The sequence below is a fragment of the Canis lupus genome, chromosome 25, assembly GCF_048164855.1.
Source record: "Canis lupus baileyi chromosome 25, mCanLup2.hap1, whole genome shotgun sequence".
NCBI lineage: Eukaryota > Metazoa > Chordata > Mammalia > Carnivora > Canidae > Canis > Canis lupus.
In genome coordinates, this window is record NC_132862.1 from 22,451,005 (window position 1) to 22,732,179 (window position 281,175).

Here is a 281,175-nt window from a genome sequence, read left to right on the forward strand (position 1 = left end):
TTCACAAAATGCCTTACCTGCAGTCTTTTTCCTTCCAATCTTTTATGCATTTAGCTGCCATCCTGATCATCCTTAAACGTTGCTTTCATCATGTTTATCTTGCTGATAAGCACAGTATATGTATTCATGCAGTTATTGGGTAATTGCAGTGAAGTAGGCTTACATGGCGCGTGGGGGGAGGTTCATACACCTAAGGTAGGGTTTTTGCCTCTGGGATTTTATAGAATTTGCTTGGGGAGACATGATTAACTCAAATGAAATAATAGAGAGATCAAAAGAGATGGCATAATTAGCAAAGCTTTCATAACAGAGGTAGGACTTCTAGATCTTGAAAGGGAAACTCTTAGTAAAGGGAGAGGCAAAAAGATGCTAGGTTAAAAGAAAAGCAAAAATAACATCCTGGTTTTGTGGCATAGAGTGGGGATGTGCTTGAGAGGTGAGAGTCTGCTCTGGGAAAGTGGAAGACAAAGTTGCAGGGCAGGATGGTGCCAGACCGTGAATGTGATCAAAAGCTGGGCATCAAGGATTTGGACCTGATTCAGCCAGATATAAAGTGTTATTAAAGATTTGTAAGTAAGATTCGGTTGAGTGAAGGCTTTACTGGGACCAATGATCATTTCTCCCTCTAATTTCTAAGGTAATTATCATTATCTTTAGGTACTCATTAGGTACTTAGCTTATAACTCTTTGCACTTTAAAACTATATAATCTGTAATGACTGCAGCCTGTATGGAGTAGGTGCAGAGTAAATGTTTGATGATGATGAAAGACATGTGTAAGGAAGATGAATTTGGCAACAGCATATGGCCTGAATTGAAAAGAAGAAAGCCAAGAGGTAGGGAAATCATGAGGATGTTGTTCCAGAAATATAGGCATGAAGGAAGGAATGTGGAAGAGACAGATATGAGAAGATACTTAGGAAGTATAATTAAAGGGAACCGAACCAATTTGAATGTGGAGTGCGTTAAAAATTAATTTAAGTTTTCAAGTCTAAGTGTTTTGAAGGGTCACGATGCCACTCGGGTAAGATGGAAAACTTTGGGGAGAGGGAATTGGTTTGGGGGAATAAAGTGAAGAATTTGGTTTTGGACAGGCATCCAGGATGATGACAGCATATTCATTTAGAAATGGCCTTGGAATTTGGCTAGATGAGAATGAAGTGACTATGTAGATACAGGCTGGAGTTTTGTTATAATTTTATTCACTTCGGCAAATATTTATAGAGGCCCCACTATGTGCTAAGAGCTATGGGATATAGAGTTAAATGGGGCAGAGACTTTGAGGAATTAACCTAACAGGGAAAACAGATATGCGAAAGGGAATATAAAGCCTAATAAAATGAGTGTCCAGAGGAGATTATATACTGAGGAGGTGAATTAAATAGTGCCTTAGTGGTACAAATTTCTCCAGAGAAAACTGGAGAGTCCATGAAAGTACTCATAGGTAACTCTTTCTGCTTAATTTTTCCTCCCTGTGTCCTGCTATTCTGGCCACCACTGTCTAGACTCAGGATTGGCCCTCAAATAAAGGCAATCGTCTCTAAGCTGGGCATGAAGAAGACCAACAACCAATCAGGTGGCCCATCAGGAAAATTGTCTTCCATAAAAGCCCTTCTTACTGAATAGTGAATGACAGATTCACTTAGATCCTCTCTCTTGGGATGTTTTAAGTGTAAGTCACAGAGAATAGTCACTAGAAGCAGACATAGCAGTAGAAGTTGGGACTGTATATGAGAAAGAAGCGGAGAGATGCTGATTTAGAATGACAAAATTACTAGAGCATGGGCAATAGATGCTTGTCAATGAGGGAATGAACAAGGCACTAGAGCCTGTTGTGGAATCATAAGAACTGCAGTTGATTTCTGGAATCAACAATAGTTTTGGCTGCTGCTATGTTTTTCTAAAGTTTCCTTATTTCCTTAAAATAAACCCTCAGTATTTGTAGTGCTCTGAACACGTCCTGGCAGTTTGTATCTCATAAGAACCCAGCTAGCACAAAGGAATTCCTGTTGTTTTGGCTTTCATTATATCTGCAGAAGAGGGTATCTTGTGAAGGATAGGTCAGTATGATCTTCATAAAGCAAGATCAAAAGGATGTTCACAAGGGCACGTGCGTATGTGGCTGCCTTCCCAGAAGAGTGTAACAGTAGAGGGTAAAAACCTCAGTTATATCTTAGAGCAACCCTGAATCCCCAAATTTATACTTTTTGGTATTCCTTCTCTCTTTTCTCATCATGATCACAGTATAGGTCTTGGTGCTTGACCTTGGGGAGAGCAGAGAAAAGGAGAGCCATGGAGACTATTCAACGCAGCCACCAAGCTTAAGGAAGAAAATCCCAGAAGACAGTAGGCAGCGTAGATGCCAAGAGCAACGTGTCAAGATCAGAGTTTCTGAGTGTGCAGACGGCTAACCACCAGTTTATGATCACATGATTTGTTAAAAATGAAGATTTCTAGATCACCTTGCCCCAACTGAATGGATCTTTGGGTGGGAGACCGAGGAACTTGCATTTTCCTAAGTATGCAAGGTGCTTCCCTTTGAGACTCACTGCTGTGAGCCTGGTATCAAGGAAAGGAAGAGAATGTTGGCTTCTGAGGAAGCACTCAGGACTGAAGGGTGGAAAAGCTTGACAGAGCATACGCATACATTGCTGTAGGAGTGAAAAGGAAGGAGAGAGAAAGTGTGTGAGGTAAAACTGGAGTAGAGGGTGTGCAGAAAAGAGAGTGGGATGCAGGTTTGCTCTGGGAATGAGCCTAGATGATAATTGAGACCATGGAGATGGATTAGGTTTCTGCTAATGCCAGAATTTTCACCATCAGCATAAAAGTGCTATATAACGCTTTCCCCTCCTCTTTATTATAGTCCTTTTAAGATTTATGGAGCACCAACTACAGGGAGAACATTGTATTAGCAGCTGTCAAGGAAAACAAGAGCTTATCATGTACTTAGAGTTGGACAAAATAAATCTATAATTTATATTTAAGAGCGACTACAGAGCAACATGCAAGTAAGTGCAAATTCACTCATTTTACCAAAACTCATTGTGTTCATTAAGTGCGGATACTTTCCTTGACTCCGCAGGGTGTGGTTTATCAGAAGGTGACCTGGGTGAGTTTAAAGGCAGATTTTGAAAGAAAGTGAAAACAGATTACAGTCAGTTTAAGGCATTCTAAGTAAGGATTTAGAATCATAGAGTTCAGAAAGAGGGTACATAACTTCATTCATTTAACATTCCATAAATATTTATCAAGTGCCTCTTGTGTTATAGACACTGGAAATACAGCGGTAAGTAATAGACAAAAATCCCTGCCCTCCCGGTGCTTAGTATTCTGGTGGGAGAAAGACAATAAAACACAATAAACAAATTGTACAGTATATTTGAAAATGGTAAGTGATTTGGAAAAAAAATAAAGCAGGGAGAGAGGATTTTGGAGGAGGAGGGAGAGCTGCAATATCAAAGATGGTCTTTTGGGAAGAACTCACTGGAAGGAGACATTTAAATAAAAATCTTTAAGTGTCAGGAAGATTTGTGGATATGTAGTGGACATGTGTTCTGTTAGAGGCGGCAAGTGCAAATTCCTCCACGAAAAGCCTGCCTGGCATTTTCAAGGAACAGCCAGGAACCATTGTGTGTGTGTACACGCACCCCACCCCGCACGCACGTGCAAGTGAGGAACGGGGTAGTAGGATAGAGGTCAAAGAGGAGAGGGGTGAGGGGTGTTACATAACCTAAGGCAGTAGGACCTGGAGATTTTTGCTTTTCAGTCAAGTGGAATGGGGAGCCACTTGAGCAGGATGGGAGCCTCTAGAGCTGAGACCAGAGAAGTGAACATGAACTGACACAGACACTTCATTTCAGCTGAGTGAACTTGGGCCCAATTTTTAGCCTCTCTAAATGTGTTTCCTCTTCTGTAAAATAGTGACAAATATTCCTCCTTATGAGGTTGTTGCAATGATTAAATAAGATGATTTGTGCAAAACTTTTATTTTTTTTTAAAGATTTATTTATTTATTCACGAAAGCTATAGACTGAGAGAGGGAGAGAGGCAGAGACACAGGCAGAGGGAGAAGCAGAGTCCTCGAAGCCCGATGCTGGACTCCGGGATCATGACCTGAGCAGGTGCCCAACGGCTGAGCCACCCAGGCGTCCCTGTGCAAAACTTTTAGCAACGACCTGACATAGCGTAGACACATTCTTTTCCCTTCCCTGTCTTCTATTTCCTCATTTCTGTCTTTTCCACCTGCTACTAGGTGCTAGGAGAAAAAGACCAGAGTAAGCCTTGCAGGTAACAGCCCATTAAGGGGGAGGTAGAAAAGGGTGACAGTTGGTGTAAGGCCTATGTTAAGTGAGGTAATAGCTGAGATGCAAAAACAATCGTTATGTCGTGTTTTACGGTGTGGACGAGAGAGAGGAGAGAGAGAGAGAACTGCAAGTAGAGATTCAGCTAGGTGGTCCTATTAGGTACAGACGCTGGTCGGCCAGGCCTCGGTCTTCATTTTTTTATTCATGATAGACATAGAGAGAGAGGCAGAGACACAGGCAGAGGGAGAAGCAGGCTCCATGCAGGGAGCCCGACGCAGGACTCGATCCCGGGACCCCAGGATCACGCCCTGAGCCAAAAGGCAGGCGCTAAACCCCTGAGCTCCCCAGGGATCCCCCAGGCCTCGGTCTTTTAAAACCCACCCCAACAATTTACCTTTCTAGGTAGTTTATCAGACTCCGGGATATGGCAGCAGTTTTAATTGCTCCGTTGTTGAGCGTGTTAACTCCCTGCACGTTACCCGATTAACCTGGGGTCTTCTCCCAGGTCTAAACTATCACGGGGCTCTTCTACTTGAACAGTTTGTCTGGTCTGTGCCGTCAGGGGCAGTAGGCACCTTTGAGGTCGCTGCCTAGAACGACCTGTGATGACTTGGAAACCTCCCTAAAGACAACAACAGAAAAGCAACAGACCTCCTCCCGGGGAAAGCCTGTGTCACGCCCGCTCGGGCTTGGGGCTGGGGCTGGGGCTGGGGAGCCCCCCGGGTGCGGAGGCTGGTGCACCCCCAGGCGAGCGGCGGCGTGGACTAGCCCGCGCGGGGGAGCTGTCTGCCGGATGTCAGGGTCCCTAAGTGCCCGGAGTCGCCTCCCACAGTTGCTCCCCGCATGTTTATTTACTTGCTCGACCGGCGGTAACCGAACGCGCCCGAGTGCGGCGGGCGGCGGCCTCCTCGCGGCTTCTCCGCGTGCTCCCGAAGGGCGTGCGGCGGGGTCGCTCCCCGCGGGCTCCCGGCGCGTGCAGCCCCCCGCCCCCCGCCCCCCGGCCGGTGCGGGTCTGCGGCGGCAGTCCCGGGGCGGGCCGCCGCGTGGGTGCCGCCCAGACCGCCGAGGCTGCGCCGGCCCGGCTCCCCCGCCCCCCGCCGCCCGCCGCCCGCCGGCGCGGCCCCCTCCTCCTCCTCCTCCTCCTCCTCCTCCTCCCCGGCGGCGCTCGCGGGCTCCCTCTCTTCCCTCTTCCCACACCGCCCTCAGCCGCTCCCTCCCCGCACGCCGGTCTGGCGAGGAATCGAGCGCCGCGCGCATCGATGGTCCTGCCCTCTGCGGCCGCCAGGCCCCGAACCCATCGGTGAGCTCGGAGCTCGATTTCCCTAGGCGGCGGCCGCGGCGGCGGAGGCACAGCGGCGGCGGCGGCGGCGGTGGCGGCGGCGGCGGTGGCGGCTGCCCGGCCAGTACTCCCGGCCCCCGCCATTTCGGACGGGGAGCTAGCGCGGCGCGGGCACTGAAGGCGGCGGCGGGGGCCAGAGGCTCGGCGGCTCCCAGGTGCGGGAGAGAGGTACGGCGCGGACCACCCCTCCCGGGCCCCTGCCCCGGTCCCGACCCTCCTCGCCGGCGCCGGGCGGGGCCGGCGGCGAGTGAATGAATTAGGGGTCCCCGGAGGGGCGGGGCGGGGAGGGGGCGCGGGCGCGGGCGCGGGGCCCCGGCGGGCGGGCGGGCGGGCGGGGCGGGGGCGTCTGCAGGGGGAGGCGCGGGGACGCGGCGACGCGGGGAATGAGGAATGGGCGGTGCGGGGCTGAGCAGGGTGAGGCTGGAGGCGGCCGCCGCCGGGGCTGCTTCCTGGACGGGGAACCCCTTCCTTCCTCCTCCCCGAGAGCCGCGGCCGGAGGCGGCCGGGTGCGGAGAAACTCGCGGGCTGGGCGGGCTGCCCCTCGGGGCGGCCGGGTGCGGTGGAGGTTACTCCCGATGCTCTCCAGGCTCCCCTCCCCCTCGTCCTCTCTCTCTCTCTCTCTCTCCTCTCCCTTCGCTCCCGCACCTCTTCCTCCCTTCCCAGCCCTCGGCTGCCTCGGTTACTGCCTCCTCCTCTGCTGCATCGAGCATCTCTAGGACGGAGGCATAAACTTCTCCCTCGAGCGCAGACCGGACGGATAGTGGTCCTTTTCAGAGTATAGGGTGGGTATGGGAGTAATAGGAGAAGGTCACGTTTCGGAAGAGCCGAGGAAAGTGCTGAGGAGACCACTGTTGGTGGTTATTGTGTTTGGAAAAAAAAAAAAAAAATGCATCTGCAGCCGAGTTCCTGACTGCTCCCCTCCCCCATGTATGGGCTGTGACATTGCTGTGGCCACAAAGGAGGAGGTGGAGGTAGAGATGGTGGTGGAAGAACAGGTGGCCAACACCCTGCAACGTAAAGCCCGTGACTTCGTGAAAAGGAAAAAGTTAATCCCAGAAGGTCTGTTTTGCTTTGTCAAGTTAAAACACACACACACACACACACACACACACACACACACACACACACAAAACCCGCAGAGCAGAAACAGGGCTTTTTCCTTGCTAGTTGAGTGTAGACAGCAATAGCTAGAATCCTACTTAAAGTTTAATTTGCCTGTTCTTGTCCTTTCCCGTGTCTCTTGTATATTACCTTTGTCCTCACAAATTTGACCCCCATCCCAAGAAGTACTACTAAATGGCACTCACACACATTTTTTTTTGTTTTTTTAAATTGACTTGCAAAGAGGACTTAATTGTAGCAGTCTCCCAGCCAACTGCCTGAAATACTCTTAAGCATGTGTATGCTCTAGCAGAAGTCCTAAGCTACCTTCTTAAGTCTTGGCATTTATCAAAATAAGAGTTAAAGCAGAAAGGTACTTTCTGATTTTTATACAATATACATGTTATATTTGTAGTGGGGAAAAAAATCATTTACATAGAAATTACAAAGGGAAAAATTCTGTTCCTAATCATCATCTCAGAATCAACCATATGAGTGATGTCACTCTTAGGTGACTAAGGTCCAACGTGCTGACTCGACCATATGATAGACTATAGACACCAAATACGGTTGATATCAATACTGTTTACTTTGAGACTGTAGACATCCACAGCCATACTTGATTTTAAGAGACTGTAGATGAGAGGATAATTCAGTTTTATGATTCAAGTGACTTTCTTTTTCCTGTAACAAAACACTGGGTTCTAGTCCCACTTTACCCCTCTGTAGCTATGGGTGAGGGCGGCTCTTTCTGGGCTATGATCTTCAGTAAGACTCCGTGGGAACCCAGTTCTGTCTAGTGGATTTAAATATTATTTGGTTTCTAAAATCCAATACAGGGATTTTTTTTTTTTTCTTCCCCAGAAACAACGGCTGCATAAACAGGTAGACACCAGAAGGTGTGTGTCTCTCAGAATTCACACAGTTAAGCTCTAGTCTGGCATCTGTCCACAGTATCTCCTAGGCTATCAAACTTTTTAGTTGAAAGGACACCTTATACTCTTGAAAATTATTGAAGATCCCCATATGGGGTGTGTCGATACGTACCCTAATACAAATTAAAACTGAGAATTAAAAAAATTGGTTAATTCATTTAAAAATAGAAATAATAAGCCTATTACTTGGTAACATAATAGCATTTTTATGAAAACGGTTTTTCAAAACAGAATAGTGGCATTGTTTCACATTTTTGCTAATTTCTTTAACTATATTGCTTAATAGAAGACATCTGTATATCTGGTTCTGTGTTCACTGTATTGTGATCACGCCTGGAAAACTCTGCACTTGTGCAAAGAGTGGAAAGGGTAAATAACATTGTGGTAGTAATAGTATTGTTACTATTAGTGTGGTTTTGACCTCTTGGACCCCCAAAAGTTTTAGTAATGCTACTGGATTCTCTTGGATGACAGTTTGATTAACTACTGTTCTAGGCTATCCAAATTGTTGAGGGGGAAGGATAGGCAGAGAGGTGGCATACATTTTGGTGTGATTCTTCTCATTGTTCCCCATTTCCTATGGCCTGTTGGAATAAAAAGTGGGAGTGAACAGGATAAGATACATGCTTGTAGAGGCTCCCATGATGGCCTAGCACATAAGGCTAGGTGGCACAGAATAGGCCACGGAGCTGTAATATAACAATTGTGTAGCCTAACTGTTCTTTGTGAGAAGACTAAAATAGCTTAAGGAGGTAACGGTTAATATGTTATCATTTGGAAAATCATATTACCTTTCCTTTGAGGGTGGGGTACTGCCTATTTGGATAATTCTTGGTCTTCAGTGACTAGGATTCTACTTCTATAGTGTTTATATCTGCACATTCGTTAATTGAGAATAACGTATCCTGTGATAAATTATTGTGAATTTACTGCCATTCTTTCTGTAATTCATTCCTTATTTTTAATAATATGTAGTTATTGGGGAAAAGGAGGTAAATTAAATAAATGTACTTTATTTCAAAAAGTTTGAAACGGCTGATTAAGAAATATTTCCTCTCTTGAGTTGTCAGTCTTACAAGTTGCCAGTATTTATGACAACTGTTGAGAGACTATGTACAAGAAGCAGAGAGTAAAAGTCACTGAGAAGTAGTCACTTACAGATTTTAAAGTTTGTCTCATTAAAAGCAGTGCTTATCTTTGAATTTTATGTAATTATATTTTTCTGGTGCAAAGTGCTTTTCTCAGCACTAATGTAGGATTATATATTGTGACATGATGAAATCATACTGAATAGTTCAAAAATTTTTAAGTTCTCTTAGTTTTTATACACTGTTATTTTCCCTAGCGGATATGTTATAGACCGAAATGTTATCAGATCTGCTTTGGTGTCTCAATTTTTATTTCCCCACTCTACTGTCCAGCTTTATTTGACAGTGTTCCCTTCACTCCCTCATCTGACTCTTGCTAATAACTCCAGGAGAACTACTGTCATGATGCTTTTTAAAAAGGTTTCTATAGCTGTTGGCTCCGACAGAGACAATCAACATATCCACTTGTAACTCTTAGGGGCCAGAGTCGACTAGGAATACTGTAGAGGTAGCTGTCAACAAGTTTTGTGTGGGTGTGTCCACAGGGTATAGACACTTGTACTGAGTGAAGTCATGGCATGTTCCTTTGAGAGCCATTAACTGCTACAGAACAGCAGACTGGCTGTTTAGATAGAACAACCTGAATATAAGATAAAAGAACTTTGTACTCTGAATGCATTTTTCTCAAATGTTGTTGGGGGAGTTTGTTAACAAAATGCAATTCATTATAATACTCATCTGTGGTCAACTGAAATTTTCGTCACTGAATTTTCTGAAGCATTTTGAAATGATTTTTTATATAAAGGTGAATTTGTGTTAAAAGGTGTTGATAGAGTGGGTTATACTAACCTCATGTTCTAATTTATATTAACCACATGTTCTAATTGAGTTACATTTTCATTATTTTTATTATAAGGCCTGCTGAAAATGACTGAATATAAACTTGTGGTAGTTGGAGCTGGTGGCGTAGGCAAGAGTGCCTTGACGATACAGCTAATTCAGAATCACTTTGTGGATGAATATGATCCTACAATAGAGGTAAATTTTGTTTTAATATTATATTGATTTGTGCAGGCCCATTTTTTTGGTACAAAAAATAGATTTCTCTGATCATTTTTTTGTGACTACTCATTACAAGGCAATTATACTGCAAATGATTTTTACTGAATTTTCTGAAATGTACTTGGGTTCCATTGGCTTTATTCTGAAGTTATATATACAACCAGAGATCTGGAGAGCTCTTCTGCTCTCTAGAGAATATTAAGATATATAACATTCGTTCTATGTTAATATGTGTTTTTTGATTGCCAGTGTATTTCACAGTTTTGTAAGAGGGTATAAATGTGAATTTACAGCTTACCTAACAGTTGTTTTTTTAAAAAAGTGGCTATTATTTTTAGGGGGTGGTTTTTTGTTTTCTATTTTAATGTCATGTTTAAAAGATATAGTTAAAAAAAAAGATATAGTTGAATTATACAGGTAGAATGTAATCATTTGGTGGTTGGTTTTTAAAAAACTACTTAATTAGTAGCATTTTCCCGTTTTCTCTTCACACTGAAGTGGTGGAGAACCCACAGGCACCTGATGCATTTTAAAATCTCATTATTTGTATATTTTTATCTGTATCTATATCTGGTAGTATATAAGGGTACCACTACCAGTCCTTACCTTTGCTTTGCAGCCCTCTCTTAACTTACTAAAAGAAATGTTAGAATTGATTAATGAATAATTTTTAAACTTTTTATTTTTATTTTTTTATTTATTTTTATTTTTTTTTAATTTTTAAACTTTTTAAACTTCATGAAAAATTGCCAAAGTAAAGGCCAACAGGAAAATAAAAGAGTAAAGGCCTGCAAGAGACCTTGAGGGGTCACATATTTCCTACTGCCTTCTGGCAGCACTAAACTCAAATGATCTCAAAGCAGATAAGGATTTATTTAATCCTAAAGACCTGTAAGAGGGGGTGTCACATCACTGTCCTTGTTAACTCACTTCCAGAATGTAATTATAAGCATATTTTATACATAATCTGAATATTCATGTTAACTATAACATCAGTGGAGATGGTTCACCTCATCTTTGAAATAGACTTATGTTGTTAGATTACTTCTTAGACTTCTTTACCCCAGGTTAAGCAATCCTGATCCCTTAGCTTTTATTCTGGATCTGCAGATCATAGCAATTTTTAAATCCGCTCTGAAAAATTTTCCAGAACTTTCTCTGAGTTTCTTACCGTGGAATCTAGAACAGGTTAAGATGCCCTGCCAAGAGACTGTGTCATATAATGTCTTCAAGAACATTTTGACTGCACTGAGGTAGATTCTGAGGGCATTGGTGGCCTTGGCAAGATGTTTGCGCAGCTAGGACTTTGAGGATTGATTAGATGACTTCATAAGGAAGTGTCAAATATTTTTGGTACTGCAGGGAAAAAAAGAGAGAATACTTATTTGCAAAGATTTGATTTAAACCTAGCCAGCTTTTATTTGGCATGAGTAAAGGAGAAGACTCTAACTGAAGTGGACCACCTGGATAATAGTCTTCTATATTTCCTGTTGACAAATCAGTTCAGTGCTGTATGGTGGTTTTTCTTTTTCTTTTTTTCTTTGAGGAGGATTAAATAGTTTACCCAATTCTAAAACCGAGGTTATATGGCATATACTCCATTTAAATCGGACTTAAAAGGAAATTTTAATAGAATTCAGGCTAAACACAGAAGTTTTCCTGGGATTTTGAAAGGTGATTTTAGCAGAAGTGATCTCCATCTTCTCTGAAAGGCCTAGGGATACCATTACACTATTTCCTATATGCTGATAGTGTGATAAAACATGTTAGGAAGCTTTTCTTGTTAGAATTGTTAAAGTACAATATAGATCTAAAAGCCAAAAGTTAATCCTTTATTTTGAGCAAAAGTGGAACATTTATAAATTCAAACCTGTAACTCTGATTGTAATTTCTGCCAGACTAGAAGACTTGACTCTGGGAAGCATTGATTACCTGTGAACTTTGAAACCTTGACACTCCCTCACTAGTTTAGCCATCTGGGAAAAGCTATCAGAGATTGTTTCTTGTCTCCCAAATTACAGTGAGTCTCAGGGAACTGACACATTAAATTCTTGGTGTAGTCCAACTACAAGAAAGACAAGATAATTTAGTAGCTTATTTTAATAAATAGTAGTTAAGCAAAGATGCTGACTTGATGTTTTTATAAAAAGTTAAAAAGGAGATTTGGGGATATCACTACTGCTATTAGGTTTTGATTCGTGAGTAATGTAGGTCAGAGAAAATGAGAGGACATAGATTGCGCATTTGGAATTCTCATCAGTTTTCCTGCACTAAAACAAATGGAAAGAAATTTTTTAAAAAATTAAGTAATATCTTTTCCTAGTGGTTTAGAATTTACAGAGATACCAGGAGAAAGATAAGGAAGGTGGTCATTATTTCTTTCATTTTATAGATAACAATAGTCTCTGAGAGGTTGTAACTTGCCTGAGAATACTTAGTAAATAGTGGAATTATAAGTTTTCTGAGACCAAGTTAAGTGGGATTTCCATTGTACCCTTGTATATAACTTTAAAAATGAAAAATTGATCTTTAAGCTAGGAAGATATTTAATATTGGAGGCTGATTCAGATTTATCCATATACCAAAACTTGAACTTATGATACAAAATTAAACAAGTGTGGTGTATAGATAGAGCATGTTTATATTTGAGGCTGTGCACATGATAACTTCTGAAACATTTTACCTTATCTTTTGTAAAGTTCACCAAAGAGTTCCAGAAATAATGTAGTACATTGTTAGTGGTACAAGAATATTAAAAAGTCAAAGCAATCTCCAAGTGCAATACCAGGCTAGAAATAATATATGCTTTTACAGTTTAGAGATCGCTTGTTATTAAAAGACATTCTCTGAGATGTATTTTCCATGGTAAAATTTAGTAGAAGGAGAAAACTTTGTTTAAAAAAAAATACCAAATAGCTATAGACATGGAGATCAGAATGATCATTTGATTGATGAGCAAATATATTGTGTATCTGTTAGATAAAATATGCTAGTAAAAATAGATATATTTATATATAGATATCTATAGATATAAAAGTATTTTTTTTAGGTTCCAATTAATTGACATTTGCATGCTTCTGTTAATGTGACACTTAATTCAGTCTAAGTACTATGCCCTTCTTCGATGAAAGTTTCCTACTCAGTAAGATGATGGATCCATGATTGGATTGATCTTTATCACTCTGAGCTATGGAGTATTTATTCAAGATTTATCAGTTCCTCTGTTTTTTTACTTTTTGTGTTAATTACAGAATTTATTTTACTTGCTGAATAAGGTGTTATAGAGAGAACATTTGTAATATTAAACCAGTATTGAAGAGTGGTGTGAGAAAAGAATTGTATAATGTTGTAAGCTGTTATTTTTCTGGTTTTATACATTACATATTGGTAGTTACCAATGGTATCAACTACCATTGGTAGTTATCAATGAGGGGTGGGTGACTTTGCTTGCCAGGGGACATTTGGCAATATATAGAGGTATTTTTGGTTGTCACAACTTGAGAAGGGGGATGCTATTGGCATCTGTGATCTAGAGGGGGAGGCAGGGATGTTGTTAAACTTCCTACAGTGCACAGGACAGCTCCCACAACAAATTAGCTGACCTCAAATGTCAGTAGTGCTGGGATTGAGACCCTCCTATGTGATAAAGCTTTAAACATCTCTGTCAATTTCAAGTCTTTGAATAAGCTTAATGATAGATACTCTAACATAGCGCAGATTTAAACCTTACTTTTTCTAAACTAATAATACATTAACTTACTCTAACATTCTGTTAAAACATTTTTTTTAAAATAAGGTACACAGTAAATTTGTAAATGGATTTCTCTTCGAGGCTTTGGCCAGCTCTCCCCCCCCCCCCCTTCAAGTGAGTGCCCTCTACTGGTCAATTTATATGGTTTTGTAATAAATAACAATGAAATACCAGGTTTGAGTAAATTTCCTATTTAAACTGTGGATATAATCAGTTTTATAAATATGTAAGTTTTATTTAAAAGTCTTATTTTATATACTTAATTTAAAAAAATCTAAAGTCAGTTTTACTCTTTGCTAATACTATGATTACTTTGTGGACTAATTAGGCCTAATTAAATATGTAGGTGAATATTTTTAACTAAGAAGGGAAATGTGGCAGGGAAGGAGAAAAGGGGTGGTTCTGGCGTTAACCCTGATTGGGTTACCTTGCCTGAGGGGATAAAAGTGACACTTTGACTCTGAATTTCTCTACATGCACACAGGAGCTAAGCTAGAGTTCAGAGCTAGGGATATGCTGTGCTACATGGGGTGTGAGGAAAGGGCCTATTGGAAAGTGGCAAATTGTAAAAGTTCACATTGTGTAGATTTTTGTTTTTATATAGTATTGTAGAATAGTCGTGAACACCTGATTCTTAGAATAAAGTAACACAAAATTCAGCCCTGTATTTGGGTCAATTTATGAATAAGTATTTACTTAATTATAACTGCTTATTTAGACCTGAATATTAAAAATTATCAGACATGTTTTATTCTAACTTGGATTTTTATAAATACAAAGCTTTACAAACATAGAAATGAAAGTTGGCAATGAAAACAAGTGAAAGGAAAAAAATGTTTTCATAATTTGGCATCTCTTAAGATTCCAGTTTTAACAATGCAACTAATTCCTTCATAATAATTATTCAGTGCTCACTCTGTACCATTCAGGCTTTTTGGGGGCTGGAGATACATTGAGGAACAAAGGGACCAGATCACACTGCGTTCATGAAGTATACTGGCCTCAGCTGTATTTTGAAGAGCAGTCCTTCTAGACAATGATCCTAATTCTATTTAATATAATTTAGAGGCTATATGCTTTAGTAAGGCATTAGATTTCTTGCATCTCCTTTAACTATATTGTCAAAGAGCGTCTAGGTTTATGGAACAGTTATATTTTTGTTTTATGCTTTTTTAAAAAAATTTTATTTATTTATTTATTCATGAGAGAGAGAGAGGCAGAGACACAGACAGAGGGAGAAGCAGGCTCCATGCAGGGAGCCCGATGTGGGACCCGATCCCAGGACTCCAGGACCATGCCCTGGGCCAAAGGCAGGCGCCAAACTGCTGAGCCACCCAGGGATAATCTTAATAAAATTAGTAGAAATGGGTAGTAAAAATAAATATTTGAGAGGATTAAGTAGGGATACAGTGCTTATGTTAGATAATTTTTCATCTCCTTATTTTGAAAATTTTCAGCCAATGGAAAAGTAGTGAAAAGTAGTACTTGTGAATACCTGTTACCCTTAAACAGGTTACATCTATTATTTGGTTAAGGTGATGTCTGTCAGTTTTCTCTCTTTATGTAAAGGTTTCTTCTTTATCTTTAGTACATATCTTGTGGGGAGATGCTTTGAGACTGTAACTTATCCTATTCTCCAGTGTACATACACTCAATGGGATGTAGCACCAACTGAAAACTCTTGCCAGAATAAATTACTACAATAGTGGTTGCAGAATGGTAGGTCATCTTATAACCCTGTCATTACTTCTACATTTGTTAGTTGACAATTACCATAAATAAGGGCTTTTTCTCTTTTCTCTTTCCTTATTTGTTTTCTTCTTTCATTTTTATTAGTGTGGACACATGGATTCTTTTTTTAGTCATTGTATTCAAGCCTATTACTGTAATTTTTGAGTTTTGATCTCAATTTTGTTTTTGATATGGCCAGTGAATCCCTTTCAAGCTGGCCTCTATATCCTTTTGACATATCTCCACCAGATTCTGAGCTCTTTCTTCTTTTCTGGCACAGTGTGTTCCAGGTTCACGTTGTACTTTGCCTTGGATTCAGCCATTTGTCCAAAGAGTCCTAATTCCTTTTAGCGGGGAATGATATTTAGAAATTAAGACCCAGATGTTAGAGGGGCATCTGGTTGACTCAGGGGGTGTGGTGATTGCTTAAGAAAAAAAAAAAAGAGACCTAGGTGTCATGTATGTTTATTGCTGCTGAGCTGTCACTGCTTCTAGACCCTTTTCAACGGACAGAACTGAGAAACGTATTTTATTTAAAAATGAGTTCATTCTTCCTCACCTTCCTCCATTATCTTCTTTTCCTGTGGGAGACCCCTGGTTCTAGTCTGTATACATTTTATTGTTAAATATCAAACAGCTGTTGAAATAAAATGATTATCAGTCTTCAGTCCTGGTTCTTGCAGTGTTATTTTAAGTAATACAGATTGAGTGAATTAACATTAGGTTAGTTTCTATATTTGTGGAATTGGGATTATTCCTTTTTCCCCACTGATGAAAGAAGGGATCCTTTCCATTTTCAAAATATTCTTAAACCGCTTAGGAAAACATTTAGGAAAAGATTGAGCTGTTTGGGTACATGAAAATTAAGACATCTTTAACAAAAATACAAGGAAACTTGGGAAAAGTATTTGCATCATCTATCAGGAAGCTCATATATAAATTAGAAAAAAGCAAACATTCCGATGAAATAAGAGGCTAAGGATATAACCAACTTATCCATCAAAAATAAATAAATGAATGACATATATAAAAAGATAGTTCCATAATATAGAAATACAAGTTCAAAACAATAAATAATGTTTTTTTCTTTGATACTGGCTAAGATTATAATCATAGGGGTGTTGGGAAGGGTGTGTAGGCAAGTGTACTCTTTATGAGGTAGTGAGAGTGTTATGTTCTTATAAACTTTCTGGAGGTCAGTTTTGTAATATGTATCAAAATGTAAACTGCATGTTCTTTGACCAAGTAATATCACTTCTAGGAATTTATCCCAAGAATTCAATCAGGTAAATGTTTAAGATGTATAATATATAGGAATGTTTCTAACAGTGTTGTTAATGATTTTTTTTTTTTTTTTTTTGGTTAATGATTTTTAAAAATGGAAACAATCCGCACAGCTACCAATAGGGAATGGGTAAATTATCATGTATCTATACAAGTTATATTATACAATTGTCAAGAAGATGCGGTAGATCTATATGTACTAACTTTGAAAAATACTCATTTTGTAAGTTAAGCTGCATCACAGTACATTGTGTAGAATGTGTATTTCCATTTATATAAAAACTGTGAATATGTACATAAACTATGGTAGTTTAGTCAGACTCATTCTCTGTAGTAGTTGGTTTTCAAAAATGAGCATATACTTTTTTGAGAGAGAAATGTATTCATTTTTGAGAGAGAAGAGTCACTGACATTAACTACCAGTAGATTTGTTAATATTTGCTTCTCCCTTTTTAAAGCCTCTACAAATTGGACTAGGCAGAGATATCTTGGATAAAGAAATTGGTATTAGGCTAATGAAAGAAGAGCTGAGAGAGATAATACAAAGCATGAAAATTATATTGGCATCTGTAATTATTAAAATTGGATCCATGCTCAATCCTGCCTCACATTCTGACCTTGGCATCAAGTGATAATTTATGGCGGGATGCCACATGACTTCATTAGGTTACAGATGTATGCTTATTATATCTTTATTTTCAAAATCTGTTATGCAAGTTTTCCTTGAGTTTATTCAGATTTTTAAACCAGTTTTATCTCTTGGAAGCAGTACACATTTTATTCTCTCCAGTCTTAGGCAAAGATTCATCATTCTCATAATTTAAAGTATACTTAATATAGTAAAGAAATTGTTGTTTACCTTTCATGAATGGCTTAATCAAAACTTCTGTCATGAGAACAAGCTCTTTTAACACCCTTTCTGCCTAATCAAAACAGATCCTTTGTAATCTTCAGGGTTTTAGCTCTCCTTCCCGGGAGCTTGCCCAGTGCCATTGTATTTATTTTGAAATTTAGTGACCAGTTTTGCAAAAAGTCCAAGTGTAGATGTTCAGTGATCCTATAAAGACAGAATACTACTGTTGTCATATGGTTCACAGTAGCCAGTGGCCTGCCCTCTAACCTTTTTGGCCTATAATAGCATGTGCAATGTAATATATGACATGATACAGTTAACTTTTGATAGCACTTTTCATTTTATAAAGAATTTTTATAGTCTTTAATACTAGCCTGTATACAGAGTCTTGTATGGTACTATTTACCTACTTTTTACCGCTGAAGGAACAGTGGTTTAGAGCTTAGAGTACAGGAGACAAGTAGTTTGCCCGCACTCACACCACAAGTAAGTGAAGTTCTGTGGCGCCCATAGACTGAAGATTTGGGTATATATCTCTAGCCTAGATTTCTGTCCTAGCATCAGATCTGTATATCAAGCTGCCTCTGGGTCATGGCCACCAGAACAACATAGGGAATTTGCCCAGATTGAACTCATCTTTTCCTCAACTCTTCCCCTTTTGTTCTTATGCCCAGGCAGTAAGCTGCCATTAAAAAAAATTGAGATATAATTCATACAGCATACAATTCATTCTTTTAAAATACACAGTTCAGTGGTTTTTAGTATATTCATGAAGTTATACAGCCATAACACTTTTGTCACCTCAAAAAGAAGCCCCGAGCCTTAGTCCCTTCTCCTGCCAGCACCGGGCAACGACTAATTTCCTTTCTGTCTTTGTGGACTTTCCTGTGAATATTTCATATAATTAGTATCATACAATATGTACCTTTTGTGTCTGGGCTTCTATCATGTAAGAAGTGTTTTCAAGGTTCATCCTTATTATCACATGGTTCAACATTTCATTCCTTTTTATGGTTGAATAATATTATGTTGTATGGATAATACCATACTTTGTCAGTTCATGGGCATTTAGATTGTCTCCTCTTTTTGGCTATTGTGAATAATGTTGCTGTAAACATTTGTGTGTACTTTTTTGTGTGGACATATATTTTCAGTTCTCTTGGGTATATAGCTAGAAGTGGAATTGCTAAGTCATGTGGTATCTTTATGTTTAACTTTTTGAGCAGCTGTCAGATGCTTCCACAGTGGTTGCAATGTTTACATTCCTACCAGCAATGTATGAGGATAGTTCTGCCAATTTTACCCATTAAATATTTCTCAAAACTAATGTTCTCCATCTGCTGCTATTGCTGCCTTCAGGTTCTATCATTTCTTATAATAGCTTGCTCACTCATCTTCCAGCCTCCGACCTGGTCCCTTTCTATAATTTTTCATACTAATGCTAACAGTGAATCTGGTAAATCTGATCTTTCCTTCCTACTTAAAAATCTTCCACTAATTTAGTTTAAGATAAAGTTCAAAATTCTTAACATGGCATACAAGACCCTCCATAAGCTGACTTCTGCTTGATTGTTCAATTTCTCTTCTACTTACCTAGAATCCCTCTCAGTTAAAGTTGTATTGAACGTTTTGGTTCCATGTACTCAATGTAATACTTTATGTTTTTATACATTCTCTTTGCTCCTTGTTGCCTGGAGTGGCCCTATCCTCCCTTGTGTTTCTTGCCTCATATAAGCAAAGTTGATCTCTCCTTTCTGTATTCCACCAATGTACTTTTTTTTTTTTTTTTTTTTAAAGATTTCGTTTATTTATTCGTGAGAGACACAGAGACACAGGCAGAGGGAGAGACAGGTTCCATGCACGGAGCTGGATGTGGGACTGGATCCCGCGTCTCCAGGATCACACCCTGGGCCAAAGGCAGCGCCAAACCTTTGAGCCATCCGGGCTGCCCCACCAATGTACTTTGTCCTGCATATGGCGTTTGCATTTATTTCATAGTATTTTAATAATTTATATATTGTATCTCTTCTGCCAGACCTAGCTCTTTGAGTTCAGAAACATTATAATTCCTGGTATAAGATATGACACTTAGTAGGTGTTTGGTAAATGTCCCTGTGCTTCAAGGGAGAATAGGGTGAGTGAGAATGAACTAATAAGCCTGTGTTTATAGCTCCCATATTTCTTCCCTACTACAATTCCAATATACCAGGCTATTATACATGATTCTGGCTGTCTTTGAAAGCTAGCTGTCTACAACAGCCTTTGATTGGTATAACCAATAGTGTGGAACACATTATTCAAATAATCTTCTGGAAGAGTAACAAAATACTTGAGTATTAAGAGAGTAAAGTGAGTTTCTCTTTTCTATAGGTGTTATTTAGCAGTATGTGAAGAGTACTTATGACACTTAATGCATTAAGAAAACCTTACAAACATTTCGAAAGTAAATCCTCAAATAATACTTTAGCTGACATTTTCAGCAATCCTCTTCATATTTACAAGAGCATCTGATGGAATCAGCAGCATGAAGATGGAGATTAAATGGCATAATGCTTGTAATATGCTTATCACAGTATCTGGCATATTTTTTTGTTTGTTTGTTTACTATAGTGCCTGAGTTGGAAAACTAAATTGAGTGTGTTAAAAGGTGAACATACCGAGCAACTTGGTTACTATTAATTATAATAGAAAATTGACAAAGTGATGTCCTGGTCAATGAGTTTATCTGATCTTGAACGATTTAGTGTTAATTTTAAAATTCCTCTAATGGGTCTACAGATAAGTTTCTGTACATAAAACAACACTTAAATGTGTGGAGTTTTTTAAATTAGCTAATTCTTTTTAGTAATCTCTGTAATCTGATTTGGGCCTCGAACTAATGACCCTGAGATCAAGAGTCACATGCTCTTCCGACTGAACCAGCCAGGTGCCCCTTAAAGGAGTTTTAATAAACTGGAAAACACTTAAAAAAATTATACAAGTCAGCAAAAAAAGGTGAGATTCCAAGTGGGCAAAGGACGCAGGTGATGGGAATAAATATGGAAATATGAAAAAACCCTATATGACATTATTAGTCCTCAAATGGATATTAAAACAATAAGAATTTTTAGCTTAATAAACAGAAATTTAAAGGAAAATAAAATTATAAAATTCATTATGAGTGGTGATGAAATTCATACATTCTTAATGTCATGGAAAATTAATAAATATAATGAACATCATGTATACACCAGCCAGCTTTTTTGTCTCTTAACATTCTGCCATTTGGTGTAGATACTTTTTGTTTTTCAAGATGTAAAACTTAATACAGTTGAAAGCCGCTTTGTTCTCTGCAATCTTACTCTCTTCCCTCCCAAAAATCTTTTTAATTTTTTCTCTTATATATTATTTTCATATTTTTATTTTTTTATTTTTATTTTTTTTAAAAGATTTTATTTATTTATTCATGATAGAGAGAGAGAGAGAGAGAGAGGCAGAGACACAGGCAGAGGGAGAAGCGGGCTCCATGCAGGGAGCCCGATGTGGGATTCGATCCCGGGTCTCCAGGATCGCGCCCTGGGCCAAAGGCAGGTGCCAAACCGCTGCGCCACCCAGGGATCCCCTATTTTCATATTTTTACATTAAGGTTTCATATTCTATAAAACTTGCTTGAATACATTTAAGATACTCTTTATATATTATAATTTTAAAATTTACAACTTCGTTGTTTTAATATAATTTACAGTATCTTAAACTCGTGCTTATTTTTATAAGACTGTGTTATAGTGTATGCATATATTTATATTGAATGGATTCATTCATTTATTCATCAAACAGTACTGATTGCCTACTGTATTCAAGATTTTACACATAGAGTGTGTATAGTGAGCAGAGCAGATGTGAGCCCAACCGTCATGGAATTCACAGCATAGGAGGGGGTATGCACAATTACACAAAAAATCGTAGTTACAAATTATAATACATTCTGTGAAGGAAATACAGAGGTGCTGAAGAAGAAGAGTGGTAAATCCTTTGGATTTTGTTTTTAAAAAGGCAGAGATGTTATTAGAAGGCTTCAAGCAAGCAAGCAACATGGTCCAACCTACATTTAAAAAGGATCACTGGCTGCTCTGTGGAGAAGTTATCTTAAGAGTAACAATAGGGATCCCTTTTGTAAGCAGTTGTAAGAAATTACATGAAAACAGTTGTCAGGGACTAGGGTGATAGTGGTGGTGGTGGATGCTTGGATTTGCAGTATATTTTGAAAATAGATAAGTGGCATAAGATTGTGCATCATGATTAAACGCCTATGTAATTTTTCTTTGTAAGACATTTTAGGATGCCATGTTTAGTGTATCTCTATTATAACTATTATTTAAAAACAACAGCAACAACATGTTTCTTCAGCATCGTTTACCATAAGTGGCATTACTGTGAACATTTATATGGCTCTTGATAAATACTGTAATTGCTTTCCGAAAGGATTGTGCCTTCAGCAAATTAAAAAACAGCACTTTCACCAGGAGTGAAGGAAAATATATGGAATAACTTTCTTTCATTTAATGTTATATTGAATTCATTTAAGTAGCTTTATCCTCTTTTGCAAAGGATATTAGTAACCTATGTACCCAATCTAAAAGTTTTTTCTGTTTGAAAGCCTGGAAATAATACTAATTAAAAATGTAAGGTCTTGGGACTCCTGGCTGGCTCACTTTGGTAGATCATGTGACTCTTCATCTCAGGGTCCTGAGTTTGAGCCCTACATTGGGCATAGTAGAGCTTACTTTAAAAAAAAAAGGAGGGGGGTGATCGCTGGGTGGCTTAGCGGTTTAGCGCCTGCCTTGAGCCCAGGGCGTGATCCTGGAGTCCGGGATCAAGTCCCCACATCAGGCTCCCTGCGTGGAACCTGCTTCTCCCTCTGCTTCTTCCTCTGCCTGTGTCTCTGCCTCTCTGTATGTCTCTCATGAATAAATAAAATCTTTTTAAAAAAAAAAAAAGTAAAGTCTTGATCATTTTCTTGCTTCATTCTTAACTAGTTTAATTACAGAATCTATGTGTATTTAAATTGGTTGGGTTTTGATAACTCGTACTTTCTCAGAGGTGATTTTTTTTTTTTTAATATAAAAAGAATAGGGCAGCTGGGTGGCTCAGTGGTTGAGCATCTGCCTTTGGCTCAGGTCCCAGGGTCCTGGGATTGATTCCTGCATCAGGCTCCCCAGGGGGAGCCTGCTTCTCCTTCTGCCTATGTCTCTGCCTCTCTCTCTGTGTTTCTCGTGAATAAATAAATAAAATCTTAAAAAGAAAAAAAATAAATATTGAGAATACTTCAGATTTGTGAAAAGTTATTTTATTAGCTTAGAGCAGGGGTTGGCAAACTTCTCTGTAAAGGACCGCATTTTCTGTAAAGGTCTTCATCACATCTTTGCCATTATTTTTTTAAATAACCATTTAAAACCACAAAAACTATTTTTAGTTTGTTGGCCATGCAAAAACAGGTGGGCAGGATTTGGCCTGTGGGCCAGTAGTTTGCGGAAACCTTATTTAGACTCTAATCCTGGGAAAAAGTCTACATTGATGTAAATTTTTTCTGCTTTCATAAACTTATTTTCTTATGGCTAACCTGGAGTTAGAATAAAATGTTTAGTATTTGTATGTTATTTTTGTTTTGCTTGCTTTCTGCTTTATCACCATACCTGTCATTATTTTCAGATTATACTTCGCCATTTAACTCTTTGTTCTTAAGCTTTCACCAAGTTGCACTCCCTTTTTACATAGCTCAGTGCCTGATTGCACTTCTAAGGGGGACTCTAGTTAGAACTAACTTTGGAAATACTGAATTTTTAACCAAAACTATTATTTCTAATAAAGATATTCTGCGCATTGCTCATAAGTAGGTTGTAGATTAATTATTTCAGTAACTAAGTGAGTCAGAACTTTGCTGGCAGTTTTTTTAGGGTTAGGGTTTAGAAGGAAAAAGGTGATGGGAATGAGATTTGTTGGTGAATAGGGACTGTTTTTCCAGTTTCTCAGTCCCTTTGGTGGAGAGTATTCATCATGAAAACATGTTAATGAAATACACATAATATTCCACATTATATACTTTTGAAACACAAAGTGTTTCAAAATTTTGTAAATGAGAATTCATTGAGGTACATCTTGGAGGTATTATATGTGGGTGGATGGTGAGTAATCCACTAGCTACACCTTAGGTATAGACTGTGTGGCTCCAGAAACTGTGGTCTTTAACTTTATTGTTGGTAGAAAATTTTAGATGTAAAGACTAAGAAAACTATCACTATAAGGTTAAGTTAGCATTGATAAGTGAAGATGTGAGGTGACAGCAATAGGTAAGTGTATAGTATAGTGTATAGCCACACCTGGATAATGAATGAATGGATTGACTCTAAGACACTCTCCTTTGCTTTTAATTCCTGCTCTTCAAAAACACTGGTTTTCAATTTATAATATACAAGAGTTCTTTCAAGTGGTTAGTTAAGGGAATAGGTTAAAATAATAAAATGATGACCAAATGTTCTAATCTTTAGTAAAAAACTTCTTGTTTAGAAAATAAATATCCTTTTTTTCTGACTGATGGAGAACTAATTTTTTATTATGTACAACTTGGAAAATAGAGTTTACTTTAAAAGATAAACATGAGATCAGAGTCTAATATGATAGTTTTTCACACTTTTAAAAATTAAAAGTCATAGAAGGGAAAATGTTCTAACATAGCATCTAGAACCAAAAATAAAAAGATAAGAGATAAGTTATTTCTTAAATTAACTCCATCAACAACATACACTTTTAACATTTGATGTATATACCACCAGTTTTTAAATATATATACAGATACATTTAAATAGGTATATACATATATTTGTGGTCATGCTACATATGTATCTTTGTGTTCTATTATAAAGATTTTTCAAATATTTTACCAGAAACATGATTTTTAATGACCATTCTTTTTTTTAATGATAGCGTGGTCTATGCAGAAATTCATGACCTAAAGGCACGTTAATACTACAGCCCACATGTGGAACAATAAGGAAGAATCCTTGGTTTACACCTTATACCCTTTTTCAGCCCAGTCTCTTTTTCTATGACTTCACATTGCACCATCCCTTTTCCTTATTTTTTTGAGTCCTATTTTAGCCGAGAGTACATGAAGCCTTTTAGGCATAAGCATTAACAGAAGAGGAAAATAAGATTTTTATCGTAAGATTCATTATAGTTCCCCATTCCCTTTCTTTGTATTCAGTCTTAGAGTTGCACAGTCATATTCTTCTGACTGTAAGTAAAATAGATACATGACAGTTATTTGTAAATTGACTGATTTTTCTTGCCCTAAATCATCTGAATAATAGAGTTGGTAGAGCTATCCCATTTCTGTAAGAATTCTTTCCTTTCATAGAACATTTGGGTCTTTTTGTTAATAATATGAACACTTGCATTGTTGAATCTCTGCATAACACTATTTTGTAAATTTTTAAAATTGTGGTAAGATATCTATCTATCTATCTAATAATACATATCTTGCAGCTGTTCTTAAGTGTTCTGTTCAGTGACATTAAGTAAATTTACAATGTTGAGCAACCATTAGCTCCTTTTCCAGAACTTTTTCATCATCTCAAACCGAAACCCTGTATCCAATAAACAGTAACTCTCAAATCCCTTCTTCCCCTGTCCTAGGTAATGTCTATTTTACTTTTTGTCTCTGTGATTTTACCTATTTTAGGTACTTCATGTAAGTGGAATCATAAATATATGCCTTTTTAATGTCTGGCATAATGTTTGCAAGGTTCTTCCATGTTGTAACATGTATCAGAATTTCATTTCTATCTATCTATCTATCTATCATCTATCTATCTATCTATCTATCTATCTATTTATTTATTTTTAAAGATTTTATTTATTCATGAGAGACACAGAGAGAGGCAGAGACACAGGCAGAGGAGAAGCAGCTGAAAAAATATTCCACTATATTCCACTATATATATATATACATATATTTGAGGAACTGCCAAACTTGTCCACAATGGCTGTACCATTTTACATTCCTGCCAGCAACGTATACCTATCTTTCCACATCATTGCTAACACTTGTCTTCCTTTCTTTTTTTTTTTTTAATAATAACCATCCTAATGGATGTGAAATTGTAGCTCCTTGTGGTTTTGATTTGCATTTCCCTAATGATGTATTGAGCATCTTTTCATGTGCATAATGGCCATTTGTATGTCACCTTTGGAGGAATGTCTGTTCAGGTCTTTTATCCAGTTTTGAATTGGGTTGTCTTTTTGTTGTTGAGTTGCATATAACACCTCCTTAAAAGTAAAAGGTGCACTGTAATAATTCAGACTGTGTTTCTCCCTTCTCAGGATTCCTACAGGAAACAAGTAGTAATTGATGGAGAAACCTGTCTCTTGGATATTCTCGACACAGCAGGTCAAGAGGAGTACAGTGCAATGAGGGACCAGTACATGAGGACTGGGGAGGGCTTTCTTTGTGTATTTGCCATAAATAATACTAAATCATTTGAAGATATTCACCATTATAGGTGGGTTTAAATTGAATATAATAAAATGACATCGAGGGCTAATTATATCTTTTCATTTTATTGAGTCTTTGCTGATTACCATGCATAAATTGTCTAAATTTTAAAATAATAATGAGGTATGTAATGTACCCCTGTTTTACAAATGGAGTTGTTGAGGATTAGAACAGTTGAGTAACTTGTTCCAGATTGTGTAGATAGTGGTACTGGAATTGAAACCTTGGCTTGTTTGACTTCAAAACCTGTGCTCTTAACTGCTGTACACTGTGGTCACAAGGCTTTAAGCTAGAGCCATCATAAAAATGAAAACCATCAACATGAATATGAAAAGGTCATAGAGGTGGTACCACTCAAATAGCCTTAAAGATAATCGAATATAGTGTAGAATTTCTTGGAACTGGATAAACATTGGCTTTAGATAGTTAAGAAAAACTCTGGAGTTGTAAAAGATTGAAATATTAGAACAATTACAATCTGTAAAGTGACAAATCTGCATAAAATCGACTACTTTAAAATAATTGTTACTGTATTAAATATACTTTATATTCTATTTCTCTGAGGGTTTATGGTTTTCAAAAAAGTGCATATTAAATATCCCATTCATTAACTATGTTCTATAATAGTGAGTTAGCCTATTTGAGAGGTATGACATTTTATTAAATACATTTCTTACAGCGTGTTTTGTTTGTAGTCTAGTGATAGAGAAAAAGAAATTTTTTTTTTTAATTTTTATTTATTTATGATAGTCACAGAGAGAGAGAGAGAGAGGCAGAGACACAGGCAGAGGGAGAAGCAGGCTCCATGCAGTGGGAGCCTGACGTGGGATTCGATCCCGGGTCTCCAGGATCGCGCCCTGGGCCAAAGGCAGGCGCCAAACCGCTGCGCCACCCAGGGATCCCAGAAAAAGAAATTTTAACAGGTGACTTTTTTTAGAATAGTAAATAGATGTCAGTATGTTAAGCTGTAAAGTTAACTTAGCTATTGAGTAGAGGAACTGGGAATTTGAAACAGTTCTGACTCCATTGTTCCTATTTCATGCTGTATCTTTGAAATTCACCTAAAATTGTGAAAGAATATAATTTTACCCCAAATTAAGAGTTTATGCACATCTTATAGAAAAAAAAAAAAAACCAACCCAATTTGTAGAAGGATTTGTAACAGAATAAACAGTGTAGTAAGGTCAATGTTAACCATGTAGAAATCAGAGTCTTTCCAATTGGTGCTCTTTTTTGAGAAAAATATGTGAAAATTATGTCATAAAATTCTATATGTATATAATAACATTTAATATATGTTTCTAAGATTATAATTTTAAAAATTAGGCACAGCACATTTTTAGCCGAATTTTTCAGTATTTCCTGTTTTATCATTGTGACCTACCTGCATATGGACCTATTAAGTTGTAGTTTTACTATATTTCTGGGTATTTTATCTTTTAAGAGACATAGAAATTCTCTGTTTAAGTTGGAGAAGAAAACAAAAGGAAAAGCAAGGAAAATTTGGTGTGGTTGGAAATCAGGAATTAATTAAATGTCTTCTTTCAGCCATGTTTTATAAGACAAAATTATGGATAATTTTTGAAAGATTTATTTTGTTACTAATGTCTCTGCTATAACTTTTTTTTCCTCCCCAGAGAACAAATTAAAAGAGTTAAAGACTCTGAAGATGTACCTATGGTCCTAGTAGGAAATAAATGTGATTTGCCTTCTAGAACAGTAGACACAAAACAGGCTCAGGACTTAGCAAGAAGTTATGGAATTCCTTTTATTGAAACATCAGCAAAGACAAGACAGGTAAGTAAAATTTTAATAAATATGAGTCGATTCTCCATAAACTATATCAAATAATTTTAATCATCAGTCGTAATTTGCTAACATATATTCTGATAACATCATTTTGAGGGCAGGAAGGCAAGAACATTGATAAATGTACATACCTGATTGCATAACTGTTATATCATTTCATGTAACTTAATTTTTCTTCCCATCATGCTAAAATAGAGAATAAAACAATGTTTATTTAGCAAATGTTCTCTTAAGGATAGGAAAGGGCAGCATTTTTTAATCCAGTGTCCATGGTATTGCTTTTGGCTTTGGTTTCTTTCCACATATGAATATTTCTGTTCAACTCAGCACATCTTGCATTAAGCATTCAAGAAATGTAGGGATTTTTTTTTTTTTCAACTGTTATATTTATAAAGTCAAAGATTGGGAACAAATACTGAGTTTCCTATTTTAGAAGTGTTTTGAAGAGTATTATGTTGTGTTTCTAGATTAAATTCTATTGTATTTGAAGAATTTTACTTTGCTAGAATTATATTTAGATACATTTATTTTTGGAGGAAGTTTTCATTAAGCAAAAAATATTTAGAAAGTAAATAGAAATTCTCAGTTATTCATTTACTGTGGTGTTCTGAGAAAAATTAATGCTAGATTGACTCTGAATTTTAAAAATTATCTTCATTTTTAAAAGTAACTTTTTCTCTAGGTAAAATAATTTCAGTTGACATTATTTAACCTGTTTGTATGAAATGAGAGTTTAACGTATAGAAAATTCTAGAAAGGAATACATAAAGATATGATGGAATATAATTTTCATATATTAAAAATTGATCAGTTATATTCCCTTCAAGACGAACATTTATTTTGGGCTCTGCTAGTTTGTACCTGTGAACCCACAAAGCCAATTTTGTGGAATTAACTTCTAAATGCTAGGAATTAAGAAAATTGATGAATACTTGTTTAAATGTATAAAAACAGGTATTCTGTAACTTTTATTGAATTTGTAAAAGGGTAAAAATTTTAAACCATCTTAATGGTTAATTTTAACCATCTTTTAGCTAATATTATGTGTCTGTTTTCTTAGTGGAAGATCACATTTACTGCTTCCTGATTGTACAAATTTGATACACACTGAAGAAATAATGAATTCTCTTCTTTAGGGATTAAAAGCTAAATTTCTGTAGCTTGATTATAGTACAAATATCTCATTCTAAAACCTGATTTATAGGTTAAAGAATGATGTTGTATACAGCACTTCACTTGAGTTTAGTGGAATTAAGATTTCATTCAAATCTATTCCCAGGTCCCAAAGACTGGGAAAAGTTTAGTTTTTGTCTTCTTTTTACTGGTCTTCTCTAACCAGACCTCTTGATTTCTCCTATAGAGGAGGTATTCATAAAACATGACTATAATATCGATAGCTTTTCTCCAAACATTTTCTTATGAAAATATTTCAAATGTAAAATAGGACTATTATTAAAACCATTTATCAACATACTGCCTATTACTAAATCATATCATTAACATTTTATTAACCTGCAGTATTGTAACTTTTAATACTTTTTAGACAACATTAGTTAATATTTTAATTTACATTTTATAAAAAAAACATTTTGCCTTATGTTGGTAAAGGGCTGCAAATATAGCAGGGCTTCTTATGCTTAATATGCATATTCAAATCCAGATTCTAATCAGTGGGTGGGTTCAGGTTGTGACCTGTGACCCTGCATTTCTAACAGACTCAAGTGATGATGATTTTGGTACATGGACCACACTTGGGGTAGAAAGACAACAGAAGAGACAGTAAAAGGGTGTTGTCTGTTACTCTGACATTGTTACTCTCTACTTAAGAGCCTAAGATAGCTAGCTGTGTTTTTTTCCTTATTGTATAGTTACTACCTAAGAAGTACTAGTTTATTCTAGTGCTTGATGTTAATGCTTTAATATACCACAGCATTCATAATAATCAGAAAATTACCTGGATTCCTTTTAAAGTAGATTTGTTGGTTTTATACAGTTTTTAGGGGGAGAGGGTAGGGAAAGTGAATGTAGTATGTATGATATGGAAGTGGATTAATTTAAATTTGTTTTGTAGACATTTACGTAGATCATCTAATTAAAATACAGAGTAATATAAAGGAATACTTGTACTTTATTTTAACATTCAGCTTTTCTTATATTTGTTAACTGTTTTATTTATATCTTTATATAGTTTTGGTTGCTAAACTATAACTTAGATATTTTAGTTTCTGATCTTTGATTTCTTTTTATTTCATGGACTTATTGATTTGCCTTTCAAAAGTTTATTCATCTTCCTCTGTTGAAATTAATTTGGTATTTGCATGCTTTTGGAAGACTTTAAAGAGCTATTCCAAGTGATTGTGGAGATTATGATACATGTAAATTTTTATGAATTTTACATTTCCAGTTTTTGTGAAAATTTGAAGCCCTATTTTCTGCAGAGTAGTTATTTATGTGCTATTATTTGTTGTTTGAACAAAATATGCATACTCTTGTTGCATTTTATCAGTAGCTACTTATTTCATACCCTAAGTTTTAGTCTTGAGCATGAATGTAAAACAAACACAAAAAAGAATTATATATTCCAGTTGGCAGGAAAAGGACATTCACGTAGAAGGACTTAGTGAGTATTTTAAGCATTGGGGTCCATAAGGGGTTTCTGTTAGAAATTTTTTTTCTTTAAAAATGCAAACATCGTTATTAGCTTGTGGCCAGTACAAAAAATAGGCTGTGGCTACATTTGGCCTTTGGGCTGTAGTGTGCTGATCCCTGATTCTCTGGGGAACTGTATTGTTTGGTTTGATGCTAGAAGTTAGGTCAGGCTTTAGACTTAAATTTTACAGGCTAACATTAGTAATTTTAAAATAAAACTTACTCTGTGAAAGGGAAATAGGAGTTTTACTCTAGTACTTTTTAAGATAGAGTTGCAGAATGTATATTTTATGAAATTGACTTGTAATTTTAAAAAGCCTATTATATGGGCTAGAATATAAGAAATTATATATTTTTTACAATAGGTTAGTCCACATCTGAAAGGTCAGAGTAATTTTTATTTTCTGCTAGTATGCTTTCTGTGGCATGGCTTCTATATTCCCAGTATATAAAGACTGCTGTCTATTTCACATTTATCTGGGTAGTTTAGTAATTGCCAGATTTCTCTGGCTTCATTGGGCTGTGCATGCAGTGTTGGCAAAGATTGTTGAAACCAAAACATTGACACCATGGTAATCAGCTGTGTGTTTTCCAGTCTGCTAAAATCAGAATTGGGGAGGGTTCAGGAAAGTGGTTGACAAAAGCAGAATTAGCATATCTGCTACTCTTGATTCAGCTTTTTTGCTTTCTGGAGGTCTCAATTTGAGCATAATGTGAAAATTAGTTTTATAAATTTAAAAATGTCATTAATTTTCTAGTTTTTGTTGTTAATTTCTCGATACTTAAAATTAGTTGTTAGAAGATCTCCATTAAAGAAAGCTTTTGGTCAAATTGTTCTGAAACAAAAATAAACTCCCTTATGTGCCATATTTCTGTTGGTTAGTAGTTGAGTTTTTGTACATCAGATAAATATTTTGAACTTTAGTTTTTTCAGGAGTTAAAAATAAAACAGTAACTGAACACCTGATGTGCACCATGCATAACCTCCCAAGTTAGTGGTATTGCTGCATTTCAGTAGTACCTGAGATGGACTACAGTTTGGCAAGGTTTCTTGAGAAATTCAGCAATACAGAATTTTTTTTAGAGTACATCTAGTTTCTCTCATTCCTGTCCCCCAAGAAGGCTAGTAGTATCTGTCTATACTGAGGGTATTTGAAGTGTTATTTCCTTGAAAGTGTTTTCAGTAATTTTTGCTGATAATAAGCCACTCAACAGGAACTTGTTTAGAATGAAATCGCTTAGTTGAAAGCATTATAGGCACCAGGATATAGGATTATGTTATTTATTGAAATTTCCTTTTCTGGTATGGAATGCTCTTTTTTTAGTCTCACAAGTATGTTTTCAGATAATAGCTGAGCTGAAATTATTGTCACATTTCTTGATTTAAAAACAATTTGCATATATGAACTTTGTATACTTTTGTTCATACATATTTTCAATTGTTCTGAGTTTTGTAAGTGACATTTGAAAATGAGTATATGTGGCAATAAGCCATATTCTCAAGAATAAATCATTGAGTGACAGGAGCTCAGCACCTCACTAAGTGGGTATTGAAAATCTGTTTCAGCTACACTTTGTCTTCAGAAATTACCCACACATTTAGGAGCATGAAACCAGTGTTCTTCAGTAGTGCCAGTGGTTTAAGGTGCACAAAGATAAATAATGTTCTCTTGATGTCGTATGACTTTAAAGCATATTATCAAGAAATGACAAGTAGTTTGAGTCTGAGAAAATATGGTAAATAACTGACTTTAAAATTTAATATAATTTCCTCTTAATAAAAGTAGGAAGTGCCCAGAGCCACTCTGGAATAACTATTTCTCAGTATTACCTTAGCCACTCATATCCTAATACTGAATTCTTGGTGGTGGGTAGTAATCTCTTCTCTTAAATTATTGGCCTCCAGTTCTCTCTCTGCATTGCTGGAAACAAAAATCATATATTCTGTACTGGTGATGGGGATGTGCACATTTAAAAAGTAGACACGGTTCAAACTGATTTTAGAATAAGTTACAATCAGAATTTGCTTCTGCTAAATTAGTGGAGGACCAAAACCTGTCTCTACCCCCAGCATGTTTTCCTACTTCTTTTATTGAAGTTGTAACTTTTTTAAAAATTAAGAGATTACATTCTTAAAAAATATGAGCTTTTACCTGGTTTGTTTAATTTGTGTGTGTGTGTGTGTGTGTGTGTATTTTTAAATTTCTTGCATTGATTTTTGAATTGAAAGATAATTTATGAAAATATCTTCAATGCCAGCTCGTACTTTACATTTTACATGTTTTACAGGAGCCATTTTAATGCTTTAAATTACTTATTTAATGAGGATTTCTAATATATATATATTTTAAAGACTTATAAACCCTTTTCTCTTGAGAATGATAAATACAAAGTATCAAAGATATGCCTGTATACAGGCATAAATGGCTATCTAATTTAAAGTACCAGCATATTTAATAATTTCAGAAAATGGTTAAAAATTTTTATTTTGTAGTTGACTTAGCTAGCTGGCTAACTCGTTGAGTAAATTGATTCCATTAAAAGAGATCTGCAAGTTTTCTTAGGCTGTTAGGATTTTTGTATTAGATAGCTGAATAGAAATATATCACTGGATGGTTATAAATAACTTGATGTACATTTTAATATCTAAACTATATTTAAATACCTATTTCTTAACTGAAACTTAATTTTACGAATTTTAAAGTTTTACTTTAAAGGTAAATTATTGAACTCCATTGAAGCAGTTCTTAGTATATTCTTGAGATTCATAAAAATTGATACACCCTGAAGAATTGAGGTGTCTTTTTTTTTCCCTTTTCCTTAAAGGCCACGAATATGTGATGACTTTTGCATGCATTAAACCTTAGCTTTTGGTTTATCTCAGTTAATATTTAAATGGCCAATTCTCTGTGCCAAATCATATTTTTGATATGTATTAGCTTTCTAGGTATTGGGTCCATTTTGTCACATTTGTTTCATAGAAAAACATGTTTTTCTAAATATGCCATTCCACATAGTAAATAATTCATTTTAAAAATTAAAAACAGATTAGGCTTAAAATTAAATGTGCAATAAAATATATCAGCCTTTCTAAATATCTATATTTTTAGAAGAATAAACACAATTATTAATCTCTTAAATTAATCTGCAGTACATGTAGATTAATACTTATGTGCATTTATCTTTAGATGTAAGCTTCAACTTTTGGTGGCTATATTTTTCTAGATAAACTAGGAGTACAGTTAACTGAATACTGTCCCCCTTGGCTACTGCTTACTTTTCTGAACTGGAGAAAACCTTAAATACTTTGTTGATCTCCATATAGCCATATATGATTGTGTTTGCTGTTACAGCATTTTTACTATAGCCTGAAGCAGAAGTCCCTTTAGAGTACTTAGATTAGAATAGAAGGTATGAAGCCAGTATAATTGGATACTGTTCTAAAAATTATTTTTAAGACTTCTTTCTAATAAGGAAACAAAATGCAGTATTATTACTATTTTGTGTATATTCTTTAAACAATTCATGTTGTTTTCATATTATGGCAAACAGCCCTCACATAGCATTTTTATTTAAATAATATAGCTATCCACCCACAAAAGTCTGTCTCAGCTCCACTTGTGGACTCTAGAAATTGGCTGGATAGTGTTTTAATTGCACATAGAACTCAAGATTCCAGTCTCTTGACCCAGCTTTATTTTGAGGTACTGTGTGTGTGTGTGTGTGTGTGTGTGTGTGTGTTTTAACTTTAAACATCCCTTTCGCACCATTTTTCTCCTCATTCCCCACGTAGGGCAGGGTGGGAGAGGTGTTTTTCGTTAAGTCAAATAATTTAAATCTAACTTCAGTTTAAGCTTCGATTAATTCCATGACTCTCAAACTAAAATGATTGCATTAATTGATACACAGATACTAATATACATGCTTCAGCTTTTCATAATCTCTCCTAATTCCTAATTTAAATTTTTAAAAAAATTCTAATTCCATTACAAAATAAAAATGATTTTAAAGAACAAACCAGGATTCAAGCCCATATTTTAAAACTGCATCCCCAGTTTTATTCAGACAACCTGCTGCCTGTTGTAAAAATAAATTCTCAAGGTCATAATTTCAAACCTCTTGCACAAGGCTCTCCCAGTAAATTACTGTTCCCAATGAAACAGACTTTAAAGAAGTTGTGTTTTACAATGCAGAGAGTGGAGGATGCTTTTTATACATTGGTGAGAGAGATCCGACAATACAGATTGAAAAAAATCAACAAAGAAGAAAAGACTCCTGGCTGTGTGAAAATTAAAAAATGCATTGTAATGTAATCTGGTAAGTTCAGCATACTAATTTTGGCAGAAAGCAGATGTCTTTCAAAGGTAACAAAGTAGCCACTACTTTAGAACTACCTAGGTGTGGGATTCTGATTTGAAGTATTAAAAGATAAGAAATTGGAGTTTGTTTCCATAATTAGAACATTTATTTTTTTAATCAAATGTGTATTGATTATAATTGACACAGTTTTGATAGGCGTAGACTACATTTGTCATCAGGTCTAGAAAGTAAAAGAAAAGGAAACTGTATAGAGTAGTCAGGTTGAATGCCCAGAAAGTAGGGAAGGGCCCACTTTTACAATGTATTCTTTCTGTAGTACAGTCCACAAGCAAATACTTGTTCTGCCTGTGTTCTCTAACTCAGTGGCGTCATCATTTTTTTTTTTTTTTTACCTAAGTAAGAAACCTGGGAGTCTTGGGATGACTCCCATCCCTCTTTTGCACCCCCATTTGGAGGCAACTGCAGATTCCCTTGATGTTACATTTTGACTTTTGTCACATCATTAGTTCAGGTTCCTATCATTTCTTGCTGGGCGTGTTATATTCTCTTATGTGGTTTACCTATCACTGCCTTTATTCACAGTGCAGCCCGAGAGATAGACTTAAAAGAAAGGTCATCCTCTTTTCTTTAAGTCCGGTCACTGACTTCCTGTTTGCTATGGAATAAAATCTCAAACTTCATAGTATGTTATGTATATCTTTTAACATTTCTAGCCTTTGGCCTTATCTCTAAAAACTCCTTGCCTGAAGTTTTTTGTTGTTCTTATGTAGATAAACACTATGTTATTTCATACCTTCCCTTGAGTCTTGGCTGTTGCTCTTGGTTGGAATGCCAGTATCTTTATCCATAGTGTTATTAATTAGCTAACATTTCTATCATGATTCTCTATTGTCCAAGAATCTTTCTTTATAGCCTTAGACTGGACATAATGCCCTTCCTGTATATTCCCAATGTACTTCTCTTAACTGTTACATGCTTGTCATGTTAAATTGAAATAATCTCTTATATTTGATTCCTAGACAGGATTCTAGCCAGAATTCTGTATTTTTAATCTTTGCACGACAATGGGCTAACAAGGTTCCTGGCGCATTGTGGCTGGATTTATTGAGTGGAATTTTTCAGTTTCCTTTTTGTGTGTGTGAGATTCACTTACTTATTTTAGAGAGAACGTGCATGTGCGTGTGTGCACATGAGGGGAAGGGCAGAGGGAGAGAGATAATCTCCAGCAGACTCTACACCGAGCAAGGACCTTAGAGCTCCATGTCATGACCCTGAGATCATGATCTGAGCCCAAATTAAGAGTTGCACACTTAACCAATTGAGCTACCCACTCATCACAGTTCATTGCTAAACCAACTCATATTAAGTTTGGTTTTGCTCAGGAAATATTTCACTCTGTAGTTTTTATTATATAGCTTTAAAGTCTGAAAAAATTAGTGTATCTCCCAAAAGCAAAATGCACATCTGAGTAATAGACTCAGTCTCAAAATATCTATGCTATACTAATCTGCTAAACTCAGAAGAAGAAATAAATATTAATTTTATTGAGTTTATGGACTCAATATTTTTTGAGTCATTGTATAGAGCAATATCTTAACTTAGAAGTTGTGATCAAATTTAATATTGCAGGGCAGCCCAGGTGGCTCAACGGTTTAGTGCTGCCTTCAGCTCAGGGTGTGATCGTAGAGACCTGAGATCGAGTCCCGTGTCAGGCTCCCTGCATGGAGCCTGCTTCTCCTTCTGCCTGTGTCTCTGCCTCTCTCTCTCCCCCTGTGTCTGTCATGAATAAATAAAATCTTTTAAAAAAAATTAACATTGCAATGCAATTTGAAAAGTTAACCTTTTTAAATAACAGTAGCTATGACCAGATTTAAGTGATGGGTTTTAAAATTTTTTTCCCTCTTGTTTTATCAGTAGGTGATTTTTAAGGTGCAACTATTTAGAATAAAGTAGTTTTACACTTTAACTTTTATTTAAAACTAAGGTGGAAGCACATGCTTTTCTAAGATTTCCTATTTATGACTTTGTAGTATGAATGCCAAATAATTAGTGGGCATGATGGATTGAATCCTTGTTTTTTCAGTGGGTGTGGATAGTATTTAAATAAAAAAGTAGTTGGTAATACTTAAAATTTTAAATAAAAATAGTCTTACAAAACAAATTTGACAGTAATCAATATATACAAATGAGGTTTTTTAAGTCCTAAGATGGTTGGATTTAAACAAAATTACTAAGATAATATTTTTGTCTTTTGTATGTGTACATGAAAATGACTAGTTCCCATATGGAAAAAAAGGAATTCAGTGCCTGGTTTGACTAATTATAACCTTTCCCTAACCATTGAAATTATTTAATTTTAATAAGTTACATTACAGAGTTCAATATTAAGAAAGAATGTAATATTAAAGTATTTGTCAGAATCTTAGCAGAAGGTAATGTTAACAATTTTGTTTTCATTGTCTCCTAAATACTTGTGTCTTATTTTCACCTTAGAATGTGTCGTCTCTATATCCATTTCATGGTTTCTCATTTTATCTGCTTCACCATCTTAGTATCATTGACATTTTCTTCATTATAAAAGTAGTTGAAGTGGAGTAGACCACATAAGCTTGTGTGTGTGATCAAAGGGAATTTGTGAAGGGTGGGAAAGTTGGACTAGATCCTCTCTTAAGATTTCATACCATTCTGAGGGTTTATGATTATAAATTAGTCAAAAGTTATGGTCAAGCTATAAAATAATTATTCTTTATTATATCATTAGAAGTTTTTGGTTTTTATGTAAGAAGGTTAGCTTGAAGGTTATGTATATATTAAGCCTTGATTATATTGCTGATAAATTATATTGTATCACTTTTCCTCTCTCCTTTGGGTAAAGGAAAAGCATATATGTGTCAGTAATGAATGCTGTCAGAAAGTGGGGCACATCAGTGAATGTGGTTTCAGTGTTTTATTTGGGGACTTTTTTCACTAGACTTCTTTTCACACAAAAATTCTGGTTTTTATCCTAGAACCATTTATTTACTTATTAAAAGATTTTATTTATTTATTTATTTTTATTTTTTTAAGACTTTATTTATTCATAAGACAGAGAGAGAGAGAGAGAGAGAGGAGAGGGAGGGAGGGACAGAGGCAGAGACACAGGCAGAGGGAGAAGAGATTCCATGCAGGGAGCCCAGTGTGGGGATCCCCGGGTCCCTGGGATCACACCTTAGGCCAAAGGCAGATGCCCAACTGTTATCAGTATTTACAGTTAGTAAATACTGTTACTTTGAATATTTAAGAGCCACCCAGGAGTCCCAGATTTATTTTTTAAAGATTTATTTATTTAGTGGGGAGGGACAGAGGAAGAGGGAAAGAAATCCTCAAGCAGACTCCCCTCTGAGTGTAGACCTTAATGTGGAACTCGATCCCATAACCTGGAGGTCATGGTCTGAGCCAAAATCAAGTCTAACGCTTAACTGGCTGAACGACCCAGGCACCCCTTATTTATTTATTTATCGACAGAGAGTGAGAGCGAGCGCAGGGGGAGGGGCAAAAGGCGAGGGTAAGAGAGAATCTCAAGCATACTCTGCTCAGAGTGGAGTCTGTAGTGGGGCTCTATCCTATGACTCCAAGATCATGACCTGAGCTGAAATCAAGAGTTGGATACTTAACCAACTGAGCCACCCAGGCACCCCTACAATTAACTTTATTTAACCCCTACAATTAACTGTTTATTTAAACCTGAGCAGGCCTCTGATTCCAGCTCTGTGCTTCTTTAAAAATGTTGATAATATTTTTCTGATTTTTAGATCTGTTGTGAAAATTAGTTAAATGTAATTTGAATAAAAATGCCTTAATATTATTTTTAAATACTAATTATAAAAGATCTTAGTATAGTAAAAGGAGAAATCATATCACTGTTAACTTTTTATGTTCTAAATTAGATTCAAGATAATCTAACTTAATGAATGGGTTTATATGAATATTCAACAAGTGGTTAAAATGAATAGAAACCCAATTTTCATTGTTCTCAAAGTGGCTTGATTTATACAACTTTATTTCTGGGCATTTGTTCCTAGAACTCCCTCTAGTGTCTCCGTTTGAAAGCATCATTAGGTTAACAGGCTTTTAAAAAACAATTATTTTTCTGTTGAACAGATTTTAAAATACATAGAGGATCATACTTTTTAAACTATTTTGTTTGTTGTATTCAATATTTTATTTTGCTTTTATATTTAATTTGGTTTTTAGTGCGGTCATGACAGGAATTGACTTCTGTAATCTTGTATAATTTCAATATTGCAGAGTTAAAATCTCCTGTTCTGCTACCACTTGCAGAGTGCCATTTTCCACTTTATGAATTATTAGGCTAAAAATTATTCTGACTTTAAATTACTTTCAGCCATTACTTATTTATATACCTTACTTCAATCAGGAATAGATGTACCAAAATGACAAATGGAAATTTCTTTGAAGATACAGCATTTGGCTTTATATGGCAAACTTTTTAATACATAATACATTAAACAAAACTAAATAAAAGAGAATCTACTCTAAATTGGTAACAGTGTCACCATTTAAATGATTTAGCTCATTTCTCTACAAATCTGAGGTATTACATTTTTCAAACTATTGTGTCTTTGGGGTAACTTTATTTATGTTAGATATATGAATTGAAATTAATGTCTTAATATATGTTATTTGAAAGTTGAAAGTATATTTGAATACTGTTTACTTCCAGGGGATTAAATCTAATGGATTTAAGTAAGTATTTACCTCAGAGTTCAAATACTGTTACTTTGAATATTTAAGAAAATAGTATGTACTTGATTGGCTTAGATCTCATTTCTAGAAACTCGGGGATAATTAAGTATAAGTGTATATTCATACCCAGAAAAACACATACAAATGCATTTGGATTTTGGTGACAAAATATGCCAATATGGAAAAAAGTAGCAAAGTTTTGGGGAAAAAGTTATTTGTTCAGCTTATGTAAGATTTTGTACATGTAAGATTTTTCTTTGTCTTTTGTGAAAATTAGTGTTCCTCTTTATAGTATTGATGAAATATTCATAAAAATGACGTTATAAGAATCCTAAAAGTCTGAGAATATATTCAGTTTCCTAAAGACAAATGTAAAGTAAATGTAAAGTGTCTTTATTCTTTCTACGTACTAGTGTTTCCAGTAGTCCTGTATCTTTTCTGTTATCTGTATACTTCAGTCCATCATACATACTCACATTTAAATGCTTATTATGTGTTTCAGGGTGTTGACGATGCCTTCTATACATTAGTTCGAGAAATTCGAAAACATAAAGAAAAGATGAGCAAAGATGGTAAAAAGAAGAAAAAGAAGTCAAAGACAAAGTGTATAATTATGTAAATACAATTTGTACTTTTTTCTTAAGGCATACTTAAGTAAAAGTGGTAATTTTTGTACATTACACTAAATTATTAGCATTTGTTTTAGCATTACCTAATTTTCTGCTCCATCCAAACTGTTAGCTTTTATCTTGAATGCTTATTTTAAAATGACAGTGGAAACTTTTTCCTCTAAGTGCCAGTATTCCCTGAGTTTTGGTTTTGAACTAGCAATGCCTGTGAAAAAGAAACTGAATACCTGAGATTTCTGTCTTGGGGTTTTTGGTGCATGCAGTTGATTACTTCCTATTTTTCTTACCAATTGTGAACTTTGGTGTGAAACAAATTAATGAAGCTTTCGAATCATCCCTATTCTGTGTTTTACCTAGTCACATACATGGATTAATTACTAATTATAACTTCAGTTGATATTTCATGATTGGTTTTACTGAAACATTGAGGGAACATGAATTTATGGGCTGCTTCTTATAGGTATAATGTCCTATAGTTTCAGTCACCCTTAATGAATGTAAAGCTACACTGTTCACAAAGGTTTTCTCCATCTTTTCACTGCTATTTGTCATAGCCACGCTCCCAAAAATATTATATTTTTTCTATAAAAAAGGGAAAAAATAGAAAAAAATACAAGGCAATGGAAAATATTAAAAGGCATTTACTTTCCATATTAGATAAATTCCTATAATACTCTGAATAGCTTTTCCTGTTAAGGCAGACCCAGTATGTAATGAGGATTATAGCAACCATTTTGGGGCTATATTTACATGCTACTAAATTTTTGTATTAATTGAAAAAGTTTTAACATGTATAAAAAATTCCCATAGGAATTAAATATAGTCTCCCTGTGTCAGATTGCTCTTTCTTAGCATAACTTTAAATCTTTTCTTGATCTTCAATCTTAGAAAATAGTTTTAATTCTTGTAGTGATGTTAAAGATTATTTGGGCCAGTTAGTTTTTAATAGATGTTAAAGAGACCACAGTTCCAAGGCCAGGCCTTGTGTGAACCTTTAAGCTTCATTAAGAGTTTCATAGTACAGACTGCATCCCTGTGGTCTCCCAGGGTCATCATGCATTGATTGGGTGGTCAAAAGTGGGGACAAAGAGTGTTTAGATAAGATGCATCCTCACTGTATGGTGGTCCTGCTGACAGATCAGGACCATCACTTTTGTTTTTTAAAAAACCAACAGAGCTTTTTAAAAACATTATTTAAAATGAGATTTTTGGGGGCAGGGGGTGGCAAGACTTGAATTTTTTTTAAACAATGAAGTAAAAAGGTTTCAAAATCTCTAGTGTTGGCTAGTTCTCAACATTGGCTAAAGTAACATTTCATAAACACTTTACAAGTATTGGTCCATATTTAAGAATATCTAATGCTTAAATAATAGATTAATAACAATTCTTTCAGTGCATTTAAAATGTATTTTTAAATATCTGAAGTGAGATGGTGTGTTGAGGTGAAAATATCACTGGACTAGGAGGAAGGTGACTTAGATTCTAGTTACGTGTCTTTTACAACTTCAGTTTTGGGCAAATCACTCACTATCCATTTCTTCATGTTAAGTCATCTCAAAGGCTATATCTAGCATCAACTATGTGATTTACATTCAGTTTACATAAGGATATACCTATTTGTCAATCTCAGCACAATCTGTAACTTTTTACCTATGTTCTCTTCAGCGCCAGTCTTAGGCAAAGTTGTGCAAGAGGTGAGGTTTATTTTTGAGAATCTGATCTCCGGTAGCAGGTACTCCTCTCCCATGTTAGTGTCATCTTGCCTGCCTACCTTCTACATGCCCCATGACTTGATGCTTTCTAATTCCCCGAACCTCAAGATGTAGTGCTGCTTTGGATATCTCCATGAGGTAATAAGTCACATTAGTCAGGCTCAACATAATCTGACAGATACTGTAGTGGGATTTGATCTAATAGCTAATTTTCAGGTGGTAACTGTATCAATTTAATTTTGATCTTTTGAACATCATCTCTGCTACCTGGTCCATTAGTGACTAAGTAGGAAAAGTAGGAATTTTCATATCTGCGATGTGTAGACAGACCCTATCCAGTAGAAGAATTTAATAAATTTAATTAATAAATACTGAAAGATTTCCTTAGATAATCCAAAACTAGGACTAGCCCTGGTAACGGTGATACATTCCATTATTTTAATAAGTAAAATCTTCTTACAATGAAAAATACTTTAAAATTTAATTCATAAAGCTTACTTTTTAGCAGAATTCATTTATTCAACAAATACTTGAGTGCCTGCTAGATGCCAGGTTCTACACAAGGCACCGGGGATATTATGGTATTCCCAACAAGGGACATAATCCCTATCCTTAAGTAGTACTGTTATTTTAGAGTGGTCTGTAGTATATTAGTGAGGCATTTGGCACATGACCCAGAGATAATATAATGCATATTTTAGTTTTGCACAGAAGGGATATGGTCTCTAAGGTTTTTTCCAGCTCTAAAATAATTGTTCGCTCTGATTCCAATAAACTGTTTAATCAAGCTACTTTATATAAATCACTTTACTTCATTATTTTAAAGAAGTAAACTTGACTATATTGTTTTTTATTTGGGATAATTATGTGATTCTGTTGGGATACTTATATAGTACACATTAAATTGTATGTCAGATGATAACATTAAAATTCCCAAGTGTAATATTCTACTTGGTCTCTGTGTATCATAATTAAAATAGATTTAAATATTGAGTTCAAAAATAGTTTTATTTATCTGGGTGTGAATAAACAGATGCCTGAACTAATTCACAGAAAAGGAAACTTCTGTGTAAAAAGTCAGTCCAATTTCTGAAATGCTATGCTAAACTACAGGTTTATGGAACATTAGATAGGGTGTTAAGACTTTATATAGTACTTCCTCTTGTTTCTATACAAGAGAAAGAAATGGCCATACTTCAGGAATTGCAGTGCATAACTGAGGGATTTTTAGGACTCTTGAATTTTTGATGTAGCCGGGCAACTTTTTTTAGGCAGTGGTAATTATCCTTTATTATGTGAATTTTGAATGGTTTGACAAAACGTTTGTTTTTGTAGAGATTTTAAAAGGGGAGCGCTAATCCTAGAAATAAATATTATGTAATTATTACGGCCTTAAAGATAAAAATCCTTGTTGAAAGTTGAAAAAAATTGCTAAATTACATAGTCTTAGACATTAACATGTTTGTGGAAGAATGTAGCAGAGGTATGTAGAATAATTTGAGTGAATATTCCCAATTAGGAATTCTAGGCTCTAGTTTAACTGAGTCACACTGCATAGGAATTTAGAACCTAACTTCTAGGTTATCAAAATCTTTGCCACCATTGCACAATTTTGTCCTAATATATAGAGAAACTTTGTGAGGCATGTTCAGTTGCGGTTTGCACAAGTTCATCTCATTTGTATTCCAGTGATTTTTTTTCTTCTAACCATTTTTTTAAACAACATGTACACATTGTTTTTTTTGGTAGGCAATGAAAACTGTCATTTCCATTGTCAAACAGTAATTCCTCGATAACTGTATTAATGGTTTTTAAAAAACCATCAGTTACTTTAAAACTGAATTTATATTTAATAACTTCTGTATTAGTATTGGGTAGCATGAAATCTCTATTGAGAAATTGAACAGCATACAACTAGTAGCTGTAAATTCCTTCAGAAAGTGAAAATTATTTCTTCCTAAAGATATCTTGACATCAGTGCTTGAAGAATAGTCATAACTAGATTAATAATTGTTTTAGTTAAACAGTTTTAAGTGCCTGTTTCAGATGATGATAGGCAATTTAGATGAATTTAGGAAAAATCAAAGTTTTTACTTGCAGAAATGTCCATTATAGGGGGCCCCCCTCCTCATAGAGCTGAATGGGTTATGTAATGTTTTATCCAAAAGTTTCCAATTCCACTGTCTTGTGTTTTCATGTTGAAAATACTTTTGCATTTTTCCTTTGAGTGCCAATTTCTTACTAGTACTATTTCTTAATGTAACATGTTTACCTGGAATGTATTTTAACTATTTTTGTATAGTGTAAACTGAAACATGCACATTTTGTACATTGTGCTTTTTTTTGTGGGACATATGCAGTGTGATCCAGTTGTTTTCCATCATTTGGTTGCGCTGACCTAGGAATGTTGGTCATATCAAACATTAAATTTAAAAATGACCACTCTTTTAATTAAAATTAACTTTTAAATGTTTATAGGAGTATGTGCTGTGAAGTGATCTGAAATTTGTAATATTTTTGTCATGAACTGTACTGCTCCTAATTATTGTAATGTAATAAAAATAGTTATGGTGACTATGATAGTGTGTGCTTCTTGACAGAAATTCAAAACATTTGCCCCATAGTTGATATGGAATACTTTACAAGCTACAGACACTATAGTATATTAGTGAATCTTTTGCAGCTTATATGTTAGATATAGTCTTTATTTGTGAAAGGTGCTGTGAACATTATGTAAAGGTTTAAGTGTTTGCTTAAAATCATGTTAGATTTAGGTCCATTACTATGTTAACTCATTTAGAAGTAGATGCAAAACAGATCTGCCTTTATGATGAAAGAACAGAACATTATTTATTACTTTTTATCAGTAAAGGTAATTAATACACAAAGGTAACTGATACAGGTGATTTAAGACCCAAAGGTAGCCAGCAGCAAAATTAATAATGGAAGGTACTACATAGGTATGTATGTAATGCCAATCACTGGCAGCCTACTTCAAGATCAGAAATTATCTTACTCCATATATGTTATTTCTGTAACTGCACTTAAATCATTACCACGTGCTATTTGTTTTGTAGTGAACCTTGAATGTGTGCTATTAATGTAACAAATAGGATCAAAAGTAAGGTGGTACTCCTTCAAAAGTTAAGGGAAATCAATGTGCAGGAAATTATTTTGCTTTAACTAAATGCATTAAGTAGTATTCTCTACTCAGTGAAATGGAGAAATGGGCTAAGAATAATTGGTAAAAGCTTACTGAGTTAAAATAAGTACACTGTATTTTCATTCAAAATTGAGTATCCATTAATTTTTAATTGGTATAGTTGGCTATATTGCTGATTTTCTATAAAAATTAAACATAAAGGGTTGTTGATAAAATAAAGCTTTCTGTGAACAGAAGCTGAAACCCATTAATTCAATAAGGCAGCTCAGGTATTTTTTACATAACTATATCTTGCCATTTTAAGTTACAGTTACTTTTATCATAACTGTTATACATAATCAGCTGGCACTGAATTCCAGTCAAATTATAGTAAAAGTGATCAGTTAGTTTTGTTGGTATCTGAATAATAGCGTTGTTTCATTGCTCTGTATTTCCTAAGGAAGTATAAGGCTTCTAGCTCTTTCATTACAAATTCACCCCGTCCAATAAGTTCTTTGATCTTCTCTGGGTCCTTCACATCTTTGTTTTTAAGGAAAACATTCTTCAGACGCCTTTTAAAATAGTCTGCTCCTTTTGGATAGTCTCGTCCAAGATACAGCAGCTTAAAAAACAAAGGTTATATGTTTCTAAATGATCTGTATCTCAATAACATATGTATAAAACTGGCAACATAATTACTTACATTTTTATAAAGATTCAGTACTTCTCCTCTTAAAGAGTTGGCCATTTTCATTTATTATGGAAAGCATCCACTTTTATACATAACATACCTAAAGAAAAATAAAAAAAAATTGTAAATATCTGCATTGTAATCTCAAAAAAGAATCCGTTGTAACTTTTTTCACTCAGTAAATACTTATTGAGCACTTTTATGTTCCAGGCACTGGGATATAGCTATGAAATGTCAGGTAAGATACCTGCTCTCACAGAACTAACTTCTCCTGGGGGAGACATAATAAACAAACAAGAGAATTAGGAATTGTGTAAGTCTTATGAAGGAAAAAGGGTAATGAGAGAGAAAATGAGTTGTCAAAGATAGTTATATAGATGAACCTTCTTTTATAGAGTGGAATGAATTAGAATCTCAGCTACATAATGTTATAGAAATTACTTATGAGCTTCAGTTTCTTTACTGTTCAAAGGAAGACTGTCTACATTGCTCTCAAGGCAAGGCCAGATTCATTTGGAGGACACTGGAAAGAGGCCCGATCATACCTAGAAGGGTGCTATCCTAAGGAAGGCTAAAGAGTAGAAGATATGAGAGTCAAGCAGGTTCATGGCTAATGGTAGATGGGCAGTAAGAGTAGTGGTTAAGGAGGACAGTCAACAACTCCTAAGTGGGGTACATATGTGAGAAGCAGGCAATATCCAGTGGAGTAGATTATACTTTACATATAACTTGTTAGTGCTAGTAGGGAAAAGTGGCTCCTTAAAGGTACCAGGAGAGCCTAAATATAGAAAATAATTCTCATTATTTGTTATAGTCATGGGGATTAAATCATAAAATTCCTAACACCATAAGCATTTAGTTCATGGTAGGCCCAAAGCAAATGTCCATGTCATTTATAACCTATCTTAAATTTCTGTTATTTCTATTTTCCCAGTGACCTAAGAAAACTTTTATACTTTATGTCTCCCATTAACATAATTATTTTGAAATAATTTCAATCTTGCAAAAAAGTTGCAACATTTTTCCTTAGGAATTTGAGAGTAAGTTGGTAACATGATAAACAGTGGGAATACTTTGCAGTGCCATCCAACAGAATGTAATTCAAGATGCCTATGTAATTTTATATTTTCTAGTATTAAAAAAACAAGTGAAATTATTTTAATATATTTTGTTCATACTCAAAATATTATTTCAATGTGTCATGTTAGCTACATTTCAAGTGCTTATAGGTATCAGGGGCTTAATTGGCACCATACTGGACAACACAGCTTTAGAGTGTATTTTCCTGTGAACATAGACTTTTTTCCTACAGAACAGTACAAACATCAGAATCAGGAAACTAACACTGTTACATGACTACATCAAATCCACAACTACATGTTTTGGCAGTCATCCCAAAGATGCCTTTTATCGCAGAAGCTTCCAATCCAAGATTACACATGGCATTTAGTTTTCATGTTTCTTTAGCCTTCAGTCTGAAACAGTTCCTCAGTTTTCCTTGACTTTTATGAACTTCATAGTTGTGAAGGTCACAGGCCACTTACTTTGTAGAATAGCTGGAGACTACTACAGATATTTAAAATGCTCAGAAATAACAGAGTAGCCTGGGAATGGAAGCAAGGGACTGGAGAACAGGAAGGGAGCAAAAGGCAGGAGGAAGTCCTTGGGGATAATGGAGATGTTTATTATTGTAATAGTTTTATAACTGTATGCATATGCCAAATTTGTCAGATTGATTCACACTTTAAACAAGTATAGCTTACTGTATGTCAATTGTACCTCAGTAAACTTTTTTTTTTTTTTAATTTATGATAGTCACAACAGAGAGAGAGAGAGAGAGAGGCACAGACATAGGCAGAGGGAGAAGCAGGCTCCATGCACCGGGAGCCCGGTGTGGGATTCGATCCCGGGTCTCCAGAATCGCGCCCTGGGCCAAAGGCAGGTGCTAAACCGCTGCACCACCCAGGGATCCCCCCTCAGTAAACTTTTTAATGGTGTAAATATGCTGGCAAAATGTTAAGAGTAGGGCTGGGAGATAGTGAGGTAGGTACACATGGAAATAGAGATCTATCTAAACCACAAGGCTGCCAATTAGTGGTCAGGGTAGGTGGTTAAACCAGCCACCAGTCAAGCTGCATAAAACCAGGTATGCCTTGCTGGAGTGGGAGCTCTGGGTGTAAATACATATTTTAAATTTTTAAAAAATATACTTGGAAGACTTCCCCTGGCAGGATGGCAGCTAAATGAAGACCTTTTCATTTCTTGCTAAAAAGTTTATAAATCTGATTCTTTGGCTTCATTTTGTTAAGGGAGAAATAATCACATAGGAACATTATTCCCATTTTAATTCTTATATAATTCCCCTCTTTACTGGTAGCTTTTGAGCTAATTCACATAGCAAACATACACATTTGCTATTAACATAGCAGAATAATTATTTTTTAGCTTTTTTGCAATTTTTTCTCCAAATTGCTTTCTCTTCTTTATCTGGGTTGCTTTCAAGCTTTCTTCCCAAGTCTTTCCCCCTGCCCCCCTTTTTATGAGGACAAAAAAAAAAAAAGTTTTAGAAGATCTGTATACATAGTTGCAATTTACACTCTGGGCTTCACTTAGGATAATCTGAATGAGCCCTTTGTTGGGGAACCTCTAGAAATCAAAAGTGTCAGATCATTCCTCCTGGGCTGGTCATTCCCCAGAGAAGAAACTTCGAATTTGCTGAGGATTTGCCTATTCAATCTTAAGTGGAAGAATGGGAGCCTTGCATTCAGCATTCTATATACCAAATTCACTTAATTTGTTTCCAGTGTGATTCTTACATACTTAGTATAGGTGAGGACACTCCAGTGCAGAGAATAGTATTATTTGGTCAGAAATAAATCTCCATGCTTCTATGGGAGTGAGAAGTGCAATCCCTCTAGAGGTGTTTTTCAAATAGTTTTCACTTAATCTCTGATTTACTTCATTTTTCATTTCCAATTCCATTGTCTTTGTTCCAATGCCTTTGGAGAATTATGCAGTATAAATCGGGCTTTTCTGGTGTGTTGAGTCACATTCATTCATCTGGTTTGCAGCTCCCAAAATTTTACTGATGTCATCTCTCTCATTTTTCCAGTTTATTTTTATATCCCTTCACTGAAGATCAGTGGAGTTTTGAAAGGGAATGAAATTAGAAGGGTTCATTTTTAAACTACTATATTAATAGCTAATTTCAATTCAAAAAATTTTTTTTTCCCTGAGAGCCAGTTTCCAGTGGTTTAATCTTATTGAAGAATGGCTCTTAAGAATCACATGCTTTAAAAATGATTCTAAATCTACACAGACATACTGTCAAATTGCAAATTATAGCCTGTTTAATTTTCTGGCAAGGAACACAGCTTTAACTCCAAATTTGTAATTTGTTAAAGCTTAAACTGTCCTTTTAAGCTATTGCCTTTTTAAAAAATCATACATAATAGAGGATTAGCCCAGCAAAAAAAATGTAGCTGGTTTGACTAGAGCAAAATTGTCTTGTTCTTTGATATGCTGATTTACAGAAATTAAGGCAGTTTATTATTTTATGTTGTCCTTCAGGCATTTAAGTTTATTAGCCATTCGGAGAAAGTTCACTCTGGGTTCACAATTGGTGAAATTAAAATGCAGCAGGGACCTGGGGCTGCTCCTTAACCCTACATGAAGTTATGGAGGTTACTTGTAAAGAGCCAAACTATTAGGCCGAGAGAAGCCCCCTATCATTCTGAGACAGTGTGTGGTGGGCAAGGGGAAGAAGCAACAATCGCCACTGATAGCTTTTTTCCAATGACTGTGAGCTAAGGAGTTCAGACTTAACTAACTCCAGTCCTGGGTTAACTATGAATTGTCATTTTACTGGTGGCCAAAGCTGTTGTTAATTCTTCCTCATGAAGTTCGGATGGCAATAAAAGCTGAAGGAAAACGGGCAGAGAAAAGCAGTGCAATGTTACTGTTTATTGGTTTCTGGTAGATTTTGACTTCAAACAGCTTCAAACAGGAAAGTGTGTTTTCCCGAATTGGTTAAGCCTAAAAAAGCTTCATGTAAAAAACTCTTAACACCAGATCCAAAGGATAGGTCATCAGAACTAGGTGTCAAAAGATTTTTACGCCTTAAGACTGACATTTGGCTTGGTCAAGGCATCCTAGGAAGCCAGATTATAGGAGTTGAAAGGAGCATAGTATCCCGAATGGGTGGATACTATGCCTGTCTGAAGGCAGAACAGGAAACCGCCCTTTCACTTAGCAGCTTGCAAGAAAAGTCCTAGAGGAGAACCAAAGTCACGGGGATAGTTTTTACAGCATAGTGTCCCTAAAACAGTCTAGTATGTTCTTTTTTACACATCACTAGCAATCCCTCCTCCCTAGGAGGGAGGTGGCTTAGAGTGAGAGCGTGACCAAGTCCTCTTCCCTACAGGTAATTTCGCCCATCAATCCAAATTGAGTTGACTGAGGTTTTATAAACACTAGAACAAAAACTCACTTCCATAGCAAATGGCTTCAAACTTTATATGAAGTGGACATTAAGATGTTTTTTATTTTGCAGGGGTTGGGGGATGGGATGTCATATTTTACAACCTGGATTTCTGTTACAGTGGGAGTAACAACACCTCAGCCCACAAAGACTGGCTCAGTAATACTTATTTACTAATACATGTAGTCAATAAAGTTGAAAGGGAGAGAACATTATAAAACTACAATTCAGAGATAAGAAACGGATGCCAGTGATTTTAAAGTATTCCATGTTGGAACGCCCGGGTTGCTCAGCGGTTGAGCGTCGGCCTTTGGCTCCAGGGCGTGATCCTGGAGTCCTGGGATCGAGTCCTGCATCGGGCTCCAGGCATGGAGCCTGCCTCTCTCTCTCTCTCTCTCTGTGTCTCTCATGAATAAATAAATTAAAAAAAAAAAGGTATTTGATGTTTTGTCTTGCTAAAACATGGCCCTAAAGTCAAAGAATTGAGATTTTGGAGGAGCTTAATTTCTTAATTTCTTCTAGTTTTCCTGCTGGTCTAAGTTGCCAGTGGTTTACTCATGTGGGGAGGAGACTGAAATTCTGAAGGTTATGCTCCTGGCTGGTACAATCAGCCTGTGACCTTGGGCTGAAGGAGTCTTGCTAGGCCTCAGTGACCTCCAACTGTAGGAAATCCTTTACCCAGGAATTGCTTCAGGTAATTTCCAGTTCTTGTTGAAGAGCCGCCCTGAGGAAAAACGGCATTACATAGCTTTGCACAGAAAGTAAACTGCACCCTGTGCAGAGAGAAGAATCCAAAGGTCATTAATTCCAAAATAACCAACCCTCTCAGAACCAAGTGGTTTGCCTCCCTCCCTAAACTGCCAGTCGGGCCCATCCCCCTCCTCGGGCCTAAGCTGCGGTGGAAGAGGCGGCCCCCTCGAGTGGGTGTCAGTCACATCACGCAGTCGCGTAGCCGCCGGCTCCCTTCCTTCTGGAATCCCTCACACACAGATGCGTCCCAACACACTCCTAGTGAGAAAGAGACCGTCAGCGTCGGAAGGCGTTCAGAACCCCCCGTGCCACACCTGACGGGCCCTGCCCAGACCATACTTCACCGCCTCCAGACCCCAGGATCTGGGAAAAGAAAACGCCCCGGCGGCCGCACTCACGCACTTTCCGGCAGGCACAGCCTTTACGGCCTCCGACCGCTTCGACTCCGGGATCTGTCAACCGCAAAGCAGGGTGGGTGTGGGTGTCCGGGAGCCAGTCAGGGAAGGGGGCGGGGCGCCTCCCGGAAGAACCCCAGCGCGATTGCGCGGACCCGTACGTGAGGATTTGCGCCGTTTCCCCTGGGCGCGAGTGGGCGGGGCTTGTCGTCCTGACAACGCGGGAGCGTTCGTCCGCACGACGACTCTGAGCTCCGATTTGGCCGCCTGCAGAGGTTGTGCTCGCTGCAGAATGGTGAGCAAGGAAAAGTGTGTGTGTGTGGGGGGGGGGGGGGGGGGGCAGGTGAAGGGGCGAGCAGTGATTCACCCGTGTTAAATGATGTAATAAGAGCCTGACATGTTTTAGAGGGGAGCGGGTGGGTTTAAGAAAGAACCCTTACCCCCGTGGGGAACCAGCCTCCTGATGTGTGGTCTTCCCGTCCGGGATGAGTCGCAAACCGGCGTTTGCACACGGGACGGTCAGTGCGGTCCAGTAGTGTCCTAACCTCGCACTGCTGCTACGTTTCAGAATTGGCCTCACCTTGGTAATTTCTGAGAATGCTCGACGTTTCCATCAAATTGCTTTTGTTTCATTGGCAGCTTGGCGAAAATGTGTTTTTGCGCCTCCTCGGTAGTTCATGAACAACCGTTGGAATTAACGCTTCTTTGAAAAGTTATTCTATGTGGTCTTTTGTGGGAATATGAATTGCTTTGTGACTCGAGTTACTCCGCTTGCCTTGAATTTATTAAATATAATAAAGCTGCTTGTCTTAATGAACTCCTCAGCTGTCATGTCTTTTTCAAGAACACAGACCAACCTGCCCGTATGAAATTATCTCTGTTCCCATTTTCTTAAACGTGACTTCCGTTTTCTATGATTAAAACCAAAGGAAGTAGGAAATGTATTTAATTCGTTAACTAAGGGGAAATACGGGGTACATTCTTTGCATTTGACACTAGGCTAGAAGTAGGGATCTAAAAATGAATATTACAAACCCTCCCTGCTGTTGGAGACAGGCTAACCAAGTAAGAATACAGGTTTTTAACTGTAATATTGAAATGTCTACAATGGAGTAAGATTAAATTGGAAATGATGAAATTGGGGTGGGAAAGGGCACAGAAAGGGAAGAACAATGCTTTTCAAACTGTGTTTTAAAGTATGAATATGAGTTTACCAGAATTGATGGAGAATGGTCATGTGAGAAGAACCAGAAGTATATGGACATTAAGCTGACTTAAAGCTGCTGATAAATTGAAGGAACAATAAGCCTCTATTTTCCAATGGAACACAAATTTCATCTTATCATTCTAGCAACGTTTTTCAAAATGTTCCTGGAATATTTGCTTCTAACATCTGGAATACTTGTTAAGATTCAGATTCCAGCAACATCCTGGACTCCAAACAAATCTACTGTATTAGTTTCCAGGGCTGCCAAGTAACAAAGTGAAACAAAACGGCTTAAGCAGTAGAAACTTACTGTTGGCTGAAAACTCTGGTGGCTGATAAATCCAAGATCAAGGTATTTCCAGGCCTCTGCTCCTTTTGCAAGTGGAGGCATCTGTTCAGACCTCTTTGCTTGCTTCTGGTAGTTCTTGGCTTGTGGCAACATACCCCCCCCCACTTGTTATATGGTGTTCTTTATGTGTGCATGTCTGTGTCCATATTTCTCCTTTTTATAGGGATACCAGTTATAGTGGATTAAAGGCTATCCTATTCCATTTTGATCTCATCTTAATTTAACTAATTACATCAACAACAACCCCAGTTCCAAATAAGATAAGATTTGGAGATACCGTGAGATAGGATTTCAATGTACAAATTTTGCGGGGATGCAGTTCAATCCATAATATCTACTGAACCACAATGGGGAGGGAGAAGTGTGTACACTTTTACTGCAGAAATATGCATTTTTTTAACAAGCTCTCTGAACTTTGAGAGCTACAGTTGACTCTTGAATAACACTGATTCACTCTGAACCGCAGGAATCCACTTATAGGCAGATATTTTTGGCTAAATACAGTCTAATACTGTTAATGTATTTTTAATCATTTTGTTAATAATTCTTTTCTTAAGCTTATTTTGTCATAGTATATAATACATATAACATACAAAATATGTGTTAACTGTTTACGTTATGAGTAAGTCTTCTAGTCAACAATAGGCCATTAGTTAAGTTTTGGGGGAGTTAAAAGTTATATGTGGATTTTTGACTGCATGGGGGTCAGCACTCCAACCCCTGTGTTGTCCAAGGGCCAACTGTACTCTACTACATGATGCTTTTATGATTTGCAGGAGGGGTTAGGATAAGGACATTAAAAGCACTAGTGAGAGATGATAATTTGCCCATCTTAAAACATGGCTACTTGAGAACAGGAACAGCATATTCTGCTATATAGTACTTTTTTCAAGATGTAAGTCTATTAACTATTAATTGATAGCAAATATGATAATAAAAATAGAACCCAATTGTAAAAATTTTATGAGAGCAAAGTCTCTGCTATTCCTCTTTATATCATCTCCAGTGTCCCAGAGCACCCTGTGTGCAAATCACTAATAAATACTTGCTAAATGAATTAATGAAATAAATGTACTTTCAAGAAGATAAAATCTACTGGTTCATGTCAGTTTCAACAATTATATTTAATACAGTGATAATCTTATAGCTTGAACCAGTAATTTCTCCTGGATAGGTCTTCAGATGTGGAATGCACATAATCTCATAGTCACATGATTTCCTACATCTTTTCTCCCTATTAGAAATCTTATGAACTCATGAGCCTAATCAGGAAATTACAAGTAGTATTAATTGAAAAACACATGTAATGATAATCCTAATAAATATTTATTGCAATCCTGGGCTTTCCAAAATAATTTCCAAAGAGGAATAGATCTGCTTTAAAACACGTTGCTGAACAGAATCATTTTATCATAGCTTTGCCTGATTTAAATAACTGACTCTTTGTCTATACAACCAACAATCTAATTTTACAGAAAGATTATTTATTTATTTATTTATTTATTTATTTATTTTTAGAAAGATTATTTATTTATAATTTCCACACTTTCAAATTTGACATCAGTGCCAATATTTAGTCAATCACTTATTGTTCCTTGGAGCCTTTTAAATCAGTACCTCCCTGATTGCTACTCTGGTAGCAGGTAGTGGTAGGTCATTTCATTATATAAAAGACACTGAGTGACTGTCAAGAAAGAGTGTAAGATTTAAAAAGTGTATAATTCAAAAAGGTGCTTTAGTAGGTGAACTATTTTAGTTTCACCTAGACCTGCTTATAGTTTTGTCTAAATTCTTTTTAAAAAGACTTTATTTTGAGGTAATTTTAGATTTACACGAAAGTTGCAAAGATGATGCAGAGAGTTTCCTTATGCTTTTTTACCCGGCTTCTCCTAATTTCACATTTAATATGATCTTGGTACTTTTGTTAAATATCTGAGGTTTTAAAAATTTATCAATCCTTTTGTCTTTTCCAACCTTTAGGGTCCCAAAGCAAAAAAGGTAGGTAGAAATTATTTTCTCAAAATAGTTTTATAAGCACTGACATTGTATGAACAGAGTTTTTAAATTTTTTAAGTTAGTTTTATTATAATTTAAATAGGATTTACTAAGCTTACTTTTTAAGATGTTAATGCTGTTTAAATCATGGGTAATCCTTTAAAAACAGGACGTACTTCAAATTTGACGTAAAAAGATATGTCTAGTTTCACAGTCTTTAATTTTTACTTGTACCTAGAGTTTGAGGCTTTATTAGTTGTGCTCTAGGAAGTGTTAGATTAGGAATCCCTTTTCTTTATCCCAGATAAACACAAAAATTTAGCTACCAAACCTTAAAAGTGGACCCTAAGGTAATATATCTTTAAATGGATTGTACAGTAATGCATACTTGATTTTCTTTTGTACTTTGTAGAAATTTGAATTTAATAAAGGATGTCTAGGATGCCTAATTCTCTCCTTTTCATTTAGTAGATTTATGCTTCAAAGCAGAGATTATAATATCTTGTCTGGCAAGCCAGATTTAGTTTCTAAACATTTTCTTTGACCTGAAACTTTTTTTTATTAGTTGCCAAATTATTTTCATAGAAAAATATGATTTCCATCTATTCTTGAAAAATTGGAAACCTGATAACATTGGGTCTATAGTACCGTGAGGCAGCAGTTGGCTAGACTGAATAGCAGCCACCCCTTTTTAGAAATGCATAAACTCTTCAGATTGCCATAATCTTGACTATAACCAAATTCCTTACTTTATTTACCTGCCTGATCCCAATAGGAATTTGAATTTGAAATGCTGACTTTAAGGCATATTTCATAAGGTCATGTCTCTGTAAAATTTTCTACTATTCTTTCTTCCACAATCAGTTATCCTGTGTGTTCTCATAGAACCTTCATTTGCACATACATCGGTTATAACCTTTATATCATTTTATTGTAATAATTTATAATTGTGAGCTGTCCAAGGTCAGGAGCATTGTCATATTAATTTTTATGTTCATAGCATTTAGTGCAGTGCCTGGTGCATAGTAGAAATTCAATCAATATTTGTATATTGAATATGGGAAGCCCATTTACTCTGCCATTTAAAAACATCTATTTAAAGGAAATGCTTTTTTTAAAAATGTGTATTCAATATTTATACAATTAAACATTTCTTCAAGAGACACTTTTGAGTGCCTCCTCTGTTTGCTTCTCTCAGTCATTTGGACCCACTACTAACCTGATACTGTTTTAAAGGCCGTGAATATGACTGAACAAAATTTATGAAGGCTCTGGGCTCATTTTCATGGAAGTATTCTGGAAGACTACAATTATTTGTATGTGGGTCTGTAGTTACTGGTTCGTGTGGATTTTCAATTTTGGCTTTAGATTGTGAAATCTTAGAGGCATTGTTCTCAATATGAAAACTCATTATTCTAATTGTGTATGCATGGGTGCTAAATAAATACTTCTGGATTATTTTGTTTAAGAGTGTTGTATCCCTTAGAGAATGGTGATAGGAAGCCAATGAAATTTGAAACCAAACATAAGGACCAAATCACTCACTTTTTACTTATTCCATTCTTAAAGATTGTGGTTTGGGATAAATTGAGTCTGTAAGGGAAATTACAGTATAGTTAGGAAAACATTGAAAGCTATACTTTATTCTTTCTGATTGATCATAAATTTTTAAAGGGAAACTAATAAATGCACATGGTACAAAATTTAAATAGCATAAAAATGAAAAATTTCCATTTCTTCAAGACTGGAAGAACTATTGTGTATCTTTTCACAAATTGTCTAAGTGTTAAAGAGTACACACACATCCCTTTTCTCCCCACAGACAGGAGCATTCTGCACCTTCTATTTATCATTTAATAATACTGTTTTTCATTAATTCTAGGATACTCATATTTTTACATTTAAAATTTAAATGTAAAAGTTAAAACATTACTAAAATTGGAATATGTCTTATAGTCACTATCATCTTATAATCATTGTAGTCCTGGATTGACATCCATTTCTTCCAGAGAGGATGTTTGCTTCTGCCAGTCACATGAGCTTACTCATACCTGATATTACTTTCAGTTCTCTGCCTGAGAGTTTTGGGACCATCCTAATGGTATCAGTCAGACTGTAAATCCACATGAACTGGCTTGTGATTTAAATTTTCAGGATTTTCTTCTTCTATCTATTCCTTTTCAGGATTAAGATCTGCAAGTTTTCTTGCTGTATCTTTCTGTGCTGTGGGCTCATTTCTCATTACTCAGGTTCCAGCTTTACACAGGCATCTCCTATTAGACCCCCATTTTGGGCATTCCCTGTTTAGGTAGTATAATTTAAAGGTACATCTTACATCTTATGGCATCATAGGATGGACATCATAGTCCATAGGTATGTCTTTGGACTTTCTTGTATCAGCACATTGAGATAGTGTCACTTCTTTTCACAGCTGCATCATATTTCATTGAAAGTATATACTATGATTTTTATGTTGTCCCTCTTTTTTGGTACCACAAACAAGGTAAGGATGAAGATCTTTGTTTATAATGTCTTGCAGTTATATAGAAGAATACTTATTTTACTGATTTAGCAGTGTCCTAGACATTAAGAAAACAGTAGCAAGACAGAGTCCCGGATCTCATGAAGCTTACATTCTTTTTTAATTTAGCTTTAAGGAGATATGATTGACATATAACATTGTATAAGTTTAAGGTATACAATGTAACAATTTTATGTATGTATGTATTATGAAGTGATTACTAAATTCAAGTTAATTACACATCTTTCACCTCACATAATTGTCATTACATATGTGTGTGTGGTGAAAATATTTAAGATTGATAAGAGTTTATGCCCTCTTCCCCAATGTCCCAGCCCCTGACAATCACCAATTTATTCTGCTTCTATGAGTTCAACTTTATTAGGTTCCCCATGCTAGACCATACAGTGTTTGTCTCTGACTTACTTCATTTAGCATAATGCTCTCAAGGTTCATCCATATTGTCACAAATAGCAAGATTTTCTTCTTTTTTATGGCAGAATAATATTTCATTTTTATGTATTTATCTATTAATCTATGGATGGATACTTTGTTTCCATGTCCTACAGTGCACACAGGGGTGCAGATATCTCTTCAAGATAGTGGTTTCATTTTATAAAACTTACATTCTATCAGGGGGCAGGGTGGGTAGGAATATAATTTCAGATAGTTTTGGAAATGCAGAAAACCAAGAAAGGGGTCAGTGAGAAATGTGTGGTAGGCAATAGTGGCGATGCTGTTTCATATAGGGTGATTAAAGAAGTAAAGTTTGAGAAGAGACTTAGATGAAGCAAATTAGTCAATAATTACCTGGGGGATAAGATTCTAGAAAGAAAAAATAGTTATTGCAGTAATGGCTAAGTAGGCCATGGTGAAATGTTTGGGTTTTATTCTGACTGCGGTGGGTAGCCTGAGAAAGTTGTAAGCAGAAGAATGGTATTTACGTTTTTATTTTTATTTTTTCTCACATTTTATTATTATTTTTTACCCCATCCCCCTACCCCTCTCCCCTCCAGCAAGCATCAGTTTGTTTCCTATGATTAAGAGTCTCTTATGGCTTATCTTCCTCTCTGATTTCATCTTGTTTTATTTTTTTTCTCTGTTTCCTTATAAGCCTCTGTTTTGTTTCTTAAATTCCACATATGAGTAAAATCGTATGATAATTTTCTTTCTCTAATTGACTTATTTTGCTTAGCATAATATCCTCTAGTTCCTTCTACATTGTTGCAAATGGCAAGATTTCATTTTTTGATGGTTGAGTAATATTCCATGTATATACACCACACTTTCTTTATCCATTCATCTGTTGATGGACATCTGGGCTCTTTCCATAGTTTGGCTATTGTGAACATTGCTGCTATAAACATTGGGGTGCAGGTGCTCCTTCAGATCACTATATTTATATCTTTGAGTTAGATACCTAGTAGTGCAATTGCTGGGTTGTAGCAATTTAACTTCTTGAGGAACCTCCATACTGTTTTCCAGAGTGGCTATACCAGCTTGCATTCCTACCAACAGCATAAGAGGGTTCTCCTTTCTCTACATCCTTGCTTTTCATATATGGCTTTTATGATATCGAGATATATTCCCTCTATCCCTATATTGTGAAGAGTTTTATCCATTCATGGATGCTGTACTTTGTCAAATGCTTTTTCTACATCTATTGAGAGGATCATATGATTCTTATCCTTTCTTTTATTAATGTAGTGTATTACATTGATCAAGTTGCAGATGTTAAACCACCCTTACAGCCAGGAATAAATCTCACTTGAATAATCCTTTTAATGTACTCTTGGATCCGATTGTCTAGTATTTTGGTGAGAATTTTTGCACCCATGTTCATCAGGGATATTGATCTGTAATTCTCCTTTTAGGTAGGGTCTTTGTCTGGTATTGAGGTCAAGGTAATGCTGGCCTCATAGAAAAATCTTGGGAGTTTTTCTTCCATTTCTATTTTTTGAAACAGCTTCAGAAAACTATTAAATCTTCTTTAAATGTTTGGTAGAATTCCCCTGGGAAGCCATCCAGGCCTGGACTCTTATTTGTTAGGAGATTTTTGATGACTGCTTCAATTTCCTTGCTGGTTATGGGTCTGTGCACGTTTTGTTTCTTCCTGTTTCAGTTTTGGTAGTTTATATATCTCTAGGAATGCATCCATTTCTTCCAGATTGCCTAGTTTGTTGGCATATAGTTGCTGATAACATGTGCTTACTAAGTGTTTATATTTCTTTGGTGTTGGTTGTGATCTGTTTCATTCATGATTTTATTTATTTGGGTCCTTGCCCTTTTTGATAAGCCTGGCCAGGAGTTTATCAATCTTATTGTTTTCATTTTTTGAAAGGTGAGTGGAAAATTTATTGTAGGTCAGCAAGAGTAGAAGCAGGAGGACCAGTTATGAATCTTTTGCAGCAGTTGGGATCAGAAGTCTTTCCAGCAAAATAAACCTACAAATAAAAAGATACACAAAGGATGCCAGGACACAGATGCTGTGACACAGTTTTATGGAAATCAATTTCCAGATCATCAACTTCCATATTTCCCCTTTTCTGGGAAAAATCTACTGTCTTCCCTTTTCAGAATTACTCTCCTTGCTCTACGAAACCAAAGCAGATCTAAATCTTCATTGCCCCAGGGCCTGGGCTTCATTGCTTCATTGCCCCAGGGCCTGGGCTAAACTAAGGGACAGTTCAAATACTGATTTTTGGCCAAGCTTTCTCTAATCAAGGTACCAAGGGACTTTTTGTCTTTTGTTCTTTGTGGTGAAATGTGACATTAGTAGGAATGAGATAGTCTGAATTTCTTATATATTGTGGTCTGGAGTTGTGGAACTGGTAATACTTTGTCTTGACATTACCTGTGAGATTATTGTGAAACGGTGATGCAGAAAATCCTCTCACAATGTAAGTTATTGATAAAACATCGACTCCAAAAATAATATTAATTTTTTAATGAAGAAAGGTTAAATGTATCAGAAAAAATGTAAATAGGCTTAATGTTTTCACTAAAGATGCTTGTGAAAAATTACTTAAATCAGCATTAGTCATTGCAAAAGCTAGAAAAATTGTACAAGACTACAGAAAAGGTACACTATCAGAAGGTCTATCACTGCATTTATAGCATATTTTTTTCCCCAGAAAGTACTGTACTTCATAGAATATATGTAATATCAGAAGACATTGGTTAGATTATAGGGGAAAATTGCCTCTTAAATTGATGAATACATAGATAATTCCAGTTGTTCTAGCTAATAATTATGACTGTTCTTTCAGTAAAGAAAATGATATTATTAATAAAATTTTGATATTTGAATTCTTTTAGTAACACATCAATGAAGAGATTTTACAGGACTTAGAATACTTTTCTTTGAATTGACTTTATTTGAATGGATTAAGAGTGATGTCCAAGTACCAGCCAGCATAGAACTGTAAAGAATGGACAAAGGGGGGGGGGGGGGATCCTATTGTTCAGATCTTTTATTTTTTTATTTTTTTTATTTTTATTTTTTATTTATTTATTTTTTTTAATTTATTTTTTATTGGTGTTCAATTTACTAACATACAGAATAACACCCAGTGCCCGTCACCCATTCACTCCCACCCCCCGCCCTCCTCCCCTTCTACCACCCCTAGTTCGTTTCCCAGAGTTAGCAGTCTTTACGTTCTGTCTCCCTTTGTTCAGATCTTTTTTGTTTTGTTTTTTTTTTTTTTGTTCAGATCTCTACTTTATTTTTTTTTTTTTTTTTTTTTTTTTTTTTTTTAGATCTCTACTTTAAATCCTATTTTAATTTTAGAACACTGTATGTATGGTCCCCAAATTATAATGGTTCTACTTGTGATTTTTCAAATTTATGATGGTGTAAAAGTGATACATATTCAGTAGAAACCATTCTTCAAATTTTGAACTTTGATCTTTTCCTGTGCTAGTGATATGTGGTATGGTACTCTCTCCTGATGCTGGGTGGTGGCAGTGAGCCACAGCTCCCAGATAGCCACCTGATCAGAAGGTTAGCCAACCAAAACACTTATAACCATTCTGTACCCATACAACCATTTTGTTTCTCACTTTCAGTACAATATTCAATACATGACATGAGTTATTCAGTACTTTATTATAAAAGAGACGTGTTAGATGATTTTGTCTAATTGTAGGCCAATATAAGTATTCTAAACACTTTTAAGGTAATGTAGGCTAAACTATGATGTTTGGTAGGCTAAGTGTATTAAATGCATTTTTGGCTTACTATAGTTTCAACTTAAAATGCGTTGACTGACATGTAACCCCCTCTCAAGAAAGCTCTGTATTCACGAACAGGCTTTGGTTGCCTAAAATTTGAGTCCTGATGTCTATGGGACATTCAGTGTTGACCCTAAAATGTACGTGGTGTTAGGATCAGAACATTAAAAATGCATCTTTTTAAAACAATGCAGGATTAGTTTATACCTAGCTCATTATGAAACATAAAGTAGCTTGAAGATTTGTATGAGCACATTTATTTGTACTGAAATTGTTTGTATTTCTGTGGTATTGGTTGTGATCTCCCCTCTTTCATTCCTGATATTATTAATTTGAGTCTTTTTTCTTGTTAATAAGGTTGCCTAGGGGTTTATCTATCTTATTAATTCTTTCAAAGAACCAGCTCCTGGTTTCGTTGATCTTTCTAAAGTTCTTCTGGTCTCTATTTCATTGAGTTCTGCTCTAATCTTTATTATCTCTCTTCTCTGCTTGGGTTAGGCTTAATTTGCTCTTCTTTCTCATATTCCTTTAGGTGGAAGTTTAGCTTGTGTATTTGAGTTTTTTCCAAATTTTGAGGGAGGCTTGCATTGTGCTGTATTTCTCTCTTAGGACTGCTTTTGGTGTATCCCAAGATTTTGAACAATTTCATTAGTTTCCATGAATCTTTTTAATTCTTCTCTAATTTTCTGGTTCACCCATTCATCATTTAGTAGGATGATCTTTAACCTCTCTGTGTTTGAGTTTCTTCCAAATTTCTTCATTGTGTGATTGAGTTCTAGTTCAAAGCATTGTGGTCTTGAAAATATGCAGGGGACAAACTCAATCTTTTGGTATCAGTTGAGACCTGATTTGTGACCCAGTATGTGGTATATTCTGGAGAAAGTTCCATGTGCACATGAGAAGAATGTGTATTCAGTTGCATTGGGATGAAATGTTCTGTGTATATCTGTCAAATGCATTTGGTTCAGTGTATCATTCAAGGCCCTTGTTTCTTTGGTGATGTTCTGCTTAGAATATCTGTCTTTTGCTGAGAGTGCTGTGTTGAAGTCTCCTACTATTAATGTATTATTATCTATGAGTTTCTTTACTTTGGTTATTAATTGATATACTTGGCTGCTCCCACATTAGGGGCATAAATATTCATAATTCTTAGGTATTCTTGTTGGATAGCACCTTTAAATATGATATAGTGTCCCTCTTCATCTCTTATTACAGTCTTTGGTATAAACTCTAATTTATCTGATATGATATGACATATCTGATTGCTACCCCAGCTTTCTTTTGAGGACCATTTGAATGGTAAATGGTTCTCCTCCCCTTCATTTTCAGTCTTGAGGTGTCCTTAGGTCTAAAATGAGTCTCAGCATATAGATGGATCTTGCTTTTTTATCCAGTCTGATACCCTCCATCTTTTGATGGGATCATTTAGTCCATTTATGTTCAGAGTAACTATTGAAAGATCTGAATTTAGTATCATAGTATTATCTATACAGTCCTTGTTTTAATGGATTGTTTCTTTGGGCTCCCTCTTTCTTTTACAGGGTCCCCCTTAATATTTCTTGCAGAGCCAGTTTGGTGGTCACATATTCTTTCAGTTTCTGTCTATCCTGGAAGCTCTTTATCTTTCCTTCTATTCTGATGACAGCCTCGCTGGATAAAGTATTCTTGGCTGCATGTTTTTCTTGTTTAGTACCCTGTATACATCCTGCCAGCCCTTTCTGGCCTGCCAGGTGTCTGTGGATAGGATAGGTCTGTTGTTAATCTGATATTTCTCCCCTTATAAGTTAAGAATCTCTTGTCTCAAGCTGCTTTTAGAATTCTCTCTTTATCTCTGAAATTTGCAAGTTTCACTATTAAATGTCAAGGTGTTGAATGGTTTTTGTTGATTGGAGTGGGGGATCCTCTCTATCTCTTGTATCTGAATGCCTGTTTCCTTCCCCAGATTAGGAAAGTTGTCAGCTAGGATTTGTTCAAATATACTTTGTGGTTCTCTCTCTCTCCCTCTCCCTCTCCCTCTCCCTCTCCCTCTCCCTCTCCCTCTTCTAGAATCCCAATAAGATGAATATTATTCCTTCTCAAGCCATCATTTTTCCCCCTAAGCCTTTCCTCATGGGCTCTGGTTTTTCTCTTTTTTCCCTCAGCTTCCTCCCTTTCCAGCAACTTGTCTTCTATGACACTCTCTCTCTTCCACCTCATTAACCCTAGCAGTTAGAGCATCCAGTTTAGAATGCATCTCAGTTAAAGTATTTTTAATTTTGGCCTGGTAGGTCTCAATTCTGTAACAAGAGAATCTCTAGGGTCCTTTATGCTTTTTTCCAGAGACACTAGTAATTTTATAATTGTACTTCTGAATTATATCTTTTACATGGTATTTAAATCTACATCCAGCAAGTCTGTGGCAGAGTATTACTTCTGGTTCTTTCTTTTGTGGTGAATTCTTCCTTCTAGTCATTTTGTGTCGTGTAGAGTGGCTGTATGAGTGAGCAGAGTACAAAATATCAACCACGACCTAAGTAAAATACATCCTAGACAATTCTGAAGAGGTCAGAGACCAGAAAATAAAAGAAAAGGAACAGAACAAAATAAAAGAACCACTAAAGTGAAAAACAATTTTTTTTAAAAAAAAAGTAAGAATAAAAAAACAAAAAACAAAGAAAAAAAAAGAAAAAAGGGGTGATGAGGAAGTTATGGTGGAGAGAGAATATAGTTCCACTGAGGGGACCTAGAGGGTGATCCTCTTGGTTCTGAGTGTATTTTGTTCTGTATGTTAGAAGATGCTCAATTCCAATTTATATAAACCAGGAAAACTTATATAGAGACCCAACATCAACCACAAAAACAGAAACAAGATAAAAGAGAGGCAGAATGGGAAGGAGGAGAGAATATAGTCTTACAGAATAAACCAACATGGTGTTCCACTTGGTTCTGGGTGTATTTTGGTCTGTGCGTTAGAAGGTACTAACTTCCACCATAATAAAACAAAACAAGACAGAAAAAACAAAAACCAAAAAAACAAAAACTCATAACTCATATATCTACCAAAATTAAATTGAATGCGTTGAAGGGAATCCTAAAATGAAGAATATATCTAAGACATGTAATTGTGGAAATAGGAAAGTCAAAAAGGAAAAGGCTTAAAAATGAAGAGTTGGTAAAATATTGTAGTTAAGGCAGGAAAAGAGAAAAAATACTGGAAATTTTTAACCTGAGAAATGAATTATAAGGAAAAAACCTCTAGTTCTGTATACTATATTCCCTCATTCCTGGAGCTTTCCAGGCTGTTTGGTCAGTAAACTTGCTCTTCCCCTGTTCTTCCAGCTGGTCTTCTGGGGAAGGGGCCTGCTGCATTGATTTTCAGGTCTCTGTGCCTGGGTAGAGATGCCTCACCCCTTGCCGGGTGGCCCTGCTCAGTATGAGCTGTTTATCCTGTGAGGTGTTTGTTCCCTAGAGGCCCTGCCTCTCCCAGGTGAAAGGCAAAAGGAAGAAAAAAATAAATGGTGGCAGCCAGATCTCCAGCTCTGGAGCAAGAGCTCCCCACGAGTACCAAACCGCAGTTTCCCAGTGCACTGGCCTAGATGCTCCTGGGGGCAAGCGCTGGGGCAGTGATCTGTAGGAACTGAAGGGTGCCTAGCATCAGGAGAGTTCTTGCTGTCCCGTGCCCTCCCGGGGTCTGTGTCTCCCAAAGGGAACAGAGGACAGCCATCTCCATCCATTGCTGGGTTCTAGGGTAAAGGGAGCTCCTGTGCTGGCCTGAGTAACTGGCTGGCTTCTCCCAAATGCCTCAGAGGGTTGCGGCATTCCAGCCCTTTACCGAGATCCTACCGTGGTTTGTGGAGCTTTCTCCTGGGTGCCCCCATCGTGAGGCTTCACTGCCCCTCCTGCAATTCTGCCCTATTACCCTACTGAGCACTTTTCAGTCAGGGAAGACTCAGGCACAGATTTCTAAAGTTCCCACTTGTCCAGGGCTTGGCTTTCATGCCTCAGTTTGCCCCTCCCCTGCCTTTTATCTTCTCCATCTTCTTGTCAGAAGCAATCACTTTTCTCTCCGTGGCATTTCAGCTGTTCACTCTTTATAGCTCAGGTTGAACTCAGGTGTGCAGGATGTTTTGCAAGTTATCTAGGTAAGTTTGTGGGACCAGAGGAATTGAGAACCCCTATCTTCCTCCATCTTGCCTCCTCCCATTTATTAGTACTGAAAAATGAAGTCAGACTGGCCATCTTAAGATTCCTTGACGGGAGAGGTTTTAATGGAGCAATAGAAATGAAGTGAAAGCCTGATTAGAGTGAGCCATGCAGAAAACAGGAAGGTAGGCAAGCCTTTTAGGTGGTCTTATATAAGGATATCGGATATATAAAGGATAACAGAATTAGAGCAAAAAATGGAGAGGGATGTGAAATCTGGGGAGGAAAAAATTTATGAAAAACTAGAGGTATTAATTACGGGGGCCAAGGCTTGTCAAAGAGGCCATAAAGGATAGGATCCAGTGTAAAGGTGGCAGAAGGTACATATAGACCATACCATAAAGGGAGGAAAGGCAAAGATTTATAGGTAGGTTCAAAGACTTAGGTGTCTAACTGAGATTATTCTTTCCAGTGTTATGAGAGATAAAGTCAATAGCTGAACATAGGAAAGAGGAGAGGATTTTGTAGGCTTGAAGAGTGAGGAGAATGAAACAGTAGTAGGAACACTGGATGGTACAAAGTCTATTTAAAATCTGTGCTCCATAAATTTGAGCTCATGTATTTTTCTCTGACAAGGTTCAGCTGCTCATATTGCCAGCGCAGAATAAATGGAGACTTGAGTTGAACTAGATAGAACTAACAGTTTGCCAGCTAAGCTTCTCAGAGGGACAGGAACATAAGGGAAGTGAAAATATATAAATTAGTGATTATGGTGATGAGCTGTGAAACCTAACCTGGGTAAGGAAGTGAAAGAATGAAGGGCTTAATGGTCAATGAAGAAATGGTAGGGCTAATGGATTGGAGATTCCAATGGAGCATTCTGCAGTAAGTGGGTGAGCCAAAAGGAGAGAAGATAGTCATCCAAAAGTCTGTATATTCTGGGGATTAGCCACTCTATTGATTAGTAACTTTAGATAGTGTTCTTTTCTTTCTATACTTTCCCTTAGGGAAATGAGGAGGCAGTGGTTATCATCAAGACAGTTCTCAAATTTGTATTCTGTAGCCCTGACCTCTTTGCTAAACCTCAGTTCTCCAGGTTCAGTGCCTGCAAATATTGCCTGGATGCTCTACCAGCACCTCATACTAATTATATTTAAACTCCTTTCAACACTATTTCATCCAAATTTACTTGTTCTGGACTATAGTTTTGTTTTGTTTTTACTCTTATTGCTGTCCTTGCCTCCAGTTTCAATCATTATCAAATAAGTTAGCTTAAATAATACTTATTGGATTGATTCTGCTGTGTTTATTACATTGTCATGACTTTAGTTTTAGTAACTACTCTTAATAGTTCCTCTTGATAATCATTTTTTTCTAATATAAGATTCATTTTCAAAATTATATTCTTAATAGCCTCAGCCTATCTCAATAGCTTTTTGGGTTACCATTTCTTTTAGAATAATGTCATTTATAGCATAGGCTCCAGTCTTCTTATCTATTCCCATGTCTATCACCTTTTCTTGGAATCTCCCAGGACCCATGAATTTGTTGGCCTTTCCAGTGCAATCCCATTTCCATATCTTGTTGCCTGAATTTCCCTCTTCCTGAGATACCTTCCCCTTATATCTGAATGTTAAAATCTTTTGGGCACAAACTTAAATACGACCTGCTCTATAAAATTTTTTACTTCATTCTAGGTGTTGAAAATAATTTTTCATTTCTCTAAACTTGTTAAATAACTCTCTGTATATCTGTCAGTCATAAAAGTCAGTCATTAATCTTTCTAGGCATCTAGTAGTATTAAAACTGTTTTTACATATATTTTATTTTGATCCTTACAATAACAAAAAGAGGCCTTTTTAAAAGATTTTATTTATTTAGTTGAGAGACAGAGACAGAAAAAATGTGTATGTGAGTGGGAAGATAGGCAGGGGGAGAGAGAGAATTTTAAGCAGACCCTATGCTGAACACAGAACCTGTCTTGGGGCTTGACACACAGTCCTGAGATCATGACCTCTTCTGAAATCAAGAGTTGGACACTCAACCGAGTGACCCAGGCACTCCAACATGAGGTCTTATTTACCACCATTTTAAAGATGTGGAAACTGAGAATGAGAAAATTATTTAAATTGCATATTAGTTACATAGTATTAATTGTATAGTAATTAAATTGTCACTGTCACTCTTGCCTTTGAATGACTTATATACCTATTTTTTTTTTTTTTTACTTGTTTCCATACTTTGTTCTTAATGCATTGGATCATGACTTTGTACATAATGGATAGTCTTACTTGAATGAATGAAAGACTGGATTCATGGAAGCAAAAGTGTTTTTCATAATTACTATTTGAGGGATATGTGTTTTAAAGTAATTTGGGTGCATATTAATAGCCTTTTGTTATGTTGTGACATTTAAGTCTGGCAGGAAGAAGAAGAAAGTCACCAAAGCTGAACGATTAAAGCAGCTACAAGAGGAGGAGGAAAGACGGCAAAAAGAGGAAGGTACAAAATACACAATGATACTATTTTCATATGCAGGGAATATAACAATAGGTTGATGTTTCTACATCCCAGGCAATATTTTTAAAAAGAATTTTCAAAACTCTTCCAATTTTTCAAATTTAATTTGTTTTATAATAGATATCTGCTGTTTAAAGGACACCCAGAAAGTTGTTAGTACATACCAATCATTTTCAGGTATATCTTGAAATAGAGTTGATAAAATACAGAATGCCCAGTTAAATTTGAATTTCAGATAAATAGTGGATAATTTGGGATAATTTGTCTCATGCAATGTGGAACCTACTTAAATAAAAAAAAAAAAAAGAAGCAATTCATTTATCTGAAATTCAAGTCAACTGAGCATCCTGTATTTTTATTTGCTAACTCTGGCAGCCCTATCTTGAAGCATTTGTATTTACTGATGAACTTAGGGGAAGTAGGCTAATTGTACATTAAGAATTCTGAAATTCAAATGCATTAAATATGGGAAATAGATACTAGCAAGAATTGTACACAGTAGCCTAAGTTCTTATAGTTTAATAATATTTATTTGCCAAATTTAAAGAGGATTTTCATTTGTAAAAAAAAAAGTCAATTAAAAATTTATAAAAACATCAGTATTTAAAATACTAAAAGGCAATTTAAAAAATCTGAATATTTCAAGTGGTTGTAACTTTTAGCATTAAGAATATTTATGGATTCAAATTCAGGTTTTAAAAGTCTGTCCTCAGGTTCCATGTTGATTTTTTATGTATAATTATTATAAACCCTTGTTAGGTGACTTGTGATAAGAATACAATCTCGGGATCTAGATCTTGGGGAAAGTTTTCTTGAATTAAACTCAATATTTTTCCACATGTATTCGTATTTTGTTTTTAATAGTGAAAGCAAGAGAAGATTAAGGTAATTGCTTCTGATGATGTAGACGTCATAAACTTACAGAAATCTGAAGATTTTACACATAAGAGATCTTAATTACTCATGATAGATCTGTCCTCTTTTATTGGTTATAATTATTATTGGATTTCTATAAACTTTTTGGGGAAGAGAAACATCATTATAGGGCTATTTTCTTGGCCGGAAAGTTTGAATCATGTTACTTTTCTTTCTTTTTTTTTTTTTTTAAAGACTATTTATTTTTTCATGAGAAACACAGAGAGAGAGGGGCAGAGACACAGGCAGAGGGAGAAGCAGGCTCCTCTTGAATAGAGAGAGCCCAATGCGGAACTCGATCCCAGACCTCTAGGATCATGCCCTGGGCTGAAGGCGGCGCTAAACCACTGAGCCACCTGGGCTGCCCTCATGTTACTTTTCTAAAGAAATCCAGTATTTGTCTTATTTCTACTCCATGACATGGGTTGTGACTTCTATAAAATATTCCACTATCCTTAAATCTTGAAAATATTTTACGTAAGTTTAAGGGCTTAAAAATAGATTGATTTAATCACTGAGAAAAAACTTTTTTTTGGTTCTTTAGAGGAAGCCCGTGTGAAATATGAAAAAGAAGAAATGGAAAGGCTTGAACTAGAACGGATTGAGAAAGAAAAATGGAATCAACTCGAATCAAAAGTATATAAACATTAGTATTGTTATCAATGAAGACAAAACTATATGGCTATCAGATCTGTAATGTCACTCCCCCATATCTATCACTAATGTTTAGGCCTATATAACCTGATTTAACTCATTTAATCCTACCAGAAAGTTAATGAAATTATTACCCACATTTCACAGATAAGGAAATTGAGGAATAGAGAAAGTAAGAGGCTAATAAGTTGCAGAGCCAGGATTTAGGCATAAATAGTCTTGCTTCAGAGTCCTTGCTTGTAAGCATTAAGTTACTTTTCTCAGTCTGTTTTGTAGATAATTGAACAGGAAACCCCCTCCCCTAAAATTCAAATTCTACCTCTCCTTTTCTAGTTTTACTTCTCTTTTTCACCAGAATTTTTCAGCTCTGTAGTTCTGAAATATTTTGATCAGAGGGCAACCTCATAAGTATTAAAAGTTGAAGACCCCCAAGGAGATTTGTTTATGTGGGTTATATCTATCAATGTTTACCATTTTAGAAACTCAGACTGAGAAATTTTAAAACATATTAACAGACAGTAAATATTGTTAAAGATAAACATTAATAAAAATAAATATATTAACATGTATTTATAAGAAAACAACTATGCATATTATATATAATGTATATTGAGTTATAATTGATATGTACCATTAGGTTCAGGTGTACAACATGGTGATCAATACTTGTATATATTGTGAAATGATTATTACAATAAGTCTAGCTAACATCCATCACGACACTTTATATATTTTTTAAATTTGGGAAATAAGTGGCATTGTTTATATTTTTAAAATCTCTTTGATGTCAGACTTAACAAAACACAGCTGGATTCTCATAACTACTTCAGGATTCTGTCTGTTTCAGTGTTTTTTGTTTTTTTTTTTAAAGAATTTATTTATTCATGAGAGACACACACACACAGAGAGGAGAGAGGCAGAGACACAGGCAGAGGGAGAAGCAGGCTCCATGCAGGGAGCTCAGCGTGGGACTGGATCCTGGGTCTTCAGGATCACACCCTGGGCCAAAGGCAAGCACTAAACTGCTGAGCCACCCAGGGGTCCCTCAATGTGTTGTTTTGATTGAAGTATATGAAGAAAATCTGGCCTCATAGATTCATAGTTGGAAAAAGGAATATTTAATAGCCTTTCAGATAATTGTGAATATTCTTTTTGATACTATACTAAAACTCAGTAAGTCATTGTTTTTCAATAAGGAATCTGAAGTCATATCAATGATGTTTTCATGCTCTGTTACACTAAAACATTGATTTATTTTACCCTTTAAATAGATTTATTTTACCATTTCTTTATCATGTATGATTTTGTAATATGTATTCATTGCTTGGAAAAATTTGGTTTACTGAATTATTTCGTTTTAAATGTTGATACAGGGCAGCCTGGGTGGCTCAGTGGTTTAGTGTTGCCTTCAGCCCAGGGCCTGATCCTGGAGACCCGGGATCGAGTCCCACATCGGGCTCCCTGTATGGAGCCTGCTTCTCCCTCTGCCTGTGTCTCTGCCTCTCTCTCTCTCTCTCTCTCTGTCTGTGTGTCTCATGAATAAATAAATAAAATCTTAAAAATAATAAAGATAAATGTTGACACATATTTATTATTATCAACAATCACATGCATTAATGTCATCTCTAATCAAATCAGAAAGGAGAAAATGTTAAGCTCACCATGGTAGATACAACTTTCTTAAGATGTGAAATTTTTTTAAAGATTCTCATTTATTTGAGAGAGAAAGAGAGAGTACAGAAGACAGCAGAGGTAGGGAGAGAGAGAATCTCAAGCAGGTTCCCTGCTGAGGGTGGAGCCCCACAATGTGGGGCCTGGGGCCTGATCCCATGACCCTGAGATCATGACCTGATCTCAACCTGAACTAACCCTGAGATCATGAACTGATCTCAACCTGAACTCAACTGACTGAGCCACCCATGCGCCCCTTTAAAATTTGAATTTAAAAAAAAAAAACCCAAATAAATAAATAAATAAATTTTTAAAAATTTGAATTTTTATTGGAAAACTTGAATTTTATCATTGGTAGTAAATACTTTTGTTTCCTGAAAGTGACATGTTTATTTCATTCATTTTTGAGAGTGTCTGCCAAAATACTCAAATAATTGCACAAGTATTTATTTCTCAAGACAGCCTTGTCTTTTGATACATTGCAGAAGTGCTTTATACATACTTCCCATTTTATCACACAGAATAACCAAAAGACATATACTGATGAGTTGACATTTAATAAAATTTATAATTTTTTATTTCATCAGGTCACTCTTATGTGAAACTGGCTGTTTACCACCCCTCTCCTCCAAAGAATGTGATCCCCTAATACAGCTTGTGCCTTGATTTGTGCTGAGGCAACAGCAATTTTATACCATTTTGCACCATTAGTACAAATGTATATGCTGCAAAAAAGGTGAATAGTGTTTTAGTGTTACTATGAAGACAGATTTGACCTCTCATATCCCTAAAGAGTCTTGGGGACCCGCCAGGAGTCGCAAACCAAACCACTGTTGCAGGTGAAACTTTTTGGAAATACCAGGTACATACAAGCTAACGTTAGTGTTCATTTTGAAACTAAGTATTTTACCAGTAAAGTTTAGATACTACCTGTGAAACATAAAGCTAAAATTGAAGAACTGGCCAATGTATCTATCCCCATGCAACAGGATCTAGAAAGGAGAAATGAAGAACTTGAAGAACTTTCTTTATTAGAGAGGTGTTTTCCTGAAGCAGAGAAATTGAAACAAGATACTAGATTGCTTTCTCAGGTAAGACTGATTTTTTTTTAAGTGAGCTAATACTTTTGTGCCACAAGAGGGAGTTATAATCTGATATTCTTTTCAGTCCTTCCCACACTAAGTTTGTGTGTAAAACATGTGTAATCTGACAAAGTTCTCATATTGCATGTAGCAAAGTAAATTCACCTAGCTTTGTAGAAAACTATTTGTCAATAATAAGACCCTTGAAATTTTTACATATTTTGACTCTGATTTAATTTTGTGGAATCCATACTGAGGAAATTAGTCTAAATTAAAATAGAAAACTGAATTTAGGGTAATCTAGTGTTGCTCAGAATAGCATAATTTGGAAATAATAAAGATTATCAGGAGTAAAAGGAAAAACTAATAATATGGCAAAAGATTGTGGTATAACTTTAAGCAAAAAAGGGTAAGTCCAAATGTAGAATTTGCATAGACTACAAAATGAATGGAAGAACTCACACTAAAATGCCAGTGGCATTTATAATTAGTAACAATTTGAGAAGTAGAAATTAGCCCATGTTGGCTGTTGTAAATATAGAAGTTATATGATTAGAGAAGAAAGCAAGACAAAACCGACTTATAAATACTGTTTTAAAAATATGACAGCTACTAGAATTGCTATTTATTTGAATTATGGAAGCTTTTAAATTATTTTGATGAAGAGAATTTTGTTATTTTAGAGATATTTAAAGTCAATGTTTTTTGCCTAAATTGGGAAAACTAGATTATGAGAACTGATACTTTGAAAAAAGTTACTGGGATCCCCGGGTGGCGCAGTGGTTTAGCGCCTGCCTTTGGCCCAGGGCGCGATCCTGGAGACCCAGGATCGAATCCCGCGTCGGGCTCCCAGTGCATGGAGCCTGTTTCTCCCTCTGTCTGTGTCTCTGCCTCTCTCTCTCTCTCTCTGTGACTATCATAAATAAAAAAAAAAAAAAAAAAAAGAAAAAAGTTACTTAATCTTTGAATTTTCATCAGTGTGAACTTTCAGACATTTTTATTCCACAGTGGAAACACTACATTCAGTGTGATGGGAGTCCTGATCCTTCAATAGCCCCAGAAATTAATACTTTCATTAGTCTATGGAAAGAAGAAACAAATGAGACCTTTGAGGAAGTGATTGCAAAGAGTAAACTAGTGCTAAATGTAGGTACTGGAATATTATTCTATTATTTTAAATTATTTAAATTACAAATTGTCTGATATTGACTTCAAAATAGAAATAAATTGAATAACTATGGTACTTGCCAATTAATAACACTACTACTTGCTTGGCTATGGAGAAAAAATATTTGCTAATCTTTTCATTTTCTTTTTTATTTTTACAACTTCTATTTTTATTTTTTATCTTTGCCACCTTAGATAAGGTCAGCATAACATAAATGTGAAACATTATGTGTGTTAATCCAAGCAGGAAAAAAAGTCAAGTTGTATCCATTTATTTAGATAACTTTGGGGGAAAAATGCATGATTTTATCCTGAGTTGAAATTTTTTACTATTCTGTGATTCACTACAGATGTTTTTCAATGATAACTATGTGCCAGGCACCTACTTTTTTAAGCATGAAAGTACAAAGATGAGTAAGAATATTGTACCTTGTATTTCTGCAAATAGGATGAATAGGCTACCCTGAGGAACTACCATTTTATGATGCACTTAAAAATGCTAAAAAAAACTTTTAAAAATGATATTTAAATTAATTGCGTAGGGATGTCTAGGTGGCTCAGTTGGTTAAGTGTCTGACTCTTGGTTTCATCTCAGGTTCTGATCGTAAGGATCATGAGATCAAGTCCTACATTGGGCTCTGTGCTCAGCAGGGAGTCTACTTGAAGATTCTCTCCCTCTGTCCCTTATACTACTTTCATGCTCTCACATGTTGTGTCTCTCTCTCTAAATTAGATAAATAAATCTTAAATAAATTGATTTCCTAGTTCAAAACCAAGTAAGGGAAAATCTTTGAGTCCATAAAACAATTAAGAAAAGTGGGCAAGTCTCAGGACGCCTGGGTGGCTCAGTGGTTGAGCATCTGCTTTGGGCTCAGGGCATGCTCCTGCAGTCCTAGGATCAAGTCCCACATTGGACTCCCTGCTTCTCCCTCTGCCTATGTCTCTCTCTCTCTCTCTGTGTGTGTGTGTGTCTCTCTCATGAATAAATACTCTGTGTATGTGTGTGTGTCTCTCATGAATAAATAAAATCTTAAAAAAAAAAAGTGAGCATGTCTCAAAGTCAGTGGCTTCCCAGAGAAGCCACATCCCCAGAGGCTCCTCTCTCTAGTAAGTCTTAGGTTAGCATTAGTTTCAAGGACCATCAGGAGGCAAAGTCTAGAGTACATAAAAGGTGGCAACTTGAATCAGAGATTCCTTATATGGCTGGGAGCCTCAAAAAGTTACTCTGGATAATAGGGGAAATGCCTATTCTGCAAAAAAAAAAAAAAAAAAAAAAAAAAAAAGGAAAAAGGATATGAACTTGTTTGGCTCATCTTTAGCTTAGAGAAGGGAAACAAAAAAAATAATTCTTAATCACAAGTGAATCAGAAGTTGGATTGGAAGAATGTACCAGAATATAGCACAGATATAAAGAGATGGAAAATATGAATGAGCAGTTAATGGACATGTATGATAGAGGAAAAGAGGCTAAAATACACTGAAAAGGAGTACCAGGAGGAGATGCAAAAGACTGAGGGAATGACAATATTCAAAGCGAAAATGGCTGACATTTTCCAGAATTGAGGAAGGATACAAACCCTCAGATTCAGGAAACCCAACAAATCCTAACTTAGATTGAATAGAAGAATCTACACTAGACTCACCTGTATCATTGTTGAAACGGGAAGGAATTCACTGCTCTTGGTCCTATTGTCCTCTAATGTTTTTTGTTACAATGCATCACCACGTTTTGTGTTTCTTGTCACTGTGGTTTACTCCACATTTACATGTTGTAAGATTGAGTAACTCCAGACTCTACCTAACATGCATTTGATCTGAACATGCTTGTGAGACCCATTTTACATATGAAGAGAGAGAAACTGTGACTTGAGTCAGAGATTTTTGATGGATCTTACTCTGACTTTCCAAAGGCTCCATGGAGCCTCCCATACACTGTGAGGCGGTCTTGCCATTGCACATCCTCTCTGCCAGGCTGTCATGGCATGATGCTGGTCTAGGGATCCAGTGCTCTGCAAAAGCCGAGAGAGAGGGGAAGTAGAAGAAGTAGTAGAGTTTATCAGTGATGAGCTGGAAATGACATCTTCCTATTATGAGAATGGGTTACAGAAGGAGAAAAAAATAGAGGAAAATGAGAAAAAGATAAGTAAAACAAAACAGGAGACAGAAGTGGGGGATGATTATAGCAATAGGAAACTAAAGCAGGCAGCACATGAGGAACAAATAATTGGATAGCAGTGATGCCATCCATGGCAAACACAGAGTTCCAAATGATCAAATTTATTCATTTGGCAAGTTCTTAACTAATACTATGCCAGGCTTTAGAAATAGCAACTTGCTGAATTCTTATAATAACCCTATAAGGTAGGCACCATTATTCCTATTTTACAAATGAAGAAGGCACAGTGATGCATAGAGGCACAAAGACATTACATACCTTGCCCAAGATCACACTACTAATAAGAAGTGGTTAGGATTGAAGCCTTGCATTTCTGACTTGAGTCCACACTGGCCTAGACCACTATGCTGCCTTTCTTAATTTAGAAATTGTTTAAGTATTATCTGTGTCAGTGTTCAAAACTAAATCTTGCCACTTACTTCTTGTTCCTTGATCATGCTGTGCCTCTGTTTCTCCCAACACTTTAAATATCTCCACTCTCTTCTTGCTTGTATGGTTTCTGAGATGTTAAATTCAATTCTTAATTTTGTTCCTCTAAAGGTAGGGCATTTTTATACTCTGGCTCCTGTAGGGATTTTTTCCGTATCTTTGATTTTCTGTGGTTTGAAAATGATATGCCTAAGTGTAGTTTTTTAGGGCACTTATCCTTGCTTGGTGTTCTTTGAGCTTCCTGAACCTGTGGTTTGGCATCTGATATTAACTTAGGAAATTCTGTTATTATTATTTCAAATATTTCTTCTGTTCCTTTCTCTCTTTTTTTCCTCCTTCTAGTATTCCCATTATGTGTATGTTACACCCTTTGTAGTTGTTCCACAGGCCTTGGATATTTTTGTCTGTTTTTTAAATTGTTTTTTTCAGGTTTTTGTTGTCTTTGCCATTTGGTTTTCAAGGATTCTATTGCTATGTCCTCTGACTCAGAGATTCTTTCTTCAGCTGAGTCCAGTCTACTAATAAGCCACCAAAGGCATGCCATCAAAGGCATTCCTATTACAGTATCCGATGATCTAACATTTCTATGTGGTTCTTTCTTAGGATTTCCATCTCTCTCCTTTACATTGCCCATCCATGTATGCTATCTATTTTATCCAGTAGAGCTCCTAGCATATTAATCATAGTTGTTTTAAATTCATGGTCTGGTAATTCCAACATCTCAGCCATGTGTGGTTCTGATGTTTGCTTTGTCTTTTCAAATTGTGGTTTTTGCCTTTTGGTATGGCTTATAATTTTCTCCTGATAGCTGGACATGATGTACCAGGTAAAAGGAGGTACTATAAATACTGTAATAATGTGACTGTGAGGTAAGGTAAGGGGAGGGGAAGAATCCTATAGTCCTGCAATTAGGCCTCAATCTTTTAGTAATCCTATGCCTGTGTCTCTGTACAGAGAACTTCACAAGTGTTTTTAATTTTTTTTAAAGGAATTAATTTTTTTTATAGATTTTCTTTATTTATTCATAAGAGACACAGAGAGAAAGGCACAGAGACACAGGCAGAGGGAGAAGCAGGTTCCATGCAAGGAGCCAGCTGTGGGACTCGATCCTGGGTCTCCAGGATCACACCCCGGGCTGCAGGTGGCGCTAAGCCGCTGCGCCACCGGGGCTGCCCGTGTTTTTAATTTTTTTTATTCCCTCTTAGGTGGAAGGGAATGGCTAGAGCCAGCTGGAGTTGTGTATTTTCTTTCCCCCAGGTGAGTTAGGCTCAGATAAAATTCCTGCAGATTAGGCTCTAATTAGTTCCCCCCAAGATTAGGCCTTGTTAAGAACAGAGTACTCTGGCATATTTCAAAATCATTCCTTTCCCCTTTCCTCTGCTAGAAGTAGGAGGGGATTTTACTCCTGTAGTTATTGTAAGAACCTGGTAGAGTTTTTGGAGGTCAATCTAACAATATTGTGGGCTCTTTTCCTTCCAGGACTGTGCTCTCCTGGAGTTTTTTTTTTTTTTTTTTTTTTTTTTATTTATGATAGTCACACACACACAGAGAGAGAGAGAGAGGCAGAGACATAGGCAGAGGGAGAAGCAGGCTCCATGCACCGGGAGCCCGATGTGGGATTCGATCCTGGGGTCTCCAGGATTGCGCCCTGGGCCAAAGGCAGGCGCTAAACCGCTGCGCCACCCAGGGATCCCTCTCCTGGAGTTTTTAATTCTCAAGAGTTGTCTACACTGAGCCTCCAATAATTTGTCATTTACAATTCAGTTTTTACCTCTCACTGGTTTCTGCAGTGGCTTTTGCTCCTAAGTATAGGTCCCTCCAATCTTGAGGGCAGGTGTTTGCCCTTTCTCCTTCCCTCTTGTGGATCAAAGAAGACTTGCTGATTTTTCAGTCTGTTGAGCTTTTTACTTGTTAGGATGGGTGGGATCTCCCAAACTCCTTACAGTTGAAACCTTGTTTTCCTTATCTATAAAAATAGACACAATAACAGTATCTAGCTCATAGAGTTACGATGAAGACAGAATGAATTAAAACATAAGCATTTAGAACAATTCTTGGCATATAGTAAGTGTAGGAGAGAAAATTCTCCTACCCTTCAAGGTCTTTCAGCTGGACTGAAAATTCAGTTCACATGAGACAGGTTAATGGGAGAAAAAAAGACAATTTTATTACATGCATATGGATATCCAATAATGAAATTGTGACCCAAAGAAATGACCAAGGCAGGCACATTTTAAGCAAAGAAACAATAGATTTGTGAGGAATTTACAAGATAAGGAAAAGAGGTGTTAGTGAACTTGAGTTAGTGAGGAATTCTAAGTGCAATTTGGGCTGAGGTAGTAGATTAGTAAAAATTCAATTCAAAATGTTAAATATTGTGTCTTTTTGGTGCATTTGAGGGTAGCCTGCCCTGGGCTCCTACATAAACATTCAATATATATTAGTAACTCTCTTCTTATCCTCTTGTTGTTATACTATTGTTGTTATACTATTATTTCTACTGTTCCATAGTCATAGGTATCCAGGCTGTCCCTGCTGTATTAACTTGCTAATGAAAATACTGTTACACATAGTTGGGAATTCTTACAATGGAGTTCCTGGAAGGAAATATTTTATTTTTCCATGATCTTAAATAATACAATAAATAAATAAAAGGTTTTTATCATGTTTTACTGATGATGTGTTTTTCAATTCAAAAGATAGAATATCCCCTTTTCACTTTTTCTTTGAGTAGTTTTCAAAAGATTAATTTATTTTTATAAAGTTTTTACTTTGTTTTTATTTTATAGTTAATTGAGAAATTGAAATTAATTTTATTGGAAACGCCACCATATTATTTGGAAGATAAAAATATAATACAATACCAAGGATCAGTTCTAGAAATGCAGGAGCTCCTTCATCTTAAGTTTAATATAGCCACAGAAATACTTCTCAGAGTAAGTGTTATTATTTTGCCTCTAAGTTATGATTAACTTTTTTTTTTGATTAACTTTTTTGACTGTTAAAATTTTATACTATATGATAAAAATCCAGTATATTTTTAATTAAAAGGCTAGGAAAAAGTCATATATTTATCCAGTTTAACAATCATAAATATTTCTAAAGAAAAAAAACATTGTTAGTATAGTTGAAGTCCAGTTTTTTTCTTTTTTCTTATTCTTGCTAAGGTTTACTAGGATCACTATGAAAATAAATTCACGAAACATTATATGTTAGACATTCACTACTCTAGGAAGTCAATTGATAAAGATCATAATTATTGGTAGTCAGTCACTCTATCTTTCTCAAATATCTTGTCACTAATAATAATATCCATATAACTGTAAAATCATTATTATACCTTAGAAAGTACTAATTCCATTATCTAATGTCCAGTTCATATTTAAATTTTGGCTAATATCCTATCCCATGAATGTCTTCTATGGCTATTTTTGTTTTATTTTGTTCTTTAAATCAGAAAACAACAAAGTTACACTTTTTTTGGGTGGGGGGCATATTTTATCTTTTGATTTATTTTGGTCTCTGTATAGCCTTAGTAGAATATGTTCTAAATACTGCAAAGAAGGATTCAACTTCTTTCTTACTAAATTTATTTTTAGTAGTAATATTCATAATGTAATTTTGGAACTATTTTGTTTATATTGTAAGAAAAGCAAGGAAATGTATTACAATTATTAGTAATTGAGATTATTTTAAGATAAAAAAGGATACAGTATGTAAAAGGAAAGGAGATTAGAAAAAATACTGTAATATTAAATTCAAAATGGAAAAATCAGTATGAACCAGGCTTCTTTTTAATTCATAAAATGGAATCAGATGTAATTGAGGTAGACAGCCAATTCCAGGCTGGGAGTAGGGAAAATGAAAGATGAAGGGAGTTATCTTGTGCTAAAAAGCAAATAAATGCTCAGATAGTAAATGGAGTCATATCCAAAGGGACCGAACCAGCTTAAAGGGGCTCCCACTGGTCAAATTTTGGAATAATTTGAATATCAGAAAGAATAATTGTAATTGATTATAGTACATTGAATAAAAATCCATAGATCTAAAGTGTACTCCAAAAAAGGAAGGGGGAAAAGAGGGTTGGGGGAAAGAATAGTTCTTTATTGAAGAATGCTGTCTGATAAATGTAGAAGGAATTGTCAGAAAATCACAATTTTTTAATCCTCAGTGTAATGAATGATAAGAATCACTTTCACTTAAATAATTAGGTGAAAAGTTGTTGAGGAACAATTACTTTTTAAAAACTACTAAACTGAAAATCAATGACTTTTTAAAACTTGGCAATAAATTCAATCTCCAATACTTCTAAGTTTTTATATTATGGCAACTAAATACATATAATATTGACTTAGTTAAGCCATTTAAGAGAGTTAATATGCATCAAGCTATATTAGTCTTTACTAAAACATTTTTAAGAACATCCACAAATTGTACTTGGTGTTGGACATCAAGTATTACTAATAAAACATGACTCATTTGGATTTCATAAACTGGATTTTTTTTTCTAAATTTGATAATATTCAGAAATAGACTAACATTTGCAGTAATCTGATCTACATTTTAAGGTACAGATAAAGGGGACGCCTGGGTGGCTCAGTGGCTGAGCATCTGCCTTTGGTTCAGGGCATGATCCTAGGGTCCTGATATCAAGTCCCGCATCAGGCTTCCTGCATAGAGCCTGCTTCTGCACCGCATCAGACTTCCTGCATGGAGCCTGCTTCTCCCTCTACCTGTGTCTCTGCCTCTCTCTCTTTCTCTCTCTGTATCTCTCATGAATAAATAAATAAAACCCTTTAAAAAAAATAAGGTACAGATAAAGAAGCATGTGTATAAAGTCATGATAATGTTAAAATTGGAAAGGGTAATATAATAGTAATCCTAGGAATACAGGAACAACTTTAATCCTCAGACACAGTTGTGAAGCACATTTAGTTAAGTAATTAAATAAATCATTTGTATCATTAAGATAATTTTTTAAACAATTTTTTTGTTATTTTGATACTTTTACCCAAATTACTCTCTTAAGTAACGAATCTAACACCTAAGTGATGAAATAACTCATCTAAGTTGCATAGTTTATGAGGCCTCTCATCTTTTATAATGTTTTCTTTTTCTTCTTATAGCAAGCTAGTACATTAGCAGATCTGGACAGTGGAAATATGGAAAAAGTCATTCAAGATGAAAATGTTACTCTATATGTGTGGGCAAACCTCAAGAAGAATCCAAGGTATTCCCATGGGTGATACTGTAGGTTAAAATATATTGGGAGTTGCCTCATGATGACTAAGCAGATGGCTGTTGCATACTAGTATGGTATACTTAGAAAAAACCCATGTTAGGAAGTCAACCAACTGGAGTTTGTATCACAGACCTGCCATTTGTTTACCTTAGGCATGTTATTTTTAGCTAATAACATCTTTCTGAGAAATGATAGTGATAATGATGAATTCATGATCATTTCTGCTGCTTAATCTTCAACATTTCAAATTAATTGAGTTAGTATGGCAGGGGAAAAAAAACAAAAACAAAGTATATGCTAGGAGGCCTAGGTTCTAGGGTGCCAGCTCTGAAAAGACTAGTCATATGAGAATGGAAAGAATTGGACTTTAATTTGGTATTTAGTAACAGGAAGGAACAAAATATTTTCCAAGTTACATTTGCTTTAAAATATTCTGTCTTCAAATCTAATGAGACAATATAGCAATATATTCTTTTTCATTGTAAAATGTGTTACATACAGAAGAGTAAAAAATTAATCTTTTTTTAAAGATCAATACTTTTCCACATTTTATTATTTTTGAAATTGGAAGGTATAATAAATGTCAAAAGAAATTGTCCAGTTGTGATATAGTTGTTATTGTAAATATCTGTGTGAACTTAATTTGCAAGTAAATTATTCAATTGAATTCTCTCTATGGGTGTTCGCATTGGTAGCACCAACCATGGCTGCACGTGAGCTTAAAAATGGATCTTAATTGCTTCTAAAATTACACCTTTATGTAGCAATGAAATAAAAATCTACAGTCTGTCAATTAAGACTACTGACAATTATGACTGTGGAGCAATGAAGAGCACCAGAAAACTCTAAACTCTATTGGAATAGATTATGGAATTTCCCAAGGTAGGAGAGATTTGTAAAGCCTAGTTATGCAACATGAAGGATTAATTACTCAAGTGCTGAATAAACTTCCTGTAAAAAGCTTCTGGCTAAAAAATTAATCTGTATAATTTTAAAAGAAGTAAAATGGATAGCCCTGTATTAGCTACCAGATTTAAGAAGAGAATTAGATGGTGTCCTTTTACTAAGATAATGAATAGTGGAGGCAGAAACAAATTTTGTTTTATTTGATAGTGATAGAGGGGTTGCAGGGATGGTGTGTTCAATGTTGGACTTGTTGAGTTTACATACTTATAAAATAGCAAAGTTCAACTGTCTGAAGGCATTGAAAAATATCTGAGTTGTAGATCTGTTTTGAGGAGACCTATAGATCAGGACTTTTTAACTTTTGGGGAGTCATACATTCTTACGAACTTTATCACACATACTCATCATAGGTAAGGGCATGTTTGGACCTCATAAAACCCATTGAAGGATGCCTCTTCCCCTGCACCCCCCCCCCCAGGAAACATAGAACTCATGTTAAAAATTCCTGTTAACTTAAGTTATGATTGAGGCCATCAAAATAATAATATATAAGGAGAGTATGTTGAGGGGAGTTGTAGGAGGGCCTGGGTAGAAAGCAGAGTAATGTCAACTTTTAAGGGACAGTTAGGAAGAAGACCATACAGAGGAAGCAGAGAAGGACTTGCCAGAAGTGGAAGAGAAGAGTATGGGGTCATAGACACCAAGAGAGTGTTTTGAGAAGTATGACATTAACAACTGGGTCCAAATGCCACAAAGCAAGCAAGCATGGATTGGGACTCCAAACTTTGGCAAAATTCAAATGAAGAGAAGTATTGCTTAGGTATACATTCTCAACAGACTTAGTTTCATAGGGTCTCCTCCTTTTTGTTGTAATTATTAACAGGTACAAAAGTGTCAGATTCTCTGAAACACAAACTGGATTTGAAATTCCAAGGATTTTGGCAACAAGTGACATTGCTTTGCGACTCCTACATACACACTATGACCATGTCACACCACTGCGCCCCATCTCAACATCATTCCAAGGACATACTACCAGAATACCACAGTTTGTCAAAGATGAAGTCAAGAGTGTAGAAGCAGCAATCAGCAAAGAGCTCCCAGAAGAGAGTAAACAACTAGAAAATGAGTCTAACTCTGTTCACGAAGAAGAAGAAACAAAATGTGAGGAACAAGGTGATATTGAAGTACAAACGGTAGGACACATTTTTTTAAATTTTATTTTTTATTGGTGTTCAATTTGCCAACATATAGAATAACACCCAGTGCTCATCCCATCAAGTGCTCCCCTCAGTGCCTGTCACCCAGTCACTCCCACCCCTGCCCACCTCCCTTTCTACCACCCCTTGTTCGTTTCCCAGAGTTAGGAGTCTCTCATGTTCTGTCTCCCTTTCTGATATTTCCCACTCATTTTTTCTCCTTTCCCCTTTATTCCCTTTCGCTATTTTTTATATTCCCCAAATGAATGAGAACATATAATGTTTGTCCTTCTCCAATTGACTTATTTCACTCAGCATAATACCCTCCAGTTCCATCCACGTCAAAACAAATGGTGGGTATTTGTCATTTCTAATGGCTGAGTAATATTCCATTGTATACATAAACCACATCTTCTTTATCCATTCATCTTTTGATGGACACCGAGGCTCCTTCCACAGTTTGGCTATTGTGGACGTTGCTGCTAGAAACATCGAGGTGCAGGTGTCCCGGCGTTTCACTGCGTCAGTATCTTTGGCGTAAATCCCCAGCAGTGCACTTGCTGGGTGGTAGGGCAGATCTATTTTTAAGTCTTTGAGGAACCTCCACAGTTTTCCAGAGTGGCTGCACCAGTTCACATTCCCACCAACAGTGCAAGAGGGTTCCCCTTTCTCCACATCCTCTCCAACATTTGTGGTTTCCTGCCTTATTAATTTTCCACATTCTCACTGGTGTGAGGTGGTATCTCATTGTGGTTTTGATCTGTATTTCCCTAATGGCAAGTGATGTGGAGCATTTTCTCATGTGCTTGTTGGCCAGGACACATTTTTTAAATACACATTTTTTAAGTATACATTTTTTCTTTGTGTAGTCAATGTTACTAGATTCCCCTGGAGCATTCTTAAGATGTTTTCCTAAACAACTAGAACTTGTCTGATAGTCACTTTCTTGCCAATTGCTCAACTTTGAATGTATCAATTTCCTTCTTGCCTTCTATCAATAGTCACTATTCAGAGTTAGTTCAGCCTGTTGCTTCAGTATTCTAAAGTTCAACACAAGAATTGCTCAGTTTTATTTTAGGGTCATACCTGAACAGCTTTGAAGCAAATTTATATTTGTTTATTGTATTTCAAACTCAAGGAAACATGCCATTACATGGAATCTTGAAGTAAATACCTTCACAAACTAAGGGATCATCTTACATTACTTACAAAAGTAAGAAAGAATTTTATAAAGTAAAATTGATTTTCTTAAAGTATTATACTGCTCTCTTAAAACTTGACATCTTTAGACATAGTAACATATTTGGGCAACTTAATAATCACATTCCCTTAATTGGTTCCTGTTCTTTTCTATTTCTGGGATTTTCAAACTACTTACTTAATACGTTAGCACTGTCTCTGTAGAATTTTTCAGAACTAAGTACCCGTTTTGTTTGGCCATAAACAATCTGCATTTTAGGAAGGACCAGAAATAGCAGGTTTTTCTACAAGTGCCTAAGATGCGTATTGTTTTATTGGTTTATTTTCTTTAAACACAAGGAAGGGTTAAGAATTAGATTGAATACAAATTTGAAATCAGAATAGGAATTATTAGATAATCTAAGAATATATGGAATTGCAAAATTCCATTTCAACTATTACATCAGAATAAAAAATTATGAAGGTTCTTTAGCAAAATAGAAAATGGTTATGACATAATGTTCAATACAAAGAATAGTATTTAGAGTATGATTACAACCATGTAAAAATTAAAAGGAATAGAGAAGAAGAACCCAGAAACCTGCATGTAACTGATATTTTAGAGAGGTCGGAAACAATTTGCTCTTTAAAAACGTGTCACTTGGGATCCCTGGGTGGCTCAGCGGTTAAGTGTTTGCCTTTGGCTCTGGGCGTGATCCTGGGATCCTGGGATCGAGTCCTACATCGGGCTCCCTGCATGGAGCCTGCTTCTGCCTCTGCCTGTGTCTCTGCTTCTCTCTGTGTCTCTTGTGAATAAATAAATAAAATATTTAAAAAAAAAAACTTGTCACTTAAAATAAATGTTCTGTGAGCAATACAATAGCTTTTAAAATTAAAAAAAAAAAAAAGATTTTACCTCTTAGGTGACGTGGTAGCTCCCCTAGATAGAGTTCAACAATATTTCCAGTTCTGCCTTTTGTGAACATATGGGATGATTACTCTCCTCACCCCCCTGAAGTTAGGCATGACTAGGACTTGCTTTAGCTAATAAAATGTGGTGGATGGAAATACTGATTTCTGAGGGGACAAAAATAAAGAATGAGTAAATGGACCCTGACTTCACAACAGCAAATATATAGTAAAAAATAAAACAAAAACCTATCAACCCAAAATTTGACAGGATTTGTGGTTGAACATTCATGAAAACAGGACAAATTAAAAAACAAGGCAACAAAATTGTTGTATGAAACAAGTATTTAAAAATGTTTGGTCTTGATCTGATTCAAAATATTGGACAAGTCCTCCCCATAGTCAAGACCTTTGATTATAATTAATATTTAATGAAAACTTATCAACATTTTATTGAAGAATTTCACATTATTTAACAATTGTGAAATAATAATTAGAAAACATTATTTGATGGGTTATTTGAATTTACAGGGCTAACAATTCTTTCTTATGTAGTAAGGATTTATTATAGTTCTGTTAATGTTGAAAATAATTTTATATGGAAAATATAAGCATATAAATTCACTATAATGCCAGACAGTACAATTATAGATTTTTCTCAAGGTCTGTTCTTTGTTACAATAAGGACTTATTTCCTTTACTCTCAGCCAGTGAGCTCAGAGGTACCAAACTAAGCTTTCCACAGTTCAAATAGCTCTTACCATGTGATCACATCTGGTTTTTCTGTTATTATTTATGTTTTCTAGAACAGTTTCAACCTGTAACTAAAGGTATGCCAATGACTGATATTGATAATGCCACGATAGTATGTCCAGGAAAGCATTCTACCCAGTGGTAAAATGCATGTTTCATGGAATGTTGAAGCTATCCTCAAATAAGTAGTCTAGGAAACCCAGAGTAAAGATCAGCAGGATGAGTGGTATGGAAGAAATAGTTTTATTTTGTGGAACTTTACCACAGCTTGGGGAAACTTGACTAACAGTTGTGTGAATGGTACACAAGGAAACCTGGCTGGAAGTGATACAAGAGAGCTAACTAGGTTCTTGTCTCACAGAGTCGAAGAAAATCTCGTGGACAATGGAGAGTGAGCAAAGCAATAGAAATTTATTTATTTATTTATTTTTTAATTTTAAAAAAAAATTTTTTTTTATTTATTTATGATAGTCACAGAGAGAGAGAGAGAGAGAGGCAGAGACATAGGCAGAGGGAGAAGCAGGCTCCATGCACCGGGAGCCCGACGTGGGATTCGATCCCGGGTCTCCAGGATCACTCCCTGGGCCAAAGGCAGGCGCCAAACCGCTGCGCCACCCAGGGATCCCAGCAATAGAAATTTATTAAGCAAAGATACAGAGAAAGCTCTCAGCAGTGAGAGGGGTCCCAACAGGGTTGCCACTGAGGGCTTTTAGTGGCAGTCTTTAATTGAGAACCTAGCCAGGGAGCCCAGGGCCTTGAGATTCTTGTGCAGTCTTGGGGACTATTGATAACACCTTAATGAGTTATTTCTTTGTGGTCTGGTGAGTTTTTGTGATTTCTTAATAACCATCAAAGGGAGATACTCCCTGACATTTTGGAGCTAGGGAGCCAGATATATATATATTTATTTAGTTTTTGCTGCTTTATTTCTGTTTCCTTGGAATGGGTAGAAGCCTGACTCTTGGGCCTCTTGGTGTCCTTGGGGTTTATGGGAGCCCACAGATTCCTGGGAACCTGACTTTGGACCCTTCTCTTATATTTCCCCGCCTGGCCCCATCTACCCCTAATTTGTTCCTACATCAGAGGAAACACGGTTATTAAGGGAGTTGAAAAGAGAAAATTGCCCAAAAGAAGAGTAATATTAATTCACTTAGCACCCCTAATTCCAGGAACCACTCCTTTTATCACACCGAACTAGCATGTCTATAGATGTTTATGCACATGTGCTCTATCATCCTTCCAAAACCTCCACAGCATTCTGAGAATGTTAATATGAATAATGCTAAAGCATGTATGATTTCCACAGAAGCAGATGAATCCCATAATAATGTTAAGTGTGCCAAGGCAGGAGGGAAAGGCCATCTCCTGTGCTGAGGGAAGATTGATGGGGCAGGGGCAGGTCTGGGGAGCAGTAACTACTTACAATGAAGAATCCCCCAGGCACTTGCTGTGGTAAGCTGGGGAAAGGAGAGAGAGCAGATTTTAACAATGGTTAGCTGGGCCTATACTTGTCACTAATTCTGAACAGTGTAAACCACCTTTTGTAGGTGTGAGTAATCTGCAGGGGGCAAAAATCATTGGATATATAAAGAGAATCAGCAGCTTGAAAGAGGAGGATAAAGAAAATTTGATGGAATTTATGGGGGTGGGGAGTAAAAGACAGGATGGGAAGAAGTAAGAGGTTCAAAATCTGTATAAAAGAAGTTCCAGAAATTGAGAAGGGAAAGGAGTTTGATATAATAATTGGCGTAGGATCTGAAATCAATTTTTATTTGTATTTCATTCTACAGATTAAAAAATAACATTAAAGTTTTAAATAGAAAAACAAACTAATCAAAACTCAAAATGATAAAAATATATGAGGAGAACATAGGAAAGTTATTACCTTTACAGGAAGATTTTTCTTATCAGTACATCAAAATCAAGACCATAAAAGGAGATTCACTGGATTCAACCATTTGTATAGTCAAATAAACCTCACTATGAACAAAGTTGGAAGATAACAAAATGAAAAAACTAAATATGTAAAACAAGGGGTTAATATTTTAATATAGAGAGCTCTTACAAATTGGTAAGATAATTTCCTAATAAATAATTAGGCAAAGGACTTGAGTAGGCAGATGAGAGGAGATATGCAACTAGCTAATGAAAAAATTCAAAGATACTGAATCAAATAAGTGATCAAACTGGAAGCATCATTATAACCTGTCTTCTCAAATTGAACATGAGGGGGAGGAGGCATTTTCACATACTGTTAGAAATGTAAACTTTTACAGTCTTTCTGAAGGGCAGCTTGCTACTATGTAAATGTACCTATCAGTGATTTTAATTTTAGTAATTTATTATGAAATAATAGGACAGGTAAAAATGTGTTACAGTGTTTTTTGAGATTTAAAAAAATTTTATTTAATTTTTTAAAAAGATTTTTATTTATTTATTCATGAGAGACACAGAGAGAGAAGGAGAGAGAGAGGCAGAGACACAGGCAGAGGGAGAAGCAGGCTCCATGGTGGGAGCCTGACACGGGACATGATCCTGGGTCTCTAGGATCAGGCCCTGGGATGAAGGCAGGTGCTGAACCGCCGGGCCACCCAGGGATCCCCGAGATATTTTTATAGTAGCAAGTATAGTCCATGAAGTAATTACCAAATAGTCAACAGTCAAATATTAGTAGCCATTCAAAATAATGATACAGATTTTCTATATTTTTTTAATTTAAAATTTTTTATTGAGATAAAATTGACATATTAGTTTCAGGTATACAACATAATGATTTGATATCTCTACTAATTAAAATCCATCATCACACATAGTTACAAATATTTTTTTTTCTTGTGATGAGAACTTTTAAGATCTCTCTTAGCAACACTCAAATATACAATACAGTATTATTAAGTACGGTCACCATGCTGCTCATTACAACCCCAGGACTTATTCTATAACTGGAGTTTTGTACTCCTTAGCCATCTTCACCCATTTTACTCACCACCACCCCCTCCACCTTTGGTAATTACCAGCCTCTTCTCTGTGTCTAAGTTTGATTTTTTTTTTAAGATTTTATTTATTTATTCATGAGACACACACACACACACACACACACACACACACACACACACAGAGGCAGATACACAGGCAGAGGGAGAAGCAGGCCCCGTGCAGGGAGCCCGATGTGGGACTCAATCCCCGGTCTCCAGGATTGCCCTGGGCTGAAGGCAGATGCTAAACTGCTGAGCCACCTGGGCTGCCCTCTAAGTTTGTTTTTGTTGAACTTCCACATATTAGTGAGATTATCCATATTTACCTTTCTCTGACTCATTTCATATGACCTTCAAGGTCCATCCATGTTGTCACAAATGGCAAGATTTCCTTTTTTATTGCTTAATAATATTCCATTGTCTATATGTACCATAATTTTCTTTATCCATTCATCCATCAGTAAACACTTACATTATGTCTATGTCTTGACTACTGTAAATAATGCTGTAGTGAACATAACAGTGCATACATCTTTTCAAGTTAGTGTTTTAATTTCCTTTCTACCCAAGAGCAGAATTACTGGATCATATGGTAATTCTATTTTTAATTATTTTGAGGAAGCTCCAGACTGTTTTCTATAGCAGCTGCACCAATTTACATTCCCACCAACAGTGCACAAGTGTTCTTTTCTCTCTACTTCATTGCCAACCCTTATTATCTTTTTGTAAATAGCTATTCTAAGCTAAGAGGTGATATCCTTTGTTTCTTCATTTTACTTGACTCTCTGTGTTGGTTTCTGTGCATTAAACAGCCATCTCCCCCAGTCTTGGAATGGCTTCATGTAGCAGATAAAATGTATCATTCAACCCTTCCCTAGCTCTCCGATGTCTCTTGATCTTTTGTGATTGTCCAAAGCAGCCTACAGTCTTTTTAGTGGCTCTCAGTAGTTGAGGATGCACCAAGATCTATCAGTTTCCCAAACAAGAGGGTCTCAGTCAGCACCTAGGTTCAGGCTAATTGGAAACCAGGCTTCAGGCAGCAGTTTTTAAAGTATGCAAATATACATTTTTCAGGGGAATATTGAGAGAAGGATATTTTTGTCTGCTCCCTCTGAGCTAAGCCCTGGGGTAATAGCCAGTTAAGAACTCTCTCTTTCTTTGCAACTGTTTTATTGAACTCCTGAATACAAGCCCTGTTGGCCACCAGACCCAGGCAATCAAAGCAGCATCCTGTGGGCAGCAGCCACAAAAACCAGGGAACTAGATGCAAAACTCTGGCACCAGGCATATATGCAAGGGCTCCTCTGCTAAATACTGGTGCTCTAGAGTGTAGCAAAGAGAGACCAACCACCTTCTGTAGTCTCTGGGGAGGATTACAGTTAGCCCTTAGGTGTGTGTTTAATTGGAAGCCTGCCCCTCAGGCCACAACTCTGAAGATAAACTAATAGGCCTCTTTCACAAAAGACAGCTCCTGGGTCTGTTGCCTCTCTGCTGTGCCCTGGGGATGGTAGCCAGTTAAGAACTGGCTATTTGTTATAGTCCCGTGGGAGTTGTGAGTGAGTCCTATTGGTCACGAGAGCCAGGCAATCTAAAGTGTCCCCTGGGTGGTGGCTGCAAAAATCACACACAGAAAAAGGTTACAGGCTCCTCTCTGGGAAATAGTGGAACCTGGAGCTAGACGGAGGGAGAACAGAGATGGTACCCACTGGCCTCTGTTTTTTGAGTAACTTAGTAGGCCCCTAGATGTGTATTAAATTAGATGCCTGGCCCTTAGGTCTATACTTTAAGATAAGCAAATAAACCTCTTTCACAGAAAGTCTGGGTGATTTTCAGTCAGCCTCTTCTGCCTGGGCCCTGGGGTTGGTAAGTCCTACACCAGGAACCTTTTAACCCTTTCTCAGCTTGCTATAGCCTTGTGGGTTTTGTGGATGCAAGCCCCATCAGCTGTCAAAGCTAAGTGTTTAGGGGCTGGTCTCTCAATTGCAGGTTTTAAAAGTTAGGATGCTAGATGTGGGATTCAGATACTTAAGTCCTAGAGAAGATAGTGTTTATGCATTCCCTCCTGATTGTGGGTCTTTGCATGGAGGTGGGATTCATAGCAAGATTGTGTCTCAGCCTTTCTTACCTCATTCACCCAATGTGTAGGAGTCACTCAGCTAGTTTTGGGCTCCCCACCCCTTAGCCCCAGAGGAAACTGTTCCAAGTAGCTGTAGTTTTGATGTGCCTGTCTAGGGGTTGGTTCAAGTTCCCCTACATCTTGAACTGGAACGTATGTGCTATTATATAGAAAGATACCAAAAATGTATTAAGATATTTGTTCAAGTTACTAAATCGTATTAGCCATAGGATTCTGTTATGTGAGTGGATTTCTGTTACTTGTTAATGCATAGAAAAAAGTCTGGAAACCTAGTCACCAAACAGTGGCTATCTTGGTGATCAGGTTGTGGGGAGTTTGAGAAAGGTGAGATGATTCTATAGCATCAGTAATTTTTAAATTTTCTTTATACTCTGTATTATTTGAATTTTCAATAAGCAAGTACTAAATACACATTACTTTTTTTATTTTTTCACATTACTTTTCTAATAGAAAATGAATCTTTCTTTCTTTCTTTCTTTCTTTCTTTCTTCTTTTCTTTCTTTTCTTTCTTTTCTTTCTTTCATTCTTTCAAAGGAAGAAATTTCATAAGCCTCTGTGGTGCCCCATTTGCTTTTTTGTCATTGTGAAATTCTCTTCCATCCATCACCCTCATCCACTGTACCTAACTTCTTGTCTTTAAATGCTTACCTTAAATTTTGCTACCATAAAGTTTTCCCCTTCAGGCTGAATTAGATGTCTCTACTCCATTTTTATTATGCTTTATTATCTTAATCTTAAACAATAATTATGATCTTAAGGACAAGAATATCTTGATGGAGTTTGAATTTACTGTAGGCACAGGGCCTGGTATATGATAGGGACTCAATGAACATTTATTATTGAATGGATGAGATAAGTGAATGAATGTATGGTTAAGTGATTAAAAGTAAGCCCTGACTTGAGTCTAATTTGTTGTAAACAACCTACATAAGAACAGCCACCCATATCAAGGAATCAACCACTATTCCCATTTAAGTTATTCTGTATTGGATATGCTTAAGACTCTTTCAATTACAGTTGAGTGTGTTGGGAACCACTTATGCTATCTTTAGGGAATCTTCAAGCTTGTCACTAGAGATTCTTGGGACCCTCTCCTCAGCAGTTCTGATCCCGGTAGTGATCTGACATAGTACAAGTGGTGATAAGGAGGCCTTGCTTCCACTCCAAAGCCTCAGGAAGTGTGCCCCTTGCAGTCCAGTTGGAACTCAAGAGTGAAATTGAAGTAATACATACGGAGGGCAGTTAGGTTTGTATTCCTTTATAATCACAGCAGTACAGGGACTACCATAACCCTCATTGTCATTCACAACACTCATTTGTTTGGCAAGTGTATTCTAAATTTTTTAAACTGGCAGGTAAATTCATGAAATTTAACTTATATGTATCTGTGTACATGTATTTATGTAAGCATATGGGTAAATGAGGGGCTACCTGTAGTATCAGTAGGAAAACGTACTATATTTTGGCTTCACAGGAAGAAATTTCTGTATTTTTACAACTTTTTTCATTTAGGGTAAACTGCTTATCTTTAAATTTTTTGGTTGGTATATTTTAATATAAATAGATTTCCCGTATCTTTTTAATGTTTTAGAGGCTGATTGCAAGACAGATTATTTATATAATAATGTAGGAATTACCCAGAGTACCTGAGTTGTGCGTGATATGTGATATGATTACAAATAACAAGTATTTAGCACCTTGTGAAAAGAATTAAATCTCTTAGATTTAGAAGATGATCCAAATTATTTTTTTATAGATCTACTTTGCCACTAGAGGGCTCTTAATACCATATTTTAGTTAATTTAAATATAATAATACAATAAAATTGTAGGTATTGAGTAATAGTGTCTTCCCAATTTATATATTTTACAAAATTTTTAGAAAAGCCTAATTTAAATATCACACATTTAAGAGAAATTTTGTTTTTTTAAAAAAAGATAACCACCTTCAGAAATATTTTAGTGATCTTGGGGATCCCGGGGTGGCTCAGTAGTTTAGTGCCTGCCTTCAGCTGAGGGCATAATCCTGGAATCCCGGGATTGAGTCCCACATTGGGCTCCCTGTGTGGAGCCTGCTTCTCCTTCTGCCTGTGTCTCTGCCTCTCTCTCTCTCTCTCTGTCTCTCATGAATAAATAAATAAAATCTTTAAGAAATATATTTTAGTGATTTTTAAAAATATTTTAGTGATCTAAGGGACATGCATGATATATGGGCTTTTAAACTTTTGAAAGTTCAGATTAAAAATAGTCTTTTTTTTAAAGATTTTATTTAGTTATTTGAGAGAGATAGAGAGTATGACCAAGGTAAGGGGCAGAGAGAGAAGCAGACTCCCCACTGAGCAGGGAGCCCATTATGGGGCTCAATCCCATGACTCCAGGATCATGACCTGAACTGAAGGCAGATGTTAACCAACCGAGCCACCCAGGTGCCCAGAAATAGTCTTTATCTTTAAGATACTCTAAACAGATATAAAATTTAACATAAATATTAGTACATATAGTATATATGAAACATTATGAAGTAACTTCTATAAGAAATTCAACATGATCATTATTTTCAATGAGCTAACCATCTTGTAACAGTTGTTACCATATATTTGGATATGTGTAATGAGAGAGATTACGGGTGGGAGTTAAGAGATTACAGTTAATCCAAAGGAAAAATAGAATGAATAGAAATGGAAGTCTTCTCTGATGAGGTAACATTTGGACTAAATCTTTTGATAGACATGGAGAAGTTTAGATGAGAAGGAAAGGAAATTATTCTGGTTATGGGGAAAAGCGTGAGGATGTGAAATATTCTTAGAGATTTGGGTACTTCTTGGTATCATTGTGGATAAATTTTAAATCCATGAGAATAACTCCTGTAAAAAATATAGCATTAACATTCAACAACCTTCAACTTCCCACAAATTTACTTCAGCAACCCATTTTCATGATCATATTATGGACCTTGTACTTATTTCTTTACTCAATAAATGTCTATTGAATGCCTACCTATGTATGCTGGTACTGTTCTGCCCTCAAAAGATACTTATGAAAGGACAAATGAGATTCCTGCTCTGATGATTTATACCCAAGTCACGAGAAACCAACAATAAATTTTAAAAAATGGAAAACAGATAGTAATAAATGTCATGCACCGAATTAAACAGGATTATGGGAGTGACTGGTATAGAGACTAGATTGGGTGGTAAGGATACAAGAGAGCTAGGTTCTTGTCTCACGGAGTCAAAGAATGAATCTCACAGACAATGGAGAGTGAGTAAAGTGATAGAAGTTTATTAAGCAAAGAAAGAGAGAAATCTGTCAGAAATGAGAAGAGTCCTGACAGGGTTTCCACTGAGGGCTTTTAGTGGCAGTCTTTTATTGAGAACTGACTGGCTTATGACCTTGAGAGTCTTGTGCTGTCTTGGTTTGAATTAGGACTGGTGATAACATCTTTAATGGTTTACTGCTTCTTTGGGGTCCGGTTATTCTTTGTTGGTCACAGATGACTGCCATAAAAAGACACCCTCCTTGCCCACACCTAGGGCAGGGTGGCCTGGCTTGTTCCCTTATCTCTGGTTTCCTTACACCTCAGCATTTTGGGGATTTCTGTGAGCCTGACTCTATGGCCCCCTACCTAGCCCTTCCTAGCCCTGTTTGTCCCTAACTCAGTTAGGGAGAGCTTATATGATGAGTTATTATTTAAGCTGAGAATGACTAGAAGGAATCAGATATGTAATAGGGTAAATATATTCTAGTCTGAGACTACCATTACTGCAAAGGTCATGAACTGAGTGCCAGGTAAGAAGGCCAGTGGACTGATATATGGTGGCAAGGAGGAAAGTGGTATGTGATGACATTGGAGAGGAAAGCAGAAGCCAGAAGCAGGGTTTTGCAGACCAGAGAAAGAAGTTAAGATTTTATTGTAAATGTAATGGAAAGCCATTAGAGGATTTTAAGTGGGAGGGTGGCACGATCTGATTTATAGCTTTGGAAGGTTTTCTCGTTACTATGTAGAGAATGGATTGTGTAGGGCCAGAGTGGAAGCCCAGCATCTGATTAAATAGCACTGGGGAGGTATGAGAGGCAGTGGTGCTTGGTTGAAAGTGGTAGTAAGAGACATGGAAAGGTGAATATGGTTGGGATATGTTTTGCAGGTAAAATAAACAATCCTGCGGAGTTTTTATTTTGGGAAACTAAACAGATGGTGGTGCAATTTACTGAGATGCACAGAACTGGGCTGAACTGGTTGACAGTGACAGTAAAACAAAAGTTTTATTGTGGTCATAGCACTTTTGGGACACACAAATGGAAATGTCAAGTGGGCAGATGTGAACCTGGAGTTCTGAGCCAAGTCAGGCGCAGCTACGTGTCCGTGTGCAGATTGTGCTCTGCACTTGTAGAGAAGTACAGATTGTGTGTGTCCTAAAGAGCATCGTTAGCATAGATTTGGAAACCCCTGGCCTACAGATGGTATTAAAGCCACAGGAATAAGTGAGAATTCAGCAAACTCAGGATAATCATTCTTAGCTTTTAAACAAAATGAAGCAAATGATGCTGTATTTTCAAAAATTCACTCTAATTCTGTATGAAGAGCCAATTCAAACAATTTATTCTGAAGCGCTAAATTTAAATCACCTTTTGATGGAAAAAATTGGATTTCAGATCAGTGAACTTCCTTTATATAGATGTTCTTCTTTTGATGGACAGCAGAATTCTAGATGAAGTTGTATCAGTGCTGATGTTTGGCAGATGTGCAATATATGTGTAAGATTGCCTGCTGCACTAATAATTGTTAGTATCAGTCTTTTGTGTTCTTGTTAAATACTTTCATGATTTTTGTGGCTTTTGATTGGTTTAGTTATGTTTTTACATTTAAATCTTTTATCCATCTGGAATTTATTTTGGTGTAAAGTGGGAAGAATCTAAATTTATTTTATTTCAAATCATAGCCAACTGTCTCAGAACACTTACCATATGAACCTAGGCTTTTCCTATTGATCTGAAATGCCAAATGCTAAATTCCCAAGTGGATCATGAGATCTATTTCTGGAATCTCTATTCTGTTTCCATGGATCTTATTCATGATCCAGGTCATTTTATATCAAATTCAAATCACATATGTATTAAAAATTTTCCATGTTAAAATATCTGCTCATTTATCAAGTTGCAACAAAAAATACTTTGCTAGTGTTCTATGAAGTTCTTCCCATATTATAAGCCAATTCCAGTATCTACTGAGCCAAGGTGTCATTGAAAAGTTATACTTTAGCTACCTTCTCTATCAGATTCTGTCAATGTTTCCAGGCAAACTGGAATTCTTTTTAGAAAGTATTATTTTTATAGATTTATTATACATATAAATTTAGTACAATTCTTTTTTTTTTTTTTTAATTTTTATTTATTTATGATAGTCACAGAGAGAGAGAGAGAGAGAGAGAGAGGCAGAGACACAGGCAGAGGGAGAAGCAGGCTCCATGCACCAGGAGCCTGACGTGGGATTCGATCCCGGGTCTCCAGGATCGCGCCCTGGGCCAAAGGCAGGCGCCAAACCGCTGCGCCACCCAGGGTTCCCAATTTAGTACAATTCAATAAAAATTCCAGTTGGTAATTTTTGAAACTTAATAAAAACACCCTAAAGTTTATTTGGAGAAGAAAAAAAATCCATGGAAAATAGCTGATTTTATAAAACAATTATGATGAAACAGGATTTTTTATTATCAGATATAAACATGATGATAACATGAAGAAAGAAGCATTTTTTTCTTTTCTTTTAAAATGTTATTTATTTATTCATGAGAGACACAGAGACACAGGCAGAGAGAGGAGAAGCAGGCTCCATGCAGGGAGCCCGATGTGGGACTTGATCCCAGGAATCCGGAATCACACCCTAACCCAAAGGCAGACGCTCTACCCCTGAGCCACCCAGGCATCCCAAAAAGCAATTTTTTTCAACTTCATTGCCAACTAACACAAGGAGCTTTATAATGTATAAAATTATGATTATATTGTCAACAGATGCAGTTTGGAGCTTATGTTTTGTGCAGGAGTTATATTCTGATGGTGCAGCTGCAATGGCAGGAAAACGTTCTGGAGTGGTTAGCAAGATTAAGGAGGTTGCACCAGAAGATAACCTGACATATTGCTTCTTGAATAAAGAAGTCTAGCTTTAAAAAAGGAGTCAGTTGAGCTAAAGAGTACCATAAAATAATAAAAATTCTGAATTAGGTAAAGTCAATGTGTTAAATACAAGATTATTCTACTATGTGATAACATAGAAGCTGATAAATTCCTGTTGTTTCATGCTGCAGTACTATGGCTATCAAGGTAAAAATTCCTTTCAGAAATCTAAATTCTTAGTTTTCCTGCAAGGTAAGAAATCAGTTTGGTCTAAACTCTGAAGAATCCTTAACTTTTTGAAGATGTGAATTGGAAAGCCTGCCTCGCTTATTGGCCTGGTATCTTTGGTATTTTTAATGATCATAATCCTTCCTGTAAGAAAGAAATGCAACTGGCTTGTTAATGATAGTGCTAAAGGCCATCTGGATGTCCATGGGCACCTGAAATTCAACATATCCACAGCTGAATTCGTTACTTTTCCCCCAAACCTGTCCTTCCTCCTTGTCTTTTCCTGATAATTGTATCACCCACCATCCACCTTATTACCTAAGCCAGACACCTGAAAATTGGCTTTCACCTATGTCTTGTCTTCTTTATCAACTTGCCTTCCAAGTTACGTTGATCCTACCTCCGTGTCATCTGTGTGTCATCTCTGTGTCATATATGCTCCTTCTAATGAATCTGATTACTTCTACCTTGAGGTAGTCCCTGGTCCTCTTGCCTTGGGCTTCTTACTCTCCACCAATGAATCCATTCTTCAGCTGGCCACCAGAATACGTTTCCAAATACAAACATCTTTTAAAAAAAAAAAAAAAAAAAGATTTATTTATTTATTTATTTATTTATTTATTTATTTATTTATTTATTCATTCATGAGAGACCGAGAGAGAGAGAGAGAGAGAGAGAGAGAGGCAGAGACACAAGCAGAGGGAGAAGCAGGCTCCATGCAGGGAGCCCGACGTGGGACTCGATCCCGGATCTCCAGGATCACACCCTGGGCTGCAGGCAGTGCTAAACCACTGCACCACTGGGGCTGCCCAAATACAAACATCTTCATGTCACTTTCCTATTAAGTCTTTTCTGAGCTTTCTTTACCCACAGGAGAAACTGTACTCTTTAGAGTGTCATCTTAACCCTAAACTCTGGCTCCTGCCTCTCTCCACCTTAAAATTTTTACATTCTCTTAGTATTTCTCACCTCAGCCATACCTGAGTACTTGAGGTGCTTGGAACTCTGTTTTGCTTCATAACTTTCTGCCTTTACGCACACTTGGAATTCTATCCCATTATTTTTCCTAATTATCTTTCAAGATTTAGTTCAAACTTTACCACCTTTGGGTAGCATTTCCTATCTTCATCCTCTCACGTAATATTTTTTTCCCACAGAATCAATGGTTTCTCCTTTATATTCCTCTTCTGGAGGACTTTTTAACTATAGTACCCACAATACCGTATTATAATTATTTGTTTACCGTTTTCCTTAATAAATTGGGAGCACCTTGAGTCAGGGACCTTATCTTTTTGTTGTTGTTGTTTATTCCTAGTATCTGTCAATACCTGTACAATTTAGGCAGTCTGTTAAAATTCTTTGAATGAATGAGTTAGTAAATGAGAAGTTTCAGAGGTGCAATGAAAAGGGTTGGCAGAGAATGCAGTAGTGTTAAAACTGGTCAAGAGGAAGACACAGGGAAATGCAGCGACAGTAATAAGGGAAAGGATAATTTATTAAGGGAGACTTGGCTTTGTATGGTGGTTGAGGATGAGAGACGTGGTGGGGTTAACTAGCTTTAAGCTTCTCACTAAAAATTCTGGTACAAGGTTTTTCTATTGCTCTAGAAGTATAGATGGTATCTGGGGTCAAATGAAGTTTGGTGGATATCATTCAGTTTGCAAATATTAGCACACACAAACTAAATCTTTACAGTAACAACACTGCATTTATATAGTGCTTTACTGTGTACAAAATTCTTTACTTCTATTATTTTGAATCTTAGAACAGTTATTTCCCTAAGCTTCAGTTTTCTTTTTTTTCTTTTCTTTTCTTTTTTTTTTTTTTTTTTGTAAAATGAAAATAATAGCCATCTCCTAGGATTGTTTACAAGATGTGTTGTTATGTCTGTCACACAGTTTAGTACCAAATATATTGTTAGAGCAGGAATTTGAGGCCCAAAATGGGTCAATGACTTGCTCGAGGTTACAAAAGTAAGTTAGTGGCAGATTTAGATATACATTCTATATCTTATGGCTTCCTGTTGAAATATTCACTTTACTACACTACACTATAGTATTTTTTACATTACTTGGTGCATGACATCTTTAATTTCCTTGAGAGGCTCACCCAAAAGCAGGCTTTGGAATTACTCTATCAGAGAGCTGATTGCCAAAATCAAGCAAAGTCTAAAAGATGGCTAAAATCAAAATGCAAATATAAATAATTTTTATAGCTTGCATTGTTTCCTAGTCTATTTTATACTTGAAGGTTGTCATCAGAGAATCTTAGCAGACTCGCTCCTGCCCTCGTGAAGTTCTGTGGAGATGTGCTCTCATTTTAACTGATTTTTAAAATATTGTTTTTGAGTCCAGTTTTTCTGCCAGAACAAGTGTCAGTTTGGGGCCCTAGAATTAAGGTAGCAGGCATCTGAAGTGGGAACTGGAGCAGAAAGAGAGTGAAGAGTGAATCTGGGCTACAGCAGACACTGACAATCATACCCATCTGTCCTTGTGTTTTCTGTAGAGTTTTGTCCAGGAAGAATCTGACGCCACAAAATGTGAACTGGAGATGAAATTATTAAGTGAAACAGTTTTATCAGGTATTCTTCTAAATTACATTTGTAGAATTTAACTTTATTGGGATTTTCTGCTTAAACAGAAATGCAGGGTCATTATTTAAAAAGTTCGGATATTGCAGAAATATATTTAAAGTGAAAATTCTTCATAATCTCTCTTCTAAAATAGTAAATATTAACAAAAATTTCTCCTATTTGTATTTCTTCTCTTTGCGGCTCTCTTTTCATTTTTAATGAAACCATGATATATCATTACAAATGTTTGAAAATTACTTTTTTATCAGTAATATTTGTTATTTTATGTAACATATTCTGCATACATACATAGGACATACTACATATTCTACTTAAATGAATTATAGTCAACACTATCCTAAATCAGAACACATTATAACCTTGCTTTTTAGTAGCTGTATATTCCATCCTATAGTGGAACATTATTTAAATCTTCATTGATATACAATAAAGTTCTTTTTAATTTTTTTATTACAAACAATGTTGTAATGAATATTCACAAACACATACACAATCATAAATTTCTCAACACTTTTGTATTCAGTCCTGGAAAATCGCAATTGGAGAGAGTTTTAAAATGTCAAAATGATAGTGATGTCTAATTTGCAAATCTTTATTTTATTTTTTTCAATGCCTTAAAATAACAACTCTCATTTATTTTATTTTTTAATATTTTATTTCAATTCAATTTGCCAAAAATAGTGTAACACCCAGTGCTCATCTCATCATGTGGCTTCCCTTAATGCCCATCACTCAGTTACCCCATTCCCCACCCACCTCTCCTTTTGCAACTCTTTGTTTCCCAGAGTTAGGAGGCTCTCATGGTTTGTCTTCCTCTCCCATTTTTCCTGACTCAGTTTCCCTTCTTTCCCTTATGTTCCCTATCACTATTTCTTATATTCCACAGATAAGTGAAACCATATGATAATTGTCTTTCTCTGATTGACTTATTTCACTCACATAATACCCTCCAGTTCCATCCATGTCAAAGTAAATGGTTTGTATTCCTCCTTTTTGATGGCTGAGTAATATTCCATCATTTATATATCTTCCACAGTTTGGCTATTGTGGACATGGCTGCTATGAACATTTGGGGTCGTTTCATTACATCTATATCTACATCTGTATCTTTGGGGTAAATACCCAGTGATGTAATTGCAGAGTCATAGGGTAGCTCTATTTTTAATTTCTTGAGGAACCTCCACACTGTTTTCCAGAGTGGTTGTACCAGTTTGTATTCCCACCAACAGTGTAAGAGGGTTCCCCTTTCTCCACATACTCCCCAACATTTGTTTCCCATCTTCTTAATTTTAACCATTCTCAGTGGTGTAAAGTAGTATCTCATTGTGGTTTTGATTTGTATTTCCCTGATGGCAAGTGATGTAGAACAGTTTTTCATGTGTTTGTTGGCCATCTGTAGGTCATCTTTGGAGAACTGCCTGTTCATGTCTTCTGCCCATTTCATAACTGGATTGTTTGTCTCTTGGGAGTTGAGTTTAATAAGTTCTTAATAGATCTTGGATATTAGCCCTTTATCTGATATGTCATTTGCAAATTATCTTCTCCCAGTCTAAAAGTTGCCTTTTAGTTTTGTTGGCTGTTTCCTTTGCTGTGCAGAAGCATTTTACCTTGATGAAGTCCTAATAGTTCATTTTTGTTTTTGTTTCCCTTGCCTTCATAGATGTGTCTTGCAAGAAATTGCTGTGGCCAAGTTCAAAAAGGTTGTTGCCTGTGTTCTCCTCTAGGATTTTGATGGATTCTTGTCTCACATTTAGATCTTTTAGCCATTTTGAATTTAGCTTTCTGTATGATGTAAGAAAATGGTCTAGTTTCATTCTTCTGCTTGTGGCTGTCCAATTTTCCCAAGACTATTTATTGAAGAAACTGTCTTTTTTTTTTTCCATTGGATATTCTTCATTGCTTTGTCAAAGATGAGTTGACCATAGAGTTGAGGGTCCATTTTAGGATTCTCTATTCTGTTCCAATGATCTATGTGTCTGTTTTTGTGCCAGTACCATACTGCCTTGATGATCACAGCTTTGTAATACAGCTTGAAGTCAGGCATTGTGATGCCCCAGCTTTGGTTTTCTTTTTCAACATTCCTCTGGCTATTTGGGGTCTTTTCTGGTTCCGTACAAATCTTAGGAATATTTGTTCCAACTCTGTGAAGAAAATCCATTGTATATTGTTAGGGATTGCATTGAATATGTAAATTGCTCTGGGTAGCACAGACATTTTCACAATATTTATTCTTCCAATCCATGGGCATGGAATGCTTTTCCATCTCTTTGTGTCTTCCTCGGTTTCTCTAATAAGTGTGTAGTTTTTAGAGCATAGATCCTATACCTCTTTGGTTAGATTTATTCCTAGGTATCTTACAGTTTTGGGTGCAATTATAAATGGGATTGATTCCTTAATTTGTCTTTCTTCATTCTCATTGTTAATGTATAGAAATGCAGCTAATTTCTGTGCATTGATGTTGTATCCTGCCATGTTGCTAAATTGTTGTATGAGTTCTAGCAATTTTGGGGTGGAATCTTTTGGGTTTTCTACATACAGTATCATGTCGTCTGTGAAGAGGGAGAGTTTGACTTCTTCTTTGCCAACTTGAATGCCTTTATTTCTTTTTGTTGTCTGATTGCTGAAGCTAGAACTTCTAGGACTCTGTTGAATAACAGTGGTAAGAGTGGATATCCCTGCCATGTTCCTGACCTAAAGGGAAAAACTCATTTTTCCCCGTTGAGAATGATATTCACTATGGGCTTTTCATAGATGGCTTTTATGATATTGAGATATGTTCCCACTATCCCTACACTTTGAAGAGTTTTAATAAGGAATGGATGCTATATTTTGTCAAATGCTTTCTCTGCATCTATTGAGAGGATCATATGGTTTTCTTGTCTTTTCTTTTATTGATGTGATCTATCATATTCACTGTTTTACGAATGTTGAGCCACCCTTGCATCCCAGGGATAAATCTCGCTTGGTCATGGTGAATAATCCTCTTAATGTATTGTTGGATCCTATTGGCTAGTATCTTGGTGAGAATTTTTGCATACATGTTCATCAGGGATATTGCTCTGTAATAATTCTTTTTGGTGGGATCTTTGTCTGGTTTTGGAATCAAGGTAATGCTGGCCCCATAGAACGAGTTTGGAGGTATTCCTTCCATTTCTATCCTTTGAAATAGCTTTAGTAGAATAGGTATTATTTCTCCTTTAAGGGAAGCCCAGGTGGCTCAGCAGTTTAGTGCCACCTTCAGCCCAGGGCCTGATCCTGGAGACCCGGGATCGAGTCCCACGCCGGGATCCCTGCATGGAGCCTGCTTCTCCCTCTGCCTGCATCTCTGCCTCTCTCTCTCTCTCTCTCTCTTTCTCTCATGAATAAATAAATAAAATCTTTAAAAAAATCATTTTTCCATTAAATGTTCTGTGGAATTCCCCTGGGAAGCCATATGGTCCTGGACTTTTGTTTCTTTGGAGGTTTTTGATGACTGCTTCAATTTCCTCACTCATTATTTGTCTGTTCAGGTTTTCTATTTCTTCCTATTTCAGTTTTGGTAATTTGTAGGTTTCCAGGAATGCATCCATTTCTTGCATATTGCCTAATTTTTTGGCATATAGTTGCTCATAATATGTTTTTAAATTCATTTATATTTCCTTGGTATTGTTTGTGATCTCTCCTCTTTCATTCATGATTTTGTTAATTTGAATCTTTTTTCTTTTTAATTAGTCTGGCCAGGGGTTTATTTATCTTCTTAATTCTTTCAAAGAACCAGCTCTTGGTTTTCTTGATCTCTGAGTTCTGCTCTAATCTTTATTTCTCTCCTTCTGCTTGGTTTGGGATTTATTTGCTGTTCTTTCTCATATTCCCTTAAGTGGAAGGTTAACCTGTGTATTTGAGATTTTTCCAATTTTTTGAGGGAGGCTTGTGTTGAGATGTATTTCCTTCTTAGGACTACCTTTGCTGTATCCCAAAGATTTTGAACAGTTGTGCTTTCATTTTTGTTAGCTAATTCTTCTCTAATTTCCTGGTTGACCCATTCATCTTTTAGTAGGATACTCTTTGACCTCCAAGTGTTTGAGTTTCTTCCAAATTTCTTCATGTGGATTGAATTCTAGTTTCAAACCATTGTGGTCTGAAAATATGCAGGGGACAATCCCAATCTTTTGGTATTGGTTGAGGCCTGATATGTGACCCAGTATGTGGTCTATTCTGGAGAAAGTTCCACGTGCACTTGAGAAGAATATGTATTCTGGTTGCATTAGGATGAAATGTTCTGTATATATCTGTCAAATCCATTTGGTTCAGTGTGTCATTCAAAGCCCTTGTTTCTTTGGTGATGTTCTGCTTAGAATATCTGTCTTTTGCTGAGAGTTCTGTGTTGAAGTCTCCTACTATTAAGGTATTATTACGTATGAGTCTCTTTACTTTGGTTATTAATTGATTGATATACTTGGCTGCTCCCACATTAGGGGCATAAATATTCATAAGTCTTAGGTCTTCTTGTTGGATAGCGCCTTTAAGTATGACATAGTGTCCCTCTTCATCTCTTATTGCAGTCTTTGGTATAAACTCTAATTTATCTGATAATGAAGATTGCTACCCCAGCTTTCTTTTGAGGACCATTTGAATGGTAAATGGTTCTCCTCCCCTTCATTTTCAGTCTGGAGGTGTCCTTAGGTCTAAAATGAGTCTCAGCATATAGATGGATCTTGCTTTTTTTTATCCAGTCTGATACCCTACATCTTTGGTGGGATCATTTAGCCCATTCACGTTAAGATACTATTGAAAGATCTGAATTTAGTATCATAGTATTATCTATACAGTCCCTGTTTTTATGGATTGTTTCTTTGGGCTCCTTTTTTCTTTTACAGGGTCCCCCTTAATATTTCTTGCAGAGCCAGTTTGGTGGTCACAAATTCTTTCAGTTTCTGGCTATCCTGGAAGTTCTTTATCTCTCCTATTTTAAATGACAGCCTTGATGGATAAAGTATTCTTGGCTGCATGTTTTTCTCATTTAGTACCCTGTATACATCATGCAAGCCCTTTCTGGCCTGCCAGGTCTCTGGGGATAGGTCTGCTGTTAATCTGATGTTTCTCCCCATATAAGTTAAGAATCTCTTGTCTCAAGCTGCTTTTAGGATTTTCTCTTTATCTCTGAAATTTGCAAGCTTCACTACTATATGTCTGGGTGTTGATTGGTTTCTATTGATTCTGGGGTGATCCTCTCTATCTCTTGGATATGTATGCCTGATTCCTTCCTCAAGTTAGGGAAGTCTCAGCTATGATTTGTTCAAACATATTTTCTGGTCCTTGCTCTCTCTCTCCACGTCCTCTGGAATCCCAGTAAGACAAATATTATTCTTTCACAAGCTATCACTTAATTTTCAGAGTCTCATGGACTCTCATGGACTCTTAGTTGTTTTCTCTCTTTTCCTTAGCTTCCTTTCCATCAACTCATCTTCTATGTCACTCACTCTCTCTTCTGCCTCATTAACCCTAGCTGTTAGAGCATCCAGTTCAGATTGCATCTTGGTTAAAGTATTTTTAATTTAGGCCTGATTAGTTTTCAATTCTGCAGTAAGAGAATCTCTAGAGTCTTTTATGCTTTTTTAAAGAGCCACCAGGAATTTTATCATTGTAATGTTGAATTATGTCTCTGACATCTTACTTAAATCGATATCCATTCGAACTGTGGCAGAGAGTATTACTTCCAGTTGTTTCTTTTGTGGTGCATCATTCCTTCCATTGTTATTTTGTCCAGTGCAGAATGGCTGTATGAGTGAGTAGAGTAAAAAAATATCAACCACGACCTAAGTAAAATACACCCTATCTGACTGTGATTTGCAGTTTATAGCACAAGTTGAGCTTTCTCCTGGGCACTCCTGTTTTTTATGCATCTCCAGGAATATTGAGACTTTGCTGCTCCTTCTGGAATTTTGCCCTATTTCACCACTGAGCACTTTTCAGGCAGGCAAGACTCTCTCAGGAGCAGATTTTAAAGGATCCAATTGCATGCCCTAGTGCTGCACCACTTTCCTGCAGTGTCTTACAAAGCCTCCCTCCCCTACACTGTTTATCTTCCAATATATCCCGTTTCTCTTCTTCACACTCCTACTTGTAAGACGTGATCACTTTTCTCTCTGTAGTGTTCCAGCTGTTCTTTCTTTACATCTCAGGTTGAATTCATAAGTGTTCAGGGTGGTTTGAAAGTTATCTAGCTAAATTTGGGAGACCAGATGAAACAAGGATCCCTACTCTTCTACCATCCTGCCTCCTCTCCACTGTCATTTATTTCGCATATAAATGCCAATTTTTGACAAAGTTCAGCAAAGATAGCTCATCTCTGCTTCATGTAGCATCAGCTGAGGTGGTGATACAGGGGCCTGGAGAATCTAATCTACATTCCAGGCAGCTCACTCACCTGGATGGCAAGATGGTCTAATTTGCAAATCTTTTAGTTTGGGATTTATGTACACCACTTCCCACTAACTCCAAGGGAATCCATTTCCTATAGATTTCTTAGCATTTTTTCATAACATACTTCTTGTCTACTTCACTTTTTTCCAACACACTTTTATGTCAGCAGCCAATTAGGTTTATACCTTTATAACTTTTCTATAACCCTAAGGAGGTAATTTTCCTGTTTAGAGTTAAGATAATATAGTCAGTTCATGAACCTCTGTCAGTAATACCTAGGTTTTCTACATGGTGATCCCTGAATAGTATATATTATAAATGTCTGAATTTGGGGCAGCCCTGGTGGCACAGCGGTTTAGCGCCGCCTGCAGCCTGGGGTGTGATCCTGGAGATCCAGGATCGAGTCCCACATCGGGCTCCTTGCATGGAGCCTGCTTCTCCCTCTGCCTGTCTCTCTCTCTCTCTCTCTCTGTGTGTCTCTCATGAATAAATAAATAAAATCTTAAAAAAAAACCTTAAAAAAAACAAACATAAATGTCTGATTTTGGATACAATACTCTTTTTCCTTTCTTTTTAGGTTAAATGGATTCTTAATTAGATACATTTGAAAATTAAAGTCTGCTTTTTATTGAAGGTATACAAGGGAAAAGGGGCAATTGCTTAACAGGAACTTTCTTTGCATGTCATCATTAATTCTCAGTGTCTGATCTCCATGGGTTAAACTCAGTGGTTTCTCGGTGTTTCCTTTTATGGGAGAGGGAAATTGTAATGATAAATAATAAGAGTAACAGTTTCTAAGATTTACTATGTGTTTGGCACCTGTTTTAAGCTTTTTACATGTATTAACTTACAACTCCCCCAAATTCAATAAGGTAGATACTAATATCTCTTTTTTAGAGGAAGGGAAGAAAAGACATGTTAATTAGCATATATTGCATAAGGTCACACAGCTAGTAAAGAGTGAAACCTATAAGAGGTCTGATTTCCCTTTCTTATCCATCACACTACATTGAAAGCGTTTTGGTGACAGTTGGGAATGGTCTTAGTGATATGTAACTTAAAATATTCACTTGCTTATGCACTGACAATCATGGAATTATAGAATTTCCCCATAAAATTTCTAAACAATAGGGATTATACAATACAGTTCTTCACTTTTAAGCCTCAATCCCCACCCCACCCCCCTTTTTTTTAATGAGCTGGCCCTGTTTTTGCTAAAAAAAAAAAAAAAAAAATTAGCTTTAATTTAATATATGGACCAAAATTTATTTTTTTCATGATTTTACTTTCTTCTTTCAGATTTTTAGCCCCATAAGGTCCAATTAAAAAATATTATGTTATCAAATTTTGTGTTAAGCCACTTTTTTGTTATTTTATAATGAGAGGTAGTGGAATATGCCACCCCAAAATATGCTACTTTGGCATAAGGATATTTTAAGTTAAGAGCAATTGAAAAGATGCAGATGTAAGAAAAGCTGCCTACCCTCCCCCTATTTCCCTAAAAGTAGGACATAAAATTTCAAAGGTGTCCCTCCTCCCCTCTTTACCAGGAGAGACAGTGGTTAATGACCAGAGACAGCTTCAAACCCTGTCAGCCTGGAGAGGGGACAAGGGGAATCTGCATAACAAACTTTACTAACTAGTCCTTTTCTCTACCCTCAGAAACTGCTTTCCTTTGTCAGTTCTCCACAAATTTGTTGTATTTGGTTGAAGATGCTGTATAGGCCAGGATTCTGAGCCATCTCTTCAGGTTTACTCATTTTTCTCTGGGTATCTCTCATGCATGAGGAATACATATTAATAAGTGAATGGGTTTTTTTCTCTTGTTAATCTGTCTTTTGTTATAGGAGTTTCAGCCAAGAACTCAGAAGGGTAGAGGGAAAATTATTTTCCTCTTCTATAATACAACATATTTTTATACTTATTTTATTAGTAGCATGCTTATTATATGAAAATTCCTAAAATGTTGGTATATAAAATATAAATGGAACCTTCCCCTTTATCCTACCACTATACATCCCTATTACTATTTTGAAGGTTAGCTTTGTGAATAGTTTTGAATTAACTACTTTTTGAAGATTTAGTAGCTAAATAAAAACTTTGTTTTTCAGTATCAGAATTTTTTCCTTTCCCTCCTAATACCAAAATGTTACAATTTATTTAGAAACTGAATTAATCTGATTAATTTTAGCACAGTTGTTGCTGATAGAGAATGCTACTGAAAAACCGACTTTCTTTGAAGACAATGAGGTCGACTTATGCCAATTCACAACCCTGGGTGGAGTGTACCACTTGGATATTTTGGAGCTTCCCCCACAGTATAAACCAATGAAAAGCTGGATGATTGTAGAAGTAGGTTGGTTTTTGAGTCAGATTTATGAGTAAAATAATTTCTCACACTTTTATCTTAAATAATCTAACATCTAGTGAACTTTAACCTTTAACCCTATTAACCATAAAGGAAAAAACTAATTTTAAACTGTCTTGAATTTATGTGTTTAGATTGTGCCAATTTGGTCTTAATGATAGTCTATTTAAAAGGCTTTCAAACTTTTTCTGTAAAGGGTCAGATGGTAAATATTTTCATATTTGTGGGCATGCCAGCTCCATTGCAACACTACCATTGTAACAATACGACAGCCGTATGTAAATAAAAACCTTATTGTCATTTACATATGGACCAGATTTTCCAGGGACCATAGTTTGTATACTCTGGTCTAGATCAGTGGTTCTCAACATGTGGTCCCTTGGCCAAAAGCATTGGCATCATCTGGGGATTTTGTAGAAATGCAAATTCATGGGCCCCATTCTAGTTTTACTGAATCAGAAAGTCTGGAGATGAGGCTTGGCAGTCTGTATTAGCAAAACACACCTTAAAGTTTGAGAACCACTGGTCTGGATCCTTGATGTGTAAAGTATGTCCATGAACCAGCAGCATCAGCATCACCCAAAAACCTGTTAGAAATGCCTAATTTGGTACTTCACCTCAGTTCAACTGAATCTGAATTTTAAAAAGACCCTCAGGTGTTTCATATGCACATTTAAGTTTGAGAAGCACAGATCCAGGTTATGGCAATGTTGCTGATGCATGTTCCATGCTTTTAGTAAGGATGCTGATGACAGCAGTTGTTAGATCATTTTTGAAGGAGTTCCTCACTCCTGTTTCAATAAATAGTAGCATTTTCCCTAGTTAGTGACTTTGTTTACTTTAACTTTGCTTCATGGTGGCTTATGTACCAATTATATCCTGTTCTGTTGTCATAGCTCTTTCCTCCTTCCTTCCCTGCTCTCCAGGCTTTCTGTTTTCTCCCCCTCCCTCCCATTCTCCCTGTTTCTCCACCTCTTTCACTTTCTCTTCCAGCACATCATGTACATAGATTGCCAGGCACTTCTCACCCACAGTTCTACCCATTAACGACCTTGGTACATTTTTTTTTTCAATCCTTGGTACATTTTTGTATTAGAGTGGTATTTCTCAGCATTTCCCCCCCATTATTACCCCTCTAAGGAGACTTTGTAGATCTTTTCTTTCCTAACCCCCCACCCCACGAAATTTTAATGCCACAGTTATATAGTATTTTTGTGTATGTAATATATCTATATCTATCTGTGCTTTATACCTAAACAGTATGATTTATGCCCCCTAAACATTTTCACCCCTTTGGGATGATATTGCAGTTCTTTTCCCATTCTCCCCACAAATGAGAATGCACTTACTAGAGCATGCCTGGGGGAGATAATCTGGACTGTAACCACTTTAAACAATCTTTTAAAAAATTTTTAAAAAATATTTATTTATTTATTTTATTTATTTTATTAGAGTTGAATTTGCCAACATAGAGCTCATCCCATCAAGTGCCCCCCTCAGTGCCTGTCACCCAGTCACCCCCACCCCCTGCCCACCTCCCTTTCTACCACCCCTTGTTCGTTTCCCAGAGTTAGGAGTCTCTCATGTTCTGTCTCCCTTTCTGATATTTCCCACTCATTTTTTCTCCTTTCCCTTTTATTCCCTTTCACTATTTTTTATATTCCCCAAATGAATGAGACCATATAATGTTTTTCCTTCTCCGATTGACTTATTTCACTCAGCATAATACCCTCCAGTTCCATCCCCGTCGAAGCAAATGGTGGGTATTTGTCATTTCTAATGGCTGAGTAATATTCCATGGTATACATATACCACATCTTCTTTATCCATTCATCTTTCGATGGACACTGAGGCTCGTTCCACAGTTTGGCTATTGTGGACATTGCTGCTAGAAACATCAGGGTGCAGGTGTCCCCGCGTTTCACTGCATCTGTATCTTTAAACAACCTGTTTGAATCAGCTTTTCCTATCCCACGGTTACTTGAAGGACAATGGGGAGTCCAAGAAAGGCATCCCTTTGGTGAAGGTAGGCTTTCAAAACTCTTTATCCATAGAAAGGGCCCAGCCAGAGCTGGGGTTTCCAAGAATTCATTCAAAGATCTGTTCTTGAATTTTGTTGGTGTCCTGATATGACCATTTCATATTCTCCACTTGAGCCCAAAGTATCCTCCTTTACACATGTTTTTCTCTTCTGCAACAGAAGTCTTCTTCCTTTTATTCAAGTCTCTTTTCAATAATCTCCCACCTCCTCTAGAGTTTCTACCAATTCTCTGTTTTTCCTCTGTTTTGTACTATTCTTAATCTTCCCTCCTTCTCCCTCCCTAGATCCTTCCCTGCTATGTTCAGATAATAGACAAATCTCCCTGATCCCAGAGATATCTGCTGTTGGCTTAATTTACTTTCTCTTCCCAGCTTTATTGAGATATAATTGACATAAAGCATTGTATAAGTTTAAGGTGTACCAACGTGATGATTTTTAATTTACTTTCATCCATTCATTTCTACACTTCTCAGAAGTTTGCTAATACTCCTTTCTCTCTTTACCTACACACCCTAACCAAGGTATTAGAAAATGGTATTTGGGGTCCTATAGCTCTATTTTTGAGTTGTGATGCCTCCTTGAAGTCATTTGTAATCTTTGGCAAATTATTTGATTTCTCTAAGTTCTAGCTATCTCTGTTAAATATATGTCTTGTAGTATTCCTTGGAGGAATAAGATAATGAGTAAGTCCCAGCATAGAACCTGGACCATAAGAAAATTCTGTAATTCAGATTTAGTGATTTTACCCCTTAATCATTATGTCTTAAGTTTGTTGTGACATTTTGTTAATCTGTAGTTAAATGAGGCCAATCTTCAGTGCTTATAAAGAATAATTATATATAGCTTACTCAGCATTGTTTACATCTTTAATTGTTGCCAGTCAGCTTCTAACTAGATGTTATTTTGGTCATTTTTGAAAAGATACTCAAAGAAGGATTGCAGAAATACATATATCCTCCAGAAACTACTGAAGATGTAGAAACAGAAAATGCTTTCCCACCCATAGAGGTCACGCTTGAGGTTCAAGAGAATGTAATCTTTTTTGAGGATCCTATGGTTGCAAGGTGGGATGCTGAAGGTACAGCAAAACGTTATTCAGCTTTGATAATTATGTAATGAAAAGAGCTATAACACAAATCCTTAAAACAGAAAATACAGTGTGTAAACTCTGAGTTTCTAATCTTCACATTCCTGTGAAAATTCTGGAGTCTTTGTTTGCTCTTTATGGAAATAGAGATTAGAGTTTATTTATAGTTTTGTAACTGTTAATTCCTGAAGTGTTATATCTGCCATCATCTCTGAATAATTACTCATATCATGTTTTAAAAAAATAACAAAAATATCAAAATAACACATGAAAAACAAATAAATGAAAAACCTACTCTCTCCTGAAATGACTACACAATTCAGATTTGGGTAATTGAAATTTACTTTAATAACTTAGAAATTGCAAATCTTATTACAAACAAGTACTGGAGATCGGGAGTGGGCCATTGGCAGACCTGAGATAGAGGAACACTAGCTGCTTTCTGCCTCTTTATAACTTGATTGTTGAACCATGGGAAATTATTGCTTATCCAAAATGTGAAATAAGTAAATAACAAAATCTGAAGTACCAGCAGAATTACAAGCTAATGATTTACTAATTACTAACAAATACTTCATTTGGGGTTGACTGGCTCAACTTTGAAAAGTCTTGTTCTAAAAAAAAAATTTTTTAAAAGTCTTGTTCTTGTGAATTAATGTACATAGGCTTGAGGCTGCTAGAGGAAAGGTATATAGTTTTAAAAGTTAAGGCCTAACATACCACGCGGAGGAGTTTGGACTTGATCCTGTAGACAGGAAGAAACTCCCAGCAAAATTGGCTTTTTGTAGAGATTCTCTTCCAAACATAAAAGATCAATTTATACATATTTTCAGTTGAGTGGTTTCATTCATCTTATTTTTATATAGAAAAAGTGAAACTGTTACTTTCTTCCTTATTCTGAAGGTAAACATTGGCAAACTGATGGCATCAGCAATGTCTCTTATAAATCAGAAGAAAGACTTATAACATTCAGCCTAGAAACGTTTGGCCCTATTACCTTGATTCAAGATACTCATGTTAATATGCCCTTCCAGTCATGGGAACTAAGACCACTTGGTGTGAATAAAGTACTTTTGACCGTGACTACAGTATTTACTGAAGTTCAAATACAAATTAAGGTAAATCCCGGTTATAGTAAGTCATATGAAAGAGGTAAACTGCTTTGATGACAGTAAAAGTATGTCAAAGCAGTCAGTTACTGGTGGTTTACATATTGAAATGTCTTTTATAAATATATTTAAAATATACTTTGAGCCATAATTTCTAAATGCAATAGTAATTGGATAGGTAGTATCATATAATAAGTAAGGTGCAAATTTGTACCCTAAAGCTACAATCCTGGTTGCAGTGTGACTTCCAGAGAATTTTTGATCCACTCTAAAGAGGCTTCCTCTTCAAAACCAGATGAGAGATTTGAACTCTGTACACCTTCAAATTTCCACTTTGCAAACTTTAAAACTGGATAATTTTGCAATATTATGTTAGATCTTATATATGTAAAAAAATTATCCTTAAAAGTTGCAACATGAATAGCTATCAAATAGCTACTGTAATTCAATGTGACAATATTCAGTGTTCTTAGATCATACTTCACAATGAGAGGAGACCTAGGAGATCTTTTAGTCCCATGATTGTTCAGATAAAGCCCAAAAAGACTTGACCCGCTGGGTGAGATAACAGGGAGACTTTGTGGCAGAGTTCTCAGAGCTAGCCTAAAATAGACCTGTCTTGCATTATTTTTAATACAGAAGAACATAAGGCTAAAAATACACACATAATATACATATATATATATGTATATTATGTAGAACCTAAAGGCTGGAAATGGAATAATAAAGAAATAATTTACTTATACAAGTAAAAAGCTGCTTTCTTCTTCTTGAAACTAGGAAGACCTCTGCATGTTAGCATCAATCAAACTAAGTGACAAAAAGCATTCATCTACTTTGGAAGGAAAATGGATGACTCCGATTTCTTTCATTTTTGCTTTGAAAGAAACTGGATTAAATATCTTCCCTAGTGGACACTCTCATTTTTATGTTATTATAAATTATAAGGTAAGAACAAATCTTTCCAAATTTAATGTAATAGATATTTAGAATGTTAGCAAATATTAAATGTTACATAACTCTTCAGATGTGTTTTAGGCTTTCTATATTCACTTATACAGAATTATAGTTAGGAAGGAATAAACAAGACCAGAAATCCAGGGTTCTTTCAAGTTTAATAATCCTCCCCAAGAAAGTAAGTGTATAGAATGATCTTCATATTGACAAATGGAGCATTATCCACAGCTGGTCAGTTTAGTGCAAAGGTAGGTAGAGCAACTCTGCATTTTGTGTATTTTCTTTCTTCTTCCAGGCTGGATATATAGATTTCTTAAAAGAGTAAATGACTCAGCAGTTTCCCAAATATGACAAATTAGGCAAAATTAAATACATAAAAGGACCACCAATATACAGAACCCACTTCCTTCTTTCTTGGGAGAGGATCCTTGTCTGCATACTGCTTCATGTTACTCATAAGGCTTTAGTTAAATAACATCCTTCCATATTAAACTGTGTGTCCCTTGAGAAGGGGGATTATTCTTTCATCACCTATGATCCTCTGACACCTAGCATATTCCTTGAATCAGATGTTTTGTAAATATGTGATATGTAAATTAAGCCAAAGTAGGTTCTAATCATGAAAGATGTGTTGGGCAGAAAAGTTCTATACCCCAAAACAAGTTTACAGTATACCAGAAAATGATAATCTAGGTTGACATGTAACACATGAAAATAGTATCACTGAGATACTGTACATATGTGTAGAGAAAAAAAAATACCTTGGTTTTAGTAACTCAATTGCCAGCTTCTCTACGAAGGCTGAATGTAGTGTACTTTTCATCTCAGAATATTCATGAATTTTTTTTCTGAACACATATTCTAGGCATTGTTTTAGATGCTTAGGATCCATTAATGAATAAAAAAAAAGGTTCCTGCCCTTGTGGAGCTTACATTTTAGCAGAAGAAGGCAAAAAATATACTAGATAATCTTATATTTTATGAAAAAGAAAAAAGGGCAGACCAGGAATCATGAGGTTAAGGCAACATACAAATAGGGTATTGGAGGAGGGGTGTTCATTGAGAAGGTATTAGATCTGAGCAAAACTCAAAAGTGGGGAATTTAGCCAAGTTGTCTGAGAGAGCAAAGGAAACGCAAAGGCGATGATAATGGTGTGTGTGGGTGGGTGGGTGGGTGGATATCTGATCAGAGAGGCCCGTTGTGGATTAGGACTTTGGTTTCTCTTCTGAGAGAAAGGCAACACTATTGCCCAGTCTTAGCAGTCATGCAATATGACTTACATTTAAAATGGATTTTTCTAAAAAATAAAAAAAAGTGTTTTTCTGTGTTGAGAAGTGACCGTAGGAGGCCAAAGATGGGAGACTAGTTGAGAGGCTCTATGATTAATTCTATTTTATATTGACAGGATCCTTTGGTGGAATTGAAAGCTTATCGACAACTGGCCCTGCTAAGTTCTGCTTTTGCATTTGGTTGGAGCAAGTGGAACGCAGTATGTACTTCAAAAAAAGTTATAGTTAAGGTATAGTATGTAAAATCCGTAACAATGCTTTGTCCTCCAAAAGTAAGTACTCCAAAGTTAAATGAATGTAGGCCATGGTTTCTCCTCTTGAAAAGGTGAAAAAAATTAACATTCAAAATAGTTTTAAAACTTCACTTTTATTTTTGTCAAAAATATAAAACCAAACTATATAAAGATTATGCCTTCATTGTCCATTATGGTATCAAACACTCTTGACTTCAGGCTAGCGTCCTTTAGCTCTTTACATCAACAGGAGAACAAATGGAAGCTTTTCATGTGAATCAAACTTTTTCCTCAGAGATGGTTAGGCCTCCTAGTTAACTTTCTGGCACATTTACTAGTGCCTGATAAGAAAGAGATCACATTCTTAAAGCTGACTGATGAATTGTTTTAGTATAAGCGAGCCACCATATGTACTAGTGTATTGTGTGTTTCTCCCACTTAAAATAAGCTCTTTGAGGATAGGATTTTATTGTTGCAATTGTTAGTATGTTTTTGCCCTTCGTTGTAATATCCCCAGCACCTAGAATGTTCCCTGGCACATGGTAGCTACTAAATAAACCTCTGTTGAGTGAGTTAATACATTTTAATAAGCTCCATAAAAACATGGTTTAAGAAATGGAACACTAAGAATGTTTCTTTTACATTAGCAATTTTGGGGACCAAATTCAAATTATACTCTGCCAAAATACCCAATAGAAGAACTATTAACGAATTTCTCTAATTTTCTTTTTCATTAGCTGAGTGAACACCTTACTGAAGAACCTATTCAGAATCCTAATTGGACCCTTTTAATGTTTAGTGGTAACAGAGCACAAAGGCTCAAGATCAACGAAAACAGTGAGACATTCTCTGAAGCCCTTAAAGAAGAAACTGAGTTTCATTCTACTTTATATCACATGGTTAAGGATTTTGCTTCCAAAGAAGCCATGGAGAAAATCAGGAGCTCCAACTGCCAGTTTATTGACTCTGTGTGTTATATGCTACTCTCCACTAGATTACTCAGCTATTCTTAATCCCCACTGATAAATTTTATGCAATATGAAGAATCAAGCAACTTGGAGCAAAATCAGGTATTTCTTCAATAAAATGTAATGAGTGACTATATTTCAGGACCTTATTAAAATCTCATAAGCATTTTATTCTCAAATTTTATTTTTTAAAAAGTAGGGTTTTTTTTTCCCCTATGGCTATTTAGCTTACTGAAACTTTCACTTTTCACTCTATGAAGATTTGAGTGAAAAAAAAAAAAAAAAAAAAAAAAAAGATTTGAGTGGTTCTTTATTTCAATACATTTTAACAAACAATATATAATATCTCCTCCTCAAAAAGCTCATTAAAAGATCATAGGCAGGCTTCCTCACCATTGTATTTTAGAGAGGAAATCACAGAAAGAGGGAGTATAAAATATCTTACGGTCCTTCTGAGACCCTCTGGTTCTAAGCTATAATTTCCCAACTAAAAATGACTTAATTTACGAAGTTCAGATACTGAAACTTTAAAAATCAAGACACACACACACAGTAAGATATGCTGTAGTCACACTGGTGGTGGTCCATTGTGTTGGAGTCTGGTAAATGGCCACAAGATTTGTTCTAGAGACATCCAGGAGTCCCCATCTGGTGTGGGAGCAGCATCCACAGACTTTTGGAAAAATCGTCCTGTGAGGAAGCTCATCAAAGCTGCAAACAGTACGATGAATGCAACAGAAAGCCAGAGTGCCTTATTTGCTTTTGTGATGGAAGTCGTGAGATTTGTTGCCCAGGAAGCTATTGTGTCATAACTATAAGGAAAATACAAATTCAGAATTTGTTAATAGCAATATTAAAGAATATTGCCAGCAATACCAATCAAGTCATCGATCTGCCCTACATACCACAAACATTGCCTTGTGATAAGCTACGTAATGATCTGCTCTCTTGGTTTGGGCCACAATTTGCACCCCCCCCCCAATAATTTTTAGAATTAGAGAAATTATTTAGACTTAAATGCAATGATGATGATCAGATCAATGATGATCTGAAAATTGGGTGACTCAGGTATTATATTTGAGTATTTATCTCATTGTTTCAATCAGGTAAGGCAACTTAAATCCCTATAGTAGAAACAAAAATGTTATTTACTGGGTAGAGTATGGTGTGTGTGTGTGTGTGTGTGTGTGTGTGTGTGTGTATCACTTATTTCTCACCATAACCTGGATTTTTGCTCTATTGAAATATTTAAACTATTTTTAGAAACACCCACAAGAAAAACTTATAAATCTTAGCATTTTACACATGCTACTACTATCATCCCTATCTTCTAGATGAAGAAATTGATGCTCAAAAGTGGATGAACTATGCCATCTGGCTCTAGAACCTAACACTGTGACCTGTCACAGGTTCAGGGATAACTCCTGTAGACCATGTGAAGTTTGTTTTTTATCTTAAACTTAACCCTGCCTCATCTTTTCCATTCTATAAAAATGGTATCATTAGCAAGCAGACAACTTACATTGAAGAGCCATCCCATTTTGATGGATTTTTTCTCTTTTCAGAAAGACTTGGCTTTCTTGTCCTTTCTACTATTTCTTCTCCAGGGAGTTCTGAGTCATCTTTAGTTCTGTAAACAAGTATTATTTTTAAATATTTGAAACTATGGATAATATACTATTTATAAAATATTGCTAAATTTTATTATATTACTAAAGAGGCTCATAACTATTTGTTTTGCTTTAGAAAGATTTGCTATATATCTAATTCTAAAATTCAAATCACTCATCTTTTATTTATGGAAATTTAATTTTAAAAACTTGCTATATAGAAAAATGTTTGTTGTAGGAAGTTGAGATACTAGCCAAAGGATAAATAAAAAGGAAAAATTTATAAAGAACATGTAGAAGTTAGTTATCACCACTCCATAATTAACCAGTGTTATTAACCTGTGATTTCTTTCTCTGCTTGTGTATAGTTACTATGCTTTAAAAAACAAAGGTGAATATTTCTTGCTCTGTATTTTCTTATTAAACATATGGTAAAATTTTTTTCCTTCTACCACAAAATTATTAACAGTGGATTTTATGCTAAACTGGAGTAATATCAAAGTGTCATTTCTTCTTTTAAAATCTTAATTTAAAAAGTGTTTATAACAATACATTCAGTACAATCCTATCTAAAATTAATATTTAATGAGCTGGGAAATAGAAATAGGAGCAAATATATTTTAAATAAAATCATCTTGTCTTTAACCCGAACAAAACTTGTTTCATTATCATGTTCATTGATGAGTTCCTAGTTGGATTTGAATTTTGAAATTCCAGGCTCATAATGCCATCACTATTACCAAAGGCAGCTGTTTCTCAAAGTTGTTTTTTTCTTTTCTTCTTGGACATCTAAAGGGAATGTGTTTGTCTGGTTTTAGTTTTTAAGGGAAACATGGGTCCCTTGGTGGTATGTATGGTCGGCTGAATGACTGACTCTTGATTTTAGTTCAGGTCATGATCTTAGGGTCCTAGGATCCAGCCTGGTGGCCAGCTCCATGCTAAGTGGGTGTCTGCTTGTCCCTCTCCCTCTGCTCTTTCCCCAGCTTGCTTGCTATCTCTCTCTAAAATAAAAAAAAAATCTAAATAAATAAATAAATATAAACAAGGCCTTACAAAAATTCTTGTAAGATTCTCAAGATTTCAATCTTTGGTTCACTAAGACTTCTCAATAGAAATCGTACCATACTAACAAAAAGCAAAAAATAGATTTTAATCTTTTGAAGAAAAATTGATTTTTTTTTTTTAACCCAGATCAGAAAAATCCATTATGTTAACTGAAAAGAGTTTCGACACATGCAGTGGGCTCCCGGGATTATTTTAAAAACAAAAACCTGAGAGTAGGCACTATGTCTCATTCATCTTTATACCCCTTAGGATTGAGTTTAGTACCTACCACATAGTAGGCAGGTAATGAACATGTATAAAATGAACATAAAATCGTTTCATTAAAATCTCTCTAGATGAGGAAACTGAGACCAAATAAAGTTAAACAATTTGTCCAATGTCATTCAAGGACTTAGAGGCCACATTTCTTCATGTCCCTCCTCCGTTGCCCTCTACCTGTTGCTATGAAGTATAGCAATACAGAGTTTTGTTTCCCCTACTGTTCATTTACATAAAGAGTAGATAGATGCATATACAATACACATATATTACATATATACCTATATAATTCATGTTTTGCTTTTTAATCTAAGTGGATGGACGTTTCTTCTATGGCTCTTTACTGACCTTTCTCCTTGATGACCAGATACTTAGAGGAAAAAAATAATATTCACAATTCTGGCACACTTCAGGGTCTTCTAACTTAAGACCTCAAACCCTGCAGTTTTGAGTGCTACAGGAGGGCATATGTTTTGCGAATAACATTTATATAATGCTTTACAGTTTATAAAAGTTTTAATTATTTTTTTGATAATGTAGCAATGTCTCATATTTCCATAGAGTAAAAGTGATCCCCACTATTTCCCAGCTCACATCAAGTTAAGACACACACACACACACACACACCAAACTTCACCTACTTTAGTTCACATTTTTCTTCTTCAGCATCTGCCCAGGAATAGGTGCTAATAAATCGGTGTAATGAGGGACGGTGTTCACTCTGCTTTGACCCCAAAATACGCCTAAGTAAAGATGATTATAGCCACTTGTCAAATTAATATATCTGTAGCCATTATCAATTTATTTTCTACTACCCAAATTAATACAAAAATTGTATGTTCTATTTTTTTGGCACATTCACATTATACTTCAAGGAAATTTCATGATTATATACCTATTTTATAATTATTGTACATACACTATGTGTAAATCAAAAGTTACTTTGTTACTTATTGCAAACATTTACTTCAGTAAGTGACAAAGCAGTAGGTTTCCCAAAGAGCAACCATAAAATTAAACTTACCAGCTGCTTGACCTCCTACTGAATCGGTCATTTTCCATCCCAGCCACCTTTAAATTTCAGATGTTAAAGAAATAATGAAATATGAATTTAGTGAAGTTTATGTTTTTGTTACATGAAAATTAATTTGCTTTTGACTAAGAAAGAACACTTAAGAATTTGCTCACCATTCCTGCATTTCCAATATTTCTGGGCAAAGAGGCAATGGTCACCCTTCGGAGAGAAGATGGCTATCCAGAGAGGCCAAAGGTACATTTAGAAAACTACTAGTATTTTATTATTGTATACAACACTAATATATACCCTTGCACATACATATCCCTGCATCTGACCACTGCTGAGCTAACCAGCAGACACATTGTGTTATGGCCATAGTGTCTTCCAGAAATATTGTACCAGTTTATATTCTACCTTCTCCAAAACCTGGATGAGGGCAGCTCCGGTGGCCCAGCGGTTTAGCGCCACCTTCAGCCCGGGGTGTGATCCTGGAGACCCGGGATCGAGTCCCATGTCAGGCTCCCTGCACAGAGCCTCCTTCTCCCTCTGCCTGTGTCTCTGCCCCTCTCTCTCTGTGTCTGTCATGAATAAATAAATAAAATTTAAAAAAAAAACAACACTGGATGAGTATAATTTTTGCCAGTCAAATAAGGTTTCTTGTTTAGTTTTTCTGGTAACATCAAACACTTTTTTAATGCTAAATAATCACATATATATCTGCTCTGGAAACTATGATCTTTGCCCATATCAATTTTATTAATGATAATTCTGGAAGAAATTTTTTTCATTGTTAATGCAGCCAAATATATCCTTCTTTTGCTGTCATTTCTTTTATGCTGAGCTTTTCTCAACTCAAGAGGAGATAAAACGTGCACCTATTTTGTAGCTTTTGTTTTCATGGTTTCATTTTTTCCCATTTAACACATTTAAAGATGGATATGATATTTTGATAAACTGATGTGTTTATCAGCCTTGAGATTTGCACAGGAAAATGTTGTATACTATTAGGTGATTCTTTTATTAAAAAAAGACTTTATCTATTTCTTTGGGAGAGAGAGAGCATGAGTGGGGTAAGCCCCCCACCCCAACCCAGTGATGGAGGTTTGATTCCAGGACTCTAGGATCATGACCTGAGCTGAAGGCAGACACAAAGAGCTGAGCCACCCAGGGGCCCCTACTATATGATTCTTAAACACAACTTTAGGAAGTAAAAATATATTAAATGTAGGAAATTAGTTAAAGAAGCTTAAGATTAATCCTTTTATTAAAGCAACATTCCTAATTTAATTTCATAGGTTAGCTGAATATCAAGAATTTCAAATTGCAATCCGAGAAATTTGGCTTCTCACCATGGTTCTGCCCACTACATGATCATAACTAATCACTTAACTTCTGTGAAAGTGATTTTCCTCATCTGTGAAAGACAGAGATTTGGATGGAATGATTTTAGTCTCTTGCTTAAAAATTCTGTGAAATCCTGATTTTCAAACTGGCAAAAACTGCTGGTTGACTTTCAATATCCCATTTTCCTCCTTTTTATTTGGTAAAGAACTCCTTGATTTTTAGTTAAGCCGCAAAACTCTAGAATTTTTTTTTTAAGATTTTATTTTATTTATTCATAGAGACAGAGAGAGAGAGAGGCAGAGACACAGGCAGAGCACCACACAGAGAGCCTGACGTGGGACTCGATCCCGGGTCTCCAGGATCATGCCCTGGGCTGCAGGCAGCGCTAAACCGCTGGGCCACTGGGGCTGCCCAAAACTCTAGAATTAAAAATGGATTTTCTAGTCTCATTTTCAACCAAGAATGAAAAGGAAATGTTAATTGGGAATTCTAGGAATTATCATTAGAGGGAGAGGGAACACTTGTTTTTATGTCTTCCTTTTTCTTAGAATGTGACTTGATGTAATGACCAGGACTTAGCCTTCAGCACTGAGGAAGCCACCCTAGGCCATGAAGTGGAAGCAAAGGGCTGAGGGTGATGAAGCAGTGAGAGAATACTGGGCCCTGTGGATTCTTGAAGCCTCTCTACCATTTTTGTACTGCATATTTCCAACTCCAGTGTTACATGAGAGAGAAACTATCTGGCTTTCCTCTTGCCTTCAGTAAAACTTAAAAGATATACAAAGAAGTACAAAAGCATACATATATAAACTTAAACACATACATGCATATCTACATAAACATATATGATTTACATTTAAAACTGTTGTTTCAAATAGTATTTTAAAACCATCTCTTCTGTAACATTTGATAGACTGTTAAGTCCATTAGTAATTACCTTGGAGTTTAGAGAAGATGAACGCTTTTTAATTTGGCAGTCATCTGAAAGGAAAAACACATTTGCACATTTTAGGAATTACACAAGCAATTTATTGCAATGGTCTCAATTCTTTTCAAAGAAAAGCAATAGAACATATTTAAGACCCTAGAGACTACTGAGCAGCAAAAATATCCAGTTATTATTGGTTGATTCATAACAATTACTATCTTAACTGATGAAATACAGTCCTCTACATCACTGTATATGTCCGCAATGCTTCCCCAGCACATGGGAGACACTAAATGAATATATGCTGAATAAATAAATCCAAAACTACACATCAGAAGGTTATTAAATATGATTACTTTTTCTAGAAAAGGGAACAGATCATTGAAATATTCTTTTCAGAAAAGTTAATATTATTTAAAATAAAACTATTACAGGATTTATATAAAGTTTATATTTTAAGGGATTTTTTTATGATCTCAGATGTGTTGTGCTCACTTCGGCAGCACATATAACTAAAATCAGATGTCTTCTTATTTTCTAATCCATCTGCCAGCTTACTAAGCCAGAGTCACTCCTCCTTCAAGAAATAGAAAATCATTGTTAATGAGAATAGCTCATTTAACTTAATTTACTATGCTTTATGTGTGGAGAAAGAGCCAATTCTAACATACCCTAAGTTGGAGAACATTAGAGTCAACTCAATAGGTTGGATGAATATATTATCTCATCTCAGCAATCTAATGAATTTTTGGTGTCATTACCAAAGAATCCTTCTTGTCTCCCAATCTGTTTTCTAGCTAACATTTTCCTTTGGGCTATATAAATAACAGGAATGAGTTATTATTGTAACATAATCTTAACATAAGGGTTTTATACTAAAGACATAGTAAGAATTAGTAAGAGATAGAGTGAGAGAAGAGAATGTTAGAAAAACAACTGACACTATTCAACTTTTATTACCTTCATCTTCAAGAGGGTTAAAAGACCTTTCATTTTGCAGAAGAACTTGTTTCAGTTCTTCTAATTCAGCATGCTCCTTGGCATACATTCTCTTCAGGTTTTCTACATGCTGAATCATCACTTCAACTGCTTTACTAACCCGGCTTTCCTAGTAGGAAAGAAAAAGAATTAATTTACACTTAAAATACTATTCTCCATATCCAGTTTAAAAATGATAATTAGACACGTGCATCTATCTTCACTTCATCCCCAAATCTCACCAAAATGACAATAAAGGTTTCTTTTTTTTTAAAAAAAAAAGAAGACACAGAAGAGAACAGAAGAAGATATAACAAAAGTTTGAAAGCTTGCTAAGTAGAAGAACTAGCAGAACTAGTGGTGAATGACAAAGACCTGAAAAAGCTGAACCCTTAAAAAAAAAAAAGTAAGAAAGCCTACAAGCAACCTGGACTGCACCACAGAAAGCCATACAGGCTCAGGAATTAGTGGTGCCTCTAGAATTAAATGTGAAAAAAAAAAATGTGAAGGTAAATAATGAACAGAAGAAATGGTAAAAAAAAAAAAAATCTGCATAAAAAGTGATTAGATCCACAGATGATCTCCCTTACTCAGACCAGCTGAGCAACTTCCCTTCATCACTTTGCTGAAAAACCACCAACGTTGGATATCTAGAGAGAGAGAGAAACAGAGAGCCTGTGGATTGGGCAGTAAGAGATCATTTATAGTGAATGGATTGTAGAGAAAAGAATAGATTTAAGCAAAAGTCTGTATACATAATTGAATGCTGAGATACACAGCCTGATTTCTCCTTTCAGCTTGTAAACACTGATAGCCAGGCTTATACTCGCAAACGAGGTAGTTGGAAGATTTTCCTCTGAGGAATCTAACATAGCAAGATGAAAGTCAAAACTACTGACATTAAGAGTATCCCAGTGAAACATCCCAGTTTGTGTGAAGTTCAGAGCCAACAAGAACCTTCTCCAGCCAACATACAGCTCCCATTCAGCTATATAGTGGATCATCACTAGTCAGAGGAAAGTTTCGACCATGAAAGAGGAAAATCAACACAGAAAAAGAGCAAGCTGGAAGAGGTCAACTACAGGAAAGCTTCAAGGAAACTAGTAATATCTTCAGAGAGTTAAGAATAAATGTTGCATCCATGAAATAAGAACAAGATAAAAAACTACATGCTGAGAATAAAGAGTCTAGGAATTAAAAATATGACAAAAAAAACATAAATCAATAAAAAAGTTTCAAGGTAATGTTGAGAAAATCTCCCCGAAACTAGAGCAAAAAAACCTCAAAGGTAGAAAATAGATGAAAAAGGATCTGTTCAGGAGATCCAAAAGGCAAAGAACAGGAACTCAAAGCATAGAAAAATTCCACAAAATGTGGAAAAGGAAATAATTCAAAAATGATCTCTAAGAATTCAAGAACATAACTTGCCAACTTATATCCATTCGGAGCTTACCACAGTGAATGAAAATAAATCCACCAAGAGAGGACAGTAGGGATAAGAGGATGTCTTAAAATATGGAAAGTAAGAAAAGGTATAAACGAAAGCTCATGGGTCAGAATGGCATCAAACTTTGACAACACCACCAGAAGGTAAGAAGGAAATGAAAAAAGTGAAAGAAAGATTCTAAAGAAAATAATCTCTAAACTAGAATCTTTCACCTAGCTAGACTATCTATATTAAGCATAAAAATAAAAACATTTTTAGTTCTATAACATCTCAAAAAGTTTCTCAGGATTTTTAAAAAAAATTATAGTTGACATACACTTTATTAGTTTCAAGTGTACAATGATTTGACAATTCTATACATTATGCTATGCTCACCATCATAATAAATGTAGTTACCATCTGTCACTATACAACATTATTATAATATTATTGACTGCATTCCTATGCTGTACTTTTCATCCCTTGACTACAGGGCATTTTATAACTGGAAATTTTTACCCTTTTATATATTCTTGACTCCTTTGTTGTAGATTATTTGACTATATATACATGTGGGTTTATTTCTGGGTTTTCTGTCCTATTCCATTGATGTATGTGTCTATCTTTGTGCCAGTACCATGCTCTTTTAATTACTACGGCTTTGTAGTATATCTTGAAATCTGGGAGTATGATATCTCCAACTTTGTTCTTCTTTCTCAAGATTGCTTTGTCCATTCAGGGTCTTTTGTGGCTCCATATCAATCTCAGGATAATTTATTCTAGTTCTGTGAAAAATGCTGGTGGTATTTTAAGAGCAATTGCATTAATTCTGTAGATTGTTTTGGGGAGTGTGGATATTTATTTATTTATTTATTTGAGTGTGGATATTTTAATACCAATTCTTTCAGTCCATGAATATGGACTGTCTTTCTATTAGTGTCATCTTCAGTTTCTTTCATCAGTGTTTTGTAGTCTTTAGAGTACAGGTCTATCACCTCCTTGGTTAAATTTATTCCTAGGTATTTTATTACTTTTGGTGCAATTATAAATGGGATTGTTTTCTCAATTTCTCTTTCTGCTACTTCATTAGTAGTGTATAGAAACACAAGCAATTTCTGTATCTTGATTATGTATACTACAGCTTTACTGAATTCATTTTTTAGCTCCAAAATTTTTTTTGGTGGAGTCTTTACTTCAGGGTTTTCTATATATAGTATCATGTCATCTGCAAATAGTGACACTTCTTCCTTATTACCAATCTGGATGCCTTTTAGGTCTTTTTCTTGTCTGATTGGTGTGGCTAGGACTTCCAGTTCTATGTCGAATAAAAATAGTGAAAGTAGAGATCCTCATTCCTGATCTTAGAGGAAAATCTTTTAGCTTTTCACCATACTCATTGTTAGCTTTTTCATATATGGCCTTTATTATGCTGAGGTATATCTATATCCACTTTGCTGAGAGTTTTTAATCATGACTGGATATTGAATTTTGTCAGATGCTTTTCCTGCCGCTGAAATGATCATGTGGTTTTTAACCTTCATTTTGTTAATGTGATATATCATGTTGAATGATTTGCAAATATTGAACCATTCTTGCACACCTGGAGAAAATCCCACTTGATCGTGAGGAATGATCCTTTTAATATACTATGGGATTTGGTTTGTTAATATTTTGTTGAGGATTTCTGCAGTTATAGTCATCAGGGATATTGGTCTATAGATTTCCTTTTGTGCAGTGTCTTTAGTTTTGGTATCAGGGTAATGCTGGCCTCATAGAATGAATTTGGAAACTTTTCTTCTTCTATTTTTTGAATAATTTGAGGAAAATAGGTAATACTTCTTCTTTAAATATCTGGTAAGAATTTACCTGTGGAGCCATCTACTCCTAAACCTTCAATTTTTTATTTAAATTTTAGTTCAACATATAGTGTAATATTTTACACTATATGTTATAGTTTCAGTAGAATTTAGTGACTCATCACTTATACACAACACCCAGTGCTTATCACAAGTGCCCTCTTTAATACTCATCACTCATTTACTCTATCCTCCACCCCTGCCCCTCCAGCAACCCTCAGTTTGTTCTCTATAGTTAAGAGTCTCCTTTATGGTTTGCCGTCCTCTTTTTTTTTTTCTTTCCCCTGTGTTTATCTGTTTTGTCTCTTAAATTCCATATATGAGTGAAATTATATGGTATTTGTCTTTTTCTGACTTATTTTGCTTAGCATAATAATACTCTAGCTCCATCCACTCCATTGTAAATGGCAAGATTTGACTTTTTTGCTGGCTGAGTAATATTCTATTGTGTATGTATACCACATCTTCTTTACCCATTCATCAGTCCATGGACACTTAGGCTTTTCCACAATTTGGCTATTGTTGATAATGCTCCTATAAACATCAAGTTACACATACCACCTTGAATCTGTATTTTTGTATCTTTTGGGTAAATACCTAGTAGTGCAGTTGCTGGGGCATAGAGTAGTTCTGTTTTTAACTTTTTGAGGAAACTCCACACTGTTTTCCAGAGTGACTGCATCAGTTTGCATTACCACCAACACTATAAAAGGTTCCCCTTTCTCCACATCCTCACCTACATTTGTTGTTTCCTGTGTTATTAATTTTAGCCATTTTGAGAGGTGTGAGGTGGTATCTCATTGTAGTTTTGATTTTTATTTCCCTGATGATGAGTGATGTTGAGCATCTTTTGTCTGTTAACCATCTGGATGTCTTCTTTGGAAAAATGCCTATTTATGTCTTCTGTCCCATTTCTTACCTGGATTATTTGTTTTGGGGGTATTGAGTTTGATAAGTTCTTTATAAATTTTGGATACTAACCCGTCATCAGATATGTCATTTGCAAATATATTTTCCCATTCAAAAGGTTACCTTTTAAATTTGTTTCCTTTGCTGATTCAATTTCATTACTTCGCTGATTCAATTTCATTACATCTTTCTGTTCAGATTTTCTAGGTCTTCCTGATTCAGTTTTGGAAGATTGCATGTTTTGAAGAATTTATCTATTTCTCCTATGTGGTCCAATTTGTTGGTATATAATATTTTATATAGTCTCTTATCCTTTGTATTCTTGTGATGTCAGTTGTTATTTCTTCTGTTCCTGGATTTTGAGCCTCTTTTTTTTCCTTAATGAGTCTGGCTGAAACTTATCAATTCTCCTTATCTTTTAAAGAAACATCTCTTGGTCTCATTGATTTTTTTTTTTTTGGTCTCTATTTCATTTATTTCTGTGTTGATCTTTATTGTTTCCTCCCTGATACTAACCTTGGACTTTGTTCTTTTCCTAGTTCCTTTAGGTATAAGATTAGATTGAGATTTTTCTTGGTTCTTGAGGTAGGCCTGTATAAACTCTAAAATTCCCTCTTAGACCTGCTTTTTCTACATCCCAAAGATTTTACACCATTGTATATTCATTTTTACATGTCTTTATAAAGTCCTCTTTGATTTCTTTGTTGGCCTGTTGATTGGTTAGTAGCATGTTGGTTAGCCTTCAAGTGTATTTTTTTTTAAGATTTACTTATTTATTCATGAGAAACACAGGAAGAGAGGCAGAGACATAGGCAGAGGGAGAAGCAGAGCCTGATGTGGGACTCGATCCCAGAACTCCAGGATCATGCCCTGAGCCAAAGGCAGACACTTCACCACTGAGCATGTCGCTGTTTGTATCTTTTCAAGTTTTTTCCTGTAATTGATTTTTGGTTTCACACTGTTGTGATCAGAAAAGATGCTTGATACAATTTCAATCTTATTAAATTTATTGAGATTTGTTTTTTGGCCTAACGTGATCTAATGTGGAGAATGATCCATGTGCACTTGAAAAGAATGTGCATTCTTCCAGTTTTGGATGGAATGTTCTAATATATGTCTATTAAGTCCATCTGTCTAATGTCTCATTCAAAGCCATGGTTTCCTTATTGAGTTTCTGACTGGATGATCTATCTGTTGATGTAAGTGAGGTATTAAAGTGCCTTACTATTATTATATTATTGTCAATTCCTCCCTTTATGTCTGTTAATATTTGCTTTATGTATTTAGGTGCTTCTATGTTGGATACATAGATATTTACAATTTCATATCCTCTTGTTGGATTGATCCCATTATCATTATGTAATGCCTTTCTTTGTCTCTTGTTACAGTCTCTATTTAAAAGTCTGCTTTGTCTGAAAAAAAGTCTGATTTAATAATATTGCGCTTCCACTAGACCACTCTCTTTCACCATACACAAAGATAAACTCAAAATGGATGAAAGATCTAAATGTGAGACAAGATTCCATCAAAATCCTAGAGAAGAACACAGGCAACACCCTTTTTGAACTCGGCCATAGTAACTTCTTGCAAGATACATCCACGAAGGCAAAAGAAACAAAAGCAAAAATGAACTATTGGGACTTCATCAAGATAAGAAGCTTTTGCACAGCAAAGGATACAGTCAACAAAACTCAAAGACAACCTACAGAATGGGAGAAGATATTTGCAAATGACATATCAGATAAAGGGCTAGTTTCCAAGATCTATAAAGAACTTATTAAACTCAACACCAAAGAAACAAACAATCCAATCATGAAATGGGCAAAAGACATGAACAGAAATCTCACAGAGGAAGACATAGACATGGCCAACATGCATATGAGAAAATGTTCTGCATCACTTGCCATCAGGGAAATACAAATCAAAACCACAATGAGATACCACCTCACACCAGTGAGAACGGGGAAAATTAACAAGGCAGGAAACAACAAATGTTGGAGAGGATGCGGAGAAAAGGGAACCCTCTTACACTGTTGGTGGGAATGTGAACTGGTGCAGCCACTCTGGAAAACTGTGTGGAGGTTCCTCAAAGAGTTAAAAATATACCTGCCCTACGACCCAGCAATTGCACTGTTGGGGATTTACCCCAAAGATACAGATGCAATGAAACGCCGGGACACCTGCACCCCGATGTTTCTAGCAGCAATGGCCACGATAGCCAAACTGTGGAAGGAGCCTCGGTGTCCAACGAAAGATGAATGGATAAAGAAGATGTGGTTTATGTATACAGTGGAATATTACTCAGCTATTAGAAATGACAAATACCCACCATTTGCTTCAACGTGGATGGAACTGGAGGGTATTATGCTGAGTGAAGTAAGTCAGTCGGAGAAGGACAAACATTATATGTTCTCATTCATTTGGGGAATATAAATAATAGTGAAAGGGAAAATAAGGGAAGGGAGAAGAAATGTGTGGGAAATATCAGAAAGGGAGACAGAACGTAAAGACTGCTAACTCTGGGAAACTAACTAGGGGTGGTAGAAGGGGAGGAGGGCGGGGGGTGGGAGTGAATGGGTGACGGGCACTGGGTGTTATTCTGTATGTTAGTAAATTGAACACCAATAAAAAATAAATTTAAAAAAAAATAATATTGCGCTTCCAGCTTTTTTCATTTCCATTTTCATGAAATATTCCTTTCCATCTCTTCACTTTCAGGCTGTACATGTCTTTAGCTCTGAAATGAGTCTTTTGTAGGTGACATGTAGATGGGTATTATTTTTTTATTCAGTCATCCCATGTCTTTTGCTAAGCATTTAGACCATTTGCATTTAAAGCAATTATTGCTACATATGTACTTATTGCCATTTTGTTAACTGTTTTCTGGTTGTTTGGTAGTTCTCTCTTCCTTTCTTCTCTTGCTCTCTTCCCTTGTGATTGATGACTTTCCTTAGTGTTATGCTTGGATTCCTTTCTCTTTAATTTTTTGTGTATCTAGTATAGGTTTTTGGTTTGTGGTTACCATGAAATTTGTATATAACATCCTAAGTACATAGAAGTCTATGTTAAGTTGATGGTCATTTAAGTTTAAACACATTCTGAACTAACTACACGTTTACTCCTATGTTTCATGAACAGAACAGAGATCAGTATGGCTGGAATGCAATAATTCAGGAAGATAATAATAAGAAATAAATTTCAAAAGGTGAGAGGGCAGGAAAATCATGTAGATCTTTTTAAGCCATCATAAGGACTTTGGGTTTTATTCTGAAAAAAAGTGAGGAGCTACTGGAGGACTTTGAACCCAAAAGAAACATGATCTGCTTTAAATTTTAGAAGGATTATTCTGGCTGTTTTATGGAGAACGGATTATGTTGCAGAGAGTACAGGGTTTGAACGGAAACAAGGCTACCATTTAGGAAGATATTGTATTAATCTGCAAAAATAGAATGGTAGTTTAGATCAAGGTGATAGCAGTGGAGAGGAAAATAAGCAGCTGAATTCTCATGGTGGAGTAAACAGGATTTATTCTGATGGTAGAGTAATTATGATCTTCTGTAGGATTAGAGGTGAATTGTGAGAGAAAAATTTTGAGAATTATTCCTAATGATTTCTAATCTGATCAACTTTGACTAAGATAAGATTATGTGTGGAAAAGGTTTTGGAGATACTTTAAGCAGTTTATTTTTGTATGTATTGTTTGAGTTTGTCAAACATCCAAGTGAAATGCTGCATGCATAGTAGTATATTCTAGTTTGAAACTCAAGGCAAAGGTTTAGGATAAGCATGTGAATTTGGGAGTCATCAGCTGACAACACTGGGTGATATGGGGATTGAAGGAAGATGGATATCACATGTACAAGGGTGGTGCCGTACAGCCCATGGGTATTATGAAGCTAGGGAGAACAGTGGGACCCATATAGGAGCCTGGACAGGCATGAGCCATGATGAGAAAAAAAAACAAAAAAACAAAAACAGGAGAATGTGGTACTTGGATGTCAAGTGAGGAAAGTATTTCCAGGAGGAGGAAGAGCTCAACCATGATTAATATAGAAGATCAACTAAGGAAAATGAGTATGTTAAGGCCAATTAGAGTAGATTTCAGAGTGATGGGAGGAAAGGAATTAGAGACAGTGAGTACAATTATGCTGAGGAAATTTGCTATAAATGGGAGCAGAGAAAAAGGGTGGTAGAAGAGAAAGGGTCAAAGATGATTTTGCTTGTGTTTATGTTATTTTTCCAATCTCAAAAACAACATATTTGTGTACTCATGGGAATAGTTCAATGTAATGGGGAAAATTGAAGATGGAGAAAAGTAAGGAGAATATGAGCCCAAGATTCTGAGTAAATTAGGAGGAATGGGTTCTGGCATATAGGTGAGATGGTTAGCCTTAGATAGGATTAGAGACAACTTATAATTTGTACAAGGAAGAAGGAAAAAGCATGAGGGTTCAGATGTTACTAGGTTTGGAATTTGTGGCAGTTCCCCTCTGAATGACTCAATGTTCTCACTGAGGCAGGAAGCAGTCATTATTTGACAGAGAAGATGGGAAAGGACATGATGATGATTTGAAGAGAAAGGAGAAAGTATGAAACTGATGTGTGGAAAAGGTTATTTGGATGATTGTCACTGCCTAATGCTATTATGAGAGGTTTTTTTTTTTTTACATTTTTATTTACAGATTCCATTTTCTCTATATTAAACACATACTGTCCTATACAACACAGAAATCGTTTTTAAAACTTTTTCTTAGTAATCCATAGAAAAAAAGAAATGTAATCCATAATCTCAGGGAAAATAAATCTTTTTAGTAATTTCAGTTAGCTAAAGAAATGGAAACAGATTACCTGATTAATGGCTCCCAGCATCTCAGCCCTACTGGCCACTCGTGCAGTGCACTGACTAAGGAATGTTATACTCTTCTCCAGCTTCTTAACAATTTCCTGGGCATGGTTGTCATCTTCACATAGTGGTGTTAAAGACTGTACAGAAAGCAAAGTATTAAAATATATCCAACACTAGTATTCAGCAAGTGATTCTAACAATGACTATGTTGTTAATGTAGATGACATCTCATTTATCTTTGTATAAAGTGAAAAGGATCAGCAAAGACCGATAATGAATAATGATATTGAAATATTAATTTCTTTGTTGGCTATTAAGCAGACCTATGCAGATGTTCACAAAACCTTTTATATCTAGTATCAATCTCTTCCTTCCTTCCTGAATTTGCCATTTCCTCTTGAACGTTTACATCACTTTCCACAATTAACAGATTGGGATATACTTAATTGGTAATGATAAAGAAATTATGCTTATGAATGAGTTGAATGTATTATATGAGGAGCATGGTTTGAACTTTTAATTAAAGTAGTGAAAACATACTAGATTTAGATATGGCCCTGACTACTCGCTGTTCCATTGATGGCAAAGCATTATTGAGATAGCTAGATGGGTATGTCTTCACTGCCTTATGAATATTTCTTTTAAATTGGTGCCCTTAATCCAAGATGATGGCTGTCCTAATGGAGAACCATCCATCTCACTAGGGTGGAGACAGAATTAAGGGGACAGCAGTTTTGGAAGCAAACAAGCCACTGCTTATTAGCTGTGTGACCATGAGCAATTTTCTAAGACTTGCCCAAATCTAAAATACTATAAATTTTGTATATTATTTTAAAAAGGAAAAGTAGGGGCACCTGTGTGGCACAGTTAAGTGTCTGACTCTTGGTTTTAGCTCAGATCATGATCTCAGGGTCATGAGATTGAGCCCCATGTTGGGCTCCACACTCAGAGCAGAGTCTACTTAAGACTGTTTCTTCCTCTTCCTCTGTCCCTCCCCCCAGCCCCCATGGTTTCTCTTTCTCTCAAATAAATAACTAAATCTTTTTTTAAAAAGGAAAAATTGTGTAAATAAAATTATAAAGCATCATTGACTCTATGTTGAATTCTAAATCTAAAAATACTAAGTCATTTCTGATTTGTTCTTCCCTCATCTGCCAGATGGAGACAATTACAGGAATTCCTTTCCCGGAATACTGGACATGAATGATAATAGATGCAAATTATTTGTCACACTCTAGATGCTCAATAAATGTCAGCCACTTCTGAAACAGACAGATATATATGAGTTGCAGCTGAAGAGTTGCTAACCAACTAGAATGATCACTGTCAGACACACAGTTTCCTATTGGAGTTAAGTAACCATATTCAGTTGGGAAAGGAAGAAAATACGTTAATTGTTAGCCAAATAAAATATGGTTTATCAAAACCGAATCATGAAGAAATAGAAACTTTGAATAGGTCAATAACTAGTAAGGAGAGGGAAGCAGATATCAAAAATTTCCCGACAAAGAAAAATCCAAAACCATATGGAACCATATGAATGGTTCACCTGGAGAATTCTACCAAACATCTGAAGAAGAATTAAAACCAATCTTTCTAAAATAACAAGTGTTGGCAAGGTTGTGGAGAAAAAGGAACCTTTGTGCACTATTAGTGGTGCAGCCACTGTGCAAAATGGTGTGGAGTTTCCTCAAATAATTAAAAATAGAACTACCTTACAGTCTAATAATTGTACTACTGGGTATTTACCCTAAAAATACAAAAACACGAATTCAAAGGGATATATGCACCCTTATGTTTATTGTAGCATTATTTACAATAGTCAAACTATGGAGGCAGCCCAAGTGTCCAATGATTGATAAATGGATAAAGAAGATGTGGTATAAAGAATATTATTTGGCCATAAAAAGGATGAAATCTTGCCAGTTAAATAATATCAATAGAACTAGAAAGTATAAGCAAAATATGCCATTCAGATAAGACAAATATCAGATGATTTCACACATATGTGATATTTAAGAAACAAAACATGAACATGTGGAAAGGGAAAAAAAGAGAATAGGAAAGACATGGAGGCAAATCATAAGGCTATTTATTTTAAGATTTAATTTATTCATGAGAGACACAGAGAGAGAGGCAGAGACTTAGGCAGAGGGAGAAGCAGGCTCCACGCGGGGAGCCTGATGTGGGACTCAATCCTGCGACCCCAGATCACGCCCTGAGTCAAAGGCTCAACCGCTGAGCCACCCAAGCATCCCAAATCATAAGAATATATATTTTTTAAGACTCCTAATGATAGAGAACAAACAGGGTTTTGGAGATAGGTGGGGGGATGGGCTAAATGAGTAATGGGTATTAAAGAGGGCACTTGCTATAAAAGCACTAAGTGTAATATATCACCTAGTAATAAATCACAAAATTCTACTCCCGAAACCAACATTATACTATATGTTAAGTAACTAGAATTTAAAAGAAAAATTGGAAGAAAAAAAATTTTTCCGGGTAAATAAATGAACAACATAAAAAACAATTCCACTTATAATACAATCAAAAAGAATAAAATACTTAGGAATAATCCTAACAAAGGAACTGAAAGACTTGAATTCTAAAATCTATAAACAGTGCTGAAGGAAATTAAAGACATAAAAGGAAAGAAAGGCACCCTGTGTTCATGGATTAGAAGACCTGATTTTCTTAAGATGTCCAGTCTACTCAAATCTATCTAGAGATTCAATGCAATCCCTATCAAAATCCCAGTGGCATTTTTTGTTTCATAAATAGAAAAATTCATCCTGAAATTCACAATGGGGTTTCAAAGGACCCCAAATAGCTAAAACAATTTGAAAAAGAACAAAGTTGGAGAACTGACACTTCTTGATTTCAAAACTTATTACAAAGCTGTAATACAGCCTTGTGGTAATGATGTGGTTGGTGTTGAGATGACTTGGATGATATACATAACTCAGTTAAGACCTCTATATAAACTTCATAGTTTTGGTGGGTGGGTATAGAGATCTACTCATCTTGCAGCCAACCAAGACAAGCCTCATATATAAATTCCTTTGCTTATTAAATCTGCCATCTACCAACCTGAAGTGACCTGCCTCTTTCTTCAGTTTCTCCCTGCCTTTGAAGATGAGGGCCAATTTCAGATTACATCTGGGAAACTCCTGAGGATCTTGCAAACCAACAATATCCATATCCATATCCATGTCCATATCTAATATCCATATACAAAAAAGTGAAAGTGGACTCTTATCTTACACTACATTCAAAAATCAACTCAAACTGGATTAAAGATCTAAGTGTAAGATCCAAACTATGTAATTTCAGAAGAAAACATAGGAAGAAATATTCATGACATTAGATTTGGCAATCATTTCTTGGATATGACAACAAAAGCACAGGCAACAAAACCAAAAATAGACAAATACCACTATATCAAGCTTAAACACTTTTGTGAATCAAAGAACATAATCAACAAAATGGAAAGGCAACCTATGGAATAAGAGAAAAGATAAATATCTTATTACAAAATTGACAAAGGGCTTGAATAAACATTTTTCCAGAGATGATATACAGAGGTGGTATACATGATGATAAACATGAAAAGATGCTCAACAATACAAATCATCAGAGAAATGCAAAGCAAACCACAATGAGATACTACCTTATACCCATTAGTATCGCTAATATCAAAAAAGCAGGAAAAAATGTACATATTGGACAAGATGTGGAGAAATTGGCACCCTGGTGCACTGTTAGTAGGATTGTAAAATGGTACAATTGCCACACAAAACAATGTGACAATTCTTCAGAAACTTAAAAAAACTTTCTAAAAGAATTAAAGGCAGGGTCTCAAAGAGACACACACTCATGTTCATAGCAGCAATCACTCACAATAGCCAAGAGATGGAAGCAATCCAAACATCCACTGATAAATAAATGGATAAATGAAATGCAGGATATATTACAATGAAATATTTTATTCAGCTTTAAAACGGAATCCTGCCACATGCTACAACATGGATGAAGCTTGAAAATATTATGCTAAGTGAAATGAGCCAGTTACAAGAAGACAAACACTGTATGATTTTACTTATATGAGGTATCAGAAGTAGTCAAATTCATAGAAATAGAAAGTAAACTGGTTAGCAGGAGCTGAGAGGTGGGGAAGAGGGGAGTTGTTTAATGGGCATGGAGTTTCAGAATGCAAGATGGAAAAGTTCTGGAGATCTGTTTTACAACAATGTGAACATACTTAACACTAGTGAACTAACTTACACTTAAGATGGTTAATATGGTAACTTTGATGTTACATGTTTTTTATTACAATAAAAAAGAACATGGTTTCTCAGTTTTCATTTTCTTTATCCAAAAATAACCCTCTTAATTTTCCAGCCAATCTCTATATTTATGGTGATTTCACAAAATGGAAAAATCAGAGTTGTTACTTATGTACAAGTTCTAGAGAGAGCTTGGCTTGCCCATCATCTGACAAGACTAAAATCAATCACCATTTTCTTTTTTCAGTTAATTAAACGGAACTAGAATTTTGATTCTTTTCTTTGAAACTTAGAATTAGATATTATCTCCTATTGCTCAGTTTCCTGCATGATGACTCTTCTGCCTGAAACCTAAGCAAACGGTTCTAGAGGGAAGGCAGGTGACTCACAATGACTTTAAAAGGCATTTGTTTTATTAGTAAATCTTTTAGTTTAGCCTGACCCTGAATTTTTGTTTCCTATTAATTTACATTTGAGTCAGGCAGGGCTTGGTACCTGGTGTTGGTTTAGTCGTAAAAGTAAACTTGTATCTAATTTTGAAAACATTATTAACAGTATGATCTTCAAATGTGTAGTTCCCAAATGTTAAGATTCTCACCTCTAACAGCTTTAAACAGTTAGTTATTTCTTTTTTCAGATTTTCTTCGGCCAAGTCTCGTGATCTTTCTTCAAGCCTCACTCTTTTCTCCAAGGTGAACCAGTCACACTTAAATCCCAAAGATAATCTGAGAAATTCGGCCTGTTGTCAAAATAATGTGAGGGTGAAGGGAAAAAATTGGACATAGTGAAATATTTCAGTTTAATTCCAGATTATGCTGAGCTGTTTCTTTTCCCTCCCAGCAACACAATGCTAGCATGCATTGGCTTTACCTGCACTTAATCACTGCCAAGCCAGCCAGACACCAAACGTATGACAGCTTATGTAAAAGTATGAAGTGATTATAGACAAGGGAATCAGAAAAACTTTTTTTTTTAACTTAAAGGGAAAAAACTCACCTCCACCTCCTTCTCATTAGCAGAAGTGCTGTAGGATAAGACAAAGAATTTATTCAAACACAATTCAATAGAAAAGCAAAAGCTGTGAGCATGCCATGTGAAGAACAACTTACTTGTCGCTTTGTCTAAAGTTAACTGATTTCACAGTGGTTACAGGAACAGAGGAAACAGCAGTGTCTATTAAAAGGTAATAAAATAGTAGGTTACAAAGGTTCCCAGCTGAAGGCACGCACATTCAATCAAATCTCTACTATACAAAGGCATTTCACTGAAGAATGTCTGAAATAATAGCCAGTTAATAATGCATTTGCGTCAATATAAGATGATGTTATGCTATGCTATTGGGACCACAATGTCATTAAAATCATTGGCTCCCGGTAACAGCATTAAGGAGGGCACACGATGTGATATGAGCACTGTGTGTTATACTATATGTTGGTAAAATGAATTTAAATGAAAAAAAAATCATTGGCTCACACATCAATATGTGAATAGTCTGAAGCCTGAAGATACCTCAGACCCCAGGAACAGTCCAATTATTCTCTTTGTATTTGAATGTTTATTTGACTTGATTCCATGGTTAAATGCATACCTTCCTAGTACCCTAATCCTTCAGATCAATGAAGGATGAAGAATGAAGAATCAAGAGCAGCAGCGTCAGCAGACATTGTAGTAGTGGTAGTAGTAGTAAGAGGAGGAGGAGTATAGTATAATAATAATAATAATAATAATAATAACAATAACAGCAACAATAAGCATTGTATCAACCACTTGTCACAAGTTTACTATATGCCAGCCCCAAAACAGGGCTCTTTACACATATTAATGATACTCTTCGTGGTAACTTCATAAAGAAGACAATATATTAGTTTATTAAGAGTATTAGATTTGAAAAAAACCTGGTTTAAGTCTCATCTTTGATCCTTATAGCTTTGTGACCTGGAACAAGTCAAAACGTCATCAAACCATCTACAAAATAAGGATGATACTATTCTTCTATAGTAGCTTTTAGAGAACTTTGCCAAGCATTTTTCTAACTGCTTTATACCTAATTTACTCAATCCTCAGAGCAAACCTGTGGTAGGTACTGTACAGGCTAGGAAATTGAGCTGCAACTTACCTATCCCACATAGATATTTGGGTGAACTAAATGAAACTATATATTTAAGGAATTTAGTCTAGAACTTAGCATATGATATATTCTTGTAAAGGTTAATTTTTTTGACTCATCGTTTTCATTTTGCAGATGAAGTTGACACTCAGGTTTAATAACCTTCTGAAGTCATAGCTAGTCAGAGAGTAACCCAATAGTCTGTGTGACCTCAAGGCCTCAACTCTATCCATTATTCCATCCTAATGGAGGTGAAATTGGGAGGGAAGCATATTAGCACATATTCTTTAAATACTGTCTTATTTACTTTGGGATGGGATAATAAAAAAGATCTCAAAGCAGAGCTTAGAATTGACTACCAATATTGGCATGGTTCTTGGATCACAATAGTGTAGTAGTTATTACAAGTCCTTTGGAGCTTAATAGTTAATGCAACATAAATGTGGCTTTTCATAAATGACACAAATTGGATCAAGAAATCAGTTTTATTGGCTGGATTTTACCTAGAGATGAAAAATTATAGACACCACATTTTTACTCAGAAAGATTTCACCCATAAAAATATTAGCAGGAATAAAAGTTTGCATGGGGGTTGGGAGAGAACATTCCTTACCTCCTGCAGCACATTCTTTTCTATGCTCATCTATTGTTCCTGGTTCCTCTTTGGCTTCCTAAAATCATAAAGAGATTTTTTTTTTGCTGTAAATAGAATGGAAATCCTTCATAACCAATCATTTCCCAACTTCCTGTCCTCTCCTAAACCTACTCTATCAAAAATATTGTGGTATTCAAAGATCTAAGCTAGGGGTTAAGAAGAAAACAGGACTGGCTCTAAGGGGGTTTCCAATCTAGTTGAGGTACAAAAGACAGAAGCGTATGAACAGCTGTAAATGCGACACAGGTTACCATGAGGCAAACTAGCATTGATTGCCAAATAAATGAGATGTGAATAAATAAGTTCTCTACAAAGGGAGGGGAGAGACATCATGGCTAGAGAAGCATAAGAAGTCTCCACAGACAAGAAACATGCTGGCGCTTCATAAAATGGTAGGATTAGATGGATAAAGAGGTAGGCATCATCTAGGACTATCACACGTAGCCTTCTAGATGGACTCTTGGAGAACTTGTAGCAAAAACTGCAGCTAGGACTGTATTATGTTAGGCTTTTACTGCATATAAATACATTTAAAGGTCACTGACCAAATATCCTACAGATATATCGATACTTTGAGAAAGACCATATGAGGGTTGTACTATACTACCTGGGGAAAGCTAATGAGAAAGCTATAGGTATAAAATCATTTTTATGGTGATAATTATTCAACATTCTTAGAAGCTTTCCATGAAAAAAAGTCTAAGACAAAATTCCTTGGTAGAGCCAGTGATAACATGTCATGTAACTTTTAGAAAATTGAAGCTAAGATTTTGATAAAAAATAACAAATGCAATAATAGAGGTAACCAACACCCAAATATTCTTAAGTTTTCTGAATCCTCCCTCAACACCCTGACCTCTTCCAGATACACCATCTTCTTCCAATCCTATCCTTTATGATCATGCTTCTTCTGGGAAGAATTGTCCATGGGTTGCTATTTCCAGTTTTTCAGCTCTTATCTGTCCCTATAGGCAACACTCCAAGAAAACCTCCCTCCCCAGTTATCAGGGAACTCTCTATCACCAAATTCAATGGAAAATATTCACTCTTTATCTTACTTGACTTCACTGTAGCATCTAAAATAATCTATAATTATAGAAGATTTTTCTTTCCTTGATTTTCATTTCCTGATGTCCTCCTATTGCTACAGTAGCTCCTTCTGAATTTCCTCTACCATTGCCTTCTTTTGTCAGATGATGGAATCATCTAGAGTCCATTATTGTTAGTATTCTCTTCCTGCCTGCCAGAGTCCTTTGCACCCACGTACTTGTTTTTATTCGCTGGTAACTCAAAAATGTGTGTCTGCTCCTAAAAGTCCTAGGAATGAGTTTATGAATATAGGTATATAGCTATCTATATAATCTTTCAGAATACTGAGGTCTCACATCAAACTGAAATTTGAGTTAAACTAATCTTATTTTACCCACCCACCCCCCAAATTCTACTCTTCTTACTTCCTCCCTATTCTCGTGATATTATATTCATTCTGTAGGATAAGCCATAAGCGTAAGTATTTATATTTTCCCATGCATCCCCAGCCCCTACCCTGGTAATTGGTCACCATGTACTATAAATTCTGTTCCTTAAATCTCTCCCAAATTACTCTTTTCTTCTCCATCCACACTAAATTCCTACTATCTTCATCTCTTGTCCAAATTGTTACAATAGCATCCTAACCAGTACTCCATCTGTATTTCTCCATTTTCTAATCCATTATTTTAAAGTTTATTTCTATCTTGTTTTATGATGAGAAAAAATTCTTTTTCTCAGAAGACTACCATGAAAGATTAGAGGACTCAAATATTTCTCTATTTTTTAGAAGGGGTAACCACTTCTGGCATGCTTGCTAGTCAACATTATACTCTATATATACTTTACACTACAAAGGATGATCCCAAATCACATACCCAATCATTCACTCCCTTCAGACTACAATATTATAACATTTTTATCTACCCTATTGCCACAAATGTATCTATGCCACAACCATCTATTAACTTGAGTTAGCTTTCATGAGTCTCTGTTTCTTCAAACCATATGGGTCTAATTAAAGCAATGTTTATATACTGAGGGGAAAACAACAATACACACACACACACACACACACACACACACCTCTATACATATAATAGAAAGAGATATTAATACAGAAATAAGACCCTTGAAGAAGCTTGTAGACTATGGAATTGGATCCATAGTCTACAAGTTACTCCTCAATAATTATAAATTCATATTAGTGACAATGAACCTTTTCTTTAAGGAAAGGAACTTAACTTTTTCTATAAACATTTTTTTAAAAGATTTTATTTATTTACTCATGAGAGACACAGAGAGAAAGGCAGAGACATAGGTAGAGGGAGAAGTAGGCTCCCTGTGGGGAAGCCTGATGTGGGACTCTATCCTGGGATCACGACCTGAGCTGAAGGCAGACGCTCAACCACTGAGCCACCCAGGTGTCCCTATAAACATTTAAATAATGTTTTATAGCAGTTTTCCAGGTGCCTGGATAGCATTTGATACCATTCACAAAGTACTTCCTTTATGACACCTGGCCTCTTATCCTAAACATTTTTCTTTTATTTATTTATTTTTTAATTTTTATTTATTTATGATAGTCACAGAGAGAGAGAGAGAGGCGCAGAGACCAGGCAGAGGGAGAAGCAGGCTCCATGCACCGGGAGCCCGACGTGGGACTCGATCCCGGGCCTCCAGGATCGCGCACTGGGCCAAAGGCAGGCGCCAAACCGCTGCGCCACCCAGGGATCCCACATTTTTCTTTTATATCACTAACCACACTGAGTAACTATATTTCCTGAGTAATTGTATGTTTCTTTCTTTAATTACAACATGTTCTCTTAATTAGAACATATCTTTAAGGTAAATATTACTGTCTTATTTAATCTTATTTATTAATGCATTTATTTACTTAGAAGTCCTCTATTGATAGATCAATACACCTTTGATAAATAAATGAATGAAGGGATAAATGAAAAAACAATGTGGAGGGACATCTGGGTGGCTTAGTGGTTGAGCATCTGCCTTCGGCTCAGGTCGTGATCCTGGGGTCCTGGGATCGAGTCCCATATCGGGCTCCTCACAGAGAGACTGCTTCTCCCTCTGCCTGTGTCTCTGCCTCTCTCTGTCTCTCATAGATAAATAAATAAAATATTTTAAAAAAAAGAAAAGAAAAAGAAAGAACAATGTGAGTCAGGAGGTTTTAGCTTTGACTCTATTGTGTGACCTTGGACAAGTCACAAGGACTCTTTGGCACCAACTTTCTCATCTATAAAACACTGGGACAATTAAATTCTATTAACTTCATAATATTTTGACATTTTGAGATAGTGCTTTTAAGGGTATTTTGCAAACTTAAAGGGTCAGTTCTACCATTGTAATATATCATTACTCTTACTGTTAAAATATGCATATTTCCTTACCAGATTTAACATGGTTTTGTCCTCACTCACGGAGCCTTGGAATGCAATATTCTCAGGAACTGGACTTTTGCCTATGAGAAAATGGGAACACACTAAATAGTTGCCTGAACAGTAACAAGTAAAAGAGGAAGAAATAGTAAGGGTGCAATATGAGCAGACTATTAAGTGGCAAAGACCTTAACATGTGAGACAAATTATATATTAAAAAACTTTAAATGTGTCCACTGATTAAAAATAGGATTAGAACAGTTAAGGTTCCCAAGGAAGCTAGCCATATAAGATTTTTTAATAGAAATGAATAACTGTGTAAATGGCCTTCAAGTAATTATTTTAAAAATCTTTTTAAAGGCTGTTACTGCTTGTTAAAAATCAAACATTACTAGTATACTTATAGAAACTGAATGAAGGAAGGATGAACAATCAGCTTGACAAACAGGTTTTTTAAAAAATTACAGATGTGAGACTGATAACCAAGTGTGATATCCTTCTAAAACATGGTATCTTTCTAAAAAAAAAAAAAAAAAAAAAGTCATCAAACTAAGAAACAAAGCACTTTTAATTTATGCCATTCCTCTTTGTAATTTCCCTTTATTTTTGTGTATTTGTACTGTAATGTACTTGATAATGATTTTCCTCTTTACATGATCCATTGTCTTGAATTTAGTTCAGTGCAAGCACAAAGGTCAGCAACTATAAATAGGTTTTGTTTCTTTTTAGGAAAACAAAATAAAGAATGTATTATACTTTTAAAATTTATATGGAAATAAGAACAAAACGGTAACCATTTCCTTCAGAAATAAAGTGTCTTTTCCTGATGAATATTTTAATTTTTCATTGACTTTTAAGACAGATAATAGATTCATAAGGTCCATAAATTTTAAAGTGTAAGACGTTTTACGATAAGAATTTTCCCTCCCATCCATGCCTACAAGAAACCTACTTCGCCTCTCCATAGACGATGTTACTTAATTTTTGGTTAGCCTTTCAGAGATACTTTATGCATACCTAAAACTTCTTTCTATCCTTTTTATTTTCCCACAAAATTTTACATGCAATACATGTTCTATATTTGGGTTTTTAAAAAGAGTTTATTTATTTATTTGAGAGAGAAAGAGAGAATGAGAGAGAACAAGCCAGGGAAGAGACAGAGGAAGAGGGAGAAGCAGATTCCCTAGTGAGCAGGGAGCCTGATGCTGGACTTGATCCCAGGACCTTGGGATCATGACCTGAGCTTGAAGGCAGACACTTAACTGACTAAGCCATCTAGGTGCCCCAGGTTTTTGGGTTTTTTTTAAGAGACAGTAATTCTTCGATATCTTTTTTGTAAAAGATTTTATTTATTTATTCATGTGAGATACAGAAAGAGAGGCAGAGACACAGGCAGAGGGAGCAGAAGCAGGCTCCATGCAAGGAGCCCAATGTGGGACTCAATACTGGGGAATCTGGGATCACACCCTGAGCCAAAGGCAGACACCTCATCGCTGAACCATCCAGGCATCACTCTTCGATATCTTTCTAAGTTTCCTTATATACATTTTATGGATGGATGTTAGCATTCTATTACGTGGAGATGCCAATATATACTAACTAGGTTTCTTTTGATAATTAACTTTATCCCCAGTATTTTGTTCTTATAGACAAAACTGAAATATAGAAACTTCTACAAGTCATTTGAGTATTTAGATCTATAGGATAAATTCCAGAAAACAGATTGTTTTATCACAGGATATGTACATTTAACATTTTGGTAGATATTAGCAATTCCCCTTCCTATTAATTCCAATAATTTACATTCCCTACAGAAATGTATGAGATTTACTTTTTCCTCTATAATCTATCCAACAGAGTGTAATCAAAATTTTGCATCTTTGTCTACATGACTGGTTAAAAATGGTATCTTGGTGTAGTTCTAATTAAAATTTCTTTTTCAGCTTAAGCTGAAATATGAAGATATTCTTCCATTCATAAAGAATGGATTCCATTTCTACAATTTTACAACTCCCTTTAGTTTAGCATCTATACCTCAACTGAACTGTCAAGATCAAACAATAGAATGATTTTTTGGGGGGTGGGGGTGGGAATGGGAACCTATGTGCTTCCCATAAGTGTCAACTGTAGTGATGTCTCAATGTGAATGGTTGAGAATAACTACTTTGTTTTCAGACTCAAGTAGTTAAAAAAAGGATGCAACGTATTATCTAGTTAATTCTTTTGCCTCCTTAGTGGACCATCACAAATTTGCCCAACCTTTCAGCCAGATTCTAATTAGGATTCTGAGAATTTTTTTTTTTTTAAGAGAACGTGTGCACACGGATGTGAGTGTAGAGTGGCAGAAAGGCAAGGGAGAGGGAGAGAAGAGAGAATTTTAAACAGGCTCAATGCTCAGGGTGGAGCCCAGTGCAGGGCTTGATTTTATGACCCTGGGATCACCACCTGAGCAAAATCAGGAATCAGACACTTAAACAACTGAGGCACCCCAAGATTCTGAGAATTTCCTAAGCAGGTGATTCTACATCTGTGCCACAGTTTAAGACCCAGTTGTATCCAGTCAATCTTTGCCATGAAGAAATACTTAAGTCCTATCAAAATACATTATAATTTTTGTTCTATCTATAGAACTGGGGGAAAATGGCAACATGATAGTATATGAAGACTACAATTACCTCTTGGACTTCTTTTCCCCAGAGTATATCTTCAATTTTTAAAATAAAATAATATTACTTAACTATGAAGATAGTTGCTCCAGTAGCTTACAGGTTTGCTTGCTGCTTTGGAATGGAAACTATATTTGGATACTTCAATAGCTTACCTGTGATCTCTATCATAGCAGAAGCTGATCTTGTATCTTCCTCTTTCTCACAGAGTGATTTACAGTCAAGGTCACCAGAAGCCATATTCAAAATTTCTGACCCAGAATCTATCAGCAGGAAGAAACTAACAGCATGAACACTATGCAAAAAATTATTTGCCTATGTTCTTTTCATTTGCACTTACCTCAACAGTTCACAGAAACCAAACTTGTAGTTATAATAATAATACTCTATTTTTATATCTTTTCCAAGTCACTCACCACTTGAAGTCACAGCACTCTCTGTGGATGAAGCATGTCCAGGAGATGACAGTGTAGAACATTCTCTATCAAAAGAGTGGAGGAAATATTTTAGAGTGTCAAGTCCAAAGAATTCCTTAAAAATTAACCAAATATGCATTCAAATTCACATTTACAGACAAACAAGCAAACCTGGACTGTGGCACACTCTCAGAATACAAGCATTCAACACCATTATCCTAAGGGGGGAAAAAAGAGGAAAAACAAGTTCAACAATTTGACATTTTCCATTCCAGAGAGGTTGTTTTAAGCAAACATTTTCATACAGTTTTAAATGAATCTATATTTACCTTTGCTCTTTTAAAGAGGATATGGGAATGGATGGGATAGGGCAGATTGATATACATACTTTCTCAAAGCTGTACTTGCAAAGTAAAATCCAATTTTAAATATATTTACAAGTCCAATATTTAAAGAATACCTGATAAATTCTTGGGCAAAACAAATTCTAAACTTAAAGGGCAGATAGAGTTTATTTCATGAACTTAAGTCAAGTTGTCTTTAAACAGAACATTTTATGTGGGCATAACACAACATTTCTATTTATGGAAATATTATTCAACCTAAAACTTTTGACCTGGTGATTTAAAAATGGTTTTCAATCTTCTAGCTAGACAAATAATACCTTTTAAACTTAATCCCATTCTCAAAGATCTGAGGGATTATCTCAACGTCAGCACCAATTACTTGGTGCTCAAAAGGAGCTTAACAGAATTGTGGTCCTAGCCTGCCAGGGCAAGCGTTTAAAAGTGTTATTTGAACTTCTTAATCTTGATTAAAAGTTCCTAATTTAGGGGGAACTTTAGGACATTAGGACTGATTAGTTCCTTACTCTCAAATAATATAGTGGGAACATGGTTTACCCTTTAATAATATTTTTCTAGTAAGTATATTTTCATTATTATTTGGTTTATGTAGGAATTTAATATTGAAAACTGAAACCATTTGAACATATCAAAAATCTACACAAGCAATGAAAAGATGAAGACATTCAATATTCTATAATCAAGCAGAGAACGTATTAACAGTCACAAACCAGCAACAGGTTTTAATGGAAGGATGCTGTGTATCACACACAGTATTTAGAATCTACCCCAGAAAATATTGACTATCATCACAAAAAATATAGGTTTAGTAAGAGTTTGCAGAATATGTAGTTACGCAATATAAGGACAGAATTTAAAATGTACAGAAGCCCTTTTATAAATCATTTTATTTAATTCTCCCAACAACCATTGAAAGTGGCTTTTGGCAAGAAAATATTTGCTTACTTCAGGTAAAGAAAGTAAAGCCAGTGAATAAAGTGATTTCCCGGGAGTATTCTGAATAGTAGTGTCACGTCAGTTCAACTAACTACAGTGTCCTCTCCACCATAAACAGAACTGTCTCTGAGATACCCTAACCCAGGCTGTTGGTGAGACTTCCCAATTATTGTCTTACACCAGTAGATGAGTTAAACATAAGCATTTAAAATGTTCAACTCTAATGTTTAGAAAAATCCACAAACTTGCAAAGCAAGAATTTATACCTAATCTTCCTACATATCAATGTTAGACCATCTCTATTCTATTTCTTTTTCTCTCTGCTTTAAATATCTTTGAGTCAGACCCTGTGTGCTTGAAGCCCCTCATGACATCAGCCTGATTTAATTCAACAACTTTCATCGAAAGCCCACTTTGTCCCAGGCGCAGTGACAGAGACAGAGGCTGGAGACTCACAGAAGTACAGTCCTTGTCCCAGAGGAGTTTGTGGCCCAGTCAGGAAGACAAATATATAAAATAAATCATAAATTATAGGCAGCATTCCACGGAGGAAAGTAGTATGCACAAAACAGAGTGGGGTAATATTTGAATTACATTTTGAAGAGAAATTGTGCTTTAGAACCTACAGGTAAATGATGATAGCCTTATCATTAAAATATTTAATAGATTGTATTAGTAATTAATATAGTCTTATTTAACTATATTCCAATACATAGGTAATAAATAAAGCTATAGGGATGACTGGGTGGCTCAGTGGTTGAGCACCTGCCTTTGGCTCAGGGCATGATCCCAGGGTCCTAGGATGGAGTTCTACCTCAGGTTCCCCAGAGGGAGCCTGCTTTCCCCTCTGCCTATGTCTCTCTCATGAGTAAATAAATAAAATCTCTTAAAAAAAAAAAAAGAAATGAAGCTATAAAAATCAGAAAATATTAATACCCCTCAGTTTCATCAAGTATTATACTTCATAAAAGTCAATAAGGATTTATTCCTTAATAAGAATTTAACAATCAGGCCCACTTAACACCCCATAACATATAAAAATTTGATTATATATGTCTTGAAATGACACTACTGTACTATCATTAATACATATATAATAATTATATTGCACTAAAAAGCTAATTTCGTCAGAAAAATACTTCTTTCACCTATGAGGGTTACAGATATCCATATCTGAACTTAAGATGTATAAAAGAGAATGCAGTCATTTTCTGTTTAATTAAACTGGCTTTTAATATGGGGGGAAAGGAAACACATTATTTCTACAAACTTAAAAAAAAAACAAAGTAAAAATAATAAATACTTCAGAAATACAGTTTACCTCCATTATATTAAAAATGAAGTCTCATTTACTATAATGCTCTGTGTAAGCCCTTCTATTTAGTACTTTATATGTGAAATATTTTAATGAGAAGCTTTTTGATAAATATAAAATATTTATGGATTAAGTAATAATTCTGTAATTTTGGAGAAATGTCATATATTTACTAGTCACACATTACTATATTGTTCTGGAACAGTTGCAAGGTAAGCAATTGGATATTCCAATTCATTAGTCTTTATAAATCTCACTATCAGAAGACACCCCAATATACAACATATGTCAATCCTAGGTTTTCACATTTGATCTAACAGCATTTTCCCCCTTCTTACAAATATAACTAGACAAAGAAGTTTTCTTTTTTCAAATTTAGAAAAAAAAACAAATTTAGAACTGTAATTAATGAAATTGGAAATATAACTCTTCAGGGTGTCCGTGCATATGGCGTGGGGGTGGGAGATAACTCATCAAAAATTTTCCACAAATGCGCTCTTTTTTTTCCAGCATCAAAAGTCACCACTATTCAAACCAGTATCCCAGACCCATAGGAAAGCCTAACACCCACATAACAACCATTAAGACCTGGGCAGGTCATGAAAAAGATAACCTGCTGGATATATTTTAAAAACCAAGGAAAGTTAAGAAATTGACTAAAAGCAAGAAAAAGAGAGTTCAGATGACAGACCTACTTACATGAAGAAGATTGGTTCAAGTCAATGAGACTAACACATGTCGATAGCACAGGGCAGGAAAAGGGTTCTTCCTGTCTGAGCCATTCAAATATCAACCTGAATAACATTTACATGAAAATCCGTGGTCCAGCCCATTTGCTTTTGACAATAAGCATCTACTGTAGGGTGGGGTAGGCAAGGTACTCATGGAAAAAAGTGAGACATATTCTCCCATGGGCTGGGTCAGCAAACACAGGCCACACATGCACACACGCGCACACACCACACACACACACACACACACACACAAACACACCAGTATTTTTCAATATTTAAGTAGAAAAATATGAAGAATAATAAGAAATAGCTTTTAAGATATTAATGGGGATAATTAATAGGCATAGATAATTTTCCAGGGTTACTTTATCTTTTTCTTTTTTAGATGAAATGTTTATCTAGGGATCCCTGGGTGGCGCAGCGGTTTGGCGCCTGCCTTTGGCCCAGGGCGTGATCCTGGAGACCCGGGATCGAATCCCACGTCGGGCTCCCGGTGCATGGAGCCTGCTTCTCCCTCTGCCTATGTCTCTGCCTCTCTTTCTCTCTCTGTGACTATCATAAATAAATAAAACTTAAAAAAAAAAAAAGAATGTGCTTTAAGAAATGTTTATCTATACATTTTATGATCAGAAACCCTTCCAGTAAGCTACATTCACGTTACCAATGTAATTTTTGCTATTAGATCTATTTTAGAGGATTGGTGTGACTCAAGCAAGGATTTTCTGAGAAAAAAACTGCAGAAAAGTCTATAGAGACCAATTTCATTCTAACTTAAAAATAATGCCCTTGACTCAACGTCAGTTTCAATGTTCTAAAAAGAGAAGGAATATAAAATTGAATGGCAAAAACTCACAGCTTACTGTAACCTAAACAAAACTGAATTTCCTCATAAGTTTGTAACTAAAAAGACACCACACCCTCAGATCTACAGGACACACCCACCACTCTGAGGTTCATTTATAGTACAGTTATCAGTCAACTTCTACATGTCCCAATTTTGCAACTGGCAATGTTATTTATTCTCCAAGGTTATTAATGCCGCAGCACACACAGCCCGAGAGAACAGAACAGACAATGGCCAGAAAATCTTCTGAGATATTTCAAAACTGATTCTGTCCTTTGTCTCATAATTCACCTCCTCCTAGTGATAGCACTTCTCAGACAAAAACATGTAATAACATGAAGAACACCTCAAAGGGATGGCAAGACACTTTTTTTTGAACAGCCCAAGTAAAAACAGAGAAATTCATCCCCATATCCCAACTGTACCAAGGTATCTTCTGCTGCTGCTTTTTTTCTTTTTAAGTAGGCACCATGCTCAGTGTGGAGCCCAACAAGGGGCTTGAACTCACTCACCATCCTGAGACCAAGACCTGAGCTGAGATCAAGAGTCAGATGCCCAACTGACTGAACTACCCAGGTGCCTTTTTTTTTTTTTTTAATTGATGTGTAGTTGACACACAATGTTACATTAGTTTCAGGTGTACAAGATAGTGATTTGACAAGTCTACACACTACATAATGCTCATGACAAGGTATATTCTGAGCTTTATACTGCTGATCATTCTGATTCTGGGTAATAGTTACAGCTGCTATTTTCTGAGTTTACTAGGAACCAGGTACTTTGCATGCATTCTAAAGTGTCTTGGTGGGGTCAGATCTGAGACTGAAGTAGTTAGAATAATCATTTTCATAGTCAGAATTTTCATGAAGCTCCTTAATTCTTGGAGTAACTGGGGACATGCCCAGCTATCTAAGCACATGTCCAGTTTGGCATTTGGGCTGCTGTTCAGACTCCGTGTTTGGAGCGGTGCCTAAGGAAAAGAAGACAGACTATAAGGAGAGACAGTTTGGTCCTGGAGAGAAACTGCCAAGAGTGCAGAAGAGGTGAGGAAGTCGGGCTAAATGGACTGCTAGGCCTAGCTACTGAAGGAAGCCGCAGTACTTGAGGTAGTGGGAGGCAACTACTGACCATTATTCCTCCCAGCCCACTGGATTGTCTATGTGCCTTGAAGCTGAGAGGGTAATTTTACAATCCCATCACAAGCAGTCCACCTAACACCGCAGTAGGACCTCACTCTGAAGTACTGAGACAAAAAGGGAGAGTCATCTCTCCACCAGCCAGGGAGACATCACTGAGTCATCAGACACAGAGCTTCAAGGAGGTCAGCATGGAGGGCCTGTGGATGGTAGGGATAACAAACAAAGAGGACTGCAGAGATTTGAGTGGTGAAACTAGCTTCCTTTCCCCACAATCTCTCAAGAGGTCACATGACCTTCCCTGGACCCCCTAGTTGGTGGGAACCTGAAGGACATTAGGAGATATTGGTATATGCCCCTAGAGATTCTTGAACATGTTGAGAAGGGACCGCATGGAGGAGAAAGGCCTTACTATTAAGCAGCAAGTGGACAAACAGAATTAAGACTTGTCTTTTCTCTAAATACAACCGACTTGGTTTTTCATGGACTGGTTAGGCTAGAACCCAGCCATTGCAGATATGTGTATGCATACATGTAACATACGTATGTATGTATTTGAAACCTCAAAAGAACCCTGAAAAGTAGTATCTCTGTTTCATGGGGGGTCACAGGCAAATTCAGAGAGGTTAGGCTTGTCCCAGTTCACAAGGCTAATGAGTAACAGAGCCAGTCTTAAATCCAGGCCTGCCTCATTCCAGAGCCAATGCTATGTAGCTAAAAATTCAAAGTCGTTACTGGAAGAATTTTTAAATACAAAAGTAACAGAATAGAATAAGTCACCTTTGTGTACCCATTCTGCAGCTATTAGCTATTACCAACCTGTGGCCAATCTATTCTCTTACCCACTAAAACCATGCCTGCATTATTTTGATGCAATTCCCTGATATCATAAACATTTCTTCCATAAACATTTCAGTCTGAATCTTTAAAGACAAGGACTGAAAATAATTCATCTTCTTCTTTTCTCTCTACACTACGATATTCCAAACAAATGAATTTTCTGGAAAAAATGAATTTTCTGGGTCAATAAAGGAATTCTGCTTTCCCCAAGAATGTCCAAAACTGGATCCCAAATTATTTTATTATGAGATATTCTTTTTTGAGACGATAATCTTATTAGAGTCCTTTGCTCACTCAAAAAGATCCTTTTAAGAATACAGATGTTCACTTTTACCTCCCATTGTACTTTCTGACAAGGATACCAGAATGCATTTGCTTTTGTGAATATGGGCGATGAATAAAAAACAAATCCCAAGTTCTCAGGAATACCAATCCAAAGAAGGAGGCAGAAAATAATGGGGGCAAGGTTGTCAACTCAACGATTTCATTGAGTCCTCAGCCTCGATGTTTTATTTTATTTTATTTTATTATTATTATTTTTTTGCCTCGATGTTTTAAATAGGCCCTTTAGGGACTATAAGAATAAACAAATAGGCATTCAACAGGTATTAATAGGCAGCAACCATATACCAAATTTATGCAGGGTGCTAGATGCACATCAGTTAAGAGCCAGCCAAAGGTACTCTCCACCAAGTTTCTGATCTACTACAGAAATAAATAGAAGAAAACAAAGAATTATAATGCAGCCAAAGTACAGGTGACAACAAGGAGGACTAGAGTTTCTGGGGTCCAAAAGAAGGGAGCAAACTCATTTTTTCCTGAGTGGGATAGTTGAGAAATGAGCAAATAGGGCTGAAAGACATGACTTTTCCAAACTTAGACAGAGAGAGAAACAGGGAACAATCTGATTTCTCAACTTCTAATTATCCTGATTTCCACCTCCAGTCTAGAACAACTGGAGATACTTGACTGTAAACACTTCTTGCTACCAAAAGAAAGGTTTTATGGAAGAGCTGATTTTCAAATAGACCTCAATAGTCAAATAGAATTTGAGAAATGGAGAAGTGCATGTGTTCTGGGCAGAGAGAAGTGTACCGGCAGGTTTTTGTGATATATCCCAACAATAAATATTACTTGATTTCACTGACATGCAGGGATAAACATAGGCAACAGGGAAGGATAGAAAGGTAGGTTGTGACCAGATTACAAAAGGACTTGAAAACTAAATCAAGTTGCTCGTCATGAAGGCTCTCTAGGGTGACAAAAATCCTAAAGTTGAATCCAAAGACTTAAGAAAACACCATAATTTATGGGTCACTGGGGTAAACACAGATTATGTTTTTTATAATTTTTATCTCATATTTCATTCCAATTCCCTGCACTTATTAATGAGAATGCTTAGATAATTGTTTTCTAAGGAGAATTTTCTATTTGTTTAAGATATGAGTTTGGGGAGTTTGAGAGGTAGGAAGTGAAGGTCTATTCAAGAAACAGGCATGAGAGAGTGAATCATGAAGTGAACAGGCTGCAGAGATTCTTCAGTGGAACAGAAACCTGAAAAGAGAATGGTGAGAAGTGGTGATAACAGCTACCAAGTGCAGCTGACAGACTAGTTTCTGGAGACTCTAGAAGAAATGGCACAGAAGACAGTATGAAAACCTTCAGGGAACGTGTGTGTACATTTGCCCAGGGACATTTGATAGGAGTTTCTATTATGGTCTATTAGCTCCTGTTTCTTAATGGTGTCAAGACAATAGACAAAAAACTGTCACATATCCTAATGATGGTGGATTAGGAGATCCTTTTAGATGGCACATTTCTTAGCCAAAAAACTACCTTCAAGGTAATTATGAGTAATTATGATCGAAAGGTCTAAATTCAGTGTTCTATGAGGGGCTGTGAGAAAGGCTTATCCTTTGAAATTAGACAAATCTGAATTTGAATCCCAGGTTTGCTAATTACCAACTGAGTGATTTTAGACAAGTTATTCAACCTCTTTGAACTTCAGTTGTCTCATCTGTAAAAGCAGAGAATACCTACCACTCAAAGTTGTGGAGAAAATTAATAACATGGCATATGGAAGTGCTTTCCCACAAAGTACCTGGTACACAACTGATATGTGTATCTTCCCCCTTGTTGGTGAAATCAGTGTCAGATAAAAGGGAAATTACTAGTAACCAAACATCCTGTAAGCTTCCAAGTCCAACTTCCTTTATTAAACTTTACAAGAACTGCTAAGTAATAGCAAAATAGATTCATTTCCTTTTTCTTTCCTTTTCTTAGCTACTCAATAGGATGGGTATTAAGGAACAGAAAAATGTCAGATACACTTTAAAGGAATAATGAGAGTAATTCATATAGCTCAGTAGTAAAAAGAACCCCATTTTAAAATGATTAAAGATCTGGGTAGATATAGCTCCAAAAAAGATGTATAAATGGCCAAGAAGTGCACAAAAAGATGTTCAACATCATTTGTCATTAGGGAAATACAAACCCAAACCATCAAAACTACTTCATACCTGCTAAGATGGCTATAATACAAAAAAAAAAAAAAACCAGACAAATGTTAACAAGGATGTAGAGAAATTGGAAGCCTCATACGATACTCATGGGAATGGAAAATGGGATAGCCGCTTTGGAAACTTGTTTTGCAGGTCTTCAAAATGTTAGAATTACCATATGATGTAGCAATTCACTCCTAGGTATGTATCCAAAAGAATACCCATATGTGTACACAAAAACTTATACACTAACATTCATAGTAGCATTATTTACAAAGCCAAAATATGGAAATAACCCAAGTGCATCAGCCGATGAGTGGATACACAAAATGTGATATATCCATACACTGGAATATTATTCAGTCATAAAAAGGAATGAAATACTGATAACATGCTACAACTTGGGTGAACCTTGAGGACATTGCACTAAGTGAAAGAAGCCAGTCACAAGAGGTTACATATTGTTATTCCATTTATATGAGATATCCAGGTGAGGCAAATGTATAGAGACAGGAAGTGGATTAGTGATTACCTCGGGGAGGGTTTGGGGGTAGGGAGAATAGGGATAGACTGTCAATGGGCATGAGGTTTCTTTTTAGGATTGTCGAAATATTCTAAAATTGATTTTGGTGATGGTTGTGAAATTTTGTGAATTTATTTAAAATCATACAACTGAATAAACTGTTCAATATGTAAGTTACATATCAATTAAGCACTAAAAGAAAAAGGAAGAATGATGGATTGTTATATCCTGAAACAGAACTGTCTGTACCATTTGAGAAAATTATGGAGCTCAAGCTGTAGACTGAGGGAGGCACTCCATACACACCTCCAGAACCTGGAGAATTTGCCTACATGATATGTTATTTAGTTGTTTTGCTTTGGTTTTTTGGGGAGAGAAGTACCACTAGCACGCAACTGCAGCAATGAATATTCTCTGGGCATTGTTCTACTTTGTGCGTTTTTACAAAGTACCAGCACATCAAAGGATATCTAGGCTTGATTTCAATTCTTAGACAGACAATGATACCTGAGACTTCTTGGGGTCATTAGTGAATTTTAAGTCCCAAGTCAGCCTGCCTCTTAAGCAAAATGTTCAGTGTACTTCACCGAAGTCTCCTTTCGGCATTATATCCTTGGGCTTACACTACAGAAGGGGTTGAAAGCCCCCAAGTGACTGAATTTTAATTTCATGCCATCAATGGTTAACATTTTCATGCATTTATGTATGTCTTATGGTATAAGATTCATTACTTTCTATAAGAGTGCCCATAATACTTCTAAAAATATATATACCCATAGAAGAAGACATAGTTAAAGCAGTACTAAAAATAAAGTTAAAATATAGTCAAATGCTCACTTCCATCCTTAGGTCATCATTCATCCTGATGCAACCTAAAGGATCCGTTCCTGGTTGGGGGCCAACTTTAGGGCCTGGGCACCTGGCAATAGAAAACAAAGTTCCTTACTACAGGTGGAAAGACTGAGAATTCCAGCAGATACCAAATATTTCCCTTCCCTGCCTCAGCTTAACCAAATTTCTAATTAAGTTCATGGTTTTAGTAAGGCATAAGGAAAGAGAGCTCCAACCTTCAGCAGAGACAGGACAGAAACCAGAGAGAATCTAGCCAAAAATGAAAATAAAGAATTTGCAATTCAAAGCCTTGCTTCCTCACCCTAGATACAGGAAGGAAATTTCACCGAGGTGGATAGGGTTCACGAACTCCACTGACACTTTGAAACTTTTCCTAAGGAAGGTCAGTCTGTGGACTCAGAAAGGTGAGTATGGACAAGCTTTGAGCTTCGGGAGAGGGTAGGTGTGGGGACATGGATTTGCAGAGGCTCATTAACCTTGAGGAAGAAGGAATAGAATATGATCAAAGCCTCTCTGAATGAGTTAACTTAGCATATACAGAGTATATTCCTAAAACCTGGGAAACATTTCAGGCAGCCTAATCTGTCTTTTACATCTTAGAATGGACATTAGGGAATTCAGAGAACAAGAAAAGTCACTTCAAAAAACTATAGAGGTACCCTTGTTTTAAAATTTTCAATTTTCAGAAAGTCAGAGGAGTTCTATCACAAAAATTCCGTTAATAAACATGTTACGGCCTCAGGATACTAAAGTCTAAGTGATTAAAAGTTCAGGCAATAGGAATAGGCCACCCATGAAGAATAGGATAAATACATTTTGCTCTTTTAACTTACTTGTGTCTTCTAGTCACATCCAAAGCACCATCCTCTATTTCTCCATAGTTGGGGCTTTCACATGAAACCTGGATTTGTTTGGCTACACCTGAGAAAAGTGTCAATTCCAGCCGTGGAATTGCTGTGAGACTCTCTAGATGCAAGGCATCTGCAGAACAGAAGAGAATAAAACCAAATTTATTTCTGGTTTAAACTATATTTATAGATACATTTACATAAATACTATAGATATATAAATATTATTTATATTTACAAATATATATATTTATAAACATATATTTATAAACTTATAAATTATATATATATATAATTTATAATATATAAATTCTTTTCCTCTTCAGAGATTGGATCACTGCTGAAAAAGCAGAGGTCAGTTCAATTCTATTAACCCTTCCCCTCCTTGATGCCTAGTTATATGAAGTGAAAATGCTTTTTTTTTTTTTTTTAAGCACAGTGGAAAGGGGTCAGAAAATCTTTGCCCACTAAGCAACTAGAAGGGTCAACAATCTGCAGTCAGAGGGTAAAATTCAGCCAGCTGCCTGTTTTTGTCAATAAGGTTTTACTGTAACACAGACACACCCCTTCATTCAATACTGCCCATGGCTGTTTGTGTGATACAACAGCAAAACTGAGTAGTTGCTGCAGAAACCATAGACTCTACAGCGCTTGAAGTATTCACTGCCTGGCACTTGCCAGAAACAGCTTTTCCAACTCCTGAAGAGAAAATGGTTAGACATTGTGATGGGGACCTGAGAAAAGACAAGGGAAATAGGGTAACAGACAATGTTTTTTGGAGGAAACCATCTTGAGTCTAGGAAGCAGCAGAGTTTAATAGAAAAAACAGGCTTTGGCATCAATCAGAAATTTCTAGTTCAAATCCTGGTTCTGCCACATACTAGTTGTGTAATTTTGGATAACAAATAAGTAAACCACTCAGAGCCTCAGCTCACTTACATTTGAGGTGACACAGGACATTAGGCAAATTACTCAGTGTTCCTCTGTTTTGTTGTTTTAAAATGGAGATTACATTAGCACCTACCTGGCAGGGATGTAGTGAGGATTAAATGAGGTAATAGTGATGTTAAGAGCAGAGAACTCTGCCTGGCATATAGCAGGCACCCACAGACACTGTCAGCGTTGTGGTTGTGTTATCACTAGTGTGGTGTGAGTAAAATCATTGCTATAAAGCACCCAACTATTGCTTGATACAAAATGGCCATTCCATTAGTCGTGATAATAGTTTGCCCTTCTCCAGTTGAAATGATCCATAGATCAGTATACTTGTTATTTATTTCTTCTTAACTTATATATTTATTTTATAAGGATACTTTTTTTAAAAAGATTTTATTTATTCATGAGAAACAGAGAGAGAGAAAGAGGCAGAGACACAGGCAGAGGGAGAAGCAGGCCCCATGCAGGGAGCCCGACATGGGACTCCATCCCGGGTGTCCAGGATCACACCCTGAACCTAAACCTAAACCGCTGAGCCACCTGGGCTGCCCCTTAACTTTATTTTGATAATCATTCCATTTCTTTTGTTGTTTCAGAACCAGCCATTCACTTTTGCTTTCAACCACATCTAGGTTGTGATGAAAGATGTCACAACCCTGAGCATTTCCTAAGACAAAGCTCATTCCCCTTAGCCTGGCACTGAGTTATAGCCCATGATTTGACCGACAACCTGTTCCAAACATATTCTACTGTATCACAACCAAACTCCTCTTGCTTCCAAAATGACTTGTCTGACTTTGATCCTTCTTCAAACACTTGAGATTTTTGCATTTTTCTGTTTTATTTTTGTCTTCCCCAATAAGAATACGTTTTCCGTGCTCTTTGTTTTTCCAAATACAACCCGTCTTTCAAGGTCTGGTTCAACTCTCATTTCTTCTGTGGAGCCTTCTCTGAGTTCATTCTAATCTCCCTGATAAACTGTGAGCTGTTTTAGGATTTATTCTCTGTTATACATAATATGGTGCCTTGCACACAGTAGGTGCTCAAACGTAAGTTGATTGATTGCATTCAGGGATAAACATCCAAATATTTAACAACTTTTCCTGTACAAATATAATTGTGATTAATTATCACAATTATAATTATTGTGATAATAATAATTATCACATATATAATATATATTATATAATATATAATAATTATTATAATTATTATAATAATTATTAATTATTTTCCCTTTCGAAAAGAACCCTACTCCCCAGCCATGCACAATAGGATGGATGTAAGGGGATGTAAGCCATGCTTACCTAACAGAGGTGTGTACCAGCATGTATGTTTGAAGGTCAGGAGTGTCTGATGTATTCGTGCCTCTTGACCACTATATTGTTTATGGCTACACTGCTTCTGAACAGAAAATTAAATAGTATCAGATATCTAAAGGGGTGTAACATAACATATTTCATTATCTATTCTCCTCATCTCCAAAGGTATAAAGAATATCACTGGTCTCAACCCTGTGAGAGAGGTCAAAAGAAAATAAACGATTCCAAGTAATAAAGCTTTCAACATTTTGGTCAAAAGCTATACCCTATAAAGTATAATTCTCAATAAAAATCACAGTTCAATAATTTAACAGTATTTTATCAATTACCAATAGTCAACATTCTCATATAAACAAAAGCCTTGAGGAGAAAGGTATATATGAGAGGGAAGCTTAGTTAGTTATACAATATTTCTTCATGATACCACAATTAAGTAATTTAACATATTACCATATTGTAGGGTCTGCCAGAATCGTATGCATGTGTGTGACTAAGAAAAAATAGGGGCTCCTAGGTAGCTCAAGTCAGTTAAGCATATAACTCTTGATTTTGACTCAGGTCATGATCTCAGTCTTGAAATCGAGCCCTGTGTTGGGCTCTATTGGGCATGAAGTCTCCTTAGGATTATCTCTCTCTTTCTCTCCCTCTGTCCACCCTTCCCCATTTGTACGCTCTCTCTCTAGAAAAGAAAAAAGGTAAAAAAAGAAAAAAGTACGTATCCATTGCTTCATCTAATAATCTCTCAAAAATGATCTGGCTTAGAGTTCTAAGACTACTAACGCACACTGGACATAACTTTCTCTTTTGACATAGTAGTGATTCACAACTGACACTCAAATCATTTCAAAAAGCTTAAAACTTACCAGTTGTTCTTGAAATGGTTGTTGAATTCCATCTGTGCAGGACAAGGGATCAGAGTGAGGAGATTTCTCATCTAAACAGCTCTGTCATGAGAAAATGGTAAAGCATATTCAAAGGCAGAATGATGACAAAGATACAAATCACATTACACTTATGAGAAGACATGATACTACCTGAGGAGGGTCGTATTGGCCAGTTTGGTCAAGTATTCAACTTTAAGGGAAGGTTTATGACTGTAAAGTTTTATTGCATTTCCCTCCTTGCTTCTTCTAGGAATGAAATTTAAAGATCAGGGACAGGAAATGCAATGGTTTTGTCATTGAAATCTTTAGGCAGAGGCCAAGGAAGCTTGTTGGAGACATGTCATGTAGTGAAGATGGTGCTTGTGAAAACTTCACAGCAATTGAATTGTGACCTTAATCCAGGAGGCAGAAACACACCTATCATAGTTATATTGTAATATAAAATTGTATTGGTGTTGCTAATAGGATTAAAGCATATTTAGATGTGGAGGTTTTCCCACTTCAATTTATTGTAGGGGGCTTTTTAGGCACTCTGCCTAGCTTAATCTCCCACATGAATAATTTTTTTTCTACTTAAACAGATGTGCCTGCATTATGCCCTGGAAACAGATAGATACAGACATCACCCTTCTATCTTCCCTTCCCCGGTCCCTTCCCCCAGTGCCAACCTTACTGTTCCTTATGTTCCTCATTTATGAACAAAAAAAGAGAAATTTGGCAAGCATCATAAGGGAAAGAAATACACTGAACTCTACCATGGATATATTGAGATAAACAGAAAGAAGCTGAAAGTTTAATTCAAATAGGAGGTAAAAGAGACAGTAACCACCCCAGCCCATCTAACAGTGCAGAAAGGAGGTGCCGAAGACTAAAACATTGGCCCTTTGCTAATAGATGCAGTAAATTCTAAAATGCTTCTTCCCTGAAAGATGTTATTAGGAGCCACTGACTAAATATGAGTTCTCCCCGCTTATTTTGCTAAATGCTTTCAGCGCAAAAGAGACAAAGTCCACCAGAGCATTTTCTTCTAAATTGGTTATTTAATTTTATGGTCAAAATCATTGTCTATTATAAATTAGCTTCCAATCCTTATACAAATTGGACCTCTTCCCCACAGTAAACACACATCACAGGGTTTTTTTTTTTTTTTTTTTTACCTGAAACAGCAAGCCATGGAGGCGTCCTTTAATTAATTTCTTTCTCAGTGATTCAGTTGTTGCTATAAAGAGAATTCATAATCAGCTTAATATGACAATTTGTAACCCCCTTTCCCTTCATTCCTTTCATAAACTTTTAACAGTTTTAAATTTGGGGTCTGAGAAAAAGAGAAGGTAATGTCTTCTGAGAATGGCGTTCTCAACTCACATCTTGCAGAAATGGAAGAGCAGAAAAGGCTAGAGCAGCCAAACCACGACCACCTCTGGGCATTTAAAATTAACCTTGACAGGTGCATGTGAACTGTCCACTAGACATGAGTCACAGAATTATTTCACCTTAACATAGAAATATACCTTAGAGGTCATTCAGTACAACTGCCTAGAATGCAGAAATCCTCTCTCCAAGAAGCCTCTGCTTGAGCTGGTTGTGATGGCAGCCTTAGAAGTGGAACCCAGAATCCTATGGGTAGGTCTCAGATGATGAGAACACTATTGTCCAGAGGATTGATTGATTTCTTTCTTTCTTTTTAAAATTTTATTTCTTCATGAGAGATACAGAGAGAGACAGAGACACAGGCAGAGAGAGAAGCAGGCTCCCCATGGGAGCCCGATGCAGGACTCAATCTCAGGACCCTGGGATCACACACTGAACTGAAGGCAGATGTTTAACCACTGAGCCACCCAGGTGTCCCTTCTGTAGCATTTTTATGTCTTAACAGGGATAGAGGATTTCAATGATAACTGGTTTTTTGTGGAGCTAGAATCAGACTCTTAGGAGAATGCTCAATTCAGTATACTTTTTCATGAAATTAAAAATGTCTGTCTTTCTACTTAACTGAAATCTGCCTCCCAATAACTTCAAATTCTCGTCTCTGGAGTAACAGAATGAGGAAGGAAAAATACCTTTTTAACTCTTTGAGTTACAACACTGACATATTACTTACCTAACAATCCATACTCTTTGAAATATAGCCAAGGACCAGAAAATAGGCCCAAGTCTTTTGAACTAAAATACATGTTGATATTCATGCCCTTTATTCCTGTGGCAATTCCTCACATTTCCACTCATACAGTAAGCTCTGAATTTATACATAATTCTCACAAGCTGGGACTGTTTTCTCAGCCCACAGATGATTAAAAACAAAAATTACAGGAGGGTAGGAAGCTCTGCTAGATGGAGACATATTAATAGCTACCACTTTTTTTTTTTTTAAATCACTAACAGCAAGGAAAATTAATAGCAAATACTCTGGTGTCCAAAACACATACGAATCTGGTACAACAGTTTTATATCTCAATAGCCTGAAAAACTCTGAGCCACAATAATACTAATATATGTGAAAGTACATAATCTAATTTTCTATTATATTGAATTTTATTTATTTATTTTTTAATTTTTTATTTATTTATGATAGTCACACAGAGAGAGAGGGAGGCAGAGACATAGGCAGAGGGAGAAGCAGGCTCCATGCACCGGGAGCCCGACGTGGGATTCGATTCCGGGTCTCCAGGATCGTGCCCTGGGCCAAAGGGCCAAAGGCAGGCGCTAAACCACTGCACCACCCAGGGATCCCTATTATATTGAATTTTAGATAAGACAGAATATATCCACTCTATTTAATCTTTCAGTTATATTGAAAATTACCCCTGTAAAATTCTATTTTTTAAGAATTTTTTTTCTAAAAATAACTTATTTCACAATTAAACTTGACACAGTGTTACCAGGTCCACTAGGAGGGAAAATACTTTAAAATTTTTTTCTAACATATTTAAGTAATTACATTATTTAATTTTTTTATTAAAATTTTTTAAATTTTATTTATTTATTTATTTATTTATTTATTTATTTATTTATTTATTTATTTATTTATGATAGTCACACAGAGAGAGAGAGAGGCAGAGACACAGGCAGAGGGAGAAGCAGGCTCCATGCACCGGGAGCCCGATGTGGGATTCGATCCCGGGTCTCCAGGATCACGCCCTGGGCTGAAGGCAGGCGCTAAACCGCTGTGCCACCCAGGGATCCCCATTATTTAATTTTTAATACTTAAAACTCCAGTAAAGATTCTATTAACAGAAAATTCTGTTAATTCTACTAAATAAGGCATTATCCTTCTCCCGACCTACATTTAAGCAACAATAACCAAACTTTTCAGAAGTGGCGAATATTATGTTTCTGAAGGTCGTGTATCTCCAAAACACTGCCTTTGGACTTCCAAATTAAGCTTGTGTTTCAGAAGAAATAATGAGTTAGTATAAGACTGTCTAAATTGCCCATCTGCTTTCCCACCAGGCAATCTTGGATTTTAGGAATAGTCCATCTCAAAACATTTAAATCGTAAACCTTATTTCAACAGATGTTTTGTGCAATGTGTAGCAACTGTTTCCATATGTTCCATAAGGCAATTGTTGCCTTATGACCCTAGTTTGCATTCACCTTTGCATTCTTTGTTATGTGTTTGGAGTTGGACCTGCTATGTCTCTAGGACATTTAGATTTCACATGGAAGCAAATAAAACAATGGCCACTGTATTCCCTGCTGTTGCCATCTGTGATATAGAATGAGACCAAGTATCTTGGATACATTGCCTTTGAAGGAAGCTGAGGTAAAACAACTTTCCAAATGACTATACAATGAGCTTTTCAGGCAAAGGCCCTGCAATTAATTAGCTGTTGATAATGAAAACTATAGTATTAGAGATATAATAATGCTAACTATCAATGATGGCTGACACTTATGGAGTATGGACTTTTATAACACAATATATATGTTACCTCAGGTACTATAAAACTGTATATTAAAAAAAATCAATTTCATTGAAAACCACAGACCAGAAAAAAATAATTTGCAAAACAAATACATATGTCTGTCAAAGGACTTGTATCCAAAATATGTAAAGAAATCCTACAACTCAGGAACAGAAAGACAAACGTCTAATTTAAAAATGAGCAAATGACTTAGATATTTCACAAAGAAGATATACAATAGCCAAACAGCACAACACACGAAAATTGCAAGATACCCAGAAGAATGGCAAAAATGAAAAAAATTGACAACCCAAGCATTGATGCCGTAGAAAACCTGGAACTCCCACACACTGCTTGTGGGAGTGTAAAATGTTACTGACCCTATGGAAAACTGGCAGTTTCTTAGTTACAGCTACACTATGACCTAACAACTCTGCTCGTAGATCTTTATCCTAGGTTAAAAAAAAACATATGTCCACACAAAGACCCATACATAGATGTTCAAGTAGTTTGCTCCATAACAACCCAAACTGCAAACAATTTAGATGTCCAATAATAGAGAAAAGATAACCAAATTTTGGAAAAATTTCATTCAAAGAAATAGGATTCAATCCTGAAAAAAGGCATACCACTAATAAACACAACATATTAAGATAAATATTATGTTGAGGGAAAGAAGACAGACACATACAAAAGCACATATTTTATATCTCAATTCTAGAAACTAAACTAACCCATCAGTGATAAAAATCAGATCAGAGGCTGATCCTCATGGTGGTGAAAGTGGGGGAAGGGCAGTGACTGGAAAGTAGCACAAGGGAACTTTCAGGGGTTATAGGAGTGTTTCATGCTTGCTCCGGCAGCACATATACTAAAATTGGAATGATATGGAGAAGATTAGCATGACCCCTGTGCAAGGATGACATGCAAATTCTTGAAGCATTCCATATTTTTGCCATGATGTCCTTTGACAGATAAAAAGATATGGAGGATGTAGGGGCAGCCCGGTGGCTCAGCGGTTTAGCACCTGCCTTTGGCCCAGGGCGTGATCCTGGAGACCCGGGTTGGCGTCCCATGTCAGGCTCCCTGCATGGAGCCTGATTCCCCCTCTGCCTGTGTCTTTGCCTCTCTCTCTGTCTGTGTCTTTCATGAATAAATAAATAAAATCTTAAAAAAAGAGGATGTGGTATATATCTATGGTGGAATATTACTCAGGCATCAGAAAGGATGAATACCTACTATTTAAATTGACGTGGATGGAACTGGAGTGAAATAAGTCAATCGGAGAAAGACAATTGGCATATGGCTTCACTCATATGTGAAATATAAGAAATAGTGAAAGGGACCATAAGGGAAGGGGGAAACTGAGTGGGGTAAAATTAGAGAGGATGACAAACCCTGAGAGACTCCTAACTCTGAGATGCAGAAGGGGAGGTGGGTGGGAGGATTGGGTAACTGGGTGACAGGCATTAAGGAAGGCACAGAATGAGATGAGCTCTGGGGGTTATACTATATGCTGACAAATTAAATTTAAATAAAAAAATTTAAAAAAAGATAGTAATCACAGGTATACCATTAATATGTTGAACATAGGCTGTCTCGGTGGCTGGGTTTGAATTCTAGTTCTGTAACTTGCTAACTCTGTGACTTTTGGTTCATTATTTACTTATTCTGAGCATTAAGGTCTTCATCTAAAAAAAGTGTTAAAAAAAAAGTTCTGTGTTTGGGTGTGCATTTGGCAAACTGGAGAAACAATCCACTTAAGATCTGAACATTTCGTGATGTTAATTATGCATCAATAAAAGAAGGAATGTAAAAATCACAATAAGAACCAAAAATATCAGAGTTTGAGATAAACACGGTTAGGGAGAGACCATTAAAAATGTATACACAACACTGTAAGCAGAGTACTACCAAACACACTTCTACACTATTAGTGCCTAGGAAGATAACTTGGATCACAGAGATGTGCATCTTGAAAAGACCAAACGCTGCCTCACAGAATAATAGAAATGCACAATAACAAAAGCGTAGAGATGCTGGTGACATTTAAATGGCACAGTGCTGGTGGGATGCTAAGAAAATGCAGATGGAGGTGGAAGTCAGGCAGTGGGACTGCTGAATTGAACGCAAGAGGGAGTACAGTCTGCCACAAGCCAGAGCTCTGCAAGGCTGGGAGGCAGTTCGCTTGGGGGTGGGGTGGGGTGGGGGGATGGCCCAGGTGCAGACACTTGTTTTTAATTTTCTTAAAAGAAAGCTAAAAGGGCTTCTGCTGCCTGTCAGCAGCCAAGCTGAACACTTTCTCCTTCCCTGCTGAAGGTCACAGTTCTCTTCCTACCGTCCCAGATCTTATTCCCAGGAAAATCATGAATGAAACGATAAAACTTCCATATTACACTCACGTCATTATCCATTGGCTAGTGGTAAATGAGGTAATGCATGTGGCAGAAACGTGCTCTAGCGGAATAGACTCTGCCGAGTGTGACCAAGCACTAGCTTATTGCTTTGCATTTGTTATTTATAAATTAGCTACTGCATTTTCTGGAAGGGGATACTGAGACCAGAAAGATAAAGTGATTTGCCCAACTTTATCCAGTTTCGCTTTTTTTTTTCTTTCCAGTTTCGCTTTTGACCTCGAATCAGAAGGTAGGTTTAACTTCAAACACCATGCTCTTAATCATTATGCTATACTGCCTCTGGATTATTTTATCCATTTCTGCATCTTACATTTGGGAAAACTTAGGCCCCCATTTCATCAGAGCTGTTGAGCAAAGCTCCATCTGATTTTGGGTTTTTCTTTTGGTCCTCAACCCAACACCTATCTTTAAGGGTCTCAATCACCTGAACCCCCGTTTCTAATCTCATTTCCCTCTTGTGTACTGACTGTTCAAGACACGTGGCTCTCATCTTGCATCCATCCTCAAAGCCATAAGGTTCTTATCTGTTCCATACCACATGCCCTCTGTGCTAACTAAGGACAGCAAGTTAGAAGACAGTCTCCAGTGAGATCATCTAGGTGAAGCCCTTCTCTAAACTATAAGATTTATACAGATACTATGTTTAAGGAATTACGATATACAGGAGTGTTTCAGGCTCTTTTGCAGGGAAATATTCATAGTTTCTAAAGGTAATAAATTTCCTCATTGTTGATTAAATCAGGGACTCAATGAAGGTTTCATGTTAGGGGCAATAAGAAGATGAACAGCAAAGAGGTGATGTATTAGATCAAGTGGTCTATGTTTCATTAGATTCACTCTAATATATTGAGTGAATGCCCTAGATCTAAAGCCTTTTTTTTTTTTTAAAGATTTATTTATTCATGAGAGACACAGAGAGAGAGAGGCAGAGGGAGAAGCAGGATCCTGGGATCAGACCCTGAGACAAAGGTAGATGCTTAACCACTGAGCCACCCAGGTGCCCCTAAGAAGCCTTTTTATTTCCTTTCCAAAACAAATATCCATTTATGCACCTAATACTGCCTTTGTTAACAAGATACTTAGATACATACATAGATAAGAAGCAGAAGAAAGGAAATATGTAAGTAACCATTCAAGAAATTTAGCAGTACTAATGGGACATTTCATGGAGGCTAGCATGTACACTGACAGCCTCATAAATCAGTCCAGTCCTGGTGGCAACTGAAAACTTGAACAATAGTACTTATCCAGTATTAAGTTCAGGATTTCTAATCAAATGTCATAAAAACTTCTGAGGTCCAGTTTATGAACAGTGTCATTGACCTGAGCATTTGGACAAAATAACAGAATCCCCACCCAATTTGCTAATGAACCATTCTCAGATGCAACAAAAAGCAATTGCCTTAAACACTTAATAGTTTATTAAGCTAACCAGAAAGTTTCAGAAGAACTAAATGGATTTGAATATTTTTGTTTTCTGACTCAGAATTCAAACGTCTGACTCAGAATTCAAACAGCATGTGGTGGCAGTGGTAATGGTAGAATGTGCCAGGATGTGTTTATGTGATAACTGTCCTACCTCACTGACATTTATTCACAGTCTATCTGGAAAATCTGCTCTACAGAACGTTTCAAAAATATGTGCTACCTAAATTTCCCTCTTGTTGCAAAGGTTGATTTTTAAGGGCATTGTTAGAGAAATCCTCATAAGCAAATGGGCTTCAGAGCAAAATCTTGATATGCATGCTGCTTCTGGGCAGCAAAAGATACAAACAAGTAACAGAGTTCAAAAAGGCAGGCAGGTTGTGAGCAACTCAAGACAGAAAGGAGGCATCCATTCTACTCTATAAATAGGAAAAAGAAACACATGCATGCAACCCAAGAAGCTTTCACCTTCTGTTTTTAATATATTTGGACCAATGAACTGGGAAGATAATAGCAAGTTCATATGAAAAAAGTATATTCGGGGATAAGTTACAAAAGTTGACTCTTCCAAGAAGGTATGGGGGGGGCACAGAACTACAGAAGGAGCTAAATTCTTAGTTTTATAAAACTATGGGGTATAATGTTGATTGAATCAAAGACAAATATAACTGAACCAAAAGATTAGTCCTCTAAGCACAGTATCTAAAGCAAACATACCATAAACCAAATCTGGAGTGCTTTATTATTCGTGTCTCAACAGGAACACTTCTAATCACAAGGGAATCTTTCCCAATACCCACTGAGCAATCAAAAAATAACATATAGATTATGTAATTTAAAGCTTTACACTGTTTGAGGGAGTCAACGGATACTTAGGATTATTGAAACCTAGCAAGTTCTGCAAGGTTTCAAAATAATAATAAAATATTGAATAATTACTGTTACGTTAGAATCAGCCAAGCCTTTTTAGACAGCATTCTCAGTTAGCAGGAGAAAGGATATAATAAATCCAAAACAAGCCCAAGTCTGAAAATCTCCACCTCTAGCTTAGCTTAAACTGATAATTCATTTGTTTGTTACCCAAATCAGTAGCTTTCTCTAAAAATGCATGTAGGACAGCCAGGGCAAGAAGCTGGCAAAACAAAAGCAATTGTCTGATAAATGGCCAAATAAGCAAGTTTTATTTTTACCAAATTATGTTTCCAGAATAAAGTATGCTTACGAATAATCTGACATCTGTCATCTGACAATTGACTTTACACCTAAACACTCTCAGATAATACAGAAAAATGACAAATATTCTAATTTTTTAAAGCAAAATATATATGTAGAGAGCACATTAAAATTTTAAAAGGATTTTATATATTTAATATTTTGATATACTGAATTCATAAGTATTTTGCACAACCCTAAAATTACTACTTAAAACAAAATAGAGAGGCAGGTCCTTTCCTACCATATAATGGTTACAAGCTAGCTAATAAAATCAGGATGGAATATGTAAGCCATTTGCAAGTTCAAATACCCCATGCATACAAGATTTTTTTGTTTGCTTTTACAGATATTGAGAACTTTTAATATTTAAAGAAATAACAGCCATGAACAAATCCAGCTCGTAATAATAATAAAAAATAAATAAACTGAAAGGGAAAGTTAGTCGTTTGAAATCAGTCTACTTGGCCACTAGGCAAACCTCTCTGGAAGCCCCACATTACTGCCTTCTGGAACCATCTTATTGTCATAAATGTGGGCAATAATGCAGCAGCTGTCATCTACAAAAATGGCTGTAGTCCTTTCGCCACACCTCAGAGCGGACCGAATTGGGACATAACACATATTTGCTACTCACTTTTCAATTTTCTCGTCTTCTGCTCAAGTGTCTGGCAAGTGTTCACTAACTCAGTATTTATAGTCCAGAGATTCCGTTGTTCCGAGATTGCTTCCTCTAATTTATGCAGCAAAGACTTAGCTTTTTCACGGGCTGAGTGGGCTGCTGGATCTCGATCCTCAACCTGAAAACGTACAGTTAATACTGGATTTTAGCAGGGTGGCCAGGAAAGAAAGCAATTGAGCGCTCACTGTTATTATGCATACGAAACTGAAAATGTGCTTTTCTTCTCAGGGAAGTGATAAGCCTCTACTGAACTTCTGCAATTCTGTGTTTGCATGGGCTTTGTATGCCTGAGCTATTTCTACAGTGGTAAGAGTCCTGATATGTCAAGTTGCCTCTTTCTGCAAAGATGCCTCTTTCATCAGCAGGCTGTTGACACCGCCTCTTTTACAACTCCCCCTTTACTTCCTCCGCTCACTGCTGGTCGCCAGGGACTGAACTTCGCAGTTCCTCTTTGGTTTTTTTTTTTTTTTTTCCTTCTTCTCTGTTCCTCCTCCGTTTTTTACTTCATGGTTTCAAGTACATCTGAGGAAACTTCCCCTTGAATACAAAGCAGTCAAAGGCTGCCCTACCTGCTTCTCTCTGTCCCCCAGCCATTGGCTGGTTCCTTGGACCTTCTTCCTAAGGACAGATTCCTGGTTGACAGCATCTTCTTGCAGTTGTTCAAGGGCTTCTAGTCGTTTCTGTCTGGCATTAAAAAAAAAAAAAAAAAGTTCAAACCACAAGCTGTCAGTGACATTTCAACTAAGAGCCACCCCTGGGAAGTTGTGACAAGTTCAAACTTAATGCACTGCCTCAGATATCAGAGGAAAAAGTGAAAGTATTTACTACAAATAAATGCTTACCCAATACCGAATTTTAATCAAAGCAATCATATTGATCAGTTGGCCTGATACTCTCACTTTGCAAAAAAGGGCATTTGGTCTCCTGTTTTACACTGGAATATTCAGTTTCCCAAGCTACCTTCATAGTAACACTAGCATCGGTCAGCAATTGCCTAGAAGATGACGACTGTAATGAGGTCACCGTGATAGGTGCAGTATTTACACATCATAGCTAACTGTTTCAGAAAAAGAAAGGAAAGGGAATGACAAGGAAAGAAAAAAAAAGAGCCTTGTGTCATGACCTTGACCTTTTCTCTTTATGAGTTTTCAATCATGTTACATCACCAGCACAGGAAAGGCTGCCCCCAAGCACAGATGAACACTCCATGTTAGTATTTCTAGTGCAGTCTTATCTTTCCCGAAAACTCGACACCTCCTTTCTTCCTTACTCCAAATCTTAGTGTTACTGTGTTACCCCTCTTTTGGATCTGAACCTAATCTTCCAAAATACATTAAACTGAGAGCACCTGCTTTCAGTTAGCTGATGAGACTATTTAAACCGTGCTATATATCAATATGTCAATGACTATCTGGAAAACAGCTTGACCCGAATAAGGATGATATCTTTAGCTCAAAGGGATGATAAACTTTGGGAGCTTCAAAGCAGTGAGGAAGACATCAGGTTTAGGCCTTTTGCATGCCTCTCAATCATTAGCACAGAATCACATTGTAAATTGGCATAAATCTAGACCTAACTACAAGAAGAACTGCATGAGAGACAAGAATGGTCACACAGAATGCTTACCATCATGGTAAACTGGCACACAAAACTCTATAAACAAAAATAAAAACTACCTAAACAATCTATTGAGCCTTTTTCAATGCCTTATAGTCAGTCTCCTTTTTTAAAATTGTAGTTAAGAACATTTGAGATCTACACCTTTAACACATTTTTAAGTATATAAAGTTTAACTATAGGCACAAGGTGGTATAGCAGATCTCTAGAACTTACTCATCTTTCATAACTGAAGCTTTATACCTGTTAAGTTGCAACTCTCCATTTCTTCTTCCTCTAGTCCCTAGAAATCACCATTCTACCCTCTGCTTCTATGAGTTTGACTATTCTAGAGGTGCTATCATGCCATATTTGTCCTTCTGTACCTGGTTAATTTTACTTAGCATAATATCCTCAAGATTTATCCATGCTATCACATGTGGCAAAATTTCTTTTTTAAGGCTGAATAATATTCCATTGTGTGTGCACACACTATATATATATACACACACACACATACACACATATACATACACCATATTTTGTCCATTTACCATTGATAAACATTTGGACTGTGTCTACATCTTGGCTATTGTGAATAATGCTGTAATAAACGTGGGTGTATAAATATCTCTTCAAGATTTTGCTTTGAATTCTTTTGGACACATATCCAGAAGCAGAATTGCTAGATCATATAGATCTATTTTTAATTTTTTGAGGAAATTCCATACTGTTTTCCATAGCAGTTGCACTGTATTAAATTCCCACCAACAGTATACAGAGTTTTAATTATTTCTCTATTTCTTTGCCAACACTTAGTATCTTTGGTGGTTATTTTTTTCCTTTGGCTTTCAATAATAGCCTTCCCTAACAGGTGTGATTCATTCATCATTGTGAATGACTCATTGTGGGTTTTATTTGCATTTCCCTGATGATGAGTGAGGTTGAGTATCTTTTCATATACCTGTTGGTCAACGATATGTCTTCTTTGGAAAAACATCTATTCTATTCAAGTTCTTTGCTATTTTTAAATTGGGTTATTTGGGGTTTTTTGTTATTGAGTTGTTGTAGTTCTTCAAGTATTTTTAATATTAACTCATTGGATATGTGGTTTGCAAATATTTTCTTTCATTGTATAATGTACATTTTCTCCCTGCCAATTCCTTTGCTGTTCAGAAACTTTGAAATACAATATAGACTCACTTATCTAACTTTTCTTTTGTTCTTTCGGTGTCATAGCCACGTCCAATGTCATGAAGACTTTCCCCATAAGTTTTCTTCTTATAAGACCACCTTTAGGTCTTATATTTAAGTCCTTAATTCATTTTGAGGTGACTTTTGTATATGGTATATAACAAGAGTTCAACTTCATTCTTTTGCATATGACTATCCAACTTTCTCAACACCATTTGTTGAAGACTATCCTTTCTCCATTGTATATTCTTGGCACCCTAGTCAAAGATCAGTTGGCCAATTATGTATGAGCTTATTTGTGGGCACTCTATTTTGTTCCACTGTCTTTAGGCCAGTGGCTATAGTTTTAATTACTATAGCTTTGTAATATATTTTGAGATAAGAATGTGTGCTACCTTCAGCTCTGTGTTTCTTTCTCATGATTGTTTTGGCTATTCAGGATCCCTTCTGGTTCCACATAAATATTAGAATTATTTTGGGGTGCCTGGGTGGCTCAGTTGGTTAAGAATCTGCCTTCAGCTCAGATAATGATCTCCAGGTCCTGAAATTGAGCCCTGCATCAGGCTCCTTGCTCAGTGAGAAGTCTGCTTCTCCCTCTGACCCTGCTGCTGTGCTCTCTCCTCTCTCTTCCTCCTTCTCAAATAAATAAAATCTTTAAAAAATATATTAGAATTTTTTCTATTACTGTAAAAAAAGTCATTAGGATTTTTATCAGTATTACACTGAATCTGTAGATGACTTTGGGGTAGTTTGAACTTTTTTTTTAACAATATTAAGTCTTCTAGTCTACGAAAACAATGTCTTCAGTTTGTATCTTTTTAATTTCTTTCAGCAATGTTTTACAGTTTTCAATGATTAAGTCTTCACCTCCTTAAGGTTCATTCCTATTTCATTCTTTTGGGTGCTATTTTAAATGAGATTGCTTTTCCAATTTCCTTTTTGGATAGTTCATTGTTAGTGTACAGAAATGTATCTGATTTTTGTATGTTAATTTTGTATGCTGCAATTTTGCTGAATTTATTGATTATAACAACTTTTTGTGGAGTCTTTATAGAGTTTTCTATATAGAAGATCATGTCATCTGCAAATACAGATGATTTTACTTCTTCTTTTCTGATATGGATGCCCTTTATCTCTTTTTTTCTTTCTTGATTACTCTGGCTAGGACTCCTAGTACTATGTCTTTTAGAAGTGGTGAGAGTGGGCATGCTTGCCTTGGTTCTGATTTTAGAGAAAACATATTCAGTCTTTCATCATTAAGTACATTAGCTGTGTGTTTTTCATATATGGCCTTTATTATGTTGAGTTAGTTTCCTCCTATTTTGAATTGTATTTTGAATATGTTTATCATGAAAAAGTGTTAAATCTTGTCAAATGCTTTTCTTTGTCAATTCAGTTGATCATGTGATATTTATCTTCAATTCTGCTAATGTGGTATAACAAATTAATTTTGTATGGAACCATCCTTGCACTGCAGGGATAAATCTCACATGTCATTGTGTATAATCTTTTCAATGCATTATTAAAGTTGGCTACTAGAATTTTGTTGAGGATTTTGCATCTATACGCATCAGGGATCTTAACTTATAGTTTCTTTGCTTGCAGTGTCTTTGGTTTTGGTTTCAGGAGAGTACTGACCTCATAAAATGAATTGGGAAGTGGTCTCTCCTTTATAATTTTTTGAAAGTTTCAGAAGTTTTCAATAATCTCCTTCTATTAATCTTCTATTTGGAAGAATTCATCAGTGAAGCCACCCAGTCTTGATCTTTTCTTTGTTGTGTTTTTGAATACTGATTCAATCTCCTTACTATTTTTGTTCCATTAAGATTTTCTTTTTCTCACTGATTCAGTCTTGGTAAGTTGTTTCTTCCTACATATTTATCTATTTCTTCAAAGTTATCCAATTGTTGGTATATGACTGCTCACAGTGGTCTTTTATGACCCTCCTCCCCTACCCCTTCACTGTAGCATCAGTTGTAATATTTCCTCTTTTGTTTTTTATTTCATTTGAAACTACTTTTTTCTTAGTCTAGATAAATGTTTGTCAATTATATCTTTAAAAAACTTCAGACTTTCAGGGAAGATGTCAGAAGAGGAGGGTCCTAGGCTTACCCTATCCCACAGATACACCTAGATAACACACACATCACTATATATAACCCAGGTCATTTCCTGGGAGCATAGACTCTCCACAGATTAGTTACTAATCTCAGAGCAAGTGCTGGAGGGGCAAAGATCTTTGTAAGACTTCTTCAAGAACAAAAGAGATGGCAGGCACCATTTCCCTCCCCTACCCTTCCTTCCCAGTCTAGATACATTGACACCAGTGGGAACCAGCACAGAGCAAACACTCTGCCTAGTTTGATAACAGTGCATCCCAGCCTGCATTCTCCTTTAGGTGCTCCTCCTCCACCCTGGACTAGGCAGGAGTTTTCATGCACCCTCCCACAGTAGAGCAGCACAAACTTTGCTGGCAGTGCACCCCACCCCTTCATTCTTCCTCAGACCTGTCCCCCAAAAAGTGTCCTTGGCAGGAATCCATTCAAAGCAGTGCCACAAGCTTAAAAGTGTACAAGCAGACCTGGCAGGGGCCAACACTCCTCCAAACTGGCTAGAGGGAGAAGAGAGAGGGAAAGATAACCACACACACTAGTTTGATTGTGTCCCTTGCAGTGCGCTAGGGGTAGATATCCAGTCTGATTGCAGTCCCTGCCTGTCAATGAAAGCTTCTCATGGAACAACACAGGAGAACATTCTGAAGTTTGATGCTACTGCAGCTCTGAAAAAAGCCTGGTCTGACACAAATCAAGCCCAGGATGGCCCCAGACTGGCCCATTAACAATGCAGGGATCAAGCTGTGTCCACAACAGGTGAGGAGAGCCACTGCAGATGACTGGACTGAAGGCCCAGTCACAATAGCAGTATACACATAACACGCATAGGAGACACCTCTAAAAGACCAGGTTCTGGTGAATAGGGGACATGGCACAGCAGGGCTCCACCGGACCTCTTTTTTCATAAGGCCACTAATTTTAACATCGGAAACCTACCTGACTTTCCTCACATATAGAAACAGGCACAGAGAGTTAGACAAAATGAGGAAATAGAGGAATATGTCCCAAATGAACAAGTCAAAAATCATATCAAGCCAGGTAAACAAAACAGAGGTAAGTAATATGCCTGTTAGAAAATTTAAAGTAATGGTAAGAAAGATATTCAATGGATTGAAGAAAAGATAATAGGATCTCAGACCCTCAACAAAAGGATAGAGAACATAAAAAAGAACCAGTCAGAGATGTATAACTCAATAACTGAAATTTAAAATACTGTAGGGGAAGGAGAATGGATCAGTGACCTGAAGGACAGGGTAGTGGCAATCTAGGTGAACAGGAAAAAGAAAAAATGATAATAAATTGAAATAAACTAAGGGAAATCAATGACATGGTCAAGCCTAATAACATTCACATTACAGGGATCCCAGAAGGAAAAGAGAGAGCAAAGGGGGAAGAAATATAAATATATAAGAAATATATATATGTAAATATAAATATATATATACACACACATATTTTTTGAAGAAATAATAGCTGAAAACTTTCTGAATCTGGAAAATGAAACACAAATCTAGATCTGCAAGTCACAGGAAGTCCCCCAAAAAATCAACCAAGCAGATCCACACCAAGACACATAGTAATTAACAATACAAAAAGGAGTAATAAAGAGAGAATTTTAAAAACAGCAAAAGAAAAGAGTTGTATACAAGGAAAACCCCATAAGGCTATAAGCTGATGTTTGAGCAGAAACTCTGTAGCCCAGAGGATGTGGAATGATATATTCAAAGTGCTGAAAGAAAAAACAGGCAACCAGAAGTTCTATCCAGCAAGACTGTTGTATAGAATAGAAGGAGAGACAGTTTCCTAGGGGGAAAAAAAGTTAAAAGAATTTATCCCCACTAAAGCAGCCTTACAAGAAATGTTAAAGGGGACTCTGAGTGGAAAAGAATGGCCGTAAGCAGGAGTAAGAAAAGTAAGATGAACAAATCCTCAATAAAATACTATTAAACAAAATCTAGTAATACATTAAGTCATTCATCGTGATTGAGATTTAATCCTAGGATGCAAGAGGGATTCAGTAGTTCACAAATCAATCAACACGATACATAACATCGACAAGAGAAAGGATAATAACTATATGATTATTTCAATAGATGCAGGAAAAGCATTTGGCAAGCACAACATCCATTCACGACCAAACCCTCAACATAGTAGGTTGAGGGAACATATCTCAACATAACAAAGGTTTCATATGAAAAACCCACAGCCAAATTATGGAAGCAACCCAAGTGTCCATTGATTGAAGAATGGATAAAGAAGATGTGGTGTGGTGTGCTGATATGCCCTAATACTCGGGCATAAATAAGAATAAAATCATGCCATTTGCAACAACATAGATGGATCTAGAAGGTGTAATGCTATGTGATGTAAGTTCACCAGAGAAAGAAAAATGCCATATGATTTCACTCATACATGGAATTTATGAACAAATGAACAAAGGACGAAGAGATACCAAAAAAAAAAAAATGGCTCTTAAGTATGGAGAACTGGTGGTCACCAGAGGTGGATGGGAGATGGGTGAAATGGGATAAGAATATAAGTATCATGGTGAGTACTGAGTAGTGGATAGAACTGTTGAATCACTATACTGTACACCTGTAACTAAAATAACAATGATATTAATATACTGGAATTAAAATTACAAATAGTTAAATTGCAGATATTTAAAAATTTAACTAAAAAAAACAGCTCTATTTTACCAATTTTATTTTTTAATGAGTTTTTCTACTCTCTATTTCATTTATTTCTCCTCTAATCTTTATTATTTCTTCCCTTATACTAATTTTGAACTTAGTTTGTCCTTATTTTTTCTGGTTTCTTGAGCTATAAAGTTGTTAATTTGAAATCTTCCTTCTTTTTAATGTAGGCATTTGTCACTCTTAATTTCTCTTTTAATACTGCTTTTGCTGCATGCCATAGGTTTTGATATGTTCTTCCCACTTTTGTCTCAAGATATTTTCTAATTACCCTTTTAATTTCTTCTTTGTGGTTTTTTAGCAGTGTATTGTTTAATTTCTAAATATTTGTGAATTTTCTAGCTTTCCTTCTGGCATCGATTTCTATCTAGTTCTATTCCATTGTAGTTAGAAAAGATACTTAGTATAATTTCCATCTCCTAAAAAATTTTTTAAGACTTGTTTTGTGACCTAACATGTGATCTATCCTGGAAAATGTTTCATATGCACATGAGAAGAATGTATATCTGTAGCTATAGGGTAGAATGTTCTGTATGTGTCTGTTAGGTCCATTTGGTCTATAGTGGTGCTCCAGGGTATTGCTTTCTTATTTCCTATTTCAGTGTTCTATCCATTATTGAAAGTGATACAATGAAGTCTCTTACTATTATATTGCTTTCTACTTGTTCCTTCTATTCTGTCAATATAGGCTTTATATATTTAGGTGCTCTGACATTGAGTGCATGTATATTTATAATTGTGATATCTTTCTAGTGAACAGATTCTTTTATCACTGCATAATGTCCTTCCTTTGTTTTATGACTTGAAGTCTATTTTCTCTGATATAAATATCGCTACCCTGGCCCTCTTCTGGTTAGTATTTGCCTGAAATATCTTTTTTCATCACTTCACTTTCAGCCTATGTGTGTCTCTAAATCTGAAGTGAGTCTCTTGTAGACAGCATACAGTTGGATCTTATTTTTTAATTCATTGAGCCACACTCTATGTATTTTGATTGGAAAGTTTACTCTATTTACACTTAACATAATCAATAGAGTAGGAATTTATCATGGGCATTTTTTTCATTGTTTTCTGTCTCAGAGTACTTTAGTTCCTCTTTCCTCCCTTCTTGTCTTCGTGTTTTCCTTTTTTTATTAATATTTTGACTCATTTTTCTTTCGTACATCTTCTATAGGTATTTTCTTCATGGTTACCATAGGGCTTACATAAAACCTAATAGTCTATTTTAAGCTGATAACAATTTAACTTCAATTACATACAGTAACTACAATTTTACTTCTCTCCTCCCCCCACTTTGTTATTGATACCACAATTTACAACTTTGAATATAGTGTACCTTAATATGTTTTTACCATTTTATATACTTATAATTTTTAAACGTTCATCCTAGAATTAAAAGCTATTTACCCATCACTGCTATAGTTTTACAGTATTCTGGATTTGTCTATATATTTACCTTTACTAACAAATTTTATACTCTGATATGTTTTTGTATTAAGATCCTTTTGTTTCAACTTGAACTCCTTTAGCAATTCTATTAAGGCAGGTCTAGTGGTAATGAACTCTTTTAGCCTTTGTTTATATGGGAAAGTCTTTATAACACCTGGATTTTAGAGGGACAGTTTGCAGGGAATAGTGCTCTTGGTTGGTAGTCTTTTACTTTTAGTACTTTGAATATATCGTCCCACATACTCCGGGCTGCAAGGTTTCTGCTGAGAAATCCACTGATGGTCTTATGGTGCTTCCCCTGTATATCACAAAACTTTTCTCTTTGCTGTTTCCAAAATTCTCTATTTTTGGCTTTTGACAATTATTATGTGTCTCAATGTGAATTTCTTGGGTTCATCTTATTTGAGATCCATTGGATTTCCTGGATCTAGATGTCCTTCCCCAGCTTTTGGAAGTTTTGGGCCATATTTTTCTTTGTTTCTGTTTTTTAAATTTTTTATTTATTTGAGAGAGAAGGAGAACAAGCATAAGTCTGGGGGAGAGGCAGAGAGAAGCAGACTCCCCAATGAGTAGGGAGCCTGATGCAGGGCTTGATCCTGGGACTCTAAGATCATGACCTGAGCTGAAGGCAGATGCTTAACTGAGCCACCCAGGCACCCCCATATTTTTCTTTGAATAACTCTTCTTTCTCTCTTCTCCCTCTGAGACTGTAATAATACATATAGTGATCTACTTTATGGTATCCCATAAGTCCCTTAAGATTGCTTCACTTTCATTTTTCTTTTCATTTCTTTGACTAGACAATTTCCAGAGACCCATCTTAAATTCACTGATCTTTTCTTCTCTTTAGTCCATTGTTGAACTCTTGTAGTAAATTTTTCAGTCTATTTATTATGTTCTTCTGCTCTAAGATTTCTGTTGGGTATTCTTTTAATACTTTTATTTTTTTATTGATATTCTCATTTTGGTTTGTTTTTAGAAAGATTTTATTGGGGATCCCTGGGTGGCACAGTGGTTTAGCGCCTGCCTTTGGCCCAGGGCGCGATCCTGGAGACCCGGGATCGAATCCCACATCAGGCTCCTGGTGCATGGAGCCTGCTTCTCCCTCTGCCTATGTCTCTGCCTCTCTCTCTCTCTCTCTCTCTCTCTCTCTCTTTCTCTCTGTGTGACTATCATAAATAAAAATTAAAAAAAAGATTTTATTGATTTGAGAGAGAGCAAGCATGAGCAGGGAGGGGCAGAGGGAGAGAGAGAAAGAATTGAAGCATACTACTCACTGAGCACAGAGCCTGACATGGGGTTCAATCCTACAACCATGAAATCATGACCAAAACCAAGAATCAGATGCCTAACTAAGCTACCCAGGCACTCTGATATTCTCACTTTATGGATTGTTCTCCTGATATCATTGATCATCTTTATGACAGTTAATTTTTTTTTTTTTTTTTTTTTTTTTTTTAGTTATTTTGGATCCTTAGTGAGGTGAATCATTTATCTATGGTTCATTGGGATCAGTTTTTAGAGATTTTGTTCCTTTGGATGGAACATATTTCCCTATTTTTTATCCTGACTCCTTTTGTTGGTATCTGCACATTAGAAAAAACAACCACTTCTAGTCTCCACAGCCCGGACTTACATAGGAGAAAACCTGTATCAATCAGTTTGGTCAGAGGTTTTGAGGGCTCTCAAATCTTCATTCTAGTTCAAATCACCATGTTTGTCCTTACTGGGCCCTAAGTGTCTAGAGTATGATAGTAACATCATTGCTCTAAGATGGGTGTAACAGAAGGGAGTCTTTTAGACAACTCCCAGAAAAGTTGGAATATTGAATGTGTAGTCCTATTCTTTTCTTCCAGGAAAAAGCAAAGATCTGGGGTTCCACCTGCCATTATTGTTCTCAGTGTCCCTTAGGCATCTATAGTATGCCCAGTTCCATCTGCACTCTGAGACAGATGAGACAAAAGCCAGTATTTTGTTAAGTCCTCAGAAAAGTTGAAACACAGACACACAGTCTAACTCTTTCTCCCCAGGGAAAAACTGGGAGCTGGGGGATTCCTTCTGACCACACAGTCCTATGTCAGGAGCAGAAATTACACTGACAGGGTATCTAGAATTTTCCAACCAGTATTGATGTGGCTGGTTTCACAACTACCTAGGGTACAGGATCCTTTCAACTAGTTTCTGGATTTCTCACAAAGTGAACGCATCCATATATTACTGTTGAATCAGTATATCCCTTGGGGGAAGGAAAGCCAATTTCTTGCTGACATCACCTCTTTTTTTTTTTTTTAAGACATTAGTTTTATCAACTTTTCTCTTTTGTAGGAATAGTCTAAGCTATCAATACTGTACATTATGTTCCAAGGGAAAGCAAAAGGACCATCAGAAATCCACATTTAATAATATTACAACTTTTAATCCTGTATATTACATATGTATATGTATTTGTACCTTTAAGATAATTTTATGCACTTTTTGAATCATAACAGTCTTAAGGATAGCTTTCTAAAAATTATATAGTACCATCTATTAAATTAAAGATATTCAACAGATTTTAAACCTTTGAAGATTTTTCTTCCATAGAGACTTACATTATCATATTAATATAGTATTATCTTTGAAGGTGCTTTTGAATTCAGTAAGTCTCCTTGTTAACATGTCCTAATGCTAGATCTTGGTTTCTACACCTGCCAAGTCTGATTCTGAAACTTTGCCATTTAAATAGAATCCCATTTACCTAGTTTTCAGACCAAAAAGCTGTAAGTCAAAGATGACTCCTTCTTGCATTCCCACAACTAATTCACTACCACGTAAGATCTGACCCATCCTCAATGTTTGAATCCAACCGTTTCTTACCAACTGGCTCACTCTGACTCTTGTTAACACTCCTTCTCCTAGACTATGGAAATAGTTTCTAACTCAGTGGCTTTTTTTGACCACAACTTAGCAAATATTTTATATTTCAACCAAGTACATACGTATATATACACACACAAACGGCTGAATTAAAATTTTTATGAAATATTACTCTTACTATATGAAATGTACTCTGATATATTTATTTTTTAAAATAACTCATAATCTGGTAAATTGATTTCAAGAGCTCTAATTGGTGACCTGTTATTGAAAAAACTCTTCTCACTGGTGTCACTGCTTTCACCTTCCCCCTCTATAGACAATCCTCTACCAACAGCTAGAATAATTTTTCAAAATATGTCATATTACCTTCCTGTTTATGATCCTCTGATTTCTTCCCATCTATTCAGAATAAAATACCAATCTCTAAGCATGAACTGTAAGATCATGAATCTAACTCCTGTCTATCTCTCTAACTTCATCTCCTACCATTGCCTAGCATTCACTCTGCCCCAGCCATGCTGGCCTCTTGCTGCTGCTCAGACATACTAAGTTCATTAAAACCTCAGGGCCTTTGCACTAGCTAATTCTTCCAGCTAGAACCCTTCCTAGATCATCTTTTACCTCACTCTCTCACTCCACTCAGCTCTCCATTAAATTTATCAATCACAGACAGGTCTTTCCTGGCCATTTTCCTAAAATTAGGTCTTCCTGCCCCATCATTCTTATTCTTATCCTCCTTTTATTTTTTTATATCACTTACCACTCTCTGGCATTATATTATATAGTTATGTGTTTATTTGTTCACTATCTGTGTCCCTTAATAGATATTAGTTTCATGGATGTAGAGATTTTGATCTTATTTAATTTTCTAGCACCAAAAAGAAAAGAAAGAATCTGGCAAAGAGCTCATATTTGGGTGTTGCACAAATAACATGCTTTTCTGAGACCTTCAAGAGCGATTTTTTTCTTTCAATACTTCTCCTTGACTCACTCAATTCTTTCCATTCCTCAGCACTGGAGACTATTTATCTTGCAACAGAATGAAAGCCTTCTCCTTCTCAGCAAACAGCCCCTGAAAGTTACCTTTAATAAATATTGTCTACCTTACCTAAATTCTTATACTCATCTCTACAAAATAATACACACACACACACACACACACACACACACACATTTTTAAGTAAGCTCCACACCCAGTGTGGAGCCCAACACAGGGCTTGAACTCTGAGATCGAGAACTTAGCTGAGACAAGAGTCAGACACTGAACTGACTGAGCCACCCAGGTGCCCAACTCCACTTATATTCTTATTCATTGTTAAAACTTATAGTTAAATCATTTTGTGTGTAGCCAATAAATGACTTTGTCTGTTTTAAATTATATCTAGAAGGCACAGGTTTTAACTATCCTTACAGTGATGAGTAGTATTTTGCCTGGTGCCAGGTTCTCAGAATATTTTTAATGAATATTTTATTTGATTTTAACAAGCAGATGGTGGGGGATTAATAGTTGAAAGAACACAAGTTTTGAAGTTACACACATCTAAGCCTGCTCCCAGCTGTCACTTAATCCCTCTTGAGTAACCTTGAGTGAGTCACTGAACCTCTCTAGAGATAAAAGTGTGTCAAATTCTTAGCACTACCTCCAACACAGTAAGCTCTCAACAAATTGCACCTACTGTTACTTAACTTGGTTGCTTGTGTGTCTTGTAGAATAATACAGAAGATTCACTTATTCAGAAATGACTCTAGTGCAGGCTCCTCTCCAAATAGTTCTTTGTGGCTAACTAGATTTCAATGCTCCCTTTTGTGGAGATGGTATCCCTGTAAGGAAGCTGCATATCCACTTAACCCACACCTTTACCCCTATGGGGAAGTCTGGGCTCCCTACTTCCTAGGGAAAGCAGAAGATCATTTTCTTGACTGTTTCTTCTGTTATTAACCTCTCTCTGGTATCTGGGTTTCTTATTTAGGGGGAATAAAATAGTTTCTTTTGGCTATTTTCTTTAAGCAATTTCAGTTACTAACTATATATATATATATATATTTACTTTACTCAGATTCAATATGAATTTGAATCCATGTTCATTCACTCATCAAAAAAAGCATTTCTTAAGGGAATGCTTACTATGGTACTAGCAGCTATATAAATAGTGGTCAATAAAAGACAAAATAGCTCTCCTTGTTTATTATGTGGTTTACAGAGTATACAAATTTCAAGAATCTCTCCATAATTATAAGAATTAAGGTTAAAGGAACAGTAAGATAGTAAATTATTTTACATTTAGAGTCCTCCAATTCCCTGACTTCTTTACTTGAAATTTAATTGACTAGTGCCTAATACAATACACTGTATACTGAGACAGAAAATGAAGCCCAATGGGATAGGAGTCAATAGACTCAGCAAATTCTTCTGTTAATAGATCACTTCATAGATTTTCCATTAATAACTCTCAGGTCTTGATCAATTCACTTTATAGCCTTAATGCCTCATTCCTCTGTAAAATTATGAGGTTTTACTAAATGATCTCTAAAGACATTTCTGATTAAAAGAATTCTATATTCTGTAATTCCAACTTTCTTCTTTAGGGAAAATAACTCATTTTATGGGTTTCCAAAATTGCTAAAGTTCACGATTTGGAATTTTTTAAAGATTTAATTTATTTATTAATGAGAGACCCAGAGAGAGAGAGGCAGAGACACAGGCAGAGGGAGAAGCAGGCTCCATGCAGGGAGCCCGACGTGGGACTTGATCCCAGGGCTCCAGGATCACGCCCTGGGCTGAAGGCTGCACTAAACTGCTGAGCCACCAAGGCTGCCCTTGAGCCATTCAGGCTGCCCACGATTTGGAATTTCGAATACATAGGTCTATTTCATACCTTTTGAGAATTCAAAATTATCAGACAAAATGCCTTCTTTGAAAAAGTGTCATTTGAAATCAATGTTTACAACATGAAAAAAGTAAACTGAATGCCAAAGTTCAATCTCAAATGTATTATGAATTTAAAGCATGGGTTTCTTACATATAAATGACCATCACCTGGAAAGGAATTCTTTTCTGAAATAAAAATATTCCAGTCTGAATCTCTTCAAAATCTCTATTAATTTGACAAATTCTTTATCAAGAGACTCTTTGCGGTTTCCCAAGCTGTTCAGCATTAATATGCAAAGATTTAGTTTCTCTTCCATTATATATTTAAATTCCTACAAGAAAAGTCACAAGAAACCTCCACTATTCAAGTGTTAAATATAAAATAAATGCAATACAAAATACTGTGGTCATCCTTTCTCAATAGTATTCATGGTTATGAAACCCAAAAATTTTAATTGAATAGATACCAATTCTCAACTGCCCAAAGATTGATTATTCTTTGAACTGATTATCTCAATTTAACAAGCACTTATTGGGTACCTGTTATGTGCCTAAAACTGAGTTTTTTCTAATATAAGTGGTCCATGACCATTTATTTCATCAGTCGTCAGAATTGCTTTAGAATGGGATGAAACAAGGAAATGCAATAAAATCAGTATTTGTTGGTTAGCATATTAAAAAAAAAACTTTAAAAAAGAGTTTGTTAAAGGCGTTGAAATTAATATTCCAGAGTCTTCAGAGTTTATTCCTTGCTGTAACTTTACTTAGGAAGCTGATGGATGTTAGAAAGTTGTCTGGCAGTCAAGAAGTAGAGATAAGTAATAGATAAATTAATTTATTCTTATATGCTTCCTTTATAACAAAACTGGAAATAGCTGCTTAAAGTTCTCATGTTCTGCTAATTTCTGGGATAATAAAAATGTCAGAATTTCAGGAATAACATTTGCACAATCATTCCATTGAATTTAGAGAATTTTAATAGGTCAAGGAAAAATTCAGGCTTACAAGCAATTCTCAAAGGATGCAAATAATATACTTTTTCATTAAATCATTTTATCTATTGTCTCTTTAACATATATCATATGTCCTCACTCTCACTTTCTTCCTCACATTCACACACTTATCTTTACCCTCAGACATAGCTGCTCTCATCCTCAAGTTCACACTTATTCTCACCCTTACACGTACTTATCCTAACCCTCAGTCACACACTTACCTTCACCCTAACCCACACTTATACTCACCCTCATAGTCACACATACTTATCCTCACCCTCACATTCTTACTCTCACCCACATGCACACACTCACACACATCTCCAGACATACAGTCCATATATACCAACAGACCAAGATAGCAGAAGGCTACAATAAAATCTTAGAAGTGGTACTGCATATATAATGAGTATTACCTGGGTTAAGAAGGTAGAAGAAAAACCAGGAAAATCAAAAATATAAAACACTTACAGCAAGCTTGTTCTCCCACTTCTTTTTCACAGTAATTTCTGGATCAGTTACCCACTGCAGAGAGCTATCCATGAGAGTTTCAACTTTAGAAACTTCTTCATGCTGCAAAAGTTCCACATGTTCAACTAGGAATTCAGGTGAAAGGCATAGGCTCTTATATAAGAAGTAGTTTAGACCAAAGTTCTACTATATAATTAAGACACCGTACAAAATGCGACCCCCATGACTTTCCTTTATCCCAGGATGTTGCCATGTGTAAATGCTCTTATCAGGTGTTCTATATATGTTGAATATATACAAATAGAGCCATTTTTTCAAAACAAAATGTACTCATCTTTATTCTTCTCTCAAATAGTAGGAAACAAACATTTTCATGGATTTTTTTCCCCACTTATTAAACTAAATGCTACCTACTATATGCTAAGCACTGTGAAAGGCACTAGAAATAGTGTCATGAATGTGTTCTGTTTTCTATGGTCATCTTGTTTCCAGTCAAAAATCAAAATGGAGTAAGAGGTACTAGCTATTAGCCAGAAGGAAACTGTTTAATAGATATGTCTTCAGTCCTCTGAAACTACAGGTTAGCCTGTGGGAAAAATAAGCCCAAACAATTCCTATCTAATGATCAACCTGATTGAGGTTGAACTGACTGAGCCAGAACTAGATCAACCTCAGGGAAGTTTTTGGAAAAACTTCTCTTTTCATAGTAGGATTAATTTAGGTCTCAACAAAACACAGATATGCCTGTATCAGCCTATTCAGCAAATAGGCTGTAGATCAGTTATCTACAGATATTCCTAGTCAGTGAATCACCATAGTACACATGTTCTACGATTCCAGCTTTTTGAAGCATAGCTGTGAATTCCACTCCCTTTTGTTCAAGTTTTCTTAGTACTAGCAGCATTTCTTGGTCCATCATGATATCCAGAGATGACAAGCTAAATAAACTGCACTGCCACTCAGTTTCATTGTTATGAGACAATTATCAAATTTTCCACAACTCTGTCATTTTAATAAAGAACAGTGTTTTTATTTTATGAAAATGATGCTCATGGGTCAATATAACTGTCCCCATCAAAGAGTTCTAAGTAGTCTTACAAAATCTTCCTATGTTACCAAACAATGGTTTACATTTTCTCCCTAGGATGGCTTCAACTTAACATTTATTCATTCTTAAGGAAAAGCATTTATCCAATAGATAACATTTACATGTGGGTAATATAAACTGCTATGGCTCTAATTTTATGAAAAAGGGGAAGGTAAAGAAATTCACAGGAAAAAAAAACTGTTGGGAGGGTGTTCAATAAATCTTACTGAAAATAGATTGTTTTCTTTTGTCTTCCCCTTTCTTTCATAAAAGAAATTCTCAGATGATGTTTACCAAAGAATATTTCTTATAGTTCTCTCAAAGCATCCATGTCCTGTCATATTTTAGATATATGACAACACCATATTTAACTTTCTTTTTGTTGTCTACTGGAAAACGTTTACAGATTTCTTATTTCTAGACTCCAATTAGAAGACAAAATTCCTAATCCAATATTGGATAAACCTCAGAGTTAGAACTTTGCTAGCTGCTTAACCCCTGTTTAGAAGTATAGAACTTTACAGGCTGGCATCTTGACATCATTATTATCTCAGAGGACTGCTGTGGCAGATTTGCCACCATTTCATTCAGTCTGGCAGATTGGCTTGGTTTCAAAAACACAGTAAGATGATGAGTATTTGAAACAGAATGTCAGGAAAGCACAGCCCTCAGCAGAATGTCCAAGGCTGCCTGAGACAGCTTTAGATGAAGGCAGCATATGTTGCCCCTGAATCTTTGGCAAGAGAGATTCAAACAGCATTTGCCCCAAAGACATTTTTCCTCTCCTTTCAAGGTCATATCACAGCTGTCAGGAGGAGGACATTCTAACATATCCATCGTCCACAGATATGGAGAGACCATCAAAGTGGTGAAAAGAAAGCTAATTTTGCTAATAAGCATTTCCTAACATAACAAGCACAAACTGGAAAGCACAAAGGAGTGAAAATAGAGTATTGAGAGGGATACCCAGCATTTCATCCCCAGAAATGCTTTTATTTCCTCACATGCTGTAAAAAACTGGTTTTACCTAAAAAACTGAGAGTTAAATAATAATTCACTTGCATCTTAAAATTAACCAAAAACATGAAAATGCTAATTTCTGTTTAGAATGTAACAATCAATGCCATTTATATTGGGCTGCTACAATTACATTTTAGAGCAGAGCAATTTTGTGTTGTTTCTAAGCATCTTTATTTTTGGCAGATACATTTACTTTGGGGGTTTAGGAAAATACTGAAAAATAGTTCATGGATCTCTATTGTTACCTTTAGGACCCCAGGCTGGGGATCAACACAGGTACTTTCTCCTAAAAAGTATTGAGAATATAAAGATTTCTAAAGTCTGGATTCACTGAACACATGCTTCTTCAAATTTAGCCTTGAGCCTCACTATGGTTTTCAGCCAGAATTTGAAAAAGATCCTTTTTTTTTTTCTTCAGGTTAAGAGATTTTAGACTTGGATTCTAAAAACAATCAACAGATTCCTCAAAATGTCACAGGTACTCTTCAGCAAGTTTGGACCTTCACCTAATAGTAAGCTATTGCGTATGGTCTTATTTCAAGCTTTCCATTTGATAATTACCTACCTCTGCAGACTGAGCAAGAACGAGTTCACAATGTAAAGATTTTTCTTCTTCAGAGATGATACTATTACGCTCTCCACTAACATTCAACTGGATCCCATTTCTTGAAAAAACAAAAGCAATAGTCTAGTCTGGTTAGATGTGACTATGTTAAAAATCACCAAAGTGGGATTTATCACTAAACACAGTAAGCCCTTGTGTGCCAAAGACTGTATAAAGTATTCAGAAATAGAGAAATAAAAAGAGAGTCTCTGGACCCTCCAGGAGCTGCACCGACTAGTGACTCCAGGTGGTTGAAAACAACTAGGTCATGCTTGCTTGCCTGCTTGCTTGCTTGCTTGCTTGCTTATTTATTTCTTTATTTCTTTATTTCTTTATTTATTTCTTTATTTCTTTATTTCTTTATTTATTTATTTATGGACTGGAGCCAATAGTTAAAAATTAGAAACTTTCAATGAAAATCTAGATTTCTGGTTTTTTTTTTTTTTTTTTTTTTTTGATTTCTGGCTTTTCTTTAAAAAAGCATGATACAGCTACACTGGGCCCATATATTCTTTTTTAAAAAAGATTTATTTGAGAGAAAGAAAAAGAGAGAGAGAGAACGAGTAAGCATGCATAAGCAGGTGAAAGAGTAGAGGGAGAGGGAAAGAATCTCAAGTAGACTCCCTGATAAGCCTCAGCCCAAGATCATGATCTGAACTGAAATCAAGAGTCAGATGCCCATCCGACTAAGCCATCCAGGTGCCCCAGGCCCATATACTCCTGATTAGCTGGACTTCATCTGGGTAATGCATTTTTTTCATTTGTCATTCTCATAAGTATGTGCTCTTACCCCCAATGATTTTACTTATTTTTGTTATCTGTGTGGCTCCTGTAGACTCCTGGATTATCATGTTTTGCATATTAGAAAACAATTATAAGATGATGTGTGTTAAAAGGTAAGAATAGCATGTCATGCATGTACTCAAAGGGATTGCTCAATTTCAAGGTAAAAGAAAAGCAAGGGAGGGTCATAGAAAACTTGAGAAGGAGTTCTATTGGAGAAAAGCAGAGAAAACATCACTTATAAAAATATAGAAGAAAAGAATGTGGCATGTTCAAAGAATTGTATATAGCTCAGCAAATCAAGAATGTAGGGTAGAGAGGCACATAAGAAAATGCTGGTGAGAAGTTGCTTTACTCACATGATAAGTTCCTGTTGCAAGTGCTGTAATTCATGAGTCAGTTTGTTTTTATCCCCTCGTAAATTCTAGAATCACATACAACATTAGGCTATTTGTGTTACTTTAGTGGGGGATTTACATTTAAATAATTCTACTTCACGAACTGTGAGATTATTATGGTATACCTCTATAAAGTTTCCATATTCTATGATGGTTGACTTAAGTTCTTCTATACTTAAATCCTTCTGAAAAGCAGAAGAAAGAATAGCAAATAAATGTGTGAGTCTACCAAATCTTATTTAGTAGACTACCAATCAAAGCCACAGAACTGTAAATCCCCAAAGATGATAAAACCTTCTACCAATATTTTTTAAAAACTGAGCCAGTCTGTGTTTATGATTAAAAACACAAAAAGTATGGGACAGCAAGGCAGTTATACCTAATTGGTACCATTATATTCGTATTTGCCTAGTTCAATGGAATCAAAGTCTGACAGGTAATTCTCAAGTTCAAGTCAAAATTATATTATCATGACATACTTAAGGAAAAAAAAACTAGTCTACCTGCAAATGACTAATGAATTATTAAAGCATCCAATTTTATCCAGTTCAAATGATATGTTTTTTTAAAAAAATATTTTATTTATTTGAGAGATACTGAGAGAGAGAAAGAGCATGAGCGGAGTGAGGGGCAGAGGGAGAGGTCAACTCCCTGCCAAGCAGGGAGCCCGACATAGGACTCAATCCCAGGACCCTGCTGCTGGCCTCATGACCCAAGTCAAAGGCAGATGCTCAACCAACTGAGCTATCCAGGTGCCACTCAAATGATATCTATTAAAATCATAGTTTTATACTGTATTATCAGAGGGTATAGTCAGTGTCTAACCTGTAATTTTATCTCATGACTAGCATGGTGTTTGGCAAATGGGAAGTGCTCAATCAATACCTTATGAATTTGGGGCATAAATAAAAAGTGGTGGAAGGACCAGAGTTATGGAGGAGGTGAGCAGCTACCACTACCATAATGTCACTATATGGAGAAAAAGAACACCCATGATGCATAAAGAAAGTTGGTATGATATTCAGTAATCTGGTCGATGTTCACAATTCATAAATGACTCCTTTGAAACTTTGTAACATTCAGAGAAAGGAAAAGAGAAACACTGCTTTTCATTTACTTTCATGTCTTAGGATATGGAAGTTTATTAACTTAACTCTATGTCCTTCCTATGTCTCTTAAAGCCACCATAAGGGCATTTCTGCAGCCAGAATCTTTTCTTATCACATAGGCAATGATCACAGGATATAAAGATAAAGAGAATGGTTATCTAACTACCTACCTACCAATCAAATCAATCCAAATAGATAGAAAATAACTGGGGTAAGTATTCTTCTTTTTCCCTAAAATAAATGACTGTACACTCATTTTTGTTATTATGACTTAAAACTACATCATCATGCCTAGCCAGTACTGGCAAATTGGCACACTAATATTTATTACATAAATGGATAAATACCACCAAAAGTTAGAGAGGATATGTTAAAACTTATCCCAGATAAAGAAGTCAGTATTCTTTACTCAGAAGAACATTTTTGTGAAGTATTATAAAGGAAAGTCTTGTGACAGAATAGTAGAATCAGGTATCTTAATAGAAGTGAAGTTATATAAATGGCCATATTCATTATGATTTAGGGAGAGCTAGCATTCCCATGGGACTTCATAGAAAGGAACAGTACCAACCTTCTGCAAACTTGCATCTTTATTAAGCAAGGTGTTCTCATATGTACGTAATTGCATCTGAAAAGAGACAAATTTAGGGATGGCCATTGGGACATTGCTTTGGTAAAAAATGCCACAAAATCATTGCAATAGGGGGACATGTTTCTCAAGCACCTTTAATGTGCAGGTGTTTCTTACTTTATAAACAACTTTCACATTAGCCTCACAACAACTTGAGAGGCCAGGTTTGTTGCCCTCACTTTACCATTGAGGAAATCAAAGCTCAGCACACTATTGGGAGACTTGCCCAATGTCACATACAGTAAGGATCAGAACTGAGCCCACAATATGAATCTTCGCCTCTAGCCAAGTGTTGTTCCCACTATTTTACCCTTCCTATAATAAGACGACCAATTGAGTCTTTGTTTTTTTGGTGAAAATCTAGATAGGACATGAACATAGAGTCCATGTGAACATATAAAAGGCTCTTCTTCTTGGACAACAAGTACTGTAGAAACCCACAGATTATCTGGCAATATAACCTTCACTTGCCAAAATTTGATTAGCTAGATTGCAAGGGGGAAAAAATAAAAGACTCTTCCTCTTCTAAGAACATAGTTTAAAGTGTTTAGATATCTTTTAGCAAAGTGAATATATCAGCTTATTCAAATCAAAAGCAAGTTTGTTGGCAAAGACTTCTAATATGATTGATAAATATGTAATAATTGAATTGAAAACTGAGAAAAATAATCAACATAGACAGAAGTAGAATTACCATATATATTTGATATCCCTTCATAGTTATAAAGATATTTTCACATAATCATTTGAGTTTCCACCAAGCTTTGGGATTAGGTAGAAAAAATTATATCCATTTAGTAGATGAGAAAATTGAAATAGAGGTTAATTGCTTGTTTAAGGTCATAAAACTTTTAAGTAGACAAGACAGGATTTGAACCCATGTCTTCTCTTTCTACTACTAGTTTATAATAAGTGTGTTTTCCAAAAACAGTCATTCCTAGAATAAAATTAATTTGAACGTCTAAACTATGATTGATATATATATGTAATAATATATGTATATGTATACATACATATGGAATTTAGGTATCTGTTAGGAAACTTGAAAATTCCACATACAAACATGAAATTTAAGTAATTACATACATATACTACATCAAAAAATATTGCTTAGAGAAACTATTAGAGATGACAATAAGTGTGACACAAATTCCTAAGTTTATTAATATTCTTTCTTCAGTTTCCTGGTAAGAATGTATGGAATATATAACAAAAATATGCACTAGATATAGACTTTTTAGATATAATATACTTTAAAAAATCATTTGTGTAGGCTCTCATCCCTTAATTCAATCAAGGATAGATTTTTCCCAGCTCTCATTTTTTGCATTAGAAAGTATAACAGCTGAAATCTTTACTGATTAAGGGATTTACAAAACTAGCTACTCTTAAATTAGAAATTGCTGCTGTAATAAAAAAAAAAATATAAATAGTAACAAGTGTTGGCAAGAATGTGGAGAAATCTGAGCCCTCCTGCATAGCTGGTGGAAATGTAAAATGGTACTGGAAGAGAGTCTGGGAGTTCCTAAAAAGGTCAAACTTAGGGGCACCTGTGTGCCTCAGTCAGTTAAGCATCTAACTCTTGATTTCAGCTCAGATCATGATCTCAGGTTCATAGGATTGAGCCCTGTTATCAGGCTCCATGTTGAGTGTAGAGCCTGCTTAAGATTCTCTCTCTCTCCCTTTTTCTCTGCCCACCCCACTCACATGTGCACACTCTCACTCTCTAAAAAAATTAAAAAGTCAAACACAGAAACACAGAGTTATCATATGACTCAGTAGATCCACTCCTAAATGCATACTTATGAGAAAATAAAGATTGACACAAAAATATATAATCAAATGTTCATAGAAGCATTATTCATGACAGTCAAAAAGTAGAAACAGTCCTTTTTTTTTTTTTTTTTTAGTAGAAACAGTCCTAATACTCATCAACCAATGAATGGATATACAAATTCTGGTGTATCCATAAAATGGAAAATTTTTCAATAATAAAAGGAAATAAGGTATTAATATGAGCTCTAACATAAATGAATCTTGGAAAACATTATGCTCAATGAAAGGAATCAATCACAAAAGACCCCACAGTGTATATGATTCCATTTATATGAAATGTTCAGAATAGGTAAATGTCTATTATAGAGACAAAAAGTCTCTATAGTGGTTGTCTAGGGTTGCTGGGGAGTGGGGAATGACTGCTAAAGTTATTTCTTTTGGGATGACGGAAATGTTTCAAAGTTGTTTTTGGTGATAGTTACCCAATTCTGTGAATATACACTAAAACCACTGACTTACATACTTTAAGTGGATGAATTTAATGGCATGTGTGTTATATATCAGTAAAGCCATTACATTTTGAAAAATAGAAATTGTGTTTCATACACTGTCATTCAGACATTTTGAAGAACACAAATTTAAAAATGTATAATCAAACATTATTTTGTCAATAAGTCATATACACTTTCATAAAGTAATATTAGTTTGACAAAAGAAAATATTTTACCAGTATTTGGGAAGTGCTTACTTGGTACTCTATCTCAGTTTTAGACAATTCCTCAATCTTCTTTTCCAATTTATATATATCCATAATGTTCTTAGTATTCTGATGTAAAAGAAGATAATATTCTTAGATTTAGACAAAAAAGAATAAAAGAACATCACAAAGCTTTTTTTAGGAAGTGGTATTTTCATCATTAACATCACAATCTATTTTAAACTAAGGGACAAAACTGAAGACTTTATCCAAAAATAACATGGTCCTTGTAACAAAACCATCCAGGAATACTCTTGAGAGATCCTTCTTATCTTACATGGTCACTCGACCATTCACTGCCCAGTCACATCTTCAGACTTGTCATTCCCAGCAAGTATGACCCCACCATGATTTTAATTATAAATATTTCACTCTTGAACCACCACTTTCTCTTTCCAGATTACTTTTTTGAGAGCCACCTAAACTTTAGTCCCTACTGAAGCCTGCAATCCGTTGTTTCTACCCCATTCTCATTATCCTTCCATCTCCTTATGAACTCAGTCCCCTCTTTATTCACCTTAAATTCATCCATGGTCAATCATTACAATAACCTGTCTTCCACCTCCCCTCAATTCCCTTGCCTCTCCCCTACCTACTTCTTAGTATTTGCTTAATTTCAGCTTGCTACCCACTCCATGACAGCACCCTTCCAGATTAAATATTGTTAAAGAAAAATACAAATGAACCACCAGGTCACACATTCAATCCATAATTTTTAACTTCAGTGTTTACTGGTGATCATATCATACAATTCTAGTCCATTCACTTGGCCACTGGCTTAAATCAGGGAAATTACACCAACTTCCCCACCCCCACCCCCACAACTGGTGTTGACCACCTGCTTTGTAAACAAAGCTTTTTCAAAACACAATGGCCTATTTTTTTCATATTGTCTATGGCTGTTTTCATATGACAATGGCAGAAGTAAGTGGTTACAGAAAAGGCCTTTTAGCCAGGGAAGCCTAAAAAATATTTACTATCAGATCCTTTACAAAATGTTTACTAATTCCTGACCTATTTCATCCCTTCTCTCTCCTTGAGCTTCCCATACTTCCTCCAACTTTCTCAGCATCAGCCAATGACTTTGCTTTTATCTCACTGAGACATTAGCAACAATCAGAAGAGAACATCCATATCACCAGAACATATAATAAATACCCTTGGGTAGGTTATAGAGCATTTGCTGATCTAACACTTCTCTCCACCTCCGCTCACCTCTGCATCAGACAGCCTCCGTAAATTCATGCCTGCATGTTACAAAGCCTTGTAATTGGTCTCCCACTTTTTTCCTTGTTCCACTACCATTTTTAAACCCAGAAGCCAGAGTTATCTTGTTAAAATAGAAATTAGATCACATTTCTGTTCTGCTCAAAACTGTCCAATGGCTCCCATCTCAATCAGCAGAAGCAGCCAGAGTCCATACAAGGCCTCTATGAGACACTGTGGGTCTGGCTCCCTGCAGCCCTCGTCTGTAATTCTTGTGCTTGTTATCTCTGCACTGACCACACTGGTCTTGGTGTCCTTCAAAAAGAGCATGCAGGCTGAGCCTGAGGACTTAGAGCTTATGGCTTCTTCTGCCTGGAATGTTCCTTCACTGATAAACATCCTTTCATTTTTATCAAATGATTAACTTCATAAGGCTACTTTTCCTAACCACTCTACTTTAAATTGCACTGTCCCACAATTCTGTTTTCTGCTTTTCCTTCCTCCATAGCACTAATCACCACCTAATATGCTAGTTCCACTTGGGCTTTTGTGCATAAGCTCGTATCCTCAACACCTAGAATAGTGCCTAGCTCACAAAGGTCTCCCAATGAGTATGTTTGAATGAATGAATGAAGTGAGTGAAAGTAACTACCAAGCTATTGTGCTGTTACTTTTCACAGTGCATCAGATTTTTACCACCTAAAGGAATCTCAGCTAGTCATGACATTGATATGCTTTTTCTAATGCAAATCAATAATTGCAATGCTCTCGTGATGAAGGGTTCCACATCTTCGTCCTAATACCTCAGGACGTCCTAATACCTAATACCTCTAAATTCAGTTCTGTACAATTCTTTGATGCTAGCCAATCCTCTTAAATATGAGGAGAAAAATGTCTTACACTGAGAGCTTAACCATAAAGTACTAGTTTCATGAAAACCTGGCCTTGTTGCTATACCACGTCTAAATCTAAGGTAGGGTTTCTTGACAGTCTTTTAATTGTTCCTTTCCAACCCACTATAAAATTTCTTTAATGTCCAGTTGGCCCATATTTGAGATAATGCTCCATCAGACTGTTCATTACAGCTTAATGAATACCCCTGATAAACCCAAATAAAAACCCGTACATAAATTTGACATTTTAAAGATAATTATAGAGAATTTTCTTCCAAAATCATAACTTATGAGTAGCTCTGTTACCTGTTGCTTCAGTGCTTTAACTCTGTTGATTAAAAAATTTAAGGCATAGGATAATTTTTTTTAGAGATTTAACTATTATTTCCTAACATATATGAAGTACATTACAATTCATCAAATAGCTTCACATGTATTATCTTAATCCCCAAAGTAACTGTAGGGAATAGATATTATTAATTCCAGAAAGCTAAATGTTTTTTCTAAAGTCAGACTTTCAGACAGTGACTGGGTCTTAGATTCAAGACTTTTTCCACCTATTTCAGTGGAATAATGGAAAATTATTAGATAATGTCTACCTTTTCCTTCTTGATTTGTATACTTTTTTATATAAGTTAATTTCATTTCATTTTAAATCTGAATTTCTTAAACCCCATTCCTTCCATGGATAATTACAAGGTAATAACGTATTTCTGTTCAGACATGAAAGCCCTATCCACTCTTCCTCATTTGACAAAGCAATATGGTCTTTGGTTCATAGGATCCTGAATATTCGGAATATTCACATGATTTCTATTTAATCCAGGGTCTGAACACATGCCTATATGATTTCCATATGTTTTTCTGTACCTGTTTTTAGTAATTTCAACATACCTCTTCTTGGAGAATCCGAATCTTAAGAATCAGAGCCCGGTTTTCTGTCTCCTGATTCATTGAGAGAAAGGAATCAAAAAGCACTTAGAAATTTATTAAAATACTTCATATTTATCTCTAAGACTGACATTCTTTCTCTTTCTCAGCTTTAAACATGGTATTGAGAGATCACAAATGAACCTAGTCTGAAAATATTCTCAATATGAAGCTAAACCTTTGACTTCTAGTTTCTTGGGATTTGTAAGAAATCACTCTTCTCCTTGGCTCAATCTGACAGGGAGGGAAAGAGGGAAAAACAAAAAAGGAATAGCCTGGCTTCTTTCTCACCCTCCACTTATGATAGGTAGTATGAATTCATCTATTTAAATGGCACCTTGAAATCACAAAAAGTTCTAGCTTTCTACTTGAAGCTATGGATATTCTCAAATTCAATATTACCAGAACATATGAATGTCAAAAACCATTTTATAATTAAGAGCATCAAATTCAGAACCACAAGAAGAAAAAATATTCTAGGACAAGATATATGCCAAATGTTAGCAGCAAATCTCATGGATAGGGTAAGTTAAGGATTTTTTTTTTAAGATTTTATTTATGTATTCATGAGAGACATAGGGAGAGAGAGAGAGAGAGAGAAATAGAGAGAGGCAGAGACACAGGCAGAGGGAGGACCAGGCTCCATGCAGGGAGCCTGACACGGGACTCAATCCCAGGTCTCCAGGATCAGGCTTTAGGCCGAAGGCAGCGCTGAACCACTGAGCCACCTGGGCTGCCTGTAAGTTAAGGATTTTGTGGGATTTTATTTTTTCTTTGTTAATATGTACTTCCTCATTTTTTTGAGGGTGGGGTACGATGAGGGGTGGTGCAGAGGAGCAGAGGGAAAGGCAGGGACAGTATCCCAAGCAGGCTTCATGGTCAGTGCAGAGCCCACAACCCTGAGATCATGACCTGAGCTGAAATCAAGAGTTGGAGCCACAGCTGGCCAAGCCACCCAGGCACCCCTGCATTTCCTCATTTTACAGAGCAGACAGGTATTATTACTCCTATAACATAAAAATAAAAGGGGAAGCAGCTCAGGTTAAGATGTCATTTGTGCAAGAATGAAAGGACACACACACCACGTAATTGGAATCTGAAGAGCTGAGTTCAGTTGTAGCTCTACATTTATTAGATAATTGACTTTGAATAATCAAAACATCTCTGGTCTTTACCTATAACTATTAACTTTTTAAATTGAAGTACATTAACTTCTATTTTTACCTCATAGAAGTTCTATGACCAATGAGATAAAGTAGTAAAAATTCCTTTGAAATTGTAAAACACTATAAAATGCAAAAAGTTAGGGTTGTATATCTAGGACTCTGCACTTTTAACAATAGCAGCTAACAATATTGAGCCCTGAGAGGAAAAAAGACATTATTTGCTTTACATGTATTAACTTATTTAACCCTTCCAGCCCTCGGGTAAGTAGTACAGTTATCTTCATTTTATATGTGAGGACACTAAAGATGAAGAGGTTATGTGGTTTGCCTAAAGTTACGCAGGCATTGGAGTCAAGACTTGGATGCCAGCAGTCTGACTCCCAAGAGTGGCTACTTGATCATTTCTCAATATTTCCTCTACATACAAGTTCCTCTGTGGTACCAAATTGAGCCTTTCCTGTACCACATTCATAGAGACTTGTAGAGTCACCTGACAGTCAATGAGTCTAATCACCACATTTTGCTACTGAGGCAGGAGCTAAACTAATCTGTGTTGGTTGTAGGAATGACATAGATCTGGAACCCAAGTCTCCTGATGGCTTATAGATCTAAAAATGAATTAGTCTGAATGACTTTAATCTGACTTCACCATTGTTAGCAATGCTAAAATACTGCTGGAATTTATCAGGATTTTGAAGATTATTACCAAAGCTCTAAATAATAGTTTAACATTCTTAATTTAAAAAGACTACTTTTTTGGCAGTTGAGGTAAAGCTTAATCTAAATGTTTTGCTCTTAAAATTTCAAGCCTGTGTTTATTTAGTGTAAGGACTTAATTATGGGGTTTCTTAGTAACCTGTAAGTACTATGATAATGAATTTTTCTTTAACCTGAGGAAAAGGTGAAAATTTGAGAACTTTTTTTAGGAAATTAAAGTGGTTTTTAGCATCAGGTATTCATGAATTCACCTATCAACTTCAGGAGGCATTACAGAGATCTTCTAGATCTTTACAAACCATTGTGAATATGACTAATTTGTAAAGAATTGATTGAAAAGAAAAAGTTTATCCTATTTGTGTTTACTTTCCTAAGGTATTACGAATTCATTCATCAGCCTACTGACTTCTGATTTCTGCTTCCAAACCAGCCCTCTTGGATTTCAGTTATGTAAACTATATGCCAATTTCCAAGTACTTGGATGACTTACTAATTGTTTGTTCTGGGCTACAGTAATGGTCTTCTGCTCTTCAGAAGCATTCATACTAACTTTCAGTTCCTCCAGTTCTTCTTTTAACAGATTTGTTCTCTTAATAGCCTGGTGGGCACTGTGGGGGTGGGGGGAAAAGGCAATGAGCAAAACCTCAAATATAACTGTCAAAGACACAAAGTAAAGTCAAGGACTATTTTTGGACCCAAGCTTAAAACCACTAAAAGCTTAAACCAGATGCCAACAAGAGTATAAATATACCCGTGATCTTTCACAGTCCTTAGAAAAGGAAGAGATTTAGGGGGGTATGGTGGGGAAAGAGAGATGGAAAGAAACAAACATATTCTTGAAGATAAAGATTTGGAGTCTCCCTTCAAAATTAATCATTGGCTGAATCACATGGTTCTTCCTTCCACTAAGATATAGTATTTAGTTAATGCAATTCTACAAATATTTATTGAATAATACCATGTTCCAAGTGCTGTACCCTATAAGGAGGCCTATGATGGTGAGCAAGAGATACAGTCCTTCTTGTCATTGTAGACGTTACATACTAGTGAAGGAGAGGACAACTAAACAAACAATTACAAATGGTGTCTATTTATTTTACTTTAGAAATTTATTATTTAGCATTGTTTACAATACCAAAGCATTGGAGACAACCTAAATATCCAACGAAATCTATTAAATGAATTATGATAATCTATATCATGGAATTGCTTATTTGTATTCCCACTGGATTATGAACTATTTTCTGAGCAGAGTCTCAAAGAAGATACAATTTTTTTCCTTACTAAGGAATTACATTGATCATTCAACAAATGTTCATGGAACTCCAAATTTATGCCAGGCCCTGAAGAAGACAAAAGTGAATCCAATCATGAGAACTCTATACTCCCGGATCTTATAGAAGAGTAAATAGACAATTATAGTTTTAATACGGTCATAATTATAATACAATCATAATTATAATACAAGATTGGAGTGAACCCAAGTTCTGTAGACACTGTATAAAAGGCAGACAGGTCAGATAATGGAGGGGTAGGGAGGGTGGGTTGGAGGTGGAGAACAACCTGAAGCCCATTGAGGGGCTACAAGCAGATATTGTTGGAGCCTAGAGTGGAAAATAGGAGTAGAGATAAGCAACAGAAACCCCATTAGGAAGGACTCTGCAAATTGAATGTCATCCTGATATGATAGGGATCCATCGGAGTGTTTAAAGCAGGGGCATGATCTGGTCAGACTGGCATTTAGGGAAAGCATTCCTGCCCATTTTGGAAAGGCAGGGAGACTAATCAGGAGGTTGCTGTAGTAATCCAGGTGAAAGATGATACTTAGTTGAAGTAGTAGATATAGAAATAGAAAGTAAATCTTCTTGAGGGATAATAAAGGAGGTAAAATTAACAGGGCTTGCTATCTGATTTAGAAGTGAAGGCAGAGGAAGACAAAGAAGATACGGATTTCTGGCTGGCAAACCACTGAAAGGATGAGGGAGGGAGCTATTCTATGGCAGACATTCTACTGAGCACTAGGGTAATCAGGATGAGTAACATATGGTTCCACTCATCCACACAGTCATAGACACATTTTAAAACTGACTTATCAATGAATCTCTCATAATATAGTTGGCCCTTGAACAACATGGGTGTTATGTGCACCAACCTTCCTAAAATATCTATGTATAATTTTTGACTCCCCCAAAACTTAACTACTAATAGCCTATTGTTGACCAGAAGCCTTACCAATAAGATAAATAACACATATTTTCTATGTTACATGTATTATACACTGTATTCTTGCAATCAAGTAAGCTAGAGAAAATGTTATTAAGAAAATCATAAGGAGGGACACCTGGGTGACTCAGCAGTTGAGCGTTTACCTTTGCCTAGGATGTGATTCCAGAGTCCCACGTCAGGCTCCCCACAAGGAGCCTGCATCTCCCTCTGCCTATGTCTCTGCCTCTCTGTGTCTCTCATGAATAAATAAAATCTTTTTAAAAAATCATAAGGAAGAAAAATACATTTACAGTACTATACTGTATTTATTGAAGGAAATCCATGTATCAATGGACCCATGAAGATCAAATCAGCGTTATTCAAGAGTTAACTGTACTTAGCATGGGAATTTGCATAGAGTAGGAGTTCAACTGAATCACAGAATGCTTTGGATACCCTCCAGTTCCATCCATGCGAAGCAAATGGTGGGTATTTGTCATTTCTAGTGCCTGAGTAATATTCCATTGTGTGTATATACCACATCTCCTTTATCCATTCATCTTTTGGTGGACACTAAGGCTCCTTCCACAGTTTGACTATTGTGGACATTGCTGCTAGAAACATTGGAGTGCAGGTGTCTTGGTATTATGCTGAGTGAAGTAAGTCAATCGGAGAAGAACATTCATTATATGGTTTCACTTATATGGGGAATATAAAAAATAGTGAAAGGGATTATAGAGAGAAGGAGATAAAATGAGTGGGAAAAATCAGAGGGTGACAAAACATGAGAGACTCTTAACTCTGGGAAATGAACAAGGGGTAGTGGAAGGGGAAGTGGGCAGGGGTGTGGGGTGACTAGGTGACAGGCACCAAGCACTTGATGGGATGAGCACTGGGTGTTATACTATATGTTGGCAAATCTAACTCCAATAAAAAAATATTGAAAAAAAAAGAAAAAGAAAGAAAGAAAGAAAGAATTTAGATACACACAAAAAAAGAAGGCTTTGGATAGATCCACACTTCATCAGTAGGCTTGTTGGTCTTCAATCAACAACACTACCTTGATTGACATAAAGAACATCATTGTTGGAAAAGAACTGACAAACATTGGTGGCAAAAGTCTAAAATAGTGCAGCTACTTTGGAAACAGTTTAATAGTTCTTCAAAATTTTAACTATAAGTCACTGAAGGGCAATTTCACTTCTAGGTATATATCGAGGAGAACTAAAAGCCTATGTTCACACAAAAACTTGTATAGAAATGTTCATAGCAGTGGTATTTGTAATAGCCAAAAAGTGAAAATAACCCAAAACAATGGATACCATTGATTACCATTGTAATTCATTCTCTGAACAATGGATAAATAAAATGTATATGCCCATACAATGGAATATGATTTAGCCACAAAAAGGGACGAAGCAGTGATATATGCTACACCAAACTCTGACAACATGCTAAGTGAAAGAAACCAGGCACAAAGGTCACATATTGTATGATTCCATTTATGTGAAATGTCCAGAACAGGTAAATCCAGAGAGACAGAAAGTAGACTAATGGTTGCCAGAGCTGAGGGGAAGGGAAATGGGGAGTACCTGCTAACAAGTATGGGTTTCCTTTTTGGAGTAATGAATTAGATCATAGTAATTGGCTGCACAACCTTCCAAACATACAAAAAAAATCCCACTGAATTGTACATCTCAAAGGGTAAATTTTTACCCTTTTGTGAATTATAACCCAATTTAAAAAATAATTATAATAAAATAAAATAATATATATTATATAATATAAATATAATAATATATAAATATATAATATAAATAATATAAATATATAATAATAATAATTATAACCCAATTTTAAAAAATGAAAAAAGAACAGAAAGCTCCCAGCACCCTGGACCATTCTCTATGGTTCACCTTTTTATCTGATGGCGCAATTCAGTATAATCCTGTGATAGCTGGCAATTAGCTTCTTCCAAGGTTTCTAATGCCAATTTAAACTTATTATTTTCTTCTTCCAATTTCTGCTTGTTAAAATGCAGGTCTGCTACATAGGTAATCAAATCAGACATCTCTCTGTAGGTGAAAGAATGAATGAGAATAATCTTCAACATCTCCAATTCCTTCCAATCAAAATAAGGCATATATTCACTGTCGGATTTTCTGCTTTATCCCCTTCCATCCTCATAAGTGTAGTCCATTTATACAATAAATATTTATTCAAGCATTGCTACAGTAGCAGATTTTTCCAAAATTGCCCAGTGTTCAGCATCTGCCAGTTGTGAAGTCAGCTGGCACAGCTTTTGTTAAATCTTTTCCACTTCACTCCTTACATTTGCCTTTGCCTACAATGAAGAGTTCCCATTTTGCCTGGGTTATGAGAGTTTCTGAAACAAATTGACACATTGTTACTCTTTCAGCCAAGGGATCTTGGCGGGTTTTAATAGGCCCTTAACTAGGAAAGAATTCCTAGAGACTTATGTTTGTAGCCTGTAGCTCACGGCTTAGTATTCATCTTTTGTAATATTTTCTACAGCATGTTAGTGTTTGTGTCACCCTGGACCCTGATATTACATCACAGACCCTTTGAGAGTCTAGACTGCGTGTTTCATGGAGTCCCAGGCCTTCCCTCCTCTTTGCTATATTATCCCAGTGTTTAACTCTGCTTGGGTACACGGTTCCTACCACATCTTTTTGCATGAGCAAACCTAAAGAGACAGAATTGCCCCTCCTTGATATATAAAACTCACATTTAGCAGAAAACAGCTTTTCTCATTGATATCTAAAAGTATCTATTAAAGAGGTGCTTTAAAAGCAATCCCCAAAGAGCTTAAAGTCAATGTTATAACTCTACCTCAAATGAATTTGTTTTCCGTGGAAAACACATAAAAAGTTAATGTAGGAGAAGGGTTTTATTAGTGTGAAAATGTTGATTTATATAAAACTAGTCTTATATAAATCATGTTTCTAGTGAAATTTCTTCTGATGCAATTGGGACAGAGTAGTCAAGAGTTAAATGAAAGATTGATTGGCTCCATCTCACACACACACACACACACACACACACACATATGTACACACACAAACTAAGTGGTTTTATCATAAGTAAAACATGTAGGCCTATGAAATAAATGAGAAAAATAAACAAGAAAGCATTAGAAGTAAGAATGCTTACAAGACTCCTTTAGACATATCTCCACCCAAAGCCTCGAAGCTCCATGACGTAGATTCTGTTTTATCTGTGGTCATCTTAACTGAAACGCATACAAGAGTGTTTTATGAAAAATCCATTTCTCCAAACCACAAGAAAGTGGCAAAACAAACCGGAAGAAACACATACTTACTTGCCCTACTTGATTTTATAGTGTCCTGTTCAAAAACAGAATCATCGATCCTGCCACTCGATTCACTACTCATTCTTTCCCTGCAACCAAAACAACAAAACCAATCAGTTAGGATTCTTTGTCAGCCCAAAGTTTAGCTTATTTTTCATATGTGCTCTGTAGCTTTTCTATTCAGGTATTTCTTTCTGAATTTTAAAACTATCTATTCCTCAGCAACTCTTTGGAGCTCGACATTGTGCTTAGGCAGGGTAATAGAAAAGAAACATAAGGCTGTACCACTATCTTCCATAAACTTTTAATCTAACATGAAAAAGAAAATGTGCATGAAGAAGTAGACAGATGATGATGCGCAGCAGCTATGATTGGGGATGTGAAGTCTCAAAGGATTAGGAAGTCAACATAGTTTGGAGTAATAAGTGAACATTTGCTGAGATAACAAGATTGTGGGATTAAAAATTGGGAAGGATGGGACACCTGGGTGGCTCAGTGGTTGAGCGTCTGCCTTCGGCTCAGGGTGTGATCCTGGAGTCCTGGGATCAAGTCCCACATCTGGCTCCCTGCATGGAGCCTGCTTCTTTCTCCCTCTGCCTATATCTCTCCCTCTCTCTTTCTGTGTCTCTCATGAATAAATAAATTAAATTAAATTAAAAATTAAATTAAAATTGGGAAGGAAGAGGAATGAACAATTAATACTTCAGGACACATTTACGGTGCTATCATTTTTCCTTTCTCATGGAAAACCAAATTGAGCTTAGACAAACTGTACTTTGAGCATTTACTCCCCAAATTTGGGGAGTACGCAAACTCTAGCTCTAACCCTAAAAATAAATATATCAAAGTTTTCAACCATCTCCTTTTTAAGAGCCTCTATACAATAATTTAAGTTTTACTTAATCTTTCTAAATGACGAATACCTAGACTATCTCTCTGAAACAGCCACAAAATTCTCTATATTTATATTTACATCTCATTGTGTTTCAATGTGAGATGTCTATCAGAATAATTCATGTACCATTTTACTATTGAAAACTACATACCCATTGCCATTTGAGTTTCTGTTCTTATATTTTGTGTTTATATCTTTCATTTTTTTGTTATAAAAATTGGAGTTTTTTTCTTTTGCTGTCACACCATTTTATAAAGGATTATTAGTACTTTTATTATACGAAGTTAAGTATTTTAGAAAAATGAGAAAATGCATAAGAAAAAAATAAAAAGTTGAAACCATTATGGAAAGATGATCATTATGGAATATATTCCTCCTGACTTTTTTATGCATATTTTTTCTTGAAAAAAAAAGGGTTTGTAATTTTAGTCTGACCCTCCATTTAAAAATATTTAAGCTGCTTATATTTATCACTATCATAAACACACATATTAGGGTATAAGATTTGTTATTTTTCTTAAAGCTACATGACTAGTCCAAATATATCACATATTTTTAAGGGTTTGATACATATTCCTAAATCATTCTTGAAAAAACTATGCCAACTTGCACCACCACCACCAATGAATGAGAGGAGGCTTATTTTCTCTACCTGCCCTGACAACATGGAGTAGAGTTATTCTTTTAAAACTTTGCTAAACTGATGGGCAAAACTGATATGCTGTCTTTATTTGTATTTTTTTGATTACTAGTAAAATTAGATATTTTTATATATGTATCTTGCTTTCATGATTAACTCGATTTTGGCAAACATTTTAGTCATCTTAGTCATCTAGACATCCTAACCCTCTGTGAAATCTAGCAAGTTTTGTCACTTTTTGCACTTGCAGTGTTCTTTAAGAAAATTCCTAGTACATATAAACTAAAAACTGGAGATTGGTGGCTGATTAAAAGCCATAGAAATTAAGCTTCCTATGAAAGAAGGTAAAATTTCTCTAGGTTCCACCAAGGGCACCTAATATCATGCATAAATATTCTCCTTATCCATCTTTTTCCCCTCAACTCCACTAATTTTTTCCTTTTCCCTTTAGCTTCCCTTTATCCTAGGTTTCCAAATTATATTCACTGCCTAATTATCCCCACTGACCTCTAAAGGGCACTCACTCTGTGTGTAAATGCATTTGGACATTTGCCGGTCATTATCAATAATTTGCTTGACTCCTATGTCAGCTCACTTTGTTGTGAGAATATAATAATATGTTCTGCCCCTAATCACAATAAGTGGATGTTATTAGAATTAACATAATTAATATGATACATTCTCAAAGTATACTTATCACCCCCATGTGCACATATAAACTCATCAGCATCATTATCACTTGGAAATACGTTAGAAATGCAAATTATCAGGTTTCACTCCAGACCTCTTGAATCATGGTTAGGAGGCAACAATCAGGTATAATAAATAGTTCAGGTGATTCCAGTATGTGCTAACGTGTGAGGAGCACTGGATTATAGTACTTCCATCAACATGAAAAACAGTGATTAGTTTTAACTGTAATCAGTTGTTAGAACCTGGACATGCACCCTGCTAGGACTATGATTACCATTTGTTTCTACAGCAAGCCATCCATTCTTCCATGGTGGCAAGAAAAGTTTCCAGGTCCACATGCAGGTCTCTTTTTTCAGGATCAAGCATGTCCCACAGCTCCTCAAGTCCAGTAGCTTCAGAATTCAGACTAGTTGCTTGTCTCAAGTAATCTATTATTTTGGCCACTCCAACTGAACCTTAGAAAGAAAGGCAAATTAATTTTGAGATACATGTCAAGATTATGTTTTAAAAGTGAAAAGTGAAGTACTCAACTCTTTCAGGATCCTTGGGTCTTAGAAACATACCATATAACCTTCAGAGTCCTACTGAATTGGCATAGTAGAGTGATAAGAGCACTGGCCTTGGGCTGAAGTCTAATGGGCCTAGTGTCAAATCTTGGCTCTGAAATATATCAGCTGTGTAGATTTGGGAAAATTTCTTAATCTATTTAAGCCTCAGCTTCCTTATCTCTGGAATGGGGATGATAAAACTTACCACAGACAGTTGTTGTTAGGTTTAAATATGCATGATATATATAATCAATAATCATGTGTGAGAGTAATCAAAAGGCTACCTTATTTTTGTTTCCCATTCTTTCCTTAAAAAGCATTCAGTGAATACTAACAGCATCTTTCACAGAACTAGAACAATCCTAAAACATGTATGGGACCACAAATGATCCCAAATAGCCAAAGTAATCTTGAAAAAGAAGAACAAAGCTGAAGGCATCACAATCAGATTTCAAGTTATAATACAAAGCTATAGTAATCAAAACAGTATGGTACTGTCACAAAAACAGACACATGGGTCAATAGAACAGACTGCAGAGCCCAGAGACAAACCCATGCTTATATGGTCGATTAACTTATGACAAAGGAGACAAGCATATGCAATGGGAAAAACACAGTCTCTTCAGCAAATGGAAAAAAGACAGTCACTTCAATAAATGCCGCTGGGAAAACTTGACAGCTACATGAAAGAGAATGAAACTAGACTATTTTCTTACACCACAAACAAAAATAAGCTCAAAACGGATTAAGGACCAAATTGGTGAGAGACAAAACCATAAAACTCATAGGACATCTGGGGAAGATGGCAGAGTAGAAGGATCCTAAACTCACTTCATCTCATGGATACACCTAGATAACTCTCACAATAGTATAAATAAACCAGAGAAACTATGGTTTGGAAATATGGAAACTATGAAACTATATAGCAATAAACCAGGTTGTTCTCTGGTTTATTTATACAGAATCTCCACAGCCAAATGTAGAAAAGAATCAGAACAGAATCTCCACAGCCAAATGTAGAAAAGAGGCCACATCAAAAAAGATAGGAAGGGTAGAGACATGATTGGGAACCAAACTGATCCATGAGACTGTCAGTGGGACAGGTGGACACCACAGACACAGAGAAGAGAAAGGAGCACACCCCACACCAGGTATCCCAGGCATGGTGGATTCACATTGGGAAGACAAATCCCCATAACATTTGGGTTTTGAAAACCAGAGGAGCTTAACTTTTCAAGTTCTTAAAAATCAATGGGGCTTAGCACTTGGAACCCTAAAAAGCCATAGGTATGGCTCTGGAAGAGCAGGAGAGTGATAGGAAATGAAGTCCTGCTCTTAAAAGACAGCATAACAAACAACCCTGCTGAGATATAACCAAGAAGCAACAATTTGAAAAACACCTGGGATATATAGGAGGATTTACTTACTAATTTTATAACATGTGCAGAAGGGACAGGGACCATTGGGAAACTCCTCAAAGAAGGCAAGCATGGTAAGTACCATCCTTTCCCTCTCCCCAACCTATATATGTGGACACCTTCAGGAACCTGCACAGTAGATTAGAGGAAAAAGAAGAATGGATCAGTGACATGGAGGGCAGAGTTGTAGAAAGCAATCTAATTGAACAGGAGAAAGAAAAAAGAATAATAATGAGAAGAGATTAAGGGAATTCAATGACACCATCAAATGTAATAACGTTGACATTAAAGGATCCCAGAAGAAGAGAAAAAAAAAGGGAAGAAAATTTATTTGAAGAAATATTAGCTGAAAACTTTCCAACTCTGGGGAAGGAAACACAAATCCAGACCCATGGGGGCACAGAGGGGGCACAACACAACCAAACCAAGCAGGTCCACATCAAGACACATAGTAATTAAAATGGCAAAAAGTAGTGATAAAGAAGAATTTTAAAAGCAGCAATAGATGGGCACCTTAGTGCCTCAGTCAGTTAAGCACCTGACTCTTGATTTCAGCTCAGATCATGATCTTAGGGCCAGGAGTGGGGTGGGGTGAGGTGGGGAAGGTTGGATAATGACATGTTCTGCAATTGAGTCCTGTGTTGGCCTCCATGCTCAGCTAGGAGTCTGCTTGAGGATTCTCTCTACCTTTGCCCCCTCCCCCTGTGCATGCTTTCTCTCTTTCAAATAAATAAATAGATAGATAGATAGATAGATAGATAGATAGATAGATAGATATAGATAGATAGATATAGATAGATGATAGATAGATAGATAGATATAGATAGATAGATATAGATAGATGATAGATAGATAGATAGATAGATAGATAGATAGATAGATAGATAGATCCATCAATATTTTTTTAAAGGGCAGCAAGAGAAAGAAAACAGTCACATACAAGGAAACCCCATAAGGCTCTCAGCCAACATTTGAGCAGAAACCATGCAGGCCAGAGGGAATGGCATGATATATTTCCAAGCACTAGGAAAAAATTCCAGCCAAGAATACTCTATCCAACAATTCAGAATAGGAGAGATAATGAGTTTCCCAAACAAACGTTAAAAGAATTCATGACCAATAACCAGCCTTGTAAGAAATGATAAAGGGAATTCTATGATTGGAAAGAAAAGCAGGAGTAAGAAAAGTGGAATGAACAAAAGCACTGAAATTAAGTATATCTACAAAAATCAGTCAATAAAAGTATGAAACTATATAGCAAAAATGTGGGTGACAGAGGAGTAAAAATGCGTTGCTTTAAGACTGGGTTCAAACTTAAACGACCATCAACTTAATATAGAGTGCTATATGCATAAGATGTTACATATAAACTTAATGGTAATCACAAATCAAAAAATAAAGAGAAAGGAATCCAAGTATATAACTAATGAAAACCAGAATGGAAAGAGCCCAAACATCCATTGACTGATAAATGGATAAAGAAGATACTGTGTGTGTGTGTGTATTATATATATATATGTATATAATATATATAATAGAATATTAGTCATCAAAAAGAATGTAATCTTGCTATTTGTAATGACATGGATGGAGCTGTCATAGAAAGACAAATACCATATGATTACATTTGTATGTAGAATGTAAGAAACGAAAAGATTAACAGAGGGGAAGGGAAAAAATAAGAGAAGGAAGTAAACCATAAGAGACTACTAAATATAGAGAACTGAGGGTTGATGGAAGGGAGGTGAGCAAATGGGTGATAGGTATTAAGGAAGGCACTTGTGTTGAGCACTGAGTGTTGTATATAAGTGATGAATCACTAAATTGTACTCCTGAAATTAACATTACACTATATATCAACTAACTAGAATTTAAATAAAATTTTGAAAAAAATATCACACACAAAAAGATTAAAAACAAAACAAAGCCAAAAATAAAATGAACAAATAAAAATGTTAATTTTTTCCAGAGACACCCTTATAGACACATCCATAAATAAAGTTTGACCACTATCTGGGCATCCCTTAGTCCAATCAAGTTGACACATAAAATTAACCAGAACACTCTGTTGTATCATTAAGAAAACATTGAAAGTAGCCAATATTTGGGAGAGTCATGTGCTTTCTATATCTGAGAAGAAATGCCCCTTCTGCAAAAGAAACAAAAGCAAAAATGAACTATTGGGACTTCATCAAGATAAGAAGCTTTTGCACAGCAAAGGATACAGTCAACAAAACTCAAAGACAACCTACAGAATGGGAGAAGATATTTGCAAATGACATATCAGATAAAGGGCTAGTTTCCAAGATCTATAAAGAACTTTTTAAACTCAACACCAAAGAAACAAACAATCCAATCATGAAATGGGCAAAAGACATGAACAGAAATCTCACAGAAGAAGACATAGACATGGCCAACATGCACATGAGAAAATGCTCTGCATCACTTGCCATCAGGGAAATACAAATCAAAACCACAATGAGATACCACCTCACACCAGTGAGAATGGGAAAAATTAACAAGGCAGGAAACAACAAATGTTGGAGAGGATGTGGAGAAAAGGGAACCCTCTTACACTGTTGGTGGGAATGTGAACTGGTGCAGCCACTGTGGAAAACTGTGTGGAGGTTCCTCAAACAGTTAAAAATATACCTGCCCTACGACCCAGCAATTGCACTGTTGGGGATTTACCCCAAAGATACAAATGCAATGAAACGCTGGGACACCTGCACCCCGATGTTTCTAGCAGCAATGGCCACGATAGCCAAACTGTGGAAGGAGCCTCGGTGTCCAACGAAAGATGAATGGATAAAGAAGATGTGGTTTATGTATACAATGGAATATTACTCAGCTATTAGAAATGACAAATACCCACCATTTGCTTCAACGTGGATGGAACTGGAGGGTATTATGCTGAGTGAAGTAAGTCAGTCGGAGAAGGACAAACATTATATGTTCTCATTCATTTGGGGAATATAAATAATAGTGAAAGGGAAAATAAGGGAAGGGAGAAGAAATGTGTGGGAAATATCAGAAAGGGAGACAGAACATAAAGACTGCTAACTCTGGGAAACGAACTAGGGGTGGTAGAAGGGGAGGAGGGCGGGGGGTGGGAGTGAATGGGTGACGGGCACTGGGTGTTATTCTGTATGTTAGTAAATTGAACACCAATAAAAAAAAATAAAAAAAAAATAAAAACTAAAAAAAAAAAAAAAAAAAAAAAAAAAAAAAAAAAAAAAAAAAAAAGAAATGCCCCTTCTTAGAATTCTTAAGCACATGTAGTAGGTAAGCTATGAGAGTGACCTTAAAAAGATGACCAAGTACTTCTTATCAGAAGGGTATAGATTTCTATAGATTAAGATAATGGGCAAATACTTCTGGGATGTCACTATAACCAAATATAGAACGCATATTCTAAGCTTACTTGGATGAAGTTTTGTCATTTCTGTCCCAATGTAACATTTATTTGAAGCACAAATTTTGATTCCTAAGATTTTTTTTTTTTGCTGGAAATCATAATCCACATCCTTATGGGAAAATAAAAGATTGTATATATGGGGAAAAAAGAAAATCAGCAAACCATGAAAGAAAATAGCAAGAGAAGAAAGGACCAGAAAAGAACTACAAAAACAACCATAAAACAAGTAACAAAAGGACATTAAGTACATACTTAAAAATTACTCTGAATGTAAATGGACTAAATGCTCTAATAAAAAAAACTAGGGTGACAGAATGGATAAACAAGCAAGAACCATTGATATGCTGCCTGCAAAAGACTCATTGCAAACTTATAGACACATGCAGATTGAAAGTGAAGGGATGGAAAAACACTCATCATGCATATGGAAGTGAAAAAAAAAAGCTAGGGTAGCAATATTTATATCAAACAAAATAGGTGTTAAACCAAAGACTGTAACAAGAGACAAAGAAGGATACTACTAATGATAAAGGGAGCAATACAAAAATATATACCCCACTTACATCAATGGATAGATCATCTAGACAGAACATCAACAATGAAACAGTGGCTTTGAATGACACCTTGGACCAGACAGATCTAACAGATATATTCAGAGCATTCCATCCTAAGACAGAAGTCATATTTTTCTCAAGTGCACAGGAAGCATCTTCCAGAATAGATCACATATTAAACCACAAAATAAGTCTCAACAAATTCAAAAGGACTGAAGTCATACCATGCATCTTTCCAGACCACAGCACTATGGAACTAGAAATCAAGCACAAGAAACAAAAATCTGAAAAGGACACAAATTAAGGAAGCTAAAGAACATGCTACTAAAAGATGAGTGGGTCAACCAAGAAATCAAAGATAAAATTTAAAAATACATGGAGACAAATTAAAATAGAACCACAATGACCCCAAATCTTTGGAATGTAGCAAAAGCTTTCTAATAGGGAAGATTATAGCAGTACGGGCCTAATTCAAGCAGCAAGAAAAATCTCAAATAAAAACTTAGCCATACACCTAAAAGACTAAGAAAAAAAAAAAAAAAAAAAAAGAACAAACAAAACCCCCAAACCAATAGAAGAAGGAAATAATATAGATTAAAGTAGAAATAAACAAAATAGAAACCAAAATAACAATAGAACAGATCAATGAAACCAGGACCTGGTTCTTTAAAAAGATCAACAAAATTGATAAATCTTTAGCCCGGCTCATGAAAGAGAGTGGTGGGGGGAGAGAAGGGAGGGAGTGAGGGAGGGAGAGAAGGAAGGAAGAAAGAAAGAGGGGAGGGAAGAAAAGAGAAAAGAACACAACAAAAATACAAAGGGTAAGGATTATAAAAAAATATTGTGAAAACTTATATACCAACAAATTGGACAAATTAAAAGAAATGAATAAATTCCTAGAAACATAATACCTCCCAAAGCTGACTCAGAAAGACCATTTGAACATATCGGTTACCAGCAATGCAATTTCATCTGTAATTAAAAAAAAAAACAAAATTCCCAACAAACAAAAGTTCAGAATCAGATCACTTCACAGGTGAATGCTACCAAACATTTAAAGAAGAGTTAATATCTATTCTTCTCAAACTATCCCCCCCCCCAAAAAAAAAGTAGGAGAGAAAAGAAAGCTCCCAAATTCATTCTATGTGGCCAGGATTACCCTGATACCAAAAACAGATAAAGATACTATGAAAAAAGAGAACTACAGGCCAATATCTCTGAGGACCACAGATGTAAAAATCCTCAACAAAATACAATCAAACTAAATCCAACAATACACTTAAAAAATTCTTCTTCATAATTAACTGGGATTTACTCTTAGGATGCAAGAGTGGTTCAATATTTGCAAATCAACCAATGTGATACATCACACCAACATGAGAAAGTATAAAAACCACATGATTATTTCAGTATATTTGGAAAAAGCATCTGACAAAGTACATCATTTATGATAAGAAAAATAAAACCTTTAGCAAAGCTGCTTTAGAGACAGCATACCTCAACATAATAAAGGTCATATATGAAAAACCCACAACATCTTACTTAATGGGGAAAAACAGCTTTTCCCCTAAGAGCAGGAACAAGGCAAGAATGTCCACTCTCACCACTTTTATTCCACATAGTATTAAAAGCCCTAGCTACAGCAATTAGAAAGACAGACAGAAAGAAAGAGCACCCAAATTAGTAAGGAAGTAAAACTTTCACTATTTGCTGATGACATGAGACTATAGATAGAAAACCCAAAGACTCCACCAAAAAACTACTAGAACTGAAAAATTCAATAAAGCCACAGGATACAAAATTAATATATAGAAATCCATCGCATTTCTATACACTAGTAATGAAGTAACAAAGAGAAATTAAGAAAACAATCCCATTTACAATTGCACCAAAACCTAGGAATAAATGCGACCAAGTACATGAAAGACCTCTACTCTAAAAACTATAAAACACTGATGAAAGAAATTTAAGATGATACAAATGAATGGAAAGATATTCCATGCTCATAGATTGGGAGAACAAATATTGTTAAAGTGTCCGTATTACCCAAAGCAATTGATAGATTTAATGCAATCCTTACCAAAATGCCAACAGCATTTTTTTTTACAGAATTAGAATAAATAATCTGAAAATTTATATGGAACCACAAAAGACTTCAAATTGCCAAAGCTATCTTGAAAAAGAAGAAGAAAACCAGAAGGATCACAATCCCAGATTTCAAAAACTACTACAAAACTGTAGTAATCAGAACAGTATGACACTGGCACAAAAACAGACAAATAGATCAATAGAACAGAAGAGAAAGCCCAGGGCTCCTGGGTGGCTCAGCTGATTAAAAGTCTGCCTTTGGTTCATATTGTGATTCTGGGGTGCTGGGATTGAGCCCTTCATCAGGCTCCTTGCTCAGTGGGGAGTCTGTTTCTTCCTCACCTTCTTCCTCTCTCCTCACTAATTCTCTTTCTCTTTTTTAAAAGATTTTATTTATTTATTCATGAGAGACAGAGAGAGAGAGAGGCAGAGACACAGGCAGAGGGAGAAGCAGGCTCCATGCAGGGAGCCTGATGTGGGACTCGATCCTGGGACTCCAGGATAATGTCCTGGGGTGAAGGCTGGCGCTAAACTGTTGAGCCACCCAGGGATCCCCTCAAATAAACAAAATCTTTAAAAAAAAAAAGAAGAAGAAGAAGAAGAAAGAAGAAAAGAGAGCTCCAAAATAAACCCACACTTAAATGCCAATTTATCCTCGACAAAGGAGGCAAGAATGTGCAATTGAAAAAAAAAGTCTTCTACAAATGGTATTAGGAAAGTCTGATGAATGAAACTGGACCACTTCTTTATACCATATACAAAAATAGATTAAAGACCTAAATATGACTTCTCAAACTATTACAAAAATAATAGAAATGGAAGGAAAACATCCAAACTCATTCTACAAGGTCAGCATTATCCTGATTCCAAAAGCAAAGACTCCACTAAAAAAAAAAAAAAAAAAAAAAAAAGGAATACAGGCCAATATCCCTGATAACACAATACTAGCAAATTGAATCTAATAGTACATTAAAAGAATCACTCGCCACAATCAAGTGGGATTTATTCCTGGGTTGGAAGGGTGGCTCAATATTTGCAAATCAAGCAATGTGATACACTCCATTTATAAAAGAAAGGATAAGAACCATATGATCCTCTCAATAGATACAGAAAAGCATTTGACAAAAGTACAGCATCCGGTCTTGAGAAAAAGTCTCTACAAAGTAGGGATAAAGGGAACATACCTCACCATCATAAAGGCCATATACAAAAAACCCACAGCTAACATCATCCTTAGGATAAAATTGAGAGCTTTTCCTTATGGTCAGGAAAATTACAGGGATGCCTACTCTCACAACTATTACTTCACATAGTACTGGAAGTCCTAGACTCAGCAACCAGACAACAAAAAGAAATAAAAGGTATCCAAATCAGCAAGGAAAAAGCCAAACTTTCATTATTTGCAGACAACATGATACTCTATGTAGAAAAGACTCTACCAAAAAATTGGTAGAACTGATACACGAATTCAGTAGTCACAGGACACAAAACCAACCTACAGATACCTGTTGCATTTCTATACACCAATAATGAAGTAGCAGAAAAACAAGGAATCGATCCCATTTACAATTGCACCAAAAACCATAAGAAACTAAGAATAAACTTAATCGAAGAGGTAAAAGATCTATACACTGAAAACTATAAAACACTTATGAAAGAAATAGAAGATGACACAAAGAAATAAAAAATATACCATGCTTATGGATTGGAAGAACAAACATTGTTAAAATGTCTATACTACCCAAAGTAATCCACATATTTAATGGAATCTCTATCAAAATACCATTAACATTTTTCATAGAGCTAGAACAAACAATCCTAAAATTTATATGGAACTGCAAAAGACCCTGAATAGCCAAAGCAATCTTGAAAAAGAAAAGCAAAGCTGGAGGTATCACAATTCCAGACTTCAAATTATATTATAAAGCTGTAATGATCAAGATAGTATGATACTGGCACAAAACCAGACACATAGGTCAATGGAATAGAAAACCCAGAAATGGATCCACAACTATGTATGGTCAACTAATCTTTGACAAAGCAGGAAAGAATATCCAATGGGAAAAAGACAATCTATTCAACAAATGGTGTTGGAAAAACTGGACAGAAACATGCAAAAGAATGAAACTGGACCACTTGCTTATACCATACACAAAAATAAATTCAGAATGGATAAAAGACCTACCTGTGAGACAGGAAACCATTAAAATCCTAGGCAGTAACCTCTTTGACATTGGCCATAGCAACTTCTTACTAGACATGTCTTCTGAGGCAAGGGAAACAAAAGCAAAAATAAACTATTGAGACTATATCAAGATGAAAAGATTTTGTATAGTGAAGGAAACAAAACGAAAGGCAACCTTAGTAATGCAAGAAGATATGTAAAAATGACATATCTGATAAAGGGTTAGCATCCAAAATCTATAAAGAGCTTATCAAACTCAACACCTCAAAAAAAATAATTCTGTTAAAAAATGGGCAGAAGACATGAAAAGACATTTTTATAAAGGAGACATCCAGATGGCTAACAGATACATGAAAAGATGCTCAACATCACTCATCATCAGGGAAATACAAATCAAAACTACAATGAGATATCATCTCACATTTTTCAGAATGGCTAAAATTAATGACAGAGGAAACAAGAAATGTTGGTAAGGATGTGAAGAAGAGGAACCCTTTAACAGTGTTGGTGGAAATGCAGACTGGTACAGCCACTCTAGAAAACAATATGGATGTTCCTCAAAAAATTAAAAATAAAACTACTCTACAACCCAGCTTACCCAAAGGTCACAAAAATACGGATTCAAAGGGATACACATCACCCTAATGTTTGTATAGCAGCATTACCATCAAAAGCCAAAATATAGAAAGAACCCAAATGTCCATCAGGTGATGAGTGGACTACTACACAGCCATCAAAAAGAATGAAATCTTGCCATTTGCAAGACATGGGTAAAGCTAGACTATTACACTAAGTGGAATAAGCCAGTCAGAAGGACAAATACCATAGGATTTCACTCATATGTGTAATTTAAGAAACAAAACAGATGAACATTGCAGGAGTGATAAAAAGAGAAAAGCAAACCATAAATACACTCTTACTATAGAGAACAAACTAAGGGTTTCTGGAGGGGAGGTGGCGGGGAGATGGGTTAAATGGGTGATGGGTATTAAGGAGGGCACTTGTGATGAGCACTGGATATCGTATATAAGTGATGAATCAATACATTCTCCACCTGAAAGGAAACAAAAAACTGACCACAGAGAAATCCTCAATAAATCTCCAAAAGGAAGCAGTACAGATGAAATGTATTTTGAAAGAAACTAGAAATTAAAGACAAAATGGGAAAAGAAAGAAAAAAAGATCTGTATAATGGAATTTAGGGTACAAGGGAGAGAAGACAGGACCTTTTCTGAAAAGAAAATGTTCTTTTACTATGGGAATCGTAGATCATAAGAATATTTTAAGTCATGCCCCTTGCCTGACATTTGTAGAAAAGACAGGGAAAAAAGAATTATGTTGATCTACATTATTTGCTTGCATCATTATATTTCATAAAATATGCTTGATTTGCCATGTGTTTATGATTCAAAAATATAATTTAGGCTTCTATTGTATAAAAAGCTGCATTATTGTAGGATCCTACAAATACTGACAAGTATAATTTCTTTGTACAGCAGTCAATATTAAGAGAGTTCACATGAATGTGAAAACTAAAGAATCAACAGCAGATACTGTAAATTACAACAGAAAATGAAAATAAACATAGGAATGAATTTGCATTTAAAAAAAAAGACCTAAATATGAGACCTGAAACCATAAAAATTCTAGAAGAGAGCACAGGCAGTAATTTCTCTGACACAAACTGTAGCGACATTTTTCTAGGTATGATTCCTGAGGCAAAGGAAACAAAAGCTAAGATAAATTATTGGGATTACATCGAAATAAACAGTACCTGCACAATGAAGGAAAAAAATAAACAAAACTTAAAGGCAAACTTCAAAATGGGAGAAGACATTTGCAAGTAACATATCTGATAAAGGGTTCATGTCCAAATTACATAAAAAATTTATACAATTAAACACACACACAATACAAATAATCAATTAAAAAAGAGGCAGAAGACATACACAGATATTTCTTCAGAGAAGACATCCAAGAATGGCCAACAGACATACGAAAAGATGTTCAACATCACACATTTTCAGGGAAATGTAAATCAAAACTACAATGAGATATCACCTGACACTTGAAAGAATAGCTAAAATAAAAAACGCAAGAAACAAGTGTTGACAAGGATGTGGAGAAAAAGGAAAAAGGAATCTTCATGTTCCTCATGTTGGTGGGAATGCTAACTGTGCAGCCATTCTGGAAAACAGTATGAAGTTTCCACAAAAAGTTAAAAATAGAATTAGCATATGATCTAGTAATTCCACTACTGAGGATTTACTCAAAGAATACAAAAACACTAATTTGAAAAGATATATGCACCCCTATGTTTATTGCTGCATTATTTACAATAACCAAGATACAGTATCCACTGATTGAGGAATGGATAAAGAAGATGTGTGTGTACACACACACACACACACACAGGAATGAGTTTGCATTTTAAAATGCATTATCTATACTTAAAAATTAAAAATGCATTATATATACATGGAATATTACTCAGCCTTAAAAAAGGATGAGATCTTGCCATTGGTGACAACATGGAGGGTATTGCGTCAAGTGAAATTAAATCAAACAGAGACAAATACCATATGATTTCACTTATATGTAGAATTTTAAACAACAAAATAAGTAAACCAACAAAAAAGCACAAACAGACCTATAAATATAGAGAACATACTGATTGCTGCCAGAGAGGAAGAGGTGGGGGGGATGGCTAAAAGAAGTGAAAAGGAGTGGCAGATATAGGCTCACAGTTGCAGAAAAAGTTATGGGGAGGGGTGTCTGGGTGGCTCAGTCGGCGAAGCATCTAATTCTTGATCTTGGCTCAGGTCATGATCTCAGGGGAATGAGATCAAGCCCCACATCAGGCTCCATGCTCAGTGTGGAGTCTGCTTGAGATTATCTCTCTCCCTCTGCCTCCCCCCTTCCCCCTACTCACTAAGTAAGCAAAGAAATAAAATATTTTTTAAAAAAGAAAAAAATCTATGGGGACAAGATGCACAATATAGGGAATATAATCAGTAGTATTGTAATAGTGTGGTACGGTGACAGTAGCTACACTTGGGGTGAGCATAGCATGATGTAGATTTGTTGAACCACTATGTTGCACACCTGAAACTAATGTAACATTGTGTGTCAACTGTACATCAAAAATAAAGTTAAAAAAATAATAATACCGCATAGATATTTTTCTCCATGCACAAAAAAAGTATTATTAGTCAAATATAAAAATGGAGGGAAAAAAAACAAAGGTATTTAATTAAAGTAGTTTCCCCTCTACCCCAGATAAAATTTCAGTCTCAAGTAAGTACTTTTTAAAATCTGTTTTGGATAAACTGGTGTGTGTGTGTGGGGGGGGGGGGGGTTCATTCTTAGATATAGTCAGTCCTACTATCTTATTCAGAAATTAAATTAGTAATCCACACACCCATCTTATTTAAGCAAAAGACATTTCTTTTATTCTAACTGAAGTCTGCCTTGAGATAATTTGCTCTGGGGACAAGGTGGATGCAGGGATGAAGATTCTTCCCTCAAGAAGGTAAATATAGACTATAAGAACAGAAGTCTATGGGACACCTGGGTGGCTCAGGGGTTGAGCATCTGCCTTTGGCTCAGGGTGTGATCCCAGATTCCCGGGATCGAGTCCCACATCGGGCTTCCTGCATGGAGCCTGCTTCTCCCTCTGGCTGTGTTTCTGCCTCTCTCTCTGTGTCTCTCATGAATAAGTAAATCTTTTTTTTTTTTTTTTTAAGAAGTTTAGGGGAATGAGCAGTCATAAAGGAGAATGAAAACTGTAGAGAGAGTATAGCAAGTCCCCAAACTTACAATGGTTTGATTTCTGATTTTACAATGGTTGTAAAGTGATACGTATTCAGTGAAATTGTACTTCAAATTTTGAATTTTGATCTTTTCCCTGGCTATGACACTTTCTTGATCCTAGACAGTAGCAGTGAGCCACAGCTCCCAATCAGCTATGCAAACACAAAGGTAAACAACCAATACACTTACAATCATTTTGTACCCATACAACTCTTCTGTTTTTCACCTTTGGTACAATATTCATTACATGAGATATTCAATACTTTATTATAAAATGGGCTTTGTGTGAGATGATTTTGCCCAATTTTAGGCTAATGCAAGTGTTTTGTGCACTTAAAGTAGGTTAGACTAAGCCATGATGTTTGGTAGGTTAAGTGTATTAAATGCATTTTTAATTTAGAGTATTTTCGATTTACAATGGATTTGTTAGGATGTAACCCCATCATAGGTCAAAGAAGATCTGTATTAATTCAATGGCAAATGTCATTTGGCAGTGTTAGGAGGTATTGAGAAGAGAAAAACTTAAGACATTTAGAAAGATGATTTTTATTTTTTTTATTTGTAGTAGAATCGAAAAGAGTTGTAAAGCCAAAAAGAATATCTTTATCGTATTTTCCTCCACTAAAACTCTAAGCCCTCTATCACATATCTCAAACTAAAAAGGCTTCCTGTCATGGATTTTTCTGTGTCAACTTGGCTGGGCCATGGGATGTCCAAATATTTGGTCAAGTGTTATTCTGGATGTTTCCGTGAAGGTATTTTTAGATGAGATGAACATTTAAATTGGTAGACTAACTAATGCAGATTGTCCTTCCTAATAAAGATAAGTCTGAGTAGAACAAAAAGGTGGGCTCTCTCTAAATAAGAGAATTCTTCCCACCTGGCTGCCTTTGAACTGGGACATCAGCTTTCTTCCTGCCTTTGGGCTCAAACAGAACCATCAGCTCTTCTTTGGTCTTGAATCAGCCTTTGGACAGGAACTCTATCATCAGCTTTCCTGGTTCTCCTTGGAGAAGCTTTGGACTCAGAGTGGAACTAAATGGTTATTAGCTCCTTAGGTCTCTAGCTTGCTGATTACCAAGCAGATCTTGGGACTTGCCTGCCTCCATAATCACGTCAGCCAATTCCTTATAATTAATCCATCTATCTAAAAACACATACACACACAGAGAGAGTATTGGTTCAGTTTCTCTGAAGCACTCTGATTAATATCTTCCTTTAGTGAAGCTTCCTTATTTTCTTCAGGGAAATAGTTCCTTAAATCTGGTCCAAGCAGAGAAGCTTTCTGGGAATAAATTAGCACCATTCATCCTACAATGTAATTAAAGGTGCATGGAAATGTTTTGCTGCAAGAATATTCATTATGATGCTATTTATAATAGAGAAAAATAATAGCCAATTGAGACAGATTGGTTAAGTAAAATATGATACATCCTCCAAAAGGTATATGAAAAAAAATTTGTGGACACAGATGAACACTCAAAATTACTAAATGAGAAAAAGCAGATTATAAAAACAAGTCTGGAAACATTCCTATAGTTCCCTTAGGTAACATGTTATATATATAGATCTTAAGAAAAAAAGAATGACCCAAAAAATCTTAAGCCATTTTTAGCAATCATACTGTGGTAGTGAGGTACACAGAATCCAAAGTGTCCCTTATGATCCCTGCCTCCTGTTGTTTATATCCCTGAATAGTTCCCTCCCCTTGGATGTGGGCATGACCTGTGTCTTGCTTCTAACCAGTAGAACATTGCAAAGGTGATGGGATATACATGTATGTGATTATATGATTAAGGTACATAAGATCATACAGTATCTGGCTTTAAAGAAGCAAGATACCATATTATGGGCTTCCTATGCTAAGAGGCCCAACTGGTAAGAAGCTGAAGGATACCTCCAGCTGACAGCAAGAATCTGAAACTGTGTTGTCCTATAACCACAAGCAACTGAATTCTGTTGCCAAAAGCAGGTCAGTTCCCTGTTAAGCCACAGATGACACAGCTGCTCTGGCCAACTTTGCAGCTTTGTGACTTCCTTAGCAGAGGACCCAGTTACGCTGTGCATGGACTCCTGGTCCATAGAAGATATGGGGTAATAAATGTGTATTGTTGTAAGCCACCAAGCTGGTGGTAATTTAGCAAAGAGAAATAATACAAGTAGTTTGGGTATTATTATTCTAAAAGTATTGTATATATATTGAAGAATAAAACAAATGAACATTTATATTGGTGTCATTGAGGACCAGGATTTTCTATGGATAAGAGAGGAAATACAGATACAGAAGAGATAAGTAAAACCCCTATAGTACTAAATTTGCATTGGAAGAAATTTGCTGAACTCATAATGTATTTTATCTTCAAACAATTTAAGTACTTCCAAAATCTGACTATTGAAAAGGCCCATAAAATAACAGCAATCCCTTGCCTCCAGATTGTGGTCTCTATTATTTCCCATGAAAAAGAGCCATGGATACTTAAAGAAATAGATGATTCCAAGGTTGGAGCAGGAAATGTACAAGACAAGCCTAGAGACTTTTACAATACCAGGGAAAATAAGGAAGCTCTTAAAAATAATGAGGACAGGTTAAAAGTATTAGTACCTGGGACATCTGTTACCAGGACGTAATGAAATGCTCAAGTAGATTGACAAGAAATATAGAAAGAATAAATGGCGATAAAAAATACTTCTATTTGGTAACAATTATAGTAATTGATTTAGCATCAACGGATGCTATGTTTCTAATCACAAATTCTAATGTGTAGATTTTTTTCCCCCAGACACATCCAAGCAATTCTTAAACACCAGCTGGGTGTGTTACAATTCAACTCAGTTCCAACGCTGTCTAGTGATAGTGTCAGATCACATAGGACCCAGCCCTACAACCTTCAGGTGCCAATCCCAAGTCTAGGATACTCTGACTGACCTGCTAATTGATTGGATGTTCCCATGACCCCTTCCTTGAGTTTGCTAGAATGGCTCACGAAACTCAGAGAAACATTGTGCTTACTAGATCCTCAATTATAACAGGATATAACTCAGAAACTCCCAGATGGAATAGATGTACAATTCAAGATATGGGGAAAAGGCACAGAGCTTCCAGCCTCTCCTTGGTATACCACTCTCTCCAAATCTTACATGTTCACCAACTTGGATGCTCTCCAAACCCTCTCCTTCTGGGTTTTTATGGAGGTTTTATTAAAGTTTTAATGAAGACTGATTAAATCATTGGCCATTGATGACTAAATTCAATATACAGGCTCTCTCTCATCATCAGGTCAGGAAAGAATGGCTTGAAGTTCCAAACTTCTAACCCTATGGTTGTCTCCTCTAGCAACCAGCTCCCCGCCCCCCTTAGGTGGGGCCCAAAAGTCACCTCATTAACATAACAAGGCACGTTTATTGCTCTCATCATTTAGGAAATTCCTAAGGTTGTAGGAGCTCAGAGACAGAAATGGGACAAAAACCAAATATGTTATTATAAAGCACAATATCATAGATGCTAAAACTAGTGAATGAAAGTCTGATGAGAAATGGATTATTTATATAGACTCAAAGTGTCTTCCCCTAAGTTATTTATTAATTACAAAGGAACAATAGTAACTTTGCAATGGAGTAATTTGGCAGACACTAATCAAGTGATCAAGTTTTAAAATCCTGATATATTGTACTAAGAAAAGTACATCATTTCTGTAATGTGTCTGTGAAAATGTAGAATTTGAAAAATCAAGGAAAATATCAGACATTCTACAAAGTAACTGGCCTATATTCTTCAAAAATTTCAAGGTCACAAAAGACAAGTGAGCAACTTTCCAGATGGAAGGAAACTGAAGAGCTGTGACTACTAAATAGAAGGTATGGGTCCTGGATTGGGAAACAAAACAAAACAAAACAAAAAAAGCTGTAAGGTATGATTGGGACAAATGAGAATATTTGAACATAGACCTTTGAAAAAAAATCATAGTATTGCAGTAATGTTAAATATCCCGATTTTGATCATTGCTCCGTAGTCAGGCAAGCAAATGTCCTTATTTATAGGAAATACATGGGGGTAAGGAGGCACAATATCCACACCCTACTCTTGAGTGATCAGGAGAAGCTTTTATCCTGCTTTTCCTCTAAGAAGACCTAGACAACCAGATAGCTGATGAAGCAAGGTAGAGTTTCCTTTTATCAATTATTCCAGCTGATAAATTAGGAAGGGATGATAGAATATCACCATTTGCACCACCTTATAAAGAATAGGAGCTCAGAGACAGAAATGGGACAAAAAAACAAATATTTTATTATAAAGCACTATATCATAGATGCTAAAACTAGTGAATGAAAGTCTGAATAATAGGCCTTATTAAAAAGAAAACCACAGGCCCAAATTGGTGTCACGTAGGCCAAGTCCCAAACCAGAGTTCAATACCTTATCTAACTGCGGTTTCAATCTCCCCAGAAATGTAGTCTCAACTGGGCAGTGGGGAGTTTTCTGGTGGGTACCAGTGAATCTGCTTCATGGGCCCTCTCTATGCCCTAAAGGAAGAAGAGGTATAGTCTGCATGGTAAGACATCACCATCCTCCACCCCATTCCCTTCCAAATCCTCCCCACTATTCCCCCTAAGCGAAAGCCATCTTGCCTAGAACAATCCTTTCCCACTCTCCTTATAAAAACTTTCTATTTTATACATCTCTGAATTCCTTCCTACCTGCTAGATGAGATGCTGCCCGATTCACAAATCATTTTAAAAAGCCAATTAGACCTTCAAATTTACTCGGTTGAATTTTGTTTTTTAATAGATTTGGTGGCAGTAAAGGATCCAAAGTGAACTTCCAGCAGCATTTGGGGATGATGAAACACAACCATGGTACCCGTGAACCCTGTGAGTTCACTGTTTTTCTTGTCATTTCCGAGAGCTGTGGGCAAATTCCTCTCAATTCTGACCTCTTATCTGTTGTGTTTGAGCTTTCTATCTAATTAGCTTTCCTTTCTATGGGAGGTCAGCTTGTGCTGGCAGACAATAATGCCCCAAGTACAGTTGACCTAGCAGATGTGCCCAGAGCCCCGTGGAGCTGGTGGTTCTGCCCAGAGTTTCATTGAGCCGGCAGGAGGGCCTGCCTGGAGCCAAGCCCCTGGCCTCTCAGACCACAATTCCCATAGTGGAAAACTTCAAGTTTCCACAGGAACTGTTGGTGGTACACATAGGGCCTTCTTGTGGCCAGGACACAGTAACATCTCTTGGTTACTTCTGATATATGAAATTGCATGTGTTTATTTGCCTTATTTTGTGTAAAGGAGCAAGGATCTCAGAGGCCAAAAAGCTGCAAAAAATGGTAGGCATAGGCTGAGCATTTAAAGGCTGTTAGAGTACTAGCCACCTCAAGAAGAACCCCCTGACAGGATAAGTTGGTCACAGAATGGGTTAGATTGACATTAGGTCACCCACCAACCGCAAGGAAATTTCCATGCAACAAGGTACGCTATAAAACACACACAGACCCTAACCCTGTAGCGCATCCCTTTTAGGTATTAGTCTGGCTGAGAAACCCACAGTCTTAGGTAAGTGGATTCTTTGTTTTTTTGTTTTTGTTTTTTTGTTTTTTTGTTTTTTCAATATCCTAGCAGTTAGCTAACAAGACAAATTCTAAAGAGTCACACACATTACCTTTCTGCACACCTGCTTATTTTGTGTCTATGAACTATAGTTCCAGAAATTTCAGATATCTAGAAAAAACAACAAAATCTCACTAAGCTTGTTTTGTGTCCTGTGGAACTTGGCTTGGTAACTGTCAGGTTAAGGCCAGGTCAAAATAAGGCCAGACCGAAATGTAAGTTGCACTTCCTCTGCAGGTAGATATGGCTGAACAGAAATGTGGGTTAACTCCCTTTTCAGCTAGGGTCCTACCAAACTGCTCCCAGCCCTCAAGGGTATTACAACCTGGAAATACAATGGCCATATGGGGAACGTTCCAATTAGGTAAGATCATTTAAGAAGTGCACTTGAAAGCAAAGGCTCTGAAATGAAACAGAATGGGGTACCTGTTTCAACTGGCATGCAGAAGCCTCCAAAAGGTTTTGAAATTCCAAAGGAATTCCACTGAAAGATTCATTACAAAAAAGCTAATGAAAAAGAGACAATGTACCTACAATAAGACTATAAGACTGATGTAACTCCTACTGCTCACCTCTTTCCTTTGAGCATTCATCCTAGTTATCCTCTGTCTGAATTTTCTTTCCACTCTAAAGAGACTATTAAACAGTTATATTTTAAAATAAGACCATTCAGGGCAGCCCTGGTGGCGCAGTGGTTTACCACCCCCTGCAGCCCCGGGTGTGATCCTGGAGACCCTGGATCAAGTCCCACGTCGGGCTCCCTGCATGGAGCCTGCTTCTCCCTCTGCCTGTGTCTCTGCCTCTCTCTCTGTGTCTCTATGAATGGATAAATAAAATCTTTAAAAAAAAATAAAATAAAATAAGACCATTCAGAGCTACCAGAGATCCTCATCAGGCATCTTTCACTCCTTGGTCAAAGTCTGAACTAAGGGTCTTAGTTAAAGATTTTCCTAAATCCAGGGAGGATCCTCGAGAGTTTTTGTACATAGATTGTTTCCTCAGTACAATCAAAAGATGGAAATAAAAATTCAGTGTTCCTTCTTTCCCAAATCCAGACCCATTGGTTATTGATCCCTTATCTCTTAGAAGTAACTATTTCTTTCTTGTTTGTCTCCTTTTATGTCCCAATGAAGTAGGAAAGCTTGAAGCAACTTCATTTTAGAAAGGCTCCATCTCTGCTATTTTTCTGCTACACCCTATTCACTCATGTTCCATATTCTGCCTCTGAACAAGCCAAAGAAGCTATGTTTCCATTTCAAGGGATGATGAAGGATAGAAGCAGAAAAATGTTTGCCTTTAGCCCAGAAGGCTGACTATAGCCTGCATAGTTTTGATAAGGATCAAATACATGGTGGTTGCTACATTCTTAAAGGGTCTCATGACTGCCTTCACTTCTCACCAATAGTTAATATCAAGCTGAATGATAAGCATGAGAGAAATCTTGCAAAAGTAGTTTTATGGGAAAAAAAAGTAGTTTTATGAACAGAAATTTTTTGAAAACATTTATGAGTTAATACCCTTTGCATATTTCTTCCCCTTTGAGCACTAAGCATAACCAATCACCAGCTTCATACAGCTCTTTCTGCCCACGGGGCCTGTCCTCATGTGACTTAAATAAGCTAAGTTGTACCATAAAACATCTCCAGAATTCTTTCTGGATTGGTGGCCTAATGACTCTGCAACAGGTGGACGCAAGAAAGTTAATCACTGAGTTTTGGCCAAGACCCCAAACACCAGATAACACTTAAGAAGAGCCAGATCCTAAACATGTTCCAGAACATTAGTTTCAAACAAACCTCAGCTGATGCTGGCCCCAATAACCTTATTTTCAGTAATTTATGGAATAACACCTATTGTTCACCTGCCATTTGCCTTGACTGGATCCTACCTACCCTAGATTCCTGGAGGAACAAGTACCCTAGACTCTCCTAATATAAACCTCTAGCAATGATGAGACTCATTTTTCCCCCCTTTCTGAGCGTCCCAGATACTCTGCTATTATCTGTCTATCACTTACTCTATTCAAAAAACTCTATTTTCACTTTCTCTGGCTCATACTTGATTCCTGTTCTGCACGAAGCCAAGGACCCTCTTGGCTGGTCTTGTGGGTCCCTCCCCTGGGTTCTGGGACTCGGCCTGCTTGCATCACTTAAGAATGTGGCTTGGCTTTCTGCCTGCCTGGGATATGCAGGTTGTCAGTTCTCTCATTGGCTATGTTTGGGAGTGACTTTAAATCTTGTAAGAATAGTAACTATTACATACTCTAAAATTAACAAATTTTTAAATAATTTTATTCATGTATTCATGAGAGACACAGAGAGAGGCAGAGACATAGGCAGAGGGAGAACTCAATCCCAGGACCCTGAGATCACAACCTGGGCCTAAGGCAGATGCTCAACCACTGAGACACCCAGGCGCCCTAAAATTAACAATTTTGAGCTAATTTTTTAAGTGGTTTTATAAATTTGAGATGTATATTTCTTGTGAGGAATCACTGATGATATGTGAGTAGTTCCAATGATTGAAGCTGGAAAATCAGTTGATAAGCTCAAAAAAATTATTCAAAACATTGGTAAAATAGGCAAAACAGGTATAAAGAAATTATAAAAAAATAACTAATGCCTAAACAGCCATTCTTACTCCCAAATTAGGTTGCATCCATCAGGTATGTAAACACAACCACATAGAGCACCACGCATAAACTACTTCCCTTTTGCTCACAATAGAAAGTACACATGACTTGATGAGAACGTTTCAGCAGATAATTTTCAACTTACCTCTACATTCTGTGTCACATGCATGAAAAATACTTGTGAGTAACTCCTCACAGGTCCTGCTAGTGCTGTAGGTTACATCTTCTTTGACATTATAGTTTCCTAGTTTCCATCCTATTAGAAGAAATTTTGTAAATCTAGGTGCTTTCTGTGCTACAATTGCTAATTTATTTTGTTTTAATTTTAACAAAAGAGACATATTTCAATAGCAGCCCATAATACCTATTACTTGACATGAAAAGACCAAACAAAAATTTTGTCTTGAAAGTCTATTATTCATTTTTCCTTTTAATTTATGTTTTGTTAAAGTAGAATAAAAGAGAGATGAAAGAGAAGGAAAGGAGTTTTTGCCTTATTAAATTAAAAGCATTCTATGAAAAAGTAACTAGTAAAAAATAAAAAAATAAACTAGTACAACACAACAAAAATATTTTTTAAAAAGTAGAGGAAACAGAATAATTAGCTATACAGAAGAAATATCATCTTACATTGTTTTGCTTTTCAGTGCCCATCATGTATAGGACTCTATGAGTAATCCTCTAAACAGAGTTCACAAAATTTGAATTGAAATTGGCCTGTGAAATCAATATTCTCCTCTGGCCTATCTATTGGCATTACAATGGAGCCTACACTGTCCTACGTTTTACTTCTACACACACACACACACACACACACACACACAGTTAAAATTGTAGTTTTTGCTCTAGAGAAAATTTGTTTCCAGGTGAGTAAACAAATACCAATGATAATGATTATAAATACAGTCTGGAATTTCTATCATGTTTTTAATTAAAAACATATAGAGAATACTTACATTTCACATGTAAGATTTTATTTTAAGAGAAAAAAAGGGTGAGTCTTGCTGAAAGGTGGCAGAGCAGGATCCTGAGCTCACTTCCTCCCACAGACACACCAAGGCAACAATTACAGCTGACCCTTGAACAATGTGGGTTTGAACTGCATGGGTCTATTTATACATAGTTTTTAAAAAACAGACATGGTACATCACTATAAATGTATTTTCTCTTCCTTATGATATCCTTAATAACATTTTCTTTTCTCTGGATTATTTTATTGGAAAAATATAGTATATGTTACCTATAATATAGAAAATATGCATTAATCCAGTATTTATGTTATTGTTAATAACCTGATACTGGCAGAGATCTTCCACAGCTAAAAGGATAAAGAGAAGTCCCACTGAGAAGGGTAAGAGAGGAGAGACACAGTAGACAACCAAAGCCTCAGTGTGGTAGCAACCCACAATGAGGAACTATATCACAGATGTGGAGGTTCTCCCTGAGAAGCCAGGAGATCAAGCTCCAAATCAGGCACCCTGGGCCCTGAGGACCTGTGTGGTGAAAACAAGCCCCTATCACATCTGGCTTTGAAATTCAGCAGGGCTTAACTGTGACATAGAGGACTACAAGAAATGGAATCTCTGCTCTTGAAGGGCCAGTGCACTGCATCAGTTGGCCCAAGACTCAGCAGTTTGAAAAGTTCTTGGGATATACATGAAAGAGACTACTAATTTTAGGACATGTGTCAGTGGGGCAGGGATCTACAGGAGCTTTCTCTGGAATGAGGTACACTCCTTCAGCTTACCTCATCTGACACTTGCAGATATGGATTCTGACACTCTACATCTACCTCGATAGCACCACTTGGCACATGTAGGTATTCTCCTGCAGAACTGCCCCAGTAGGTGCCTCTCTAGTCGGCTCCTGACCCACCACTCTGGAGTGTGGGGTGCAGAGGGTGGGCAGTCTCATTTGGAACCTGTGTCTCTCCAGAGCAACTACTTCTGCCCTGTCCAGGACTAGGGCCTCTCCAGAACTACTTCTGCTCCCAGGGAGTGGTGGAGCTGGCTGCATCTACCAGCTTACTGACAGTAGTTATAGTCAGGCCAACCATTCAGCCTTTCCAGGAGCTAGCCCAATCCACCACAACAATCTCAATAGCCTCCCATTTAGCTGCACCAGGGATTTAACCACATCTACCAGTTTCCCTACAGATACTGAAGCTAGGCCTCTCACTCAGCTGCACCACATGCAAACAATGCCCCTCAGGGTACCTGCAGCAGTCAAGGTTAGACATTATAGACAGCCAGCCTGAGAGCTAACTCTGCCCACCAGCAGTGGCAGAAGCCAGGCCTTCCATTCAGCTGTGCTGGGGGCAAGCCCTGTAGTCAATCTTTGTAGACAGCTGGACTAAGGGCTGGCCCTGCCCCAGAGGACCAGTAGCAGTCATGACCCAGTCACAAGGGGAGTGCACACATAGTTCACACAAGGGACATATCTGGAGCACTTGGTTTTGCTGACTGGGAAGGGATTGCTACCAGGCCCACAGGACATGTTCTATATAAGACCACTACTTTCAAGACAAGAAGATAGCTGACCTACCTAATATATAGTAAGGAATAGAGTCAGACAAAATGAAGGGACAGAGGAATATGAACTGCATGAAAAAGACAAAACCCCAGAAAAAAAAGAGCTAAACAAAATGGAATTAAGCAATCTACCTGATAAAGAGTTCAAAGAAACAGTCATTAGATGTTCACCAGCCTTGATAGATTCAGAGATAACCTCAACAAAGAGATAGAAAATATTAAAAAAAGGACCGTCCAGAACTGAATACAATAACTGATATGAAAAAATACATTTGAGGGAATCAATAGCAGATTTGATGATGTAGGAGAATAGACTAAGTGATCTGGAAGACAAGATAGTGAAAAGAAACTAAATTGAACAGAAAAAAAAAAGAAAGAAAAGAACTTTAAAAAATGAGGACAGGTTAAGTAAGTTCTTGGAAAACATCAAGCATAATAATATTCACATACATCCAAGTATACTCTACATGGCAAGGTCATCATTTAGAATTGAAAAAATTTCCAGACAAACAAAAGTTAAAGGAGTTCATCACTATAAGCCAGCCCTACAAGAAATGTTAAAGGGATTTCTTTAAGTGAAAAAAGAAAAGGTCATAACTAGATATAAGAAAATTATAAAAGGAAAAATTTTCACTGGTAAAAGCAAACATACAGTAAAAATACTAGATCAATCACTTATAAGGCTAGTATAAAGGTTAAAAGACAAAGTGGTAAAAATCAATTATACCTATAAAAATTAGTGAAGGGATACACAAAATAATAAGATATAAAATATGACATCATATACATAAAATGTAGAAGTGGGGAGTAAAACTCTAGTTCTTTCAGAATGTGTTTTGAACTTCAGTGACCATCAACTTAACAGATGACTATATACATAGATGTTATATATGAACTTCACAGTAACCACAAACCAAAAAACCTGTAGTAGATACAGAAAAAATAAAAAGAAGTCCAACACTAGAGAATAGGACTTACAAACATTTAACATGAGAGTAAGAGTAGGAGAAAGGAAAGAGAATAACTACAAAAACAGAAAATGATTAACACAATGGCAATAAGTACATACCTATCAATAGTTACTTTAAATGTAAATGTATTAAATGCTCCAATCAAAAGACACAGGGTGACTGGATAAAAAAAACAAGACTCATCTATATGCTGTTTACAAGAGACCCACTTCACATCTAAAATCATAAAGACTGAAAATGAAAGGATGGAAATGGAAAAAGATATTTCATGCAAATGGGAAAAAAAGCCTGGGGTAGCAATACTTAGACAAAAAAGAAAATATACATTAAAGCGCACATGGAATATTTTCCAAAATAGATCTCAGTAGGCCACAAAATAAATACCAGTAAATTTTAAGAAGACTGTATATAATATCAAGCATCTTTTTCAACCACAGTGCTATGAAACTAGAAAACTACAAGGAAAAAAAAAAACAGAAAAAACACAAACACCTGGAGGCTAAACAACATGCTACTACACAACTATGGGTCAATGAGGAAGTCAAAGAGGAAATCAGGGAGTATCTGGAGACAAATGAAATCAGAAACATAAAATGTTTGTTGGTTCAGAATCTTTGGGACTTAGTAAAAACAGTTCTCAGATGGAAGTGTTTAGCAATACAGGCCTACTTCAAGAATCAAAACTATCAAACAATCTAACTATACATCTAAAGGAATTAGAAAAAGAAAAGGCAAAGTCCAAAGTTAGTAGAAGAAAGGAAATAGAAGAAGGAAAATAAATGAAATGGAAACAAACAAACAAAAAAACCCACAATAGAAAAGATCAATGAAGCTAAGAGCTGGATTCTTTGAGAATATAAACAAAATCGACAAACTTTTAGTCAGACTTATAAAAAAAAAAGAGAGAGAGAGAGAGGACTAGATAAGATCAGAAATGAAACAGAAGGGACACCTGGGTGGCTCAGTAGTTGAGCATCTGCCTTTGGCTCAGGGCATGATGCTGAAGTCCTGGGATGCAGTCCCACTTCCGGCTCCCCTCAGGGAGCCTGCTTCTCCCTCTGCCTATGTCTCTGCCTCTCTTTGTGTATCTCTCGTGAATAAATAAATCTTAAAAAAAAGAGAAATGAAACAGAAGTTAAAACCAACATCACAGAAATACAAAGGATTATAAGAAACTACTACAAAGTGTTGTATACCAACAAATTGGACAACCTAGAAAAAAATAGATCAATTCATAGAAACATACAATCTCCCAAAACTGAATCAGGAAGAAAGAAAAATCTGAACAGACCACTTACTAGTAATGAAATTGAACCAGTAATCAAAAACTCCCAACAAACAAAAGTCTAGGAGCAGATGGCTTCACAGTTGAATTCTACCAAACATTTAAAGAAGAGCTAATATCTATTATTAAACTATTCCAAAGATTAGAGGAGAAGGGAAAGCTTCCAGTTCATTCTACAAGCCCTGCATTACCCTAACACTAAAATCAGACAAATATTTCTGATGAACATAGATACAAAAATCCTCAACAAAATATTAGCAAATTGAACTTAATAGTACATTAAAAGGATCATTCACCACAATCCAAGTGGGATTTATTTCATGGATGCAAGGATTATTCTATATGCATCAATCAATCTATGTGACACATTAACAAAAAGAAAGATAAAAACCATATGATTAACTCAATAGATGCAGGAAAAGCATGTGACAAAGTACAACATCCATTCATGATAATAAAAAACTCAACAAAGTAGGCTTAGAGGGAACATATTGCAAAATAAAGACCTTATATGAAAAACCTACAACTATCATAGTCAACGATGAACAACTGAGAGCTTTTCCTCTAAGATGAGGAACAGGACAATGATATTCACTCTTACCACTTTTATTCAACATAGTACAGGAAGTCCTAGCCACAGCCATCAGATAAAAAAAGAAATTAAAGTCATCCAGATTGGTAAAGAAGTAAAACTGTCACTATTTCCAGATGACATCATACTATATATAGAAAATCCTAAAGACTACAGCAAAAACTCTTAGACGTATAAATGAATTCAGTAAAGTCTCAGGATACAAAAATCAACATACAGAAATCTGTTGCATTTCTTTTTTTTTTTTTTTGTAGGATTCTATTTTATTTATTTGACAAAGAGAGAAAGCACATACAGGGGGAGTGCAGGCAGAGAGAGAGGGAGAAGCAGGCTCCCCACCAAGCAGGGAGCCCAATGTGGGGCTTGATCTCAGGATCGTGATTGACCTGAGCTGAAGGTAGATAGATGTTAACCAACTGAGATGTTAACTAGGCACCCCTCTGTTGCATTTCTATACACCAATAGCAAAATAGCAGAAAGAGATATTAACAATCCAATTTACAATTGTATCAGGAAAAATAAAATCACTAGGAATAAATTTAACCAAAGAGGTGACATACCTGTAGTCTGAAAACTATAAGACTTGACGAAAGAAATTAAAAATACCACCAATAAATGGGAAGATATACCATCCTCATGGATTATGAGTTAATATTGTAAAAATATCCATACTACCCAATGCAATCTACAAATTTAGTGTAATCTCTACCAAAATACTACTTGTCAGGATAGCTAAAATTAACAACACAAGAAACAACAGGTGTTGGCAAGGATACAGAGAAAATAGAACCCTCTTGCTCTGTTGATGGGAATGCAAATTGGTGCAGCCACTCTGGAGAATGGTATGGAGGTTCCTCAAAATGTTAAAAATAGAACTACCCTGCAACCCAGCAATTGCACTGCTAGGTATTTACCCAAAGGATACAAAAATACAGATTCGTAAGGGATACATGCACCTGGTGTTTATAGCCAAACTATAGAGAGTGCCCAAATTTCCATCAACTAATGAATGGATGAAGAAGATGTGGTATATGCATACAATGGAATATACTCAACCATCAAAAAGAATGAAATCTTGCCATTTGCAATGACATGGATGGAGCTAGAGTGTATTATGCCAAGTAAAATAAGGCAGTCAGAGAAAGACAAATGCCATAGATCTCACTCAGATGTGACATTAAAGAGAGAAAACAGATGAAGATATGGGAAGGGGGAACAGGAAAAAAGGAGATAGGAAAACAAGCCATAAGAGGCTCTTAACTGAAGGTTGATGGAGGGAGCTGAGTAGGGTATAGGCTAGCTGGGTGACGGATATTAAGGAGGACACCTGTTATGATGAGCATTGGGTGTTGTATATAAGTAATAAATCACTGAATTCTACTCTACAACCCAATATTGCTGTGTATGTTAACTACCTAAAATATAAAAATACATATATATTTTTCAAAGAACTAGAACAAACACTACAATTTGTATGGAACCACAAAAGGCCCCAAATAGCCAATGCAATCTCAAAAAAGAAAAACAAAGGTGGAGGTATCACAATCCCAGATTTCAAACTATACTACAAAGCTAAAGTAATCAAAACAGTATGGTGTTGGCATAAAAAGAGACTCATGGATCAATAGAACAGAATAGAAAGCCCAGAAATAAACCCATACTTAACATTGTCAATTAATCTATGATCAGGGAGATAAGAATGCATAATAGGGAAAAGATAGTCTCTTCAATAAGTAATACTGGGGAAACTGGACAACTATATGGAAAAGAGTGGAACTAAACCACTTCCTTATATCATACACAATAGTAAACTTAAAATGGAATAAATATCAGAATGTAAAGGCTGAAGCTATAAAACTCCTAAAAGAAAACACTGACAGTAAACTCTTGGACATTGACCTTAACAATATTTTTCTGAATCTTTCCCCTTAGGATATGGAAACAAAAGGAAAAATAAAGCATTGGGACCATATCAAACCAAAAAGGTTTTGCACAACTTAGAAAACTATCAATAAAATGAAAAGGCAGGGCAGCCCCAGTGGCCTAGTGGTTTAGTGCCACCTCCAGCCAGAGGTGTGATCCTAGAGACTGGGGATCAAGTCCCACATCAGGCTCCCTGCATGGAGCCTGCTTCTCCCTCTGCCTCTCTCTCTCTCTGTCTGTCATGAATAAATAAATAAATAAATCTTTAAAAAATGAAAAGGCAATGTACTAAGTGGAAGAAGATATTTGCAAATGATATATCCAATAAGTAGTTAATATCCAAAATACATAAATAAGAAACAACGCCAAAAAACAACCCAATTAAAAAATTGAGAGAGAAAAAAAAATTGGGAGAGGAAATGAATAGCCTTTTTCCCAAAGATGACATACAGGTGGCCACTGTTGGCCACACATGAAAAGATGTTTGACATCACTAATCGTCAGGGATACACAAATCAAAATCACAATGAGATATCACCTCATACCAGTCAGAATGACTAGTATCAAAAATTCAAGAATAACAACTGTTGGTAAGGATATGGAGAAAAGGGAGACCTTATGAACTACTGGTGGAATTGTAAACTGGTGCAGCCACTATGAAAAACAGTATGGAGTTTCCTCAAAAAATTAAAAATGAAAATACTAGTAATTTCACTTCTGGGTACTTAACCAAAGAAAACAAAAACATTAATTTGAAAAGATATATGCACTCCCATGTTTATGCAGCATTATTTTTACAACAGCCAAGACATGGAAGTGATCTAAATGCCTACTGATAAATGGATAAAAGAGAAGTGGTATATATACCCAATGGAACATTACTCAGCCATAAAAAAGAATAAAATCTTGCCATTCAGGATGACATGGGTAGACTTAGAGCGTATTATGCTAAGTAAAATAAGTCAGAGAAGGACACCATATACTTTCACTTGTGTGGAATCTAAAAAACAAAACAGACAAAAAGGAAATAGACTAAAAAAATACAGAGAACAAACTGGTGATTGCCAGAGGAGACGGAGGTGACAGGATAGGTGAAGTGGATTAAGAGGTACAAATTTTCAGTTATAAAATAAAGAAGTCATGGGGATGAAAAGTACAGCATAGGGAATATGGTCAATAATGTAATAATTCTGCATGGTGACAGATGTTAACTGCCCTTATCATGGTGAGCATTTAATAAAGTATGTAATTGTTGAATCACTACATTGTATACCCAAATAGGTCAATTATATATCAATTAAAAATTCAAAAATAATTTTTATTTAAAGGTGAATAAAATTTTCTTAAAAGAGAGAAAGAAACATACTTAAAAAGGGTACGATGGATGCTTCCATCCAAGTTTTAATCATGTGGATTAGGTTTAACTCAGGTTTTAGAAAATGATAGGCTTATTCCTCTATTAGAAGAATAAACATTAGAAAATTAATATTTACCAGCTTCATTTAGAGATAAGTTTTTCACCACTGATTCCTGAGGAGTGTAACATTCAGAGTTTTTATCAGAGGTTGAATCAAAGTCAGGTGTTGAGGCACTAAAGTTATTTTCACTATAATAGTTATTCAAATTCTTGTTAGAGAAGCACTCCCCTTTCCTGGTCTGTGATGTGAGATTCTGAGAGTTCTGTGATCTTGGCCTTGAGAGGTTTTCAGAACTTGTGAGGGAAACAGGGTACCTTGCAGTCTTGGGAGAGCTGAGATGAGAAATGGTTGGGGCTCTTGGAGACATCATTTGAGGAGATGTAACGATGACATAGTCTTTCTCGGTCCTTGAGAAAGAAGTGTTGGGCAAGGGAATAGGAGTGATACCCATGGTCTTCAGTACCTCTTCAAAATCTTTCTTGGTATTAATCTGTGGACTATCAAAATTGCTAGATTGGTATTTGAGAATCTGTCGAACTGGATCTGAAATCTCTTCTCTCTTTTGGATGGCTCTGATTTTTCTACAAATGCTTTCCACTGGGTTATGCCGCTTGTCAGTGACCTTCCTCACAGAAGCCATTGTTCACCTTCCTCCGATCATGGAAATGAGGTGGCTAAAGTGCAGGCAAAAGTTTTTTAAAGTTAGCATTGTCCTAACAGTAATCTAGCAATGCTACTTAAGTCCTAAATTAGCTGTGGAGGGATTAAGAGGTCTTTAAACAATTGGTTTAAATAACTTTCCATGCGTTTAATTTTGGCACTCAAATTTCCTGAAAATAACACCAGCTAACACATACAAAGTATTTGCCACGTGCTAGGCAGGGTACTACATTCTTTACATGTATCAATTAATCTCATTCTCAAAGCAACTCTATGAAGTAAATATTACTATTATCTCCATTTCTAGGCAAAGAGAGAATAAGAGACACACCCAAAGTCACCCCAGAGAAGTGCTGGAGCCAGAAGTGATCCCAGGTAGTCCTGCTCCAGAGGCTGGACTCTTAACCATATTTTCACTTACAATAATGTGTCACATATGATGGTGATGATGGGGATGCTAATAGCTCCTATTTGAGTACCTGTTTTGTTTCTCATATAATAAGAGCTTATTATATAGGCCCTCTATTAGGCACTTCACATATATTATACCTAAACTTCACAGAAACCCTGTTAGATACAGAAGTATCCCCCTTTTTTATGTGTGAGAAAACTGAGTCTCAAAGAGGTCAAGTACCTTGCTCATGGTCACATCTCTAAGATTTGAGCCAAAGCGGTGTCTGACTCCAGCATAATTTTATTTAATGGTAGACCGTATGAAAAACAAAAAAGCATGATCTCACTTTTTATAAGATAGTAATCGGGGAATTTGGAAATAAATCCAAAATTCTGCCTAAACTGGCAAGTCTAAATTAATCTAGGCAAAGAGTTACAATACTTTGAATAGTTACAAATAGCTGGAGAGTTACCAAGAGTTTGAAAGTGATGATTTTTAGGATCTTAAAAAGATTTCCAGGGCAGCCCGGGTGGCTCAGCGGTTTAGCGCCACCTTCAGCCCAGGGCCTGATCCTGGAGACCCGGAATCGAATCCCATGTTGGGCTCCCTGCATGGAGCCTGCTTCTCCCTCTGCCTCTCTCTCTCTCTCTCTCTCTCTGTGTGTGTGTGTCTCATGAATAAATAAATAAAATCTTATTAAAAAAAGATTTCCACTCATAGTTCTTTAAAAATCCCTTCATAGAAAATGAACAACAAAAAAAATGAACAAAAAGTAGAGAAATTTTAAAAGAACTGTAATTGGAAGGGGTATCTAGAAAGACTGGTATTTAGAAGATACTCAAAAAACTTCACAATCTGGCTTCATTTTACTTCAAGATGACAGCCACCATCTCCAGCCAATGAAGCTCCAACCAGCAGAATCCTATTTAGAGTAATGATCATCTTTGAAACTTTATATTGTCACTTGACACTACCCTCCTTTCCATATATTCAAGGGTTATCTTTCAATGCCAAGCCTAAAACACATTTCTCCATGGAAATTCTGGAATCAGTGTATGCTTACTGGACTCTATTTTTCTGATCTCACGTCGGCTTTATATTTGTACTGTATGTTTGTCATCTAATTAAATTTTGTCTTCTACCCTTGGATTGTTTAAACTGTGTATGAATGTTGTTTCCTCAAAAACAATTTTAATTCTTGTATTAAAAAAAACAAGATGTGATTTTTTTTCTAGATATACATTATTGTTGGTATCATTGATAATCCACAGTCATATATAATACACATGATTACCAGGTTTGTAGACATGTCCCTCATCTCCTGTGAATGTTGACCCTCAACTACCAGCTTTTCTGGAGAATTTCCCCTGACCAAATGGGAGCTGCCCATCACTCAACTGGGAGGTTGGAAGTGATGTAGAGGGAATGACAGAAGAGAATTCACTTGTGAACACACATGCTTTAAATCTCTGGTTGAGGGACACCTGGGTGGCTAAGTGGTTGAGTGTCTGCCTTCGGCTCAGGGAGTGATCCCAGGATCCGTGATCGAGTCCCACATTGGGCTCCCTACCAGGAGCCTACCTCTCTCTCTCTCTCTCTCTCTGTCTCTCATGAATAAATAAATTAAATCTTTGAAAATAAATAAATAAATCTATGGTTGACTGTGGAGAGGACACAGCAGGAGCCATCGGACTTCCTCGTGTTAAGTAGAGTCTTATAAGACTGATTATGTATCTGTCAAAGTTCTCAATATGAAAGGACTGTTTTTCCCTTCAAGAGCCAGAGAATAGAAGCACAGGTTGGGCACAGGACTAATAGAAGCCCTAAAACTGGAACCTCAAATTCTCAGATCTTGTCTTATCCCCCTTGTTGAACACTGAGGTGGGAAGTTCTTCAAGCCACAGCAAAAGGCCCTGCCTTGTGGGCATTTGTGACTGATCCAGATGAATGTTCCTAGCTTGGAAGACACTCATTTCTATTTGTAGTATATAAGACACGAATTTCTATTTGTTTCCCGAAGGCATTTTTCTCCTTTTACCGTCTGTTTGCTAAACTTCCATGACTCATTGAAGTGACCCCCACTCCATGGTTTATGAACTAAACCTTATAAAGAGCACACTTAAGGGGTGCCTGAGTGACTCAGTTGGTTGGGCATTTGCCTTTGGCTCAGGTCGTGATCCCAGAGTCCTGGGATCAAGCCCCATATCAGGTTCCCTGCTCAGCAGAGAGCCTGCTTCTCCCTCTCCCTCTGCTGCTCCTCCTGCTTGTGCATTCACTCACTTGCTGTCAAATAAATAAATAAAATATTTTTTAAAAAATAAAGAGCGCACTTAAGACCCCAGCTCTTCATGAGCTAGTCAACATTCACAAAATTAACTTGTTTTGCTTTTTCTACTATAAAGCAGAACATCTGAGTTCAATAAGATGTAATAAGGATTTCAAAATTCGGACCACCTCCTCCATATATGGCCTGGAAACATCTCCTGTCTGTCCTGTCCAAACCCCTGTTTTTTAGCTTTAGATCTTGATAGAAGAGATTAGCTGCAATCTGCCCTACCACTTAAAAATATGAGTCTACCTTGTACAATAACTATCTTTGAAAAAGTACTAACTGCAAATTAAAAACTGAAAGTTAATTATATTTACAGGATCAGTTGCTTGGAGTCTCTTTTAAATGGAATATCCTCTTTATCTGTTTTAGTTGATTGAATATTTACAGTGTAAAGATGGTACACTTGTAGAAATCCCAATGGCAAGAAGTGCTTTTTCAAGTTCATTATTTTTAGTAATCTCTACACCCAATGTGGAGCTCTAACTCACAACCATGGCATCCAGAGTCCCATGCTCTTCTGACTCAGCCAGTCAGGAGCCGCAAGAAGGGCTGCTTTTGTTTTTAAATTGTCTGAACTTCAGTTGTACTCAATATCACTCATCCCTTTTGCCATTCAACAATATTAATCAAGTTCCTAGAAGGTTACCTCTGCTCCAGAAAATATCTGCTCTGCAAGACTTGTAGTCTACAGGAGGTGTAGATATGAATAAGCTACTGGGAATGTCACATTAAAATGCCCAAGAAAATCTGAATTTCAGATAAGGAACTGCAAAATTTTTAGAAGTAGGTCATCAAAGTTGCACAGGAAAAACTTATACTGAAAAATTATTTGTTTAACTGAAATTCAAATTTCACTGAGCATCTTGTAATTTTATTAGATAAATCTAGCAACCCTAAAGCCCAGAGATAAGCATGTCATTACACATTGGGGGAGAAAAGTGCCAGGGACTGTGGGAGCACATAATAGGGAGTTATCCTAGTTTGGGAGTGAGGATGGAAACACTAAGGGGTCTCTCTTAAGTATCATGCACTGTGCATAATGCTATATTGTTTGCTAAATCCATGGTTATAAACAGAAAACTGGCACCATGAATCTGCTATAGAAATTTTCACTTGGATTCACATTAGCTGAATGTAAAATAATGTTAGAGATTATCCAAACCAATTATTTCACTCCTTTTATTCTATGTGTCATTGTTCTTATTCCTAGAATCTGAGTCTCATTATTATTGCCTGAATTGCTTTATTATATATAGTAAAAGCTCTTGAGTCAACACTTTTCAATCATCTCCCTGATCCAAAGCAAGAATTAAAAGCCTCTGAGGCATGGCAACATCTCTAAAACAAGTGTGATTTGTTTCTTCCTAAAGTAAATTTACTCGTTGTATATCTAATTTTCATCAGTGATATTAACTTCAGAGTTCAGCATTAATCTCTAGACATTTATACTCTTTGAGACTTACAGAAATCTGCATTTGTTCTGACTTCCTAAAGGAGTTAGAATAAACTAACCATGTACAGTATAGAGAATATTTTCATATTCCTTAGGAATTGACAAACATAAGGGCATAATTTGTACTTTTTAATATCCATAATCTTCAATAGCTAAGAAATCATTGAATTTCTTTGCAAAGAAGAGATAGAGATACAAAAGTAGCATCCTTGAAAAAAGATTTGTGTGATTCAAAAGCTCTTTAGAAGGCCTTCTGAATCAAATTCTAACTCAGAAGACTATGTTGACAATGTAATTATCTTTCCTTTACCAGCCATTTAGCTATTTTCTCTCTCTACTAACATTTCTTGAACTTTTAGCTTCCAAACTCAAATCGGGTAGGCATATTTTAATAATCATTCAATACTTAACTATGAAATTCAGACACGTATTTCACCTGAGTCCCAGTTGGTGATTTAATTAAGGCAAAACTCTTTAGGTAACTAAAATTTTTAAAATACCTGTGCGTATATATAGATGAACAAGAAATTCCTTTTGCCAAAAGAGACCTTTACTAACAGATGCCAGTAAACTCTTCATGGAAACAGAAGAAACATCTGTTCACTAAGATGTTCCCAGGAAAGTCATCTTTAACGAGCCTAGTGCGAGGGCGGAGCATGGTTTTCAACTTAACCATTTGCCAAATTATACTGTTTCACTGTTTTTAGCCTCTTTGTGACTAATATTTAGTGTAATAAAATAATAGCACTTTTTCCTGTCCTAAGATAGGTGACAGCAGCTGTTAATCAAAGTGATTTGCAAACCACAAGTCCCAGATTTAGTAAATGCTCAGCAAGTCTCATCTGCAAACCTGTTTGATTACTAATAAATGCAAGCTGGCATAGAACGGGACTCTCCCCTCCCACCATTCACCTAACGCTGTTATATTAAGCTCCTTGGCTGGGTCACACCAAACTTATTATAAACATCTCATACTGGAACAATTCCTGAAATAGCATAGTCACAACATGCTTCTGAAAACTCACTGTGCTCTTCTGTTTCAGTTCTTAGTATATGAAGTCTTGTTTTCTTCTCAGAGACTAGGAGAAGACCTGAAATCTATCCACAAGAATTCAGGAGCTCCCATGCTCTTGGGGTCTATAAAACCACACTTTCCACTAACATGCATGTCAAATGACTAAGGCTGGAAATGACAATTCAGGACCCTAGGTATCCAAAAGCCCCTTTGAAAACAATTCTAGGATTTGCCTGTGCTGAAAGCAACATCTCTGGGGAATCCTAGCTTTATCACCACAAGCATATAGAGTTGGGGGCTGGGAGTGAGGAGAAGATTGAGGCTACCCCGTGGATGGTTTTTACCTGTTTAAAACAGGACTTTATTGACCTTAGATGACTACAGGCCAGCATCCACCAAAGTTTAGCTACTTAGTTTGGGGAAAACTCACCACTTTATTTTCAGTTTACCAGCACTCCAAGGACCATCTTCTGAAAACAGACCCAAGAGCCGAGGCTCACAGGATCAGGTGATTGGGTGGAGTTAACTTCCACAGGGGCCATAAGGAGCAAGCAGAGAGATTACCACTAGAGAAGAGGGAAGCCAGTGATCAGCTGCACCTGCCTCATTGGTCTGTGCCAAGATCTTAAGAGGGAGAGGGGGAGGAAAGATGGAGGAGGAGGGAGGACCACTACTTTGGCCATATCTATACCATTTTTGTGTGCTCCCCACCATGGTAATAGCAACAAAATAAACATCATCCAGAATATAATCCGGATGGAGGAAATGTCACATTTTAACTTAAGTGTAATAGGTTTCTGTTGGACCAAGTGCTGTATGGTTTCTAAAAACACTGATGATATTAATCATTCCCTCTCTTATGGGACCATATCTGGTTTGGGAGACACAGGGTATCGACTACACAAAGTGCACTAATTAAGCCAAGAAGTACACGAACAGTACATCAAACTCCGTGGGAGGTCAGGACAGGGAGAGGTCAGTGTGAGTTGACAAGTGTTTTTGAAGTGAGACATAAACGGAGCTTTAAATAATACACTATTTGGGGAAGATACGGGCTTGGTCTAATCTGTGAGGTGGGGAGATTAAGCCTATTGCTTGGCAGCACTGGATAAACGGAACCTCGAGGTAGGTAAGAAGATACAGAATAGTGAAAAAAAAATGTTAAGTCTACAGAGGTGATATACAGGCAGATTCAGACCTGAATGGCATTTTTTTTTTTTTTGTGATGCCATTTCCCATCTGAGAAAATAATATTGGGGGGATACAGACTTTTTTTAACGTCTTTTTTTTAGATTTCATTTATTTATTCATGATAGAGAGAGAGAGAGAGAGAGAGAGAGAGAGAGAGAGACAGGCAGAGGGAGAAGCAGGCTCTATGCCAGGAGCCCAATGTGGGACTCGATCCCGGGACCCCAGGATCACTCCCTGGGCCAAAGGCAGGCGCTGAACCGCTGAGCCACCCAGGGATCCCCAATACAGACTTTTTGAAAGATTTTATTTCACAGAGAGACAGAGCTGAGAGGGGCAGGAGGAGAGGGAGAAGCAGGCTCTCCGCTGAGCAGGGAGCCCCAGGAGGGGCTGGATTCCAGGACTGAGATATCATGACCTGAGCTGAAGGCAGAAGCTTAACCGACTGAGCTGCCCAGGTATGGGGACACACACACACATCTTAAAAATAAAACAAAAAAACAAACCAGCATCAGGATTCCAAACATACAACATGAAACATGTAAGTGGAACATTTTGTTCTCAAACTAGCAGTTTTGCTTACTGCCCCCTGGGCTTCTCTAGTCAGACCACTTCATCCCTAATCACATGCTTCACAGACTTCAGCACTGGTGATTTCCTACTTCTCTTCTATTTTCTCTCTTCCTCACTTAGCCTTGGGTGCTCTGAAAATCTATTTTTGGAATATCTAGGTTTCTATATATGCTCCTATTCTTGTGTGTCATTTCTGTCCCCAAATGAGAGGGAGGAGAAGTATGGTAGTTGAGAGTTGGAGCTCTGGATTCAAATAGACTGAAGTCAGATCCCAACTCTGCCCAATTAGTTTTGTGACCTCCGACAAATTACTTAACTCTGTGTTTCAGTTTCTTTATCGGCAAAACCAATATTATGAATGACCTCTCGGGTTTGCTGCCAGGATTAAATGAGATAACACACGTATGAAGCATTTTCTGAAACTCTCATTTATTCACTTTTACAGCACAAAATAGTGCCCAGAAAGAAATAACCAATTAACCCGTTCCTCTCATTGACTTGCTCTGTTTAATTTACCATGAAGTGAACTATTATAACATCTACACTTATGATCTTCTTATCAATTCACAGATACCGAAACCAGCAACACCCAGAGAGATTTCCCTCCTAGTCATAAAGGAAGCCAGCGGTGGAGCCAAAAATAATATTAAAATTCTGAATCCACTAGACCATATCACCTGTCTGGCAAATTGTACTCTTACTTCCTGCTCCACATGAGTGTATTACACTTGATGTTTCACAAAGTAGTGAAAGGAATAGCCTGAACAATAAATTCCAATGGATGTGTAAGGAATTAAATAAACATATTATTCCATTATTTATTTATTGTTTGCCTCATATGATTCTGACAGAATGTGCTCATGTGGTGCTTTGCCCCTGGACAGCACAAGCTGGTGATCCCTGTACCTGTCCCAAGGCAGCCAGAAATGTGCAGTTGCCACCAAAACAGCTTCTCCCACCCCAAACACATGCTTTGTTAACACAAAAGAGGATATTAAGGGTTATAATATGGATTAGGCAAACAACAACAATAAAAAAACCAAGATGAACAAACCAACAAATAAAAAACCAAGATGAGGCTTTGAGTTTTTGGATATACTATAGATAGAGTTGATAACAGCATGGTGGTAGACTTGCCAAGTCATTTCCCCTTAAAGGCATGTTGACCAAGCAGGGCCCCTGACATTGCCAGACATGAAAGTAACTGTCTGTTTTGTATCAGAGAACCACTGAGGGATACTGCAAGGAAATAAAATCTTAGTAGGTGAGAAAGGGGAAAAAAAAAAATATATATATATATATATATATTTTTTTTTTTCACATAACGCATATCCCTTTCTAACTCAATCTTTAATGTTGCTAAACATTAGCCAGTAGCTAGGTCTCTGAGATTAACTCACATTGACCCAAGGGACTTACTTTGTCAAACCAAGAGTAGATTGGAGGGGATAGGAGGAAGAAGGAAGGAAAGAAAACCAGATAGTGGAATCATCCTTCAGCAGAGTCAAACATAACATGCTTTTCATTTTTCAAAGCCTGCTCTATGTAAAATGCATGATTTCTTATAATGTACTCTACTGTGCCCTTGTATTCTAGGTGTCATCATCTTTACATTTCTTTTAATAGAACTTTAAATAAAATCTGTGTCCTCAGGAAGCCAATTTTCTTTTTTTTTCTTTAATTTAGGAAACCAATTTTCATAGAGATACTATCCCAGAAAGAAAAGGATTGGAAAGTAAGTAATCTATGGATTCCATTATGAAGTGAACATTTTGTTTTGTTTTGCTTAAATTTTATTTATTCATGAGAGACACAGAGAGAGACAGAGGAAGAAGGCTCCCTTCAGGGAGCCTGATGTGGGACTTGATCCCAGGACCCCAGGATTGCACCCTGAGCTATAGGCAAATGCTCAACTACTGAGCTACACAAGCGCCCCTGAAGCGAACATTTCAAAAGGAAATTTGGCAATTCCTTTTCAGAGGACAGTGGAAGTAAAGCAAGGCCCTGAAGATAGTACCAAGATATATATTCGCTGAGTGAAAATCATCTGTTGCCCTTCCTTCCAGATCTACCCAGAAGTAAAGCAGGAGTGACAGTCCTCACTGCGCTCTATACCTCTGCCTTCCCTTGGCACTGGATGGGGATGGTAATGGCTTCCTAAAGCCATCATGCCAACACCAGGGGGTGCTCTCTTCTTCTTACTGTTTCTCTTCACCCTGCCCACACCTTCATGAATGAGATTCTTTCCAGCCTCCCCTTTAAAAAAAAAAAGTGTCATCTGTTTCCTAAGGGACCCTGGCAGATATACACTAAGAGATCATTTTAGCTGTCATGTAAATGTCCATAGCCCAAAGTGGTTGTCACCCTAATTACACAAAGGGCATAATACCTTTCTCTTTTTTCCTTAAGATTTTTATCTATTTATTTGAGTGTGCAAGAGCTCAGGGGAGGGGCAGACTCTCTGCTGCGAGGGGAGCCAGACACAGGGCGATCCCAGGACCCTGAGATCATGACCTGAGCTAAAGGCAGACGCTTAATTGACTGAACCACCCAGGTGCCCTTATAATACCTCTCTTAAAATATTTTGGTTTTGTTTTTAAACTCTATGTAGCTTCTTCTTTTGGTTGCATACATACTGCTAATTCAAAGAAGGAGATTTGACTAAAAGGAAAAAAAACTTCACAAAACTTCTTTTGAAAATTGTAATAGCTTTTGCCAAATCAGTTTCCATAGAGATTATATCAATTTATGGTCCCACCAACAATCTGTGAGCCTGCTTTGTTCCCCACACCCTCATCACACACAATGTGTTGATCTTTGCCAATCTGATAGGTGAAATATGGCATCATGCCATTTTAATTTGCATTTCTCTCCTTATGAATACGGTTTCATGTGTTAAGAGCCATTTGTATTTCTATGTTCTATTTGTTTGTATTCTTTGGCCATTTTTCAATAGGGGCTTGATTTTATCAATTTACAAAAGCTCTTTATATATTAAATTTATTTTAAAATATGCATTAGCAATTCATTTGTAAATTGTCATTTCTATTTTTTGTTTGTGCTATTTTTTGCCATGCAGAATTATTTAAAAAATTACAGTCAAATTTCAACCTTCTCTGTGTGAATTCTGAGTTTGTGCTAGCCTTAGGAAGGTCTTCCTAACTTCAAAATCACACACACACACACAAATTCCCATTTTTTTCTAATACTTTTATCATTGAATACATTTAGAATTTATTTTGGTATATAGAGAAATAGGACTTTACCTTCATTCCTTTTCAAATGGCTACCCAATTTTTCTAGGAATTTAACCTACAGATATATTGGCACATATTTACAAATGTAAATATAAAAATATATTTATTATAGTATTGTTTGGAATGGCAAAATATTGAAAATAATCTTTTTATCCTTCAAAAGGATACTGGCTACATAAATCACCATTTGTTCACACATTAGAATAAAATACAGATGTTTAAAAGAAAGAACTTTTATAAGTACTAATATGGAATCCCAAAATTATGTGGTCAAGTTATAAATCGATCCTAATATAAAGAACAGTACTTACATCATTTCTGATTAAAAATATATAGTATAAACACAAAGCGAAACATACACACACATAAATACAGAATAAACTAGAGACAATGATAACCTTGGGAAGAAAACTGGCAGTTTAAGAAGTAGGGTAGAAGAGAGATTTAATTATTTCTGTATATTTTTGTACCGTATCTATGGGCAATATCATCATTTTAAATAAATACAAAAAGAAAAAGAAATAGATTTTTTAAATTTAAGTCATTATTTTTGGGTACCTGACCCATTACCATATAATGTAGATATGTAATTTGTAAGGTATTGTCATTTACCGTGTTGAAATCTGACGATTTTTAAAATCAGCAACTCTTTTTAAACATGTATAGGAAAATGTAGATCCGTAGCACCCTCTGCTGGTAGTGAGTTGAAATTCAAGATCCAGAAATCATTAATAAACCTACCTAAAATTTCTCTTGAGCTCTATTTTGTGATTATTATCGAGTGCTCAAATAGTATATCATAAGAATGATAATATTTTATATCAAAATTTTTAAAAGTCATTGTGAGAATTTGATAAAGTTAAAAAATCACACATTTCTGTAGTAGTCCATAATTCTAATGTTTTAAGTGTTGCCTAAGTACAGAACTCCACTTTGTATGTGGGAATATTGAGAATAAAATTATAACTATTTTTAACAATAGCTATCACCAATTTGTATAAAAATGAGCATGATTGTGTATGTTTGTCTTGTCATTCTGTATATATTCCTCATGTTCTCAGCATTATAGTTAATTCATTTGACAAATATTGAGGACTTTGTGTGTGTCAGGCATGTCCTAGTGCTGGGGACACACAGTGAACAAAACAGACAAACTTCTCACTCTCATAGAGGCTACTTCCTACCAAAGGAGACATAAAATTAACATAACTGACAAAAATATACAGTATGTCACAGTCTGACAAATTCCGAAGGAAGAAAAAAAAGGGAATGTGAAGAATAAGTTTGGAGAAAGGCTTGCAATTTTTGATAGTGAGCCAAGGAAAAGCTCCCCAGAAGGTTAATTTGAATAAAGACCTGAAGGAAGTGAAGGAGCTAGTCAGAGGAAATGCATCCAGGCAGAAGAGCAAGTGCAAAAGTCCTGAGGTATAAATTTGCCTGGCATGTTTGAGAAATAGCAAGGAGGCCAGTGTGGCTAGAGTGAAAAGAATAGGAAGAAATAATAGGAAATGTGTCAGAGCACTAATAAAAGAGACAGATTATGTAGAGACTTAGGGTTATAGAAGGAATTTACTCTGAGATGGGAAGCCATTAGAAGGACTTAAGGAGATGAGATATGTCCTCTGAACAAATGTGTACACTGTTTGGGTCAAGGATAAAAGAGCGAGATTAATTAGATGTTTGTAGCAAGAATCTGGGAGAAGAAATGACAATAAGAAATCATAGGTAGGCTCAACTTTCCAAGATGGCATAGGAGTAGGAGACTTTAGTTTTATCTGCTCCCAGGAATTCAGCTAGCTATCAATTCATTCTGAACACCTGTGAACTCAACCAGAGATTGAGGAAAAGAATTGCTACAATTCTACAAATAGAAAAGTGACCACTTTCTGCAAGGTAGGAGGTACATAGCTGTGACTCTGAGGTAATACATAGGAAGATAAAGCATGGGAGGAGGGAGCCTCTGGCAGCTGGCATCAGAAAAGTGATACAGCAGCAGAGCTCAAAATTGGAACTTTTAGAAGTCTGCTGCAGGGAGGGACATCCCCGCCTGAAAGGTGCTCAGGCAGCGAAGTGAGGGAGGAATCCCCAGTAGGACAGTGTGATCTCAGGATCCCCGGGGTCACAGGAAGACCAGGGGTGCCTGAATGCAGCAGAGTTCCTAGGCATCAGAGCAGGAAACCGGCTGGAATCTGCGAACCCAGGAGTGGGCTCCCAGCTCAAGGTTGCCACAAACTGTGAACCAGGGCATGATTGGGCAACCTGTCTTCAAGCACAAGCCCAGCAAGTGGCAGAACAGAGTGAGGCCCCCATCCCCTGGGAGGAGCGGTGTGGGAGTGTGCCACAAGAGTCTACAGGGTTTGGAGATCTGCAATGAGGTCATGTGTCTAAAACAGAAACAGTCACAGGCTGGGTGAGCATTAAGTGCAGACAGAAACCAGGGAGACAGGAGTGATTGATGCTTTTCCTTGAGGGCACACTGAGGAGTGGGGACCCGAGCATTCAGTTCTGGGGCTGGAAATTGGGAAGCTGCCATTTTCACTCTCATCTTCTAAAATGATGTGGAAAGCCTTCAGGGAACAAAAGCCACATAGAGCAATCCCAAGTAACTTACATTGAGCCCGGCCTCCTGGCAAGGGCAGTCCAGTTCTGTCCAGGTACAGACACCTGAAAATTAGCACCACTGGGCCCCTTCCCCAAATCAGCAAGAACATCTGGCTAAGACTGAATTTACCAAACATACAGAACTGCAAAATGCCTGTGTTAGGGAAATAGTAGATAGAATTCATGTTTTTTTTTCTCATGATCCTCTAGTCTTTTAATTTTAATTTTTTCTCTTTCCTTTTCAACCAATTTCTTATTTATTAACTCTTTTTTAAGGTATTTGTTAAATGTTCATGTTTACAGTTATATTCCATCCTTTCATTGTATTTAATTTTATTTCTGTGTGTATGTATATGTAAGTTTTTCTTTCTTTACAATTTTGTGATGTAGTTTCTTCTAACAAACAGACAAAAATATACCCAGGATACAGTATATTGCTCTGTTCTGTTCACCAGTCTGTTTATATTCTTTCTTTTTCTTTTAATTTTCATTTTTACAGTTACAGTCTATGCTTTCATTGTATTTAATTTCATTTTTGTACATATATAAGCTTTTTTTCAACTTTGGGATCTAGTTTTCTAACAATAGGCTAAAATACAAACAGAATCCAGTGTATTGCTCTGTTGTGTTAACCTGTCTGATTATATTATCCTTTTTAAAAAAAAATGTTTTGTTTTGTTTTATTTTTTTGGTTTCTGAATTTTTTAGTGTATATTTCTCTCGGGCCATTATAGCCATTTTAGTATTTTGTTCTCTCATTCATCTATTCTTCTCTGGACAGGATGACAAGATGGAAAAACTCATCTCAAAAAAGAGAACAAGAGGCCGTACTGACTGCCAGAGACATAATCAGCATGGACATAAGTAAGATGTCAGAACTGGAGTTCAGAATAACAATTATAAAAATACTAGCTGGGCTCAAGAAAAGCATAGAAGACACTAGATAATCCCTTTCTGGAGAAATAAAAGAACTAAAATCAAATCAAGTCAAAATCAAAAAGGCTATTAATGAGATGCAGTAAAAAAATAGAAGCTCTAACTGCTAGGATAAAGGAGACAGAAGAAAGAATTAGTGATATAAAAGACAAAATGATGAAGAATTAAGAAGCTGAGCAAAAGAGAGAGAAACAGCTACTGGATCATGAGGGGAAAGTTTGAGAGATAAGTGATACCATAAAGTGAAACAATATTAGAATAATTAGGATCCCAGAAGAGGAAAGAGAGAAAGGGGGAGGCAGAAAACATACTTGGACAAATTATAGAAGAGAACTTCCCTAATCTAAGGAAGGAAACAAGCATCCAAGCTCAGGAAGCACAGAGAACCCCCTTCAAAATCGATAAAAATAGATCAACACCCTGACATATAATAGTGAGGCTTGCAAATTTCAGAGACAAAGAGAAATTTCTGAAAGCACCTTAGGACAAGAGATCTGTAACCTATAAGGGTAGAAACATTAGACTGGCAGCAGACCTATCCACATTATATACTCAGGGTACTAAATGAGAAAAATATGCAGCCCAAAATACTTTATCCAGCAAGGCTGTCATTCAAAATAGAAGAAGAAATAAAGAGTTTCCAGGATAAACAGAAACTAAAAGAATTTGTGATCACCAAACCAGCCCTACAAAAAATATCACAGGGGATCCTTTAAGTGAAGAGAGAGCCCAAAAGTAACATAAACCAGAAAGGAACAGAGACAATATACAGAAACAGTAACTTCACAGGTAATACAATGGCACTAAATTCATATCTTTCAGTAGTTACTCTGAATATAAATAAGCTATATGTCTCAACCAAAAGACACAGGGTATCAGATTGGATAAAAAAGCAAGACCCATTGATATGCTGTCTGCAAGAGACTCATTTTAGACCCAAAGACACCTCCATATTGAAAGTGAGGGGGTGGAGAACCATTTATCATGCTAATGAACATCAAAAGAAAGGCTGAGGTAGCAATCCTTATATCAGACAAATTTAAACCAAAAGATTGTAATAAGAGATGAGAAAGGACACTATGTCATAATTAAAGGGTCTCTCCAATATGGAACTTCTTATGTATATGTATGCCCTTAACATGGGAACAGTCAATTATATAAAACCAATTAAGGGGCAGCCCCAGTGGCTCAGCAGTTTAGCGCCACCTTCAGCCCAGAGCATGATCCTGGAGACCCCGGGATCAAGTCCCACATCAGGCTCCCTGCATGGAACCTGCTTCTCCCTCTGCCTGTGTCTCTGCCTTTCTCTCTGTATGTGTCTCTCATGAATAAATAAATAAAATCTTAAAAAAAAATAAAAACCAATTAATAACAAAATTAAAGAAACACATTGATAATAATACAATAATAGTGGGGGCTTTAATACCCCACTCACTGCAATGGACAGATCATCTAAGCAGAAGATCAACAAGGAAACAAGGTTTTTGAATAACACACTCAGCCATATGGACTTCATTGATATACTCAGAGTGTTCCATCCTACAGCAACAGAATACACATTCTTCCCTAGTGCATATGGAACATTCTCCAGAATAGATCACATACTGGGTCATAAATAAGGTCTGAACTGGTACCAAAGGACTGAGATCATTCCTTGCATATTTTCAGACCACAATACTTTGAAGCTTGAACTCGATCACAAGAAGAAATTTGGAAAGAACTCAAATACACAGAGGTTAAAGAGTATCCTACTAAAGAATAAACGGGTCAACCAGGAAATTAAAGAAAAAATTTTAAAAGTCATGGAAACAAATGAAAATGAAAACACAACTGTTCAAAACCTTTGGGATGCAGCAAAGGCAGTCCTAAAAGGAAAGTACATAGCAATACAAGCCTTTCTCAAGAAACAAGAAAGATCTCAAATACACAACCTAATGTTACACCTAAAGGAGCTAGAGAAAGAATAATAAATAATGCCTAAATCTGGCAGGACAAAAAAATTAATATAGAGTAGAAATCAATGAAATAGAAACCAAGAGAACAGTAGAACAGATCAATGAAACCAGGTGCTGGTTCTTTGAAAGAATTAATGATTGATAAACCCCTGGCCAGACTTATCAAAAAGAAAAGAGAAATAAATAAATAAATACATAAACCATGAATGAAAGAGGAAAGATCACAACTAACACCAAAGAAAAACAATTATAAGAACATATTATGAGCAACTATATGCCAACAAATTAGACAATCTAGAAGAAATGCATGCATTCCTAGACATGTATGAACTACCAAAACTGAAACAGGAAGAAACAGAAAACCTGAACAGACCCATAACCAGCAAGGAAATTGAAGCAGTAATCAAAAATCTCCCAACAAATTAGAGTCCAGGGCCAGATGGCTTCCCAGGGGAATTCTACTAAACATTTAAAGAAGAATAAATACCTATTCTTATGAAGCTATTTCAAAAAATAGAAATGGAAAGAAAATTTCTAAACTCTTTCTATGAGACCAGCATGACCTTGATTCAAAGGACCCCACCAAAAAGGAAAATTACAAACCAATATCCCGATGAACATGGATGCAAAAATTCTCACCAAGATACTAGCCAATGGAATCCAATAGTACATTAAAAAGATTATTCACCATGACCAAGTGGGATTTATTCCTGGGCTGCATAGTAGTTCAACATCCACAAATCACTCAATATGATACACTGCATTAATAAAAGACAGGACAAGAACCCTGTGATCCTCTCAATAGATGCAGAAAAAGCACTTGACAAAGTACAGCATCCTTTCTTGATTAAAATTCATCACAGTGTAGGGATAGAGGGAACATACCTCAATATCATAAAAGCCATCTATGAAAAGCCCACAGTGAATATCATTCTCAACAGGGAAAAACTAAGAGCTTTTCCCCTAAGGTCAGAAACACAGCAGGGATGTCCACTCTCACCACTGTTGTTCAACATAGTACTAGAAGTCCTAGCCTCAGCCATCAGACAATAAAAAGAAATAAAAAGCATCTGAATCAGCAAAGAAGAAGTCAAATTATCACTCTTTGCAGATGACATGATACTCCATGTAAAACCCCAAAAGACTCTACCCCAAGATTGTTAGAACTCATACAGGAATTCAGGAAGGAGGCAGGATATAAAATCAATACACAGATATCAGTTGATTTCAATACACTAACAATGAGGCTGAAGGAAGAAATTAAGAGTTGACACCATTTACAATTGCACCAAAACCCATTAGATACCTAGGAATAAAGCTAACCATAGAGGTAAAGGATCTATACTAAGAAAGTATAGAACACTCATGAAAGAAATTGAGGAAGACACAAAGAAATGGAAAAGCATTCCACATTCCATGCTCATGGATTGGAAGAACAAATATTGCTAAAATGTCTTTGCTACCTGGAGCAATCTATACATTCAACGCAATCTCTTTCAAAATATCATCAACTTTTTTCACAGAGTTGGAACAAATAATCCTAAAACTTGTACAGAACTGGAAAAAGATCCTGAATAGCCAAAGGAATGTTGAAAAAGAAAACCAAAGCTAGTGGCATCACAATTCCAGACTCCAAGTTCTATTACACAGTTGTAATCATCAAGACCGCACGTTAGTGGCACAAAAATAGACACACAGATCAATGAGACAAAATAGACAACCCAGAAATGGACCCTCAACTCTATAGTCAACTGATCTTTGACATAGCAGGAAAGAATATCCAATGGAGAAAAGACAGTCTCTAACAAATGTTGTTGGGAAAATTGGACAGCCACATACAGAAAAATGAAACTGACCATTTTCTTACACCATACACAAAAATAGACACAAAATGGATGAAAAACCTAAGTGTGAGACAGGAATCCATCAAAATCCTGGAGGAGAACACAAGCAGCAACCTCTGTGATCTCATACCCAGCAACTTCTAGCTGGACATATCCCCAAAGGCAAGGGAAACAAAGGCAAAAATGAATTCTTTGGATTTCATCAAGATAAAAAGCTTTCACACAGCAAAGGAAACAGTCGACAAAACCGAAAGACAACTGACAGGATGGGAGAAGATATTGGCAAACGTCTAATCAGAAAAAGGGTTGATACCCAAAATCTATAAAGAACTTATCAAACTCAACACCCAAAGAACAAATAACCCAATCAAGAAATAGGCAAAAGATATAAACAGACATTTCTCCAAGGAAGACATACAAATGGCCAACAGACACATTAAAAGATGTTCAACATCACTCAGCATCAGGGAAATACAAATCAAAACCACAATGAGATACCACCTCACACTGGTCAGAATGGTGAAAATTAACAAGTCAGGAAATGACAGATGTTGCCAAGGATGTGTAGAAAGGGGAACCCTCTTACACTGTTGGTGAGAATGCAAGCTGGTGCAGGCACTCTGGAAAACAGTATGGCGTTTCCTCGAAAAGTTGAAAATAGAGCTACTTTACAACCCAGCAATTGCACTATTAGGGATTTATCCCAAAGATACAAATGTGATCCAAAGGGGCACCTGCACCCCAGTGTTTATAGCAGCAATGGCGACAATAGCCAAACTATGGAAAGAGCCCAGATATCCACTGACAGATGAATCGATAAAGAAGATGTGGTATACGTACAATGGAATACTACTTAGCCGTTAAAAAAAATGAAATCTTGCCATTTGCAAAGATGTAGATAGAACTAGATGGAATTATGCTAAGCAAAATAAGTCAATCAGAGAAAGATAATCATACTATGATCTCACTGATAGGTGGCATTTAAGAAACAAAACAGAGGATCATGGGGAAAGAAGGGAAAAATAAAACAAGATGAAAACAGAGAGGGGGATGAACCATAAGAAACTCTTAATCATAGGAAATAAAATGAGGGTTGCTGGAGGGGAGGGGGCCAAGGGATGGGGTAACTGTGTGGTAGACTTTAAGGAGTGCACATGATGCAATGAGCTTTGGGTGTTATACAAGATCAATGAATCACTGAACTCTACCTCTGAAACTAATAATACACTATAAGTTATTTAATTGAATTTAAATTAAAAAAAACAAAAATAAAAACCCCAAATTGTTGAATAAGTAATCTGTGGGGAAAAAAAGTAGATGGATGGATAGATGGATAGAGAGAGAGAGACAGAGAGTTATGCACTGCTAAAAGAGATAGGATATGCTGGCAGACCCAGACCTACTGTGGGGTACAAGAGTATCAGAAGAGTCAAGAATGACCTCAAGATTTTAGACTAAGCCACTGGAGGACTGTAGCTGTCATTAACTGAGATGGTTAAGAGGGAAGAAGGAACCTTAGAAGCTCAGTTTCAGAATGTGGAGTTGGAGATGTTACTAAACATTCAACTGGGGGTTGTGAGATAAGCGGTGGATGTATGGTCCTGATTCTGGGGAGTGGTTCAGCTTGGAGGTATAAATCTGGGAGTCCTCAGCATAAACGTGGCATGCATGGAGAGCTGCAGGACCTGTTGAGAGCAGCCAGGCAGTGAAGGTAAGTAGAAAAGAGAAGCCCAAGGCCTGAGCCTCACCGCATGTCAACTTTTAATAGCCTGGGTAATGAGCTTAGGTGGAACCAACAAAAGTGAAAAGGAGCACCAGCAAGGTAGAAGGCAGAGGATGGAAAATCCAGTGAGTGTGGTGTTCTGGAAGCCAAGTAGGGAATGGGCTTCAGGGAAGAGAAATGACTAGGAAATGATCTTGGATTAGCACTAAGGAAGAAAGATATTGATGACTTGAGAGAAATGTCATTATAATGTGTTCCAAAGTAAATGACAGGAGAGAAATTAGAACATCTGAGTATGGACACTGCTTCTTAAGCATTCGCTGTGATGTCTATGCAATCTCATACCTAGAGTTAATGACATGGTACTGTGCACTTAAAAATACAGGGACTCCCCTTGCCTGCGCCTGCCCCAGCCAGCATTCTGGTAAGATGCACAGTGCACAGAGGCCGAAAGGGGGGCTAGGGTCAAAGCACTGGGAGCCAGGCTGAGACTGGGGCTGCTGCTTCTGGCACTGTTCCCACCCATGCAGATTTATTCAAACCAAACAACTGTTGTAACACTCTCATGGAACCCTTCTTCCAGAATACCTCAACTGCCCGAAATCCAGCTAATGCCACCACCAGGGCAACTGGAGGTGCTCTGCAGTCAACAGCCAGTCTCTCCATGATCTCTTTCTCCCTTCTACATCTCCCTTCTACATATTTTAAGAGAAAAATAATGTCTGTGCCTCCCCATCTTCAAAACCCAATCCAAATGGCATCTAGACATTCATTGTGATGAGGAAAAAAACAAGTCTTCATTGAATCTGCTAATTCCAAAACTTATTTTGTTGACACAGGAAATATTGAAGGTCCCAAATTTGATTGGTTTGAAGACCATGTGAAGGGTCTATTGTCTATGATGATGAATGTCTATTAAACCTACTGGAGTTTCAAGGTGAAGAAACAACATCCAAGATTAAGAGATGATTTCTTTAAATGTGGCTTAAGAAGTATGGACATGTTTGGGGATCCCTGGGTAGCTCAGTGGTTTGGTGCCTGCCTTCGGCTCAGGGCATGATCCTTGAGTCCTGGGATCGAGTCCCACGTCAGGCTCCCTGCATAGAGCCTGCTTCTCCCTCTGCCTGTGTTTCTGCCTCTCTCTGTGTGTCTCTCATGAATGAATAAAATCTTAAAAAAAAAAAAGTATGGACATGTAAAATTCTACCTCGAAAATGAGAATAGATTTTTATCTTACTGAGATACAAAGGATGGGATTTGAACAGATTCAGTTTTCATTTGGTTCATTAAATCTTTAAGGCCATGAAACGGGTTAACAAAAAGCTTCCATGATTCTACTTATACGTACATTAGAAGGAACTTCCAAGTGTTACTATAAATCCTCAATGCATTGTTTCAGCAGTCCTAACTTAATACATACGTATTCCAGATAAAGTTTCACACTGTTAAGCTATCACTGCTTTTTGGGAACTGAACTCTTTCCTCTGAGACTTTGGATTTGACACTGCATTTGATTTTTTATATAGTAACTGACATGTGCCAGGGCAATGATGGATTGGAATCTACCCCAGACTAAAGTATAATGAGTACATTTTGCTTATATACTTATCACTTATTCCTATTCAACAAGAGTGCCAGATTCATTTAGCTGAACTGATTCCAAAAAGTTGAAGTACATTGACCTCAAGTAATTTCAAAATGCTTTTTATTTCTGCATGTGCTGAATACTTTTTACAATTTAAAAAATGATCTGTTGTGAAGGTAAATTTGACAAATCTTGAAATTAAAAAGGCAAAATATGTGCAAGAGCCAAAATTGTAAATCAAGTATTCGGGAAGTAAAGACTGGAAGCTTACTTACATTAAATTCAGAAAAACTTTTATGCTCTTTCTGTAAATACTTTTTTTTAAAACTCTGAATCAGAATAGGCACATTTGGAACGCTTTCTGCTAGTCAATATTTTTAGAGAACCAGGTCCTAAGTCTAAAGGGGGTTTAATTCTGGAAAGTAAATCTTTTCACAACTGCCTTGATGCACAGAAAGCTTTTAAAAATAGGCAGTCTAAGAACTTTTGTTTGCATAGTCACACAGTGATGCTTAGATGTTCCAATATCTAATATAGCCACAGTAGATAACCAAAGTCATTTTTTTCCATCTTTAGGAATCTATACTGAAATAACCATATCTAACAGATGTCAAGCTACTGTGTGTATGAATGAACATTCTGTTTTGTTTCACACCTGAATGCTGTATATCTATTTTGGATCCTATATCATGTTTGTGTATTTATATTTTGATTCATAGTAACTCTTCACGTTATAGAATTGATTTGCATTGAACACAAACTGTAAATAAAAAGAAATGTCTGATCACACACACAAAAAAAAAGCCAGAAAAGAAAAGAAAAAGAAAGGAAGAAAAGGGACATAAGGAAACTTTTGGAAGTAAAATATATGTTTATTATCTGATTATGGTGATGGTATCATAGTTATTTTCATATGTCCAAGCTCATCAAATTGTATACATTAAATATGTGAAGTGTTTGCATATTCACTATACATCATAAAATGGCAAAAAAAAAAAAGGAAAAGAAAAAAGAGAGTTTGCTGTGAGAGGAAGAAAAGAAATAACATCAGCAAGAGAAGTGGAGTCAAGGGAGTTTAGGGTTTTGCTGGTTTTTTTTTTTTTTTTTTTTTTTTTTTTTTTTTTTTTTTACAAGGGAGAGATTTAACAGCATATTTGCAGATTTATGGGAATGATCCAATCCAGAGGGGGAAAAATGAGGCTGCAGAAGAGGGAGATGGGAATGGTAGACCCATCTCTGAGCATGTATTCGGAGGTGAGGCCTAGGTCCTGTGGGCTCAGGCTTAGCTAGCCTCAGAGGCACCCCATCCACAGGCCAAGGGAAGGCACCACGAATGGGTATAGAACAAATAGAGAGGTGTGGGGAAAGATGGTCAATGTTCTCTCCTGATTGCTTCCATTATCCCAGCAAAGTCAAAAAAGGAGGGAGTGTTGGAAGTTTGAGGAGAAAGGAGAAAATATAAAATAACCTAGGAGAGAACTCAAAAATGTGCATTAGGGAAGCACAGTGTGATTGCTGGACAGCATGAGACTGCATGAAGATCTGTGGTCCCCAATTTCATGTGAGATGGGCTAGCATGGTTGTGTGCTGTTTAGTTGCATGAATGCTGGCATAGAAAAAGTGGAGTAAAAATCAAAAAACCAAAAGAAAGAAAGAGAAGAAAGAAAGAAAGAAAGAAAGAAAGAAAGAAAGAAAGAAAGAAAGAAAGAAAGAAAGAAAGAAGGAAGGAAGAGAGGTCTGGGTGGCTCAGTGGTTGAGCATCTGCCTTCGGCTCAGGGCATGATCCCAGGGTCCAGGGATTGAGTCCTGCATCAGGCTCCCCATGAGGAGCCTGCTTCTCCTATGTCTCTGCCTCTCTCTGTGTGTCTTTCATGAATAAATAAATAAAATCTTAAGAAAAAAAATAGGTGGAGCTTTGGAGTTAACTAGGATTGTGATTTATCTAACAAATGCCACTTGAGGTGTGAGAAAGAGCAGAGTTGCGAGTGTATATAAACCAGTGACTCAACAGTGGACATGGGATTTATCCACATAAGGAGAAAACACAGGACCTAAGAATGGGCACGAGGGACAGTGCAGCAGGAGTAGGATCCTGGGTAGAAGATCCAGGTTGGGTCACAGAATGAAGAAGCCGGAATACTGGAAAGAGTGAGCTAGAAAGTTAGAAGTTGACACTCAAAGAGTACAGAATTCAAATCTGAGATATGACAGGGCTGCAGTGATTGATAATGACAAGGTCACAGGCAAGGCCATGGCTGTGGGAGGCTGTGGTAGAGTGCTCTAGTAACTAGGTAAGCCCAAAGTGTATTTTCATTTTCCAAGAGGAGGACTCCGCTGGCCTCTAGTGACTGAGCTATTTGACTTAGGTGCTCTGTGTATATATCTGCCTTGAGTATACTTCCAAAAAAAAAAAAAACAAAGACAAAAAACTCCTTGAGTGGTTCATGTTTCCAAATTATACACTAAAAAACCAAAGAGAACACACACAAGTACTTTTTAAATGGAAGAAGTATTTCATTTCTCCCAAATGTGCAATCATAAATACTTTTACTAGAGGCCTATTTAGTTTGCAAGGCGAACATGTTTTTATTTTTCCTGCCTGCCAGGTAAGAATTAGTGTTGGGGTTGTGTTACATAAATATTGCATTGCATTCGCTTTCTTGTTTTTATGTTACACAAAATGGAGTCACTTATTCACCATGACTTTCCCCCCATAAAACTGCTCACAAAGTAATCAGCTCACAGAGTCAAATAATAAATCAAATACTCGATGTAAAGCCTTCACATTCTCCACATACCTAAATCAACAGACTTGGCTTTGATATGTTATGGAAAAATAAAGTTTCTCAAACAAGACCTTCTTCTGAAAATCAGTAAGCAGGTGTGAAACTGCTACAAAGATACAATGATCCCATATATCAGCACCGAATAGATCTTAAGAGGGAGACATCAGTACCTATATCTTTATTAAATGTCTTTCTTCTGTTTGTTTGCCCATGGTCTACAATATCTTGCTGGGACAAAACTGGGCTAAATTTCCTGACACTCAATATGGCTTTTTTTTCTGCAGCAATAACCACCAGGTCTGAGGATTTATTCTTTTCACCAATTGTGTCAGAAAGTGCTCACAGAACAACCACAGGATTTCTTAGCATTCTCTACAGGGACGAGATGTACCTGAAGTATGTCTGAGGCTCTGCAGAGACCCCCAGGTGCCTGCTCCTTGACCTTATCCCAAATGCCAAATACAGGTGCACAGAGGGCACTGTGTAAAGAGAAGGGGGGAAAAAAGCATAATAACCTGTGACCTTCACTGTGAAAAATCACAGTAAGAGGGGATTCCTGGGTAACTCAGTGGTTTAGTGCCACCTTCATTCAGCCCAGGGCGTGATCCTGGAGACCCGGGATGGAGTCCCACCTTGGGCTCCCTGCATGGAGCCTGCTTTTCCCTCTGCCTGTGTCTCTGCCTCTCTCTCTCTCTCTCTCTCTCTGTGTCTCTCATGAATAAATAAATAAAATCTTTAAAAAAAATCACAGTAAGATATTTTGTTTTTATCTTGGAGGAAGCCTCTTTGGGTCAATCTGTTGATGAATTTATTTCTTCTGAATTAATCAATTGGGATGGAAATGTTAATTTATTTAAACAAACAGCACCATAAGAAATACTGGTGACCAGATCTATCATATCTGTTACTTGGGGTTTCTTTTCTTGAAACATGTCCTTCTGCCAAAATAGGCTGATGTCCTCAGTCTGCTAGTTGCTTATAGTGGGAATGGGGTGGGTAATTTCATTCCTGTAGATTATACTTAAGAAAGTCAAATTTAGCCTTTCATGGGCATTTTCAACTTCTCAGCCTTCTCATGTTGCCTCCACCCTGCCCATCAGGGCCTTCTGACTGAACCTAGCCCATTCTTCCTGCTATCATTCACCACAAGACCAGCAGTGCAGCCCAGCAGTGAAGAGTATGGACCCAATCCTTAGATTGCCTGGGGCCTTCTCGAAACTCTGCCTCTTGAACAAGTAGTTTAACCTCTCTCTGGCAGTTTCCTTATCTATAAAAGGTCAATAACAACCATATCAAAGTGAGGAGTATAGGAATTGCTATATGCAAAATGCATAGAACACTCCCTAGCACTAGCAGGCATTCTGAGTCTTAGCTATCTTATTACCAAAAATATATCAGACATGGAGTAGTTTTCCTTAACTTTTTTTTTAAGATTTTATTTATTTATTCATGAGAGACAAAAAGAAAAAGGCAGAGACACCTTTTTCCCTGGTGGGGAGCCCGATGCGGGACTCCATCCCAGGACCCCGGGATCAGGACCTGAGCTGAAGGCAGATGCTCAACCACTGAACCATCCAGATATCCCTTTCTTAGCTTTTCTATGTCTTAAACATTATTATCAATTATCTATAACTAGGAAGCAAATCACTCAGGATTTAGATGCCCAGATCAATAAGCATTTATTACCTCACAGTTTCCATGAGTCAAAATCTGGGACTGTTTAGACAGTTAGTTCTACTTCCAAGACCACTACTAGCATGATTATTGGCAGGCCTCAATCCCTCTCCACATGGGCCTCTCAAAGGGGTTGCCTCACAGCTTGGCAGTTGGCGTCCCCCACGGTGAGCAATCCAAGGGAAAAAGCAGAATCTCACACACACACACACATATACTGAGAGAAAGAGAGAGAGAGAGAGAGAGAGGCCAAAAATAGCATCAGCCTTTTAAACCTGATTTTAGAAGTGATATTCCAACACTGCCATGTTCTATTCATTAGAATGAAGTCACTAAATTGAGCCCGCACTTAGGGTAAGAGATCACATGAAGGCAGGAACCCCTGGGGATGTCATACCACCCCACCGATTGTGAACTCATTCAGAAAGTGTCCCTAGTATTTGGCCTATCCATACAGATAGAGAATATGATTTTTACCACTGAAAACCAGTTCCTAACATCTACCATCTTGACAAACACATAAACATTAGTTTTGCCAATAAAAGCCCATATTTAACATCCAACAAGCTTATTTGCCAAGACCTGGTTGATGGAGGAGACATGATAGCAGAGAAGCTGGCTTTTTCCAGAGAGTGCTGACAACCACCCTAAAATACCTGCTAAACAGCATGTCAACCCCTGGAAATACAACTTAAATAAATTGACATGTATATAATATTATGCCAACTACACTGAGGTTTTGTTTTATTTTGTTTTGTTTTGTGGGGGGAAGGGGCAGAGGGAGAGGGAGAGAGAGAATCCCAAGCAGACTCCATACTCAGCATGGAGCCCAACATGGGGCTCAGTCTCACACCGTGAGATCATAACCTGAGCCAACATCAAGAGTTGGACCCTTAACTGAATGAGCCATGCAGGCACCCGTACCCTGAAGTTTTTTTTAAGTAAATTATAGACCTTCCTATAAAATTTTCTGTAAGTGCTACTGAAGTCCTACATCTACAAGAAACCCAAAGTTTTAAAAACACGGCTATAAATAAAAGCATAAAGGAAAAAATAAAAAGTAGGTGGTAGAACTTACATATTTTTCTAACTTACATGAGTCTCAAAATGGAAAATCCAGACAAGTGGAATGTCTGTGTTGAATCTCACTGCACAGCAGCTCAAAGCTGAGAAAGTATTTTGTTGACTTAATAAAGCTCCCTTTGGCAACCCAAAAAGCTGTGATGGCATTTCTGTTTCAGAGAGTTCTGAGGAGTTGGTCTTCCATCAACTCTCAGATACAACTGAGGAAAATGGAGGCCTCCAGAGCTGATAAAATGGGAGTTGCATGAAAATAATCTTTAAGTTTATTTTTTTATTTCTATTTTTTTTACATATTCAATATTTTATTTAATAAAAAGTCCTACTCCTCGAAAAAAGAAAAATTTGAAAGCCACCATAAGAACATTTGTATCATTACTCATTACAAACTATCATCTCTTTTCTGGAATGAACATTATGGGATTATTTGCACTTAATTTTTGAGAGACTCCAGAGATAGCTTAGGCTTACCATTAACTTTTCAGATTAAAAGTTATACTCTAGAAATATTGCTCTGCAACATGTATTACTGCTCTTTCTCTCAATGACCCAGAATAGGTAGGTATGAAGTGACAGGGGTTGGCCCAGCTGGCTATGGGCCACTTCACTACATTTAAAACTACCTTAGGTCTTTGAGAGATAGTTACTTGACTGTAAACATGCTACAAAAGGACTAGAATATGACATATTCAGTCATAACAAATTTATCATCTCCTACCTAAAACAATTAAAAATTCATGAATATTTATTTTTTTATCTTGGATTACCATGAAAAATCATATTACTTCCATGAGGAACAAAGCAAAAATATAATTCTCTATTTCCTTCATTGAATTATGAGTAAGAAATGATCCAGCACAATGAATGAATTATTACATCACCTTCTATATCTAAAAGGTTTTATTTAACAAACATATCCACGTTGAATAAGATCATTTGGGGGAAATTGGTTGCTTGCCAATTAGTAGAAAATAACAATACATGTTTGGACAATACATCCAACAGAATGTTGTAGAGTTCAATGCAAACTTCAGCTTGATGTCCCTTGGATTATGCTCTCTCATAAATTCTGGTAGAAGTGACACCTTTCATGATACATTCCACCACCAGTTTATCATCCACTTGTTTTCTCTTTATGGTAGTTGATTTTCCGTCCCACTTCTGCACCTGTACCAGGACACCTCCATCTAAGGTTATGATGCTCTTGACTTTTCTGTCATCCGCAGTAACTTCATCAAATTCCTGGCCCAGTTTGAAGGAAATCTCGGTATTTTTAAAGGTGCTTTCCGATTTAATGGTGATCACATCCCCGTTTACACTGATGATCATGCTGGGTTTGGCCATGCCAGCCACTTTCCTGGTGGCGAAGCCCACTCCCACTTCTTTCATGTAATCATCAAAGTTTTCACTGGAGCTAAGTTTCCAGGTACCCACAAAAGCATCACACATTTTATGAGCTTTTAGGATTATCTTCAGGACGAGAAAAAAGCTGTCGTGGTCTGTAAGGTGTTATGACCTTCTGGAGCCCAGATAACTTCCTTTTTAATCTTTAAGTTTAAAAACAAAGGCTTTAAGTAAATGAAAGCATATTATGCATGATATAATATCTCAAATATATGGAAAGAAAAGCTTGAATAATACAAATTTTACTTTCCTGCAATTTCTACTTCTGAAACAAAACTAAAACTAGAACAGCAATATCAATGATAATACAGAGGCACAAAGAGGTTAAGCAACTTACCCAGGATCACACGGCTAGTAAATAGCATAGCTGAGATTTGAAACCAGGCATTCTAGATCCAGCGTCAGCCCTTTTAGCCTTCATGCTCTGCTGCCAGGGAAGTGAATAACAGAAGGAAGTGAAATCAGGGAATTCTACATGGAAGAGGTGGCCTTTAAACTAAATATTTCCATCAGAACAGAATACTGTGTAAGAGAACATTTTTTTTTCCTAAAAGGGTGAGGAAATGTCTGCATCAACAGAAAGCCCACATCATTAGTGTTTTCCACTAGTGTCATAATGGATAGGGTTTATGGGAAATTTGGAAAGTCAGTGAAGAGCAAGATAACAGACAACAGCAATTTACCATCACAGTTCTAAACATGATCTTCTTCTGGAAGGCAGTCCCAAGGTCTTAATCGATACAAATTCCTATTTGTATTTTCAGTTTCAGGAGATAAGAACAACTTTCATATTATGTACACATCTGTGTCAGATATGTACTTATTGTAACCAGATTTGTCTGATTCCACTGGTCTGGAATTTTCCATCTTGAGACTCATGTTAAGTTAGAAAAATATATAAGTTCTGCCACCTACATTTTTTCCCTTTATGCTTTTATTTACAGCCATATTTAAAAAAAATTTTTTTTTTTTTGTAGATGTAGGACTTTGGTAGGACTTACAGAAAATCTTACAGGAAGGTGTTGTAAAGTCTATAATTTACTTTAAAAAAACTTCAGGGTAGGGGTGCCTGCATGGCTCATTCAGTTAAGGGTCCGACTCTTGATACTGGCTCATGTCATGATCTTACACGGTGAGATCAAGCTCTGTGTTGAGCTCCAAAGGTTTTTTTTTTTTTAAGGTTTTTGATTATAGAACCTTTTTATAAGCAAATGCAACACTGTCAAATAGAGCTTTCTGTGACAGTGAAAATGTTCTACATTTTACTGTGTTCAATACAGTTGCGGCAGCCACATGTGGTTATGGGACACTTGAAATGTGGGTAGTATGATTGAAGAACTGAATTTTTTTATCTTATTTTATTTTAATTAACTTGAAATTTAAATAGCCACTCATGGGGATGCCTGGGTGGCTCAGTGGTTGAGTGTCTGCCTTTAGCTCAGGGTGTGATCTTGGGGTCCTGGGATTGAGTCCCACATCAGGCTCCTCACAGGGAGTCTGCTTCTCTCTCTGCCTATGTCTCTGCCTCTCTCTATGTCTCTCATGGATGGATGAATGAATGAATGAATGAATGAATAAATCTTAAATAACTATACATGGGCCATATAGATAGTATGAATTCAAATTCTTCCAAAACCTCTGGGGGTGGATCCAGAAAACGAGTAGTGTATAGACTGGTCAGTTGAGTTCTCAAGAATTGCAGCTTTGTGGACTAATATAACAGGCAGGATCTGCTTTGAGACTTGAAGTGGCTTACCATAGCAATTTCCTTAAGTTCAGGAAATGTAAAGTTGGAATGATGTACTTGTGATCATACTTAACTCATTTAATTTTTCCCACTTGGGGAAACATTTTTTAAAGTAAGTAGCATTTCAGACATTATGATTCCACAGAGAAGTTAGATACCAATCCCAAACCTGGAAAAGACAGATTCTTAGGGATCTTAGTTGGACTGTGGGTTTTGAGAGAGATTAGATTTCTATAGTGTTTGTTCTGGAACAGAACAGGCTGCATTTAAAATGCTGTGAAGTTTCTAAATTTGGATGTTAATCTCTTAGATTATTCAAAGATAACTGAATTCCAATTTCTGGATCTTTCTTGAGTGAATTTTAACTGCCCATTGACACTGAAAGTACAATACAGAAAAGCTCTATTTAGGGATGCCTGGGTGGCTCAGTCTGTTAAACATCCGACTCTTGATTTTGGCTCAGGTCATGATCTCAGGGTTGTAAAATACAGCCTCGGGTTGGGCTCCAGGCTCAATGGGGAATCTGCTTGAGAATCTCCCTCTCCCTCTGCCCACCCCCCAATAATAAACAAATATTTTTTAAAGCTCTATTTAAAGTGTGTGTGTGTGTGCATGCATGTATGCCCACACATAGTTTAATAAACAATTTTTTGAAATGCAATAGCCATGTAAATAAAGGACAAGTTGTACCTTAATCTTGAACTTCGGAGTTTGGAAGAAGTTTTCACTATTCAGGAAAAGGTATCATTTAAAGGCAACACACTTGGTTCTGAGTCATCAGTCCACACCCCAGGATCAATCTGCAATTGAGGCTGTCCTACTCATGCTTATACCACATACAGATATAAGCATTTGACTCCACTGTGCCTTTCTGAAGAGTCCTGTCTGTGCATTTACATATGGAAACACTGATTATTTTATTTTTTTATATTTCATTTTATTTTATTTTAGAGAGAGAGCATGAGCAGGGGAAGGAGAGAGGCAGAAGTTGAAAGAGAGAGAAGCAGACTTTCCACTGAGTGCAAAGCCGGATGTGGGGCTCAATCTCATGACCTTGTGATCATAACCTGAGCCAATATTGAGTTAGAAGCTTAACCAACTGAGCCACCCAGGTTCCCCAACACTGGTTTTTTTATTTTAAACTACTTTTCCTTTGGCTTTCCTTTAGTATGTGTGTGTATTTAAATTATGAGTGTAGGTAGATCATCTTGTCTATGGATTTCATTTTAGGATAGTAAAGGGAGAATTATCAAATATTTGCAATAAAAAGGATACTTCAGATTTCAAGTCTTGAGAGCCTTTGTTCTAGCATGTCCTGGCCTGCTGCTGGCTTTGCTGGTTCTCATGTCAATACTCCAAGCATGTTGTCATTCTTGGAAACCCTTGCTTACAAGCAGCACTACCTCCTTAGGAGATTTCATCCACACAGAGCTGTTGGTTAGTTCTGTTTCTGCTCAGAGTACAGACTCTTGGGGTGTGTGGACATTTTCTAAAAATATATATATTCCAAAAAAAAAAAATATATATATATATATATTCCCCACTACCCACTGAATTTTCTGAAGACCACCTTGTAGCCAAAAGCAATCATAAATTTCATTGCCCACATCTGAGTGTGTATTTATAATCAAATTAGTCAAGGATTCACCTGAGGTGATAATATTTTATGTTTTAACAACCTATTCCTAAAACTCATGTATTCTATGAGCTAAAAGTTTGATAAACACTGGTCTATCCATATTTGACTATAATCTTGGTCACTGTTCATAAGAGAGACTTACATAACAGAGACCAGATAAATCTATGAGAAAAAATACGACTTGATTTTGTTGATTATATCCCAATCAATATCCACATATATTTTTAAAGATTTTATTTATTTGTTTGAGAAAGAGCATGTGCGATAGAGATAGAGAGTGAGCATTAGCAGGGGGAAAGGCCAGAGGGAGAGGGAGAAGCAGACTCTCCACTGAGCAGGGAGCCTGATATGGGGTTCTATCCCAGGACCCTGGGATCATGACCTGAGCCAAAGACAGATGCTTAACTGACTGAGCCACCCAGGCCCCCAATATTCACATGATTTTTAACTATTTTTCTTTCATTTTCTCTCTTTCTCTTTCTTTCTTTCTCCTTCTTCTTCTTCTTCCTCCTTCTCCTCCCCCTCCCCCTCCTCCTCCTTCTCCTCCTCTTCTTCTTCTTCTTCTTCTTCTTCTTCTTCTTCTTCTTCTTCTTCTTCTTCTTCTTCCTCTTCTTCTTCTTTTGATGTCAGAACAGATATTTTCTTTCTTTCCTTTCCCAAAGTCCAGTTTGTATTGAACTTTGCCATTGTGGTTTCACATTCCATTTTTCACTGATGACAAAATACTCCAGTCTCTCCTATACTTCTTTGAATCAGCTTTATTCTGTTAGCTCCCTCATTCATAAATTAAATATGTTTTTTGATTTATGTTTATTCTATATTTGTGGAGGAATCATGTTATTAGCTTTTGCAATTTATACTTTGAAAGTTTGGGAGGTCGCTGAAATGTCCAAGTGGAGTCACTTTCTGTGACTAATAAAACTGCTGTACAATTGCATCACATATGCTGCTTAAGCCTAGTCATCTGTCCCTGGAATTTCCCTTTGCTGACTCTTTTCCTCCGTTTCCTTTTCTTTTCATTCTGTGTATTTGTTTTTGTTTCTTTTCTTGGCCAAGTCTGTTAATCTGTCTACATCTCATCTAACTTGCATTTGGGGCCATTTTTCTTTTCTTTACTGGATCCAGGAACTAGTGGGTAAAGACAATTGTATACTGGAAAATATTTAACAATTGGTTCTTGCAGGTGGCACAGGGACTTGATTTTTCAGTGTCTACTGATTTCTGTGATATAACTACTTCCAGTATGGTCAATGATAAGTTACCAATGTGATGTCATTGAATGCAAAGTTAAGAAGAGCTAAGCACAATCCACTCTTGTAAGTCAGTGCAGCCAGCTGTAGTACAAAGCTGGTCATATTCCTGAGTATGTTCCTGAGTCCTTAGAAAATAGCGGTTGGGAGATGTCTGGGTGGTGCAGTTGGTTAAGTACCCAGCTCTTAGTTTGGGCTCAGGTTGTGATTTCTTGGGTATTGAAATCAAGCTCCATGTCAGGCTCTATGCTAAGCACAGAGTCTGCTTGAGTTTTACCTTTCCCTCTCCCTCTGCTTCTTCCTCCAGCTCACTCTTTTTCTGAAATAAATAAATATATCTTTAAAAAAAACAGTGGTTGCACCACATTCTTTTCAACAATATGGTACAGGAAGTAATACGTAATGGACTTTGACGCTGGTCAAGAGAACATCCTGTGTATATGTGAGTCTGTGACACACATGACTGATGATTTACTCCTCATTGTTGGCAGTAATTTTGTAAAAACCAATAGTCTGGTTTTATTACCTGTTCCCATGGTAATCTCTCTCATGAAGATGAGGATCAATTTTCTTTGGGGTGAAACATGACAGAGAATATGGTCTGTTAGCCTGTTTTATTTCTCTGTTCATCTATTTGTGAGCACAAATAAATTAAGAAAGTATTTTATGCCCACTGGGAAGGAGAACAGCTCTTTAAGGTCTTACCAAAGAGTTTTGTGTTTCTCTGTTGGCTTTTGACCCATACCTGTGAATGAGAACTGAAAATAGAAATTCTCTGATGCCTGTGTGTCTATCATTGAGAAAAATCTTTACCTCTTTTTTGATGAAATATTAAATAAATTAGATCATAAAGAAGTAATAAATTAGGTTATAATGTCTTTAAAAACGGGATCTGGACCAATTCCTTAAAAGATTCAATTTGCCAAAATTCAAGTAGAAGAAATAATGATATGAATAAGCCTGTATCTATTTTTAAAATGAATGAATAATTAATAATCTTCCAAAATAGAAAACTACAGGTACAGATGTGTTCACTGGTAAATTCTAACAAATATTAATGGAATCAATTATACTAATTCTCTGCAATCTCTTTTGGAAGATAGAAACAAAGGGATTACCTCCTAACTCATTCTATAAGACAAGAATCACCCTACTACCAACACCAGGCAAAGATATTACAAGGAAACTCTAGACTAATATCTCTTATGAAATAGATACAAAAATCTTCAACAAAATATTAGCAAATCAAATGCAAAAAAAAGTGTAAAAAGAATTATATATCACAACCAAGTGGTATTTATCCCTGGTACAGGGATACCTGTAGCATTTGAAAATCAATTCATATAATCCATCATATTAATAGACTAAACAAGAAAAACCACTTAATTGTGTCAATAAATGCATGAAAAAGATTTGACAAAATCCTATACCCAGGAGCCTACTTCTCCCTCTGCCTACATCTCTGCCTCTCTCTCTATGTCTCTCATGAATAAATAAAATCTTTTTTTTAAAAAATCCAATACCCATTCATAATAATAACAATAATAATAATAATCTCTCAGGAAACTATGAGTAGAGGGGAACTTTCTCACCTTTATAAAAACCATTCTACAGATAATACTGTAGTTGATGGTGAGAAACTTAGTCTTCTCACCAAAATCAGGTACAAAGCAAGGATGCTGTCTCTCACTATTCCATTTCAACATTATACTGGAAGACCTTGGTAATACAGTAAGAAAAGCAAATAAAAGGTATGCAGATTGAGAAAGAAGACATAAAATTCTCTTTTTTCACAGATGACATGATCATCTATGGAGAAAATTCAACAACACTATAAAAAATCCTGAAACTAAAAAGTGATTATAGTAAGATTTTAGGATAGAAGGTTAATATTAAAAAGTCAATTGTTTTGAACCAACATATGCCAGCAATGAGCAAGTGGAATTTGAAATTTAAAAACATAATGCCATTTATATTAGTAACCCCAAATTAAGTACTAAAGTTTAAAATTAACAAAATATATACAAGATCTATATAAGGAAAAACTCTGATGAATAAAATCAAAGAAGAACTAAAAACAGCAGTCCTCTCTTATCCACAAGGAATACATTCCAAGACCCCCTCCCCTGCCCAGTGGATGTCTGAGACCACAGATAGAACAAAACCCCACATATGTTTTTTTTTAAGATTTTATTCATTTATTCATGAGAGACATAGAGAGAGAGAGAGAGAAAGAGAGAGAGAGAGAGAGAGAGAGAGACAGGCAGAGGGAGAAGCAGGCTCATGCAGGGAGCCCGTGGTGGGACTCGATCCTGGGTCTCCAGGATCACGCCCTGGGCTGAAGGCGGTGCTATCCACTGAGCCACCCAGGCTGCCCTATGTTTTGTTTTGTTTTGTTTTTTTAAAACTATATATACATATGAATAATAAAGCTGAATTTATAAATTAGGAAATGTAAAAGAATAACAATAACTAAAAATAAAATAGAATAATTATAACAATATGCTGTAATAAGTTATGTCAGTGTGCACTCTCGCAAAATATCTTATTGTGCTGTACTCATTCTTCTTGTGATGTCAGATGATAACATGCCTGTATGATGAGGTAAGTGAGGTGACTACATGGCATCATGATGTAGCATTAGGCCACTATTAACCTTGTTAGTTCTTTTTTTAAATTTTTGTTTGTTTGAGAGAGAGAGAGCAGAGCACAAGCCAGGGGTGAGGGGTCTAGGGAGAGGGAGGAGGAGACTTCCTGCTGAGCAACCCAGGTGTCCCTAGAAGAAACTTGTAAACCATATAAGGAGATCTTCAGGTATTTTGAAATGGAGGGTCTGAGCACACAGTAAATGATCCTGTTGAGAAGCCATATAAGAGAGTGACTTGAACCTAACTTGATGTGCTCTAAGCAAGATCTTCAGAACTACCAGGAAATTTGGCTAAAATAGAGAGTATTTGGGCAGTCGTGATTTAGTGAAAGTGCTTTAGGTTATAGAAAAATATCCTACAGAATAAAAAAAAACAAAAAACAAAAAATAAAACAAAAAAAAAAAACAAAATAAACATCAGATGGGAAAAATTGAAGGCAATAACAAGAGCTAATGTTTGCTGAACATTTACTCTATGCTAGGTACATTCTAATTACTTTACGTGTACTAGCTCTTTTGGTCCTCATGAAAACGGTAGGGTTTTTAATCCTTACTTTGTAGGTAAAGCAAATAAGGTCAAGACAGGTTAATACATCCAGGTGTCACACAGACCCAGCAAAGATGTCCAGCCAGGAGATGATGAGGGTTTGAAGTAAGGCATTCTAATTAGTGCTAAGAGCAAAAAACAAATATGAGAAATAGTAAAGGGAAAAAATTATAGAAATTATAAAGATGAAATTGGTGGAGAGTGAAGGAAGACAGGATCTGATGTTGACTGGCTATTGTTTGGGCAACTAGTTAAAGCGTCTTACTACTAAGAAAAATAGGAAATGCAACAGGAGCCTACCAAGCATGCAACATATGCAGGCCTCTGTGTATATTTATTGAGAAAAGGCTTTGAGATAAATATAAGTTAATTATACATAAGATAAAAATTTCATACTCGGAGATGCCTCTGGATCAAACACATGGGAATGTACATGGGAAATATGAGTAAAGAGTTCTTGAGGCAACTGGCACTGGAGTCTAAGTGTTGTTAAAGCCTAGGAATGCTTTCAATGGTAGTAATAAAATACCTGACCAATAGTGGCAAGGCAATAAAGACATTGAATTATATCATTAAAAAAAATGTTCTGAAGTTGAGCAATTCCAGGCTTGGCAAGTGACTCAACAGTCTAGGCTCTCTCTCTCTCTCTCTCTCTCTCTCTCTCTCTTTCTGCTTTGCCATTTTCAATATATTGGGTTGGTTTTGTGGGTTTTTTTTTTTAAGATTTTATTTATTTATTCATGAGAAACACATAAAGAGAGGCAGAGACACAGGCAGAGGGAGAAGTAGGCTCCCTGCGGGGAGCGTGATGCAGGACTCAATCCTAGAACCCCCGGGCCAAAGGTAGACACTCAATTGCTGAGCCACCCAGGTGCCCAATATTATTGGTTCTTGATCTTGGGCTTGTCACTCATGGTTGCAGGATGGCTGTTGGTAGATCCTTGAAACATACATCTATAAAAATCATTTATAACTGGAGAAGGGAAAGGTACCAGCAAGGTCCTCTTACCTGACTTTTTTCTTGTTTTCTGATCAGAAGGTACAATCTTTCTTAGAAGCACTTAGATACTTCCCCTTAGGTCTCATTGATTAGAACTTGATTCCTAGGTCCTCTCTGGCTCAAGAGAGTATGGGAAAACAGGTATATTGAAAAGTGAAATGAGATTGTCATTTCTACTTTAGATTAATAATCATTCACCCCCAGGAGGAAGTATATTCTGTGCCCCTACCCTGGAAAAATATCAGGGTTTTGTTAGAAAAAGAAAAGGGCGGTGGTCTTTTGGTAATTAAGTAACAGTATCAGCCAAAGAATAGATAAACTCACCCATGGAGAGCATTTAAAATCAATGAGAAAAAGTTGAGGACAGAGGATGAAATCCTGACAACAATATGTAAAGAATTATTATGGGATAGAAGAGGACACGATGGGATTAGAAAAGGCATAGTCTGAAAATGCTCACTCTCTTTTGGGAACCAAGGGTCTCCACTGCAAGTCTTCAGGAAAGCCTGTAAGAGGACAACAGTAGTTGAAATGGATCTGGAAGATTGCATATCATTTAGGCAAACAAGCTGGGGGAAAAGAAATTCCAAGTAGTGTTATGTAAATGTAACCATAGAAGATTTCTGATGTGCTTAGGTGCGCAGCATGCTCTCTAGTCTAGCTTGTGTGAAAGCATTTGAGTGCAAGTTACATTCTTTTGAGTAGTAGGGAAAATTTAATCAGAACTGGGGGATAGGGGCAGCCCTGGTGACTCACTGGCTTAGCACCGCCTTGGACCCGGGTTGTGATCCTGGAGACCTGGGATGGAGTCCCACGTCGGGCTCCCTGCATGGAGCCTGCTTCTCCCTCTGCCTGTGTCTCTGCCTCTCTCTCTCTGTGTCTCTCATGAATAAATAAATAAAATATTAAAAAAAAAAAAGAAATCACTTAGGTACAGAGTATAAAGCAAGGAGATTTAAGGTCAGATACAGGTGGGATCCCTATCTTGTCTACATCTAGACAGCATGAGAAAAAAAGAGTTGTGATTATGACAAAGGAAAAGAGAACCTGCTGGAGAGACTGGAGAATGTTCAGAATAGCACAGTATCACAGAAGGAAAGAGTTTCAGGGAGAGAGTTGCCAACTTTATGAGTCAGTTTGGGAGGTGCCCTGAGAGACCATAGAGAAATTGTGGGAAGATTTACATCTTTCAAGCCAGATGGAAATTAACTTATTTTTAAAGAATTTGGAATAGGTATGCCTGCTGGCTCAGTTGGTAGAGCAGGCAACTCAAAATCTTGGTTGTGGTTGTAAGTTTGAGCCCCACATTGGGCGTAGACATTATTTAAAAATAAAAACAAAAAAATCTAGAAGAAAGATTCCATAAATTCTCAGATTTTTTTCTTTTTTTTTTATTTTTAAAATTTTAAGTAAACTCGAAGCCACATGTGGGGTTTGAACTCATGACGCCAAGATCAAGAGTCATATACTCCAGCAACTAAGCCAGTTAGACATCCTAGATTTTTTTTTCTTGGTTAATAAGTGATATGATTTTAATATTCTAGAATTTCTTTTGTTGTACTTTCATTTTATATCCATTACTTACTACTCACAGAAAATGAACAATTGGTACTTGTTCTAAAGTGACCGGGATTGAATGATTTGTAGATGTGTGAGGCATACACAGGAAGCCTCTAAGCCTGGGCACTATACATGTATTAACTTGTATCTCTTATACTTCCAAACTAGCTACTCCTTTCCTTATATTAGTGACTTTAAAAAAAAAAAAAACATAATCTGAGTTTCAGAGAGATTAAATAATTTGCTAAAGGTTGTACATTACAAATCTGTGCAACTGAAGATACAAATTCAGACCTCTAAAGCCAGTGCTTTTCCCTAATCTATGTCATTTGTTTGAAGATCATTTATTAAATAGCTTCTTGGTTTTCTCTTAACTTACTTTGGAGATTGCTCTAGGATTAGGCTTGAGTCTGACTTGTTCTATGAGGGACCCAAACAGGAATCAAACTAAAAAGAAAGTATGAAAGAGTTGTAAAAACACTAATCTTTTTTTCTTTATTATTTTTTTTATTTTTATTTATTTATTCATGAGAGACACACACACACACAGAGGCGGAGACACAGGCAGAGGGAGAAGCAGGCTCCCTGCAAGGAGCCAGATGTGGGACTCGATCCTAGATCCCGGAATCACGCCCTGAGCTGAAGGCAGATGCTCAACCGCTGAGTCACCCAGGCATCCCATCTTTTTTTTCCTCTTTAGCCAGAAATAGTTTACCAAAAGATTATTAAGTTATTCAGTGGTAGTTACATAGTGGAAATTATTACTTCTTCCATGTTCAATGGGAAATCTTTGGGTAATTACCCTTTCCCTCCTTGGCTACCACCACTCTGGAAATAAGGGATCATCCATCTTGATTTTTCCCTATTTTTGATGGGGTAGCCAACTTTCTCTGATAGTAAGTCTAATTTTACATGGAGATTAGGTTCTAGAAGATATACAATAGGCTAAAAATAAGTCCAATGGGTCAAAAAACCATCCCAGAAAACTTTGTATACATTTTCCATAAAATACAGTGGAAGTGATTTTTGAATATTGAATTTAGAGTGTGTGTGTGTACATATATATAATGGGTACATGCATTATAGGAAATATAAAAAGGATAAAACTATAGTATTTTTCATTTTGAGAAACAAAGAGAGGAATGATTTTGTCCCCTGAAATTTGTAGAGTGAATTTTTAGAGTAGACCTCCCTCTACTCTTTTTTGTTTTCCTCCTTCTACTCTTTATGACAGAAAGCATTATTGCCTTTTGCTAATTCTTTTTCCCAAGTCCCAGGAACTGAGAAAATTTGCGAGTTTCCTTTCCTCTAGATAATATTTGGTAAGATTCAGAAGAGAAATTCTGCAAGTTAGTTATGTAATTATTCATAATGATTACAGCAATAGACTTTGTTCATAATAGTGATGCCAAAATGGAGCTGAGCTCTCTGGGGCTCTGAAGTCAATCTCAAAGTTAGCGTCTCTGGGGACAGTTAGAAATTCTGTCTTCCTCAAGTACAGTCATAGGCACTACCTATTGGTAGAGATACGGAATATATAAGTTTTGAGAACTCAGCTGCCTTTAATATATTCTATGACTTTCTTTTTTATTTTATTTTTTTAAGATTTTATTTATTTTTTTGACAGAGAGAAAGAGAGAGAACAAGCATGGGGAATGGCAGGCAGAGGGAAAGGGAGAATCAGGATCCTTGCTGAGCAGAGAGCCTGACATGGGGCTCTATCTCAGGACCCTGGGATCATGACCCAAGCTGAAGGCAGATGCTTAACAGACTGAGCCACTCAGGTGCCCTGTGACTTTCTTGAAGTGTAGTGCTGCTGGCAGGGTAACAATCTTGGTTGACGATGACCTTCTTCATTTGGAAACAGCATTTTTGGTGTGTAGGAGGGACACTTTGGGAGAGTTTACATATAACAGTGAGGGAGAACTGTGGGAGCCTCCTCTCAACATTGGAGGGGAAAAAAGAAGGCAGCCATAGCCAGATCATTCTCATACTCTTCTGGGGATGTTAATTCCCTAATTCCTTTTTCACTTTTATCTTCTCTTAAAGTGCTTCATACCCCCTTCTTTCTTCCTCTGTTGCTAACATTGAGTAAGGGCTAGGTAGGGCTAGGTAGGGAGAAATAGATGGGGGCTACATAATCAGGCTCACGGAAATCTCAGAAATGCTGAGGCCTAATGAAATTAGAGATAAGGGAACATAACCAGACCACCTCGTTTGTCTTAAACATCAGAGACCAGATATTCAAAGAGGAATAATCATGGTACAATCAGTGGTAACATAAAAAAGATTTAACTTCCCTGGTCAGTTTTCTTTTCTTTTCTTCTTTTTTCTTTTCTTTTCTTTTCTTTTCTTTTCTTTTCTTTTCTTTTCTTTTCTTCTTTTTTCTTTTCTTTTCTTTCTTTTCTTTTCTTTTTTTCTTTTCTTTTCTTTTCTTTTCTTTTCTTTTCTTTTCTTTTCTTTTCTTTTCTTTTCTTTTCTTTTCTTCTTTTTTTCCTGGTCAGTTTTCTATAAAAGACCATAAAAGCCCTCAGTGGTAACCCACTCGGGACCCCCCTTACTCTATACAGCTTTATTTCTGTTCTCAACTTCACTTAATAAACTATCATTTCACCTTTTTGTGTCTGCAAGATTCATTCTTGACTCCATGAGACAAGAACTCTGCAACCCTACAACATTTTTGGCATATTGGCCAGGAAAATCACCACTTCATTCATCAGAAGATGAGCAATGTGGACTCTGTCTTTATGTTCTGAGAGACTTATCTCCCCTGCTTAGCCCTCTTCTCTTGTAAACACTGGGTACCTGTTGGTCCTGTAAGACTGACTAGCGTGGCCACTGGTCTTGAAGACTCAAGTGACAGGCTTCAGGGAATGACTCTGGCAATCCTTTTTCCCTTTTTTTTTTTTTTTTAAGATTTATTTATTTATGAGAGAGAGAGGCAGAGATGTAGGCAGGGAGATAAGAAGGCTCCCTCCAGGGACCCTGATGTGGGACTCCATCCCTGGACCCGAGATCATGCCCTGAGCCAAAGGCAGGGCATTTGGCTCATTTCGTCTACCACTGAGCCACCCAGGCGTCACTTAATCCCTCTTCCTTGTGGGAAGGGAATGTTGGTCTAGCCCTAACCAGCTCACTCAACCTCTGATTTCATACTTTTGTTTTCAAATGGCTTCTCTTTTTCTCTGGGAAATCTATGTTTGTACCAGGGCCTCGTCTACTGATAGGTCATCAACTATATATGAGAGAGGATGCTTGCACGCTTTACTGCCAAAAATAAGCCAAACATTTAATTAGGCTTCTTACCAGAGCCTTGGGTATAAACAAAATGAATGAGAGTTCCATATGAGAACTCTGAAGATATACATGACAAAATACTCCTTGACTAATTTCAGGCCTTATCCAGTGAGCACACCTAAGGACTGGCCACCTAGCGCTCTGAGCCTGCCCCTGGATACCATAAATGACATGGGCTTTCTGAGACACATAAAAGGATAGAGTCTGGCCCTGGAGGTCACAGCCCAGGGAAACCTCCACAAGTAGCACATACCTGCCCATATGTAGTCTCAGGAGGCTACTAAAAGTTCAATCTAGATTCCTTATAAAAGTCCCAGCAAAGCAGATTTTAAAAGATCTGTATGGCTAATTGCTATTCTTACTGAGCTTATGTAAGTAATTAGCCAAGTTTGTTAAAATTGGACTTGTCTTGCAAACAAATTAGTCCTGATTTGGCTCTCTGTGATTAAAAATGAGGCTTATAGAGAAAAA

At 36.4% G+C, this 281,175-nt stretch overlaps 5 protein-coding genes and 1 non-coding gene across 30 annotated transcripts; 3 read left to right on the forward strand and 3 right to left on the reverse strand.

Annotated features, from left to right (window-relative positions):
• Nucleotides 1-5,636: 5,636 nt before the first annotated feature.
• KRAS (KRAS proto-oncogene, GTPase) lies at nucleotides 5,637-44,419 on the forward strand. 6 transcript variants are annotated; one of them, XM_072798638.1, is made up of 7 exons: nucleotides 6,656-6,701; nucleotides 9,683-9,804; nucleotides 25,806-25,984; nucleotides 27,615-27,774; nucleotides 34,629-34,744; nucleotide 36,429; nucleotides 40,004-44,419. In XM_072798638.1, exons 2-7 carry the CDS (start codon nucleotides 9,694-9,696, stop codon nucleotides 40,118-40,120), a joined length of 684 nt encoding a protein of 227 aa, XP_072654739.1. In that variant the 5' UTR covers nucleotides 6,656-6,701; nucleotides 9,683-9,693; the 3' UTR covers nucleotides 40,121-44,419. The 6 variants fall into 6 exon arrangements, with proteins under 6 accessions (XP_072654737.1, XP_072654736.1, XP_072654735.1 ...); XM_072798635.1 differs by lacking the exons at nucleotides 6,656-6,701; nucleotide 36,429 and adding an exon at nucleotides 5,644-5,797 and having other exon boundaries at nucleotides 34,629-34,752; XM_072798634.1 differs by lacking the exons at nucleotides 6,656-6,701; nucleotide 36,429 and adding an exon at nucleotides 5,646-5,810 and having other exon boundaries at nucleotides 34,629-34,752.
• Nucleotides 44,420-44,666: 247 nt separating this feature from the next.
• Nucleotides 44,667-51,462, reverse strand: ETFRF1 (electron transfer flavoprotein regulatory factor 1). Of its 9 annotated transcripts, none has more exons than XM_072798642.1 (5): nucleotides 51,308-51,415; nucleotides 51,091-51,163; nucleotides 50,834-50,928; nucleotides 45,688-45,775; nucleotides 44,667-45,606 (listed from the first exon to the last, which is right to left on the reverse strand). In XM_072798642.1, the coding sequence occupies exons 4-5, from the start codon at nucleotides 45,736-45,738 to the stop codon at nucleotides 45,385-45,387; spliced, it is 273 nt and encodes a 90-aa protein (XP_072654743.1). In that variant the 5' UTR covers nucleotides 45,739-45,775; nucleotides 50,834-50,928; nucleotides 51,091-51,163; nucleotides 51,308-51,415; the 3' UTR covers nucleotides 44,667-45,384. The 9 variants fall into 9 exon arrangements, with proteins under 9 accessions (XP_072654743.1, XP_072654744.1, XP_072654741.1 ...); XM_072798643.1 differs by having other exon boundaries at nucleotides 51,304-51,360; XM_072798640.1 differs by lacking the exon at nucleotides 51,091-51,163 and having other exon boundaries at nucleotides 51,308-51,446.
• Nucleotides 51,413-117,190, forward strand: DNAI7 (dynein axonemal intermediate chain 7). Of its 12 annotated transcripts, none has more exons than XM_072798623.1 (16): nucleotides 51,424-51,595; nucleotides 54,837-54,854; nucleotides 68,145-68,229; nucleotides 69,707-69,798; nucleotides 72,477-72,578; nucleotides 73,578-73,715; nucleotides 79,131-79,277; nucleotides 81,468-81,571; nucleotides 83,373-83,685; nucleotides 100,482-100,557; nucleotides 109,163-109,323; nucleotides 112,302-112,458; nucleotides 113,371-113,585; nucleotides 114,357-114,524; nucleotides 115,940-116,053; nucleotides 116,794-117,190. In XM_072798623.1, exons 1-16 carry the CDS (start codon nucleotides 51,593-51,595, stop codon nucleotides 117,067-117,069), a joined length of 2,169 nt encoding a protein of 722 aa, XP_072654724.1. In that variant the 5' UTR covers nucleotides 51,424-51,592; the 3' UTR covers nucleotides 117,070-117,190. The 12 variants fall into 12 exon arrangements, with proteins under 12 accessions (XP_072654730.1, XP_072654731.1, XP_072654724.1 ...); XM_072798627.1 differs by lacking the exon at nucleotides 51,424-51,595 and adding an exon at nucleotides 52,704-52,859; XM_072798624.1 differs by lacking the exon at nucleotides 54,837-54,854.
• Nucleotides 117,191-117,317: 127 nt separating this feature from the next.
• IRAG2 (inositol 1,4,5-triphosphate receptor associated 2) lies at nucleotides 117,318-239,221 on the reverse strand. Its single transcript, XM_072798619.1, is given in 39 exon segments — nucleotides 117,318-117,836; nucleotides 118,547-118,654; nucleotides 120,599-120,700; nucleotides 120,982-121,028; nucleotides 121,146-121,208; nucleotides 123,257-123,300; nucleotides 124,208-124,355; nucleotides 133,265-133,399; nucleotides 138,147-138,287; nucleotides 138,545-138,572; nucleotides 138,658-138,721; nucleotides 140,269-140,326; nucleotides 143,748-143,818; nucleotides 146,557-146,664; nucleotides 146,818-146,882; nucleotides 146,989-147,035; nucleotides 156,849-156,930; nucleotides 157,697-157,844; nucleotides 159,955-160,051; nucleotides 160,833-160,913; nucleotides 162,011-162,072; nucleotides 170,450-170,612; nucleotides 171,064-171,178; nucleotides 185,440-185,603; nucleotides 186,738-186,839; nucleotides 187,570-187,737; nucleotides 189,410-189,509; nucleotides 190,591-190,655; nucleotides 190,755-190,814; nucleotides 192,310-192,366; nucleotides 194,894-194,971; nucleotides 197,896-197,946; nucleotides 200,305-200,422; nucleotides 203,936-204,094; nucleotides 205,194-205,272; nucleotides 205,363-205,442; nucleotides 207,856-208,036; nucleotides 229,983-230,093; nucleotides 238,633-239,221. Coding segments are annotated over 39 exon segments (4,359 nt in total). The 5' UTR covers nucleotides 239,198-239,221; the 3' UTR covers nucleotides 117,318-117,592.
• On the forward strand, nucleotides 165,606-165,712 carry LOC140617763 (U6 spliceosomal RNA). The gene has a single exon (XR_012017931.1). It is a non-coding gene; the product is annotated as a U6 spliceosomal RNA (small nuclear RNA).
• Nucleotides 239,222-266,495: 27,274 nt separating the features above from the next.
• LOC140617356 (fatty acid-binding protein, adipocyte-like) lies at nucleotides 266,496-267,140 on the reverse strand. The gene has a single exon (XM_072798648.1). It carries the CDS (start codon nucleotides 267,060-267,062, stop codon nucleotides 266,664-266,666), a length of 399 nt encoding a protein of 132 aa, XP_072654749.1. The 5' UTR covers nucleotides 267,063-267,140; the 3' UTR covers nucleotides 266,496-266,663.
• Nucleotides 267,141-281,175: the final 14,035 nt, after the last annotated feature.

Bases quoted from the DNA above. Each gene is read 5' to 3' on its own strand.
- DNAI7 (XM_072798623.1), top strand. The intron at 69,799-72,476 runs GTATATAAACAT...CCCATGCAACAG, and splicing joins GGAATCAACTCGAATCAAAA to GATCTAGAAAGGAGAAATGA. The intron at 83,686-100,481 runs GTAGGACACATT...TGTTTTCTGTAG, and splicing joins GTGATATTGAAGTACAAACG to AGTTTTGTCCAGGAAGAATC.
- ETFRF1 (XM_072798639.1), bottom strand. From the start codon at position 45,738: ATGAAAATGGCCAACTCTTTAAGAGGAGAAGTACTGAATCTTTATAAA. The intron at 45,607-45,687 runs GTAAGTAATTAT...TTGTTTTTTAAG, and splicing joins TACTGAATCTTTATAAAAAT to CTGCTGTATCTTGGACGAGA.
- KRAS (XM_072798638.1), top strand. From the start codon at position 9,694: ATGACTGAATATAAACTTGTGGTAGTTGGAGCTGGTGGCGTAGGCAAG. The intron at 9,805-25,805 runs GTAAATTTTGTT...CTCCCTTCTCAG, and splicing joins AATATGATCCTACAATAGAG to GATTCCTACAGGAAACAAGT. The intron at 25,985-27,614 runs GTGGGTTTAAAT...TTTCCTCCCCAG, and splicing joins GAAGATATTCACCATTATAG to AGAACAAATTAAAAGAGTTA.
- LOC140617356 (XM_072798648.1), bottom strand. From the start codon at position 267,062: ATGTGTGATGCTTTTGTGGGTACCTGGAAACTTAGCTCCAGTGAAAAC.